Source organism: Schistocerca cancellata, chromosome 5 (assembly GCF_023864275.1).
Source record: "Schistocerca cancellata isolate TAMUIC-IGC-003103 chromosome 5, iqSchCanc2.1, whole genome shotgun sequence".
In the NCBI taxonomy this organism is placed as follows: Eukaryota; Metazoa; Arthropoda; class Insecta; order Orthoptera; family Acrididae; genus Schistocerca; species Schistocerca cancellata.
In genome coordinates, this window is record NC_064630.1 from 275,761,128 (window position 1) to 276,049,485 (window position 288,358).

At 39.6% G+C, this 288,358-nt stretch overlaps 2 protein-coding genes across 3 annotated transcripts; both read left to right on the forward strand.

Moving 5' to 3' along the window:
- The first annotated feature begins 15,821 nt into the window (after nucleotides 1–15,821).
- Nucleotides 15,822–174,030, forward strand: LOC126187659 (INO80 complex subunit D-like). 2 transcript variants are annotated; one of them, XM_049928875.1, is made up of 11 exons: nucleotides 15,822–15,985; nucleotides 16,092–16,249; nucleotides 55,814–55,939; nucleotides 56,713–56,914; nucleotides 66,065–66,984; nucleotides 86,280–86,607; nucleotides 118,025–118,262; nucleotides 119,578–119,758; nucleotides 137,439–137,561; nucleotides 154,719–154,874; nucleotides 170,600–174,030. In XM_049928875.1, the coding sequence occupies exons 4-11, from the start codon at nucleotides 56,862–56,864 to the stop codon at nucleotides 170,968–170,970; spliced, it is 2,370 nt and encodes a 789-aa protein (XP_049784832.1). In that variant the 5' UTR covers nucleotides 15,822–15,985; nucleotides 16,092–16,249; nucleotides 55,814–55,939; nucleotides 56,713–56,861; the 3' UTR covers nucleotides 170,971–174,030. The 2 variants fall into 2 exon arrangements, with proteins under 2 accessions (XP_049784832.1, XP_049784833.1); XM_049928876.1 differs by lacking the exon at nucleotides 16,092–16,249.
- On the forward strand, nucleotides 22,090–26,390 carry LOC126188492 (craniofacial development protein 2-like). Its single transcript, XM_049930096.1, has 2 exons — nucleotides 22,090–22,853; nucleotides 26,327–26,390. Exons 1-2 carry the CDS (start codon nucleotides 22,090–22,092, stop codon nucleotides 26,388–26,390), a joined length of 828 nt encoding a protein of 275 aa, XP_049786053.1.
- Nucleotides 174,031–288,358: the final 114,328 nt, after the last annotated feature.

A 288,358-nucleotide genomic window follows, 5' to 3' on the forward strand; every position in this document is an offset into this window, starting at 1 on the left:
GCCGTAATATAAATGTGCCCATCAAGTTTCATCATTAACACACAAGATGGCTGTCAAATGCGTTGCCAATGTTGAGAGAAACAAAGTCACAAGCCACAGGAAATTAATCACCAGAAATTAAACGTTTTATTTCCTTACCGAAACATCATCTGAGCTGGAACTGCTGGTGAATGGATGCCAAGATTCAGCACTGTCAGGATCCAGAGGGTAAAGCTCTTCACTTCCACTACTGTCTGTGTCAAATATTCGTTGAAGACCCGAAGACGCTTCAGACGTTCCTGACCCACCTGCCATTTTTCTGTGGCTTGTGACTATGTATCTTCTGAAACTACCACCAAATGGCACAGCATAGAACTGCACTCCGTCATAGTCTGCCATCTGTTGCAGTAACACGGAACTTTTTCAACTTATTGTGAAGAAGACATTGTTAAGAATGCCGCAACATGAAAAACTCAATTTCGTGAAAGTTGTGGCTTATGACTATATCTCTCCGAGCCCTTCATATGTTTAATGTTATGTGCATTAATATAGTACTAGTGTCTTCTTGTACCTACATACTGTGTTCCTGGTGTATCTGTAATCTTATACTTCGTATGCTCATGCCTGTGAGGGTTTCAGTTAGTCATTACTTATTCCAGGGAAAAGCTGCACGGTCATCAACAGTATTCTGTTCTGTCGAGAACAGTTACTGTCTTCATATATATAGTTAAAGGCTACCCAGCCATTGACCTTCGTCTGTGTGAATGCACACAGGTTGCCCAAACTCTTACTGGAATCGCCAAAGCGTGCGCGAATAATGAGTGAATGGGCAAATGTCTATAAAGTACATTACATATGTAGAATTGTGGACAGTTGGGAATGTGAGTCTCACGGGAAGCACGCAAGGGATAAGTCCCTGCAGTCGCGCTATTTATCTGTGTCCTCGGTGACTCAGATGGATAGAGCATCTGCCAAGTAAGCAGGAGACCCCGAGTTCGAGTCCCGGTCGGGGCACATATTGTCAGCTGTCCACATCACGGTAAATCAACAACACCTGTCGGCAGCTGAGGGTTTCAGTTAGTCATCATTTATTCCAGTGAAAAGCTGCACCTTCATCAACAGTATTCTGTTCTGTCAAGAACAGTTACTGTCTTCATAAACATGTCTGTCTGCCAAGACTGACGAACCGGCTATGATCTTACAATCAAACCACTTCCCCCGCCATCCAAGTTAGGTGCGATCTGATGATCTCCAAAGTGCTTCGTCTGCAACTGTTTAGCAACTGTTTACTATTCTGCTGGTTATTAACACCTGTGACATAATGGAATGATAGCATGCTAATGAGAGGTGCTTTAATTTGAAATGCAAGTAAATACACTGTTTAGTTTGTCTGATATTAATAAGAAGAGTATCATTTTGGAGCGCAGCTTCCGAATGCAGCAGTCAGTCACGAAATAGGACAACTATTTTGGCGGTCTTTCTCACGATATCCTTACTGAACAAACAATTTGTTATCGGTACCTCACACCACATTATGTCATCTTGCCACTGCTGCCTTCTCAACAGCTCTACAAAGGGTTTCTTGTACCTGAATATGATGACTGCAAAGCAAGAAATATTACAACTGAAACTGATGATGCTTTACAGAGATGGCATGAAAGAATAGATCATCAAAATAAACGCTGTGAGTATCAGTTTTTGAAAGATCGTGGTATAGAGGCAACGACTGATAGCAGCTTTTGTGAGGGGAGCATCTATGGTAAACATTACCGATTGGCATTTAGTGAAAGAGTGCTTAAATCCAGTAAAGCTGTAGAATTAATTTATACAGATGTTTGTGGAACAATGGAAGAAAATTATTTTCATGTTTATCGATACTTTGCGCTTTAAAGATGATGTTCCCAGTTCCAGGGTAACATACTGCTTGTAACACAAAGCTACCACTGTTTATTAAAAAGATCAAGACTCAACTGATGTTATTCTGCAAGGATTATGTACAGACAGTGGCAACGAGTTCCACAATAAAGATGTAAGTAAATTTGCTGATTCCACTAGACTGTAACATTCAATTACTGCACCATATCCCACTCAGCAGAATGGAGTTTCTGAATGGGAAAATAGAATTTCTTGTGAGATGGCATGTTCTTGCTTCTGCTCTGGCAAATACTTACCAAAAGCATTGTGTGATGTGGTAATTTAGGCAGCAACATACAGTTTCAATCGAATTGATCCAACATAAATTAAAGGTAAAAGTCTAATGGAGTTATTTTTTAAGAAAGAAGGTCGTTTTGATAATTAGGTGAATTTGAAATTAAATACTGTGCTTGGATGTCCACATAAAAAGGAATAAGTCTAATGCTATATCTTCAAAAAGGCATGGCGTTGGTTATAATGATCATGAGTATTGCGTATATTCTCCCGAAAAAAGGGTGTTGGTGTGTGTGTTTGTGTGTGCGCGTGTGTGTGTGTGTGTGTGTGTGTGTGTGTGTGTGTGTGTGCAGAGATGTGAAATTCAAATAAAAATAATTATAGGAACCACTTACTGAAAAGACCGAATGGGTTGTTGATATGTCAGATGTAGATTTTGGTTTTCGGGAGGATGGTCAGTGTCAACCATAACATAGCTACAACTGACGAAAGGCTCAGCAACCATATGTATGACACTGACGGACATGCTGATACGAACTTGAAAGCTAGATGTCAAGACAAAGGAAGCCATAATTTCTGTGAATGTCGAAATTTGAAGAAACCATCATGCTGCTGTGAAGATCTGGCCCATCAGTCGAAAATGGCGCTTCTTTATGAGACAGCAAAGAATTATAAAGAAGCAACATAGTCAGAAAGTTATGAAGAAAGGAAGAAAGTGATGTAGGAAGAAATGAATGCTCTGAAGAAGAATAAAACAAGGGATCTAGTTTGCAAATCTAAAACAAACAAGTTGATTCAAAATCGAGGGGGTTTTGTTACAAAGTTAAACACAAATAATGAAGTGATTCGATGTTAGGCTAGATTAGTGGAAAAATGATACACTTAGAGTTTTAGAATAGATCATGTTAATACATTTAGCCCTTTAGGTAGATCTGAGATGATGAAAGGACTGCTGATGTTGCAATTCGAGATGATTAGTGTATAAGGCTGTTTGATGTAAAGACAGCATTTCTCAATGTTATTTTGAAGGAGAAAATCTATATGTATGAACAAAGGGGATTTGATAATGGTGCACTGAAGAGTCTGTGTGTTTTGCAGCAAGCATCAAAATGCCATTACGAATGTCTTGTTAAATTTCTTACAGAATGTAATTAATGGGAGAGCTGTTCAGATCGATGCATATTCTTTGGTGACAATCTGGTACTGTTGTTTTACGTTGATGATGGATTGGCTATAGCCTCTACTGATGCAACAGCTAAGTTTATTGAACAGTTGGGTAAACGTATTCAGATGACTGTAACTTTCTGGGCTTAAAAATCCAGAAATTCGACAGTATATTCATGTAAATCAGTTTGCATAGTATTTGAACAGAATATTAGATAAATGTTGTATGATGGTCGCAAACCCAATATCTTTCTTAGTTAAACCAGAGTGGATAGTGGATGGCAAAAAGTTTGAGAAGAATGAGGACTGTAATACTGAAACTTATAGTGGCACTCACCATAGCGGGGATAAATTCACAAAATAATCAATATGTGGATTCTACAGAAGTTTCAGCGAGTTCCAGTGATGTGGAAAAGTAAATTACAGCTCTTTCTTCAATGGAGGCAGAATATGTGCCTGTAAGTGGAACTTTCAAGTCGCTTGTTTGGTCCTAAAGTTAGTTTCTGCTTCACCACACATATATCATCGTGGGAGAATGTGAAAGCATCAGTGTATATTCAGTGTTGTTATAAATTTGAATTATTAATCTCCGAATATTGTCAATTGTTACAAGAACTTCTTGTGTTGACTTCAGTGTGACGTTGGTTGTGCTTTTTGGTTTTGACGTATTCTTTCTGTAGTGTAGGACTTCTGTGATCTTGTAAATAAATGTTCCGTTTAAATAATAAGATATTGTCCACCTGCATACAGCCATCTCAAGACGCCAAGCACAACAAACCATACGATCAACCCTTCCTAAAACTTTAATTCATATTTGATGTCAACAAATTTCTCTCTTTCAGAAATACTTACCTTGTTATTGTCAGTCAGCATGTTATATTCTCTCTACTTTAGTCATTGGTAGCTATTTTTGAGGCCAAATTTCAATACTCACCTAATACTTTTAGTTACTCATTACCTATCTCTCTCAGCATCACCTCATTTAAAAGCAAACGTTTAAGTTCTTATTTCTTATCACTGAAATTTAATTCCCTTTCCAAATTAATACTTACTTTTGTTTACTGCTTGTTCAGTATATGTATATACTGAATGATATGGAGGATTGATTATAAGCCTGTTCCATTCTCCTCTCAAATAGTGCTTCTCTTTCATATCCTTCGATTCTTTTAAATGCAGTCTCATTTCTGAACACGTTGTAGACAACCTTTTGCACATTATATTTCTCCTTATTACCTTCATAATTGCATAGAGTGAAATCTAGTTAACAATGTCAAGATCTTTCTCTAAACCCACAAACTTGACAAATGTCGATTAGACTTTCTTCACACTGTCTTTGACATTAAATGCCAAATATATCTGACCTCTTACCAACAGCACCAGAGGAAACAATGATCTCTATTACCCTGCGTAAATCCAACTTTGGCACAGAAAGGGGTGAAATATGCAGCTATAAAACTATAATTTTATTTGATTTTATTCATATCTGGTCCTGCTAAATTACATTCTGTACAAAATTTTTACTATAATGTATGACAAGTCAAAGATTACACTGTCATATGGGGAAAGCAAGCAATACAATAAACTATATACATATGGGGTATATAATATTATATTCAAAGTTTCAAGAGAAATGATAATGCTGTAGATAATATACATATAATATATACATTACTACCTACATTAAAGCATCATACTTTACATTATAAGTAAATAACAATACACACATATAAAAAATAGGAAGCAACTAACAAAAACAATTCACTCAATGAATAATTACGAAGAACTACATCGCACAACACTTGAGAGATACTCATTCCCACACAGCTACACACCTCCAAAATGTGGAACACTAGGAATACAGGTGTATTTGAATTTGATAACTCTAACTGCTCTTGTGTGAACCATACATGATGACTGGGCGAGTTGAATGTTCTCATGCGAGGGAGTTGTGAGCTGGTTCGTTGTTTACCGACTATGTGGGTGCAAGAAGGTTGTCCCTGTGTCCCCCCATATTGCTCACCTCGTTGTCTGAAGCTGAAGCCAGCATGACCCACGCTACTTTCATTCTTCCCACTAATACTTTGCTTCCCTTCCGTTTTGCAGACTCTCAAATGTGTATTCACTTCACCACAAAGCCTGGTAGAGACCTGTATATGGGGTATCAGAGATGTCCATCCAGAGCCTGTGTGCAGCATGATGTGTGAACGACCTGTCAGTGGGTTGTGCAGTGTGTGAGCATGATGTGCAGTGTGTAATATCTAAACAACTAGCTCCCAATATCATACCTTTTCCTTTTTTTGCATTATTAATTTCTATGAATGTTTTCTTTTCCTCATCAGTTATAAGAAAATTGTATATTTCTGCAAAGGACGGTAAAGATAGGCTTTTAGAATTATCTTTGTAACATAAGAGCAATGCCTGGAAAACATTCAAATATTTAACAACTTTTGTTTCAGTCTCACTTAAGAGTACATATGTTTTAAATCTCACACAAAAAGGACATGTAATTTTTAATCATGCATCAACAATATGTGCAGTAAGTGTTATGTATGTATAAAAATGCAAGGAAAAATATATATTAAGACTTATCGTATTCACAAGAATATTTTTATTTACTACAGCAACATTTGTTCACGATTTTTCCTGTAATCATAGGAAGAGGCAGTAACTTTTTCCATCCTGCAAGACATCTTAAAATATATATGTGCTATTCATCAAGATTTAGTGGATGGACTGTATGATCAGCAACCACAGAAAATTAGAGGACCAAGTTAGCTGCAAAATCACACAGTCTAAAAATCTACATCGACAGAGTAAGAAAAGTTATCATAAATCCATTATTCATTTTTGCGCCTTCAATATTTGTACGATGCATTGCATTTTTATTACGCTGTGTGGAAGACTGTTCATGGCACCAGTTTAGTTTCAACAAGAATCCATGCTTTAATTCCAGTACTGCATGTAGTAATTATCTCTCATTACGTAAATTTCATGCTGATTCATAGTCTTTGTGTTGGATGTTGGGCTGCCTCCCAGCACAGTTATTCCAAAATCGACCAATAGACCAACACAGCAGCTGGTGCTTTTCGAATCATTCCCAGGTGGTCCCATATCCTCTGTACCAACAGGGCTGTACCAACAGGGGTAGTCTGTTTGGTCTGTCAGTGGGACATAGGTGAGAAACTCTGGTTGGGATCCTTAACGGCTCACCATATACTGTCTTAGCTACTGAAGCACCCATATCAGCCTCATAATCTGTCCACAACCCAACAGTACCAGAGGGAGCGCTTTGGTTCAACTTTCTTGGAGCACATGAGAGCTGCTTTCAGCATACGATACCCCATCTCTCCACCATACCATTGCTGGCTGGGTGGTAACTGGTTGTGTAATGGTCCTGAAATCCACAGACATTAGCCAGCTCACTGAACAGGGTAGATTTCGACTGTCTTCCCTGGTCTGCCATAATGTGTGGGAGACAGTCGAAGCATGCCAACCAGCATGTGATAAATGCCTTAGGGACCATCTCAGCTGATAAGTCTAGTGTGTGCTGTCAGCAGAGTGCCAACTTTAGAACATGTCCTCTAGAATTTCTAACCCAGATTGTCTTTCAGCAATGTGGAACTGGTATGATGTTACCATGCATTTCTGTTAAACTAAAAAAAGCATCTGCAACAAAGCATACAAATGTTGGATTGGTCCTGATTTCGTGTGTTATAACTGGCCCTAATTGAACAGCTCTGTCAGGAGGGTCAATATGGTGGCTACTTTGTCAGTCATAGATTTGGTTCCTGTTGAAGCTATTGGTAGGTAGGTCTTTACAAGGCACGGCCTGTATCTCAGTAGAAAAAGGAAGGGTGAACTAGCCAGGATTACAGCAAAATATTTAAGTGGGGCATTGAAATTCATGAGAGTACCTCGTTTTTAGTCTAACATCAGTGTCCAATGATTCAACATTGAATAAAATCAAGCTTAATGAGCAGCTCGGAAACGTGGGTACTAGAGATGTTAAAATATCACAAAATTCCCCATACAGTGAAAAACAGTGTTAATATATCACAAGATTCTCATAAAAGTACAGTGAGAAATAATGTAGGTATACACCATCAGAACATCAGGGGATTAAAAGATAAAGCAGGTGAGCTTCTTATTTGTTTAGAAGATCTGGAAACTGAGGGTGGAATAGATGTGCTATGCCTATCTCATCATATAATCAGAGATATGGAAAAGGTAAGTGTAACTGTATATAAACTTCGAGCATACATAAGTACATACACTGTGGAGAGAGGAGGAGCTGTCATATGTGTTAAAATTTATCACAATGTGAAAAATTTAGAAACTAAAAAAAAATTGTCTAGGGAGACATATACAGGTATAAGCATGTGCCTTTGAGCTTAAACTAAATAATGATAGTATTATAATGGTAGCCGATTAGAAGTCCCTCATTGGAAAATTTTCAGTTATTTCTAAAAATACTGGTTGTGTAGTGGTCCTGGAATCCACAGAGCTTAGCCATCTCACTGAACAGAGTGGATTTCGACTGTCTACCCTGCTCTGCCCTAATGTGCAGGGGACAGTCGAAGCATGCCCACCAGCTTGTGATGAATGTAGGGAAGCAAATTGCAAATTATCGTTTGTGGGGTTTTCAATACAGATTTTCTGAAAGAGTCTGATAGAAAGCTTGACGGTGAAGTATTACTTGATTCTTTCAATTTGACATCAGTTATTGGTTTTTCTACCCAGGTATAAAAGGAAAGCAGCACACTGATAGATACTGTTTTTATAGACCAAGATAAATTTAATCAACTAAAAACCTTTCCTGTTAAGAATGGTCTTTCTGATCACCATGCACAGCTAATTACAGCATATGATATAGGTCAATACAGTAATGCAAAACAGTCCTATGAATAGCGCAGTCAATTAACAATTTAATAATTGCAAAATTCAGGGAAAGCTTGCAGCAGTTAGAGCGGTGTGAGTTCTACAGGGAAATTGATACTAATTTAAAATTTAACCTATTTTATGATACCATGTACATTTGAAAACATTTTCCCTAAGAAAACAGTGAAACATGGTACTAAGAAACCATCTAAAGAGCCATGACTTACAAAAGAGATGAAAAAAGCCTTGTAAACAGAAAAGGGAAATGCATCTTATAGGTAGGAATAATGATGCAGAAATAGTCAAAGATCATAAAAACTACTGCAAACCATTAAAAAAATTAATTAAAAAATCCAGAAGTATGTGTGTTATGCCTGAGATTATCATCTCTGATAATAAAGTTAAAGAATATGGAATATTTTTAAAAGGGAGACAGGACAACAGAGAGTACAGCAAGACTGTATTTCTATCAAAATCAACGATAAATTTGCTAACAAAAAACCAAAAGTAGAAAATATTTTTAGTAATAAATTTTTAAGTGTTGTAGTAAATAGGATACAGCTGTTAATTAGAAAATGCAAGGTGGTTTATGAGAGAGGCAATACATATGCAATTTGTTAATACTGAAATTCAACCAACCTCTTCTGCTGAAATTAGGAAAATAAGAAATTCAGTCAAAAGCAAAAGCTCACATGAAATTGATGGCATTTCCAGCTGCCAACTAAAAGCTCGTACCCAAGAGATAAGTGGTACTCTGATGCTAAAAATTACTCCCCAGTCTCATTTAGACAGCTTTATCCAAAATCCTTGAAAAAGTAATGAATTCATGAGTAGCTTCACATATTTGTAAAATCGAAGTACTAACAAAATGTCAGTTTGATTTTCAGAAAGTCTTTTCAAATGGAAATGCTTTGTATGCTTTCACTCATCAAATATCAGATAGTCTGAATAACTGAACATTACACATTGGTACTTTTTGGTGATCCCTCATGTGTGAATCACAAAATTCTTCTAGAAAAGCTTAAGTAGTGGTAAGAGTGGGACACTGCACAATTGGTTTAACTCATATTGAACTGGAAGAACGTAGAAAGTTGAAATTATCAGTACAGATAGTCTGCAAAAATTAGCAGTATCCTCTAACTGCAGAAGTATCAAGAATGGTATCCCACATGGTTCAGTCTTGGGTTTTTTATTGTTCTTCACACACACACACACACACACACACACACACACATATATATATATATATATATATATATATATATATATATATATATATATATATATATATTCATGACTTGGCACCCTATATTCATGAAGGTGCAAAGCCAGTTCTTTCTGAAGATGATACAAGTATAGTAGTTACACCAAAGAAACAAAAATTAGGTGAGGAAATTGTAAATAATGACTTTCAGAAAATAGTTAAGTGGTTCTCTGCAAATGGACTCTCACTAAATTTCGATAAAACATAGTATATACAGTTCTGTACGGTAAATGGCACAACACCTTTGCTAAATATAGACTCTGAAGAGAAGTCTGTTGCTATGTCAGAATGTTGAGAATTTCTGGGTGCGTGCATTGATGAGAAATAACACATTGATGATATCCTGAAACGCTTAGGTGCAGCTACCTATACTATTAGGGTTATTGGATATTTTGGTGATAAACATATCAGTAAATTAGCATAATATGCCCATTTTCATTGATTACTTCTAATTGGCATCATATTTTGGGGTAATTCTTCATTAAAATAAAAAGTATTCATTGCACAAAAGCTTGTAATCATAATAATAGCTGGACCTAACACAAGATCACTTTGAAGACATTTATTTAAAGAAATCAAGATCTTCACACTATCTCTGTAATACGTATATTTGCTTATGAAATTTGTTATTAGTAACCCAGCTCACTTCAAAAATAATGCCAAGTGCATAGCTACAATACTAGAAGAAGGGATGATCTTCGTTATTCTGGGTACAATCTGACTTTGACAGAGAAAGGGGTGAATCGTGCTACTACAAAAATCTTTGTCCATTAACTAAATAGCATTAAAAATCTGACAGATAACCAGCCAGCATTTAAAAACAAATTAAAAGAATTTTTAAATGACAATTCCTTCTACTCGGTAGATGAATGTTTAGATATGAAGTAGTAACTGTAAAAAAAGTTTATAAAAGATTACACCGTGTAAAGAAAACTTAAATTAAACTGACACATTCCACATCAATACGAAATGTCATATTCATGATCTATTGAACAAGTATTAATGTAACGTAATGGTGACTGTTTGCGAGGACAGCTGATTCTGCAGTCTCCACAGGTACATTAATATTACACTTGTTGTGCCTTGGGAATTTAGGGGTAAATTCTAGAGACACTCATATTTCACTGTCTCAAGCACACAACATTTTAAGGATGAATGTGTGAGAGTGGAAATGTGTCTATTGTGCTATGGTTTATGTGTGTGCAGGATGGGTGCGTGTTATGAGAAGATTAAAGTTGTGGCAGTCTATAGGCGCTGACAAGTGGTGGCCGCACCTGCCTTGGAAGACTTATGCACAGTACAAGGAGTAATCAAGGACTACTCTTTGGCAGTGAAGTAGTAGTGACTGTTGGGAACAAATGAAATATATTTTTTTATCTAGAGACTCATATACTCTGGTCTTTGACTTGCTAGGAGCAAGAACTGTTTTGACAAGTATTATTAAAACCAAAAGAGACTCTAATGGTATATGTTAAGTGCAAATGTTTTCCAGATGGGGTTGATTTACGAGACTTGAAAGAGCATGTGGAATTTGTGTAGTGGTCTTATTGTGAAGAAGAAAATATAGCGGAGTTGATATAAAAGTACTCTGAGAGTAATGAATCATGTCAAGGGTAAAGAAGTAGTTCAGTAATATTTCCCTAACTAGCACATAATCTTCGGAGAAGAAACATGGTGAAGGTCGATGCAGCCATTTGTCCTGAGAAGAAGCTCACAATACATAAGTCACCTGCAAGAGACGTGTGAGTCTTGCACCCCAATACCACACAGTCTCCGGTCATCAGGGAAACGTTAGACACTTTGGTCTAGGAACTATCACTAGATGGTGTTTTATATGCCACCAGCACCACTTGGAGGTGCCACAGTCTGTGTCGCCTATTGTGCACCTTTCTTGCCATTTCGGTAATCACACACTATCACTCACTTTGTAGCCTGAGACCTAAACTGTGATACCAACAGATGGCCAATGAGGCATCTTGAGCTTGAGTGTGGTCCTGAACTGGAGGATTAGTAGAATGTTTTGCCAATATCCATCTATCTGAACCCATCTGAAGCTCCAGTGCCTGCAATTGGTTGGCCATCTTTTCCAGCACAGTTTGTAAGTCTTTATGAGATCCAGTCCCCCACAGAATTCACCCAAATGACGCTGTTGGACAACAATGCATATGTTCTTCTGATGCCTCCAGTTGCTGACTGTTATGTGGAGCATCATTATCCAGTGGCGCTGCAGCCGCTACACCTGCTGAGTAGAATGTGCTGTGTGCACGATAAGCTATCCACAACAACTTATCCAAGAGCTGTTTCTCTCGTGCTATCAAGATTAACTACACTGTGGAGGCAGATGATGTTTCCACATGTGGAGTAGCAACTCTTCAGGGACCACACTAACTTCCACTATAGCCTGAAAGTGTCTCCAGAATTCCAGAGGGATTCTGTCACCTCTTCACTCATGATACAGCACCTGTTTGAGCTTTTGTTCAGGTGACTTGGTGCAACAAGTGAGCAACGCCATCTTGAGTGCTTGATAGGTCAGTTGGTGTGGAACCTGCAGGAGAATATCAGTAACCACAGCAGTTGCCCTCTTGTCTAAATTACTGTCAAAGTAAATTGTTTCCCGTCATCTGTGATCTTCTGTTGGGCGAAAATCATGAACTGAATCTGATATTGAGCAGATGAAGACAATAGTGCCTTTTACTGTAACCAAGGCGCAGATGACATGAATGAGACATCTGGAAAATGGCATGCAGTGTGTGGGACATGAAAGAAACTGGTGGAGTTCGTAAGCTTGCTGTAGCTAATCTCTCATCACACATTATGTAGAAACTTCCAGGACTTCACTCTCTCACTGTAACTACTGGATCTCCTCACTAATCATATATAACAATTTCGCTGTGTCTTCCATAATTATAAAAAGTAACGCAAAACGTGACCTCAAAATAACGCAAAAAGCGACCATGCTTTTTGTGCCTGAACTATGTTCATCTCAGAGACACCAGTTATACAGGCAAATTACTATACCCCCATATTGGATATCTCAACCATATTGAAACACAAAGCAACTATGAGCAACAACTCACTCAAGGAACAATTTAGTTAATCATTTGCACAGCACAAAGATTATACATTGCACTTCACTTGGGGAGTTACTTATTCGCACAATATAATACAAATTTTACAAAACTTATAGTTCTAGAAATTCATTTAAATTATTTGCCGTATGGTTTAGAAGAAATTGTTTCAATTTCCTCTTTAATGCATTGGAGTTGGCGATGTCCTTTTTTAGATTTGGTAGGATATTAATGTAAATTCTTGTTACAGACTGGATAGTCCCTTTTTGTACCATACTGAGTGTTACTGAATCTTTGTGAGGACATTGCTTCTGCCTTGCATTGTGATTGTTAATCTCACAGTTAATTTGGAAAAGTTCATTGTTGTTGATTACAGCATCATCAGTAGATGTACTGATGTGTGATTGTCAATGTCTCAAGGGTCTTGAGTAGGTGGCTATATGATGTCCAATTTGTAATAACACACATCAATCTCATAAATTCTTTTTGTACTCTAAAAACATTTTCACTTTTGTAGCATTTTTCGAGTATATTATAAGAGATTGGAGAGTGGCTGTATGCGATATACTGTGATATTATTATTGCCCTGTTAACATAGTCTGAAATAACTCTTAGTGCAAAGTATGCTGATCTTAGTTCCTTGAGCAGGTGAGCAATATATTCATTCTATCTTAATTTCTCATCTGAAACTGCTTTAAATTTTCTTTTAATGATTTTATTCTAGACTATTTGTCTTTTAATGTCTGCATATTTGTGTCATTGTTTCAGCTGTAATCTGTGTGAGGATTTGACGCCACAGCTCTAAATACCTGTATCATCAAGAAACATTACTATATTTGCCTTGTTATTTCTTAATGATGGTAAGCCATTAATGTACACTATGATGAGAAGCCCAGGGATCGAGCCTTGTGGAACACTGCACTTAATAGTTCTCCACTCTGATTTTATTGTTTCAGCTGCACCTAATTGTGCAACACTTTGTTTCCTGATAAGTAAATGAGATTCTAGTGAAGCTAGTGATTGATCTTTGATACCACAGTGTGGGAGTTTTCGTACTCATATATTATGTTTCACACAGTCAAAGACTTTAGGGGGTCACAGGATACCTTCTACAGTTCAGTTGATCCAGAATTTTTTAAAGAGCCTGAATATTGCTCCCTCTGAGGACAGTCCTTTGTGGAAGCCAGTCCGGTATGGGATCAGTAAGCCACTTTTGTATTATAAACGTTTTCATTATGTTGCAGCTTACAGCTCTCAAATATGAAGTAAAGACTTTTTAAACGTTTAACATCAAAACTACTATTTATGTACCTAGCTGACTAGTTTCACGCTTTGTCCGTTTTCATATGACACCTTCATTATCCTTCGTTATGTGATCTGTGTGACATCGATATTTTATATGCAATGGATAATTTGTCCAAATTGGTTTATTCCATGTATTAAGCTGGCTTGGCATACAGTGTAATCCAGTAATACCAGAAAATTGAGTCCGCCTTGATGCAAAACACCTTGTTATTCGTTTATTTCTTTATTCTCCCAAACTAGTTTTCGGCGACAAATATCACCATCATCAGTGCTTTTTTTTAAATCTAAAACGGGCAGAAAATAGCACGGTTATACAAAAACATTAGCAAATTATTACGTTTGTATAACCATGCTATTTTCTGCACGTTTTAGATTAAAAAACCACTGCTGTGGTGATATTTGTAGCCGAAACTAGTTTGGGAGCATAAAGAAATAAACGAATAACGAGGTGTTTTGCATCAAGGCAGACTCAGTTTTCTGATATTACTGTTTTTCTATGCAAATACGGACCAAATGGAAGAGTTCCAAGATAAAATCACAGTGTAAGCCAATGGAATAACTTCTCCATTGTATATAAAATATCGTTGTCACATATATCACTTCGTCCTGGAGAATGAAAGTGGCCAGTAAATGAGTAGCAGCTTTCGTGTTAAACACTTCCGTCATATGATGTTAGGTGTTCATATGCCTATTGCACACCTTAATATTCAAATATTTTTGAAAGAGCTGGTAGCAGAGAGTCAGGCCATTATTTAAATAGTACGTGTTTCTCACCATCTTACTGTATTGTCATTTTTGTAGCATATTTTAATCTGCAATCTACCACGGAAATAAAATGCCCGACAGATAACGAAAATGTTATCAAATGTTGGTTAAAGAGCTTTCTGCTTAACTCCTCCTACACCTTAGAGTAATTATTTAGTAGGGATAAATAGTCATTAAAAAATAAGCCTGTTAATGGCCACTATACAACCAAATAAATATTTTTATTTTTTAAGTAGTTCTACGTAGGTGTTGTACATTTGTTCTGTTGACACGGTACACCTGAAAATGTTTACCGTGATTTTGATATATGGAACAATTAACAGACTAGCTAAGTGGATGTTCTAACTTTGACACATTTCCCATTTTGTTTATACGTGTTGCTGATTGTTATGACGATCGGATCAGGTACAAGAAGATTCTTCAACAGTTAGGAATAGTTAGAGATGAACTGAAGACACTTAGGAGGACAGCATTTACAGTGGAATAACTTTGCGGTAGCTGCAACGTGTTTGTCATTTGTGAAGCAGACAACAAACTATACGTTGCACAATCAAGAACTTGACCTGAAGCATTACCTAACTTATTACTGAAAAATTCCGAATAATTCGATTGTATAGTAAGGTTAATTGTTATTCTTCACGAACCCTATCGCCAAAGATCAAAGATACATCATATGTCCTAAAATGCGGATAAGATTTATCATAGAAAGATTATTGTACCAATTTGAGATCGATTTGAATAAATATAACATATGCTTTCTACGAACATGGTGCTAATAAAAAGAAAATTTGGATCATTTGAATGTGAAATATAAAGTAACCTTTAGCGGTCCTTGAGGTACTGGTATTGTTGATGTTCGAAAATCAGAACCACCAATGAGGACGAAATGTAGTGCAGAAAGAGGTTGTAGGTAAATAAATAAACCCGTTGTTTGCCCCGCAGAAGTGAATAAAATTCTCTGTAACTCGAATTTCAGGGGTCGTTTGACAGAAAAACCGTGTTCTGTGCGACAAAATTCGTGAAACAATTCCAAAAAACTTAATTTTGATTCGATACGTTCGCAGTTACCTCTGTCACAAATGAAGGAACTTTTAGAGTAAATGATGCCTGTATCAGTGTTGAGTTTTAATAAGTGTATTTTTAGAATATAAGCTTTCCACAAAAAACAACTAATTAAGCCGTTTTACTTGCTTACAGAAGGAATTTGCACGTTTTAAAGGCTTCATACAGATTAATGCGCGGTAGCCATTTTGATGAAATTTTATGACAATTGTTCCGTTCCACTAGAAAACGGAAAATTTCTTTTATTATGGTGTTTGAAAATACAGTAAAATGTTACGTCTTAAACCATTAGTGTATTTATATCTCAAGATTGTAGCATAATCAGTTCGATCCTTATCAACCGAATATCCTCGTAAGTATCATCGCGTATATATTACAGTACATTTTATGTTTCCTGGAAGAACAAATCATGTTTGCTGAGGAATACAATGTTGTGGCGTATATTTTTTCAAATACAGCGAAGTCACTGGATCCGTAGAAAGCTGATGTTAGTTTATGTCCAGTTTCCCGCGTTTACTGTGGTAACATGACTATGTGCGTAGTGCACTTAACCTAACATTATCAGGAAACGTACGCGCTGGCTGTTTTTGTTGTTACTTCTGCCAACGGAGAACAGGTATGTTGTTATGGGTCACACTACTCAGGCAAAGTCATTATCTGTCACCTATGAAATAAGTAGAGTGAATGTTTATGATTTGAAGCGGTCTGTGTTTATTTTGAGGAGCCTTTGTTCTTGTACGCAATTAATGAGATTTGAGCTCGTCTGTACATAATGTTAGCCAGTTTGCTTTGTGGTAAGTGATTCTTTTCTTGAAATAAGCTCATTAACTTTTCATCCGTATCAATTCTATGCCAGGATTCACTGGCTTATTTACAAAATGAGTAGTTGTTTACATTATGTGTTTTTGTTACATACAAGCATTGCTACCTGTTAGTCGAGTTAAATATACAATGTTGACAAACAGCAATAGGATGTGAGAAGAATTAGATGAGAGCTTTTTATTGCAAATGTATATGTTTTGAAATTAGGACCTACTCACTGTTGCTGTTTTTTGAAATGCTTAAAACTTCAGTGTGGATTGCTTTAATTAGCCAAACAAAGCTGTTGAAGTACTGCAGTGTTTTTTGGTGTGGTTTGCTTTGTCATTGTGTACATGATTTAGAACTGCAGAGGTTATGTGACAGTGTACTCCCAAGTACATATAATTGGACAGGAAATAATACAAAAAGGTACGAGATAGAATGTTGCCCAAAGTTTGTATGTTTTGTAAAGTAGAGGGTTTTACATAAACAGTTCAGGATCAACTGGAACAATTTGTTAAGTAAATCGCTTCAATTTTATTCAGAAATCACTGTTTTTTGCCCAGATGTTTTTATTTAATTTACAGTATGTGGCTTGTATAGTACAAAGTAAGACGGCAAGGTAAAGTCATAAAACCTATATTACGTAATGGATGAGTATTTTGATACATATGATGTATGTATAGCATATGTAAGCTATAAAAACTGCAAGAGTGTAGGGGGGGGGGGGGGTACTTTTAAGTACCTGTAAATGTGATATTTGACACAAGACACATTCACAAGGAAGTATGGTAGCTTGAGGTAATTATCAGTCAGGTAAATTTAGAGTAATTAACAAATTGCTCACCATCCCCCACAGGAATCTGATTTTTTTGGTCAAATAATTTTTATTTTCTATCAGAACTTTCTTTTTCATGTAGTTATGTGTATATCAAATCAAATTATTTTCCTGGTGTGTACAGCAACATCAGTTTAGGAATGTAGCCAAAAAAATTAAAAAATCTTCTAGTTTAATTTTCTGTTGTAATTTAGGATCAACAGTGGCTAAATTTTCTGCGGAGTTATCACTATACATTGAACATTCTTCAAGCTAGAAAGAAAATTTCTAGACATTAGCATGGTAGAGAAAGGAATTTTGAAAAACTGAATAGTTTTGATATGCTGTGGGGTAATTTTAAGGCAGTGTATTGTTTGTGATGCTACAAGATAATTAAGTTTTGTTTTAAGCAAAAAATCACAGTAGTAAAAATCTCACAGACATACATTTAAGGAAGGTAAATCCTACCTAGAGACCAGGTACACTACACACAGTTTATGCGTTGAAAGTTTAATCAGGAAGTATGGGCTAAAGAGGAACTCAAAATCGTCCCAAAGGACAAGGAGATGGCATGGCTGGAAAGAGACAATTATTCCAGAATATGAAGAAGTGGAACTAGCAAACTCACCTTGATGCACAGCCAAATTGGAGTTTGGACTGACAAAAGAAGCAGTGAAAGCTGCAATAAAAATGTGATTGAGCAAAGCATTCATACTCTTTCACCAATAACTGGCTAGTGGAAGACTCATTACAAATCTTTAAAAACATGATGATTTGATGGGGAAGAAACCAGAACCCTCACACCAAGCTGAAAATGATGTCACAAATGTTCTATCCATAATTTACAATGTTTATGATTAGATGAAAAAGAGTGGAGCAGTTTGCTGTAAAACATGATTGAAATGTGCTTATATTCTTTATGAGACTAGTTTCTGCCTAGATCCATCTGAAACAAAAGAAAGACCTCGTGGAAATTGAAAAGAGGCTTTTAAAATAGTTAGAAAAGGGTAGATATTGGTGGCCATTAAAAAAACAAGTGAAAATTGTTGCAGAAGCCTTCTTATGTTTTGGGCTTATCAAGGCAGTGTCATGTAGACCATTTCATGCAAAAGCCATTGATGATACGAATTACCTTTACTGTAATATCAAAAAGTATTACAAAGAGTCTTTTAAAACTGAGAAATGTAAAACTGTAGTTCAGAAATAATATTTTTGTTTTAAACTGACATGGCTGTACACTCTATGGGATTCTGAAAAACAATGTTATTTTTGTAGAGGCATCAGTTGTGACTTACGCCCCTGTAAAAATAAAGTTTCACTAACAGCACTGATGATCGTGTGTGTGTCATTTAATACTTTTTACTTGCACTTCTTGATGACATTACCAGTAGAGTTCACAAACAAACAGTACGCTGCACTTGTTTTGACTGTTGCACATTGTTTTCTTCACTATACGTGCAGTTAAATGTGCATTGCGCTGTAGGTTGGCAATTTATCAGTTATGTGTAATACAAAGTCTCCTTCTTAGAGTTATATTAATATTGAGGAGCAATGTTGTAATTCATTAAGTGAAGAAATAGTAAACAACTGGAATATTATGGAGGCAATAATATCAAAATTGCAAGTATAAGTGCAGGCTATGTGAATCATCTAGGGAAAAGTATTCCAGAAAGAAAATGTAGATTATCCATGAGGAAAGGTTCCAATTATGTCTGTTTCAGTCAAGAAATTAGAAAAACTACAACGTTATCCACCTACCTTTCTATGAAGAAATTTGAAGTGGTCTGTAAAGAACAGTAGCCAAGACAATGAGGGAATGGGCTGTCAAAAACTTATTAATATTGTAACATGGTGCATTACTATTGTGAAGTGTAGAACTGAAGGTGTTATATAGTATGCAATCAAGATAATGTTAATGTAAATAAAAAGAAGTGTAAGATTTCAGTATCTTTCACATTTATTTTTTAAAATGGCATCAGTTTCCAGCATTTAATGAATTATTACCATTACAAATTCGGGTACTTGAAGGCCATTCACAGTTGCATCATGTAAAACAAAATACCAGTAAAGATGTCCATGTAAAGTTATTATACAGTTTAATAAGTTGTTCTCAATTTGCGAGGAATGTGTATCAGTTGACTTACAACCATTTAAGAATATATGATGCGATTGTTGCATAAATTCCCCAACATAGTTATTGGTAGTACACATTTGTCTTTCAGTTACCCCATTGGTATTCGTACCTGTCCTTTAAATAATCCATGAAGCAGTTGTCTGGAAATTACCCTGTGCATATTTGAAATTTACCCCATTCCTTGGGGTAGTTTCCAGTCACCATTTTATTTTTAATTTAGTACAATATGTGCGATCACGAAATTTTCTGCAGATACTGCTTAGTCATATGAGTATATCTTAAAAGAAAGTGTTGACAAGCAGTAGGTATTGGAATAAATTGTAGGAAAACTGCATTTTTGTCTGGAAATCACCCCAAGCTACACTCTATTTAGTATGACAAAACCATTAAAATCACTGTTAATTGGAGACATGGAGATTGTTGATAAGAGATATGAGGGAATGGTGATGCTGTCTGAGTGATCAGCTTGATTATCCGTCTACTGTACACACTATTCCCAGCTTCTAATCATTCATATCATCTTCTGCTACTGCAATAATTGCATATTCTGTTGTATAAGAAATGGAATTGGAGGGCTTACTTGTGGGAGAATGTCAAGGAAATACTTAAAATGACATTTGCTTGTAGATTGAAATAAAGTGCCCCATCACAATTGCCTACTTGCAAAGCTTCAAGAATCACCATGAAGTGAGGAAACTAGGAATATATTACAACCCCCTATGAATATATCACACAGGGGGGAAGACACGATTAGGGTAATTGCAGTGTGCACAGAGGCATTTTTAGTAGTCATGCTTTCCACACTTTGTATGCGTATGAAACAGGAAGAAACCCTTATACATGGTACAATAAGAAGCTCCCACTTCCATAAACTTCACACTGGTTTGCGTAGTATGACTGAAGGTGTAAATTTGTGCTCCCAAGTTCTTTTGTATGAATTTATTAGTGAATGTTTTGCAGACTGAGCTACAGTATACCAATTTGTGTTAAACTTTCTACTTGGTATACATGTTATGTATTCTTAATGTCTTACTTTGTGAATTGTATTTTATTCATCTTATGACGTACATTTGCAATCCATTTGGCTTGCATACAGGAGACATGTCAAAAATTTATAATACAGTTACAGTGATTTTTACATTAATAAATAATAGCACTACAGTAAATAATAACAGATTAGATTAGATTAGTTTTTCATTCCATAGATCCATGCTGAGGAGATCCTTGTGGATGTGGAACATGTAATTTTTTTTTTTTTTTTAAGCTGAAATAACAATACTAATAGTATGAATATATACATCATTTGTTTCTATTAAAAGAATTGTCAATGGAGTAGAAGGAGTTGGCCACTAGTAAGTCTTTCGGGCTCCTTTTAAACTGATCTTTATTTGTAACTAATTTTTTTATGTTTGCTGGCAAATCATTGAAGATGAGTGTTGCTAAGTAGTGGACCCCTTTCTGAACTAAAGTAAGTGCTTTTAAGTCCTTGTGCAGATCATTTGTGTTCCTGGTATTGTATGTATGAGCTGAGCTGTTTGTTGGAAAAAGAGATATATTATTTAGGACAAATTTCATTAAGGAGTAAATATACTAAGGGACAGTAGTTAGTATACCCAGTTCTTTGAAGAGGTTTCTACAGGACGTCCGTGAATTTACTCCACAAATAATATGTATTACAAACTTTTGTTTCACTTGAAGAGTTACCCCAAAATATTATACCGTATGACATTATAGAATAAAAGTAGGCAAAGTATCAAAGCTTTTTCATTTTTATGTTGCCTATGTCTGCAGTTCTGTGGTGTGCTCCTTCCAACTGAATGTATTGTCAAGTTGTAATCCCAGGAGTTTAAGACTGTCAACCTCTTCTATCTGCTCTTCTTCATACTTAATGCATATGCTAGGTGGAAACCTCTTACAGGTTCTGAATTGCATATAGTGAGTCTTTCCAAATTTTAATGTCAGTGAGTTGGCTTTAAACCATTCATTAATATCCAGGAAAATATCATTAGCATGTCTTCAAGAACTACACTCTACATACTATTTATTGCAGTACTTGTGTCATCTGCAAACAAAATGAACTCTGCTTCTGGCAGTGTAACTGATGAGAGATCATTAATGTACACAAGAAAAATCAGTGGCCCTAAGATGGATCTTTGTGGGACACCAGATGTAATTTCTTCCCATTCTGATGATGACTGATGACTTAATTCATTAGTCCCTTGCACTGACACCCTTTGTTTCCTGTTAGCGAGGTATGACTTGAACCATTTTGCAGCACTGCCCGTGACACCATAGAATTCTAATTTATTTAAAAGGATGTTGTGGTTCACACAGTCAAATGCCTTTGACAAATCACAGAAAATACCTGCTGCTTGTAATTTGTTATTTAATCAATTTAAAGTGGTCCCGACAGTCGGGATACCAGTTACTTTGGAATAAGGCTGGGCATCTCGGACATATTCTGAGTCGTGGTCACCTTTGTGCTCATACGGCAAAGACTATGAAATCCACCGGTTAGTCCCTCAGCCTTTAGGGGTAAAACCCAATGGGACTCGGGGCAAGTAAGGCTAGCAACCTGATTCCCTGGTACTCTAAATATGATGCTGGCAATAATCAGAGCAAAATGCCTCGGACCTTTGGAGGTGACGGAGTCCCACCTCTAACTGACAAACCAGGGACTCCTAAGATATGACTTGGCAAACAAATGGTAATGAGATGGGGAGCTATTAATATCAATGGGGGCTACTCTGGGAAGAAGGTAGAGCTGGCAGAGGCTGCAAGTAAGATGGGGCTGGACGTTTTAGCTGTTAGTGACATTCGGGTAAGGGGTGAGAAAGAAGAGGAAGTGGGAGAATACAAGGTCTACCTGTCAGGAGTCAAAGCAGGAATAGCACAATGGGGTGTAGGGCTTTACATCAGGAAAGAAATGGAACCCAGCGTAGTTGCAATAAGGTATGTAAACGAACGACTGATGTGGATGGATTTGACAGTCTCTAGCAAGAAAATTAGGATTGTGTCAGTATATTCGCATTGTGAAGGGACAGATCAAGATAAGATGGATAGTTTTTATGAGGCACTCAGTGATGTTGTTAGAGTAAAGGACAAGGACAGTGTTCTGCTCATGGGTGATTCTAACGCCAGGATTGGAAATCGAACAGAAGGGTATGAAAAGGTTATGGGTAAATTTGGAGAGGATATGGAGGCCAACAGGAACGGGAAACAACTCTTGGATTTCTGTGCCAGTATGGGCTTAGTAATCACAAACTCCTTTTTTAAACATAAGAACATTCACTGGTATACTTGGGAAGGCAGGGGAACCAGATCTGTCATTGACTATATAATAACAGATCAGGAATTCAGGAAGGCTGTGAGGGACACGCGTGTATTCAGGGGATTCTTTGATGACACTGATCATTATTTAATCTGCAGTGAAATTGGTATCGTGAGGCTGAAAGTGCAGGAGGTCAGGTCCATATGTAGGAGGATAAGAGTGGAGAAACTTCAGGATAAGGAAATCAGGCACAAGTACATAACACCGATCTCAGAAAGGTACCAGTTAGTTGAATGTAGTCAATTACAGTCATTGGAAAAGGAATGGACAAGGTACAGGGACACAGTACTAGAAGTGGCTAAAGAATGTCTTGGAACAGTAGTGTGTAAAAGTAGGATGAAGCAAACAGCTTGGTGGAATGATACAGTCAAGGCAGCCTGTAAAAGGAAAAAGAAGGCGTATCAAAAATGGCTACATACCAGAACCCAGGTAGACAGAGAAAGTTATGCTGAAGAAAGAAACAAAGCCAAACAGATAATTGCAGCATCCAAGAAGAAATCGTGGGAAGACTTTGGAAACAGGTTGGAGACTATGGGTCAAACTGCTGGAAAACCATTCTGGAGTGTAATTAGCAGTCTTCGAAAGGGAGGTAAGAAGGAAATGACAAGTATTTTGGACAGGTCAGGAAAACTGCTGGTGAATCCTGTGGATGCCTTGGGCAGATGGAGGGAATATTTTGAAGAGTTGCTCAATGTAGGAGAAAATGCGATCAGTAATGTTTCAGATTTCGGGGTAGAATGGGATAGGAATGATGATGGAAATAGGATCACATTTGAGGAAGTGGAAAAAATGGTCAATAGATTGCAGTGCAATAAAGCGGCTGGGGTGGATGAAATTAAGTCGGAACTCATCAAATACAGTGGAATGTCAGGTCTTAAATGGCTACACAGGATAATTGAAATGGCCTGGGAGTCGGGACAGGTTCCATCAGACTGGACAAAAGCAGTAATCACACCAATCTTTAAACATGGAAACAGAAAAGATTGTAACAACTACAGAGGTATCTCTTTAATCAGTGTTGTGGGTAAAATCTTCGCAGGTGTTGTTGAAAGGAAAGTGCGAGTATTAGTTGAGGACCAATTGGATGAAAATCAGTGTGGGTTTAGGCCTCTTAGAGGTTGTCAGGACCAGATCTTTAGCTTACGGCAAATAATGGAGAAGTGTTATGAGTGGAACAGGGAATTGTATCTATGCTTTATAGATCTAGAAAAGGCATATGACCGGGTTCCTAGGAGGAAGTTATTGTCTGTTCTACAAGATTATGGAATAGGAGGCAAACTTTTGCAAGCAATTAAAGGTCTTTACATGGATAGTCAGGCAGCAGTTGGAGTTGACGGTAAATTGAGTTCATGGTTCAGAGTAGTTTCAGGGGTAAGACAAGGCTGCAACCTGTCTCCACTGTTGTTCATATTATTTATGGATCAAATGTTGAAAACAATAGACTGGCTGGGTGAGATTAAGGTATGTGAACACAAAATAAGCAGTCTTGCATATGCGGATGACTTAGTTGTGATGGCAGTTTCGATTGAAAGTTTGCAAAGTAATATTTCAGAGCTAGATCAGAAATGTAAGGACTATGGTATGAAGACTAGCATCTCCAAAACGAAAGTAATGCCAGTGGGAAAGAAATATAAACGGAGTGCCAAATAGGAGGAACAAAGTTAGAACAGGTGGAAGGTTTCAAGTACTTAGGATGCATATTCTCACAGGATGGCAACATAGTGAAAGAACTGGAAGCGAGGTGTAGCAAAGCTAATGCAGTGAGCGCTCAGCTACGATCTACTCTCTTCTGCAAGAAGGAAGTCAGTACCAAGACTAAGTTATCTGTGCACCGTTCAATCTTTCGACCAACTTTGTTGTATGGGAGCGAAAGCTGGGTGGATTCAGGTTACCTTATCAACAAGGTTGAGGTTACGGATATGAAAGTAGCTAGGATGATTGCAGATACTAGTAGATGGGATCAATGGCAGGAGGGTGTCCACAATGAGGAAATCAAAGAAAAACTGGGAATGAACTCTATAGATGTAGCAGTCAGGGCTAACAGGCTTAGATGGTGGGGTCATGTTACACGCATGGGAGGAGCAAGGTTACCCAAGAGACTCATGGATTCAGCAGTAGAGGGTAGGAGGAGTCGGGGCAGACCGAGGAGAAGGTACCTGGATTCGGTTAAGAATGATTTTGAAGTAATAGGTTTAACATCAGAAGAGGCACCAATGTTAGCTCTGAATAGGGGATCATGGAGGAACTGTATAAGGGGGGCTATGCTCCAGACTGAACGCTGAAAGGCATAATCAGTCTTAAATGATGATGATGATGAATGAATTAAGTACATTTTCACTGTAGGTGTAAATAGCCTTCTCGATATCGGGACCCTTCAGAAATCCAAACTGTGTTCTTGATAATATGTTATTTGTGATCAGATGTTTGAGAAGCTGCCTGTACATCACTTTTTCTAAAATTTTTGAAAATGCTGGCAAAAGTGAAATCGGTCTGTAGTTTGATGGTATCTCTTTATCCCCGTTCTTGAATAGAGGCTTAACATCTGCATATTTTAGCCAGTCAGGAAATGTCCCAGTTATAATTGACTGGTTACACAAGTAACTTAGAATTGTATTAAACTCACAAGAACATGCCTTCATTATCTTTGTTGATATTTCTCGTAACCACTAGAACGCTTTGTTTTTAAAGATTTTATTATGGAAGTTATTTCTTTTGGTGAAGTGAGTGACATATTCATGTACCTGAAGCTATTTGTAAAGGCTAGTTTCAGATATTCAAGGGCATTATTTACTGATCCTGACAATCCCATTGTATCGGTAACGGATATAAAGTAATTGCTAAATAGATTTGCCACACTATGTCCATCAGTTGCTAATGTTTCATCTATCTTTAATGCTATTTGCTCCTGTTCCTTTCTGGTTCTACCAGTCTCCTCTTTCACTGTATCCCATATTGTTTTTATTTTGTTCCCTGACAGTGCTATCTTCTTCTCATAGTGCATTTGTTTAGATGTGTGAATTACTTTTTTTTTTAATATTTTACAGTATTCCTTGTATTTAGCTAAATCATCAGCATTGGAGCTATTCTTGGTCGACAGATATATTTTCCTTTTTGTCTTACAGGAAGTCTTTATTCCTTGTGTAATCCATGGTTTTATTATAGACTTCTGTTTAATTTGAATAACTTTTAGAGGAAAACAGTTTTCAAACATGGTACTAACATTGTTCATGAATGTGTTATATTTTTCATTCATGTCATGAGCACTGTAAACATTTTTCCAGTTCATATCTTTGAGCAGTTTTCTAAAACAATAGAATAGAAGGAGTTGTCTTGGAGAAATTATTTTAAGATAAATGTAATACTTGCTTTGCTACCTGTATGTATGTTATTGAGCAGATGACAAAAATTTTTGTTGCTGCATGTTGACTTCCTTTCAGAGCCACTGACCTGCAACTTTAAATGCAAATATTGTAGTGTAAACACACTTTCGTGAATGCATGAAGGACTCCTCTGGGGACAATTCATTGCATGTCTGAGATGTTGAAAGGTCAATAAGCACATAAATAAAACTGAAAATCTTGCTAAGCTTTGGGACCATATCCTCCTTCAGATGTGCAAATAAACTGAAATATGATATCATCATAAATCTTAGCGGTACAGTAGATCCCCTCTAATCCGTCACCTTCGGGACCGGGATCATGGTCAGAACGCAAAAAAGGTCGGATTATCCAAAAAAATCTAATATTTATTGCAAAAAATATGAAAAGACATTTATTACAAAAAATTGTACGATTTAAGAACTATAAGACGTCTACAGTAATATAAAAAGATGTTTCTTACACAGTGTTAAACAATATATTAACTAAAAAATGTCCACTGTAATATGTATTGGTTTTAAAAGGAAAAATGACAAACAAATTACAGTACTGTACTGTACTTAATAACGTATAAACGATATATACTGTAAACTAAAAATATTTATAGCACTGTATATAAAAAAGAAATTTTTTACAAAGAAATTAACTACTGTATGTATAAATTAAGAATTGATTATACTGTATGCATTGTTTTTACAGTAAAAACGAAAACAAATTACTTGGAAAAAAATGTCAGTGACACATTTTTGTTTAGCAGATATTATTCTAGATTTAGCTGCAGTGTCCTCCATTTTTTTATCCACAAAACGTCCATTGGAGTTGAAGGTGGATTCTGCTCGATGTACTGAAGGGCGGTGTCAAAAGCGTTTTTGTATCGTTCTGTGAAATCCGGGTGGGGGGTTCGTCTTGGCCGTCCGAGTCCTCATTCACAGTTTCCTGGAAACAGCAGCAACAATCTGGTCGTCATTGAGCTCTTCAAAAGTGTCACAGTTTTTGTCGCATTCATTGATCCACTCTTCAACTTCATTGGCAGGGACGTTTGGCTCCAGAGTTTGTAGATCTTTAACGATTTCCAGTGCGCCGTTGTTTTGCTCGTCTTTGGTATACTCATTTTCAGTCATAACTTGTGGCCAAAGCTTATGCCACGATTTCCGCAGTGTGTTAGTTTTGAGTTCATCCCATGCTGCAGCGATTGTGTAGATAGCATCTTTGATGTTCAGGGATTTCAAAGCCTCAAATAAGTTATGGCCTCCTTCACATTTTTCCAAGATTGAGCTGATATACTTCCTGCGATATCGCCTTTTTAACCATTCGATAACGCCCTGATCCATTGGTTGGATGAGTGAGGTCAGATTAAGAAGCAGAGAGAGAGGGCTGTTATGTTGCCTTTCACCAAATCTTCCTCAGATGGATGTGATGGTGCGTTATCCCACAGCAGTAGAGCATAAACAGGCAGATTTGTTTGCTTCAAGTCTTTTTCGACCGATGGCACAAACTCGTCGAAAAACCAGGATTTAAAAAGGTTTTAGCAGTCCATCTAAGTAGATTTTTGATTGCGGTAATAAATCGGCAAGGAAGATAAGTTTATAGTTTTGAATGCCCTTGACTTCATAGATTTGCCAATGACGAACGAGGGGAGCTTATGGGTACCATCTGCGTTACTACAAAGAATGACTGTTATTCTATCTTTTATAAGTTTCACACAATAACGTACACTATAACAATATGCACAACGATAGACACAGGCTCGCGAGCCTGAGCATGGTCGGACTAACCGGAGTGACAGACCATCCAAGGTCGGATTAGGGGGGTTCTACTGTATTTTCAGCCTTCTTTATGTGCCCATTGACCACTCAACATTTCAACTATATGGTGAATTGTTCTCTTCACACTTTTCGTGTTTACATTTCACCAAGAATGTTCTTGTTACGATCGTGATGTCTGTCCATCCCAATCAATATGTGTAGGTCTTTCCCCTTATTCCAACAGTTCTCTTTGAACAGACAGCAGTACGAATATGTTGTCACAATGTTTCTTCAACATCAGCAAATGCATCCACAAGCTAAAGTACATGGCAAGGAGGAGCATATCTCATACAACGATTACCACTATTTTTCTTCTTAATTTCATGGATGGTATGAGAGAGAAATGATAATATGGGTGCCTGCATTAACACTATTTTATGATTTGGTCCTACCGTTCATACTCATTATATTATTATTATTCTTTCTTTCTTTTCTCAGACATTATGTCTGGTCAAAAATGGAAAGTGCCACGGACCTTGATCAAGCGTGACTTCCTTTTAACTGTACGGTAAATGTTATATTGCATTTAGGAACTTTCGGGTGATTGAACATGTATCAGTAATTACGGATTTCTGTAGTTGTATATATAAGTTTGGATGTAGCTGTATTGCATTGATGTACTGGTGGATATTGTGTGGTATGACTCCTGTAGTTGATAATATAATTGGTATAATGTCAACTTTATCCTGATGCCACATGTCCTTGACTTCTTCAGCCAGTTGGATGTATTTTTCAATTTTTTCTCCTGTTTTCTTTTGTATATTTGTTGTATTGGGTATGGATATTTCGATTAGTTGTGTTAATTTCTTCTTTTTATTGGTGAGTATGATGTCAGGTTTGTTATGTGGTGTTGTTTTATCTGTTATAATGGTTCTGTTCCAGTATAATTTGTATTCATCATTCTCCAGTACGTTTTGTGGTGCATACTTGTATGTGGGAACGTGTTGTTTTATAAGTTTATGTTGTAAGGCAAGCTGTTGATGTATTATTTTTGCTACATTGTCATGTCTTCTGAGGTATTCTGTATTTGCTAGTATTGTACATCCACTTGTGATGTGATCTACTGTTTCTATTTGTTGTTTGCAAAGTCTGCATTTATCTGTTGTGGTATTGGGATCTTTAATAATATGCTTGCTGTAATATCTGGTGTTTATTGTTTGATCCTGTATTGCAATCATGAATCCTTCTGTCTCACTGTATATATTACCTTTTTTTAGCCATGGGTTGGATGCGTCTTGATCGATGTGTGGCTGTGTTGCCATGTAGTGTTTTCTTTTTCCAATTTACTTTCTTCGTATCTGTTGATGTTATGTGATCTAGAGGGTTGTGGAAGTGGTTATGAAATTGCAGTGGTGTAGCCGATGTATTTATATGAGTGATTGCTTTGTGTACTTTGCTAGTTTCTGCTCGTTCTATAAAGAATTTTCTTAAATTGTCTACCTGCCCATAATGTAGGTTTTTTATGTCGGTAAATCCCCTTCCTCCTTCCTTTCTGCTTAATGTGAATCTTTCAGTTGCTGAATATATGTGATGTATTCTATATTTGTGGCATTGTGATCGTGTTATTGTATTGAGTGCTTCTAGGTCTGTGTTACTCCATTTCACTACTCCAAATGAGTAGGTCAATATTGGTATAGCATAAGTATTTATAATTTTTGTCTTGTTTCTTGCTGTCAATTCTGTTTTCAGTATTTTTGTTCGTCTTTGTCTATATTTTTCTTTTATTTCTTCTTTAATATTTGTATTATCTATTCCTATTTTTTGTCTGTATCCTAGATATTTATAGGCATCCGTTTTTTCCATCGCTTCTATGCAGTTGCTGTGGTTATCCAATATGTAATCTTCTTGTTTAGTGTTTTTTCCCTTGACTATGCTATTTTTCTTACATTTGTCTGTTCCAAAAGCCATATTTATATCATTGCTGAATACTTCTGTTATCTTTATTAATTGGTTGAGTTGTTGATTTGTTGCTGCCAGTAGTTTTAGATCATCATGTATAGCAAATGTGTGATTTTGTGTTGGTATGTTCCAGTAATATTGTATCCATAATTTGTATTATTTAGCATGTTGGATAGTGGGTTCAGAGCAAGGCAGAACCAGAAAGGGCTTAATGAGTCTCCTTGGTATATTCCACGCTTAATCTGTATTGGCTGTGATGTGATATTATTTGAATTTGTTTGTATATTAAGTGTGGTTTACCAATTTTTCATTACTATGTTTAGGAACTGCATCAATTTAAGATCTACTTTGTATATTTCCAATATTTGTAGTAACCATGAGTGGGGTACACTATCAAAAGCTTTTTGTTAATCAATGTATGCGTATTGTAGTGACCTTTGTTTAGTTTTAGCTTGATATGTCACTTCTACGTCTATTATCAGTTGTTCTTTACATCCTCGTGCTCCTTTGCAACAGCCTTTTTGTTCTTCATTTATAATTTTGTTCGTGCGGTTCTAGGCGCTCCAGTTCGGAGCCGCGCTGCTGCTATGGTCGCAGGTTCGAATCCTGCCTTGGGCATGGGTGTGTGTGATGTCCTTAGGTTAGTTAGGTTTAAGTAGTTCTAAGTTCTAGGGGACTGATGACCACAGCAGTTGAGTCCCATAGTGCTCAGAGCCATTTTTATAATTTTGTTCTGTGTTGTATGTGTTATTAATTTCTGTGTAATGACTGAAGTTTATATTTTGTATATTGTTGGTAGGCATGTTGTGGGACGATATTTAGCTGGGTTTGCTGTGTCTGCTTGATCTTTAGGTTTCAGATAAGTTATTCCATGTGTAAGTGTATCAGGGAATGTGTATGGGTCTGCAATGTACCTGTTAAATAATTTAGTTATATGTGAATGTGTTGAGGTGAACTTCTTTAGCCAGAAATTTGGTATTATTTCTTTTCCAGGGGCTTTCCAATTGTGAGTAGAATTAATTGCTTGGGTGACTTAATGTTGCAAAATTATCACTTCAGGCATCCGCGGTATCATCTTGTATGTGTCTGTTTCTGCTTGTATCCAACGTGCATGCCTGTTATGTTGTACCGGGTTTGACCATATGTTGCTCCAGAAATGTTCCATGTCTGTTATGCTTGGTGGATTGTCTATTTTAATGTGTGTGTTATCTATTGTCTGGTAAAATTTCTTTTGGTTTGTGTTGAATGTTTGGCTTTGTTTCCTTCTATTTTCACTTTTTTGTATCTTCTAAGTCGTTTGGCCAATACTTGTAATTTCTGCTTCTTTTCATCTAATTGCTCTATCACTTCTTGTTGTGAGATTTTACCTAACCTTTTTCGTTTTTTTCTGACGTTTCATTTCTTATAAATTGTGTTAGCTGTCTTTTCTCAGTTTTTCTATTCTGATCTGTAGCCTGTGTTGCCATGCTGGTTTTGTGGGTTTCTTCTGTGTGTTGGTTGGTTCTGATCTCTGCCTAGTGTGTATATTTAGTGTAGTGAGTGCTCCTATATAAACCAGTTGTTGTAACTCTTCCATAGTTGTGTTTTCATTTACTTTGTTGTGTATGATTGTGTTTATAGTTTTTATTGTTGTTTCGACTTGTGGGTTATTTGGCGGCCTATGCAAGAGTGGTCTGATGTCTGTATTTGTGTCTTTGTATGCTATATATGTCAGCTGAAATTTCTCTTCTATATCTAACATGTGTGTCACTTCATGTTCTGTTTGTGCTTGTTCTGGTGGCTGTCTTAAGATTTCATTTTCCTCTGATTGTTTAATTGATGCGTGTTGTTCTTTGTTTGTTTGCTCTGGGATGTTTTGAGTCCATTACTGTATTTTCTTCTTCTTCTGATTGCACATTATTTTGTTCCAGTATTTGTTGTACTTGATGTTTGATGTTTTCTAATTCTGACTGGGGTATCCTGTTATTTTTGATTATTACACGGATCTGATCAGCTAGTCATTGTTCTGTTAAAAATTTTAATTCTGGGTATCTGGTAATAAATGTTGTGTATACTTGTGATCTGTATCCAGTTGTGTTGGTTCCTAGGTTTGTTGCTTGGTAATAACAGAACATGAGGTGTCGATTAACTTCATCTGACCATCTCATCCTTTGTCTTTGTTTTCCTTCTAGGGTGTTTGCAGGAAGCATATCCTGCAAAACACCTCTATTTGGATTTAAATCATTTTCCAGTTGGCTAGCAGTGTCGTTACCATTGTGGGCGGGCATAGGGTTCAAGCGTCATCCCCGACCATGGCGGCGCTTGTCCGAGGCTTCTTTAGTTCTGTCTTGAACCAAGTAATCACACTAAAAGGGGGTTAGCCCTATTAGTGGTTTGTTCTTTTCGTCGCCTTTTATGACTGGCAGAACATACCGGAGGCCTATTCTCCCGGGCCTTTATTATTATTATTATTATTATTATTATTTTACACCTCTAGTCCATAGGACCAAATTGAGGAGCAAGTCTCCATGGTCTTGGAACATTCAGTACATGAAATTACAACAGAAAAGTAATAATAGATAACATAAAATTTTCATGAATCCTAAAAAGACTACAAGCTGTAAGTTTATACAAACACAGTCGACACTGTACTACAGGAATTAATTTAATTTTTCAACCAGAGTGCATTGTAAGAAGAAGAAGATGATGGTCACAGGAGGCAACAAAACAAGGCAATATGGCATAGTGGAGGAGAAGAGACCATTAGAACCAAAGATGAAGAAGAGTATATAATACGTTGGTAACAGAAGAGTATAGTGTCACAAATGTTAGTAACACGCCTTCTATGTCAGTTGCTGATAGGATACTGGTTATCAGGCACTGCTCTGAAATATTTGAGACCAGCAATTACACATATAAGTAAATAATTTCAGTAATGTGACTAACACTACCATTACTTTAGACAAAGTAATGACAGGCATTAAATCTTTATTGAGAAAGAAATAAAAAAAAAAGTCTAGTTTGTGTGATAAAAGATCAAACACTAAGATTGTTTTCTCTGTAGGCGCTATAAACATTGAGATAAAGAAATGGCAAATTTAGTAGGTCCTAGAGTTAAGGAGGTCTGTTAGTTCCTTTTTTGTTGCCATTAATAAATAGTTTGTAGCCAATTCACTCGATAACATATTCCGTGAATTTATAAAACACATAGGGGAACACAGAAGAACTTGGCTGAAGAAGTTCTACAATGATATACTCAAGACCGGAAGGGTGCCTCAGCGGTTCAAGATTGCACACACATTAGCAATCCTCAAATCTGGAAAGCCAGTACATGACCCCTCAAGTTACTGGCCAATTGCACTGCTAAGCGTGTGCTTCAAACTTCAAACTACTGGAACGACTCGTCCATAACAGAATACAAGGAATAATAAACAACATAACCCCAACATATCAGGCTGGGTTCAGAAGAAAGCGGAGCTGCTCTGAACAGGTCTGGATTCCAAAAGAAATTAAAGACATCAGTGGCCTATGTTGATCAGTCAGCAGCATAAGACATTGTGTGGGTGGGTGAACTCCTGCTGAAGTTACAAAAAGCATGTCCGAGTAAGAAACTGACGACACTTGTGGGAAATATGTTAACCAACCACTACTTCAAGGTTAGCATTGGACAAAAACAGAGCAAGTAATTTACCTTGAAAAATGGGCTCCCCCAAGAGTCCTTCCTAACACCCCTACTTTTCAGTCTGTACACCAGTGACATGCCAAACACTGCTAGCACAAAATTTTGCTATGTCGATGACCTTGCCATAGCTGTACAAACTAGCACACTTGAGGAAGGAGAAGCTATGTTATCTAGAAACTTAGAAACTCTCTACACATACTACAAAGCATGGAGACTCCATCCAAATGCAGCAAAGACGGAAGACTGCACATTCCATCTAAACAACGGAATTGCAAACCAGCCATTGAATGTGAGCTGCTACCAGTAAAAGGTTAGACATAATTTCCAGCCTAAATACCTTGGTGTCATTCTAAATCGGTGTCTGATGTATAATAAACACTTGGAAAAAACAAGCCAAAAACTAAAGACCTGAAACAACATTGTAAAGAAACTAGCTGGTACAACATGGGGTGCCGACGCATCAACTCTACGTACTACAGTATTGACGCTGGTGTACCCAGTTGCTGAATACTGTGCTCCCTACATGAGAAAGCTGGACGTACACCTGAACAAGTCAATGAGGATAATTACGGGCACATTAAAATCCATCCTGATCACCTGGCTGCACACCATCAGCAACATCGCACCACCTGAATTACGACGCCAAGAAACAGTCAATTGAGAATGGAGGGAATTACACCACCCCGACTACCCACAAGACCTCCCAGGTCACACAGTCTTAAACAACACTCCCCCCAGACCACATAAAATCTCGCAGTCCACTGTGGCATAATGGAAGGAATGATAAGAAGTTTGACATTAAAGAAGAGTGGCACAAGGGGTGGAATGCTGCCAGCCTAACAGGATTTCATCTGCAGAGAAGTGAGTGGACAAGGCTGAACAGAATAACAAGTGGCCACACCAGGTGCAATGCTATGATGCACAAGTGGGGTTTCCGAGATTCTCCAGCCTGTGATTGTGGGGCCCAAGGACAAACTGTTCAACATATTGTTAGAGACTGTCCTCAGAGGAAGTATCATGGACCATATAGTGACTTTATTAATGCTACTCCCTCTGCTGTTAGTTGGCTTCAATCATTAGATGTTGAACTATAATTAAATCTGTCTGCCTTTTTTTAACTTGCAATTGTATCAGTCAAAGTAGTCAGTAATATTAAGTTAGTAATTTTCACAATTTAAAAATGTGTATAAAATTTGTGCCAAAAGGTATATACAAGTACTTAATTAGATGTTGTTGTCGTTGTTGTAGTAGTCTTCAGTCCAGAGACTGGTTTGATGCAGCTCTCCATGCTACTCTATCCTGTGCAAGCTTCTTCATCTCCCAGTACCTACTGCAACCTACATCCTTCTGAATCTGTTTAGTGTATTCATCTCTTAGTTTCCCTCTGCAATTTTTACCCTCCATACTGCCCTCCAATACTAAATTGGTGATCCCTTGATGCCTCAGAATATGCCCTACCAACTGATCCCTTCTTCTAATCAAGTTGTGCCACAAATTTCTCTTCTCTCCAATTTTATTCAATACTTCCTCATTAATTATGTGATCTACCCATCTAATCTTCAGCATTTTTCTGTAGCACCACATTTCGAAACCTTCTATTCTCTTCTTGTCTAAACTATTTATCGTCCATGTTTCACTTCCATACGTGGCTACACTCCATACAAATACTTTCAGAAACTACTTCCTGACACTTAAATCTATACTCGATGGTAACAAATTTCTCTTCTCCAGAAGTGCTTTCCATGCCATTGCCAGTCTACATTTTATATCCTCTCTACTTCGACCATCATCAGTTATTTTGCTCCCCAAATAGCAAAACTCATTTACTACTTTAAGCGTCTCATTTCCTAATCTAATTCCTGCAGCATCACCCGATTTAATTCAACTACATTTCATTATTCTCGATTTGCTTTTGTTGATGTTCATCTTATATCCCTCCTTTCAAGACTATGTCCATTTCGTTCAGCTGCTCTTCCAGGTCCTTTGCTGTCTCAGACAGAATTACGATGTCATTAGTGAACCTCAAAGTTCCATCAGAACATGTCCTACCAACTGATCCCTTCTTCTGCTCAAGTTGTGCCACAAACTTCTCTTCTCCCCAATCCTATTCAATACCTCCTCATTAGTTATGTGATCTACCCATCTAATCTTCAGCATTCTTCTGTAGCACCACATTTCGAAAGCTTCTATTCTCTTCTTGTCCAAACTATTTACCGTCCATGTTTCACTTCCATACATGGCTACACTCCATACAAATACTTTCAGAAATGACTTCCTGACACTTAAATCTATACTCGATGTTAACAAATTTCTCTTCTTCAGAAACGCTTTCCTTGCCATTGCCAGTCTACATTTTATATCCTCTCTACTTCGCCCATCATCAGTTATTTTGCTCCCCAAATAGCAAAACTCCTTTACTACTTTAAGTGTCTCATTTCCTAATCTAATACCCTCAACATCACCCGACTTAATTCGACTACATTCCATTATCCTCGTTTTGCTTTTGTTGATGTTCATCTTATATCCTCCCAAGACACCATCCATTCCGTTCAACTACTCTTCCAAGTCCTTTGCTGTCTCTGACAGAATTACAATGTCATCGGCGAACCTCAAAGTTTTTATTTCTTCTCCATGGATTTTAATACCTACTCCGAATTTTTCTATTGTTTCCTTTATTGCTTGCTCAATATACAGATTGAATAACATCGGGGAGAGGCTACAACCCTGTCTTACTCCCTTCCCAACCACTGCTTCCCTTTCATGTCCCTCGACTCTTATAACCGCCATCTGGTTTCTGTACAAATTGTAAATAGCCTTTCGCTCCCTGTATTTTACCCCTGCCACCTTTAGAATTTGCAAGAGAGTATTCCAGTCAACATTGTCAAAAGCTTTCTCTAAGTCTACAAATGCTAGAAACGTAGGTTTGCCTTTCCTTAATCTTTCTTGTAAGATAAGTCATAAGGCCAGTATTGCCTCACGTGTTCCAGTATTTCTACGGAATCCAAACTGATCTTCCCCGAGGTCGGCTTCTACTAGTTTTCCCATTCGTCTGTAAAGAATTCGTGTTAGTATTTTGCAGCTGTGGCTTATTAAACTGATAGTTCAGTAATTTTCACATCTGTCAACACCTGCTTTCTTTGGGATTGGAATTATTATATTCTTCTTGAAGTCTGAGGGTATTTCGCCTGGACTGGCTCTCCCAAGGCCGTCAGTAGTTCAAATGGAATGTTGTCTACTCCGGGGGCCTTGTTTCGACTCAGGTCTTTCAGTGCTCTGTAACTCTCTTCACACAGTATCGTATCTCCCATTTAATCTTCATCTACATCCTTTCCCATTTCCATAATATTGTCCTCAAGTGCATTGCCCTTGTATAGACCCTCTATATACTCCTTCCACCTTTCTGCTTTCCCTTCTTTGCTTAGAACTGGGTTTCCATCTGAGCTCTTGATGTTCATACAAGTGGTTCTCTTATCTCTAAAGGTCTCTTTAATTTTCCTGTAGGCAGTATCTATCTTATCCCTAGTGAGATAAGCCTCTACATCCTTACATTTGTCCTCTAGCCATCCCTGCTTAACCATTTTGCACTTCCTGTCGATCTCATTTTTGAGACGTTTGTATGTATTCCGTTTTGCCTGCTTCATTTACTGCATTTTTATATTTTCTCCTTTTATCAATTAAATTCAATATCTCTTCTGTTACCCAAGGATTTCTATTAGCCCTCATCTTTTTACCTACTTGATCCTCTGCTACTTTCACTATTTCGTCTCTCAAAGCTACCCATTCTTCTTCTATTGTATTTCTTTCCCCCATTCTTGTCAATCGTTCCCTAATGCTCTCCCTGAAGCTCTCTACCACCTCTGATTCTTTCAGTTTATCTAAGTCCCATCTCCTCAAATTCCCACCTTTTTGCAGTTTCTTCAGTTTTAATCTACAGGCCATAACCAATAGATTGTGGTCAAAGTCCACATCTGCCCCTGGAAAAGTCTTACAATTTAAAACCTGGCTCCTGAATCTCTGTCTTACCATTATATAATCCATCTGAAACCTGTCAGTATCTCCAGGGTTCTTCCATGTATACAATCTTAATTAGATATACATGTAAAATTAAACTTTATGTGCTTGTCAGTGTTTGTTGTTGTTGCCATACGATGAATAAAATAATAAATAAGCCAAATCACTGTTATTAAACTTTGAGAAAACTAACTAAGTGTAGATCACAACATTGTTGTGGTTCCCAACCAAAGTACACACAGCACGAGAACATGTGGAGGTTAAAGTTCATAGGATTATTACTTGGCAGAAGGATTATTACTTGGCAGAAATTTCACATGGGGAAAACATCGTGAACCTGTCAGATCACCTAAAGAAATAGCGGTTTGCAGTGCAAATGTTGTCAGGCATAGTTGATGTAAAAATTAAAAGCAAAATTGCGTGCTTTGCTTACATTCTTCCATAAATTCATACTGTGTGTGTGTGTGGGGGGGGGGGGGGGGGGGGGGTGCTTATTAAGCAAAAGTGTGTAATGGAATTTTTTGTTATGTGAATTCAATATCATCCACTGTTCAAAGAACTGTGGATACTAACTATCACTTGTCTATATGTTTATTTGTTGAAATTTGTCATACATAATTCACTTTCTTTTCAAACCAGCAGCACAGTTCAGGGAGTCAATCCTAGGAACAAGTTGCCACCAACTACAAAAAGTTTAGCTTGTAGAGCCGTTTTCACAAGGGCTGCTTTGTGTGAAACTGGCAATGTATAAAAAAAGTTCCTTGAGATTGGTGATCTATGGTTACTGGCTTAATAGACCAAGTATCTACAAATTGCTGTCCTTTCACAGCTTTTTGTATAGGCATAGTCCATATCAATTCAAGCAGGCTAGGAAAAAATCTTACCTTCATAGTCTCACATGTTAGTGAATTTAGCATATGTTAAAATGAAGAACTAAGTAAGGAACACATTTTTTTCTTTTCTCCAAAAAAATTTCTGCTCCGAGATACAGCCCTCTAAAGATGACATTGCGCATACCATTTTGAAGATGTGGATTTTGGAAAAAAATTTAAAATGCTGTATTTCTGGAGCAGTTCCATATACACTCCTGGAAATGGAAAAAAGAACACATTGACACCGGTGTGTCAGACCCACCATACTTGCTCCGGACACTGCGAGAGGGCTGTACAAGCAATGATCACACGCACGGCACAGCGGACACACCAGGAACCGCGGTGTTGGCCGTCAAATGGCGCTAGCTGCGCAGCATTTGTGCACCGCCGCCGTCAGTGTCAGCCAGTTTGCCGTGGCATACGGAGCTCCATCGCAGTCTTTAACACTGGTATCATGCCACGACAGCGTGGACGTGAACCGTATGTGCAGTTGACGGACTTTGAGCGAGGGCGTATAGCGGGCATGCGGGAGGCCCGGTGGACGTACCGCCGAATTGCTCAACACGTGGGGCGTGAGGTCTCCACAGTACATCGATGTTGTCGCCAGTGGTCGGCGGAAGGTGCACGTGCCCGTCGACCTGGGACCGGACCGCAGCGACGCACGGATGCACGCCAAGACCGTAGGATCCTACGCAGTGCCGTAGGGGACCGCACCGCCACTTCCCAGCAAATTAGGGACACTGTTGCTCCTGGGGTATCGGCGAGGACCATTCGCAACCGTCTCCATGAAGCTGGGCTACGGTCCCGCACACCGTTAGGCCGTCTTCCGCTCACGCCCCAACATCGTGCAGCCCGCCTCCAATGGTGTCGCAACAGGCGTGAATGGAGGGACGAATGGAGACGTGTCGTCTTCAGCGATGAGAGTCGCTTCTGCCTTGGTGCCAATGATGGTCGTATCCGTGTTTGGCGCCGTGCAGGTGAGCGCCACAATCAGGACTGCATACGACCGAGGCACACATGGCCAACACCCAGCATCATGGTGTGGGGAGCGATCTCCTACACTGGCCGTACACCACTGGTGATCGTCGAGGGGACACTGAATAGTGCACGGTACATCCAAACCGTCATCGAACCCATCGTTCTACCATTCCTAGACCGGCAAGGGAACTTGCTGTTCCAACAGGACAATGCACGTCCGCATGTATCCCGTGCCACCCAACATGCTCTAGAAGGTGTAAGTCATCTACCCTGGCCAGCAAGATCTCCGGATCTGTCCCCCATTGAGCATGTTTGGGACTAGATGAAGCGTCGTCTCACGCGGTCTGCACGTCCAGTACGAACGCTGGTCCAACTGAGGCGCCAGGTGGAAATGGCATGGCAAGCCGTTCCACAGGACTACATCCAGCATCTCTACGATCATCTCCATGGGAGAATAGCAGCCTGCATTGCTGCGAAAGGTGGATATACACTGCACTAATGCCGACATTGTGCATGATCTGTTGCCTGTGTCTATGTGCCTGTGGTTCTGTCAGTGTGATCATGTGGTGTATCTGACCCCAGGAATGTGTCAATAAAGTTTCCCCTTCCTGGGACAATGAATTCACGGTGTTCTTATTTCAATTTCCAGGAGTGTATTTTGTTGGTTTTTTTTTTATTTGAAAGATAATTACTTTATGATTACAAAGAAATCCTCCATTTTGACTTACCTGTCCAAGTTTTACTATAGTGTCCTGAACATTTTTTTATAACTTATGGAAAAAAAATATTTTTCCTAAAATATCAGTCCATCAAATTTTCATTCCCCCCCGCCCCCCACTGATTAGTGCCATATAGTTCTCCATTCCGTGAAAAGGAAAGCTTCCACTTTTAGGTTGAAAAGATTTTATAAACAATTGAAATTTTTGCCATACATAAAACCTGTTTTATTACCACATTATCCCATAACAGGCTCATAAATATCACAACCTAGCCTTATTTAACATAATTTTAGTTTTGAAAGATGAGTAAGAGACTCTTTTTTTTCAAGCATTTCAAATGGTTCCAAAATGTATGTGAAAGATCCAAAGACTTAAAGGTTTCAATTTAGAGAACTTCCGTGCACTCTGTTTTGTACTGAAATTAGCCAGTCAGTGAACTAAAAATGTGTTCCACTGCTTCAGTATCTTCCTTTGGTATAGAGCGATGCCTTCCTGTTGAACCAATAGGAAGTGGAGCACTTACAATCTACAAAACATTGTGAACAGGGAGTGAGTACCGGTGGCATTGTTGCTGTCCTTCAGCTGGAAACCTACATCCAGCAGCTGGTCCATGAGGTATCAAAAACTTCACTACAGTTTCGTTTAACTAATAACTGGTGTCTATAATCTCTGCAATCCACCGATCACAGTCATACACACATGCCACAAACATTCCCCTTCTCAGGTTGTGAATCTGAATATTATCCTGATGTTTCTGAGCTGTTGGCCAAATGAATGAAATTTCTTCTTTCTTGCTCTTTAATGTGTGTGCAGTATGAGTTCGCCCATTGCTTTGAGTCCAGAAATGCGTCTTCTGAATTCCTTTCACAGGATTAGTTTGTTTGGACCATTATTTTTTTTTTTTTTTTTTTTTCTGCTCATGGAATTCTTCGATTTCCTCTTTGGACAAAAGAATGAGGGCTGTGGATGTGTAAGATTTCACGACTCTCATAAAATCCTCATGATTCTGAATTCCAGCTATATTTGGTCTGGAAAGATTATGTTTTGTAGCATGGTGCTTCAGTAGGCCTCCTACACCATCATGAGGCACCTTCCTATGACCAGTAGCACTAAATATCCAGTCAGCCGGCACAAGAGACTTACTCAATTCAAACAGCTGGTAATGATTTTTAAAATGACAAAGAGCACCATCAGAAATAATTATGATCTTCTCTGCCCCTGTTCGCAGTTGAAGAATTTTGCACATCGCTAGCAAAGCATGTGCTGAGTCATATCCTATGTCATCACTTACAACTGCAACACTTGTGGTCTTGTTTTGAAAATATGTCACCCCTGTAAAAACTGAAACCTGGTCATTACTCCAATGATACCCTTGTACTTCTTGTGGAAGAATTACAGACCAGTTTTCAGCAAAATCACAGTGAAGCACTAAACATAGCTCTTCAGCCTGTACACACCCTTTCACTTCTGCAATGTATTTTTGTTGCAATTTCTTCAGATGCTGGTGTGTTCTTGCTTTCACTGACCATTTACCAAGTTCATCAATGAAACTGTCAAAGGCAACAGTTTTCTTAATTAGTTTACTTTCCTCCCATGTGACATGTGTAATTTCTGCAGAGTTGTATAGACAGTCCTCCCTTTCCAGGGCAGTCACCACATTCTTGAAACAAACAAGTCTCTCGCTTTTCATCACGGACTACTAAATACTTCACACACCCAACCAAAGTTTCATATATCACTAGCTCCAATAAGTTCTTCAAAGTTACCACATGAAGTTCAAAATCCAAGCAGGACACACATAAACAGACATCTCCAGGCGGGTGTGGAACTACCCACATAGGTCGTAGGGCATAAAATTAAGATCTTCCAGTATGTAAAGTTGTATAGTTGCTCTTATAAATTGCAAAAGTGTGTTTAATACTGCAAGTCGAGTACCTCTTCACTTTCACAGCTTTTTGACCTTCAACTGTTACAGTTATATTGTCTTTTTTTTGTTAGCACTTGGGTGAGAATAGTCCCATTTGTCTTCCAGATAAAATGACTGCACTATTTGGACTTGAGCTGCTTCTACAGGATGACCATAATAGGGATCTGGTCTTCCAAAGACTCCTTTTACTGACCTCACATTTCTTGATTTGTCTACCATGTACTTTGATACTGATGGAATGTGGTTCAAAATTGTTTTCTTTGAAAATGTGTCTGGAATAATAGTTAAAACTTGCACCTTTTCACTGTAGGATGCACACTATTCAACAGCTGAATTGATATGTGTGAAAAAGTACTGGCAAGAAGTGCTAGAGTGCTTCGGTTCATTTTCTTCTACTTTGAAGAGTGGGGTCAGTTCTGCTACAGTGTATTCATCCATAGCTTTAGCAATTTATCTGCGCTTTCTCGATGCATAGAGCTTATGACTTGATTTCAATGACGATTGTTTCTTAACGGGACTAACATCTACCTCTGTAGTTGACTAATTCAGGGTATTTAATTCTTCCGCTGTTGATGCAAAATCTGCATCATCTGCACCATGGGAGGCTTCACCGTGTTCAGATACTGTCATTGTTGATATTCTGTCAAAACGTTTCGAACGCAAAAAGTCGTTACTGGAAACATCTTCACTTTGAAACAGTCTTCAAATGAGAACACTTATTCCCAACCTGAACAAAGTCTGTCTTTTGTTTGTCTTACATATTACACTTTTATGGATATTCAAATAGTCAGCACACTTCACTCTCCTGTGGCCCCAGTCAGAAGACATTTCAAACAGTCCTTTCCACAAAACGCACCGCAACTGTGTCAACTGGCAAATTCCTCACAAAAACACAGATCTTGCTGGATGGTCTCAGATAACATGCAGTGAACAACCACAACAAAGAAACTGACAAGAAACTACAACAAAGTGTAAGAAAGATCTGCAACAATGGAAGTGAGAAAAAAACAACTGCAACAAAGAAAGTGATAAGAAATAACTGCAACAAAGATAATAGAAATAAACATTGTAACAAAGAAATTGGAAAGAAATTATTAAGAAACAACTTCAATGACGACATTCATTACCCATGAAAGTTAAAAAAACAATGATTTTTTACAATCAAACCTGTCCAGTTTAAAAGTGGAAGCTCTCCTTTATAGAGAAGGTAGTATTACATGGTACTAATCAACAGAAAAAAAATCTTAACCCTTGCAGATTGGCATTTTTGAAAGGAAAAAAAAGTTCCGTAAATTATAAAAAAAATTCAAAAGACAACAATAAAAGAACTTTGACAGATATGTCCAAATGGAGGATACCATTGTAATCATAAAGCAATTAACTTTCAAATAAAAAAAATCTAACAAAACAGAACTGTTGCAGAGATACAGCATTTTAAAGATTTTTCCGACATTTGCATCTTCAAACTGGCATTCGCAGTGTCATCTTAAAAGGCCTGTATCTTGGGGCAAGAATTTTTTCGGAGAAAACAAAAAAATACATGTTTCGTACTTACTTCTGAATTTCAACATATGCTAAATTCAATAACATCTGAGACTACAAAGGTAAGCCCCTGCCTGAAGTGATTTGATAATAGGACGCATAAGTAACATAACATCTCTCTCTCCCCCTCCCCCTCCCCACTCTCCCCTCTTCCCCTCTCCCCCCTCTCCCCCCTCTACCATCTCCCCCAACCCGCCCCCCTCCCCCTCCCCCCACCCACTCTCCCTTCTCCTCTCCCCTCTCCACCCCATCTGCCCCCTCTCCTACCCATCTGCCCCCTCTCCTTTCCATCCCCCCGTCTCTCCTCCCTCTCTTCCCCCTCCCTTCTCCCCCTCTCTTCCCTCTCCCACCTCCCCATTCTCCCTCTCGCCTCTCTCCCCCCTCCCCCGCTCACTCCACCACTCTCTCCCTCTTCTCTCCCCACTCTCTCCTCCCCCTCTCCTATCCCCTTCCCCCCTCCTCTCTCCTCTCCTCTCCCCTCTCCTCCTCATCTCTCCCCTCCTACCAATCTCCCCCTCTCCTACCCACCCCCACTCTTCTCCCCATCTCCCCCCTCTCCCTCTCCCACCCTCCCCCTCTCTCCCACCCTCCCCCCCTCTCTCCCACCCTCCCCCTCTCTCCCTCCTCCCCCTCTCTCCCTCCTCCCCCTCTCTCCCTCCTCCCCCTCTCTCCCTCCTCCCCCTCTCTCCCTCCTCCCCCTCTCTCCCTCCTCCCCCTCTTTCCCTCCTCCCCCTCTCTCCCTCCTCCCCCTCTCTCCCTCCTCGCCCTCTCTCCCTCCTCCCCCTCTCTCCCTCCTCCCCCTCTCTCCCCCCTCCCCCTCCTCCCCCTCTCTCCCCTCCCCCTCTTTCTCCTCCCCTCTCTCCCCTCCCCCTCTCATGCTACCCCCTCCCCCTCTCTCCCCTCCCCCTCTCACGCTACCCCCTCCCCCTCTCTCCCCTCCCCCTCTCACGCTACCCCCTCCCCCTCTCTCCCCTCCCCCTCTCACGCTACCCCCTCCCCCTCTCTCCTCCTCATGCCCACTCTCCCTCTCCCCTGTCCCTCTCTCTTCCCCTCCCCCTCTCTTTCCCTGAAGTGATTTGATAATGGGACGCATAAGTAACATAACAGCTCTCTCTCCCCCTCCCCCTCTCCCTCTTCCCTCTCCCCCTTCCCTCTCCCCCCTTCCCTATCCCCTTCCCTCCCCCTCCCCCTTCCCTCTCCCATTCCCTCCCCTCTCACCCCTTCCCTCTCACCCCTTCCCTCGCCACACTTCTCTCTCCCCCTTCCCTGTCCCCCGTCTCCCCCTCTCTACCTCCCCCTCCTACCCTCTACCTCCCCCTCCCTCCCTCTACCTCCCCCTCTTGCCCCCTCTCCCCCCACTCTCTCCCCTTCTCGCCCCATTCTCTCCCTCTCTCCTACCCCTCTCTCCCCTCTCATCTCCCCCCTCTCCTCTCTATCTCCCCGTCTCTCCTCCCTCTCTTCCCCCTCCTCTCTCTCCCTCTCCCACCTCTCTCCCTCTCCCACCCTCCCCCATTCTCCCCCTCCTCCCCCTCACCCCCTCTCCCCCTCTCTTCCCCTCTCCCTCTCTCTTCCCCTCCCCCTCTCTTCCCCTCTCCCTCTCTCTTCCCCTCCCCCTCTCTTTCCCTCCCCCCATTAACCCTCCTCTCCCTCCCCCCACTCTCCCCCCCAGACTTACTAAAACATTGTGTTCAAACAAATTTTCCTTATATTTTAACAAGGAATAGATTGTTATTATGAGGCACTGTCAGAAAATTAGTGAATTTTGAACTTTTTTACAGACATATTCTCTTTGTTCTCAGCTTCTGAAGTATCCAAAAATATCAAAGTACTAAATATACTATAATTTTGCCACAATGTATCTTAAAATTGATATCTCTGATAGATTACTTACTAACACCATTGAGAAGAGTGCATTCAAGTCTATCAGAAACAAAACTTTGGCTCACCTTTTTTTGAAAGACGAAGAAGAAGAAGAAGAAGTAGAAGAAGATGATATAGTCCTTGTGCTTGTACGTAGTTTCCTAGCTGGGTCGGGGATCACCTACAAATTAATCCATGGTGCATCAATGGGCACCCACATAGCACCATTCTATCTCAACCTATTAATGCCATCTAAGAGATATCATTAATAACAGCTTTGTCATTTGGATCAAGGATGGGACACTTTATCCTCCTTCCTCCAGAACATCAGCATGTTCTCAGCCATTTGCTTCACCTGGCCCTCCTCAACCCAACAAGCCGTCATCCTCGATGTGTGTTGGCTTCCACTTCAGAAGTGGCTAAATCAGTACCCCACCCATATTAAAACTACCAACAACAAGCAGTACCTCCACTTTGACAGCTGCCACCCATTCCATACCGAGAATTTCCTTCCATACATCCTCGCCACCCATGGTCATCGCATCTACAGTGATGGGGAGTCTCTCTCCAGATTTACCAAGGGCTCACTGATACCTTCACAGACTAAACTTACCCTCCCACCCTTGTACAGAAACAGATCTTCCATGGCTTATCTCTCCAGTCAACCACCACCTCCCAGAGTCCCACCACCTGGCAACGAAGGAGCATTTCCCTCATGACTCAGAACCACCTAGGACTGGAGCAACTGAAACACATTCTCCACCAGGATTTCAGCTACCTCTCGTCACACTCAGAAATGAAAAATATCATACCCACCACCCTTCTCACGTCTCCCACAGTGGTATTCTGCTGTCCATCGAATGTATGCGGTACACTTGTCCAACCCTGCTCTGGCCCTGTTCCCAACCCTTGCCTCATGACTCATATCCCTGTGAAAGACCTAGATCCATGACCTGTCCCATAAGTCCTCCCATAACCACCTACTCCAGTCCTGTCACAGGCATCATGTATCACATCAGAGTCAGGGCTAATTGTGAAAGCAGTCATGTGATATACAACCTAAGCTCAAACCACTGTGCTGTGCTCTATCTGCTAATGACAACCGACAAGCTGTCTGTCTGCATGAATGGCCACTGACAAACTATGGCCAAGGAACAGCTGGACCATTCCAGTTACTGAGCATGCTGCCCAAGGCAGTGTTCATCACTACAGTGACTGCTTCACAGCCTTTGCCGTCTGGGTCCTTCCTACCAATACCAGCTTTTCTGAATTGTGCACACGAGAACTCTTCAATCACTTTTCCCCTTCCCTGCTTCCACTCCCGCACTACACAGCCTTCTGTTCCGCCAATGCATGTATAATCTTTTTCGCCTCCTCTACTTCTCTCTGTTTCCAAGCCCCCTTCCCTCCCCCAAACCTCCCGACTGCACCTCACTGCCCTTCTCTGTCCCTACAAGCTCCCACAAGTGTCACTTTACCTTCCCCATGTCTATCCTTCACCCTTTCTGCCCCCGCTTACTCCTTATTCCCACCACCTAGATTGCTTTCCCCATCACACACAGTTGCTTACAGTCGAGTCTCAGAGGCCAGACAGTGGTCATGTGTGTGTGTGAGTTGCGCATGTGTGAATATATGTTGTCTACTTTAGAAGAAGGCCTTTTGGCCGAGGCCCACATGTTTAGCACTTTTTTGTTGTGTCTGTCTGCTACTCAGTGTCTCCTCTATATGGTAAGTAGCGATCTACCCTTTTCATAATACTCTCATTATTCCACCCTGGATTTTCCATCGTTTGATTATGATAAGTGTAGCTACTACAAGGCAGGGCAGTAACCTTGTCTTTTAATCCTGTGCACATGGTTTAGTATAAAGGGTACAACTGTTAGTATATAATGCAACAAAACTACAAACATGTTGTGTAAAAGAAACAGGAAATAGAAATTATTAGTCACTAAACTACCAATTATTTTTTAAATGGATGCAGATAGAGCCACACGATTTAAGCTAAATTTTTTCACCGTAACCGAAAATGACACTAAAATGAAAATCAATGTTTCTGATGGACTTAAATGTGATCTTTTGGATAGTATGAATGATTATGGAATAAGTGGTGTCAGCTATAGGCCAAATATGGTATATTTGGTACTAATTGCACACCATAAGGTGGCCCTTTTGCTGTAGATACAGGGAGCAAAACATGTGATCGGCTCATAGCACACAGGCTGGTGGAACAAGCCCTGCCTCGTTTCCCAGGGCAGCCTTGTAAAGGAAATGTACATGTGAAAAAATGAAATCATTGTATGGCGTTGTTGGCCAGGAGGCCCCATTCGGGTTCGGTCGCCTAGTGCAAGTCATATTTCAGTCGACGCCACACATGTAATGGGTTAAAAAACACATTACAGAAGTGACACGAAAGTTGATTTCGAGTCACTAGCATTACCAGGCACAATCTCTTCATTCTTTTTTCATAATAATAGTAACTACTACTTTATAGTGTGTGATTGGTGTTTTTGATAACTTTATTGCCTGACTAATGAATCCAGCAGTGCTTTGCAGTTGCTAAATATTTAAGGGAAATTGACTATGTGTCCTAATCTCCTTACCCCTCCCACATTTTCATCTCCCCCCCCCCCCCCCACCTCTCTCTCTCTCTCTCTCTCTCTCTCTCTCTCTCTCTCTCTCTCTCCCCCCCCCCCTCCCTCTCTCCCTCTGGCCCCCTCTCCTTCCCTACCCCCCCTCTCCTTCCCTCCACTCCCTCCCACCTTTTCTCTGTACACCTTCTTTTCCCCCTGTCTTTGACCTTCAGCCTTGCATGTTGTTCTTGCAAATGAAGTGTTGGTTGGGAACTGAAGTCATTTAAAATGGATGGAGAAATTGGATGGGCTCATTGGTATGGGAGCTATAAAAGAGACCTTTCAAGCTGTAGGATCTGTGAGAATAGTAGCTTCAATGACAGTATTTTGCACATTATTAATCTGTGAATGGGTAGGATTACAAAATTTTGGACAATTAGGTTCCATAATCACAAGCTGAGAAGCCATAAGTATAACTTTCATGCTTTCTATTAAAACCTATTGTGAGAAAGAAAACAAAACAACACATTGTGATGGATGCATGGATGCAATATTTGTTTAAAATTATATATAAGAAGAAAGAATAAATGTATGGGAGAAACAGTTTGTGTAATGATTTAAATGTCCTACTCTGGTAATTGAAACTACTCGTGAGGAAAATGATAATGAGATGAGATTTTTTTTTTTTTAAAAAAAACACACACTATCACAGCACATCATTTTCTTTCTACCAGCTAGTTTTAACAGATAATCTGTACATTATTGTTTAAAAAAATATATTGCCTATGCCCATCTGAATGTGTATTGAGCATTTTGTATAAATTTGCGGTAAATCTGTTGAGAACTTTATGAGACTTTCAGCAATGTCGTATCTTTATATAGTAGTATAAACAATATTTTATTAATCTTTTCTTTCAAACCAAATGGCAGAAGAGTACAAATTATCAAGACTAGGACGCGTGTTTATGTAGTTTTCCTTGCATATTTACTGTTATTTCCCACAATTAAGCTAGTGAATTGGAGTATTTCTTTTTCCCACCTTAAAACTGAATTTTCCTGAAGGTCTCACTTTGCAGTTCTTTGTATAATTCTGGTTTGTAAAATTTCCTTTTACTTTCAGTGTTACTAAATTATGTTTGCATTATTCCACACGAATCTCAATGTGCCCACACTTTAAATTGATTATTGTCTTGGTTTGTGTATCTTCCAATTATGACCATATCTCCATTGCAGTGATTAGTGTTAATTCCTTCATTCATTCACTCTGTATATGCCAAATAAATAGCAATTTAGCAGTGGATAGAGATGCAGAAAAAATGAATAGTTACTGCACTTCCAAGCAGTCCTTCAGAGTTTGCACAGTTCCATGTCTTTTTTTATGCATTTATTCATGCTGCCACTCAATGAGTAGGTTTTCCACATATCATGTTGTACTTTCAAACATTAATTATTTCTATTGAGATGCTACTACATAGTCATTTCTTTTGTAATGTCCATATATCTCCAGTTCATCCAGTAAAATCATTGTATGATCTTTTTAATTGATAGATTACCCAAATAATCTGTTAATTTTCCAAATGTGTGCCCTATGTTGTGTATTTGTATGGCTTGCTGATCATGTGTGTCTCCTGTATGTGAAATTACATAGGTGGCCTGCTGTGGAGATCCCCTACCTGTTGTTACTGGATAGAAAATGAAACAGTCATCTGTAAATTGTTAGTGATCACAGTGCACTTGGTCTGTTATCTTCAGCCGAAGTTAGTTAACTGCAGTGAGTTATATTTTTACATTGCATTTTTAGAAGAAATTAAGATTACAGTTTAACATCTTATCATCTACAATATTGTTAGACACACAACACATGTTGAATTATGAAATGGAATCGGCTATGCACTTTTCCAAGAAACTAACCCGACATTTGCCTTAAGCAATTAAGAGGTGTATAGGGTTGTGGGGCTTAGAACTCCACTCTTTCGAATGACAGGCCGGCATCTTAAACCACTTATCCAGTGATGTGAAGAATGTAAGATTTTTTTTTTAATGTAATACCTTTGTATTGAATTCTAGTTCTACACAGAGTTATTGCTTTTGCTTCTACTGTAGTTTTTTTTCCCCCATTCTCCACATGTTGGTATGAGACAGGGTCCAGGGCTTGTATAGTTGGTCTTTGTGTTCCATTAATTATTGTCTCTCTTGTGCTTTGTAAGTCAATATAGTTAATACATTTGTTTTACTCATCTTCACTTGTGAATTAATTTTGATTCAGAAGATAGTTAAAACTCATTTAATGTTTGTTATGTCTTCAGATATCTGCTTTTGTTTGTTGAAATGTGCAACAGAAAAAATTCTGACAGTTGAATAATTTTTTCCAAGTTATGTGTGTGAGAGTCTCTCATATTTCATTAGAGTATTCTGAACTGTTGCTGTAACTTCTTGTACAAGTGTGTTGGAAATGAGGAAAATGAGCAAATTCCGTTATAAATATTGGTACATCTGAGATGCTGTTCCCAGTATAATACTGGAATATTTTAACCCCATGACATCTAAATGACCGTAGTCACATATATAATACATAAGCAACATAGTGCAGTTTTCTAGACATAATGAAATATCTAATTACTAGGACTTTCTATAAGAACAGTGATTTTTACAGATATCAATTACTATGGTTCATACATTGTACTTAAATTGTTTTATAAAATTATTTGATAAGAAATATCAGCGCACACTCCGCTGTAGAGTGAAAATTTCATTCTAGAAACACCCCCAGGTTGTGGCTAAGCCATGTCTCCGCAATATCCTTTCTTTCACGAGTGCTAGTTCTGCAAGGTACGCAGGAGAGCTTCTGTAAAGTTTGGAAGGTAGGAGACGAGGTACTGGCGGAATTAAAGCTGTGAGGACGGGGCGTGAGTCGTGCTTGGGTAGCTCAGTTGGTAGAGCACTTGTCCGCGAAAGGCAAAGGTCCCAAGTTCGAGTCTCGGTCCGACACACAGTTTTAATCTGCCAGGAAGTTTCAATATACCCAATGTTCTTTACCCATCTGTGCAGTAATCGCATACTTCACAAATCACAAATTGGATTTCAGAACCACAATTATACTGAGAGAGCCACTTACACATTTGATAACCAGGTATTACAGTTTTAAATTGTGAATACAGTTATAACATTGGTTGGAGAAGTTATGATTTTACCAATTCAGTATTTGTACATATGATCAGTTGAATGTTTGTATATTTTTGTTTTTTGTTAAGGTGAAGAAACAGAGTGATTCACTTATTCTGAAAAGTGTTAAAATGCAAGGTCTATAAGTATTTTTTAGAAATATAAATGATATATAATTTTGTTTAGAAAATGAGGCAGTACTTGTTTTCATCATGGAATATGAGGCTGTTGTTGTTAACCGAAGAAAAGAAGCTTCAGAAGAAAAATAAGCTAAATTATGTTGTAAGAGGTTATTAACTGATTGATTGCAAACACGGCAATGTTTTTAATTAAACAATTCATCCAATTCTGTTGCATAAAAAGTTTGAACTTTTGACCAGCATAACTTTAAACATGAATCACGGACCTCGCCATTGATGGGAAAACTTGCATGCCTCAGCGATGCAGATAGCCGTATCATAAGTACAACCACAATGGAGGAATGTATGTTGAGAGGCTAGCCAAATGGGTGGTTCCTAAAGAGGGACAGCAACCTTTTCAGCTGTGGCAGGGACAACAGTCCGGATGATTTAGTGATCTGGCCTTGTAACCTCAACCAAAACAGCCTTGCTGCAGTGCTGCTTCGAATAGCTGAAAGAAAGGGGAAACTGCAGCTGTAATTTTTTCCGAGGGCATGCAGCTCTCCTGTATGTTTAAATGCTGATGCCGTCCTCTTAGGTAAAATATTCTGGAGGTAAAATAGTCCCCTGTTTGGATCTCTGGGCAGGGACTACTCAGGATGATGTCGTCATCATGAGAAACAGAACTTTCATTATACAGATTGGAGCATGGAATGTTAGATCCCTTTATTGGGCAGGTAGGTTAGAAAATTCAAAAACAGAAATAGATAGGTTGGCTGTCCTCTACAATTTTTACCCCCCATGCTTCCCTCTATGGTTGGTTGATTTGGGGGAGACCAAACAGCGAGGTCATCAATCCCATCGAATTAGAGAAGGATGGGGAAGGAAGTCAGCCATACCCTGTCAAAGGAAACATTCTGGCATTTGCCTGAAGCGGTTTAGAAAAATCGCAGAAAAACTAAACCAGGATGGCCAGACATGGGTTTGAACCATCATCCTCCGGAATGCTGTTCTAGCCACTGCGCCATCTCACTTGATACTAAATTTATGATGCCTTGATGTCTCAGAATGAGTCCTATCAACCGATCCATTCTTTTAGTCAAGTTTTGCCACAAATTACTCGTCTCCCCAATTCTATTCAGTACCTCCTCATTAGTTATGTGATCGACCCATCTAATCTTCAACATTCTTCTGTAGCACCATACTTCAAAGGCTTATATTCTCTTTTTGTCAAAACTGTTTATTGCCCATGTTTTACTTCCATACATGGCTACACTCCATAAAAATACCTTCCAAAAAGATTTCCTTACACTTAAATCTATATTCGATATTAAACTTTTCTTCAGAAATGCTTTTCTTTGCCATTACCAGTTTACATTTTATGTCTCTCTACTTTGGCCATCATCAATTATTTTGTTGCCCAAATAGCAAAACTCTTCTACTACTTTAAGTGTCTCATTTTCTAATCTAATTCCTTTAGCATCACCTAATTTAACTCAACTACTTTCTATTATCCTTGATTTGCTCTTTCTGATGTTCATCTTATACCTTCCTTTCAAGACACTGTTCATTCAATGCAATTGCCCTTCCAAGTCCTTTGTTGTCTCTGACAGAATTACAAAGCCGAATATTTTTCCCCACCCTCTCTCCTTGAACTTTAATTCCCACTCCAAATTTTTCTTTGGTTTCCTTTATTATGTGCAGATTGAATAACTTCGGCGACAGGTTGTTATGTGCAGATTGAATAACTTCGGCGACAGGCTACAACCCTGTCTCACTCCAATCTCAAGCACTGTTTCCCTTTCATGCCCCTCGACTCTTTAAAATTGCCATCTGGTTTCAGCACAAATCATAAATAGCCTTCAATTACCTGTATTTTACAACTGCTACCTTCAGAATTTAAAAGAGTATTCCAATCAACATCGTCAAAAGCTTACTCTTAGTCAACAAATGCTATAAATATCGATTTGTCTTTCTTTAAACTATCTCCTACAGTAAGTTGTAGAGTCAGTAATGCCTCGCATGTTCCTACATTTCTCTGGGCTCCAAACTGAGCTTCTACAAGGTCGGCCTCTACCAGTTTTTCCATTCTTCTGCACACAATTCATGTTAATATTTTGCAGCCATGACTTATTAAACTGATTGTTCAGAAATTTTCATATCTGTCTGCAACTGCTTTCTTTGGAATTGGAATTATTATATTCTTTTTGAAGACCAAGAGTATTTAAACTGTCTCATACATCTAGCACAGCAGATGGAAGAGTTTTGTCACGGCTGGCTCTCCCACAGCTATCAGTAGCTCTGATCAAATATCGTCTACCCCATTGTCTTGTTTCAACTTAAGAGCTTTCAGAGCTATGTCAAATTCTTGCAGCATCATACCACCCATCTCATCTCCATCTACTTCCTCTTCCCTTTCTATAATACTGTCTTCAAGTTCAGACTATATACTCATTCCACCTTTCAGCTTTCCCTTCTTTGCTTAGACCTGGTTTTCCATCTGGGCTCTTGATATTCATACAGCTGCTTCTCTTTCCCCCAAAGACATCTTTAATTTTTTTTGTAGGCAGTATCTTTCCCCTATTGAAATATGCTTCTAAATCCTTACATTTGTCCTCTAGGCATTCCTGTTTCATTATTTTGCACTGCCTGTCAATATAATTTTTTAGACGTTTGTCTTTCCTTTTGCCTGCTTCATTTGCTGCATTTTTTAATTTTCTTCATGCATCAACTAAATTAAATATCTTTTATGTTATTCAAGGATTTCTACTAGGCCTTGCCTTTTTACCTATTTGATCATCTGCTGCCTTCACTAATTCATCTCTTTAAGTTACCCATACATCTTCTACTGTATTCCTTTCCCCTGTTCTTGTCAAATGTTGCCTAATGTCCCCTTCTGAAACTCTCAATAGCCTCTGGTTCTTTCAACTTATCCATGTTCCAACTCCTTAATTTCCTACTTTTTTTCCAATTTCTTCAGTTTTAATCTCTAGTTCATAGCCAATATACTGTGGTCAGAGTCCACATCTGTCCCTGGAAATGTCTTACAATTTAAAACCTGGTTCCTAAATCTTTTTCTCACCATTATATAAAAAATCTGAAACCTTCCAGTGTCTCCAGGTCTCTTCCATATATACAATCTTCTTTTAAGATTCTTATATCAAGTATTAGCGATGATTACTTTATGCACTCTGTACCAGTTGAACAGAAATGTACACATCCTTTACATTTAATAAAAATCCCTTACGTTTTTGAGTCCAAGTCAAAAGAATTCGCAAATAAAGTTAAACATCACACCACAATTTCATATGAAATGTAGAAAACAAGCCACCCAACTCCAGAACCAAATTCTCCAAGAGGTCAATAAGAAAACAATTTTTCATACAACAAAATCTCGACATACAAACAAAAAAATAACTTAATAAAAACAGAAATCACTGTGAAAACCTCTGTAATTAGACAGAAGGTATGTGCTTAAATCAAATGCAGTCCTTTGAGGAAGAACAAGGGACCCAGTGACTAAGAACAAACCACAGTTGATGAAGGCAACCAACAATTCGTCTGACCTCAGCATTGTATCTTCCAGCCACAGATGTGAAATGAAGCCCTGAATCATCCCCGGTCTATCAACTGGCCTATGAAGTAAGGAGTCCTACAACTCAATAGGGCACCATTGTGCAGTATTTCGTGTTGTGAATTCTGTGAGACATGTTTTAAAAAAATGTGTTTTGTGTTGTGATGAGGGCAGCAACTAGCTTACCTTTTTATCTGCTCTCTATTTTAGTTTACTGAGTCAGATAAGGTTAATTTTTTTTAATTGTGTGTAACAATTTCCTAAGTTAATTAGGAAGATAGTTTGGTATGTTGTCATAGTGGTTGGTTTATTCATTTTTTGTGAGTGCTCATCCAGCCACACTTTACTCTGTTACTGTTTTAGCCTCGTCTCTGTTGAGCTTTTTTTCAGTAAGGTGATTGGTTGACTGGCTGACTGAGTACAAATGTGCAATTGATTGTGAGTGGAATTTTATTTGAACTTGTCTCATACCTTTAAACATTTGAACTGTAGTCAATGACAATTTTGCAAGGCAGGCTTTAACCGTAGGGTTGAGTGCCTCAATAAATTTTTAAGTGTGCGCGTAACGCGCGCGCTCCTGTGTGTGCGTGTGTGTGTGTGTGTGTGTGTGTGTGTGTGTGTGTGTGTGTGTGTTATTTCCCAGTGTTCTTGTTAATATGTTATTTAAATTGTTTCATTATAATGATACTGCTTACTCTTAAATTTACATTTATGTGTAGAAAAAGGGAAATAAATTTTCATTTTACAAATAAAAGATTGAAAGCTAGAATTTGACAATTTTCACTGTTTTCAGTTTTCTGCAGTCTTCAGTACATAGCAGACAGGTCTATTGTTTACACATTACTGAAATATATCTTGCAGTGGTGAGGATTTTTATGTCTGATTTAGGATGAGTTATCTTACAGAAAGTGCTGTGGGTATATGAAGTTTTTTTTATACAGTTTTGTTAAATACTCATTCTTAAAATTGAAATGATTTAATTTCAGTATGTCATAATGTGCTGTATTTCTGTTTGTTTCAGAGATATTTCTGTATTTAGGGAAGAGATGGCAGCGTTAACTGGGAGTTGCATTTATTTAATTCAGCATCAATGTAGTGTCAGAGTTTATTGGAAACTAGTTTTTTGAGCGCCACGTAAGCAGAAAAGGTAATGAAAACTTCATTGCATTTTTCATATGTGCAATTTTTCATTGGTTGTTTTAATCAGTTTGGTGTGTACCACATCTGCCATGTGATATTACATTGTGTAAAGTATAAATTTGTGTGTACACAAAAGATGTCTGCTCAGAAAACATTAAAATTGCATTTTCTTGTCTTAATTTCAGGGTGTACACTTGTCATTCATTCATACCAATAATAACTTTTTTTTTTGCAAAACTTTCAGCACTCTGATTGATTGTTTATTCCACAACAAATGCACATCTGATAGCATTTCAGTGCAGTGATTAGTATACCCCTCAAATAGTTTAACACTAGTTAACTATTAGTTGGAAGCAAAAATTATTCAGTTTTCTTTCTTTACATTGAATTTGCCTATTAATGAAACCGTGTTATACTTTAGGTTTCTAGTACCCATACATTGAATTGCATGTATTTGTGGTGTTTGTTTGGATTCTTTATTTGTACTTCCATCTTGTATATAGCTATTTTCTGCCTTACAATACTGTGCAAATAGAGCATGCAATTAATTTAAGTGAAGTTGGTGTAAGGTCTAATGACTTTTGTACAACAAATTTTAGTTTCATTTGTAAGTGGTCTTTTAGGTTTTAGAAAAAGAGGTGTTCATTTTTATTCTTCATTACTGTTTTCTTTGTTTTTGATTAGTTTTTAGTGTATTTCCCAAAATTTTATTATTTTCTTAACTTCTTATTTGAATAATTTTTTCTTTATAATTTGAGTGAAATGCTCTTTTTGTTGCAGAAAATGGAGTTTATGATTCACCAGTATTTTAGTACTTTTCTTTCAACCATTAAAATAAATAGGATTCAAGAACCTAATGTAGTATGCAGGTTAATGGCTTGTTTGGGAAGTCATACAGCTAAATTTTGTATTAGACAGCAATGTAAATAATGCTTCAAAATGATGCAGAAATGTACAGTTTAGGGTTAGTAGGAAATGCAAGGTATGCATAAAACAGTTTTATTTGTTAAAACTCTTTTGGCTTTGTCACAAACTTATCTCCCTGCTATGTGCTTGGGCAAAATTCTCTGGTATTAGAATTTGGAATGTAATGGAATTGAATTATTGTTTTTTTTTTTTTTTGTGCATGAAAATTTATTGAGTATCTACAGTACCACTCTTAGTGTTGTCAAGTACTTTCATTCAGCTTACAAGATACAAGCTGAGCCATCAGGAACCTAATCACAGGACAAAAGTTTTGAAAACACAAACAGTTTCATAATTAAGGGGACAAGTTGCAAGAAGAGAAAGTGCTCTCCTTTATTATGTAGCATCTATAACTTGATTCCTAATAATTGAAGCTTTTTAAGAAAGAAGTTGATTTTGGTGGAAATATTCTTTGCCTACAAATCTAACACTTTGGGTTAAATCAAACAGTGGAAAATCCAGAATGGAATGGCAATATTATGAAAAGGGTAAATTGATACTCACCATGTAGCGGAGGTGATGACTGTGACTCAACATTTCCACTTTATGGTGAGTAGCAGTCTATCCTTTCTGTAATATTGTCATTAACACTTTGGGTAACTTTTACTGAGCTGCTTCACCTTTCATAATTGCAGGTGATTTAAAATAGGAAGTGTTTGATGTTAACCATTATACTGCCTTGCTGCATTCCCAGCAAGTTTAAAATAATTATTCTACTACAAAAATTCAAATTTCACAAATGTCGTAAACAATTTCCATCTGTCTTCTCTCCCTTCCTTTGTCTAGTCTGAGAGCAACAACTTGTGACTCTGGAAGCTTTTCTGTCATTTATTACTCAATGAAAATCCATGTGGTTTGTTTAAACTGGAGTAATATCTTACAATTTATTTGTGTTGCATGACTTTTGATCTTAACACATTTGTAAGAAAATAACTACGTCCTTTCATGATTCTTTTGTAACCGGAAATCACATGTTTGCTTAACACTTTAGCTGAATTGATAGGTTCCTTCAAGGGATGCTATCAATTTGGAATTTGAGAGTTTTCGAAAAAATTCTGTCTTTTCGTGCATTTGATAAGAAGAGGCAGAGATCAAGGTAATCACGTTTGCTTGAAGCAATCCATTTTTAGTGTGATATAATAGATACAATAGTTCTTAGACTGTTGTAACTATTTTAGAAAAAGGAAAAATGATTTAATGTTAAATCTTCAGTTGTTAATTTTAAAACATGCAGCCCATGAGACAAATTTACTTTTTGGAGTATATTGAATGCATCTTCTGGCAAACACTCTTAAAATGACCAAAATCCTTTGCTTCTACCAATCATGATTTCTCTGCTCCTGCTCACTGACTGAAGTTGTGCATTTTCATTGTGCCCTTGCTGGTATTGCATTGCATGTGTGTATAACAACTGAATTATTATTATATCAAATAGAAGTTGTTGTATACGTAATTTGTGAGTGCAACACTATTACAGTAAATAAATAAACTACTCATATTTTGCCTCTTTAATACAGTTTGCCATTTGCAGTACTGAGTAATAAGAATGTATGGTATTTATATCAACAAAAAAGTTTTTGCACCAAGAAAAATAAAATGAATGGGGAATGGACCTTTACAGTAATTTTAAATATTGGTAGTGGTGTTTTGACTGCCAGTTTATGAAGTGAACCTAATGATACGTAACAAAACATTTAAATACTAGTGCCGTAATCAAAAGAGACAAATTTAGTCTGGTTGACATTCTGATTAAAACCCTTCATCCTATTTTTTTTTTTTTTTAAATCATTTTGGGTGGATATTACACTTGTTCATTCCATAAGACTGTGGCAAATATTTTTCTATTACTGTCAGAAATCAGCAGTACTCTGTCTTTATAAACATCATTGCTTTGCAGTTAGAGAAATAAATGTAGATGTGAGAGTAAACTAGAAGTTTCAAAATATGTAGTTAAGATTGTAAATATGTGGTAGAACATTAGCATTTACATTCTAGTAGAAACTTTTTTAAAAAGACAATCTGAGTGAACATGATAACAAAAAGCGATGTCAAATTGCCCTCAGACAATTTGAAGAGCCTTGCATTTTTTCTTACTTGGTGTAATTATTGAAGTTTTTATGTTTGAAGAATGGGAAATCTTCTTCTCTTCTGTGGACCATTAAATAAAAATATGATATTCATGTTTAAAAACATCTGCAATTAAACAGAAAAAGTTGTTCGTGTGTTGTTATAAGTTGGTATTGCCCCTGAAATTGCAACAGTTGCAACTTCACTACAATAAGTGTTTTGGTGTTTTGTGTGCGAAGTTCATCTTTATGTACTTTTTCTCTAGATCTTTACTGTCCCTTTGTCAGTTGTAAAACAGGCATGAGTGGCGACATCACAGCTGATCATACCATTGTTTCATCATATTCAAACTTGAGTTTTTGGTAGTCATCCCCCCCCCCCCCCCCCTCTGAAGATTTGCCCATTTTTAATTTTTTTCTATTTTTCACTATTTGCTTTTGTAAAACATAATGTGAAGAAGGGGTAGTGTTTTGCACAAAATATGTTCAACATTCACTATAAGCTTTTTACCTGTTATTTCTAATTGATATGTCCTACATTTTTTTTTAATTCTAAAATCGTATCTTGTTTTTATTTGGTGCAAAGAGGGTAAGAAGTACTGTCACAGCACATTGTGCATACTGTATTAAGTCATTGTATTTCAGATGTACTGTATGTAAACCGTTAAATGATTCCTGGGGTGAAAGGCTATTCCAACTATGTGTCAAAAATCAAATATTATAGATATTTGTGAATAAAATTCCACTTGTTATAAAATTTTGGTCTTTTGTTGGTTGTTTAGTTGAGAGAGAAGACACATTGTACTGTTGTGTATGAATGTAATTACCAACTTGAGATTATTCCTTTTGCACAACAAATCCATTACAGCACTTCCCTGGGATTCATAGAATAGTAACATGTGATTTGCTGTTGTTGATTCCTTGAGCTCTTCATTTCTTGCAGGTGCAATACATACATTAACAGTGCTGAAGAGCATATTATAAATGATAATATAGTGCTGACTATACTGAGAACATAATATGCCCAATGATATCAATAATTCTTTCATTTATTCTTCACACATTGTTTCCCTGAAGTCCCATCATGAAAGAGAGCCTTTAGTTATCTGGAATGGGTCAAGTTACTTATTAACTGGCAGAAGCAGTTCATATGTGAAGATAACAGTTACTTCTAAAAAAAAGACATTGAGCCTCTTCTTAGAATATTCAGATGCAAATTTTGTCAACTTTGTATATTACTTCTGACTTTTCACTTGAGATTATATGTAACTCTGAAAGTTTTGATATCTGAGTCCTTAGACAACCATATGAAACTTACACTAATGCTTTCTGTAAGTGAAAGGACTCTAAATGTTGCAGAAAACAAGATGGATGTAAATGTTAGTGTACACTATTTGGTATTTTTAACTTGAGTGGGAGACATTGGCCGTACTTAGTATTTGGGTTACTCTTTTATTCCCTCCAATTGTAATTAAATGATGGCAAATAATCATTTACTTCCTCTCATTGCACATGTTGTACTGTACATGGATTCCCAGGGGTTGTAAAGAAGTGTTTTCTGCTTGTTTGTATTATGCTGAAGATTATACTGCAAGGTTGGAATTAATTTTAAATTCAATGAAAGCTGTTATAGGTCATGTTTATTTTATCATTAGTATTACCACCATGTCTCTTTCCATAATATTTGTGTGCTCTGTACCTCAGTTTCTTCCACATGCATTTAATTCTGAACTTGTGCTGCCTTGCTTGATTTTTACTATTGAGTGACATAGTAGGTTTTATGAAGTAATTGTAAAAGTAACACTTTTGCACCTTAAATCGGTGTGCATACAACAACATTGTCCCTAATATGTTCCAAAATGCCGTGCATAAAAACAGGATTGTCTGTTGGTGACAAAAATGTAGAATCAAGTGTTTTGATAGCCCTTGGTCTGAGGACCACTTTTATACCCAACAGAAGGATTGTCTTAGTGTCACTATCCTACAGTAAAGGGCCAATGTATGAGTCTTACACACTCCCTCCTGCTTAGGCAAATGAAGCAAGTCTGTTAGTTCTTTTTACATTTGTTGTGGTCTACAGGGGGTATGATAGGACTTAGTGCCATTAGGTAATGAGTAGTTCCTCAGACACCCCCCCCCCCCCAAAAAAAAAAAAAAAAAAAAAAAGGGAAGAAGAAGAAGAAGATTGATTGTACTATATTTTTGCTGTCACCAGCGGAACAAAACCTAGCCACAGTTTCCGAGACAGCTATGCACAGCAAATGGCTATAATTTTTATAATGTATTTCTAAGATCCCAATCTTGAATAACCTTGAAAATTTTCTTTGTATCTTTTATCTGTTTGGGAGCTATGTAGTTTCAAATTTACCCTACTTGCACCCACGTGAAATCCTGTTTGCAGTGAAAACTTAGTTTATAAAGTGATGTTGCATGGAGAAATATGCTGTAAAGTGCCTCTGCTATCATCTGGGAACACCAGTTATAGTACTGAAGCACATGCAAAATTTTTCTACATGTAAAATCCAGTCTGAGGTGTAAAATTACGTTTGTGTTATTTCAATATCATCTAAGTAAACTATCTAAATTTTTTTGACCAATGCAGTTCTATTCATGTGAGTTGCATGCCCTGCTCTAACAGGGAAAAGAAGGAACTAGTGGAAAAAGGCTCCCATCGGGGCACAAAAATGTGAATATGTTCCTGTTTGTTTAAAAGACTTTGACTGGGGGTACCGGTTACCTAGTCTGTCTTCCTCAGCTCCTATAAAAATTTTCCCAAAAATGACAGGCAAAGTATATGGCACTGACAGTAAGGAAGAGAGAGATAGTGACAGTGAGAAGAGACAGCAACAGTAAGGAAGAGAGGAATGCAATATTAGCAGTAAGAGAGAGCAAGAGGGAGAAAGGGGATTGTGGCTATGACACAGGAAACAATGGCAGAAAGACATATAGAGATAATGACAATGAGGGGGGAACTTTTGGGAGTTTAAAGTGAGTTGCACGTTAAAAAAGTGTGAATATGTTTGCATGCTAAAATGTTTGGGAAAATTTCAAAAGTGCAGAGGAAGGTAGAGTGAGGCAGCTGGTACCCCTATTTTCAATCAGTCTTTTACGTAAACGGGAACATATTCACATTTTTTGTGCTCAGATAGGAGCATTTTTCTGCTGGTATAATTTGTACCCAGTCAAATTCATCTAGAAAACATTTTAAGACATGATAAGCATTTCATGTGGCAAGATAGCCATGTGAACAGGAAACTCATATGCAAATAACCCATTAAATTCGGTAATTTTGAGTGTTGATACAGGCACAACAATGAGATTGCAAGTATTGTTCAGAGTAACAAGCATCATCTCGAAAGAAGAGTGACCAATGAATTATCATAGAATCACTATTACAAGAAAAAGATGTGTGTCTTTATCAAATGCAAATAACGAATCATCTTAATATCTACTTTAATATGACTGGGAGAAATATTTTAATTATATTCGTGGGCATCAAGAAGAAATATGATGCACAGAAAGACAAAAAATTTTGGATATTTGAAATGATCTGAAGCTAAACAATAAGTTCTAGAAGATAGAAGGCATGAACCCCCCCCCCCCCCCCACCACACACACACACACACACACACACACACACACACACACACACACACACACACACACACAAAATGCATTTGTCAAGATAAAGAAAAAATTTACATCTACCAACTTCAACGGAGTAAAAAGAATTTTTAAAATTTGCAAATACAATACAAATTTTAAAATTAAATGTTTAAATAAATTTAACTAAAAGTAAATTGCAGGGAGTGTCTTTACTGAATGCAGATAGAAAAAATGTTTAACGCATACATCAGTGTGGATACACAAGGGGACTCACATAAAGGTGATTGACTGTGATGAGAGGAGCTCATTTGTACTAGCTTAAAAATATTTTTCCCCACACAAACAAATATCCTTATTAATTTTCTGATAGATTAAAACTGTATGCAGTACAAGGACTAGAACATTACCTTACATGGTCATTGCTCTTAACTTAAAGGGCATTACCCACAATATTCAATGCTGTGAGTTTGAGCTTTGATCCAGTACCCTGTTTTAATCTGCCAAGATGTTTCATATCAGCACAGACTCCACTGCAGAGTGATAACTTCTCCTGGTTCTCATTGTGTCTGTTTATTTTGTAATAAAACTGTTGTGAAGCAGACGGAGTCTCGCTCGTCTGTATCCTGGTGTGAGTTTCCTCATTCTACTGAGTTCTGTTAAACTAAAAGAAACTCCAGCTAGAGGGCCTCTACGCACATAATAACTGTATGGACAAATCCGTGTCTCTGTCTGTATGTTCAGACTACTCGCTGCACATGACAGATGCATCATTATAACGATGGGGATGATGACGCCCTGTGATTTCAGCATATATCTCCCGAATATCTATGTGTGCATCCTCTTTCACCTTTGTGGGTCTGATTTGTAACTTATACCTATGTTGACTTTCATGATTTGCTTCTTCTTGTTCCTCATCTACACACACACACACACACACACACACACACACACACACACACACACCTGCCTGCCTTTATAAACATTTCTTCACTCTTTCTTTCTTTCTCCCCACCCCTATCCCATTCCTCTCCATTTTTATTTTGTGTGTGATAGTCCATTTCTCAGGATTTTGTGTATTTTTCACTTTTAATCACATAATCTGTATCATAACCTGTGTACTCAAGTGCATACTTCTGTGTTTGACTGACTGATGTGCAGGCCTTTCATGTCGAACTTAGTGTGTTCAGTTCAGCAATTGTTCGACCTTCATCACTGGGTTTTCATGTATCTGTAGGTTCAAATGTTTGCGAAAGTAGAATGTATAAAATTAGCAGAGTTCTCTTGGAAATTAAAAACTTAAGATCTTGCAGAAAAGTGGCATGCCACTTACTTTGCTTTAGTATAAATGTCTACCATGTGTGAAGTAGTATACGTGGAATGTTTTTTGCCTTGCTTATTGTGTTCCCAGTTTTCAGAATTCGATCAGTAACATCCAGCCAGAACTTCTTCCTAACAGAATTTGTGTGTTAAATATTTCTTATGTACACAGAGCTACACAAAACCTTCACTCAGTAAGCAGAAAACAGTTACCAACTGAACAAGTTCACCATACTGCAGTAAGACATGCAACTAACCCCCCCCCCCCCCTGCCCTCCCCAAGTCCCCCAGTGCTTAGTTCAGTAGTCCTTCATCCTTCTTGACTGTAAGGGTGGATTTATCAACTTGCTGCATCTCTGGCACACTATTGTTACATGGGTATACAGTGTATCCATCCTGTACACATTTCAAACAACATTGCTCACATCACGATTTCAAGGCAGGACACAACCTGTCGCGAGTCTATACATTTTGGTAAAATGCAACATAACCTGCATCATATAACTGTGTTTTTGTCCTTTTTGACATTTTTTTCTTTATTGGCACAAATAATAAAACATACATGGTGAAAACTGTTTCAGTTTTTACTGATGAGCCCGTATAATTTAATTAATTAATTTTTATTTATTTATTTATTTATTAAATTTAATTTCCAAATAAATTATATAATAAATAAAAATAATAATAAAAATAAATAACAATAAAATAATAAAAATAAATAAATAAATAACAGGTAAATAATATATAAATAATATGCATTTTAAATACATTATTTTTATTTATTTATTAAATTTAATTTATAAATATATTGAATATGGCATGTTATGTGACTTGTTTGATGTTTTATTTATGTAATTACATATCTAATTCAGTGGGAGATTGTATACCAAATTCAATAACATTTCAGATCCTATGAAACATTTCCACCTTATTAACAGGCTATTCCTTGTCATGCACACGTGCTGCACTGAATGTTAATGCGACAGTACATGGAATCCAAACATCAGAAAACATAATGCTAGTGATACGTATTATTATAATAGTAAAATGAGCGGCATGAAGTTTCCATGTGAGATCAGAATAATTTTCAAGAGTGCTTCTAAACTCGGTTTTGAACTTTCCTGAGAAATAAACTACAATCCATTAAAGAAGCATGAATAGGCAATTTCACTGAACTGCTTTAAACAGAGTGAAGCAAACTGCCACTATTATATTGAGTATTTCTATATATGTGCAGCATTCGTGAAGTACGCAGTAGCTGTGTGATGATACAGTTAGAACGGCATATGTAGGAAGAGGTGTTGTAATGTTTAGTGGAAGAAATGCAATTTCCTGAATTGTAATAGAAGCTTAATGGTATTTGTTATCATTTTATTAAGAATTCTGTTGTTATTGTTTGTAACCTTGAATGTATAACGTTCACTAGTAGGATGTAATTGTTACTTCCGTGCCGTATGTAAAATTAATGAAGAATTTCATTTATGTAGTGCGGAATGGTGATGTGATTGGAAGATTTTGGTCACACTACAGTTTCAAAATTTTGCAATCCCTTGGATTTTTGGAGTAAGGGAAAAGGGTCAGTGAAATACTTAAAATTATATGTTGAAGTTGTCAGTCAGTGTGCCTCTGTCTTCCTGGCATGTTGATTTTATGTAACAAAATAAATAAATAAATAATGAATTTTAGTGTATTAGATGGTGGAAAATCTAGGATGGAATAATGTCAATATTATAAAAACGATAGTTGTGACTCACCATATAGCGAAGATGGTGAGTCGCAGATACGCACAACAAAAAGACTGTCAGACAGAGCTTTCATTCTAAACAGGCCTTCATCAGAATAGACAACATTCAAACACAAACTCTGTTCCGATGAAGGCCTGTGAGGCTGAAAGTTTTGTTTGATAGTTTTTTGTACTAGCTATCTGCAACTCAGCATCTATGCTATATGGTGAATTGTAGTGTATAGCATTCAAACCACTTTACTTAAGTATCCACATAATACCATTGAAAAATTGCTTTAAGGTTTCCAAACCCATCACTGAAATGAAAAAATAAAATAAAAGGGACAGAACCTATTAGCAATAATCATACAGCTAAAGGTGATACCTCATCATTCTTATAACAATGTTTCACTTTAAAATTACAAAAAAGAGTAATACTGATTTTGTGTTACAGATTCTGTAATGGCCACACACAAGTGGCTGTTGGTATGGCACCAAAGAAAGATTATAAAATCAGAAAAGGCAAGATGATCCCTAATAAGGACAATATACCATCACCCACTTCACCATCTTCAGATGGAAAGTTGAAATTTTCAGACAGATTGAAAGCATTATTAAATTCAGGAGGTGTCAAGGACGGTGACACTGAATCAGATGACCCTTACACATTCAGTGAACCAGAGCCTCAAGTTCTGCGATTGTATCAGAAGGCAGATGCTAGCAATGTGTATACAAAAAACTGTGTATCGTTAAAACCTAATTGTACTGAAGTCGATGTCAAACCTGCTGAGCAGAACATTGTTGGTGAAATGATTAAAATTGAAGGTACTGATGTGGCTAGGTTGTCACCAGCTGTGTCTAAGAGCATCTCTCAGCCAATTTCTGGGAGAATTGTGCTTGACAACAGAGTGTCAGACGACGAAAGTTCAAAAACCATGAACAGGTTGCAGGCAAAAATAGCTCAGAATAAAGTGATAGGGAAACATAAGAAAGTCCACTCATCTAGTCCTAGTCCAGAATTGAAGAATGTTGTAAGGAAACGCCCGTCACCACCCAAAAACTGCTGGCAACCTGTTAAAGAAAGAAGCCTTCTGGAGGAACAATTACTGGGTGCTAATTCAGATGTCGCTGTGAAGACGGAACCTCCTAGTCCTCCACTGTCTTCCTCTCCTCCCAAGTATCAGAAACCTAGTGCCAGCCAAAAACAGTATATACCAATTTCAGTTCATTCGGTCAGGGTTGCTGTTCCACCTGCTCAACAAAGAATTAGAAAAAGCAGGAGAAAACTTGATGTCTCTTGCCATGAATCACTGCAGCGGATACAACACTTAAAAGAAAAAATTAGGGAGTATAACTGTGATTTGTTTCCTTTAGGTAAGTACTCATGTATACGTGATTCACTTAGATAATGTAAGTATAAATTGTGTTTATTTGTTGTAGTACTTTAATTATGGAGCTGAGTGACGCTTGAGAGCTGTCTCCCTACAGAAAGGATAATGCGTCACAGAGGCATAAGTTAAATTCTAATGTCAATATGGAATATGGTTTCCTGGTGATGAAGAGTTTTATTTGTAAGCTTTTAAGGAAAAAGTGATCAGTTCCATAGGATATTCAGTTGTAGGGATGAAAACTGCTATTTTGTCATCAAATTTGAAATTGTAGCTTAGTACTGCTCTGAAGTTACAGCATTACATTCAGAAAAAAAGTCAAGAAACTACCACAGACTTTTAATGTTCTGCATGGTCATTCAGTTATCAGTAACTGCCAACAGCATGTAGAAACTGAACTCCTCTCAAGCCAATGCCAGCTAAAGAACCGACCCATAATTAATTTGGTATTGTTTGTGTAACAAGTTCACTACAACAGTTATGACATTGATGCACAGAATTGTATAAAGCTTGTTTTTCTTCTTTGTCCACTTTTCAAGGCTACTACTTGTTCAGGCTGAGCCCCTAATAATTGCAAATGCTGCCCCATTTTACCAGATACATGCCAGTGGATCCATGCTGCCACATTATACTTCAGAGGAGAGACTGTAACTAGTAAAAATAACTCAAATCACCAACAATATTCAGATTTCATGGGTTGGGAATTGTGTTTACTTGTTTGTGTATTTTTAACATTATTTTAAATTATTATTATTACTATTATTATTATTATTATTATTATTACTATGGAAAACCCAGAATAGAGTGTGAGAATAGTATGAAAAGGATAGTTGCTGTTCACCATATAGCGGAGATGCTGAGTCACAGAAAGTACATTAAGGGAATTCCGTTTACAGAAGAGAGAAGAGTGGTCTGCTATGAAGCAAGTCACTACTGGGTCGCATCCCAGAATGGCATATACAGTGCAAGAATGGTTCTCCACGAAATGCAGTCTGGTACTGTGTGTGAAATGCAGAGACTACAGTATACATTAGAAGACTCTGTAGTGAGCCACTTCATTTATTGTGTGTATGACAATCAGTGGTGGGGGGGACAGATGCAAGATGTAACAGTCTCCTTTATGACACCTCATGGTCCTATTAATACTTTCAAATGACCATCATCAAAAGATCAGTGTGCAGTTCCCATTTCCCAAGTATTGCTCTTGTTGGATCATCCTTGTCCATGTGCAAATTCAGCTTAGCTATACAAGTTCAGTGAGAAGCAGGTGGAAAAAAAATGAACTCTTTTTGACAGTGCAGTGTTGATTGCCACATTGTAGGTAATTTTAATTCATGGAAAGTCATGAAGTAAAATCATGACAGAAGACAATAATAATGTGTGAATAATACCATAAAAAGAAAAAGGGCTATAAATATTCTATATCTCATTTTCGTTATAAAAGCCTTTTGAACGAAACTATGAATTGTTTTCCCACTCACTTATAATGTTATTTTGATTCAGAAATACCAGTTTTCATGATGTTTACTTAAAATCAGCAATCAATTTAAATATTTAAGTGCCCATGATTTTTTTTTACTGTGCGAGTAGAGCTAGGCCTACCTAAAAAATTTCTCATGTTTTTTACAGGTAAGTATTGACTACTTTGATTGTACATTCCCTAAGAACAATGACCAACTAATGTACTATGAAATTTTTAGAAGATTTAGAATGGGGTTTTGGAGAAAATAATTTCTAAATAACCAAAAATTTCAGATGCTCTCATCTTTATGTACAGATATTTTGACAGTTTAAGAACTTCATGCATTCTACAAGATTGTTCGTATGCCTTTGTGTGGGCTCTAATCTCTCTGATTTTATCCTCATGGTCTCTTTGCGAGATATACATTGGAGGGAGCAATATACTGCTTGACTCCTCGGTAAATGTATGTTCTCGAAACTTCAACAAAAGCCCGTACCGAGCTACTGAGTATCTCTCCTCCAGAGTCTTCCACTGGTGTTTATCTATCATCACCATAATGCTTTTGCGATTACTAAATGATCCTGTAACGAAGCGCGCTGCTCTCCATTGGATCTTCTCTATCTCTTCTATCAACCCTATCTGGTATGGATCCCACACTGGTGAGCAGTATTCGAGCAGTGTGAACAAGTGTACTGTAACCTACTTCCTTTGTTTTCCGATTGCATTTCCTTAGGATTCTTCCAGTGAATCTCAGTCTGGCATCTGCTTTACAGACGATCAACTTTATATGATCATTCCATTTTAAATCACTCCTAATGCCTACTCCCAGATAATTTATAGGATTAACTGCTTCCAGTTGCTGACCTGCTATATTGTAGTTAAATGATAAAGGATCTTTCTTTCTATGTATTCGCAGCACATTACACTTGTCTACATTGAGATTCAATTGCCATTGCGTCAATTTGTTGCAAATACTCCTGCATTTCAGTACAATTTTCCATTGTTACAACCTCTCGATATACTACAGCATCATCCGCAAAAAGCCTCAGTGAACTTCCGATGTTATCCACAAGGTTGTTTATGATGTATATTGTGAATAGCAATGGTCCTACAACACTCCCCTGCGGCACACCTGAAATCACTCTTACTTTGGAAGACTTCTCTCCATTGAGAATGACATGCTGCGTTCTGTTATCTAGGAACTCTTCAATCCAATCACACAATTGGTCTGATAGTCCATATGCTCTTACTCTGTTCATTAAACGACTGTGGGGAACTGTATCGAACACCTTGCAGAAGTCAAGAAACACAGCATCTACCTGGGAACCCGCGTCTATGACGCTCTGAGTCTCATGAACGAATAGCACGAGCTGGGTTTCACACGATCGTCTTTTTCAAAACCCATGCTTATTCCTACAGAGTAGATTTCTAGTCTCCAGAAAAGTCATTATACTCGAACATAATACTTGTTCCAAAATTCTACAACTGATCAACATTAGAGATATATGTCTATAGTTCTGTACATCTGTTCGATGTCCCTTCTTGAAAATGGGGATGACCTGTGCCCTTTTCTAATCCTTAATGTCGTAGTTGACAGCAGTCCTTCCACTTCATTATGTCTCAAGACAGCTAACATCCTGTGACTATTCAACTATTCATATTTTCAAAACATAATTTTGAAATTTGCAATAAATTACTATTTTTTTGGATTATTAAAAAAAACCCTCGAAAGTATGTTTGTAATAATCATGTCTCATAGTATTGAGGACGAAGTATTTATTGAAAATAAATTCAGATCTGTATCACTTTTTTGTTTCTTTATTACAATTTTTCCTTTCGTTACAATATTTTCACAAATACTCTCATTTAGAGGTGTCCGTAGCATTTGAACAAATCACCATACAATCAGAATATTGTAGTTTAGGAGAGGTATCATGTGGAACTTCAACATATATTTGTTTTTCAGCAGGATTTGAAATAGTGATGTGACACATTCCCTCTTGACCTGTATGATTTAAGGTGAAATTGCCGAATTTCTCCTACCAGATGGCTGAAAGTAGTCTAGATTGGCTTGATGAGTGTAAGAATAAAATGAAAAATTCTCCATGACATTGACAATCATTGGATTAGAATTTAGTTATTATTGAAAGGCATTTAAGTCCACATTACCATTTTCTAGGTTATCCGCTATAAAACTGAAATTGTTTCTTGGTAGGTTAGGATACAAAGTTCTTTGTCGTAGCATTTAAGATACACTCGTATAAATTCTCACAGTGATTCCAGAAAACTTTGAGTGGCAAAGATTTCATATCTAGGGTGTGCTGATACATTCTCTCCTTCCCTCCCTCCCTCCCTCCCTCCCACTCAAACCCACTAGTTCTTCTCCCCCCCCCCCCCCCCCCCCCCCCCCCCCCCGTCTCAGACTCACTAGTTCTTTTCTCTCTCCCCATCTCAGACCCACTACTTCATCTTTCATACGCAACATTATTTTGAATAGCAATTGGAATCATTTATTGATTCTGTGCAGAGTCTGTACCAGTTTACAGAGATTGATAAAATGCAGAGCCTATGGCACTTAGGACAGGCTCTGGCACTATAAGATAGTCATTTGTCTTTCTGGTAATGATTAATCACACACCACTGAAAATTGTGTTTAGAGTTTGAATAGTCTTGTGATTCTATTTCTCAAATTTACATCATAAGTAGTGTAACAAATGAAGGTGTTGCTTTACTAATTAGAAAGTTGATAGATGAATTGTTGGAAGAAGATACTCTAAGGTGAAGGGAATCTTACCCAAACTTCTCCTAAGTGTTGATGCGTGTCACAGTTACTATGAAATCTAATGCTCTCATAATCAGCAGTAAGTGGCTGATTAGACATTGTTTGTGGACTTTGCCTTATCAGCTGTTATTCTTATAACATAGCAAACACACGAGTTACTTTGGTGAATAGAAGAAAAATTTTAATTCATTATAAGTTGGTATATACTATTTGAATGCATATTTGTACCCCAGAATAGACTATTTCCTTGACATCCTACTGAATACCCAATCTTTTATGATTTTTAATTCAGACTAGTAGCAAATACGAATACATAGTTTAAAAAAATGTGTGTGTTTTAGTTTTATGTTTATTGCCTTTCTTGGTAGAAGTTCTCAGAATACTATGTTTCCATACACCATTATTCAGATATGCATTTTTACCATTAATAAATGCTTTATTTCTAAATATCTGACAATACTTCCTGTCACACCTTCATAAAACAGAGCTTCTCAGAAATGTCACATTTGCTGTTTTATATACTTCATTTTTAGTAAATGTACTACCTTTCAGCATTGTTCATCATTGTAAATAGTCTTCATGGGTTTGGCGCCAGATTACGTTGTGCAAATTCTACAATACAGGGCTATTACAAATGATTGAAGCGATTTCATAAATTCACTGTAGCTCCATTCATTGACATATGGTCACGATACACTACAGATACGTAGAAAAACTCATAAAGTTTTGTTCGGCTGAAGCCGCACTTCAGGTTTCTGCCGCCAGAGTGCTCGAAAGCGCAGTGAGACAAAATAGCGACAGGAGCCGAGAAAGCGTATGTCGTGCTTGAAATGCACTCACATCAGTGAGTCATAACAGTACAACGACACTTCAAGACGAAGTTCAACAAAGATCCACCAACTGCTAACTCCATTCGACGATGGTATGCGCGGTTTAAAGCTTCTGGATGCCTCTGTAAGGGGAAATCAATGGGTCGGCCTGCAGTGAGCGAAGAAACGGTTGAACCCGTGCGGGCAAGTTTCACGCGTAGCCCGCGGAAGTCGACGAATAAAGCAAGCAGGGAGCTAAACGTACCACAGCCGACGGTTTGGGAAATCTTACGGAAAAGGCATTTCTTAAACAGGAGATTGGAAAACCGATGGATCGGTCATGGTGGAGATCATGATCAGCACTTCATGTCATGGCGTCCACGCTCTCCCGACTTAACCCCATGCGATTTCTTTCTGTGGGGTTATGTGAAAGATTCAGTGTTTAAACCTCCTCTACCAAGAAATGTGCCAGAACTGCGAACTCGCATCAACGATTCTTTCGAACTCATTGATGGGGACATGCTGCGCCGAGTGTGGGAGGAACTTGATTATCGGCTTGATGTCTGCCGAATCACTAAAGGGGCACATATCGAACATTTGTGAATTCCTAAAAAAAAACTTTTTGAGTTTTTGTATGTGTGTGCAAAGCATTGTGACAATATCTCAAATAATAAAGTTATTGTAGAGCTGTGAAATCGCTTGTCATTTGTAATAACCCTGTATTTCCTTGGAGCAGCTGCCAGACATCTTCAGGTGGTTCGACCTTGCTAGGTACGACCAGTCGTACCTAGCCACCAGAAAGGTTGAACCACCTGAAGATGTTGGACATTTGCTCCAAGGAAATATTGTGGAATTTGCACAATGTGATCCGGCCGCAAACCCGTGAAGACTATTTACAACACATCTTCTGGGAAAGCTTGAAGAGTCACATTGTACATCATTATTGCAGATGTTGGCTGCATGTAAACATATTAATTATTATCTCTTTTCTACTCCTGTCTACCTTTCCTGTCGGTGCCAGAATTGAATTTCACTTAACTTTGTTTGGGCAAAAGTAAAAGTGCTCTAAATCTATCTTGAGTACATTAGTGACCTTTAACAATTCTTCATAAGAAGTTAACTGAAGTATGCTGACACTAGACTCATGACAGTGATAGTGTAGGTTCACAGTACCCTACATAGTGTAATAACAATCATCAACTGAGTAAAATAAAGCATTGAACTATGGCACCTTTGCTGAATAAAGTAATTTTCCAATTCATATTAGCTCATCCCATAACGCACATAAACTCATACCATACCAAGAAGTCTATTGATCCCCACTTTACTATATCAGATTCTGTTCAAATTTTGTATGTTCTTGTTATAGATAGTTCCACAGAATGTTAGCTCTCAGTATGCAGTAGTTGACCCATTGGTCAAGTCTGTCAAAATTTTGCAATAAGCACTTCATCACATCTGAAGCTGTGTCTTTCCGTGAATAGTTAAGCTATATCTCTGAGACTTGATTCATTAGTTTATTAGTTTGGATAGTATGTGTGTACACATCGTTAACATTTATCGCACCAGGTGTACTCAGTCTCGTCAAGAAATTTGATCATAACAAGAAACATTCAGTTTGGGCAGAATTCCATCCCAAAGTAATAGTAGTAAAATGGTATGCTTTTGGGTGTTTGTACTCCATTAGTTTCCTTGTAGGACCTGCAAAATTTAGCTTTTAGGAATGTATAGTTCTTGAGAGAATAGGAGGAAAATTTTGCCCCAGAAATTTTTTCTTGCTTTTTCTACAATTTGGAAGTCAATTCATTGCAAACAGCATATTTTCTCTGTATGATCTTCACTTTGCTACATTGTGTTTTCAGATGTGTTCAAATGCAAACAACTAACACTTTTTTTACTTCTTTTCAAAGAATGAGTGTACCACTTTCCATGAATAGACTCTTTATGTTGTTGCATTAACAATTTGCTTCTCTGTACTATTAGCTGTTTTATTCAGTACAGCTTCAGGTATCTGTATGAAAAGAAGTACTTCAAATTTGCTTCTCTAAGACAAGAGTACTAGCAACTTTCACATGGTCCCAGCATTGTAAGTTTTTATCTGTTTGCCAATTATTGTTTACTGAAATTAAATTATATTGTTGTTCTCTTCATTCTTGTATTGTAAGAGCACCTACAGTGTGTCATTTGTTTAGAGACGGGGGGGGGGGGGGGGGGGGGGGGAGCAATCTGTCCAATCAGCAGCTATATGACTTTGCACTGATTGTAAGGTTCATATGTTTAGCTATCTGGTCACCAAAAACACTTGATTATCTAAATAAGTTTGACTGTAAAATTATGTTTTCCAAATTCTGTGACCTCATACCTGACTGGAATGTCGCAATAAAGTTCTCCAGGATGCACTTTGTGTGTGCTCGTGCCACAAAGAAAAAAAAAGTAAAAATTTTGATGGGCTTCGTTGTATGCAACACTGAATCAAAAGATTGCATGCTTCGTCAGTGCAAAAGTTGTCAAGGGAAAACTGCAGTGGAGTCATACTTTACTGTTGTGTGTAAAGATGTTAATCCAGAAGATGTCGAATACAAACAGTGGTTGCCAACAGATTGCCCATCACTTGAAATAAAAGAAATGCCTGTTGCGTCCTTCTTACTGGAGTTGCTCACTGAAACATCTGACCTGATAATACATCATTTCCTTCTGAAAAACTAGACACAGTATCTTTAAAATGAAAGAAAACCTGAAGCCTGCTGAAGGAAAACTTGTGTTAAATTTTGCAGAAAATTATTCATTTGTTGTACGGGATTCTGTACAGGTTTTACATTGGGGATACAGTTAAGTCACTGTGCATCCCACATTAATTCATTTGTTTAATTGAGTTTGTGTTTAAGTGTAAGAGCATCCACAATATAAGTGATAGCTGAAGGCATGACACAGTAGCTGTTCATGTTTTTTGTGACAAAACAGCTTCTTGAGACAGACAGTGAGTGAATTTGTTGAAAATTTTATACCTTAGTGATGGATGGGCTACTGATTACAAAATTTTGTGACAGTGTCACCAAGTTTTTGGTATAAAAGCAGAATGCAACCTCTTTGGTAAATGCCTGGGTAAATCTGCATGTGGAGGAATTGGAGGAACTGTCAAATGCCTGTTGCCTTGAGGTGTTCAAAAGAAATCCAAATTCTAACTTCAATGAAAATAATCAGTCTTTGAAAATATAATGCAATTGGATAGGTAAAAACTACTCACCAAGCGGTGGCAAGAGAATACACACATAAAGGTATTTAAATTCGCAAGCTTTCAGAGCTAGGGCTCCTTTTGCCAACAGAAGGGTTGAAGGGGAATGAAGAGGGATGAAGGAAAAGAGCTGGTCAGGTTTAGGAAATGGGGAGAATTTAGAAGTACCCCAAGTCAGGGGAGACTTACCAAACAGAATGTTGGGAGATTTGAAAACCTGAGAGCTTAAAGGTAGAAGTTACAGTAATATGCAAAACAGGGATTACTGCTGAAACATTATGCACAAGTTAAGTAGAGCATAAAGCTAAGTGCATTGTGTGTGATAGAGATGGAAGGGGTGGGGGAGGGGGCAGGGAAAAATTGACAAGTCAGGAAATGAAAGACTTGGAATACTAAAAGAGAGGGAAGAAAGGAATAATTACGGTGAAGAAATGCTGACACTAAAGAAATCAGACAATGGAAAATCCAGGATGGAATGTAACAATATTCAATATTATGAAAACGAAAGTTGCTGCTCACCATACCATACAGCAGAGATGCTGAGCCGCAGATAGCTTTTGGCCAGAGAGGCCTCCATCAAAATTAGACCACAGATGCACGCATACACACTCATGTAAGTGCAACTCTCTCTCTCTCTCTCTCTCTCTCTCTCTCTCTCTCTCTCTCTCTCTCTCTCTTTCTCCCTCTCATAAACACACACACGTGACTGCAGTCCCAGGCAACTGAGGCCACACTGCCAGCAGCAGCAGCACCAGTGCATGATGGGAGTGGCGATTGGGTGAGGAGGGGGGACAGTAGGGTAGGGGTGGCAGACAATGACATACTGTTGGGGAGCCCACAGGGACGAGCTGGAAAGAGGGTAGGGCAGCTGTGTAGAGTCGGGAGGTCAGACGGAGGGCAGTGAGGGGGTGGGGTGGGGGGTTGGAATATCGAAAAGGAAAAAGACTGGATGCGATGGTGGAATGAGGGCTGTGTAGTGCTGGAATGGGAACAGAGAAGGGGCTGGGTGGGCGAGGACAATGACTAACAAAGTTTGAGGCCAGGAAGGTTACGGGAATGTAGGATGTAGGTAAAGTAGTTGTTGGAGAAATTAACATAAATTAAGGCCAGATGAGTGACAAGAACCAAGGTCATGTAATGGCGGTTTCCACCTGCAGAATTCTGAGAAATAGGTGTCTGGGGGGGGGGGGATCCAAATGATGTTGTTGATGTCGTCTTCAGTCCTGAGACTGGTTTGATGCAGCTCTCCATGTTACCCTATCCTTTGCAAGTTTCTTCATCTCCCAGTACCTACTGCAACCTACATCCTTCTGAATCTGTTTAGTGTATTCATCTCTTGGTCTCCCTCTATGATTTTTACCCGCCACGCTGCCCTCCAATGCTAAATTTGTGATCCCTTGATGCCTCAGAACATGTCCTACCAACCGGTCCCTTCTTCTAGTCAAGTTGTGCCGCAAACTCCTCTTCTTCCCAATTCCATTCAATACCTCCTCATTAGTTGTGTGATCTACCCATCTTATCTTCAGCATTCTTCTGTAGCACCACATTTCGAAAGCTTCTATTCTCTTCCTGTCCAAACTATTTATCGTCCATGTTTCACTTCCATACATGGCTACACTCCATACAAATACTTTCAGAAACGACTTCCTGACACTTAAATCTATATTCGGTGTTAACAAATTTCTCTTCTTCAGAAACGCTTTCCTTGCCATTGCCAGTCTACATTTTGTATCCTCTCTACTTCGACCATCATCAGTTATTTTGCTCCCCAAATAGCAAAACTCCTTTAGTACTTTAAGTGTCTCATTTCCTAATCTAATTCCATCAGCATTGCCCGACATAATTCGACTACATTCCATTATCCTTGTTTTGCTTTTGTTGATGTTCATCTTATATTCTCCTTTCAAGACACTGTCCATTCCGTTAAACTGCTCTTCCAAGTCCTTTGCTGTCTCTGACAGAATTACAATGTCATCGGCGAACCTCAAAGTCTTTATTTCTTCTCCCTGGATTTTAAAACCTACTCCGAGTTTTTCTTTTGTTTCCTTTGCTGCTTGCTCAATATACAGGTTGAATAACATTGGGGAGAGGCTACAACCCTGTCTCACTACCTTCCCAACCACTGCGTCCCTTTCATGCCCCTCGACTCTTGTAACTGCCATTTGGTTTCTGTACAGATTGTAAATAGCCTTTTGCTCCCTGTATTTTACCCTTGCCACCTTTAGAATTTGAAAGAGAGTATTTCAGTCAACATTGTCAAAAGCTTTCTCTAAGTCTACAAATGCTAGAAATGTAGGTTTGCCTTTTCTTAATCTTTCTTCTAAGATTAGTCATAAGGTCAGTATTGCCTCATGTGTTCCAATATTTCTACGGAATCCAAACTGATCTTCTCTGAGGTCGGCTTCTACCAGTTTTTCCATTAGTCTGTAAAGAATTCGTGTTAGTATTTCGCAGCTGTGACTTATTAAACTGATAGTTTGGTAATTTTCACATCTGTCAACACCTGCTTTCTTTGGGATTGGAATTATTATATTCTTCTTGAAGTCTGAGGGTATTTCGCCTGTCTCGTACATTTTGCTCATCAGATGGTAGAGTTTTGTCAGGACTGGCTCTCCCAAGGCCGTCAGTAGTTCTAATGGAATGTTGTCTACTCCCGGGGCCTTGTTTTGACTTAGGTCTTTCAGTGCTCTGTCAAACTCTTCACGCAGTATCGTATCTCCCATTTCATCTTCATCTACATTCTCTTCCATTTCTATAATATTGTCCTCAAGTACATCGCCCTTGTATAGACCCATACTCCTTCCACCTTTCTGCTTTCCCTTCTTTGCTTAGAACTGGGTTTCCATCCGAGCTCTTGATGTTCATACAAGTGGTTCTCTTTTCTCCAAAGCTCTTTAATTTTCCTGTAGGCAGTATCTATCTTACCCCTAGTGATATAAGCCTCTATATCCTCACATTTGTCCTCTAGCCATCCCTGCTTAGCCATTTTCCACTTCCTGTCATCTCATTTTTGAGACGTTTGTATTCCTTTTTGCCGGCTTCATTTACTGCATTTTTATATTTTCTCCTTTCATCAATTAAATTCAATATTTCTTCTTTTACCCAAGGAGTTCTACTAGCACTCGACTACTTCATCCCTCAGAGCTACCCATTCTTCTTCTACTGTACTTCTTTCCCCCATTGCTGTCAATTGTTCCCTTATGCTCTCCCTGAAACTCTGTACAACCTCTGGTTTAGTCAGTTTATCCAGGTCCCATCTCCTTAAATTCCCACCTTTTTGCAGTTTCTTCAGTTTTAATCTACAGTTCATAACCAACAGATTGTGGTCAGAGTCCACATCTGCCCCTGGAAATGTCGTACAATGTAAAACCTTGGTTCCTAAATCTCTGTCTTACCATTATATAATCTATCTGATACCTTTTAGTATCTCCAGGATTCTTCCATCTATACAACCTTCTTTTATGATTCTTGAACCAAGTGTTAGCTATGATTAAGTTATGCTCTGTGCAAAATTCTACCAGACGGCTTCCTCTTTCATTTCTTACCCCCAATCCATATTCACCTACTACGTTTCTTTCTCTCCCTTTTCCTACTCTCGAATTCCAGTCACCCATGACTATTAAATTTTCGTCTCCCTTCACTACCTGAATAATTTCTTTTATCTCATCATACATTTCATCAATTTCTTCATCATCTGCAGAGCTAGTTGGCATATAAACTTGTACTACTGTAGTAGGCGTGGGCTTCGTGTCTATCTTGGCCACAATAATGCGTTCACTATGCTGTTTGTAGTAGCTATTTTACCTCCGGAATATTTTACCCAAGAGGACGCCATCATCATTTAAACATACAGTAAAGCTGTATGCCCTCGGGAAAGATTACGGCTGTAGTTTCCCCTTGCTTTCAGCCGTTCGCAGTACCAGCACAGCAAGGCCGTTTTGGTTATTGTTACAGGGCCAGATCAGTCAATCATCCAGACTGTTGCCCCTACAACTTCTGAAAAGGCTGCTGCCCCTCTTCAGGAACCACACGTTTGTCTGGCCTCTCAACAGATACCCCTCCGTTGTGGTCACATCTACGGTACGGCCATCTGTATCGCTGAGGCACGCAAGCCTCCCCACCAACGGCAAGGTCCATGGTTCATGGGGGGATCCAAATGATACGTGTGGTGAAACAGGTGCTGAGGTTACGACTGTCATGATGTAGGGCATGCTCTGCAACAGGATACTGTGTATTGCCAGGATCCTAACTGATAACTTCGTGGCAGTTATGCCAATGTAAGAGGCTGAACAGTCTTTACTTCCTTTGATAGTATATGTTTTGCCAGTTACAGGGCTGCTGTAGTTGGTGGTAGGAGGGTGCATAAAGCAAGTCCTACAGTGGACTTGGTCACAAAGTAGGAGCTGTAGGGTAGGGAAATGGGTGCAGAGGCACCATAGGGGCTGACAAGGATATTGCGGGGATCAAGAGGGCAACGAAAAGCTGTTTAAGGTGTGGTGGACAAATGCCAGACAGATTGGAATGTTTTGAGGAAGTCATAGATTTGTCAAAGCAGCTGATTGATAAAGACTAGGATATTGAGAGACAAGAGGTCTCCCAAGTTGTTTTTGTAGGGATCAACACTGCCAGGATTGGATGTGATGGCCTGGGAAATCTACTTTTGAACTATATTGATGGGGTAATTACTTTCAGTGAAGGCTGAGGTGAGAGTTGTGGTGTATTGCTGTAAAGACTTTGCATCTGAACAAATATGTTTGCTTCAAATACCAAGACCGTGTGTGAAAGAATGTTTGGAATGGAAAGGATGGCAACTGTCAAAATGTAAGTACTGTTGTTTGTCAGTAGATTTAATGTGAACAGGAGTGTGTAGCTGATCTTTGGTGAGAATGAGGTCAACATTAAGGAAAGTGGCATAGGATTCTAAATAGGACCATGTGAAATTTAATGTAATTTTATTTACTGTGGTCAATCTAGTTAGAGATTCCAAGAATTATAATAGGTCAGTCTTAGTATGAGTCCATATGGCAAAGAGATCATCATTATATCCAAACCAAACCAGGGACTGAAAGCATATGGGTTCCAGGAAAGTCCTCTCCAAGCAGCCCATAAAAGGTTGATATAGGAAAGAACTATACTGGTTCTCATGGCTGTGCCCCTGGTCTGTATGTATATCTGTCCCTCAATGGTAAAGTAGTTGTTGGAAAGTATAATGCTGATTAAGGTGAACAGGAGAGAGATCATAGGTTTGGAATCAAATTGGCACTGAGGAAATGTTCAGCAGCACACATTGTTTTGTTCCGAATCCCATGCCACTTTCTTTGAAGTTGACCTCATCCTCACCAAAAATCAGCTACACACTTCTGTTCAAATTAAAAGTACTAATAAACAACAGTATTTACATTTTGACAATTGTCGTCATTTCCATTTCAAATGTTCCCTCCCATACAGCCTTGGGATTCAAGGTAAATGTATTTGCTCATATGGAGACTCGTCACAGCAATACACCACCATTCTCACCTCACCCTTTACTGGACGTAATTACCCCACCAGCCTATTTCAAAAGCAGATTTCCTGGGCCTCGCATCCAATCCTGGTAGTGCTTATCCCTCCAGAAAACAACTTAAGAGTACACCTCTTGTCACTCAATATTATTCTGGTCTTGAATGTATTAATCAGCTACTTTGACAAGGTCCTGACTTCCTCAAAACGTGACATTCTGTCAGACATTTTGCCCACCACTCTTAGAATAGCTTTTTGTCGCCCTCCCAATCTCCACAGGGCCCTTTTCAGATCCTATGCTGCTTCTGCACCAATTTCCGTACCCTATGGCACCTACCCCAGTGTCCATCCCTACTTTAAGACTTGCTGTATGCAACCTCCTACCACCATCTGTAGCAGCCTTGTAACTGGCAAAATATATACTATCAAAGAGAGTAAACACACTAAACATACTGTTCAGCCTTTTACATTGACGTGACTCTCGTCAAATTGTAAGAATGAATGACATTGGCGTAGGGTGTATACTAGTGAACACACAATATCCTGTTATAGAGCATGCCCTACATCATGACAGTGATAAACTCAGTGCCTGTTTCACCACATGTGCCATATGGATTCTTCCGCTCCCTATCCCCTCCTTCCCAGACACCAGTTTCTCAGAACTTGGCAGAACTGGCGTCACAACATGTTCTTGGTTCTTGTCACCCACCTATCCTTAATTTACATTAATTTCTTCACGGTAACTATTCCTTCATTCACTTCCTTCTAGTATTATATATCTTTCATTTTCTGACCTGTCTATTCCCCCTCCCCCATTTCCCATCTCTATCACATACAATGCTCTTATTTCTGCTCTTCTTAACTCATGCACAATGTTTTGGCATTAATACCTGTTTTGCATATTACCGTACCTTTCACCTTAAAGATCTCATGTTTTCAAATCTCATCCAGTGCAGTCCTCAACAGTCTGCCTGATAAAGTCTAGCCTCACCTCGGGTTCTGGGTTGTTGTTGTTGTGGTCTTCAGTCCTGAGACTGGTTTGATGCAGCTCTCCATGCTACTCTATCCTGTGCAAGCTTCTTCATCTCCCAGTATCTACTGCAACCTACATCCTTCTGAATCTGCTTAGTGAATTCATCTCTTGGTCTCCCTCTACGATTTTTACCCTCCACACTGCCCTCCAATGCTAAATTTGTGATCCCTTGATGCCTCAAAACATGTCCTACCAACCGATCCCTTCTTCTAGTCAAGTTGTGCCACAAACTTCTCTTCTCCCCAATCCTATTCAATACCTCCTCATTAGTTACGTGATCTACCCACCTTATCTTCAGCATTCTTCTGTAGCACCACATTTCGAAAGCTTCTATTCTCTTCTTGTCCAAACTAGTTATCGTCGATGTTTCACTTCCATACATGGCTACACTCCATATAAATACTTTCAGAAACGACTTCCTGACACTTAAATCTATACTCGATGTTAACAAATTCCTCTTCTTGAGAAACGCTTTCCTTGCCATTGCCAGTCTACATTTTATATCCTCTCTACTTCGACCGTCATCAGTTATTTTGCTCCCCAAATAGCGTGTGTGCATGTGCTAGATAAAGGTTGAGAGCCCCAAAGCTACTGTGAATACTGTTTTCTGTTGTGTGTTTCTAATTGCCACACTTCAGTCCGCTGTAATTGAGTGGTTGTCATTCCCATATTATGCATACAATTTTATATAGAGACCTGTGGTCTGTCCATCTAAAAAACAATCTCAAATTGACTTATAAAAGTCACTTGACATACTGCCCATTTGGCTAAAATAGTCCATGAGTATTAAAAACGCCTTCTTCTTGCACTTACAAAAATTTCAAATTATCATTTGTGTAAATTTTACTTTACTGTTTGGTGAATTTTAACAATATAAAAATAACAGTTAAAATGTTTTCCTTCTCTGGCCTTTTTCTTGAAGAAGACAGCTATGCTCGTATTATGTTTAGATCAGATTGGGAAGATAATTAGTTCTGCATAATCTGTTCAAAAGCCCCCCCCCCCTGTCGTTACCCTCACAGGGAAGGAAAGGTGGCATAAGAGGGCGAGAGGACATTGAGGACATTGAAAATCTTGTGCAGTATGGATGCACCTTAGCATATGCCACCATGCTGCATTGTAAACAGTTATCGTTTACGCCCTGTAACAGGATTTCTCTTGTCATCAAAATAAATTTTGCGGTTATGAAACAGCACTCTACTTAGGGCAATAAACAATTCTGGTTCTTTGTTGTGTAATTTTTGGGCATATTTGAAAATATACCAAATTGAAATTAAGATGGGTGTTGAACAAATTGCATTAGAGATGGACTTTCTGAGATATAAGACTTCAAAATTGTCTAAATATGAAGGAAATATTTTCTGAAGTAAAATTTCCCTCAAATTATCTTAAGAACTGACCTCTACTGAAAGCTAAATTTTGCAGGTATCACAAAGAAACTGATAAATAACAAACAGTCAGAAGCAGAGGTTAGTGTAATAACTTCAAGTTGAACAAATATATTTCAAGGAAGACGCAATACATGAAAGTCACAGATCAAGTAAACAGAGTAAGATGTGTGTACACTTTAACAGTCAAATCATAACTGAGTCCAAGTCTAGCGGGCGCTGGCTGGCTGGTCGCTTAGGCGGCGCTGCTGTTGCATGGCTGACAGACAGCGCTGCATGTAGAGGACGTGCGGAACTGCGCAGCAGCACTTTGAAAGATCGGCGAGTCACAACACTTTTCCCCCCTTTGAATTTTTTGCACAAGTCTTGATGGAGGCGGCCTGTAGATTGCTAATGTCCATAGGTGTTGTTTGACTGGCCGTAAAGTCTAGGAGGAGGCTTCCCATATGGACGGAAGTGTCCCCGATGATAATGGGTCGAGATGACAGGAGACATGGGGGTCGAATCTGCTGGGGCCCCATGCATCAATCTGCTCGTTCCGGCAAGTCCGGTTGTTATAACAGGAGACATGGGCGACGTGTCCACATCCGTAGGAGAAAGAGTTGCTCCGACAGATGATGGTCATCTGGTTCCTGCATGGGCACGCCTCCTGGTGGTGTCAGTTCTTGTGTTGGCACCGATATGATGGTGAGAGGACTGCGTTGTGAGTAATGAGAGATTCCAGTATCCCGAGTGTCAGGTAGAGCCGAAGGTGGTGTAGTGGCATCCGGAACAGGCATTGCCGGCACACGAGACCGAAGCTGGTCCAAATGATGCACTGCGACACCCATGTCCGTTGGATTTCATAAAGGCGTCGGCCACGGTGTCGTAAGATGCGGCCAGGAGTCCATTTTGGCCACCTGCCATAACCCCATACCCAAACAAGGTCGTTGGCGGTGAACCGGCCAAGCGAAGGCACCCGCGGCCATGAAGTGGAAGGCTGCAGAAGATGAAGTAGCGTGCGGGGCTGTCAGTCATATAAGAGCTCAGCTGAGCTGTGGTTGTCCATGGGGGTGAAATGGTAAGAAGCCAGAAATTGGAGAAGCGCATCATCAGCAGCAGAACCAGTATCCACCTGCATGCGAACATCTCGACCAAGTATTTGGACAGTGAGGAATAACTTATCTGAAAGGGAAGAAGTACAATTGACAGACAACACAGAATCAGAATCAGTGTCATGTTCATGAACATCATGTATGCAGTCGGATTTGCAAATGGATGACACATGACCCTTTTGTTTTTGCATTTGTGGCACACGGCCCAACGTTGTGGACAATCTTCTCGTGAATGTTTCGTAAAACACCGCGGACATGAAGGAAGTTGCCGTGGGTTTTGCTGCAGTTTCTTAGAGGTTTGTTTACGGTTAGGCCGAGGCTGCGCTTGGGAGCGTACTGCGGCCACGACGGCCGGCGGGGACATGCCACACGCTTCGTCAACATCGCACAGAGGTTGTATTTCCGCGACTTTGCCTCATGCCTCTATTTGCGCTCCAGCGGCGCGAGAAATTTCAAAAGACTGAGCAATGGATAGGACTTCATCTAGAGTCGGATTTGCCAACTGAAGGGCACGTTGACTAACTTCTTTGTCGGGCGCCGATCGGATAACAGCATCTTGTACCATGGAATCGGCATAGGATTCTTTGTGAACTTCAGTAACAAATTGACATTCTCTACTGAGACCGTGAAGTTCAGCAGCCCAAGCGTGATAGGATTGATTCAGTTGTTTTTGACAACGATAAAAGGCAACATGAGAGGCTACCACATGCATTTGCTTTTAAAAATAGAGGGACAGAAGTGAGTACATTTCAGCAAAGGACAAAGACGCAGGATCTTTCAAAGGAGCCAATAGTGACAACAACCAATACATTTGAGGTGAAATACATGAAAGGAACGGAGACTTGCATGTTTGTTTGTCCACGACATGAAATGCCAAGGAGTGCTGTCGAAGACATTTTTTGTAATCAGACCAGTGTTCCGCCGTCTCGTCGTAAGGGGAAAAGTAGGTAGAGACAACGATGAGAGACGCCCCGCATTTGATGCCTCGACGAAATCACAAATCGCTTTTGTGAGAAGCATTTGCTGTTCTATGAGACCTTGCAATTGTTGCTCTAAAGTAGCCATGGAAACATGTGGGTCAATGATGGAAAAGAAAAATCACTACCTCGTCGCCAATTGTTATAACTTAATGTTGAACAAAAATATTTCAAGGAAGACACAATACATGAAAGTCACAGATCAAGTAAACAGAGTATGACGTGTGTACACTTTAACAGTCAAATCATAACTGAATCCAAGTCTAGCGGCCGCTGGCTGGCTGGCCGCTTAGGTGCTGCTGCTGCTGCTGCGTGGCTGGCAGACAGCGCCGCATGTAGTGGACACGCGTAACTGCGCGGTGGCACTTTGAAAGATTGGCGAGTCACAACAGTTAGCATGACATTTTTTTGTTACAGTAAAATTCTTGATGTATTTGGATGTCACTGGGGCAGTGAATACTACATAAAAGCTCTTAAAACTGGTACACATTATATTGTCCAAACTGCTGAATTAAAATATCATAGATCTAGTGTGATTATTCATTAAAAGAGCCATCACCTCAAAAATAATTAAAATCTTTTCATTGCTGTCACTAAATTTTGACAACCTTGACATGAGGCGCTGCTAAAGACCCAGTATTGAACATTGAGGGCTAAGAATTCACAGCATTATCTGTAACATGTATAGGCAGCTGCAGACCAAATAGGAACAGAATCTGAGGTGATCAGGTGGGAATGGTTTCCAAAATTGGACAACTTCACATGGAATGACTCTAGATTATGTACAGTTAGTTGCTGCTAATTATTGTGTCAGCATTAAATTATCTTATTTGTTTTAAAGCCTTTGCTGCGTGCTCAGCTGGCAAAACACTGAAAGATAACTTGTTTGTCCCCCCAATTAGTGCCCTTTTTTGTTAAGGATTATTTTAGCTTTTTGTAGGTGGCGTAATTGGATTGTTTCACACTTTTTAGTATTGTGAACAGTTGGTTTTGATTAACTTACAGGTGTAGAAGCAACAGATAGTGAAGGAAGTGAAATTGAAGATGAGGAAGATAGGGCAGTTTTTCAACGGCACTGGTTTTCAGTGAGTGTTGAGCAAGCAGCAACTGGACTAGGGGGACGTGATGGCCGTCTTGCTCAAGTGCGTGCTGAAACGAGACGTCGATTACGACAGATAGTCCGTGGCTTACCAGATACAGCTATGCGAGTAAGCATGGGTTTGGATATGAACGGCAGCTGGGCATTAGCAGAGGCTGTATTAAATGCAGCCAAGAAGTTTCCTACAAAAACTGCACAGATACTAACAGGGAAAGATGGTCATCGTCATAACAGGTAAAGGAAGCACAATTTGTGTATTTTCATCTATCAAATCTTGTATGGATTGTAAATGTAGTTGCTATTTTGATAAATTTTGAAAATATTTTTGCATATAACTGCTAAAGTGTGTGCCACCTTTCAGCATTGTGTGACAGTACTTAGTTTAATACAGTGTGTTTGTTCATTGTGAAATGTATTACCTAAGTTTCAACATGCTGTTCACCAAATTGATTGTGGAAAATGTTACAGTTCACATTAAAAGTGTGGGATGGTGAATTAAATCAGTACTTTATCCAGTTCTCTGTCCGGTCAGCATTTCCAGAATGTAGCAACTCTTGTGGCCTTGTTATTTGCCTTGATTAAGTCCTATGTTGCGCAAGAGTGTTTCAGTAGAGCGTATATGAGCATGGACCGAACAAGGTAGTGCAGTGGCTAGCACACTGGACTCGCATTCGGGAGGATGATGGTTCAATCCCATGTCTGGCCATCCTGATTTAGCTTTTCCGTGATTTCCCTAAATTGCTCCAGACAAATGCCAAGATGGTTCCTTTGAAAGGGCACAGCTGACTTCCTTCCCCCTCCTTTCCTGATCTGATGAGATCGATGACCTCGCTGTCTGGTCTCCTCCTCCAAAACAACCCAACCCATACGTGCATGTGGCCTGGATCTTGTGTTCTTCTGCACTCGCAGCGTGTCTCCATCAGCTTGGAGAATGTCTGCATGTGGGTCTTGCAGTGGGTGACATCCACCCCAGGACAATTGGATGATCTAATTAGTCCATGTTTAAAGTTTTTAGATATCTTGAGCAAGTAGTCAATTTGTGTCCACCCTATACGAATTGAAATCTAAATTTTGTTGCGATGTTTTTTAAATTTTTGCAGTTACAGTGCGCCACAAGGTGATTTGGTAACTAACTCCATGAGATTTGACTATTTTAAAGATTAACATCAATTTAATAAAGTATTTGAATAATTGGGGTCAAAATAATAAATAACAATATTGAGTGACCCTCAATTCCCCTGTCAAAGTTCAGCAGTCACATCAGTGGCTAATGTCTATGCCTGAATTGGACACGAAGTCTGTGGATGAAATATTGTTGGAAGATCACTTGTGTGGAATGGCTGTTATTTGAAATAGGTCCTAAGATGAATATCCTCAAAAGTAAAACTAATTAATGGAATATAGTCAGAGTAAAAAAGAGGTGATGCTGAGGGAATTAGATTAGGGAATTAGGCTCCTAAAGGAGGACATAAGTTTTTCTATTTGAAAAACAAAATAACTTGACATTGTCAGAAGTAAAGAGGGTATGAACTGTAGACTTGAAATAATGAGGAAAGTTATTCTAAAAAAGAGAAATATGTTAACATCAAATATAAATAATGTTAGCAAGTATTTTCTGAAAGCATTTGTCCAGAGTGTAGCTTTACATGAAGTGAAAAGTGGATGATTAACGGTAAAAAAAAGAAGGGAGAAGACATTTTGCAATATAGTGCTACAGAAGAATGCTGAAGATGGATAGATCATATAACCAATGAATAGGTGCTGAATTGTATCCAGAAAAGGGGGAGGGGATTTGTGGTACGGCTTGACTAAAAGAAGAAACTGGTTGATGGGGCATATCCTGAGGCATCAATGAATAGTTAATTTGCTAATGGAAGGAAGTGTATGGAATAAAAAATTGTGGAGTGAGAACAAGGATTGGCTACAGTAAGTAGGTCCAAGTGGATGTTACAATAGTTAAACAGAGATGCAGTGACTTGCAAAGAATGACTAACATCGAGAGCTGGATCAAAGAAATCTTCCAACTGAAGACCACCACAACAACAACAACAACAACAACAAGAGTGCACTAAATAACTCTTAGCAGTTCGTGTAGTTTGTGTCTTTATGGTCCGTGGTGTGTTGTGGACTTTTATGTCAGAAAAGAATGTGTGTCCAATGGGAGCTCAGTTTTTTAGTAAAGTTGCATGCACTTCCATGAATGATCTTAATTTGCAGGTAACATATGCAATTCAAGAGGTCTTCTTATTTGAGATTTTCCCAATATCGATATTTTATTTAGTTGTGAAATATGATTAGCCTAAACAGTAACAGCATTATTTTAAACCTCAAAAGCTCCGTTTGTTGCTCTTTGGCAGTGTGATCAGGTGCCACCCTAAACTAATATTTGTCTCAGCCATGTGCGCAAATAGGATTTCTTTTTTTCTGCTTCCTTTCCCCCCCCCCCCCCACCCCCCACCCCGCCCCCCACCCCCCTCAAGTAGCAAAGAGTGTGTTCAGCCTTGCACAAATATCTCACAGAGAAGTCCAGAGGTATAATTATACCACTTCGCCTTCAATAGACTGTTGTCAACAATCATTATTGAGTTCTGGGATTTTTTATGGTCAAAACATTTGTATGGACAGAAGCTACACTTTTTTTCTTTCTTTCTTTCTTTTTTTCTAAAAAAAGAAAATGATAAACAGGTGCTGTGTTGAAACAAACAATGAGAAAGAAAATGCTGTGCTGTGAAAAAAGTGTGATTTTGTTTTCTTTCTCGCAGTAAGTTTGAACTACAGTAGCAGGGCATTTAATTGAACTACAGTAGCAGAGCATTTAAACTGTTAGACACATGCTTTCTCCCGTTTGTACTGTGTCTATATGTACATAATTTTAAACAAAAATTGTACACACAACAATGTGCTGTTTTGTTTTCTTCTTCACAGTCAGTTTTAACAGAAAATCTGCATATTAAGAAAAACATAAAATTTGTATATTAAGAAAGCTGTATTTATGGCTTATTGGCTTATGATTAGAAGACTGCTATGCAATTTGAATCGTTTGAAATTTTGTGATGCTACCCGTAGGCAGATTAAAACTGCTAAATAATGTCACTGAAGCTACAATTCTCACAGATCTATAAACTGGAGAGACCTTTCTCTTATCCTGTGCACCAGGGATCCCAACCAGCATACCCATTCGATTTAAGCAAATCAAGGTTTTGTTTGCAGTAACAATGAAGAAGACTCAAAGTGGACATTGTTACATTGGAACTGATTTATGCTAAGAGTGTTTATTACATGGTCAGTTGTACATTTCTTTATTGTTAACTGGTAGTTCAGAAAATCAGTTCATATTTTTATCACACAGTATCCAGAATATATAAAGTTGCATATTCTGAAGTTTTGTAATTGTGTTGCATACAATATTAAAAAGAAAATTACCGTAGAAGCAATAAAAACCAAAAATGAAAACAAATAAGCCATTTTCATTCACATTCTCAGTGATTCATTATAATTTCAAGTTCCATACCTACAACGTGGGTGAAGTTGCAACAAGGAGCTGAAGTTTGCATTCTGATTCAAATCCCAGTGCTACCCCTGGTTAGGATCTACAGTATTAGGTTGGTGCATAAGTTCGTAACATTTTTGTTTTGCCTGTTCTCATGCTGGTTGTTAGTGATTCATTTATTTATTGTCATTTTTTATTTGTAGTTCACTGCTGCTTTTTGAGTTCACATATTGTCGTTTTGTCATTTGGTGATAATGAGAGGAGCTGTGGACACCAGAAAATGGAGTTCCAAATGGAGAAATTGGAATATTTCCAACTTATTCTTCTTTTGAGTTCAGTAGTGGGGTGGTGACAGCTGATGCAGCCAGAAACATTTGCTCCATGTATGAGGATAATTCCTTTGGACAGGGCATAGCAAGAAAATAGTTTTCTCATTTTAAGGAGGATTGTTTTAATAGTAGAGACTCTCCATGTTCAGGAAGACAAGGCTTTGATGAAGATCATTTAAATGCAAAAATCCACAATGATCAATGTACTCAAAAACTGGCAGTGTGATGAACTCTGTTCATTCGATATTGTGTGACATTTATATGCAATGGGGAATATTCAAAAATTAGATGTATAGGTACTGCTTGATCTAAGCAAAAGTCACAAACATTAGCAGGTGGCCATATGTGCATCTCTGCATGCTCGTCATCAATTGGCTAATGAACAACACTGACCATTCCTATCCTGTATTGGTACTGGTAATGAGAAGTAGTGTTTTATGCTAATATTGGTAAAAAAAAGAAAGAAAGAAAAAAGGAATGGTTGAGCCCAAACAAAGCAACTCCCCATCCAAAGACCTCTGTGCATCCACCAAAAATAATGTTATGTATCTGGTGGAACAGCAATGTACTACGAATCGCTTCCCTGAAGTGTAACCCTTACTGCTGACATTTATTGTCAACTGAGATGTCTTGCAGTTGCAATCCAAGGACAACGACCAGGAAGACTGCATGAAGTGATGCTACTCCACAACAACACCCGCCCACATTCTGCAAGACTGATAAAAAACACTATACAGGAGTTGGATTGGGAAATCATTCCACACCCATGTTATTAACCTGACCTTGCACTCTCAGGTCTTCACTTGTTCTGCTCTCTACCAAATAACTATCATGGAGCTTCTTTTCTGGATGAAAATGTGCTCTGGACATGGATTGACCAGTTTTTTACTACAAAACCATGTGATTTCTACAGTTGCAGAATTGAAAAGTTACCTAGCATTTGTAGACTGTTGTAAATAATGAGGGATAATATATTATTGATGACTGAAGTCTCAGTTATGTGTATCTGTTGTGTTTATTAAACTTACGGAAAACTGTTAAGAACTTATGCATCAACCTAATATATCCAGTTCCCATATATAATTAGCAATTGTGAAGCACTCCTGTGTTTCCTAATGTCTTTATATTTGCTTGTAAAGAAGCGAAAACCAATAAAAATAGCCAGAAACCCATTTTGTCAAAATTTTTGCTATTTTCACTCAAAATATGTCCTTGGTCCTTGGTAACTGCATAGTTTGCCTATATGTTAAAGGTGGCACTGGGTTAAATGATAGCATTATTATGAGAAAGAACCCTGCTGATGACTGACATTATCCTCACTCCTAATCACTCTGCCTCTCACATATACATACTATGTATACATGGCATTTTTCTTACAGTACATCATCATGTATGTGGAATTGGACAGGGACTGACCTGTAATTGATTATAATACCTTGGTATAGGTTCTGGTGGCCAAGATAATACTGTCATATCATAACCACACTCACATCCAATTCCAGAAGTAGGGCTGGCAATGAAATACAGCACTCATCTCTGTAAGCTCATATATTACAAATACCAATGTACAGCCAGAACAGATGTGAACTCTTCACTGGGGAATGGAGTTATTTATAAAAATATTGAATATTCCAGAATGCTGGTGTCTATACTAACTTTGGATATTCCAGAATATACAAACATAAGATGCCTCAAGAACCTAACATAAAAGGTAAATACTAACGAAAATAATTGCTGATTGCTGGGTTTGAAGTGGCGACATGTAGCACGCCAGCCAGTGATGTTAACCACTTTGCCACACTGCGTGTACCACAGCTCACTGCATTGTTCCCCTCCTAGAGAAGCAGTGCCCTGCTGTTTCAGAAGTTGTTATTGGATCCAGCTGCAGCATCGTGGATCTAGATGTTGCCACAGGTCCTCTGTGTGGTGGCTCCTTGTTACATCCTCTTCACTATGAGGAGCATTGAAGGTAGGATGTCCCTGTCTAAGCTTCACAATTTTCCAGTGGGTCTTCAGCTTCCTCTAACTTCCCATTGTTGATCGGTGCCTCAGAACTGTAGTAGAGCTCCGTACAGAGAACAGTGACAATGTCTCCATGCCTTTGTCTTCTTGATGGAGAATAATAATACACTCCTGGAAATGGAAAAAAGAACACATTGACACCGGTGTGTCAGACCCACCATACTTGCTCCGGACACTGCGAGAGGGCTGTACAAGCAATGATCACACGCACGGCACAGCGGACACACCAGGAACCGCGGTGTTGGCTGTCGAATGGCGCTAGCTGCACAGAATTTGTGCACCGCCGCCGTCAGTGTCAGCCAGTTTGCCGTGGCATACGGAGCTCCATCGCAGTCTTTAACACTGGTAGCATGCCGCGACAGCATGGACGTGAACCGTATGTACAGTTGACGGACTTTGAGCGAGGGCGTATAGTGGGCATGCGGGAGGCCGGGTGGACGTACCGCCGAATTGCTCAACACGTGGGGCGTGAGGTCTCCACAGTACATCGATGTCGCCAGTGGTCGGCGGAAGGTGCACGTGCCCGTCGACCTGGGACCGGACCGCAGCGACGCATGGATGCACGCCAAGACCGTAGGATCCTACGCAGTGCCGTAGGGGACCGCACCGCCACTTCCCAGCAAATTAGGGACACTGTTGCTCCTGGGGTATCGGCGAGGACCATTCGCAACCGTCTCCATGAAGCTGGGCTACGGTCCCGCACACCGTTAGGCCGTCTTCCGCTCACGCCCCAACATCGTGCAGCCCGCCTCCAGTGGTGTCGCAACAGGCGTGAATGGAGGAACGAATGGAGACGTGTCGTCTTCAGCGATGAGAGTCGCTTCTGCCTTGGTGCCAATGATGGTCGTATGCGTGTTTGGCGCCGTGCAGGTGAGCGCCACAATCAGGACTGCATACGACTGAGGCACACAGGGCCAACACCCGGCATCATGGTGTGGGGAGCGATCTCCTACACTGGCCGTACACCACTGGTGATCGTCGAGGGGACACTGAATAGTGCACGGTACATCCAAACCGTCATCGAACCCATCGTTCTACCATTCCTAGACCGGCAAGGGAACTTGCTGTTCCAACAGGACAATGCACGTCCGCATGTATCCCGTGCCACCCAACGTGCACTAGAAGGTGTAAGTCAACTACCCTGGCCAGCAAGATCTCCGGATCTGTCCCCCATTGAGCATGTTTGGGACTGGATGAAGCGTCGTCTCACGCGGTCTGCATGTCCAGCACGAAAGCTGGTCCAACTGAGGCGCCAGGTGGAAATGGCATGGCAAGCCGTTCCACAGGACTACATCCAGCATCTCTACGATCATCTCCATGGGAGAATAGCAGCCTGCATTGCTGCGAAAGGTGGATATACACTGTACTAGTGCCGACATTGTGCATGGTCTGTTGCCTGTGTCTATGTGCCTGTGGTTCTGTCAGTGTGATCATGTGATGTATCTGACCCCAGGAATGTGTCAATAAAGTTTCCCCTTCCTGGGACAATGAATTCACGGTGTTCTTATTTCAATTTCCAGGAGTGTAGTTAACTAAATATGTGACATCCAACAAATAATGAAACTAAGTGGCCTGAAGTAGCACTGTAGTAACTTTTCTGATAGTTCCACTTTCTGCACAGACATAAAAATCCAAACCAGTCCTCCAGGCTGTATGTCACTGTCTGGTACTTGGCATTATAGTGCTCTCGGTATTTCTCCTGGGCATCCATGGTCCATATGTGAGACAGCTGCTTTGCTTCTGCAGTCCTGGTGATATGGTTTTCATGTAGTGATCAGAGTAGTGCCCGGTTGAAATGGGAAATGTGTATCCATTGTTGATATTGGCTTTGCTTAATTGGAGCAGAGAGATTGGGATACAATAGTGCACGCCATGTCATCCACATATGACACAGCGAAGCAATACAGTACAGGTTTCACATCATTCCCATAATTTATTTGAACATATTATATGCCAGAAGAAACTCAAGTTTCACATTGTTTACTTCTGCGTTGAGGAAATGTATCATTACTTGTGGGGGTTGGAAAAACTACGCCAGAGTAAGATTGCAATATGCGTTTTTTTTTTTTTTTTTTTTTTTTTTTTTTTGCACTGAGCTCATAATGTTGTTCCATTCACCAACGTTGTGCATCATATTCTCCTGCCGCTAATTGCATCAAGCAGCATGCTGGGTTAGCTCTTGTGCCTGAAAGAATCCATTATATTTGCTGACAGTTGCATTTTGTTTACAAGGGATCATTGTGGCTTCATTTAATGATAACTGCAAAACTACCAGCATTTTCTTGGAATTCGTTGGAAAAGGCTTCCTGGTCACAATCTGACTGGGAACTTCATTCTGTAACTGACCAACAATCTGTAAAGTTTGAATTTTTCCTTGACTTGGTGTTTAATAATATAATTTGTCTCTTGACGTTCAGTGATCAGTGTCGCAGAAAAAGCATTCAATGACACACCTTTGCCCATGCTTGGAAAAGCTCACATCTTGTGATCTTGTACCAACACAGCCCCCCCCCCCCCCCCCCCCCCCCCTGTGCCTCCCAAGTATTGAGCAGTTGTTGATTTTATAAGTTTGACAGACAGGCCGTTTTTAAACTACCTCCTGATGCTGCCAAGGAACATAGGAAAGAACACATTCAGTCAAGAGAATACAGCAAAAGCCAAGAGGGCTGCTTTACATTCACTAAGAGCAGCTCAGGAAATTGTTATCTTACCCACAGAAAAAGGTGATGCTACAGTTTTATTGGACAAGCAAGGTTATGTTCAAAAGATGCAATGTTTACTATCTGATTCAGCATGTTATAAATCATAGATCAGTGCTGTCCTGACAAAAAGTATTGGGAGAAAGACTAACAACTTCCTAAAGAGAAGTTGCTGGTTGCAGGAGACTATCAAGAGTCTCAGTTCTTACTGTGCCAACCACCCCCCCCCCTCCCCACTCCCCAAAGATTATATGGCCTTCTAAAGATCCACAAGGAAGGAGTTCATCATAGGCCTTTTGTCAGTAACATTGATCTCCAACGTACTATTTAGCAAAACACTTTGCTGCTCTGTTGAGTCCACTAGTAGGTCAGTGTGTGCATCATATTAAGGACTCAGCAGATTTCTTACATTGATTAGAGGAATTGCGTTTGAATGAGCTTGGTATTTTAGTAAGTTTTGATGTGACCTCTCTGTGCACTCATGCTCCCTGTCTCATTCATTACGATTAATTGAGATTAGATTTGATGTTGGCTTAACGAACCCATTTCAACATGTGCTGACCTCCACGTTCTTTTATCCAAAGGTTAGCACTATGAGCAGACAGATGAAGAAATTACAAATTCTCATCTTTTACAAAACTCAGCATATCCACTTCCTCATGTGTGTTTCTTCCTTATTTTATTAAGCAAGGTGTTGCAAATATACATTCTAAGCATTTAAATTCAGTGGTCTCTTTTGTAAGTCACATTTTGTATATAATATCAGGGTAAGAAGTTAGCAACATATTAGTAAATTTATATTTTTCATATAAGTGAACACATAAGCAGAAGTTTCCACATTAACAGAATCTGTGTCTCGCCTTTTAAACCTATTATGGTACTCTTAGTCATACGTTTAAAAGACAGCTAAAGCAATAGTAGAGATTTTAACAATGTTTAGATTTAATGCTATGCAAAATTGAAAACAATAGTGAAACACAGTTCTTTTTGATGTAAAGGTTCCTCATGATAGAGAATTTTTCTCTTCGATATCATTAGCATTCCCTTTTACAATTTTTGAATAAAACTCTTTACTTTCCTCTGAATAATTTTTGAAATAAGACATAAGACTTCACATAATTAGCTTTATTTTTACTTACGTGTTTTATTGATGGAAGTTGAGGAGCTTCAAATATTATTGAAGTGCTTCTCTTTCCAGGTTTCAGCACCTCAATAACTTCAGTGAAGCAAAATAAGTTTTTGAAAAAGTCATTGTGTCCTAGTCTTAGGTCTTCTTACATAATGCAGTATTCTTGCCTCAGAGACCTTTTATTACATGGTTGGAGATTGATTTCGTATAGTAACTATGCCAGTCTTTGCCCCAAACTGTAATCTCCACAAACTTCCCCAAAATGTAATAATATTCTGTGGGCAGGATGATTGTTTTGTGTTTTCTTAATTCTTTTTCAGTAAGGCCAAAAATCCCTTTCAGGAGGCAAATAGCTATGCCCATTTATTGGGAAATAATACTGAATTCCTTTAAATGTCTTTGAGCTTTCAGTGCAACTCATATGCATTGCCATCATTGTGGAATTTTTGTTTTGGTGCCAGCAAGAATCAGAAAATAAATTGAGACTAAGATTTTCTGTGCCTTCTTGCAATAGATCTTGCACTAAAGAATTTACGTAGTCTCTCACAGCCGATACAATTCCACTTGCCCCCATCCTGAGTCAGTCTCAAGCCATGTGTAGTTAACTCCTTTGTGTGCTTTCTTTTGTGAGTATTGGAAGATCTTACAATTATACAACCAGACCTGTTTGGAGTGAAATATTTCTCCAGTAGACAATTTGGGTAAGGGGTGATGCTGCTGACATCCAAAACAAACTGCCACAGTGTTGTTTTAATTTTCATTTAAAAAAAAAAAAAAAACTGAAAAATCGTTTTGCCCTTATTTTGGGCAATCTACAATCTGTTCTTGGTTATTTTCTAATTCCAAGTCTTGAGCTGGCTAACTCACAACAAAACAGCAGAAGCTGAGCTGCTATCAGTATCAGGATTTCCAAAGTCCAAGTTGCAACATTTGTAGATTACCTTTGTATGCTTTGAAAGAGAGCAGCCCAGTGACCATTTTTTAATTCAAGAAGCATTGTATCTGTCATGCCTTTTTTTTTTTTTTTAAATAACTTTGACAGAAGATATTACAACATAACTTTATTTCTAGAGTAAAGAGAAGATTTGCATTTATAGTTAATTGTATCCTTCTTGATGAACTGTGTCTGCTCTTTACCCCTTTCCTGCAGCTTGCGAGATCAACCACCTCCATTTTCCTTAGATATGATGCCCTCCAGCTTATTTCCTTTGGCCTGAGTCTGTCTCTGGACACTCCTGGTAAAATACATATGAAATAAATATAACCTGTTCAGATACTTATTTTCATTCTACAGACTTTTTTTTAGACTATAAATGAAATCAAACTTAGCTGTCACTTTTCTGAATGTTGAAGCACATAAGGAATATCTCGGCTTTCTTCTTCTTCTCTTATACAATGTGAGACAGGTGTTTGTTTACTTTTATCTTCTTCCTTTCCTTTGCATCTTTTAGCATGTTCACTCTCTTGTGCTGTAGGAAGCTATTATCCTGTTAAACTCTTGCCTTATTCATATACAGGCTGTCTCTAAAAGCAACCATCCTGCTCTGCATGTTGTGTCCTTTGTTGTTCAGTTTGATAACAGTCAGTCTGCAGCTCTTAATTTGAGGGTACAGTCTTATACTTCTTACTCTTTTGACATTGATGACTCCTGATTTTTCTTCCACTTTTCACCTCCTGAAATGTTTTGGAATATTCTTAATCTTCTAACATCTTAGTAGTGAAATTCCAACAAGACCATTCTGCAACTGCTAGTAATCTTGTAGTAACAGTGGCTGAACATGAAGGAGAATTACACAGGACAGTATGAATTGTTATCCAACAGTTGCTTAGCAGACAGTGGGTTTATGTTACAGGCTCATGTGCAATTGTCCAACAGTAAACACATGCAAGTGGAAAGGCTATTAAATTTAACATTTAAATTTTATGTTCTAAGTTGCAATCTTTCAGTATAAAACAAGGATTCAGTGTACTGTGAAATTTTGAAAAATAGAGATGTCAAGTTTTATGAAAATTTATTATATTCAGGCATCTTTTACAGCAGGTACTTTCTGTTAGCCATTGTGTGAGACTTGTTTTACTGTATTTACTCGAATCTAAGCCGCACATTTTTTCCGGTTTTTGTAATCCAGAAACCCACCTATGGCTTAGAATCGAGTGCAAAGTAAGCGGAAGTTCTGAAAAATGTTGGTAGGTGCCGCCACAACGAACTTCTGCCATCGAATTATGTAGCGCTACACAGGCATGCTTTGTAGGCACAAGCTTTTTTTCACCGCCCCGTGTTTCGACCACTGCATTTTCATACATTATCCAATGAAGTAAATACAAATTCCATATTGTTCATCTTCAATTGTCGTATACATTGAAGAGGCGCTGAAAAAAGTAAGGGAAAATTCACAGACAGGTGTAGTAATTCATGGCCAACGAATAGATATGATAAGATATGCCGATGATATAGCTGTCCTGGCTGAAAGTGAAGAAGATCTTGTAGTCCTACTGAATAGAATGGATAAAGTTATGGGTGAAGAATATAATATGAGAATTAATAAAGCAAAAACAAAAGTAATGGCATGCGACAAAGAAGATCAAGTGAAAGTCCAAGTTCATGTAGGCAATGAACTGCTTGAACAAGTTGATAAATTTACTTATCTGGGCAGTAATATTACCAGGGATGGAAGGAGCAAGGCAGAAGTGAGAAGTAGAATAGCTCAAGCAAAGGCTGCTTTTAACAAGAAGAAAAACATATTAACGTCTAAGAGCATCAGCCTTGAAACCAGGAAAAGATTTTTGAAATCATATGTGTGGAGTGTGGCATGCTATGGGTGTGAAACATGGACTCTCGGGACAGAGGAACAGCAGAAGCTAAATTCTTTTGAAATGTGGTGCTATAGACGCATGCTCAAAATAAAATGGATTGACAAGGTCACCAACGAAGTGGTTCTGGAAAGAGCAGGTGAGAAGAGAAGCTTCCGGAGTCTCATTGTTAAAAGAAGAGTGCAATTTACAGGCCATCTATTACGACATAAAGGACTCCTGAACACAATCATAGAGGGATATGTCGAGGGAAAAAGACCAAGAGGAAGACCACGACTGAGGTACATGGATCAAATCGTGAAAGATGTGGGATGTGACACCTATAAAGAAATGAAGAGAAAAGCTGAAAGACGCACAGAATGGAGACAAGCTGCCATTGTAGCTGTTGCAAACCAATCCTTGGATTGACCACTACAGAAGAAGAAGTTGATTATTATCAAAGAAAGCAGCAGTGTAAGTAACAGCAAATAGCAAGCAGTCTCTTGCCATTGTTTCGCTAATGAGACGATTCCTCGCTCTTCTTTTTTTTTTTAATTGGAAGCAGCGGTAGCACACACAAAAGGAAGCCATGCCGCGAGTGGCGACAGGTCGCAAACACTCACGATCAGAATGCGACAAACAATGCATGATACAGTACAGTAATGCATTTTCAGCTTAGAGTGACGTAAACATCTATAACAAAGAGAACGGCACTTACCAGATCAAAGAAAAATAAGCAATCAATTCAAACCAGACAAATCACATGAAAAAGGAATGGTACCCGTACAAATACAGACGGAGCACCTGACGCATAGCAATGGCTACTGGTAAAGCTTAACTGCTAAGCTTAAGACTCGAACCAAACTACTGTAGCTGTATCGTCATTCATTCAACCTAAATTGTGTCTCATTTGTTTCGATTTGGATGTGCGGCCTAAAACTTTTCTCTCCCTTGGAATTTCGAGTCTCAAATTTCAGGTGCAGCTTAGATTCGAGTTCAGTTTAGATTCGAGTAAATACGGTTAAACTGACTAAATTGATTAAAAAATGCGTGTTGAGGATATGGCATTTCTTGAGTTTTGTTTAAAAGGTCCTCAGTTCAGTCCACTGGAATATGCATTTCACAATGGAGGTGGAGGAGGACAGATGCCTTCCGTTCCTTGATGTGTTGTCAGAAGGAAGTTTGATACTATGTTGGGACATGTCTTTTATAGGAAGTTCAGTACGGGCTGATAGTTGTCACCATCTGGTTTCGCATGAAGGGGTACTTCGTACATTGGTTCCTGGGGCCCAGGTCATCTCAGACCCTGAAAGTTTGTCAGCTTAGTTAGCCCATCTGAAGGTCATCCTAAGTCATAATGGTTATACTGAAGGACAGTGTGTTATTCCGTTGACCAAGCATGAACAGGGTGATTGATGATGATAACGAGGTGGCAGTAAAGACTACAGCACTTTCCTGTATACAGGAAGCACTGACCTACAGAATTTGATGTGAAATGTGGGTTTTGACCACCATCTTACATTAGGCCCCATTTAGGATCTGTAAAGGATGACCATTGTTTGCGTAAAGCAGGTGTAGATTGTATTCTGTGCAGTTGTGGCATGTCATGTATTGGTCAGACTATCGGGACCATGGATGACATGTATTGAGCATATGTGTCATACATGCTTACAACAGCTGAGCGAATCTGCTATTGGAGAATGTTGCCATGGCACCAGTCATCCTACGGAATATAACAACACTGAGACTCTGGCATGAGCTTCCAGCTGTTGGATAGCTTTATTAAGGAATCAGTTGAAGTTTAACTAGCAACTGATGTTATTAATAGAGATGGAAGTTTTTGTTTAAATTCTGCGTGTAGTCCTTCTCTCTCCCTTGTCGAAAAGCAGAGGGATGAAGAGAGAGAGAGAGAGAGTGAGTGAGTGAGTGTGTGTGTGTGTGTGTGTGTGTGTGTGGACGGGACGGGGGGGGGGGGGGTGGTTTGCAGTCAGAGAGTAGTTCATCTCGCACTTGAGTTATCTGGATTCTTAGACCTATCACATTTTCAGTACCTTCCTGAAGTTGTATTAGATGTGCCCCTATCCCATAATTATTAGCGTGACTGTTACAATACAATCCATGAGACTAACAAATGCATCAAATAAAGAACAAGCATTGCTCCCCAGTGACAAGCAGTGAAATTACAGAATGCCAAGGTACTACTCTCACAAACTGTGAACATTAAAATGACAGCTATCAGTAAATAAGTTGGAAATAAAGAATGTATACAGTAAATCAGCTGCCCCTGTTGTATTAAATTATGGGTCAAGGCATCAGTGTACATGAGTGAAGATATGAGAGAGGAAGAGAAATGTGTGAAAGTGCTGGAGTATAATTTTTGAAGAGATAAGGAAAAATTAGAATGTAATGTGAGTGAAAAAATAAGATAAAACTTTTATGGGAAGAAGTGGTGTGTCTTTGCTTCACTGTGAGAGAAATAGATGTGGCATTTCTGTCAATTTTTCAAAGAAGAATGAAAAATATGATGAAGGAAATGCTTCAGCTTTTTCTTAAATGGAGCAGTGTTTCAAGTTGTGCATAGAATGCAGTGTGACTTTTTCTAAAGGCATTAATATTGAAAGAGTATAAAATTATTTTTTTGTTCTGCATGACTACAGTTAGAATACCAGATAAATGAAATCTTCTCTTGTGACAATGATGAGATTATAGGTAATTGATCTGTGTGACATGTTACTGAAGGGCATGCATATGGAGAAGGTAATTAAATAGTGACAGAATATAATACTCACATAATTTGACACCTCACAACGAAACTGTTTGTACTAGGCTATTATGTGGTAAAACAGGTGTTTCTTGCAGATGTAGCACATAGTGTCCATCATGGTTGGTTCTTACCATATAATGTTTTCTCAGTTTTCATGCCATTTTGGATTGTACCACAGCTGGTATTGGGCTGTACAATATTCTGTTTCACATACTAAGCACATATAGGTACTAATTTTTGGAGGACATAGAGGCAAACACAAGTCTTCCTGCAAGCAGCAGCAGTGTTTTCTGCCCATTTGAGATGTTCATTCGAAAATATGTTGATATTCTTCACAATATTCTGATAAAGAAGAAGAGAGGGCAGATGTTTGTGACATTCATGGCTAATTATCTTCTGATGAGATACTAAAGTTACAAGACTTACATTTAGTTTTAGACCCCGATTTTGCGTATGTCTAATTACAAGAGAAAGATACGTCATTCATGTTGAAAATTATATCTTTTGCAATATCTGAAAAATGTGTTTTCATTTGTACAAAGGAAAATTCAGTAGAGAAAACTCAGATGTTATGAGACAAAGTTGCTGGTCTCTACATCCTTTCAGGAGACAAAATAAGTAGTGCTGCTGATAAACACACATAAAAGTGACACTCTTCTGTAGCTTTTGAAACTAGAAGTTCCTTCCTGGGAGGGGAAGAGGGGGTTGGGGTAACATTGGGACATCTTAAAAAGAAAGGGTAGGTTACTCAGACCCCAGGATATGAGGGACTGATCTCTTGTGAGAATGAGACTCAGACCCCAGGATATGAGGGACTGATCTCTTGTGAGAATGAGACAAAGTCCACCCTCAGCCTCACTACATGTGAGTCCCTCTCATTATTGTAAGAAATATTGCTTTGCCATGTGTTGTAACTTCCGATTTCTTTGTAGTAATCAAATGTTTGTTTTGACACTTGTGGACAGCATTCCCCTTGTTCATCATTTAATAGAACTCACGAAGTCTGCAGTGGTTGGATTGACTTTCTGAAACGTCCTATATGCTTGTGTAGATATTCTAATGTTTTTCGGATGACATGAGACAACGTGATACTGGGGTGCAAAACTCGCACGTCTCTCGCAGTTGACTTCCGTATTGTGTGCAGCTGATTCTCTTCTCTGGGTAATCATCTACGTCGATCTCCCAAAAGCTTCTCCGAAGACTATAACGGATTACAGGAATTTATTAAGCTACTTCTCTATTCTTGAAGTAATTTGCATTGGAACACTTTCAGTTCATTCGTGGTATATTTTCATCTCTCAACACAAAGCAACATTTACTCTTTATCACATAAGTAAATAAACTCTGGCAAGCCAACTGGTGTCTTTAAATGTCAGATTCGATAAAAGACACATACAATATCATAGTAACAATCCAATAATTTATGAACATCACATGCGTCCTGCCTTATGCAGAGCTAAGACATGAAAAAGATAAAAGTCTCTAGTCTCAAGCGCGTTCAGTACATGAATGTGCATAGAAATCTATATTCAATTGTTCATTAGTCTTTTATACAATCACCACAGACACTAACACATCAAAGAATACTACATAATTATTCCCTGAGTTTTCATCACGTCTTCTGTGGCACTGGCGGCAAACACCTGTTGTCATCAGTGACTCGCCCTTCTTACAGTATTCTAATAAAAAACTTCCAAACTGCACATAGAAACAGGTGGATTGGTAGAAATGTTCTTTCTCTCCTGCACTTGGACCTAAAATATTGGGCGTTTGAGACGGTGGAAGGCCGAAATTCTTGAGGCACCACACATTCCTCCCCTTAGTTCGAACACGTGATATTTTATACATATTCATTATGTACAATAATATCACAAAAGATAATTCTTTATCTTTTAACTGTACATCTCTTTCTACTAATAAGTTTGCATATTTTACCACAGTTATAAACTGTGAACCTTTCAATCCATGCTGGAGTTAGCTCATTTGAATCTCCAAAAATTTGTGAGTACCAAGTTTTGTTTTCTATTCCTCTTCCAATCGTAAATTCCAGGTGTACATAACTCATGAATACTCTACTACTTTGTTCCTACCTCCTGTACTAATTTTCCTAAGTATGTACTTCCTCATTACATATTATAATCTGGAGGAACTCTGGGTAGAATAAGAGTGTTCCCTTCTTCTGACTCTTGTAAATCTAAAACATAAAAATGCTAGTGCTACATAGAATTCAAGCCTACCAGACGTATCCCTATAAATGTGTGACTTCTGTCACGATACTGCCCCTTTTCCCTTTAGGAACAGTACCTATATCTTACATGGGTTGATCCTAGGAGTACCCTTTCTCCTTCTGTCGGGGTAGGTATGCCTCTTTCTTATTCCTATCCTCCTATGGTACAGGTCAATCCCCTTCTTGGTTCCCCTGTCCGCACAGTATAGGTCAGCCTTTCATATGTCTGCTTATCCGCCCTTTTTCTCATCCAATAAATGTTGAGTGTGCCCTCCGTATCCTTCTTGAGTAGACCTTCTAGTTCATTGCCCTAGCATACATCTTTATGAATACTGTTCTTAAATATTCTCTTGGTAAAATTACAACTCTACTTTACACCTTAACTCCACTTTCCAATACTCCCTCTAATATTCTAGAGTCATCTTTCACTCCTCACTCCTACTGTATAGACAGATATCATGCCCACACATAGTAGATGCTATGTCGACCTGTATTTACCAACTCCCAGTAGATACTATGCCTTTTCTCAAAGGACTAGCACGACACGTGCTTTGATTGTTATTGTCCTGTCTTCATATACATGTAAATATATATATGAGAGTGACAAAAAAATAATGATGCAGAACCGTCACATATCAACAATGTAATATGTGCATCTGTTCAGATGTTTTATTCCCCTACATCTTTTTGGCAGTTCTGACATCACTTCAGGCTTCTAATTTGTAATTCTCCTGTTTGTGTTTAAGTGTATCTTTGTGTGTATGTAGATGTGTGTTTGTGTATCCTGATTCTTCGGCCTACTTATATGAAATAAGTTGAAGGTTATTGGAAACCCCAGAAAATAAAAAGGACTTCAGTAGATAGAAGTATATGCATATGGAAAGAGGGAAAGATAGACCGGTACTCGGATGAGAAGTAAGAAAGGAAAAAGTAGAAATGGTTGCTAAGATTGAAGAAGAGAAAGAAGATAGCCCCAAAAGCAGGAACCCCCCCCCCCCCCCCTCTTCCCCAGGATCCCTGCTTCGCCGGTACTTGAATGAGAAGCCAGAGGAGGTATGATGTTAAACTTGCAAGAATGGACATTCTTGTCTTCACCTTTGAAGCCCCCGAAGAAAAATATTAGCAACACCTATGGAACAGCAAATGGTGAAGAATCAGTTACACCTGTCTGTGAGGGTTGTCTGAAAGGTGGGGTGTGTGATTGGTGTTAGTCATTCTTGTACTTACACCACCCACCCCTTTCAAAAGTGATACAAACCCTCCCATTTACATTACATCTCACAAAAGGTATAAAATATTCTATAAAAATAGAAAATTATACACTACAACCAAATAGTTGTTCAGCTAATCACTTTTAACTATATTTTATACACACATAAAATATTCTGTTCAGTTTATGTCTTCTAGATATCACTCTGCTTGAATAGTACCATGATACTATCTTTATACTAGTACTGTATTCTATTTGTTTCATTCCATGTTTAGAGGTCACTGTTTACCCATGATTTCTCTTAAATAGGTTTCAATCTTGTAGTCGTATCCGGTTTCCTATTTACTAACATTATATGATAGTTTAAGAATTCAAGAATATTTTACAGAAAAATAGGAGGGAATTTGGTGCAGGAAAACTAAGTTTGAAGAAACACTGAAAACAACTAGGGATCCGACGGTCGTCACTCCGCCCATTAACACAGAACGTTAATGTCACTTGGGGGGGGGGGGGGGGGGGGAATGTGACTCCGCCCAGATCCCATGGATCTGACATTAACCTCACTCAATCACTTATGGATCAATACTTCTTGTTAAATTTTGAGTGGAAGCCTTCCCACAACAAAACAATTACCACTTTACTAGGAAATACAACATTAGGTAAAGTTATTCTTTTTTCTACTTTGTCATGGACAAGTTTGAATTGCTCGCACAAGTCGTCTATAAACTTGTTAGTATCCTTAGATTTGGAAGAAGCAACAGTCACAACGTTTCCGGAGGTTATACTCTCGTAAATTTCTCGATCTATAATTAGCTCAGAAGGTTCCATCAGACTACTTACATTTATAATGTCAAAGTTGACTATTTTTTCTTTGAAATTTTGTTCTACATTATTTACTCGCGAACTGACATCTTGTGTAGTAACAGCTCGTATACTAACACCTGGAATTTTTGATTGCATAATTGATATTAATTCCACAGATCGATCTGTGCTCTCTATCAAGTTATTAGTTTCCTGTCTTATGGAATTAAATTTAACATTACATACATTTTCACAAAATTTTAATTTTCCACTAAATTCAGATTCTACATTATTACATTTATCTTCAATATCAAATTCTAGGTTTTTTAGCTAAATTCTGAAATCGCTCATCCTGCTTTTGTGTAAGGTCAGTAAATAGTTGATCAATTTGAGTATTCAAAGAACTAGTGAGTTCACTCTTTAAATCTAACTTCACATTTTCTACCTTATTATTTAAAGAGTCAAATTCAGTCTTTAATAAAACTATATTTACTGCTTGACTGGTCAAGGTTTCACTTTGAGCATTAATTTTTCACTTATAGTGGCTGAATCAGCCTTCTAGTCATCAAACTTAGCACTTTGGTCATCTAATCTAGCATTTAACTTTTATTGAGTTTAACTTTAGACTTTGTCTTCTGATTAAATTTGCCACTTCACTCCAGTCTGGTGTGTCCCTATTCGCTGTCATGGCCATGGCTGGTCCTGAAGTTTGTTGCTGTTCTTGATCCATAATTTTATTGATCTTAGACTTAGTAATCATCTAAAAGAAAATTCACCACTGAGTACAATAACTATAACAACAGTTATCATTCAGCTGTCCCCTTAACTTTTACCAAATAATTATTGGTTTTCACTCACCCAGCATAGAGTTCTAGCTGCGTTGGTGAGCGAATGTGTAATCAGCGCCAGCAGACAGCATTGGCATCGGCGACATCGAATGTTGGTTTCAGTGACGTCGTCGGTGAGCGGACGCGGAGTCAGCACCAGTGAGCAGCAGCTGGTGCAGTCAGCGTCAGTGGCTGGTTACTGCATGGGCGCGGTGTACATGTGTGAAGACTGAAGACTGCTTACTCTCCACACCCAATCTTCTTAGTCGAAAAGTTGAGGTCTTCTCTCCAGTTTTCTCCGCTGTTACTTTCTCACATCTTTTACTTCGTTGCAATCACAACTTTCTTCCTTGATTTATTGGACTCACTATGATTACTGGAAACAGTTCCCATATTTTGTTAGGCCTGGTTGCTACAGTAATGCCTAATATCTTATTTCCGTTTCTGCCTTTAAATTCTCGTTTTCTTTGGGTCCGTCACTTAGGTTGCCACATTCTAATGTTTTTCGGCGACAAAACTGGCCATTAAAATTGGTACACCAAGAAGAAATTCAGATGATAAACGGGTATTCATTTGACAAATATATTATACTGGAACTGATGTGATTAGATTTTTGCTTGGATGGCGTGTACAGGTACAGCTGTCCATGCAGCTTCAACACGATACCACAGTTCATCAAGAGTAGTGACTGGCGTATTGTGACGAGCAAGTTGCTCGGCCACCATTGACCAGACGTTTTCAGGTGGTGAGAGATCTGGAGAATGTGCTGGCCAGGGCAGCAGTCGAACATTTTCTGTATCCAGAAAGGCCCGTACTGGCCCTGCAACATACGGTCGTGCATTAGCCAGCTGAAATGTAGGGTTTCGCAGGGATCGAATGAAGGGTAGAGCCACGACTCGTAACACATCTGAAATGTAACGTCAACTGTTCAAAGCGCCGTCATTGCGAACAATAGGTGACCGAGACGTGTAACCAATGGCACCCTATACCATCACGCCGGGTGATACGCCAGTATGGCCATCACGAATACGTGCTCACTGCGATGTTGCCAAACACGGATGCGAGCATCATGTTGCTGTAAACAGAACCTGGATTCATCCGAAAAAATGACATTTTGCCATTCGTGCACCCAGGTTCGCCGTTGAGTACACCATTGCAGTTTCTCCTGTCTGTGATGCAGCGTCAAGGGTAATCGCAGCCATGGTCTCTGAGCTGATAGTCCATGCTGCTGAAAACGTCGTCAAACTATTCATGCAGATGGTCGTTTTCTTGCAAACGTCACCATCTGTTGACTCGGGGATTGAGACGTGGCTGCACAATCTGTTACAGCCATGTGGATGAGATAACTGTCATCTCGACTGCTAGTGATACGAGGCCGTTGGGATACAGCTACCCTCCTGAACCCACCGATTCCATATTCTGCTAACAGTCATTGGATATTGACCAGTGTGAGCAGCAATGTCGCGTTGCGATAAACCGCAATTGCGATAGGCTACAATCCGACCTTTATCATAGTCGGAAACGTGATGGTACGCATTTCTCCTCCTTACACGAGGCTTCACAACAACGTTTCACCAGGCAATGCTGGTCAACTGCTGTTTGTGTATGAGAAATCGGTTGGAAACTTTCTTCATGTCAGCATGTTGTAGGTGTCGCCACCGGTGCCAACCTTGTGTGAATGCTCTGAAAAGCTAATCATTTGCATATCACAGCATCTTCTTTCTGTCGGTTAAATTTCGCGTCTGTTGCACGTCATCTTCGTTGTGTAGCAATTTTAATGGCCAGTAGTGTATCTTCTTATTTCTGTAATCTATTGATCACATATATGAACTTCAGTGTTAATGTACTTGTTGATTAACGATGTACTAGAACTGCTATGCAGAACAGAATTCCCTTCTTAGACACATAAATATCTTCATTTTCTCACTCATATCTCGAGCTTTAGAAATAATTAAGTACATTGAGACATAAGAGTTTGTTTAAAAACCATATCAAAATATAAAACATACGTCTTGACTTCTCTGAGTCCAAGACATGAAGTAAGATAAAAGTCTCTATTCTCAAACGAGTCCAATACATGAATGTGCATAGAAATCTATATTCAATTGTTCATTAGTCTTTTTTACAATCACCACAGACACTTAACACATCAAAGAATACTACATAATTATTCCCTGAGTTTTCATCACATCTTTGTGGCGCTGGTGGCAAACACCTGTCGTCATCAGTGACTCATCCTTCTTACAGTCTTTTAACAAACTTCCGACCTGCTCTTAGAAATAGGTGGATTGGTAGAAATGTTCTCTCTCTCCTGCACTCGTACCTAAAATATCAGGTGTTTGAGACGGTGGAAGGCTGAGTGTTTCTAGAATTTACACTGAAATTCTTGAGGCACCACAATATTTTTGAAATTACGTACAAGCCTTAACAATTTATTGCAACATTAAACTTTATTCAGTTGTATTTTTCACTAGACTTGACTTTTTCCAGAAATGGTTTGTTTGTTTTAATTACAGTAGAAAAGTCATGATAACAAAGTTCTGAATTAATTTTAACATTTGACTGATGTTTAACAGTAGTTACTGAAATTGTGAAGGGAAAAAAAAAAGGAGTTGGGAGGGTAGGGGAGAGGGCCAAAGACATGGCATGTTGTTGTTGTTGTTGTGGTCTTCAGTTCAGAGACCGGTTTTATGCAGCTCTCCATGCTACTCTATCCTGTGGAAGCCTCTTTATCTCCGAATAACTACTGCAACCTGCATCCTTCTGAATCTGCTTATTGTATTCATCTCTTGGTCTCTCTCTCTCTCTATGATTTTTACCCTCCGTGCTTCCCTCCAGTACTACATTGGTGATTCCTTGATGTGTCAGAAGGTGTCCTACCAACCGATCCCTTCTCCTAGTCAAGTTGTGCCACAAATTAGTCCTCTCCAATACTATTCAGTACCTCCTCATTAGTTACATGATCTACCCATCAAATTTTCAGCATTTTTCTGTAGCATTACATTTCAAAAGCTTCTATTCTCCTCTTGTCGAAACTAGTTAGCGTCCATGTTTCACTTCCTTACATGGCTACACTCCATACAAATACTTCCAGAAAAGACTTCCTGACACTTTAATCTGTACTCGATGTTAACAAATTTCTCTTCTTCAGAAACGCTTTCCTTGCCATTGCCAGTCTACATTTTATATCCTCCCTACTTCGACAGTCATCAGTTATTTTGTTTCCCAAATAGCAAACCTCAATTACTACTTTAAGTGTCTCATTTCCTAATATAATTCTCTCAGCACCACCTTATTAAATTCGACCCCATTTCAGTATTCTTGGTTTGCTTTTGTCGATGTTCATCTTATATCTTCCTTTCAACACACAGTCCATTCCATCTGGCTGCTCTTCCAGGTCATTTGCTGTCTCTGACAGAATTACAATGTCGTCGGCAAACCTCAAAGTTTTTCCTACTCCAATTTTTTTCCTCCTGCTTGCTCAATATACAGATTGAATAACATCGGAGATAGGCTACAACCCTGTCGCACTCTCTTCTCAACCACTGCTTCCCTTTTGTGCCCCTCGACTCTTATAACAGCCATCTGGTCTCTGTACAAATTCCATATAGCCTTTCACTCCCTGTATTTGACCCCTGCCACCTTCAGAACTTGAAAGAGAGTATTCCAGTCAACATTGTCAAAAGCTTTCTCTAAGTCTACAAATGCTAGAAATTTAGGTTTGCCTTTCCTTAACCTATCTTCTAAGATACGTTGTAGGGTCAGTATTGCCTCGTGTGTTCCAATATTTCTACAGAATCTAAACTGATCTTCCTCAAGGTTGGCTTCTAGCAGTTTTTCCATTTGTCTGTAAAGAATTCGTGTTGGTATTTTGCAACCATGATCTATTAAATTTTCACACCTGTCAGCATCTGCTTTCTTTGGGATTGGAATTATTATATTCTACTTGAAGTCTTGTGTTATTTTGCCTGTCTCATACATCTTGCTCACCAGATGGAAGAGTTTTGTCATGTTTGGCTGTTCCAAGGCCATCAGTAGTTCTAGTGGAATGTTGTCTACTCCTGGAGCCTTGTTTCGACTTAGGTCTTTCAGTGCTCTGTCAAATTTTTCACACAGTATCATATCTCCCATTTCATCTTCATCTACGTCCTCTTTCATTTCCATAATATTGCCCTCAAGTACATTGCCCTCTATATACTCCTTCCAACTTTCTGCTCTCCCTTCGTTGCTTAGGACTGGTTTTCCATCTGAGCTCATGATATTCATTCAGGTGGTTCTCTTTTCTCCAAAGGTCTCTTCAATTTTCCTGTAGGCAGTAGCTATCTTACCCCTAGTGATAAATGCTTCTAAATCCTTACATTTGTCCTCTGTCCATCCTTGCTTAGCCGTTTTGTACTTCCTGTCTATGTCATTTTTGAGATGTTTGTATTCATTTTCGCTTGCTTCATTTAGTGCGCTTTTATAGTTTCTCCTTTCATCAATTAAATTCAGTATCTCTTCTGTTACCCAAGGATTTCTACTAGCCCTTGTCTTTTTACCTACTTGCTCCTCTGCTACCTTCACTATTTCATCTCTCAAAGCTACCCATACTTCTCCTATCGTATCTCTTTCCCCTGTTCTTGTCAGTCGTTCCCTAATGCTCCTTCTGAAACTCTCTACAGCCTCTGGTTCTCTCAGTTTATCCAGGTCCCATCTCCTTAAATCCCCACCTTTTTGCAGTTTCTTCAGTTTTAATCTACAGTTCATAACTAATAGATTGTGGTCAGAGTCTACATATGCCCCTGGAAATGTCTTACAACTTTAAACCTGGTTCCGAAATCTTTGTCTTACCATTATATAAACTGTCTGAAACTTTCCAGTGTCTCCAGGCCTCTTCCACGTATACAACCCTCTTTCATGATTCTTAAACCAAGTATTAGATGTGATTAAATTATGCTCTGTGCAAAATTCTACCAGGCGGCTTCCTCTTTCATTCCTTATGCCCAATCCATATTCACCTACTACTTTTCCTGCTCTTCGTTTTCCTACTATCGAATTCCAGTCTCACTTTACTATTAAATGTTTGTCTCCCTTATCTATATGAATAATTTCCTTTATTGCATCATACATTTCTTCAATCTCTTCATCATCTGTGGAGCTAGTTGGCTATAAACTTGTACTACTGTGGTTGGCATGGGCTTTGTGCCTACCTAGGCTACAATAATGTGTTCACTATGCTGTTTATAGTAGCTTATCTGGGTTCCTATTTTTTAGTCATTATTAAACTTACCGTATTTATTCGAATCTAAGCCGCACTTTTTTTCCAGTTTTTGTAATCCAAAAAACTGCCTGCGGCTTAGAATCGAGTGCAAAGCAAGCGGAAGTTTTGAAAAATGTTGGTGGGTGCCGCCACAACTAAGACGAGCTTTTTTTCTCCGCCCCAAGTTTCGACAACGGCATTTTCGTAGATTATCCAACGAAGTAAATACAAATTCCGTATTGTTCATCTTCGAATGTAGCAGCATTTCAATATACTACGAAGATCCGACTGGCAACACTAGGATGTTTGTCAATATGGCCAAAACTGCGTTCTGAATTTTTTCCTACCTGTGAGAAGAGATGCTTGCTAATAGGAACTTGTATGAATTGTGAATCACATGCAGTATTCTCTTCACCATAAGAATAATACGAAAATAAACATTTTGCCATGTATTGTTTCGTTTTTGCTGCTATCTCATTTAAATCCTGTCTGCCTAATAAACTACAAAACTAGAGTGAGACAACAGCAAATCTCTCTTTTTTTAAATCGTAAGCGGCGGTAGTGCGCACAAAAGCAAGCTATGCCGCGAGCGGCGACAGGCCGTAAACACGCACTATCAGAATGCGACAAACAATGCATGACATAGTACAGTAATGCATTTTCAGCTTAGAGTGACGTAAACACCTATAACAAAGAAAACGGCACTTATCAGATCAAAGAAAAATAAGCAATCAATTCAAACCATATGAAGCACGTGAAAAAGGAAGGGTACCCGTATAAATACGGATGGAGCGCCTGACGCATAGCAATGGCTACCTGGTAAAGCTTAACTGCTAAGCTTACGACTCTAACCAAACTACTGTAGCTGTATCGTTATTCATTGGACCTAAATTGTGTCTCATATTACAGTGGGCCAACTTTGTTTCGATTTGGAGATGCGACCTAAAACTTTCCTCTCCCCTTGAATTTCGAGTCTCAAATTTCAGGTGCGGCTTAGATTCGGGAAATTTTTTTTCCCTTGATTTCGAGTCTCATTTTTCAGGTGCGGCTTAGATTCGAGTGCGGCTTAGATTCGAGTAAATACGGTACTCCTGCATTACCCCTATTTGATTTTGTGTCTATAACCCTGTATTCACCTGACCAGAAGTCTTGTTCCTCCTGCCACCGAACTTCACTATTTCCCACTATATCTAGCTTTAACCTATCAGTTTCCCCTTTTTAAATTTTTTAACCTACCTGCCTGATTAAAGTATCTGACATTTGACGCTTCGGTCCGTAGAACACCAGTTTTGTTTCTGCTGATAACGACGTCCTCGTGAGTAGGCCCCGCCTGGAGATTCGTATGGGGGACTATTTTACCTCCGGACTATTTTAAACAAGAGCAAGCCATCATCATTTAACCATGCAGTGAAGCTGCATGTCCTCAGGAAAAGTTGTGGCTGTAGTTTCCCCTTGCTTTCAGCCGTTCACAGTACCAGCACAGCAAGTCTGTTTTGGTTGATGTTACAAGGCCAGATCAGTCAATCATCCAGACTGTTGCCCCTGAAACTACTGAAAGGTTGCTGCTGCCGCCCCTCTTCAGAAACCACACATTTGTCTGGCCTCTCAACAGACAAGCCTCTTTCGTTGCACCCATGGTACGGCTATCTGTATCACTGAGGCATGCAAGCCTCCCCACCAATGGCAAGTGCCATGGTTCATGTCGGGGGGGGGGGGGGGGGGGGGGGGGGGGGCGCATGACATCGCATACACAACCATTTTAGAAATATTGTAGCAGTAAATATCAGACGATTGAAGGAGCTTCAAAATTGCTTTCCACTTCTCTTCAATGTCTTCTGGTACTTTTCTAGAACTCGAACTACAACATACACTTTGGTTTTCAATTATCTGGGTCAAAAATGTATTTTCGTCAAATAGATCGTCAGTACTTGTGGAATCTTTTATAATTTAATTAACGACTTGTGTGACCCATCCAAGTGCTAGCTAAATCCGACAGCGCTTAACTTCGATGATTTGATGGGAACCGCTACTACCACTGTGGGGAGGCTGTTGACTTATATTCTTTTTATAAGTTAACATTAAACACACATTCTTTTGGCCATTACTAAATGATGGGACCAAAAATGAATAAAATAAGATTATCAATAATTTATAAATGATTTACTTCACACACAAAAACAACATAAATATATTGCCCCATGTTGTGTTGGCAAATGCCTAAGGGGAAAGTTTTGGTGGAACAGGTAGCCATGCCTCCACATTGATGTAAGAGCTTTCTACAAAAGAGACACAGCCTTAAGACAATGTTTAGAAGTGCGATGGTGGTTTAAAAGTGTGTTGTCAGACACATAAATCTACAATTTTAAAAAATCTGTGCCCCTCATAAACCCTGGAGATTTTGCAACCCTGGCCATAACCTCGGAGAGCACTAAAAAACCAGAACTGTGCAAGCTGATCCCAGTCTTTGATAAACCTAAGCATAATAGTTAAGTTATTTGACTGGTAAGCTGAACGTTGTGGGTGTGTTTCCTGTCAAGTGCCATTTTTGTTACATCTTTATCAAAATGACTGTGATTATTATTAACAATTTATTAATTGGTTTAAATGTGATCTTATTTCTGATCCTTTGTCACTCCATTTTAGTCATCATATTAACTTTTTTATGACAACTACAACCAACAAAATGTATGTCTTGCAACGAAAAATAAATATTTGCATTATTGTACAGCCAATACAAATAGATTATTTTGTTTTCTGTTCATTGACTATTAGATCAGTATTTTTCAACTTTTAAATTTTACACTAGCTAGATCAAAGTAATTAGAACCACATGGACCTAGGTTCCAAATGAAAAATTGATAAAAATAAGTAATAAACAATATTGAATTAAGAAAATAGGTAAGATGGTTAAAATGATTCAGTAAAAACTTAGAAATGAAAATTTTGAACTGAACTAATTAACTGAATAAAAACAATGATCAGTCATTTTGATAAAGATTAAAAAAATACAAAAAACACATGGACTTGAACCAAACTTCCACGTACCAGCTTAATATCTTAACCTTTGGGCTACATTGCTATTTTGAACAAATTCTGTTGTGTTTATGGTTCTAGTGAATACCGAGGATTTCTTTTTTGGAAATTACCGTATTTACTCGAATCTAAGCCGCACTCGAATCTAAGCCGCACCTGAAAAATGAGACTCGAAATCAAGGGAAAAAAAATTTCCCGAATCTAAGTCGCACCTGAAATTTGAGACTCGAAATTCAAGTGGAGAGAAAAGTTTTAGGTCGCATCTCCAAATCGAAACAAAGTTGGCCCATTGTAATATGAGACACAATTTAGGTCCAATGAATAACAATACAGCTACAGTAGTTTGGTTAGAGTCGTAAGCTTAGCAGTTAAGCTTTACCAGGTAGCCATTGCTATGCGTCAAGTGCTCCGTCCGTATTTATACCTTTACGCTTCCTTTTTCACGTGCTTCGTCTGGTTTGAATTGATTGCTTATTTTCCTTTGATCTGATAAGCGTCGTTTTCTTTGTTATAGGTGTTTACGTCACTCTAAGCTGAAAATGCATTACTGTACTGTGTCATGCATTGTTTGTCGCATTCTGATAGTGCGTGTTTACGGCCTGTCGCCGCTCGCGGCATAGCTTGCTTTTGTGCGCGCTACCGCCGCTTACGATTAAAAAAAAAAAAAAAGAAAAGAAAGGGGGGGGGGGGGAGAGAGAGAGAGAGAGAGAGAGAGAGAGAGAGGAATCGTCTCATTAGCGAAACAATGGCAAGAGACTGCTATTTGTTGTTACTTACACTGCTGCATTCTTTGATAATGTTCAACAAGAACCAAATAATAGACTCCATATGATAGAATATGTTCTGAATTAAAGTTTAGCGAAAATTTTTCTCCATTTGAAAATCTTTGCAGGCGCCTCTTTAGTGCATTACATTCTGCACAGGTATTAGATTTATCATAGATTTAAAAATCTAGTCAATTGCTGTGCTTCATTTCTGACTGTATCACTATTAGGCATAAGAATAATACGAATATAAACATGACATGATATGTATATTCTTCCGCGTTTGCTGTTGTCTCACTCTAGTTTTGTAGTTTATTAGGCAGACAGGATTTAAATGAGATAGCAGCAAACACGAAACAATACATGGCAAAATGTTTATTTTCGTATTATTCTTATGGTGAAGAGAATACTGCATGTGATTCACAATTCATACAAGTTCCTATTAGCAACCATCTCTTCTCACAGGTATGGAAAAATTCAGAACGCAGTTTTGGCCATATTGACAAACATCCCAGTCTTGCCAGTCGGATTTTCGTAGTATATTGAAATGCTGCTACATTTGAAGATGAACAATATGGAATTTGTATTTACTTTGTTGGATAATCTATGAAAATGCCATTGTCGAAACTCGGGGCGGAGAAAAAAAGCTCGTCTTCCACTTTTTTTTTTTTTTTTTTTTTTTTTTTTTTTTTCATTTATTTACTGACGCAGAGGTTTTGGTGCCAGTTTTATCTTTGTGCCTACAAAGCATGCCTGTGTAGCGCTACATATATTCGACGGCAGACGTTAGTTGTGGCGGCACCCACTAACATTTTTCAGAACTTCCGCTTGCTTTGCACTCGATTCTAAGCCGCAGGCAGTTTTTTGGATTACAAAAACCGGAAAAAAAAGTGCGGCTTAGATTCGAGTAAATACGGTACATGCAACACGGGCCCACTGGGGTGAATGGTGGCAGAGTGTGGTACCTGGGAGCCCAATATACACAACCCCCATAGGTGGTTTCAAAAAGTTGATACCACCCCCATAACCTCTCGTTGTCAGCTGTTGGCCATGGAGCTTCATCTTTTCTCACTTTGATCGTACATATGGACACAAATTTGTCATAGCTTGAGATTATCAGTGTCATGATTTTACTTCTATTATAGTCTCTGGTTATGTGTTGTCTTTTAAGTTTTCAAGTAGTCCACTGTTAGAGCATCAAAATCTATACATTTGATATTCCTGCAAATTGTATGATCCGATTTATGTATTGTGTCATACAGAAAGAAATGGTGTTGACACCTGCGCGGTATCTCTTACGTTGTCAGTCTCGTTTATTATGATTACATCCATGAGACTGTAAAGATGTTCCATGTAGAAAAAAGATTGTACTGGTAGAAGACCCATGTTGTTGCAAGTAAATAATTTTCACAGGGTTATTCTACAAAATGTTTTTTTAAAAAGTTCTTATATCATTTATCCCATGACAATGACGTATTCATAGGGGGGGCTGAATAGTTGTAATGTCAGCTGGAATGGTGTTGTGCTGATGTTTAATTACTTTCCAATTAAGTATTTGAAGCTCCCTAGTCATCTCAGTGAACATGAATTCCTATTGTCATGTGCCACGAGGGTTCATAATTTTGAGCTTAAGGAGATTTACACGTAGTGTTGCTGGAGGAGGGAAAAAATCAGTGCGGTGTGGTCAGTATGGAATTTGTAAATTGGGGGAAATGGCTGAAAATGAGTTCTATTATGAAGGCAAGTTTTCTCTTTTGCAAAATTCTGTGTGACAAGTTTATAGTTAAACTAGAGAACTGCATTCGCCAGGCAAACACAAGTGTTTTTAAAGAGTACTTCATGAGATCTTATGGTAGCAACAGGGTTAACTCCCTGTTTACAACTCCGTAGATGATGAATTATATTGAAAGATTCGCTATTAGTTTGTGAGAATTTTTTCCTTTGTTACAAAGATTTGTGATCTTTTCATTATAGAGTGTATGCCACATGTTTGCCCATCAGATGCACCCAATAAGCTGTATACTAAGTGAATGTATTTTTCCTTGCCCTACTTAAGGTGTTGGCAGAAGTATGAAGCTTCTCTTTCTGGACTGTAAACATAGCTTGACAGCATAGACTAGAATTTAGAAAAAAGGCTTTTTATCTGAGTAACTTTATATCTAAAGCTGTATGACAAGCATTTGAGTACCATGCGGTTAACACATTGTCACATTATTTTTTGCTTCAGCTTTGTTACTTTATTTAATATTTTGTTTATTACTACAGTGATAAGATAAAAAATGTACATTTTTGTCCATAATAACTGAAGCTGTTTCATGAATTTTTAGGTCAAAATTAACAATGCTCGTGAAGCGGAGATGCAGTTATCGGAAAGGAGAATCAGAAGCATGCAAGAGTTTGGCACTTCCTTGTACTCAACACTGCCTGCGACATATCATGTATAATGTTGATCAGTTGTTGTATGAGCATTGTACAGCCAAATTCTCAGACAATACACAGTGTTGTGTTCCTGTTTTTGACATATGCCATGAATTACCATTGTGTCCAGAACATGCAAGGAAACGGGTAAGCGCTTCAATGTGTTTCTCAAATCAGTGATTCACAAATGTATGCTAGCTCTCTCTCTTCCTCTCTCTCTCTCTCTCTCTCTCTCTGTCACACACACACACACACACACACTTCGTCTCACCAATCTTATTCTTATTTCATTTTTTATTTATTTTTACAGTCCTTGTTGTCCCTACCATCACTCATTCACCTTCAATATTTTTCCCTTACATCTAAGACATTTATATCCTATTTATTTATTTAGAGTTAAGCTCTCATCTATTATTTTCTGACATCTGCATCATAGTATGAGTAGTGTTTAATTTGAATCTAGAATCTTGTGTGTGTGTGTGTGTGTGTGTGTGTGTGTGTGTGTGTGTGTGTGTGTGTGTTTTGTTGTTGTTGTTGTTGTTGTTGTCTTCATGACAGTTTGTTTGTTTCACATTCCTTCAAGTTATGTGATGTGGTTTGACCTCAGGGGCTGTGAGAAACAGAATGTAAAAATTGCGTCTTGCTGAGAGTTGACATCTGACTATACCATGTTCTTATGATTCAGTTTTTTTCCGACATTTTTTCCTTTCTTTTCAGGAATTGTTTGTTACCCTTTCTCTGTTTTTTGAAAAATAGGGAAGAGGACGACAGAACACAGCTGTTTTGAAGGTTGTAAGTTTTTTGGTCCTCACCTCAGAACATAATTGGAAAATTATAGCCTTGGCCAAGACATTGGTTCCTGTATCCCAGCTGAGCATATACACTGCCAAAAGTGGAATAGGGCTCAATATCTTGGTGTCCATCCATATTTGAGTTGTCTGTCCCATCTGTAGATGACCAGAGGCAAATGGAAGAAAGGTTCTCCAAGACTGTGTCTCATTGTCCAAGTCTCATCTCTAATAACCTCAATGTCAGATGGAAAAATAATTGTCATCTTTGATATGACATAAGAAGAAGTATTATCCTCTTTTTAGTTTTGATGTTATCCCTCAGTTTTAGAGGTCACTAGAATGGTATATGAAATTTGATTCTGAAATAGGCTCATAGAATAGGTATGAACAATAAAGTTGGTTGTGAAGCCCACTTTCTGTTTGTGTGGTGATTTATCATTCTGTACTGTGTAATATACCAAGACAAGAAGTGAACGGATGGTAACTGTCGAAATGCTGGGACTGTGTTTTTCATCATTTTTTAACATGCGCTGTAGTGGAAACTGATTCAAATTTTTCAGCAATGTATCTGAATTATACATCATGGAGTGGTCCATGATAGCAGACCATCAGATATTTTGAAGATGTGCTTAGTATTAGTAAGTTGTCATTGATTATTTCTTTGCCTACAGGATAATTATGATCGGATGTGTGCAGAGACTAGACCAAAAAAGATCCGAAAAAAGGCAAAACCATCAGCCATGACTAGACCCAGTAAAAGAGGAAAGAAAAAGAGAAGACTGCACAGGCTGACAGACTCAACATCTGCAGAGGAGATATCACCTCAAGCCACTGTTGTGTCAGACACGCCAGGTGAGGTCATAGTAATTAATAATTTATATTAGTAAATGCCTGGGAGAAGCAGTACAGTAAGCCACTTCATCTTGGCCTTTTGGAACATACCAAAGCTGACTATAGAGTCTATTTCGAAGCAGACAGGTATGGATGGAACAGGAGATGTGGATAGCATTCATTTTATGACTGACAGAATTGAAGATATGCATAATGACTTTTGTCAACCTTCTTGTCATGTCATCTTCATTACAAATCTTCAGTCTGTAAAATTCAGCATTCCTTACATGAATTTCATCATCTCAAGTTTATATTTAAGAGAGAAATGGTCATTATGTACTCCATTATGTAATGGATGTATATACTGCACCATAGTGCAGTCTGCATACATTATTAAGCAAGAGCATTTATTTATTTATTTACTTTTAAGTCATCACTTTACAACTGATTTGTTAGTTTGTTAGTTTCATGTTCCATGGATCATTAACACGATAAATCATAATAATGTAGAATGAGTCATTTTACATATACATCACAACTTAATTCTTAAGTATGGTTTCATGCTATATATGTATAAAATTTGTTACTTTTTTTTTTTTTAATCTGATCTGAATAGTAATTCCCACCCACCAACTTTTACACATTACGGTAAGATAAATTCTTCTACAGATTAGAACAACTTGGGAAAGAGAAACTTTTTTAGCTGGTTTCAAATTTTACTTAGCTGTCTGTAAGACATTTTATATCCCTAGGTGTTGTTGTTGTTGATGTGGTCTTTAGTCCAGAGACTGGTTTGATGCAGCTCTCCATGCTACTCTATCCTGTGCAAGCTTCTTCATCTCCCAGTACCTACTGCAACCTACATCTTTCTGAATCTGCTTAGTGTATTCATCTCTTGGTCTCTCTCTGCAATTTTTACCCTCTACACTGCCCTCCAATAGTAAATTGGTGATCCCTTAATGTCTCATAACATGTCCTACCAACCAATCCATTCTTCTAGTCAAGTTGTGCCACAAATTTCTCTTCTCCTCAATTCTGTTCAATGCGTCCTCATTAGTTATGTGATATACCCATCTAATCTAAAGCATTCTTCTGTAGCACCACATTTCAAAAGCTTCTATTCTCTTCTTGTCCAAACTATTTATTGTCCATGTTTCACTTCCATACATGGCTACACTCCCTAGGTAAGTTATCATACATTTTTGTTGCAGTATTGTGTACCCCTTTTTGTGGTAAGGACAACCTTAATGTGGAGTAATGAATGTCTTTTTCCTTATGGTATTGTAATTGTGTACTTAATTTTTCCTTTTGAACTGCAGTGGATTATTTGCAACAAAATTCATGAGGGAATAAATATACAATGAAGCAGTAGTCAGATTGCCCTTCTATTGAAACAGATGTCTACAAGATGGTAGTGGGCATGCACTACATATTATTCTTACACCACATTTTGGAACAATGAAGACTCTTTCTTAAGACCATTATTCCATATGGCGTTAATATATCAAAATACGCAAAATATGCCAACTTATTGAACTCCCCCAGATTTGTATTGATTCTAAGTGCAAATGTGGCTGGACTACGTTGTTTTATGAGTTCCAAAATGTACTTTTCCCGGTTTAAATTCTCATCAGTTTGAACACCTAAGAATTTTGAAGTTTACACCCTATTTATCATTTCCTCATTATGTTTTACCCTTATCATTGGTGTAGTGCCCCCAGATGTGCGTAACTGAATGTGTTGTGCATTTTCCAAATTGGGGATGAAACCATCCACAGAAAACTAGTCAATGATGCTTTTAAGAACATTGTTTTACTATTTATTCTGTTTCTGTATGCATGATTTGATTGATTACAGTAGTAGAGTTATCTGCAAAAAGAACTAATTCCACTTGTCTGTTAGATGGGAGATCATTTACATATATGAGAAACAATAGTGGACCTATGATTAAGCCTTGGGGAAGCCCATATGTGATTCTCTCCTGTCAGGAAAATGTCCTCAGATTACATTGGTCAAATTATTAAGCAGGACTTTGTGCGTTATTTTGGTTAGGTATGACATTATCCACTGGTTGGCTGTACAATCAACCATAGAACTTTAATTTATCTATGAATATCTAGTGCTTCACATAGTCAAATGCCTTAGAGAGGTCCAGAAAATATCAATCATCATTATTTTGTTATTTAATGCTTGTAAAATTTGGTGAGTGAACATGTAAATGACATTTTATGTAGAACAACTCTTCTGAAATCCAAACTGTGATCTTCTGAGCACATTATTGTTGCTCAGGTGAGATATTATTGTAGAATACATAACCTTCTCAAAAATTTTGGAAACTGATTTCATAATGAAAAAGGTCAGTAGTTATTCCTATCTCTCCTATTACCTTTGTTATTTAGGGGTTTGACAATGGGATATTTCAGTCTCTGTGGAGAAGTGCCTTGTGTTAGTGAGGCATTACATATTCCAGAGAAGACAGAGATTATTATATGGGAACAAATCTATAGTATTCTGTTGGAAACACCATAAAAACCAAATGAGCTTTTATTTTTGAGAGAGTGTATAATTTTCTTAATTTCGAAAGAACAATTTGGTGATACATTCATTTTACAGAATCATATGAGAGTTACTTTTTTGACATACTATTCTGATATTTATCTTGAACTGTTCCTCCCTTTACTTTCTACTATAGTTAATAAATTGTTATTAAATATATTTGCTACGGGTAACTCATTATTAATAGCCCTTCCATTCAGTTCAATAGTGATGTCATCCTGTTCTGTGGCTGGTTGTCCTGTCTCTCGTTTCACTACAGTCTATATAGCCCTACTTCTGTTGTTGGAATTACTGATTTCTTTCTTAATGTGCATGTTCCTTAACTTTTTTAAATAACTATTCTTAGTACTTTTGAGTAGTTTTTGTGGTGTACAACTGCTGCAGGATCTCTACTTCTTCTTGCCAACAAATACATTCCCTCTTCCTTCACAAAATTCACTAGTCCCACTAGTGATCCATGTTTTTTCAACCCCCCCCCCTCCCCCCCGGGAAAGGAATTAGTGTACCCCAACTGTCTGCGTCTACTGTAAGCCATGTAATAGTGTGAACGTGTTCAAATGTCTAGGAGTCATGGAACTGAGGTGGAATGTGGGGACCAGCCCAATATTCACATAGTGGGATCTGACAGTTTATTAATCTTTGAGACAAATATTATATGCGAAAGCTTTGCTTTTCTTGTAGCAACACTATGTATATTAACTTAAACCATTAACTTTTCCTGTTGGTGGAATTAGAATTTATACTTTAATAATACGAAAATATGCAGCGTACATGTTGCTGCACACCAAAGATCTTTCCAAAACGTGTTTTTTCCCCTGAGTTTCGTTTTCTAAAGTTCCAGGAAATTCTACACTGGTGTATAAAACCATAGCCATTCAAAGGATTTGTAAGTTTTACAGTTTCGACGGAGTATACACACTGTTATATGTCAGGTTTCATGATGATGTGCCCATCATTTCGTTAATAGTCATAGTTATTGTGGTATGGATATGGAAGTAAGACACTGCGTGAAATTTGAAAAAAATTGCAATGACAAATAGGGGTCACCATGATTTTGCATTTGGTGCATATTATATAACACATTGCCTTTTCCCAGATGACTTTTTGGCTCACATGGTCTTCATATCTCTTCCCAAATAAAAGTTTTTTTTGTTTTGTTGTCTTCTTCTTTACGTTCAGCAGTATCCTCACCACCTAATTCCATTACAGAACTGCCTTCAGGTTCTTCAACCTCATCTTGTGAATTGATGTCACTCTCCTCACCAAGATCCTCAGATAACATGCAGTCTTCCTTCTCATTGCACATCAGCAAATCCTGTATTTGTTCGAGATGTCAAAGGTTAGACAAATCGTAATAATTCCGAGCTGTATCTGTGGAGAATCTGTAGTGTAAAAGAGAGTACTTCAGTATAATTACATATTCAGATGCAATGTACCTGAAAGGCCAGCTCAGTATACTATATATTTTCACAAAATATTCACAAAATTCGCAGTACTCGTCCTTCAAGTGAGCAAAACTCTGATGAAAAAGAACCAAAAATACACAGCTCCGTAATTAAGATGCAATCAGACGCAATGAGCTCAAGAAGCCACTTACGTCATATCTGTTCCCCATGAAGCTGCACAAAAACTAATGGAGGAGGTTGTAAAAAACACCAGATGATAGGAAGGTTCTAATGACAGGGAAATCTTTTGCAGCCAGATTGGGCAGAAAGGAACAAAAACATGTCAGCTGTGTCTGTCAGGCCAATTGCACCCGATGGAGCATTAATGAAAGAATTTAATTTTTTATGGCCATTTATAGCTAGTGAAATGAGACATGCTATGGGTTTGGGAACAACATAATTGAAGACATTATACATTTATTTTGTACTGAGGATGTGCTTTTTCATAAGCTACTGACCTTACTTTTCCTAGTTCCTCAGATAATAAATCACTGTTTCAGAATTCTCTCACAGTTATGTCTGCACAACATACTAGTGAGGGACCATTTTGTAAACTCCACTGTGTTTTGACAAAACAAGAAAATTTTAACACGGCAGCAAGAGAAATGTGTTGGTTTTACTCAAAATTCGCCACTCGTGTCACTTCTCTGAAAGTTACAAATGGTTAGCAAGCCAAGCAAAAATAAATCACTGCATTTTCAGCGGAGTTCTTTTTATATACTAACCAAAGCAGAGGTGACAGACCTTTTTGAATGGTCACCATGCAAGTGGGGGTGCGGAGGTGCTCCGTTTAATATTTACAACTGCAATTCCCCTCCAGTGCTTGGAATTTATCATACAGCACCTGCCTGTAACCCCCACTACTATCACTCTCCCCACGCATGCCCTGGCAAATGCACATCTTCCGGCCATGGTATTTTGCCCAGACTCTAATTTTCAGCAGGTGCATCCAGGTGTGGGGGTGGGCTCAGTTTTTTAACTGGTGGCAAAGTTCTGCTGGGGACCCAGTACTGCGGGGTATACTGCTGTACTCATGCCCAGGGATACGGGCAAACACCACATTGGCAAGGAAGGCAGAGAAAGTGGACTGAGTATGGTGTATGGTGGACTTGGTGTACATGGCACCTCATTCCTGGAGGAACCCAAGAGCGGGATAAACAGTCTGAGCACAGAAAGGCAGTAGTCAAGTGAAGGAAAACCACTGTTACGAATCACCTGGCCTTCCGTATAAGGGGTTTAGGCAATGGACCTGCGCTACACACTAGTAAAAGAAACCACATGCAAAATTTCAGCCTCAAAATGGAATGGATCGAAACAAAAATGACAACAGGCATGAAAAAGGACAATGAGAATTGCAACGTGGAACATATAAAAACGGTCTGATAGAAACCAAAGGGAAAGGGAATGGCGCAGAAGAGAGAAGTGATTACATACACATTTATAATGGCATACCAAAAGGACAATGAGCCCAAGGTAAAATTACTATTGTCATAAAGAAACAACTAAAACCACCTGGGAATGTATCAGCAACAGAATTCTGCAAGTACTGATGAAGCTAAAGAACCTTTTCATGGCAATTATTACTGCATACTCTCCAAGTGACTATGCTAATTCCACACCCAACTGACAAGATCCCTTGAAAATAATAGGGAATCACAAAGAAATAGTTTTATTAGGAGACTTAACTGCAAGAACAGGGTGGAAAGCCAACAACAGTGTAGTGGAACAACATGGTGAAAATGCCGTAAATAATAATTATGAAAGGTTGATAGAATTCTGGTTGCAAAATGACTTCAGTATTCCAAATTACCGCACAAGATTTGGTGCATAAGAGATCTGCAGCTGAGATGCATGAAAATTAATTTAGCGAGATCCAATTCAGTTGTACTAATATATATTCAAACCATGATTGGTTTCTGGATTTTAAAATACAATCTTCAGGTTGTAAAATTATTGTATTAGGCAACCAATAACATGCGGTCAGGCCAGCCAGTGCAAGAGCTCCAATCGTTGCTTGTTGGCAGAAACTGTCAGTCCCCGGGCAGTTGCACGGTAGGAATGCCAACCGTTACTGACATGTTTATGTCATTTCGTTGTTTCTCTGTGGTGTATGGGCACTCAACAGCAAGGTTGGCGGAGACCTCACAAATATTAGAAGAAATGAATGTTAGTAAAAGAGCCAAAAATGTTGTCACATTCGCTCACTTGTGTGGAGCCACACAATCACTCTGTATCACACACTGTAAAACAGAGGCACAGGGGTAAGTGACCCGCTGACCACTTACAAAAAAACATGTGTGCGCCAGTAGCCCTGTTAACACATCAAGAACATCTCTAAATTTTTGGAAACAAGTTGGACAGATCACAAAACATTAAAACTCTAACCACATTCATTTCAACTTCACTTAAAATAGAGGGCAGATCTGTCAGCAAAGATGCCGCTGCCCTCTGGACTGAAAATAGAACAGTCTAGTAAAATGTGGTGCACAGTGATCTGTATGCCACGAGCACCAGACACTGGAGGCTCTTCTCACTGGAGCAAGTAGCCATGTGTTGTAGGACTGTGAAGATGAGTAAGGGGGACATCATCCCACCTTCATGTCTGAAAGGAAGTATGCCACGGCCGCATACTGTGCTTTACTAGACACAGCTTATTATCAGTCACTTCCAGCCACTCGTCTTCCTTCGACACATGGCTCTGTACCTCAGCGGGAAGGTGACAGCGTGCAGGGTGATGGCACACCGAAGTAACTGATGGTTACAACATGCCTATTTGAGTGCTACATTAGCTCTTTCATTCTGTATAATACTCGTGTAGCCTGGCACTCAGCTGAAAGACACTTCCTTCCTCAGCCATTGTAGTTGGAGGAAGGTGCTCTGGATATTCTGGACTGCTTAATTTACTGTATACAAGCTTCGTAGAGAGTGATGGACACTCAGAGAATCGGAACAGACAAGAATTTAACACTCAAAGCATGCCTTGTGCTCCAGTGCCCGCAAGATCGCATATAGTTCCGCATAAATGGCATTAAAGACTCGTGGAAATCTGATCTTGAGAACACAATCAGGAAAACAACACATCAACCCATGGAGTCCCCCTATTTCGACCTACCTGTAAAGACAGGTGTGGAGTTGTGATGCTCAGTTAAAATGACAGAAAATGAAGTATTATAGACATATGCTGGAGCACAATCTCTCCTGTACTGCACTAAATCTAAAATTACACCGGATCTCTGCAATAACCATGATAGCAAGCAGTTAAAAGCATGAATTTGGGGTCGTACAAGCTCTGCACCAATTGACTCCAGCACACACGGCATGTGGATACCAAATGGCATTGTTGTTCATGGACGATTGGAGAAAAGCATTTCAAGAGGTGGACAAGCAACAGTATGGTAAGCAGATGAATTCAGAGCTGCGAGGAACTTGCATGCTGATGCACCATGAGGAGCTGCCACCAGATGGTGAGTGGCAGTCCCCCAGCCCCAGCGCAGAAACTGGGTGTGGGGCTGGTTCTGCCTTTCAGGTCTCTCAGGTGTGGTAACCACAACAATTTAGAGTTAAAAATGATGCTGCATTGGTTTTTAAAATGGAGAATGGTATCCCTCATAAGCAAGTCAAATAAATTAAAAATATGATGAGAATGATTAAAATAAACGTACACGCACATTGATCTGCAGAAAACAAAACCTGTCTCTGCAGCCCTTGCCTCTAACCTCCACACTGTAAGCTGCAGCTTACAAGTCGCTGTTGCAACACTGGAGGAGGATCAGAAAACAGCAAAATTGTCCACAAAAAAGGATCATTGTTGGGACTCTGTACTGTACACATGTTACTGTTTATGGCTATGGCAACATTTAGGGTAACATTTAAAACACTGCCCAGAGGGACACCATTCTCTTGCTCAAAACTATCTGAAGCCCTGTCACCAATGCAGCACCTAAAAAATTGCTTACAAAAGAAAGGCTGTATGAGGTGGCCAACAGAGCACCGTCAAAGTTGTTCTAGATTATAATGTCTCCAAGTAGTGTTGTACGCCTTTCTGATGTCAAAGAAAATACCGAGACAGTCATGTTTACATAGGAAAACCTGTTGAATAGCAGCCTCTAGCAGCGACAGGTTGTCAAGAGTATACCAAAATCTTAACAACCCATACTGATAATGGCTAAAGAGTTGCCAAGTCTCTAACAACCAGACCAGATGATGGTTAACCTTTCGCTTTAGGACCTTTCCTACACAGCTTATTAAGGCGACGTTCCAGTAACTACTGGGACATGTGTAGTCCTTCCCTGGTTTTAGGAGGGGAATCAGAATGGCCTGTCACCATGAGTTGGGCAAGTGATCTGTCTGCCAGGAGGATTTCCTTTGATGTTGCTGGCAAATGTTGAAGCATGCAGTACCGGATTTGGTCATGACCATGTGCAGTATATTGAGTCTCAGACAGTGCCAGTCCCAAGTCCCACATGGAGAAAGGGCAACTGTAAGACTCAGAATTGTGGGATCTGAAGCCCAGTTTGCCCCTCTCTGCAATCACACAGTAGTGGCTAAACACCAGATCCAGGTTGGCATTGGCAATAGTCCCTGCAAAATGTTGTGCCATGGTCTGAGCGATGTCTCCAGGCACTGTGTGGAGACACCCCTGTTTACTGGAAATCCTCCTGATGACTTCCCACAATTTTGTAGGACAAGCAGAACTGTTTCATATAGTCCAGGAACACTTGTCATGACCTTTTCTTGCTTACCTTGGCTCTTGCAACTCGAAATGCTATGAGGCTGCCTGCCATTGGGTGGCATTTAAACCGTCGAAGTGCCGCACACGTGTCCCAGATTGCTGAATGGTAGTCATCAGTCCTCCAAGATACAGGTTGCCTCTTAAGATGACATGAGGATTTAGGGAAGGCTAAGTCAGCAGCCTATGAATTACTTGTGTGATATGGTCCACGCATCCCTGGATGCTGTTGTGGTGTTCAAACAGAGACAGCTGGCTGAACCATGACCAGTTAGCCCCATGATCATCCAGTTCAGTGGCTTCTGTTCCAGCAGTCCCCCATCCAGTAGTGGTCACTGTTAATGGAGGTCATCAGTTGCTTCCCACTGTGCTGAGTCTGCAAGGACTGGAGACGAGAAAGAGAGGTAGATTTCTGAGGACAACCCAGTAGCAGTCAAGAAATGAGTGGGACTGCCTGTGTTGAGGATGCATGGCTCCTGAGACTTCATGAAGTTCTCAGACTTGATCCCTGGGGCAAGTAGTCCGAACCCCATAATACATTATGGGCATTGAAATCACCCGGTAGGTAAAATGGGCAGGGGAATTTTGGATTGAGACCTGTGAGAGCCTCAGAGTCTTATCGCATCCTGTGGAGGTAAATACAGGGAGCAGATAGTGATCTGACCTGGATGAACAGCAATGGCTACTGCTTGTAGGTCAGTAACCAAGGAGAAAGCAGAGGAGTTGTGTGTGTTATTAACAAACACAGCAACTCATCCCTTGGCTCTTTCCCCAGTCACATCATTTTCTCGGTGGTGGGTATAGTGCCGTAGCACAGGGACGTCAGTGGCTTTGAAATGTGTTTCCTGTAGACATAAGCACAGAAAGTATGCCTATGCCCGGAGTTTTGGTTCCTCCATATGAGATCAGAACCCATTTATGTTTCACTGTAGTATGGGAGCCTTTTATCATGGGATTGCACTTTTAACTTGTCTTTCCACCAAGGTGGGGAACGCGCAACAGGTGGAGGTTCAGCCTTGGGGCAAGATGGTTGCAGTGAACAGACTTCACAGTCCATTGGCTATGAAGCGGAAGCAGTATAACTGTCAAGTCGAATGACACCGACAAGGTCTGCAGTCTTCTGCCTGTTTTCACCTGGGTTGCCATTTTGGTCCGAGAGGGCTTTGTAGGAGTTACTGCAGCAGTAGTGGAGCCAGCACTTGATTTTTTACCACTTCTGCCTTTGATGGGAGTTTCACAAGGGTGATGACTGTGGCTTTGTCCAATGTTCTTGGGAGGGCTATGGGATCTACAACAATTGCAGCTTGACAGATGCAGTGACAAACACGGTACTAGTACTAACATTAGCAACCTTTGTTTGTGTAGAAGTGTTTAGTGTGAAATAGGCTTCTTTAAGGGCCGAAGCAAAAGATGTAGTGAATGTGGGAGGATGCATGACCTGACAGATCTTCTTGGCTTCACCATACGGGATTCATTTTGATGTTTTAATTTCCTGTATCTTCCTTTCTTCGAGGAAGATAGCATAGCCCGTACTCCAGACTGGGTGATCCCCAGAACAATTCACTTACCTTGGAGGAGAGGAGCAGCCAGCTCTCTCATCGGCAGCCTCACCACATCTGCCACAAATGGCTTCACCCTCACATCCTAAGGCGGTGTGCCCAGAGCACTGGCATTTCAAACAGCACATTGGGTTGGGGATGTAGGGCCACACACTTAGACAAAGGAAACCTGTCTTGATATGCTGTGGGAGTTTTGTGCTATTGCAGGTAAGGATGGAGGAGTCAGATTTTACAAGATCCGCATCCACCCTTTTCAGTAAAAGGTCTCTTCTTGAGCTCTCACTTTCGGTTCCTCCCTGTACGTCAATTCAAGGTGGTGCGGATCTCCGTTTCTGTGCCATATTTCTCAAGGCATCTTCCTGGAGGTTTGTCGCTTGTTGCGAACTAGCAGTTTAAACCTACAGTGTTCATTTTGCAATCACCTGACTGATTTCAACACACCTGTGACTCCCTCTAAACCATTTTGAATATAAAAATATGAAAACCTTCTCAAAGCGGCCCTCCTTACATTTCACAATCACAAACACATTCTGCCCAGCTCTCTGTTACTATTGAATGAAGAAATCTCTTTAAATCCTGAGTCTGGAGGACTGGCTACAAAAGCCCTGTTGTTAGTCGGGTCTCGATACTACCCAGCAACCCATCCATTTTGCTGGGAGGAAGAAGAGGAAACTTCAAGGGTTACATCTTGGTCCCATGAACAGCTAGGGAAATAAAAGTCCACCTAGACAGAGCCTTGCATGCCTAGGTAAGCCTTATACACTACACAGTTGAGATGCAAAAGATCCCACAGAGATTGCCTGCTAACGATTGTTCCACCTAAACGGCCATGCATCTTCTCAGTGCACAGCAGACCTTGAGATTGACCCACAGCTTATGGTGACTAGGGCCAGCAGTGCGTATTAGACTCTAGCTCAGGATCCCCTGGGTGCCCAGCCTGTCCCAGCAAATGAATGCTGAGCCCCTGAGGGCTGTTTGTGTCATTTAAGAAGGGAAGCAGGAGAGATTGTACAAACTATTGTGGTATTAATGCCACCCATGGCAAAATCTACACTTGTATACTAAAAAAAGAGGATAGAAGAAGAAATAACTGAATCTGAAGAATAAAATGAATTCATATCTGGTCTCTCCAATGCCGATACAGTAATTATCCTCAAAAATGTAGTTCAGAAAAGAGCAGGTAGGAGGTGTCTTTGGAGACCTTCAAGAAGCTTAAGACACATTTCCACAAAACAAGTTGTGGGCAAGTCTGATTGATAATGTGTGTCATCAAGCTATGTGAAAGCTGTCAAATTGTTCTACAAAGACTGTATGGCACTGTTAAAAATCAGAAATCGTCCATCTCAAGAGTTTGATGTGAGGTGATAAAGAACCAGCTGCTTGAGGAGGCTTTGAAACTGTGGAAAAGAAAATGTGGAGGAATAGGTATCCCCATAGATGATGAGATTTTTACTGATGCAGCTGTGGATGAGGAACATGCTACTTATGTGCTTCACACATTAAAAGAAGAATATAAAAAACGGAGAATTACTGTAAGCATATCTGAAGGAGGGAGAAAATATTGTTAATTACATGCAAGTGGGTGCTGATATTGTTACTTTAAATACTTGATAGTAGCATAGTTGTCAAATGTTATAACTGTAGCTAATATAAACAATAAAATTGGCCAGGGCACAGGGGCCATAAAACAGTTAAACGGTGCCCTTTGGAACAATAACATAACCACACAGAACAAAACAAGTCTTAAAAATACAGACTTTGCTTGAAATTATTTGAATAGCAATTGTTGCAATTAATAGTTAATGTATAGGGAATGGCCAAAAATGTGGAAACACCAAAAACACAACACATTTCCATGCCCAGTGCAGTGTAGGAAACCCTTTGGCATTCAAAACAGCTTCAGGTCCTCTTGCAATGAATAAATACAGGTTATGTATGGCTTCCAAGCGAATCTTATATCAGTCTTCCTGCTAAGTAGTGGCACGTTCAGATAACAATAACGATGGAGGTGGATATGGATCACACGCCCTTCTCTCCGAAGTAGACCACGAAGCTCGATAACATTGAGATCTGGTAACTGTGGTGACCAGGAAAGATGCAGAAATTCATCCTCTTGCTCACAGAACCAGTGTTGGATGATGCAAACTGTGTGAACAGGGGTCATGTTGTCTTGGAACACAGCATCACCATTGAGGAACAGACATTGTACCATGGGATGGACTGAATCAGCTAAAATGGTCACATAAGCTGCGGTAGTAATGCAGCCTTGCAGAGTGGGCATGGGGTCCATGGAATCAACAACCCCTCACCATGTTTCACTCTTTGGATGTAAACTTGACTAGAAGCTGGAAACAGTGTGACACAAGAGTCATCTGGCCAAATTACTTTCTTCCTTTGCCAAATAGTCCAGGTTTTGTGGCTCTGGCACCACATTTTCCTGTTACAGGCATTTGCATCCTGATAAGTAGTTTTGAAATTCCAGCCCGCCCTTCAATTCCCTGCTTTGTACCTCCCTTCATGTTGTTTTGGTGCTGACAGGGCTTGCGAGTGTGACAAAAGTTTTGCGGTGACTTTTGCTGCTACCATCCTCTTCTTTTTCATCAGTGTCCTCGTCAATTACCGTCTGGTATGATATATCAACACACACACTTTCAGCGGCATTGTGACGTAGGTGGATGATGTTTTTCTGCTTTCCCTATATGTTGCCTCATGACCAAAATCTTTGGTCAAGTTGGTTAGGGAAACACCCATCATATGAACACCAACAATTTTTCCATGAGCTCTGATATAATGCACTCACAACTACACAGAACACTGTTCTGACCACAAATGACACTTGCAACATGTGCCATTCATGGTCAAGTACGACAGTGCAACCTTCAGAAAATTGGACTAGCATCTGTATTTATGTTCAAGCAGGCATTTCTCACTGTGATTCCATATTTTTTCCAACCCCTGTACAGTCCCTTATTATTTAGTGACATTTGTGTTATCTTTGATATTCTCCTTGCCGAGTTTTTACAAGCTTTTTGTGCTGAAATACACTAATTTTTTCTTCTGGTCCTTCCTTTGTTGGAATATTTCTCTTCACAGTTGCCCATCAGATTTCTATGTGGTTCATGTCAGGTCTGTTCCCAAGCCAGGCTTAAAGCTTTGCTGTTTTTCTTCCAAAAATCTGGAAACTCTGCTTTACAACACAGTGCAACGGCATGCATGCAGAGCCTATCATCATTTGAGAACCTTTCACTGATTTCATTGGTTTCACCGAATTTCTTTGTACTGATGCTGCTCCATTGTGCCATCAGCAGTGTACAGCTTGCCTGTTCCTCTAATAGACGTCTCACTCCTGACCATTGTTGATGTTGGATGTTTTGTTTGCTGTTGAATACACTCTGTCTTGAATACTTCTCCTGGTCTCCTCCAGATTTACTGACAGATTCCTCCATTGTACTGAATACAGATTCATCACTGAAGCATACTTAGGTCAGAAACACAAAATTCTGTATTAGATGAATGATAAAGTTTCTATAAAATGCTTAATTTGAAATGAAAATCTCTTGAGTATTAAAATATTATCAGAATATACGTCAGAGAAAAAAAAGTGGATATTTCTAATACCACTTTACATGTTGATAAGTGCATGCATTCACATTAGGAGATACTGTATAATCCGAGCCATCAGCAACCTAATTGTAGGACAGAACTTATAAAAAAACATGAATTGTTTCGTAATCGGGGGGTCTAAGTTACAAGAAGAGAAAGATATACTTTGTTACTTAACATTGGCAACTTAATTCAAAATAATTGAAGCTTTTTGAGAGAAACTGTCAACAGTTGTGTTGCTGATAACATGCAAATGATGATGATATTTTATGTGGAACATATTTTTGAATGAAAAGCCTATTGTGGTTTAGGTAAAAGTAACTCAAATGAAAGGGTGGATTTTACCACGATTGGTGTCCAAGAGCTGCCGCTGAAGACTCTGATGTAGGCTTTGCAGACATTTTGTTGTGCTATGGCCAGCCCTGGATTAATTCTTCTGTGAAGAGATTGAACAAGGACCTGAATGGGCCACTTCAGGCAGTTGTGAAGTATTATATTAGTGTTATTCTAGAAGAATCTTTTGGGTGGTATTACTACAATAATCATAGGCTGCAGTTGAGTAAAAATGATGATGATTAAAACAATAATAAGGCGAAACCACGCAGCATAATGTACTAGAAAAATTCGCAGTAGATGTAAAGTTAACAAAATGAAAACTGCTTATGGTTTACTAGAACAAAAAATATTTGTACAAGAAGAAATACATACCTGGGAAAACAAAACTAAAACACTTTACCGCAGTGGTAAGAGCAGAACATTTATATGAATTTGAATGCTTAAGAATGAATTGAAGCTGCATAGAATAGATGTACCGGAAAGAAAGACCTTCAGGAAAATGATGAGTGCAGTGCAAGCTGCATATTTTTGGAAGATGAGAAGTATCAAGGAGATATACAAAAATATAGAAAAATTGTCAGAAGTAATGGCAAAGCAAAGATGAAATTACAATGAAATGAACACCCCAAGCTGCTTACAGGCGTTGACATACGTCAACGGGGACAGATGAAAATGTGTGCCCCGACCGGGACTCGAACCCGGGATCTCCTGCTTACATGGCAGACGCGCTATCCATCTGACCCACCGAGGACATAGAGAATAGCGCAAATGCAGGGATTTATCTCTGGCACGCCTCCCGTGAAACCCACATTCTCAACGTATTGTCCCGCACTACATTCATAGTGCCCCTGCCCATTATACTCATTACTCGCGGCGCGTTGCCGATTCCCATAAGAGGTGGGCTCTGTTTGTGCATTCGCACAGAAGAAGAAGATGGTCAAGTGGCCGGTGAGCCTTAACTATATATATACTAAGAAGGTATCTGTTCTTTAGGATATGATACCTTCTTAGTATATATAAAGCAAAGATGAATCTTCTTTGAACACACCTAGTAAATTAATGAGAATAGGTTAACAAAACAAATATTTTTGGGAAAAGAAATTGACAGTAGTAAGGATTACACAAATAAGAAAAGAACTGGAAAGATACAGTATCGAAGTATCAGAAATAACAGAAAGAAACCATATTAAGAATAAACTAGTAAATTTAGAAGTCTTTCAGGGAAGAAGAAATAAAAAATGGGTAATCACATAGACAAAAGAAAGGAAAAGATAACATGGGGAGAAAATGGAGTGCTGGAAAAATAAGAAATAACAAGAACAGAAATAGAAGTAGTCATATTATTTTAGTTGGTCAATATGAAGATTTAAGAAAAGATGCATGAGCAGACTATAAGGTTGGTCACAATCCGATGCAGACTAATTCCTGTGGTTATTGGGTTCAGGCAGACATGTTTTAGAAGCTGCATTCAGAATTTTAGCTTATAGTATTAGAAGAAACTGAAGTGACAGAAGATCCAGTTGCATCACAGAAGCAGAGAGAAAAAGATAAAATCAAATTACTGTATTTTATTAGATTATCATGTCCTAAAATCAGGTAGATGCAGTATTTCTTGAATTCCAAAAATCATTTGACTCAGTACCTCATCAGTGCTTATTTACAAGAGAATGATTATATGGGATATCAAACAAAATTGATGACTGCTGACTGGATTTGGAAACTTTTGGTTGGCAGGACACATTATCCTGCTTTCGCAGATGTTGAAGTAATTTCAGGAGTGCTCCAGGGAAGTGCTGATGTTCATGTTGTGTATAGGTGACCTGCCAGACGATATTAAAAGTAACCTTCAACTTTTTACACATGATGCAGTTATTTGTAATGATGTACTATCTGAAAAAAGTTGCTTAATATTTGGTCAGAGCTTGGTGATATTTTAAAGTGTTGCAAAGTTTGGCGACTTGCTTTAAATGTTCAGAAATGAACTGTGCACATTGCAAAATGTAGGATCACGATATCTTATAACTATAATACTAATAGTCACAATTGGAATCAGTAAAATACCTGTGACGTAATGATTTGTGGAGATATGAAGTGGAATAATACACACTCAGTTATAGACGAAACGTATGGCAGACTTTGGCTCATCTGTAGGACATTAAGAAAATACAGTCTGCAAAGGAGAATTCTTAAAAAACTCTCATGTGGTCCATTATAGAATATTGCACAGGTTTATGGGACTCACAGGAGGTAGAATTAACAGAAAATATTGAGTGTATGCAAAGAGGGACAGTACAGATGGTGAAAGTTTTTTTGTGACCAACAGGAGAGTGCTACAAAACTGGAACTGGCAATCACTTGAAGGATAGTGATCAGCTATCCCATGAAAACCTACTCGCAAAGTTTCAAGAATCATAGTTGAGGAAACTAGGTGTGCAATGCAGCCCCATATGTACTGTCCTCTGGGAACCACAAAGACAAGATCAGACTAATTACAGCACACACACACACACACACACACAGGTAGTTAAGCAGTCAGTATTTCCTCACCCCTTATGCAAATAGAACAGTAAGATACTCTGATGTGTGGTACTACTCCGCCATGCACTTTCCAGTGGTTTGCAATGGATGTACAGGTAAATGTAAAATATAAATTATTTCTTTGCTTGGAAATTCTTAAAAACTGGAAGGGGATTAATGTTCTTAATTACACATTTAACATTTATGTTATATGTTCATAACACGACATATACCAATTACTGTGTCAATGAAATCAGAAATTATTAAGTGAATTCCGGCACAAGCTGTGAAACTGGAGATGATGATATGGAGGTGATTGTATTAGGAATAGTAGATGTAGAAGAAGCAAAATTGGAATTTAAAATAACATTAATGGAAATTTCTGGACGGACCGATACATAAAATAAAGAAAAGGCTACCACTTGCACATGCATGAAGCAAAGTAATATGTAACAGAAAACAGCATTCACACTAGCTTTTGAGCACTAACACTTTCTTTAGCAATAAATACACACATTCACACACAGACACCCAAATACACACTCACAAGTCTTGCTGTGAGCTATAGGAGTGTGTGTTTGGGTGTCCGTGTGGTTGTATGTGTGAATGTGTGTACTAATGCTAGGAAAAGAGCAAGTGCTTGAAAGCTAGTGTGGATACTGTTTTATAGTATATGTAACTGTGCTCCATGCATTGGTCCACTGTAGGTGAGTGGTTGCCTTTCCCTTATTTTATGAAATTTGAAATAAGCTATGATTGCTGTAAACATAATATACAAAATATGGAATCAATGAAAACTGATTTTGATTATGGGTTGAAAGGCAGAACAAAAGGATAGTTGGCTCATAAATCTGGCTATGCTAAGAACAACTACCTTACTCTGACATTAAAGTTGGGTGCAGTTTTGTTACTGCATTTTTAAGAATTGTCAACTTCAGCATATTATTCTTTTCCAGATACAAATGGTGGGGAAAGTTCGTCAGCCCCTGAGAGCATGGAAATGTGTGTTAAGGAAGAAGCAGTAAGAAATTCAGTTCCACCAGAAACACATATTGTTGAAGAAAACCATGAACAATCTGGTAAGATTATATGATTTATACGTCAGCACATGGAAAAATTGTATGTTTGATCATATACAGACAGGTACATGGCTGTGAATTTTGCCCAAAAGGGACAAGATTCTAAAATTGTCAAGTTTTCATGTAACTACTACTGTGAATTTCGGATCTCATCATATTCCAAGAACTAAATTTAATAATATGCACACAAAACTTAAACTTCATCTAAAATGACTGTATCCATTTAGTATTTTGAAGATTTTTAAGAGTTGTAAGGAACCATTTGCACTCGAGCACAGACGATATTTAATTTACTGAATTTAGATTATATGTATCGATTTTTTAAGACAAGAGAAAGCAAAAAGAAAGGAATTAACACCGCTTTCTTGTCGCAGCCAGTAGGCATCAGCACTTTTTATGTCATTCGTTGTCGTAGAAGGACATAATATTTTATGTGGCTCCACAGTTAGCCATATTGATAGTTATTTGCAGAAAAGAGGCGCAGAATTAATAAGTCGCTTTCATTTGTGAATTATCTGCAATTATTTACCTAGAATTTTACGTAAGTGTCATTCATATCGTAATGTATATGTTGAAATGAATACATGTTTTATTTAATTGTATGCTTTTCTCTGTTTTAGTAGTTTTAGTCACCCCATTGTCATGATTGAAGCTGAGGTCAGATATCAGACTTAGTCTACAAAAAATATATAATGAGCCCTGGCTACGTTCCGTACATCTTCAGATGTTCAAAGCTCGATAAATTCATGGCGTAAATTGCATTTATTTTATTGTGTGACCTCAATGAACAATGCTATGTAAGATTTTATGAAAAATTAAGAAATTCAGTTCCAGTCTTAAAGGCAAATCAAACTTTAATCTCTCAATTACTTATCCAAACAATTATTATTATTATTATTACAATTTATTATTATTATATTATTATTATATTTTATTTTTATTTGTTAAAGAGTCCACAGAAATTTGTCAAAGATGGGGCAAGATTGGGGCTGAGTAGTTGAGTGTGAGAATGTGTCGTGCCCCAAGAAATCAATTTGACAGAGAGTGCACCAAGTTTAGGGTATCTTAAAGGGGTGATAGTTATCCAATCAATATTTTTTTGAAAATAACTATAAAATTGGTTGAAATAACCAACTCTTAACAGTGTAGAACTCAACCAAAATGGTCTTTATCTCGATGACTTGGTGTATTATTGTGTAGACATATCAACTGGACTGCAGAAATCGTAACTATGTGTAGATGTTGCTCAGGTGTACACCCCATATAGTTTAAGAACCATGTACAGAGGGATTTTTCCCACCATGTACAAACTGTAGGGATTGATCGATTAGAGGATAAGGTCCAAATAGGTCTAATGACCTTACGTCCGGAAATGCGTGGTTTCCATGCTAGAGACCACTTATTTGATCGTACTTTGTTACAGAAACTGTGGTCTAATATGCACTTTACCATGCAGCCACCATTATGGTATGCGTGGTTTCCTCCTAGAGGGTGGTACTGTTCCGCATATGTCATGCCCTAGTGCCCTCTCCTGCCGTAGTAATTGGTAATGTTGTGTTCGATTCACTTCTCTTGTTGACTCATCTTGTGGAGTATGTGATACAGAGTTGTACGCAGTGGTTGCATATTTGACTCAAGAGCTTGCTGACATGGTGTTTCCTTACGGAAAGGCAAATGGCAGCATGCAGCAAGGTTGTATCAGGAGACTTACCCCACCAACAGACACCACAACATTCAATGTTTGCAAGAGTGTTTCGCAGTTTGTCTGAGACAGGACTGTTTCAGGAAGCAGGAAATCATGAAGGATGTACCCGAAATGATTGGACACCAGACTTGGAGGGAAATATAATTAACACCATGGAAGGTGACCGCTGTGTCAGTACCAGGCAGTTGGCCCACCAGTACAGGATATGCCAGACAACTGTGTAAAACACTCTCCATGACAACTATTACTACACTTGTCACTGACAGCGTGTACAGGGCTTACTGGTGACAGATGTTCCACAACGGTAGCAGTCTTGTCACGTGTTTCCAGGATTTGTGTCATCCAGCCTATTCACAGATGAGGCCACCTTTATGCAGAATGGTATCTTCAACTTTCATAACAGTCATCTTTGGGACGATATGCAAAATGCCCTGGTATGGTAGCAGCGATTCATCAGCATTGGTGCAGCCGGAATGTGTGGGCTGGAAAAATTTGGCGACTGTATTTTTGGACCAGTCTTCCTTCCACATCACCTAACAGGCTGGAACTATCGGTATTTCTTGTGGGTGACTTTGCATCCCCTGCTGGAAGAAGTGCCATTGATGATTCAAAGGGTTATGTGGGTGCTACATGATGGTGCTCCAGCCCACTTTGCTGTTAACGCCCAGATGCACCTCAATTGTGTCTTCACTGATTGATGGATAGGATGAGGGGGTCCAGTTACATGGCCAGCTTATTACCAGATCTCAACCCATGTGATTTCTGGTTATGTGGCCATCTCAAAAGTATTGCACGTGCAGAGCCCATTCCAGATGTGGAAACACTGTAGCAACATATTCATGCTGCCTTTGACACTGTTTGGCTGCTACCTGGCCGATGTGAGTGTGAGACACAGCACATGCTACAGTGCCTACAGGCATGCTTTGAGGTGCATGGAAACCATTTTCAACATATACTGTAATTGTGGCTCCATGGTACAGCGTGTCTTAGACCCAGGGTGTCTACAACCCGGGAGATCCAGGAGAAACCCGGGAATTTTTTTCATGCGGGATAAAACCGGAAATTTTTTTGACTTCCGGGAATTTTTTTTTGTTTTAGCTTCCAGTCAAATTTTTGTAATTTTGACTGGTAAGAAACAATACTCTAACAAAGGATATTATGTATCCCACTACTGCAGAAATAAAACAAGAACGAGAGAAAAAAAAAAACGAAAATAAAACTTAAGTTGCAAAGGAAATGCGCCATATACAACAACTAAACACAGTGCTCGTACAAGCGTCTGCCAACAGCAAAATGTGTTAAAGGCCTTAAGAAGACTGTTCAGTGCTTCATAACAACAAATTGCCTCCGCCTCCGATGAGTGTGACGTCACAACTGTTTACTTTAGATTTGTTGAGCAGTTGCGGGCGGGCTCATGCGCGCATGCGCAGTTGAGTCGCGCATGTGTAATACCTTCTCCCGCTTCTGGCTACAGAAGTGTGACTGTTATCTGTATAAGAAGCAGCAGCAGCAGCAAAATGCTACCCGGAAAAATTTTACTGGCGCGTGCAAGTTGCCAGATTCACCGGGGTATCTACCCCGGGCGGCAATTTCAGGTAATGGGAGGGGGCCGCCAAATTCATATTCTTGAGGGTAAAAACCTTGTTTCACAAAGCACCTAGTATCCAGCGCTCGTTGGACTGTCGATTATTCATGTGATTTTGAAACGCATCCCTGTTGGTTTTTTAACATTTTAGAACATATTTCTGAATGAATCATAAGTTGAATTTTGAATGCATGTGTAGTGTATCTGCCAGGGGAATCCCTTCGCATCTAGAAATAAACTTTCCTGCAGATAGAAGGGGACGGGGCTATACGAGCTGAGCGGAATAAAGCCGAACGGCGGAATGGCAATCCCTGTTTGTTTATGTGGGTGACTGTGTTTGCGAAAGATCAGCGTTGATATAATTACCAGCGAAATTCATAGATTCAGACTACCAGAGTGGAAATAAACGACTAACAGGAATGATAGGTAAGAAAGATTACGTATTTTCTCCTTGGTGTATCCAGGAAAATGAAATTTTTATAGAAAATTTTTAGCCAGACCTCTATACTAATAAGGACCAGTTGTACTGTCCCCGGTAGCAGCCGCCTGAGTAGCGCGGAAAACACATTGTATGAACACGTAATAACGCCTAGCCGGAGAATAAACGCGAGATAACTAAACCGTTGATTGTGGCAGGGTTAGCGAAGTTAACCGGAGCATAAGTTACAGAATTAGTGATAACAAGATTGTTTGGTAGAACGAGGAAGGAGAAAAAACGGGGACATCACACAAATTATGGAAGAATAAGACGATTCCAAATTTATATAAAAATTTCATACTACTACTTTTCGATCTCATGCTTGAGAAGCTGGAGCTTATGAATGAAATGTGAAACTATTTCCGAACATAAAACTTTTTGCTTGTAGTAGGCATCTGATATTGGTACTTTGTGAGTTTTCTCCTCGTGTTATAAAAATGACCATTTGTGCCAAAACAGTCTCGTTTATTTGGTATGTGCTACAATAGCTGCAATATTAGACAGGCCTATTTCTTGTTATCTAGCAGACTGTGACAAAATACACATAATCAGATAGAGAAACCACACAAGTCTTGGGCACTGTTTGTATTAACAGCTTTTTCAGTATTAGACAAAGACATTTCTTTTTTCATGTAGCCAAACATGTGACGACCTTTGGTGAGGTAATAGATTCTTTCCCAGAAAGGAAAGCACGCCATGTAAAGCTGTAACAAGGTTGGAGAGAAAAATACTGGGACTCACGGACTGAAGAAAAGTGTACTGTCTTGCTTGTCTCTTCTACTGATTTCATGTATCTTATGTATCTTTTATGTCACGCAAAAAAGCGAGATATTAGCTATAGGCAATAAAGAGTGCAAATTTTTTGAAGAGTTCTTGTTCTGCCGGTTACAAATTACCTCATCCAATATTGATTGCTAGTTTTTTTTTTTATGCACAGAGCAGTCTGAGTTAGAATGGGAAAGTGGATAATCTCCACGTGACCGGCATTTACGTTTAATGATTTTGCTGTTTCCTCTTCGTTTATTGCTCTCACGTCAAGTGAAAACAAAATGGATTTCTGTGGCCGGGAGCTATCAAGTGAATACATTGACGTGAGTACGGAAGGCTAAAATATGTTATTAGTTTCGGATTTTATTTTATTTCCACTTTTCTGACAGTAAAGTATTAACAGCCTTGAAGAACAATGAAGTTATTTTTGTCGATTTGCTAAAGAAATTTGGCTTTTATTAATCTTTCCTGATGATGCAGTCAATTTATTTGAAACGAAGTGTTCAATTCCACACTATTGGCTAGTTTCAACTGTACGCTGCACTTCAAAAGTGCACGTTTTCATCTTCTAGCACGTATGACATTATGCCATAATGAAGAACCAAACGTTAGATAATACAGTACATCCGAACCTGCACATACGAATGTGCACTTTAAGCCGAATTATGCGTTTTAGTATGGTTCACGAAATTCCGATGCTCTGGAGTATCCTCTGATGCCTTGTTTCTTTTATGACATAATGTAAGATCTTTAAATGTCTTACACTTGCGAACATACGCGCTTCCAGCATCCTAGAAGCTGCGCAAGCGTGGTGACGCCTGTTATCTGGCGCTCTCTGGCAACTACTGAAATGAACCTATTTCTAACAGATCGCAGGAAAATATTGCGAATGGTTGTTTGAAAAGCGTTATTTTCGAAGTCAATTTCCTTTTGTGTAAGATGAACTATGTGCAAGAATATACGATGAATTTCTTAAATCAGAGTGTTTGACTCTCATTTAAAAATCAAGTCTTTGAGTACAAACATTTAGAAAAATTTCGAGCCCAGTGATTAAGACATTTATGTCTTCATTAAAAATTTTGCTGGCACATTTGTGGGATGTATCTTAAAGTGTAACACGCACAAAAAAAGATCAACATTATATGTGAAAGCTTAGCTTCTCTTGAAGCTTCTTAATCTTAGAGACCAAGATAATATGTGAAATCTTGGCTTTTCTTGTAGTGACAGTATGTATAATAATTTAAACTATTAACATTTCCTGTTTGTGTGCACGCCCTACTTAAGAGTGATATCGCTATTGCCTGACCACATCATGTGTCCTATGCTCGAATATCCTCTGTCGTCGGCTGACAAAATTACGTGACATGAGCTATGACTGGCTACAAAAGGGCATTGCAATCTTGATTTCAATGCCTCGTACAGTAACATGCGGCATTTGGTTCAATTTAAATTTACGCTTTCGTGATACGAAAATATCAGCGTACATGTTGCTCCACATCAAAGATCTTCCCAAAACGTGGTTTTTTTGTTTTGTTTTTGGTTTTTTACTGAGTTTGGTTTTCTAAAGAGCCGAGAAGTACTACGCCAGTGTATAAAACCATAACCATTCAAACAATTGATAAGTTTTACAATTCCAAGGAAAAGTATACTGTCACTTAACACGGAAAAAGTGTACCTTCATCCGGGAGAAAGAGTAATTTTAACCGGGAAATCCGGGAAAAATATGGGAATTTTTTTTTCATGTCCACGTATACACCCTGTAGACCACAGTCCCTATAACAGTGTACGATTGAGTAAATAGTCTCTAGCATGAAAACTATGCATTTCCGGACATCAGTTCATTAGACCTTTTTTTGTTCCATATCCTGTCATTGATCAAATCCTAGAGTTTGTATACGGGGGAATGAATCACACTGTAGTTTAAGAAGGTCCAGATGCCTTTTTGACCTTGATATTTCACCATTTTTCTTCATTGATTGATTGCAGAATTGTATATTTTTCCTGTATTTGGGCCCATAGATAAAGCATAGCTGAATAAACCTAGAATATAGCATGACCATATTCTTAGTACACTACTACAATTGCTCTACCACATAAAAATGAAGAAAGCCTCAGCAAGCCTTGAAGACTCAAATACAGACTTCCGTTGAAATTAAGATGTGCTCAAATGAAGGGGTTGTTCCTGTGGACATGGGGACATGTGTCAGACAGATATACTGCAGCCACGTTTGTATTGTGCTGGGTTTTGGAGCTGTCCCTTCTGTTGCTCTTTAAGAGCTATATGAGGATGTAACACAGAAAAGATTGGGTACTCTGTTTCTTCAATTTCCTATAAAGACCCCACCCCAAAGATTGCAAACAATGCCAAAATTGCCACCACTACTAGAGAACAGTTAATTTTCCATTAACAAACTGACAACCAGACAATCTAATCTTTACTAAACCACTGTGCTACCCCTCACATGCAGTTGAGAAGAATTGGAGGCAGTCATTCCTAGAAATAAGTGAGAATTTTCAAAGTAATAAAATGTAATGTCATCCCCCCCCCCCCCCCCCCCCCCCGAACCTTTTCCTCACTATAACATTCTGAAGCCACCTCCCTCTCAAGTACGTCTGCTAACAACACACTGCAGGAGATGGAAATAAAAGTGGCCATGGAAACACGGCCATTAGATGTCACAACCTGGAAACTGATGGCTTTGATTGAGGAGTTGCATTATTTATTGGTACATGGGTAGAGCAATATACATATATTTAAAAAATAACATGAATCATTGAATCCCTCTTTCCGGTAGTCAAGACTGACGGTGGTGGCAAGTGGATAATACTCACAAGCAAAAATTTAGGTATGTCAGTTTTCTATTCGAAAAAAGCGATAACAGTGACTTGGTAGCAGATCATGCTAAAACATTAGTTTACTTACCTACTGAGGGCCTTTACATTCACCAAAACAGAGAAATTCCCTCCCTCACATCCATCATATGCCACTATTGCTTGCAAGTTATGACATGGTGAAGACTGACCTAAGGGAATATGCATAACCACTTGTTTATAGGTCAGTACCTAGGCTCTAAATTGCTGTTTTGCTGAGAATTGCCCTCAGTGCCAGTGTTATTCTAATTTATGTTGGAGGATATACTAGAAGGAGAGGAAGCATCTTATATCAATAAGACTTGAGGTTTATGTTTTTGGTTACTCCTTCATGCTCAAACAAACTGTTGGCAAGCAAGTATCTCCTGTGCTCAGTTCACATAAGCAAGTAACAAGTAGCATCAGTAAACTTTTCAGTACCGCACAGCGACATTGCAGTGGTAAAAGCACAGCAGTACAGGGTTGGAAGCCAGTCAGTAGTGACAGACAAAAGAAAGCAGACAGTGTGACTGGCGCACAGTAAAGCACTTACTGCACTGAAATGGCTGAACTAACAGAATATATTTTAAACTGTTATCATTAACAGAAGATTTGTAGATTCAGATGAAACAGTTGTCATGGAGTGAAACACCTGCTGGATAAGGCATTTCAGCATTTGAATGGTCATATTCAAACAAAAAAGCCACCATTAGACACAAGCACAACATAATTTAACAGTGATAATTTCGTATACCATTTCTCTGCTGATCAGTTTCACAGCAGAACCCTCGCAATAATTTTTCATACTCAAAACCATGCAGCTCCAGGGGTAAGATCTTATTGTGGTGCTCCTTGTTAGATTTACCCCATGTTTCAGCATATTTCTTCACCTCTTCAGTGTGAGTGGCTCCATTGTTTCATGTTTTCTGCTAAAATGTATGTTGAAATGATACTGTAAGCTCACAGTATTAAATCCCATATTCAAACCAGCAACATCAACATCTGGCTGGCGGTAGCAATTGCTGGAACTGCAATCACGTGGGCACTGCCCAATTCTCACGCAATGACTGCTGTTTGCAGCAATCTGCAAGGTCACTTTGATGCAGCAGTGGATGATGAGCACAGTTCTATTGCAACATCCTTGCTTCTTCACTGTTGTAGTGTGAGTGGCTCCACTGTTTCATGTTTTCTGCTAAAATGCATGTTAGAATGATACTGTAAGCTTACAGTGTTAAATCCCTATTGTGCTTTGAATACGTCTACAAAGTCAGTGACTTCTCTTATAGCTTAAAATCAATTCTTCTGACCATTGTTGAGACGTGGCAGTGGCTACTCATGAATTCCTGAACTAATGTTCCCATTGTTTTCTGATGCTCTGCTGTTGCTCCTTTCTGTGGCTTGGTATTGTTTGCAATTGTGAACTCAGACCATTACATTATAATTGGTCTTAACTACCCTCTTGTATAACCTTTGGCAGTTAATGAGAGGGTTGAGAACTGTTGTTATTACAGGGGAATAATTGTATGTCTTGCATTTTCTCGCTGGTTGCTATGTGCAGTTACAATGTTTAACTCGGCATTTTCCAATTTGTTGAGAGTCCAGAGTGCAGTGGTGCTATTGAACGAGTTTTGTATATGTTGTATTGGGCCAAATGTAGGCTTTGCTTGCATTTCATTTATGTAATTTTAAATAACTTTTCTGAGGTACATTTATGTGTTAGTGTTCTACAATAATTTAGTTACTTCCAAGAGAAGCCATTCGGACTCCAATAACATCGTCCCTTCTTTAGCTACCGTTGTGCAGAATCTAGAGAAGGTTTTTCTTTTCTTCTCTTTTTTTCTTTCTTTTTTTAAAAAAAAAACCTTCAAGACATTATACACTAAATCTAAACAAATTAGATTAAAAATGTGTATTTATTTAACAAGTTTTTGTGGTGGCCATATTTTGTAGCAGCTGCCTAGAAACTAGTAATCAGCAAGAAAATGCCTGTTTGCACATGCTGCACATTAATTTTTATTTATACACCCAGACATGGTTTCACCTTGTTAACAAAGCATCTTCAGTGGATTTCCTGGAATATTAGACAATTTTTCGTTTTCACTTATTGGTTTTCAGGTTTGAAACAGTTCACATAAATATAAAATCCGGTGGAAAAGTCAAATTTGGATATTATTTTTGTTTGAAAATCTCAGTGAGAGAAATGTGACAGTCAACAACAAATTCCACATTGAACATTTTGCGAAAAAGAGTACAGTTGAAAATGATATTTCACTGTGTTGTCGGTGGTGGTCATATCTTTGGCTTGTTGCGAAGAATGAATTCGTATCAGTTCTTGGCAGTTTGGTATGTTACAAACATTAAGTAGATTTCAGTTCATGGTTTATTTCTTTGAAATAAAATGCATCAAAATATTGGTCATTGTAAGTGAAACACAAGCCAACTACATGATCATTGAGCCAGTCAGACTGAGACCGATGAAGAGCGTAAGCAGTGTTTGGAAGCAAATCGAATAAGAATTTCTGTTGTGTTTTCCATTATGACTGTGGGACTTGGATACAGTCACATTCAACTCGCTCAGTTGGAGCTTATGCACAAAATAATTTGGAACGTCAACAAAACAGATGGCCAGAACTGATCGTTTGATGTTCAGATACAAACCAAGAGCAGATTACATCACAGATGTATTGGTCAACTTCACAACAATGATTAGTGTTTGTCAACATTGCGATGCTTCGTGGTTTCAATGCAAACTGCTAGGATTATGTTTTGTGAGCGGAAAAGTCAAATTACCACAACTGACACCACCACCAGAGTCACTGGCATCATTGCTTTCTTGCCAAGAACCTCATAATCAAAGCATGTCTTGCATAATATACAGAAGTACAACAGTTTCTTCCTAATGACATCATTTGGAGCAGTGATTATCGAAGAATAAGATTTAAGCCCAACTTTAAAAGCAAAATTTATTGTTATCTGCATCACATACACAAATCACACAAACAAATGTCAATGATTCACGAAGTTTCACCAAGGCCCATAAATCAGTTGTGGTTTCTTTTTACAGTAATTTTTAACAGAAAGCAGTAAAGTTGTGTTTATGGCTAACTTTAAAATCCTACTTGTTCGTAGATTAAAACTGTGCAAAATGCTGTTGTTAAAGTGACTATCCTCACAGATGAAGCAGCTGGAAAGGATTCTCTGATACCCTATGTACTAATGATTCCAACCGATTTACCCATTCATTTTGACTTCTATTCCCAATCAAGATTCCATTTGCAATAAAATAAATGAGGTCAGAGAGAGGGAGGAGGCAGAAATGGACAGAGAATGGGGGAGGAAATGGGTACATAGAAGGGGGAAGAAGATCAGGACAGAGAGATGAGGGAGCAGGAGATGGATCGAGAGATTGTGTTATAAGAGATGTACGGGGAGGGGGGGGGGGGGGGGGGGGAGGTTGATGGACTGAGGTATGGAGGAGGATGAAGTGAATTATCAGCCCATGGGTAGGGAAACTTTGCTGAAGTTCAGCAGTTTTAAATGCACTTTCTGTTTAAATGTTGGAAGTCAAAATGTTGAGCCTTACTGTTGCAACAGTTGGTCAGTAATAAGAGATCTGAATGCAACAACCAGTTTTTTTTTCTTCGACTTTCTTCCATCACATTGACAATCAGTTCTCTATAGTACCAGATGTTTTTGACCCCTACTTTCTTGTTTTTTGATGCAGTGTACCATTTCTCAAAGTGGATAAATGTTTCCCTGTGTGCATTATTATCTTGACTCCATAAATAAGAAACACAACTTAAGGCTAAATGATCTTGTCATTCTTTATCCATTGAATTAATCTAAATTACCTGTATTTTATGAGAGTGGCATTTTTCACTGTTTAACACCACATTGTTCAGTATTACTTTTTAGTATAGTTACATTGTCCCTATTTGTATCCTTATTAGTATCCTTGCATTTTTTGTAGCTGTGGTATGTTTAGTTGTACAGTAATTTTCAAAAAGAAAATGATTACACCTTGATTGATGATGGAATGGCAGCTACTTAGGTGCTTTGTAATGTTTGTCATATTTCCATTCCAGACCATGTATGTAACTTCTCTGGTTGGTTGTAGTGGATCAGTGGATAAGTAAACTGAACACACTTTGTATTATTTCAGAACTACCGTATTTACTCGAATCTAAGCCGCACTTTTTTTCCGGTTTTTGTAATCCAAAAAACCGCCTGCGGCTTAGAATCGAGTGCAAAGCAAGCGGAAGTTCTGAAAAATGTTGATAGGTGCCGCCACAACTAATTTCTGCCGTCGAATATATGTAACGCTACACAGGCATCCTTTGTAGGCACAAAGATAAATCCTGGCGCCAAAACCTCTGCGTCAGTAAATAAATTAAAAAAAAAAAAAGGTGGAAGACGAGCTTTTTTTCTCCGCCCCGAGTTTCGACAACGGCATTTTCATAGATTATCCAACGAAGTAAATACAAATTCCGTATTGTCCATCTTCGAATTTCAATGTACTACGAAAATCCGACTGGTAATACTGGGGTTTTTGTCAATATGGCCAACTCTACGTTCTGAATTTTTTCCTACCTGTGAGAAGAGACGGTTGCTAATAGGAACCTGATGAAATGTGAATCACATGCAGTATTCTCTTCACCATAAGAATAATACGAATATAAACATTTTGCCATGTATTCTTTCGTGTTTGCTTCTATCTCATTTAAATCCTGTCTGCCAAATAAACTACAAAACTAGAGTGAGACAACAGCAAACGCGGAAGAATATACGTATCGTGTCATGTTTATATTCATATTACTCTTATGCCTAATAGTGATACAGTCAGAAATGAAGCACGGCAACTGACTAGATTTTTAAATCTAAGATGACTAATTTCTGTGCAGAATTTGATGTACTAAAGAAGCGGCCGCAAAGATTTTCAAACGGAGAAAAATTTTCGCCAAAGTCTCGTTCAGAACATGTTCTATCATACGCAGTCTATTATTTGGTTCTTGTTGATCATTATCAAAGAAAGCAACAGTGTAAGTAACAACAAATAGCAGTCTCTTGCCATTGTTTCGCTAATGAGACGATTCCTCTCTTTTTTTAATTGTAGGCGGCGGTAGCACACACAAAAGCAAGCCATGCCGCGAGCAGCGACAGGCCATAAACACGCACTATCAGAATGCGACAAACAATGCATGACACAGTATAGTAATGCATTTTCGGCTTAGAGTGACTGACGTAAACACCTATAACATAGAAAACGGCACTTATCAGGTCAAAGCAAAATAAGCAATCGATTCAAACCAGACGAAGCACGTGAAAGAGGAAGGGTATCTGTATAAATACGGACGGAGCGCCTGACTCATAGCAATGGCTACCTGGTAAAGCTTAACTGCTAAGCTTTCGACTCGAACCAAACTACTGTAGCTGTATCATCATTCATTCGACCTAAATTGTGTCTCATATTACAATGGACCAACTTTGTTTCGATTTGGAGATGCGGCCTAAAACTTTTCTCTCCCCTTGAATTTCGAGTCTCAAATTTCAGCTGCGGCTTAGATTTGGGATTTTTTTTTTTTTTTTTTTTCCTTTATTTCGAGTCTCATTTTTCAGGTGCGGCTTAGATTCGAGTGCGGCTTAGATTCGAGTAAATACGGTATATATTTCACTCAAGAAATACCCTTATCATTCAAGCAAACATGCTACTCTGTCGATAAGAAGAAGAAAAGACAAGACTGACTGTAGAAAAGAACCTTATTAGCATTTAGGAGCACACATTCGTGTATATCATTATCTATGCCACAGTATTAATATTGAAGCTATCTTACTGTGACAAAGGAAAAATACTTAATAAAAAAAATCAGATGAACATAAGTGAAAAGAATTGTCTTTTCTTGCTTCATATTTGTTTACTGTATTACAATGTCCCAACCATTTCCCATTATTCCAATTAAAAGCATCCATATGGGCTCTTTCCCATATTCTACCCTGTGTACAGGTTCACTTTGGTGTTCATGATGCTGTGGCTTGATAAACATTTTGTAAGTGAAAGGAAAGATCCATAGTTCCCTGGGGTCTGTGCATCATTTTTCTTTGAGGCTGTTCCAGTTTGCCTCTTCCCATGGCATCATGTAATAGAGGTGAAGACTTCTTTCTTGCCTCCTAATAATTAAAAACAAGTGTCCCTTATATGAGGTTGTTTGTACAGTTCCTTCCGAACTGACTATGCAAATGTAGACGAGATGTGGCTCAAATTCAAAGATATAGTAACAACAGCAATTGAGAGATTTATACCTCATAAATTGGTAAGAGATGGAACTGATCCCCCGTGGTACACAAAACAGGTCCGAACGCTGTTGCAGAGGCAACGGAAAAAGCATGCGAAGTTCAGAAAAACGTGAAATCCCGAAGATTGGCTCAAATTTACAGACGCGCGAAGTTTGGCATGGATTTCAATGCGAGATGCCTTTAATAGGTTCCACAACGAAACATTGTCTCGAAATTTGGTAGAAAATCCAAAGAAATTCTGGTCTTATGTAAAGTACACAAGCAGCAAGACGCAGTCAATACCTTCGCTGCGCAGTGCCGATGGTACTGTTACCGACGACTGTGCGGCTAAAGCGGAGTTATTGAACGCAGTTTTCCGAAATTCCTTCACCAGGGAAGACGAATGGAATATTCCAGAATTTGAAACACGAACAGCTGCTAGCATGAGTTTCTTAGAAGTAGATACCTTAGGGGTTGCGAAGCAACTCAAATCGCTTGATACGGGCAAGTCTTCAGGTCCAGATTGTATACCAATTAGGTTCCTTTCAGATTACACTGATACAATAGCTCCCTACTTAGGAATCATATACAACTGCTCGCTCACCAATAGATCTGTACCTACAGATTGGAAAATTGCGCAGGTCGCACCAGTGTTTAAGAAGGGTAGTATGAGTAATCCATCGAACTACAGACCTATATCATTGACGTCAGTTTGCAGTAGGGTTTTGGAGCATATACTGTATTCAAACATAATGAATCACCTCGAGGGGAACAATCTATTGATACGTAATCAGCATGGTTTCAGAAAACATCGTTCTTGTGCGACACAGCTAGCTCTTTATTCGCACGAAGTAATGGCTGCTATCTAAAGGGGATCTCAAGTTGATTCCATATTTCTGGATTTCCGGAAAGCTTTTGACACCGTTCCTCAAAAGCGACTTCTAATCAAGCTGCGGGCCTATGGGGTATCGTCTCAGTTGTGCGACTGGATTCGTTATTTCCTGTCAGGAAGGTCGCAGTTTGTAGTAATAGACGGCAAATCATCGAGTAAAACTGAAGTGATATCAGGTGTTCCCCAGGGAAGCGTCCTGGGACCTCTGCTGTTCCTGATCTATATAAATGACCTGGGTGACAACCTGAGCAGTTCTCTTAGGTTGTTCACAGATGATGCTGTAATTTACCGTCTAGTAAGGTCATCCGAAGACCAGTATCAGTTGCAAAGCGATTTAGAAAAAATTGCTGTATGGTGTGGCAGGTGGCAGTTGACGCTAAATAACGATAAGTGTGAAGTGATCCACCTGAGTTCCAAAAGAAATCCATTGGAATTCGATTACTCGATAAATAGTACAATTCTCAAGGCTGTCAATTCAACTAAGTACCTGGGTGTAAAAATTACGAACAACTTCAGTTGGAAAGACCGCATAGATAATATTGTGGGGAAGGCGAGCCAAAGGTTGCGTTTCATTGGCAGGACACTTAGAAGATGCAACAAGTCCACTAAAGAGACGGCTTACACTACACTCGTTCGTCCTCTGTTAGAATATTGCTGCGCAGTGTGGGATCCTTACCAGGTGGGATTGACCGAGGACATCGAAAGGGTGCAAAAAAGGGCAGCTTGTTTTGTATTATCGCGTAATAGGGGAGAGAGTGTGGCAGATATGATACGCGAATGGGATGGAAGTCATTAAAGCAAAGACGTTTTTCGTCGCAGCGAGATCTATTTACGAAATTTCAGTCACCAACTTTCTCTTCCGAATGCGAAAATATTTTGTTGAGCCCAACCTACCTAGGTAGGAATGATCATCAAAATAAAATAAGAGAAATCAGAGCTCGAACAGAAAGGTTTAGGTGTTCGTTTTTCCCACGCGCTGTTCGGGAGTGGAATGGTAGGGAGATAGTATGATTGTGGTTCGATGAACCCTCTGCCAAGCACTTAAATATGAATTGCAGAGTAATCATGTAGATGTAGATGTAGATGAATTCTAAGTTTGCAGTGTTGCAGATATTGTGCTGTGAAATTCATTCCACATGATTCATCCAGACGATATTACATTAGTTTTGATTTAGGGTCAGTTTTTTTCTTTTTGATGATGTTTATAATTATTTCTAGAGTGTTACTGGTGTGCCGGCCGGAGTGGCTGAGCAGTTCTAGGCGGTACAGTCCGGAACCGCGCGACCGCTATGGTCGCAGGTTCGAATCCTGCCTCAGGCATGGATGTGTGTGATGTCCTTAGGTTAGTTAGGTTTAAGTAGTTCAAAGTCCCATAGTGCTCAGAGCCATTTGAACCATTTTTGTTATTGTCAGATTATGATTATGCAAGCCTGACATTCTCATGTACCACACCCATCTTATCACTTTCATATATTGTCCCAGCTTTAACATATTTCAATGTATTGCTTAATACCTACCAGAAAAATGTCTATGTGCATGTAGTCCATAGACTGCATTGAGGGATTTTATGCTAACTCATAATCTATAATTCTATCTTATTTCTACATAATAAGATCCCCAATCAATATTGTTGACTGACACGCAGTTAGTAATATTGTCCATTGTACTCAAAGAACTAAAGCTGGAGATGTGCATAAGAATGCTTTTCAGAGAGAAGTGGATGGGGGATGAATTTTTATACTAGAAAAAGAGCAAGATTGTATTCCGAAAGATGGTGTGACTTCTGACCTGTCATCAGCTTCTATCTGCCATTCCCCATAATTCATCTGCAAGTGATTGGGTGCCTTTCCCAGTATGGTTTCCTCAAGTAAGTTAAGGTAAATGTCAGGATGGTTTCTGGGAAAAGGTCATCTTTTTTTCTTCCCTGTCCTTCACTAATCTGGATGTGTGTGATCCCTCCCAAATAGCATCATCATTGATGAGACGTTAAATCCTAAGTGTGTTTCCTTTGCAGATAAGTTAGTCTTTCTTAATTTGTGTTTGTTGTTTCCATTCTGGAAATCCATTAACATAAAAAGATTTGTTATCATCTGATTTCTTATTTTTTATTTTTGCTGGAGCTTTTGTAAGACATAATAGATCATTTTGCTTTGTAATGTGTAACTCCTTCATTGTATTGAATTTTAGATTCCATACCTATGTTATTTGGTAACTGAAATAGCCAGTAAAACAGTAAAATTAAATAAAAAATCTTATTAGGTATATTGTACAACCTGAGCCATTATCATTAATATTTTCTGTTGATAACCAACAAAGTCATAAATGATTTTGGAGGCTCTCTTGACATTCTTTTGAGTGGGGGGATATTTGTTCCACTTTGATCAGAAAAGAAATATGGCTGGCCACACACAGATTTGTCTTGTAAAGACCAAATTTAACCATTGTGTGATATTGCTTAAGTACGGTATTTTAATTATATTCCATTTGTGCCCAGATCACTTTTTGAAATTCATGGCTGCAGAAACAGTGCAGTGGCATGTTTTTTAAATCTATTTATTTTGTTGTTGAGGAAAGATAAATATTTTCTTTGTTTTCCTTCTATTTATTAGGTATAGAGGTCGTTGAAGAAGTAGTGTTTTCAATGGCAGAGGACTTTGCGGATCCAGTGGAACTAGCAAACCAAGCTACACGTCTGCTCGAAGAGCATGACCTTACAAATGTCCTCAACCAGATTCCTGAAGATGCATTTAATGACTTGTTCACTGGTAAGTAGAATTATTATTGACTCGTACATCACATGAACTTGACAAAAGCAAATGCGCACATTTGCGACAATGCGACAGCACCTATTCTTTTTCACTCTCCTACACTCCTGTTGGCTGGTTTGTTCTTGCCCACCTTGACTTCCTCTCCTGTGCAGATCTTTTCATCCTAGATTGACACCCAACACACAATTTCCTCAATTACTTGTTTTTTGTATGCTAATCTATTTCCCCTTCCTACCCTCTACAGGTCATTGTAGATAATCAAAGTCATTCCATGAGGTCTTAACACGTATCGTATAGTCCAGATTAGTGCAATCCACACATTCCTTTCCTTGCTGATTCTACATGGAATCAACCTCCTTAATTCTTATTAGCGATCCACTTAATTTTCATATGTAACACCAGATCTCAGGTACTTTGATTCAAAACTTTTCAGTTTTTGTCACAGACCATGATTCACTTTCATGCAGAAAGCTATGCTTTGGATGTAATTTTTCCTTTGTCTTTTTATTCTGAAATTAAGTCATATATTCAATACTGGTAGACCTCTTTTGGTGAGAATGCTTGTTGTCCATGTTGGTCTGGATCTAGAGTACTTCTTGCTTCAAACACCATGCGTTGCCTTGCTTTCAAGGTAGCAGAATTACTTCACTTCATCTACTGTGATCCCTGATTTTGATGTGCAGTTTTCTGCTGTGCCATTTATGTTGCTCATTAACACTTTCACCTGTTTTAGTTTACTCTTGAGTCCATATTCTGTACTCGTTAGACTATTTATTCCATTCAGTGGACCCTGTAATTTTTCCTCACATTCATTGAGGATAGCAGCGTCATCGGCAAATGTTAGCATTGGTATTCTTTCCCTCTTAAGTATAGTCCCTTTCCTGTATCTTTCCTTTACGTCTCACATTGCTTCTTCGATAGACAGGTTTAATAGTGGAGAAAACCACTCTATCCCTGCCTTATACCTTTTTTGACGTGAGTATTTCTCTCTTGTTCTTCTGTTCTTATTGTTCCTGCTTGGTTCTTTTACATATTGTGTATTATAAATAGTGTGTACCTTTATTTATAATGGTGTTGCACCACTTTACATTGTTGAATCATTTTTCGAGGCTTAAAAATCCTATGAAAGTCCATTGATTTTTCATAAGATGTGCTTCCATCATCAAATATGACTCCCTGTCTGATGCCTTTTAATTTCGTAAAACCAAATTGATTTTCATCTCACGGATTCTTTGTTTTCTTTTCCATTTTTTGTGTATTATCCTGTTTAGCTACAGTCAAGCTGATAATTTGACATTTCTTTAAATTATCTATCCTTGCTATCTTCAAGATTATATGAATTATAAACTTCTAAAATCAAATGGTATGTCACCATACTGATACATGATATACGCTAGCTAAACAGTCAGTCAGTTGTCACTATGTCAATGACTTTGTAAATTCTGATGGAATGTTATCCATCCCTTCTGCCTTGTTTGTTTGCAAGTCCTCCAAATCAAAACCAATTACTGCCACTTTCACACTATCAGACAGTTTTGTGCTATTTATGAGGATATGCCAAATGTAATATTTATGACACCTCTAAAAGTTGTGAATTGTAACCCTCATGTTACTATATGGGTACCTCAGTGTAATACTTTACACCAGAAAAGATACACCAGGTGCAACATGCACTGGGATTTTTTATTGTAGCATCCATACGCTTTTTTCCTAGCACAGCTGGAGGCAACTTGCTAACTTCTTGTCGTGTAAAGATGATTCATAGTCATCATCCCAATTGATTTTTTTCTGTGCTGGCTGCAGACTTTAACATGCATGCAATAAACAGTGCAGAACACAGTGGTAAAATGGGAAAATCTCAATACAACTAAAAATGAGAGTTGTGAAATAACGTGATGTCCTTGATGTTGTTTTATTCACACAGAATTACAAAATCAAAAAAAAACGATTCCAAGAGCCAGTCTGTTATTAGTGTTCACAGCAGAGTTTCTATAAATGAATCATCGTTTCCCGAGCACCATAAAAAGTTGTACATAATATGTCACATGATGTTCAGATCAACAAGAGATCACACATTTTTCAAGGCAACTTTTAACAAAATGTTCCATCTTTACTCAAAATTGCAATTCACAGCCTGAATCTTGTCTTGCCTCTTCCTAAACGGATCTTAGGCTCCTATTGAGCTATTTTAACAGTTTGACATCTGCTTCTTAGGGTGAGCTTGTGATTGGTTTATCTTGTCTACCAACGATCATCAATATGTCTACAAAAATAATCATTGTTGGAAAAAAGTAATATAACTGGATAGAAAAGAAGTCTACTCGCCAAGCAGCAGCAGGAGAAAACACATATAAATGATACAGAAATGCACAAGCTTTTGCAGCCAGTGGTTCCTTTAGACAGAAAGGTTGAAGGGAAATAAAGAGGAATGAAGGAAAACGACTTGTGAGTTTTAAGAAATGGAGAGAGTCATGGAAAAGCCGTCCAGAACCCCAGATCAGAGGAGACTTATTGGACAGGATGAGAAGGAAAGACTGATCGTTGGGGACAGCATCAATTGAAATTTGAAAACCTGTGAGCTTAAAGATGAAAGTTAGGGTAATCAGCAAAACATTGGGAATGGTCACTGGGATACGATTCAAAATGTAGGGAAATGGGTGCAGGAGCAGCATAGGATCTGACAAGGATAATGAAGTGATTGGGAGGGTGACTAAAAGCTATTCTAGATGTGACGGCAAAATGTCGGACAGAATGGACCTCATTTTCAGGGCATGATATTAGAAAATCCTAGCCATGTTGAAGTAGCTGATCAATACATTCAAGACCACGATAGTACTGAGTGTGAAGAAGTGTATTCATAAGTTGTTTGTTGGAGGGATCAGCAGTATCAGGATTGGATCTGTTGGCATGGGAAATCTGCTTTTGAGCTATGCTGGAGGGCAAATTATGTTCACTGAAGGTTGAAGTGAGGATGGTGGTATATTGCTGTCAAGAGTCTGCATCTGAACAAATATGTTTGCCTCAAATGCCACGGTATGGGAAGGAATGTTTGACATGGAAAGGAAGGCAACTGTCAGAATATAAGTACTGTTATGTGTTAGTAGGTTTAATGTGACCTTCGGTGATGATACAATCAGCATCAATGAAACTGTCATGGGATTCAGAAAGGGACCTTGTGAAATTTGATTTCAAGTATGTATTTAGAGATTGCAACAATTTTACAAGTTTGGCCTTACCATGAGTCCATCTGGCAAAGATGTTGTCAGTGCATCAAAATTCACCCAGGGCTGAAGACGTATGGATCCATGGAAAGCCCCCCCCCCCCCCCCACCCGATGCCACCCCCTCTCTCAAAGTGACTCACAAAAAGGTTAGCATTGGAGGAAATATTCTGGTACACATGGTCATACCCATCAAAGTATAAAGTTGATTAAGGGATGTCGTAGGGTTGGAATCAGGTAGGTGCTATTTGAGGTAATGTTCAGCAGCAGGGTCGACCATGTATGTGGGGAATGTTGGTATAGAGCAGAATCTCCCATACTGTGTTCCACAGAACACTGATATTCCACGAGAAGTGAATATGTGCGCCATGAAAAACTACTAATAACATCGGTTTTTTTCCCCTGACATTTAGATAATTCTAATGATTTTTTATAACGATTTGTGTGTTATTAGTTAAGATATCAAATCGAAATAATCGCCATAAAAAATTCTCTTTTTTTAAAATGTCATTGCCCTTCAAACTGAACAAGGTGTTCCATCGGTGTACCAGGATTCTTAAAGTGTTCCGTCAGAGGGAAAGTTAAGAATTTCCTGGAATAGAGGGAGTTGGCATCAATGGTAACTTGCAAGGTGTTTTGCGGGGATGAGACGGGCACATAGTTTAGACCTCTGTGAAATGGATGGTGTCTTTAATATAGGAGGGGAATCTTTGTACTGTAGGTTGCAGCTGTTGATCAAGCAAGTCAGAGGTGTTTTTAGTCGCTGCTTTGGATCCAGCAACTATGGGATGACCAGGATGATTGGGTTTGTGTATCTTAGGAAGAACATGAAAGGTGGGAGTGTGTCGTTTGGATGCGGTAAAAAGTTCTATGAATTGAGGCATTAGCCCTTGTGCGGGGCCTGAAATTATAAAGAGAGATTGCAGGTCAGTTTGAACCACAGGGATGAGATCTCGATGGCGGATGCCGTACATAAAAAGTGTCAGTGTACACACACACACACACACACACACACACACACACACACCAGTCAGGTACCATAGTGGTAGATCCCTTGTCTGCTGGGAGCATAATGATGAAGTCATCAGTTATCCGGGAGTGAAGAACCTGGAATTCTGCAGATGACAGGTTTGGGTCATGCTGTAGGGACCTGAGAAAGGATGACAAAGCAGTGATGCATCATAGGAATTCTTGGAAGGCTTGGTGAGGCATGATTTTGAGGTAATGGCTGTGGTTCAAGTTGGCATCATGGCCGGAACGGTTCAAGGCAAGTTCAGAGTCAGGTTTGCTGTTGGTTTTGAGTTTCGGTTGCAAAGTGATACTTCTGGTTGACATTACACACAAAGGAAAGTAGGCCCTTAACTAAAGTAGCATGCTTTAATGCAGGTGTAGAGCTGAAAGTGAGATTGTTGAATAATTCAGGAGGGGAGAGGGGTTTATATGAGAGGTTGAGAAAACTACACAGCTGTGGCTGGTTCTTGTGATCATGAGTTGCCATTGCTCTGGGAGGTAGTGGTGAAGGCTGTGGGATGTTGGCCAAATTCGGTTACTTGGAGAGGAGTGGAAATGAGACAGAAGCCAACAAGCAGTTTCTCAGTCACATGACATTTGACTTGTGCGACACTAGTGCAAAGGATACATAAGAGCCACCTTAACAGTCTATTGTTGTGCTTAAAATTTGACAATTTTGTGAAACACAAAGGACATAACATTAAATTCTGTCATATTACAAACTCTTGTTGCATTTGAACAAGTTTGCAGTAAAAGTTCTCATAATTGTTTGGGTACAAACATTTATGGTGCTTTTTAAGTGACAGTAACATTGAAATATGACATGTTCTTTAAAAAAATATTTCTTTATTATGAGTGCAAATCAATATTTTATTTGTTTGAGATATTGTAATGATTTACAAAGTGTGCTGCAAACGAGAAATTAAGTTACTGTTCTTGCAGAATACTGGGTAAAAACGTTACCACATTTAAACAGATTTAGAACAAGATGGTCCTATTCAGATGAGGCAAGAAAGAAAATTACTCTAGAATGAAATGCTTAACAATCTGAATAAATCAAATTAAACTGACTGTAATTGTTGTCATGAGAATGAATTACAGTGACGAGGCCCATCATGGAGATAAATAGTACAGACAGACATCACTAGATCGCAGGACATCTGAAATTTTGAGAATTGGACTGAATTGTGATTGCAATCTTCGACTTACTTATTAGTTGGTGTCATTACATAATTATGACCTGCACTCTGGAAAATATTGCAGTCTGTGTTCCACAGCTGTTCAAGCACAGCATTACGGAAGTGTTGTAGGGGGGAACAGTGATACCAGCTTGGCTGAGAAGAGGGCTGAGCATCTACCACATTTAAACTCAAGTTTACTTGGATCAATATGAAATGACTTTAAAATTGGACAAATACACAACAACAGTGTACATTTCTGCAGGAGACAATAGTAGTCTAGATAGGGGTCAGTGGCATACTTCATGTGTTTTCTGCAGTAATGTTGTCAATGCTTGCTGTGAGTTATAATTGAAATGAAAGGGGGTTTGTCAGCAGCTGGTTCTACACAGCTGATGAGAGATTGGCTAGCAGTCAATATGTTTGGAAGCAAGAAGTTCATAATGGTAGGGAACCTCCATGGTATACAGTCACTATAAAGAAACTTATAACGAAACAGAGATCACTGCACAATAGGTATAAAACAAAGCGTAGTGCTGTAGATAGAGAGATGCTGAATGAAACACGTTTGACTGTCAAGAGAGCAATGTGTGAAGCCTTCAACGACTACTGTATCAGAATATTGTCAACTGATCTTTCTCAGAACACATAGAAATTCTGGTCATGTTTAAAGACTGTCAGTGGCACCAAAGTTAGTGTCCAGACCCTAGTGGATGAGACAGGAACTGAAATTGAGGGTTGCAAAGCAAAATCAGAAATGCTTAATTCCATTTTCAAATTTTCCTTTACAAAGAAAATCCCAGGAGAATTGCCCAATTTAATCCTCGTGCCACTGAAAACATGGATTATATAATTATTAGTGTCAGTGGTATCGAGAAACAGCTGAAATCATTAAAATTGAACAAACTTCCAGGCCCCAATGGAATCACTGTAAGATTCTGTACTGAATTTGCGGCTGAGTTAGCCCCTCTTCTAACTGTAATCTTTGTAGGTCCCTCAAATAAAAAAACATGGCCAGTTCTTGGAAAAAAATCACAGGTCACACCCATCTGGAAGGATAGTAGAAATGATCCACGAAACTACCATCCAATATCCTTGATACTGATTTGTTGTAGAATCTTAGAACATATTCTGAGCCAAATATAAGGAGGTATCTTAAAGAAAATGATCCCAATGCCACCCAGCATGGATTTCAGAATCATTGATTATGTGAAACCCAATTTTCACTTTTCTCACATGACATACTGAAAGCTTTGGATAAAAGCAACCAGATGGGTGCAGTATTTCCTGATTTCCAAAAAGCATTTGACTCAGTACCATGGCTATGCTTATTGTCAGAAGTACGATCATGTGGGGTATCTAGTGAAGTTTGTGACGGGATTGATGACTTTTTGATTGGGAGGGCACAGCATGTTATCTGGGATGGAGAGTGAACGTCAGATGTAGAAGTAACTTTGGACGTGCCACTGGGAAATGTGTCGGGACCCTTGCTGTTCATATTGTATATTAATGACCTCGCAGACAATATTAATAGTAAAATCAGGATTTTTGCATATGATTCAGCTGTCTATAATGAAGAACTGTCTAAAAGAAGCTGCTTAAATATTCATATTGATGAGATTTGAGCAGGGTGCGGAGATGGGCAGCTTGCTCTAAATGTTCATAAATGTAAAGTCTTACTCTTCACAAAACAAAGAAACGTAGTATCCTGTGGCCATAATATCAGTGAGTCACTGCTGGAATCAGCTAACTAATACAAATAACTGGGTATAACACTTTGTAGGGATACGAAATGGAATGATCGTATAGGTTCAGTCATTGGTAAACCTGGTGGTAGACTTCGGTTTATTGGTAGAACATTGGGGAAGTGCAATCAGTCAACGAAGGATATTGCTTACACATCACTCGTGTGACCAGTTCTAGAATATTGCTGAGGTGTGTGAGACCCGGTCCAAATAGGACTAACAGAGATATTGAGTGTTTTAAGTGATTACTCTAGGAATATACTACAACCCCCTATGTATTGATCACTTAGAGATCTTGAGGATAAGATTAGAATAATTACTGCATGCACAGAGGCATTCAATCAATCATTCTTCCCGCACTCCAAATGTGAATGGAACAGGAAGAAACTCTAATAACTGATACAATGGGATATATCCTCTGCCATGTGCCTCACGGTGGTTTACAGAGTATAGATGTGGATGTAGAAGAAACATCGTAACATTCTCAGGTCTTTATAGAAGCAAAATCTGATAACATATAACCATATCTTTTTGTTTATTTTATTTCTGCTTGTGTTATCGAGATGTAGGCAATCAACGAATGGCCGAGGTTTAGACTAGGCATAATGCTGATGTTTTAGGCAGATACTTTATGTCAGTAAAACAGTTTGTACTCTGATTATTCAGAATATGTTAAAAATAAATTTCCCTCAGTAAGTCTCTTAAAAATGCAGGTCATCCTATATTCAGGGTCATCTTACACTTGCATAAACACAGTATATTGGTGACAGATTACCTGGATAAATGCAAGAGATTGCTGTATTTGAACTGTAAAAGAGGCTGGTGAAGAATGGGATTACACCCAGAAATAGGGACTTTTAAAGTTAGCCCATTTTCAGTAACTCCAGGGACAAACAGATGTCAAGAAACATAATGTGGGACCTTAGTTTAGATAGGGCAAAAGCATGTTTACAAAAAGAACAAATATAATATGTGATGGGATTCATCAAGGCAGAACAGGAGGGTCTGGATTATTACAGATGGTGGTAGTGGCAAAGGAGTAGCAGAGGAGGAAAAATGAGAGAAAAAAGGAAGATAAGCAATTGAGACCAGAGAAGAAGCTAAAAAGAGGTAATCGGTGGGGTAGAAGTGACAAGAATTTATCATGAAAAAACTGGAATATACGATAGAAAAATTACCATAGGAAACTATTGCCACAATTGGGAAGTTTGTGAAAACAGAGGGAAAGTCATTGGACAAAATGAAATTTACTGTATACAGGAAATAAAATAATTAAGGAGATCACAGTAACAGCTGATAAGCGTGGTTTGGAAAAACAGATGCACAAAAACTTCAATAAATTGCGTAGAAGGTAAATAACAATAGATCTGTCTTAAGTACTAGAAAATATATAGGAGTAAAATGTTGGTTAATCATAGGTGGTTTAGACAAATGAAAAAAAAAAAAAACTAGCATAAATGGTTGAAAACAGTTGACTGTTTGAACTGGAAAGGAGGCCGTGTTTGAGAATATAACTGGGAAAAAAACTACTCACCAAGCCCGGGCAGGAGGAAGCACATTTATCTACAGGCCCTTCTTAAAACCACATGCCCTTCGCAAGGACTAACACCTCAAGTTCTATAACTTCTTACATCATCCAAACCAAGGACTCCCAGCTTTTACCTTCTTCCTAAGATCCACAAACCCAGTCATCGTGGCCATCCTATAGTTGCTGGCTTCAAAGCACCCGCTAAATTTATCTGTGCTTGGTTGAGCAGAATCTGCAATCTAAAGAACAAAGACACCTCCCTCCCCCTCTCATTTCAGATGATCTAGGAAATGTTTATTAACATTGTCTCTATCTGCTGCTGAACATTTCCTCAATCAGTACCCACCTGATTCCAAACCCGTGACATCCTTCCTGTTCACTTTAATCAACTTAATACTTATCAACAACTACTTTATTTGTGAAGGGTAGACATATAAACAGATGATGGGTACAGTCATGCAAATTAGGTTGGGTTTTTCCTGTGCCACCCTTTCAATGGGTTGCTTGGAGGAAGCTTTCCTGGAATCTGTAAGGTTTCGGCCCCTGGTTTAGTATAATATGTTCATGACATCTTTGCTATGTGGACTAATTGTGAGGCTGACGTGATAGAATTTTTGGAATCTCTACATATAATCTCTCAATAAAATCTCACATGGTCCTATTCCGAATACCATGTCACTTTCCTCAATGTTGACTTTGTCATCACTGCGAGTCATCTATACACTTCTGTTCACATTAAGAATACTAAAAGACAGCAGTAATTACATTTTGACAATTGTCATCCTTTCCATGTCAAGCATTCACTCCCATACAGCCTTTGCATTCAAGGCAAGCAGTTTGTTCAGAATGTAGACTCTTTACAGCAATACACCAGGAGCCTCTCCTATGCTTCTCTCGACGTAATTATCCGATTGGCTTAACCCAGGCTGTCACATCCAGTCCTCTCATCTCTCAGTACTATCCAGGCCTAGAATGTATTTATCAGCTACTTCAACAAGGCTGTGGCTTCCTAAAATCATACCCTAAAAAGAGGTCCATTCTATCTGATACTTTGACCACCACATCTAGAATAGCTTTCCACTCCCCCTCCTCTCTCAGATATCTCTGCAGTGCAGTATCTTGGTCAGACCCTGTGCCCCTTCTGCACCCATTTTCTTACTATGTGGCTTCTACCTCTGTGACCGTCCCTTCTATAAGACTTTTCGTGCACCCTCCTACCACCACCTATACTAACCCTGTAACTAGTGAAAAGTACACTATCAAAGGGAGAGCCAAGTGGTGAAACAACACAATTCATGTGCCAGTTGTTATGTAGACACTGTTTGGCCTTCAATGTTGGTATGACTACCACCTACTTATCATTAAGGATTGATGGACAGAGACAGCTGATGTATACCAGCAACACACAATATGTTGTCATTGAGCGTGTTCTACAACAGAGGTTGCCAAACTTGTTTCACAGTGGGCTAGACAACTGACAAAGCGACAATCATGGGTTGTGTCATCATTCTGTTTATTACTCCAAAGCGAGAACGAATGCTGTGGGGGGAAAAAGATGAAAAATTAAGTTCAGAGTTCCATGGTAATCACGGATCAGTGGGATGCAGTGCACAAAAAACAAGGACAGCCAGCATATTTATTTACTAAAAAAGTTATCAAAGACGATGACGTTAGCAAATAGATCTTTACATCAGACCTAATCTGCATGCATCCGAATGTCACAAACTAAACAGCTAAAAATGAGATGTGTGAACCTGACATTTGGCTTTCAAGATATCATCAGTGTGTGGTTTGGTATTACTCCATCCAGTCAAGATAATTGCTTTCCAGTGTTCATCAATCTCGTTAGACATGCTGACTTAACATACTGTATTTTTCAAAATTTTTTCTGGCAGACACAATTTGTTCCAAACACTGATGCCATACCAGCAGCAAAGTTCTTCAGTTTCAGAAACTTTACATCAGGTAAGTAGTGGTAAAAGTCAACAAGTTTTCTATTTCTAGGCTTGTGTTTCAACAAGTCACTTGCCTGCAAATCAATGGATTCCAGCCATTCGTTACAACCAAACATGTTCTGCAAGAGAAGAATGTCACTCAATTCTGTCAAGATCAGAAAATTTCTCCAAAAAAAAAAAAATGCTTTTTTAAGTCACAAATAATAATCAGGGTTGACATCTTCAGGGATTGTCGCACAAACTCATTGAAACAGTAAAAATAAGAAAAAAATTTCTCCTTTCAGGTCTGCCACAAATAGTGATAGCTTTCTCTGAAATCCTTTGATGATTCTGTGGATGTCACAAATGAGGCTATCCTTTCCTGTAAGTTTTCAGTTCAGTTCATTCATGTGGGGTATGATGTTGACCAAAAATAACTCGTGACAGCCATGCAGATCTCACAGCTGTGGATTAGCTCTATCTTTTTCAGTGAGAAAAACATCCATTTCACATTGGAGCTTGTAAAAACTAAACAGTACTTTGCTGCAGCTGAGACGCCTCACTGTTATGTTATAGGGCAAGTCACAGAATTCAGAACTACTTTCTTCAAGAACAGCCTGGAAATGGTGCTGACTGAGTGCATGTTCCTGAAAGCAGCTCACAACAGAAACAACTGGCTTCAGTACACAAGAAATATCTGTCTTCCACAAAGTGCTTGCTGATGTGTGATGTGTTTTATGAACAGAGCACCCACAATTTGCAAATCTTTAAACTGAGTAGGGGAGATCAGTGCATCTTAGCCCTTTTTTGTATTTTACATGTTCCCACTAATCTTTTTTATGTGGAAACACTACTACATAGTTTCAGAACCTGTAGATCTAAGTAATTCAGGCCACCCATTGTTCATCTATTCATAATAATGTATTTAGTACTATAATACCACCTGGGACAACCTATCCCACCCACAGGGCAAGTCGGCCCAGCAGTTGGGACAAGTCAGAAGTCAGTCCAAATGATTTTATAGATTAATTTAATTTAAAACATATCAACTTTGATACTCACAGTTTATTTAGTGAAAATTCCTATAGCTTTACGACAGAAACCGCAATCACAAATTTTGTTTTCATTGTTATAACAAAAGTCTGAAAGAAAAGTATGTACAAAATTTTGATCAGTCTTCACCTAAGTGCCCAGAAGGATCTTCATGGTTTGAACATTGATTAAAAAGTTCTTCAGTGTCATTTTTAATACATGAAAGATGTGCTCACAGCTTACAAGTTGTACATTGAATCCACTCATCATCTGGATTGCGATGAAAAAATTGTTTAAGAAACCTGGGCCATTGTGTCCCAGTGTCATATTGGAATTGTTTTAGTTCATTTACAAAAACATTTTAAGCATTTATCACTGTGTCTTCATCTTGAAGAACCTTCATGGTGATGCCTACTTCCTTTCTGCATTTTATGTGAGGAGTTTTATCACATGATTCAGCTTGATCACTGCCTCATTTCTTAAAAAATTACTTTTTATGAGCAACATCCTTATTTGTGTCTAAAGTGTTGTTTTTTTGGAGACTTGCTGTTCATGTTGTAATGCGTCTTTCTCTGGATTTTGCTGCATTGGTTGCGCGAGATTAGCCGAGTGGTCTAAGGCGCTGCAGTCATGGACTGTGCTGCTGATTTCAGCGGAGGTTTGAGTCCTCCCTCGGGCATGGGTGTGTGTGTGTCCTTAGGATAATTTAGGTTAAGTAGAGTGTAAACTTAGGGACTGATGACCTTAGCAGTTAAGTCCCATAAGATTTCACACACATTTGAACATTTTTTTGCTGCATTGTTGTAGTTCTGTTCTTGTTTGTTTGCTGTCTCTTTTACTTGGTTGCAGTTTCTCAAATGGTGTGACTTTTTCAGCTGTTGGGAAGCACTGCTGGTCAGATGAGGTGACGTTTAACATAACAGCTATTGTTACCGACAGTATAGGCCTACATTGTGTTCTTGAACAGTTGAAGGGCCAGCTTCGGAAATAAAATCACAACCTACAGCATTCGCATCAGGTCTATCTCATGTATATGAAGACATCAGTGGAAATAAAAAAATCGAACATTGCATATACATTCTCAGTTTAAATCAGTATGGGACACATAAAAATTGCATTGGATTTGATCTAGACTTTGACATTGTTTGACCTAATAGAGTTCATCATTACAAAAAGACAGTGGAGCATGTTGGCCATCTGGGCCCATGTGCCCCTGTTTAAATGGGCCATTGTGCCCCAGTGTCATATTGGAATTATTTTAGGTCATTTATGAAAATGTTTCAAGCATTTATCACTGTGTCAAAATAATCCTTAATATATTGTACTTACTTGTTTAGTGAGAGCATTGTCTTGGAGTACGTGATAAAATATATTGGTCAAACAAAATTTACTTTCAGCGAGAAGAAAACACAAAATGTGTGCCCCTGCCTCGCTTGACAATTTAAACTGTATTGATGCATATACACTCCTGGAAATTGAAATAAGAACACCGTGAATTCATTGTCCCAGGAAGGGGAAACTTTATTGACACATTCCTGGGGTCAGATACATCACATGATCACACTGACAGAACCACAGGCACATAGACACAGGCAACAGACCATGCACAATGTCGGCACTAGTACAGTGTATATCCACCTTTCGCAGCAATGCAGGCTGCTATTCTCCCATGGAGACGATCGTAGAGATGCTGGATGTAGTCCTGTGGAACGGCTTGCCATGCCATTTCCACCTGGCACCTCAGTTGGACCAGCGTTCATGCTGGACGTGCAGACCGCGTGAGACGACGCTTCATCCAGTCCCAAACATGCTCAATGGGGGACAGATCCGGAGATCTTGCTGGCCAGGGTAGTTGACTTACACCTTCTAGAGCACGTTGGGTGGCACGGGATACATGCGGACGTGCATTGTCCTGTTGGAACAGCAAGTTCCCTTGCCGGTCTAGGAATGGTAGAACGATGGGTTCGATGACGGTTTGGATGTACCGTGCACTATTCAGTGTCCCCTCGACGATCACCAGTGGTGTACGGCCAGTGTAGGAGATCGCTCCCCACACCATGATGCCGGGTGTTGGCCCTGTGTGCCTCGGTCGTATGCAGTCCTGATTGTGGCGCTCACCTGCACGGCGCCAAACACGCATACGACCATCATTGGCACCAAGGCAGAAGCGACTCTCATCGCTGAAGACGACACGTCTCCATTCGTCCCTCCATTCACGCCTGTCGCGACACCACTGGAGGCGGGCTGCACGATGTTGGGGCGTGAGCGGAAGACGGCCTAACGGTGTGCGGGACCGTAGCCCAGCTTCATGGAGACGGTTGCGAATGGTCCTCGCCGATACCCCAGGAGCAACAGTGTCCCTAATTTGCTGGGAAGTGGCAGTGCGGTCCCCTATGGCACTGCGTAGGATCCTACGGTCTTGGCGTGCATCCGTGCGTCGCTGCGGTCCGATCCCAGGTTGATGGGCACGTGCACCTTCCGCCGACCACTGGCGACAACATCGATGTACTGTGGAGACCTCACGCCCCACGTGTTGAGCAATTCGGCGGTACGTCCACCCGGCCTCCCGCATGCCCACTATACGCCCTCGCTCAAAGTCCGTCAACTGCACATACGGTTCACGTCCACGCTGTCGCGGCATGATACCAGTGTTAAAGACTGCGATGGAGCTCCATATGCCACGGCAAACTGGCTGACACTGACGGCGGCGGTGCACAAATGCTGCGCAGCTACCACCATTCGACGGCCAACACCGCGGTTCCTGGTGTGTCCACTGTGCCATGAGTGTGATCATTGCTTATACAGCCCTCTCGCAGTGTCCGGAGCAAGTATGGTGGGTCTGACACACCGGTGTCAATGTGTTCTTTTTTCCATTTCCAGGAGTGTATATGATAAGATGACAGTATGGTTGCTACCAACGTCTTTGGTCTGTGGCATATATGAACGGCAGTATTATGAAATAATACCAATTGGCACCGTGCCCCTACGGCCTCAGTCTTCCCTACCAATTGTTAAACACAGGTCTTGAACCTGGGGCATCGCCTTCCATGGGCAAATGGGTGTCAGCTGAGCTAGCCAAGCATGGCTCCCGTCCCTTCCTCAGAGATTCACGCCCATCAGTACCTTATCTACAAGAAAGGACATTATGAAGGTGCAGCTTAGTCACAACCTTGGGGGTTGTTTCCAGAATGAACGCGCACGCGCTACAGTGGCCACAGGTATGGATGTGGGTGGAGCTCGTTGGGCGTGCGGGTGTGGGTGTGCACGTCCAAGGTATCATTCAAAATGATTGTACTACTTACCTCTGTTACATTTTAAAGTTCATGTTCTTGACTCATGCAGCATTGACACATATCAAGAAGATGAATTGGCTGAAAGTTAGCAGTATTTTACCCCTGAAATAGTACTACAGTTGTAAGATGCAGTTGCCAGTCTGCCCAAGATATTCCCACCATTCAATTAGACAGTTGCAAGTGGTTTATGTTCATTTTGTGTGTCATGTTGTTTTAAAAAATTGAAGTGGATTATTGACATTCAGTAGCCTACTCCAGTAGTTTCTAAGCATGAGTTAATGATGTTACCTTTCTCATTTGAAAAAGTGCCACTAATTATGAAATTACACTTTGTGAACATAAATTTCATTTACTATATAGGTAGCAATTGTACTTCTGTCACACCGATGGATAACTGTGATGCAGATTCAGTTAAATAGTATTGGTGGGACATTAAATCTCATTTACTTATAGTGAAGTGACTACTAGCACCAGACATCAGTAACCCCTTTGACCAATAGTTGAGCAACTTGTTAATGTTGTCTCCAGTTGACGGGTTTCAGTGACCCAAATGACCTTTCCTGATAGTAGAACTGAGTCACTGTACATCAAGATGTTATGGTTGGCTCCCTAATTGCCCCTATCTTTGAATGGAGTATTTTGAAGTTATTCTCCCTAATTATTTGAAATATTCCTTCTTCCCCTTTTTCTTAGGAAAATTATAACAAAACATTTTATATTTTCTACCCAAAGTAAGAAATTAAAAAAGAATTTAATAATCTTGAATTGTGCATTTTAACAGATAAAAATGGCCAGTACGAACCAACTAAAGAAGAAACAGAAGAACTGGAACGTGCTTTAGAAGCAGTGGACAAAGATGTTAAATCACTGGAAAGATTATCTCAAACACATGGTTTAATGGAACCATATATAGATGACAGTGCTCTGCAGACACTAGTTCAGTTGCCCGAAGTGACTGCGGGTTTGTCAGTTCCAGGTATTGTGCCTGCTGTTTTCACTACGTATCACAGTCATAATGGGTTTGTGGTAAATTCTCATCATTCAGCTGCCGCAGTGCCCGACATTAAAAATCTTGGACCACATCCAGTAGAATCTCCTGGTCTAGTGTCACCATGTATATCAATTCAGACTCAGACTGACACACCATCTTAGCGTGCATCACAGCGTTTTTATCAAGTGGTATTGTGCTCAAGGTGGTATTCAGTATTTCGTATTTTTGTTAAATATTGACGGTTTGAGAGTGGTGGTGTGTGTGTGTGTGTGTGTGTGTGTGTGTGTGTGTGTGTGTGAGAGAGAGAGAGAGAGAGAGAGAGAGAGAGAGAGAGCATGTGCACGCATGTGTGCCTGCATGTGCACATGCACATGAGTGCATATATTTTGTGTGCGCGCGCATGTGTTGATGATGTCCAAAGTACACTGAATATGAAATAAGTGGCAGCACTTGTCAGAGACGCTTGTGTGTGTAAGTTAGACGTGATAATTGCTACAGTATTATAGTTGTTAAAGTTGCATATGAATCTTCTTTGTATGTGTTTCCATTGTAGTAATGACTCCCTTGTGAGGTGAAAATTGGTATGATGCTTTAAAATATTTTTTATAAGATTCACAGTTTCTGTTCTGTAGGTTTCATGTGTGTAAATATCTTTTTAACTTAATGCATCACTAAGAATATTTTTCTTCTTTTTCACTACCAACACAGTTTTGTGTTAAGAATCTGCTTTTCAATATCTCTGTATATTCACATAATATGTGAACAAAAAATGAGCCCTTCCGTAGTTCTTATTTCTACCTGTGTATAATGCATTGCAGAAGAAACAAAAAAGAATGTATTGCCAATTCATATGACACATTCGTTTGTTTAATGGGTGGTATACTTTTTGTACTATTCGGATTAGTCCAAGTAAGCTGTTTATTTTGTATTGAGTGTACTTTATGAAAAACGGTGTTGTGCAGTTGTATCTTGTGATGAATACTGTGTAGTGTTATGATAACAGTGCAAATTTTAGAAACAAAATACAAAATATTGTAGCCAGAGCAGTTCACCAAACAGTATCTTGGAGACATGCATGTCATTGTTATATTGCTGTTGAAAATAGTCTTTTGTTTATACTCAGGGAGGGTGCAACTAATTGCATTTATTCCATGTGTGTCTGTCTATGTGTGTGCGTGTCTCACTTGCATCATGTGATTAATTAACAGTTTCTTGATTTGCCCTTCCCTGTACAACTAAAGCTCAGATTTGAGTGGTGCGGAGGTACTTTTTTCCGGATTATAGAGCATGCCTCATGACTTCCATGACTGACTCCACAGTTAACTGTTGAACCATTACAATGGTTTGAATTTTTTATATGAATGGATGAATAAGGGCCACAATAATAGTTGAAATACTACAGTTGTTTCAGCAACACTTCCGTAAAGTGGAGAATTCACAAATTTCTGTAGTTCTTTACTTTTTTTTGCTTGTTGGATTAATAGTACTCCAAAAATTTGTCAATGGTTACTTTTCACTTTCTTCTTTGCTTGTAATAATATGTGCATTATTTGCTCTACTGCATTTTAGCCAGGGATATGCCATTTCTGTTTTAAAAACGGTATTCTGAAATTTGTAAGGACATTATTCATTGATTTTTTTAGCAGTCACAGAACTTTATTTTTTTGTGTATTCTCCTTAATTTCATGTGTTCTTGTTCATTCAAAATTGAGTAGAGTATGCTCTGCTTCATTTGGGAAGACTGGTAGTTGAATCACTTGTGTACCTGATATTTAATATTTGTTTAGTGTTTCACATCTTAAGGTTTTGTTGGAAATAATATTGCACATTTCATTTATTTTGTTTCTCACATTGCTGAAACATTTACGCTAATGCTGTGTATTAATAAGTTTGTTGAGAGCAAGTTTGAATATCTTGAGTCCCAGCATGCTTCCTATTTTGTAGCCTATTAAATTATTTTTTAATGTTGTATAGTAAAGATAATGTGAAAATAAAATCTACTTCAGTGATACAGGCTTTTGTCATAATGATTTACAGTTGTTTTGTTACTCAGGTGAAACAAGGGGTAGAGTTATTGATTCAGAGCAGAACATTAACTAAAAATAGATGTACATTCCACTGGTAAACTTAACACTTTTGCAGTTATGGTAAAACGTTTATAAAGTATCTAGATTTGCATAAACAGTTATAAATGAGGGGTTCCATCCTCTGACTGTAGGCAGCACGCAACAGCGAATAATACGTAGTGGTATTAGATCATAATTTTAATCTCAGGAAGAAAAATGTGCTGAAGAGACCCTTAAATAAACAAGAATCAGTTTTCTCTTGTATATTTGTACTCATTCTCTTAAACTGTTGGAAGTCAGGAGGTTCATATATATATATATATATTTATTAAACTATAGAGTAGCATGTACATTTCAGGTTGTGTCTGGCACATATAAAAAGATGGATGCATTCTCTGTGTTTGGCATTTATTTCATCACACATAAGTCACTCATAATCATTTTTACTATGTACCTGCTGTGTAAGGGATTAGCTGATCTGATTATCAAAGAAATCTGTTTACTAAAAGTTATGAATTTTTAACACTTTTCCTTGCTTTATGGTTGTCGGGCATGTGCTGTTCACAGTTTTACATTATGAGAATACCGTAGAGAATTTTAATGTGAAATGAAGAGAGAGAAGTATTTTCATACTTTTAATTAGAAGTTCTAAATTACAAAAATTTTTAAATGTATTGCACTGTCACGAAATGTGATGTATATTCCAGAAAAATGTAAAATAAACAGACACTGTACAGATTTTGTAATAAATACTACGTTAAATGAATACACACAGTCATAACATGCATACACAAACTTGTTGTCTCAATGGGACCAAGGCACACCACTTTAAATTTGTCATTCAAGTTTATTACACAGAATCATCCATGTCTAGTTGATATAAAGCCTGACAACTATTAAGCAAGTCATTCTGCATTTAGACACAATAAACAGTGAAATATTAAGAGCAAATTGGTGTTCTTTGATCTCATATCAGCTTACTGAAAATTTTTGTTACCATATAGTAATTCATCCCTAGTGACATTGACTGATGTAGCACATCATTGTGGTTGATTGTAAGAACTTCAGTAACTAAGTGAGGTCTAGGATAAATGTTAAGTGTTGTTCTTGTGTGTGTGTGTGTGTGTGTGTGTGTGTGTGTGTGTGTGTGTGTGTGTGTTTGTAAAAACAAGTATTAACAAGAAGCAATGCCTGTCAAAAAGAAATGTGTTCGAAAGTGAAATGTATCTTATAGACAGCTTTTGCTTAAATGTGTTGTAAAGTTGGAACAGCACTAAATGTGTTTAGGGTAAATGAAAGTGCAATACATACTTGAGAAAACCAACAAAAAATTATATATATATAAACTGTAATTCGTTGAAACACTTGTTGCCGTTGTGTACGTCTCATAATGTGTATGCCATTTCTTTTTTGTAGTGTAATTAAAATAGTTTTTTGATATACTTGGACTGACTGACAGTGAAAATGTATAATTGTAATTTTGAATACATATTTTGTCCCAAATTGTAGTGAAATTGATTTTGATATTTTCCTCTTACCTTTGAAACGAACCGGTAATTGTTGTTGATTATTTGAAAGTTCCTATTAAAGTAGTAGTTTTGTAATATTTTGTAAAATATGTGCTTTTTTTTATATTTGCTACTCCATGACTCATATACTGAAACTGTGTGTTGTCTCATGCCTGAGATGAAGTTGAAGAAACTACAGTGTATGTGACAGGAAAATTGTTAAGGTTTACAGCCAATTATGCGTAAGTGATATTTACTTGATGGACACTTTGGCTTCAGAAAAAAACTGAATAACGGTGTGGCTATTTTTCTACTAAGAAGACACATTACTAAATGTCACCATACAGCCATATTTCGCACATAAAATGCTTGGTGTGTAGTGAATAAAACAGTGTCGTCTCTAGGAAATTTTGTTGGAAATATCCTGTTCTTACTTTGAGTACTTTAAGCAAAGTCTTCCACATAACCATTAAATTCTTCATGTAATTTAATATTCTGACTGGAAGATGTCTATTTTCGTATTGATGGAACTAATACTGTAGCAGTTCATTGCTATTATTGTTTCCTTCGTAAGTTCTGTCAAAAGTGGTACTTTGTAAATAAATATTGTGCACCATTACAATAGCTATTTTGCATAAGTGGTAGTTATCTGCAGTTTTTTAACATTAACAAAAAATTTGAATATAAATGCTCCAGAAATAAATAAAAATAGATTTTAAAAAATCATACTCAGCAGAATGAGGTGAAGGCTAACGTGTCACCAATGAAAGTGTTTGTATCATAAATAATTACTTTAGTTTTTAGAAGATTGGGTGACAAGAAACAGAGAGGAAATATAAGAAAAGAAACACAACCATCTGCTACATACAGGATAATAGATAGAAGATACGAAGATTAAGAAAGAAGAAAACAAGATCTTAGGTTTTAGTGTTCAGCAAAGATAATTTTGTGACTGCAAGATACTTCTTACCAGCAGGACAATAGAAGTGCAGTCTACATGGACACCATCTACGCCTACATCTGTACTCAAAAAGCTATGTGATTGAGCTGTGTGACTGAGATTACACAGTGTACCAGTTTCATTTTTCACCCCCACTTTCCTTCCTATTCCATTTTTGAAAGGAACAGTCAGTGCCCTCTGTAGGAGCCGAAATTTCTCTAGTTTTGCCACTGTGGTCAGTACATGACATGTTTGTTGGAGGAAATAGTATGTTTCTTGACTCATTTTGGAACATAGGCATTTGAAATTTTGTAAATAAGGCTCTCTGCAGTGCACGAGGCCTTCGTTGTAATGTCTCTCACTGCTGGTCATCGGGTATTTCTGTTACACTGTCCCACTGGCAAACACGTGACAAATTCTGTAGCTTTTGTTTCAGTCTTTTATCTCTCACCCTTTGCCATCAGCGCACAGCGGCGTAGGACTACAAACTTTGCCATATCATTTACATATGCCCTGTCCACACAACCTTGTGGTTTTCCAGTTGCTGACTACACTTATGGTGAAGCGACTCCATTAAGAATGATATCTGCTACCAACTAGCTGAATAAACAGAGCAAGCTACATTTTACAACAAAGAGAAAAAAGTGCGAAGTGTAACAGCAAAAGTAAATGTAGCAGTAACAGGTTATTGCAGAGAGTATGTCAGATTTTAATGGGACATAATTAGAATATAGCCACACACTTATCACTGGTGAAATTGATTCGTAAAATAGCCTGTGTATGTTCCTACTAATTAAGAACTCAACAAAAATACAGAAGAACCTAAAACGTAGTATGCTGAAGAAATTAAAAAGTCAATATACTACAATGTTATGAGAAGGATATATACTACTCACCATAAAAATGACATGTTGAGCTGGGGACAGACACAATGAAGAGACTGTTACACACAGTTTTCAGCCATAGTCTTCTTCAGAAAAGAAAGAAAAACACACACATTCACACAAGCAGGCACACCTCTTACACATGACCACTGTCTCTGTCCAATCTTTTCATTTTGTCTGCCAGCAACTAAATTTGTCATCTTTACGGTGAGTAGCTATCTATCCTTTTTATAATATTGTTGATATTCCAACGTGGGCCTTCGATTATTTGATGTAGTCAGCTTTATTTACACAGAACTTACACACTGTAGCAGTCGCATAGAGCGTATAGTTACAAATGCGAAAATACTGATACAAATTCAGAGATAGCATTTAATGTTCCCCCACATCCTCCCCACACTGTGGTCTGCCTCCACTGGTATGACCAGCCGGGCAGGCCTGGTAAAGTGTCTTCTATCAGCAGTAACGAGGATCACTGTGTGTGGGACTCTCTCTGTGCCTTATTTAACCCCCTGGGAACCCACGTAAACTTAGTTGCAGGGGAGTCTGTGTGGTGCCAAATTGTCCGCATCGTGAGATACAAAAAATTGATAGTTTTGTTCTTTGGTTATCTGTCAGCATAGATATAATTATACCTCCCTACAATATTTTTGCCACACGGGGATGGCACGAATGTTTATTTATATGTATAGGTCATTTAAAGTTTATTTATATGTGTAGGTCATTTAAAGAGCCTACACAGCTGCCCTCACAGTGTACTGGCGTGATCCATATCTCTGGACCTCAGTATACAGTGGTGGTACATTACACTTTTTTTTTAATTTTTTTGTTTATTTATTTATTTATTTTACTCTTGGCGTTTCAGAGTACTGAAAGCTTTATTCGTGGCCAATCTTACCTCGTTTACTCCTGGAACATCTCATGCCATAAAATATATTATTACTACTACTACTATTTACAAACAAAAAATAAATAAAATAAAAATGAAAGGTTATATCTATCAACAAGCGTATTTGATTTCAGAGTCTTGTAGTTTGATTACTGGAATGTAACCACTGCTATTGGGGCATTGTCCAGCGCATGCCCTCACATGATGTATGCTGCATGCAAACTTGAGTTTGTTAACGCTGCAGTTAAGTTGAGCTGTCTATGAGTGTGCTACAATTTCACTTGTTTACCCAAAGTCAATAAAAGTGTTTATCCCATTGCTGGAACATAGTGTGCTGAGGCTTGTACATAGTGGAACCATCAATGCTCTGGCGAGGAGGTTCATCGTTTACGGCTCAGGCATTTGTTCCTGTCGTAATGCATATGTTTCAGTGCTTCAATCAGGCTCACGCTATCAGCATCCCAAAGACACTTGAATGGGTTCCAGGTAAGTCTCCAATGCCTTTATTCGTTTCCACGCCCTCTCTGTTTTACGAGGTGCATTCAAGTTCTAAGGCCTCCGATTTTTTTCTCCGGACTGGAAAGAGATAGAAACATGCGCATTGTTTTAAAATGAGGCCGCGTTCATTGTCAATACGTCCCAGAGATGGCAGCACCGTACGGCAGATGAAATTTTACCGCCAGCGGCAAGAATTAGAACTGTTTTAAACACTTAAAATGGCGACGTTTTCCTTACTTGAACAGCATGCAATCATTCGTTTTCTGAATTTGTGTGGTGTGAAACCAATTGAAATTCATCGACAGTTGAAGGAGACATGTGGTGATGGAGTTATGGATGTGTCGAAAGTGCGTTCGTGGGTGCGACAGTTTAATGAAGGCAGAACATCGTGTGACAACAAACCGAAACAACCTCGGGCTCGCACAAGCCGGTCTGACGACATGATCGAGAAAGTGGAGAGAATTGTTTTGGGGGATCGCCGAATGACTGTTGAACAGATCGCCTCCAGAGTTGGCATTTCTGTGGGTTCTGTGCACAAAATCCTGCATGACGACCTGAAAATGCGAAAAGTGTCATCCAGGTGGGTGCCACGAATGCTGACGGACGACCACACGGCTGCCCGTGTGGCATGTTGCCAAGCAATGTTGACACGCAACGACAGCATGAATGGGACTTTCTTTTCGTCGGTTGTGACAATGGATGAGACGGGGATGCCATTTTTCAATCCAGAAACAAAGCGCCAGTCAGCTCAATGGAAGCACACAGATTCACCGCCACCAAAACAATTTCGGGTAACCGCCAGTGCTGAAAAAATGTTGGTGTCCATGTTCTGGGTCAGCGAGGGCGTAATCCTTACCCATTGCGTTCCAATGGGCACTACGGTAACAGATGCATCCTACGAAAATGTTTTGAAGAACACATTCCTTCTTGCACGGCAACAAAAACGGCCGGGAAGGGCTGCGCGTGTGCTGTTTCACCAAGACAACGCACCCGCACATCGAGCTAACGTTACGCAACAGTTTCTTCATGATGCCATGACAACTTTGAAGTGATTCCTCATGCTCCCTACTCACCTGACCTGGCTCCTAGTGACTTTTGGCTTTTTCCAACAATGAAAGACACTCTCCGTGGCCGCACATTCACCAGCCGTGCTGCTATTGCCTCAGCGATTTTCCAGTGGTCAAAACAGACTCCTAAAGAAGCCTTCGCCGCTGCCATGGAATCATGGCGTCAGCGTTGTGAAAAATGTGTATGTCTGCAGGGCGATTACATCAAGAAGTAACGCCAGTTTCATCAATTTCGGGTGAGTAGTAAATTAGGAAAAACAATTGGAGGCCTTAGAACTTGAATGCACCTCGTAGAATGTCTTGCTGATACCCAAGTCCACTGAGGATATAAATAACCTTTCCTGCCCAGTACTGGCACATACTTTTCACGGGAACAGACACGGATTTGCAAGTTTCAAACTTCACAAATTGTCCATAGCACATTTACAGTTATTAGATTGCATATGAATTCCTGGAAAACATATTCAGCTTTACATTGCATCTTAGTTTTTACATTTCATGATTGTTACAATAACATAAGTATATAAATTTTAAGATATATTTTAAGATTAATAATTTCTTACACCGTACATATACATTTTCATATGGCATGTACATTTACATAAATATTATACAAAAATTTACATAAACACTGTACAGAAATTATACATACAAGACAGTTAATATTACGTACATTTCTTGTGATTTTATGTCACATAACATTTTTCAGTGTTTACATTATCATTTTAATCACATTTTGCTCTCGGACATTACCCTTTTGAATGTTCATTTGTGAGCAATCTGTATTCATACTCTCATCTTACTTTAACATTACACAGCTTCTCATTTTTTCTAACTCATTTTCAGTGTTGACAAAATATTTGCATGCAACATTATCACATAACGTGTGTAAGTTTTGTGTTCATACACGGCACCTGACAAGAGTATCCATCGTTAGATGCGGAGGAAGGAAAGCTTCATAACATAAAACTGCGACATGCCTTCATAACAACGCTTAGCTACACCTCTATCAACTTTACTAGGATGTGTCTGTTGGTCCACAGGAAATGTTACGGGCAGGAAGAAGCGTTCATTTGTACTCTACGACTGCAATCGTTCGTTCATCACGGGAGAACTATTGAGTACATCATTTTATGACTATCTGTTCATGTGAATTCACTTCGTGTTTACTATCTACTGATACGTTCCAGCAGTACAGTATTGTGCTACACAGGTGTCATCGTCAACTCTAAACAGTGCACTTCAGTGTTGGTGACTAATACTTCCTTTGCTACAGGGTATCACTCTTGTGTATCCTGTCATGCATGAATATGTCCTACGGGAATTGTGCTAAGGTCCATGTGTAAAACAATGTTGAGACAGCTTGTGTTCATATGCAAATGTACCGTAATAACTATTGCTTAGCACTCTTCTCAGTCACATGGACTTGTAATGCTTGGTCTGATCCCTTTTCATGTGGTAGAACAAGACCTAATTTCAACCCTTTCATACATCTGGTGTACTGCAGCTTTTTTCCCTACACACATTCACACCATCACACACACATATAGTGTGGCCCTTATGGTTTGCTATCAAACACCTAACTATTGTGTTCCTGTATCACCCAGGACATGACTCAGCAACTTTAACACTAACTTAAAACTAAGTGCATAGCTGCTTGCTTGCTTGCTACTAACGCATTGCACTTTCAGTACTCATATATTCAATTTCTATCAGTATGCTGTTTATTCTTTATCAGTTTTGTTTGTGTTTTAAGAGCGCATGTTTGTATGCAGTTGTCATTTTGACTTACATTTCTGCACCTGGAAAGAAAAGTGTTGTAGGCGGCGCACAATTCTATCTTTTGTGTTATATCCAAGACTTCCATCTGTATTCCTTTATTCTTCATGTAGAATTTCCTTTTGTGTAGCGTGTAAATAGCCACATGTTTAAGTGCAAATAACTTAAACATAGTATCACAGTGTGTAGCTAGTTTTCTGTAGGTAGTGTATGTATGTTCTTTAGCTTAGTTCTTCCCGATTTCTTAATCTTAGTTTATTTTTGTAGTGTAGACTTTTATTTCTGTACTAGTCAACTCAGATTAAAGGTTTCTCCGAGTGTAGTTGCTTGACGTTTCTTTGCTACGCTATGATTGTTGTCTGGCTGCGATCTGTCGACTTACAGCTGTGCACAGATACTTCAGCTTACGCTCTGCTGTGCACATGGGCGGAAGTTGTCAGCCTTAAAGGTGGGCGACTACGCGTGTGCAGTTCTGTCCCCACTCCATTTCGCTACTTAACATGCGCTGCATGTCAATCCGACACATGCTGTGTGTTTCTTTCCTGGCATGTAAGCATATGATACAAATCTTACATAACTGAAACTTGCATCTTAATAAGGCAATACACATGAAATAGGCAAAAATGAAATGTTTCCTTAACACTAAACATCAATCATAATAAGTATATTCAAATGGACAGTAGATCATCTATTATATACACTTATATACATTCATCCAAGCCGTGCTTGACCAATGTCAAATTCTGTTCAGTGAACATCTTGGTGTGTGAGCGAAACCTTTTTTCCTTACCACTGTTTGAGTTTACTAACTTATAGGTTCCTGGGTGAGGGTTTTTTGATATAACAAATGACCCTGCGTACAGCAGGTGCCACTTGCGATTCATTTTACCATGCTTTGTCAATTTTTGATGGGTCCTAAGGAATACTTGTCCCACATGGTACTCTACAGTCCATCCTAATTTCTTATCATAAAATTGTTTTCTGTACTCTGCTTTTTCTTCAGTGCTAACCAGTGCCCCGTGTGGGAGACTGTTAACAACTTGCTGGAATGGAGTAATGTATTCAATCCACCTTATGTGTTTATGAGGGATATAACTCCAGATAAATCTGTTAAATTCTTTAAGTATCCTTCCTATGGAAGGGTGAAACCGGGATACAAATATATGTTTAACGTTGTGAGTGTTCGTGATCTCTTTCCAACGGTTGCCTGTAAAGTATGGCGCATTTTCAGTCAAGTATTTCCGGCATTGTTACTCTGGATAGATAATCCATTGTAATTCTTCTGATGATGGAGTTCACAGTTACTGACCGCATGGCATGCAATTTGACATACTTACAGAAAATGTCATATAACACCGTACACGTTCTTTTCCTTGTGTATACTGTCCAGCTGCATCCAAGGAAACTATCTCCAAGGGTCTTTTAGGCAATATCGAGTGTAGTTCAATTAGTTTTGACTTATTTGTATGCTTAGCCTTCTGATGCAAAACACATTTCCATATTACCTGCAGAACATCTTGTTTTACATTTGGACAATAACAATAAGTGCTTATCTTGCTAAGGCATTTGGGGATGCCATAGTGTTCCCAAATGTTGTGTGAGCATAGTACAAAGTGGTTAACGTGATCCTCTGGTAAACAGACACAGCACTGGCTTTGCTCTGGGTGGTGTCGGTGAAACAGTATACCTTGGTAAAACATAAAAAAATTTTGTACCTGTCAGCATTGTTAAACGCAAGTTTCAGCCTTACCTTTTGCCATCTGGATTCCTACTGCTGTAATTGCTCCATGCATTTACTCATCCTAACACAGTATGGCTGTTGTGTTTCTGATTTCTTAATTGTTCTCCACAAATTTCAAGAATTCGCATAGTCCTTGTGGAAGCCTCAGTCAGGCATCAGCAGTTACATTTTGATTACCTTTGGTATACATAATTTCAAAATCAAGTTCCAGTAAATATAAACACCACCTAGCGATCCTGTATAAGAGTTTACAAGTTAGGAGGAAGGACAAAGACTGACAGTAGCAATATACTTCCCCACAGGTAATATTCAAACTTTTTGAAAGCCCATATTACCACAACAGCTTCCAATTCGGTCTCGATATATGCTTGTTCAGCTTCAAATAGGTTCCTACTATCAAAACTAAGTACCTTGGGGGTAAGCTTTCCATCCATGTCAGTGATTTGGAGTAAACAAGTGCCCAGCCCTTGCGAGGACGCATCTATACACAGACAAAAATCCTGGGTCACGTCATGATGATGCAAGATGCTGGCATTCAAAAGAGCTGCTTTAATGTTGTCAAAATCAGTTTGGCATTGCCTGTTCCATAACCAAGGGTGGTTCTTCTGTAGAAGATTCAGTAGAGCATCACTATTTAAACACTACTGTGGTATAAATTTTCTGAAGAAAGATAGTAATCCAAGGTATCCCTTCAACTGTTTATTATTTCAAGGTACAGGGCAGTGTGTGATAGCATCGAGCTTCTTAGGGTCTGGAAATATGCCTTTCGGTTATACTGTGTATCCAAGGAATTTAACCTGTTCCTTACCGAAATGTGACTTCATTAGGATGGCTGTGCCTTTGTTTTCTGAAAACCTATACAAGACTTGAGCCAAGAGCCTCAAGTGTTCAGACCATGTGGGAGTAGCAGTCAGTAAATCATCAACATACACAGTGACTGTGTTTAACAATTCAGGCTCCTAGACTCCGTTTAAAGCAGAAATAAATATTCCTGTACTTATGTTTAAACCAAAAGGATCAATTTGAAAAGGAATCCATGCCTGCAATTTTAGGCCTTTAAACTTACCTTCTACAGCTGTTTGGATTTTACAGTTTTGGACTGGAAGCGTCGGTATGTGTCCCGTCATTTTTGTAATTGGTCAAAGAGACCCTGTGAAATTATATTTGTGGTAGCTCCAGTGTTCAGTACTCTCCAGTGTTCAATACTTTGGATACCCTTAAACCCAGTATTTGTGCATTGATTACTGCCTGTATATGTCTGGATTTTCATTTACACAATTGGTAATATCTTCCTGACACAGTTCATCTTTGATATATTGGATGTTGTATCCAAGCAAACAGCTTTTAACTAGTTCCAGACCCCCCACCCCTATTACTGGTCATTGAATGGGCACCTATCGAAGCAGGTTTGAGTTTTCCAAATTACCTTAGGGCTAACCTCAACGATTTGCACATTATGCATCTGGTTTTGCCAGTTAGTATCTTGCACAGCTCTCAGTTCGAAATTTCCTTGTCCCTGGCCATTATTGAAAATGTAATTTTGATTGTATTGATTATAGTCAGGCAGTGGCAGATTATTTTGACACTCAGTTGCGTTCTGCCCATGCCAGTTGCTGTTCTGGTCATTGACCACGGTCGGTGGCACATTGTACGTTTGCTGCCTATAACCTCTGTGGCCATTAAATCCTGATCGATTGAAATTATGTCCTTTGTTACTTTTGTCTCCTCGCTTGAATTTTTTCCCCTTTCTGTTACCCAATTGTTTCCTCTCGATACTGCTGCAAGGGGGATATGGCTTCCAACGGAGTTGGTTGTTATTGCCATTCCCATCATGTTGTTTGTTAGTTCATGTGGGACCTGCCTATGTGCTGTCACATTGTGGTTGTGCATGTCTCTCTTTGTAGATAAGATCAATGGAATCAAGAACTGAGAGGAAATTCTCTATACCATGCTCAGTAGTGGTAACTCATTTCTCACGAATGTTAGCTGGTAGTCGGCTTTTCAGAATTTTTATGACATCTAGGTGTGCTATCGGGTTTGTCCAGTAATGGGTTTTATTTAGATACTTCTCGAAGTGAACGTTTAGTGTTCACTGGGAATGGCACTGGGTTAAACATTTTGCACCTCAATCTCTCTTGTACAGAATTTTTCTAGGAAGGCCCTTTCAAACTGTTCATAGGTGTGTATAGCCTATCACTAAGTATATGTTCTGTGCTTTGGTCCAATTCCTTGGGAAAATGTTCCAGAAGGTTTTCATTAACACGACTTTGTTTGTGCACTTACCTTCTGAAGAAGAAATCGGTAACTGCCTGTGTCGTAATAAGCCTCCATTCCTGAGCAAAATAGAAAGGCATGCAGCACTGTCCGTTGCCGGCGGCGTGGCCTTGTTCTGATGTATCGGATCATATTCCAAAAACCTCTGCGCAACAGGTACAGGAGTTGGCAGTACTTGCTGCATGTTATAGTTGCAGTCTATTTCACCTGACAGGATAGGGCTCAAGTGTGGATAGATGTTGGGATTATTAATCCTGTCTGTGGAGACCTGATAGCTTGGAGTTGAATGTTCCCTTTCCTTTTCAATATTACTATTGATGTTAGTCTGTGATTTTTCCTCCACTGCTTTCAACCTCTGATCTATGTCAGCTCTTAGTTCTGCTTTCTCTACCTTCATTGCTTCCTCGATCACATCTGCATAACCCTTGTGTTCATGTACTATCTTCTGCACCAGAGTACTGCCTTGGTCTAGGATACCAGCCTCGGCTCTATCCTTTATTTGTGCTACCTAGTAGCAGTGACAGGTGTTGAACCTGTTCAAACAGACATTTGTTCATTGTTTGCAACCCGTCAATGACCAATATTGTGACACAATTGTGACTGCTCCTGCTGCATTTTTGTCTGAGCCTCAGACACCTCCTTCACCTTTTCCGCAAACCGTTCTTGTGTCTTGCCTACTGATGACACTTTTTGTCTTAAATTATCTATGTCGTGTGACAAGTCACTGAGAAATTATGTTTTAGGTCTTTCCCCATACTTACAAGTTTACATGGTAATTCATTTGAAAGATCAGCACGCAAATCTTTTGCGAAGTCATTGAACTGTTGTGTTATGTCAGTGCTGAAACCATCAAGAGTTTGCTTTTGTTGTTCAAATAATTCCCTTTGTGTCTCTGTCTGCTGTTTTGAAAACTCATTACATTTTTCATCAATACTTCGTTTGGGTGTTTGTTTTTGCTCTTCCTTAAACTTGTTCTTAAAATCACTGAAGCTATGTTTAAATAACTGTTGTAATGTTTGCATCGTGATTGTGGTTTCCGGTGTCCAATCACGTTTCAATTAGGCGTAAGTGTGGCAGGCAAAGAATGATTTAACAAGTCCATGGTGCCTCGCATTACATTTTCGCCAGGGGAAAAATATTCCCTGGTGAAAATTGTGTTCTTGTCTCAACTACTGTCATTGTTCTATCATTTCGAATGATAATTTTATCATCATCTCTGTCTCTGTTAATTGAAAAATGCATTTGGCTGTCGTCACTGCGAGTGAAATTTTCAATTTCGATTTCATGTGTTGCCACATCCGTTTCGGAGATGTCTTGTGCCTGGGTATCTGGCAGTGGACTGTCAACAGTGTGTCTATTGTGTGTACTCATTTTTTGATACTTTCACAAAATGACAAAATAGTTGAGTACTTTTGAAAATGAATTCTGTTTGTAATAGGATACCACTAAGAAACCTGTTCAGGGATGACTTGCTAACATATATAAAAATACATTGTCAGGGTAACTCAGTTGTATGCACCCACTTCTCTCCGTAAAATTAATTTTCTGTCCAAATGTCTACTTATTTTACGAGAATGCTTCAATTTGGGAATTGGATTAGGAAAGGTACTACGATCACTAATAGCAGAAACACTGCTAAGCACAGTCATGCACGCAATAGATCATGAATTTTCCTACCATGTCATTGGCTTTCTCGCTCCTTCTGTAATTCTCCAATTGATTATGTTTAACTGTTGCCAGCGAGTGATTTCCATCTTCGTTCCGATATCATAGTATCCCATTTGTGAAACAGAGAAAGACGACAATTATTATAATAGAAAATTTGCAAAATTATATAATTATTTTAAATTATTACAAACGTGCTAATTCTTTCCTGATGATGACGTCATACTGTATGTCACCAGATATAGTCATTCGTGAGAGAGAGAGTGTGGATTGTCGAGATCAGTAGTAATTATCGTTTAGCCGCACAAAAATTGTCTGCCCAGAAACGCGCCTTGGTATGGATTCCGTGTTGAGAACGTTGTTGCAGTTCTGGAACATTGGATAAATGTTAATTCCTTTTAGTTTTGGTGTAGGGCTTCATATTTACCTTTACTTCCCAATGATGTGCTACAATACCGGCGTGGATGCGGGTGCTGTCTCTTCGTGTCAACTTCCATCTCTGAAAGGCTCCATTTAAAAATGCAAGTCCATGTGTCGTTCTCACGCCAGCTCAAAAGACAGACACTGAGATTGGTGGGGGAAAAAAAAGCAAATGAGGTCCATAAAAAAACTGATAGTTTCATTCTTCAATTTTCTGGCAGCGTAGATATGATCATACCTTCCTATGACATCTTTGCCACACGGGAATGGTACAAAAATTAATTTATATGTGTAGTTCATTTAAAGAACCTACACAGAGGCTTAGCTGATTCCACCAGGTGCATCAAGTGTCGAGCTGTATTCGGTGCATGTGAAAAGGGCTTTATCCTGGAAAGAGAGCCTGACCTTCAGTATGTTACTGTGTTCAAGGCAAAGAAAGTGCATATTGCTGGATCTCAAACTCTTGAGATGGTCATGAATGTCCTCAAAGACTTGCACTCAGTGACCATGCTGTTCGTAGAACACACAGTTGGCTTCTACCTTCCATAGGGACCTGTGTGCTGTATGTCTTGGCTTAGACCGAACGTTGAGGGCTGATGTGTAGGTACTACAATGTTAGTTACTCTGTAAATTTCCCCACAAATATTTTGCATAGTGAGGTCCACATCAAAATCTTCCAACAAGAATTCCATCAGTTTCAGGATGTTTCCTTCTGGCAATTGGCCTTCTTTCTTTGAATTACCCAGCTTTGACTTGTCTTCTAGGGTTCAATGTTGGTTAATCTGCAAAATTCCCTATGAATCTTATGTGAAGTCAGGTCTGCATGAACCTATTCTAACAGAAATTCCGTCAATTTTACGATGTTTCCTTCTGATGATCGTCCCTCTTTGTTTGAGTTATCCAGCATTGACTTTTGTCTCCTGGGAAAGCACGAAGTATCTTCGAAACTAAGACTCGACCATAAGTCTCTATATTTTCCCTTAGTGACGGCAGAGCTGAATCCTCTTATTACATTCAATAAATGTTAATCCAAGAGATTATGAGGAATCAAATTTTACAAGTTTGATGTCTTCCAGACAGGCAAGATGTGCCTGGATAACTCTGTTTCTGTCATCATAACAATCACCCTCACTCCGTTGGCTTCTTTTGGCCGTGACGACCTCATGCTGCTTTCACCATCTGCCTCCATTTCTTCATGTGTTGTGCTGCTTTCTCCCATTTGGTGATACCCAGCACTTTGCAGCCTGAGGTCACTTCATCTTGCCATCTGCTTCTTGGTCTTCTAGGGGGTCGTGACTCTTCCATCTTCTTGTCATATATCTGAGAAATTATTCCACCGTGGTCCATTCTGACAACATGGCCTGCCTATTGCAAACATCTCGCTTTGCCACTGTTCGCTACAAAGGGTTTGTCAGCTAGCTTAACTAGTTCTTCGTTGGATTTCGAAACCCATCTTCATGTTGCTTGGTCAAATGTTGGACCATAGATTTTTCTATGCACTTTAATTTCAAAGACTGAAAGCTGCTGCTCTTCTTTTTTGGCCATGTTCCATGCTTCGGCTCTGCATAGCAGTACTGACCAGATGATTGTGCTGTTCATCTCGGTCTTCCTGATCAAGAGTTTGGAGGACAGAAGTTTTTGGAGGGAAAAGTAAACTTTGTTCGCATTCCATATTCTAGTTTGGTATTTGAATTGGTGTCTATTGCAATCATTTATATTTAAGTTGAATGTGTTTTTCAAAGTGTAGTTTTCTATATGAAGTTTCTTACACTGTCCTGTAGACATATTTTCCTTTCTTATGATCACACATTCTATTTTTTCTTTATTAATTTTTAAACTTATTTGTATGATGGTTTCATTTAGCTTTTTGAACAGTGTTGCAGTTTCACCATTATTATTTCCTATTCAAACTGTGTCATCTGCTTAGGCCACTATGTTTTGTTGTGTATTAGTGATGATTTCATTTGTTGCTCGTTTGGTTTCTATTACCAGGTTTTCCATGACAAGGTTGAAGGTAAGTGGGGCTAGAGCATCACTTTGATTCACTCCAGCTTTGTTCTCAAAACAGTCTGACATTAAGGCACAGTAGATCCCTTAGCTTACTGCTTTCTTCATACATAATTTGACCAAGCTGGTGAATTTCTTGTAGGTTCTGCATTCTGTCATGATTTCCCATACTATATCTCTGTCCACTGAATCATAGGCCTTCTGAAAGTCTGTGAACAGTTAATGGATGCTCGTGTTGTATTCCTTTATGTTTTCATTGATGGTCTTGATGTAAAATATGCTTTCTATTACTGTTCTGTTTTCCTGAAAAACCATTCTGGTAGTTTGCTTTTATACTGTGTATAATGTGCGAATTTTCCTTGGTTTGCTCATTACAGTTGCAGTTACAGCAATGCCTTGTACCAAAATCCTTGGTTCCTCGTCCAGATACCATAAAAAAAATAAATGTTCCTTGACAGTTGTCAAGTTTGGGTCTGCCTCGATAGAAGATTCAAACTGTCGCGAGAAACACATCCATTGTTCATTGTACTAGAAAATGGCTGTGAAGACTTGATTGGTGGCAGTTGTAACAATGTAGAAACACCAGAAGGCGTCCTGTCAACCATGAGAACAGGAAGTCTTCTATCGATATTGTACTTTGGCTTCAGGATCACCCAATTAACACAGTCTGGGTGTAGTCTTCACTTGCTAAGACATCGGTTTTGTATTCTGTGTCATCAGGTAAGTATTGGATAGATTCATCCAGTGTCACTGGACTAGCTAAAGTTTCTGCATTGACAACTAATGTATTCTATACCATTCTTTGGCATGAAATTGTCAAACAAATTTATATGATAAATGAAGCATGTAGTGTTGGCATTTTGTGTTCCTCATTGGTCTTTCAACTTAGAGATACAGTCAGTAGTTTCAATACCTTTGCTCATCTTTAGTGATAATTGTAGTGTTGCTACTACTGGCAGCAGATGCAAAGCCTTAATTTTTAACTTCCCCACAGAAGATCAGGGGTGCATTTGTTATGTAATTTAACAATAATTCTTCTACCTTCTACTCAAATATGAGAGTGCTTCAGAAAGTAAGTTACACGTTTGTCATTTTATTTCTACATAGCCACCAATGGGACACTATTTTTTAATATAGTCACCAAATCTCTGTAAACAATGGACTATCAGTCATTCAGTTCCTCGACTATAGAAATGTGTCCTTTGATCACAGTGCCATTTGAGAACTGCTGTATAAACTTCCTCATTGTTTGAAAATCTCTTCCACCCCCCCCCCACCCCCACCCCAACCCCACCCCCTCCTCACCCTCCATTGGTCTTTCAGCATTCCAAAAAGAATTCCCTGACAATGTTGTTGTGGTCAATGTCGATGGCCTTCCTTCTGAATCAGTATCACCCACACCTGTGCAGCCATAGTCAAATTGTTGACACCATTTCACTACAGCTGGATGCAACATATGCAGTTGGTCCATATATTACTAGAATTTAATGGTGAATCTGTGTGCAATTTGGAACCACACTGCCCTGCATACTTCAACTTTGGAGTGCATTTCCAGTTTTCGTGCTATTTCACTCATAGGTATGATGCTCATATTATCTGCACCATAGCAGCACTGTCTCTGCAGGAAATCTGAAATATATACTCTATATGACAGTGCAGCATTCATTGTGCAATAGTCTTAGCATGAGATGGCCAGTTTAACTTATTTACTGAAGTCCCTATATATTACTCCAACAGGTGTAACGTGTCGTGACATGTATCCTCACCCAGGGCACCACATGTAACGTGCCGGGTTGTTTCCTCACCCGGGTCACCAAATGTAACATGACGGGCTGTTTCCTTTGTATTAGTGCCACTTACAGTTCACATCACAACCGGATGTACCGGTATTGAAACATTTCCTCACCCAGTAGATAGTGCGCAGTGTTCTCGACCTACCGTGCTTTGCTTATTCAATATTGTCTTCTCAGTAGCTGCGTCCGTCTCACCTAAATCACACTGCAATTAAGAAGCCAGGATCCTAGATTATGTTTTCCAAAATCAAAAGTCAAGACCTTATTCATTGTTGAACACTTATGACAACCACAGTGCGATTTATTTTATATCACTCACACACACAATATTCACGTGGCCGGGCCTCTTACACTTAATCGTCACATTAGGTAGGTCGAAAACTTCCAGTCTTTAACAATGTTCACAATTACATTTACCGAAAAATTAACCAACTTGCCGCACTTTTGCTCCAAGAGAATCTGACCAAGAACTAACTGAAAACTGCACCAGCTCGGACCTTATATAGATGAGTGCTTGAATATTTGACTATTTCTCTTAATATATTATAGTTTATAATTTCCCAGGGTTAAAATGATCCTTTCTAACTGGTTTTGAAGTTAAGTATTGGGTTTTATTATTTAAATAGCATGAGTGAATTGTATCAATTTAAATACGCGGAACTAATTTATGCATCCGCCGTGGGAATTCCCAACTTATAACCACGGCAGCCCTTTTGAACAATAATTTTTACATATTCAAATTTACTTAATTCTTAATTAATGCACTTATAAAGTAGAGACTGGAGTTATTTTACGTAGAAAAATAAAGGTAGCAAAAGTATCGAAACAGATCTCGGAATTATTTGGTAGTTTGGTCACAATTGGCACTGAAAGTCATACAGGCTACACATTTTAAGTTTTAATATCTATTTAACTAATAGACTTTAGGTTAATTTAAACACTTTGCTGGAATCAGTAAAATTTATGCTTTCTTTTGGATGCAGTCTTATAGCTGAATTTGATCTATTTGGTCACTCGAATTTTACTTAGTATGTATTGCACAATGTACGTCATTGTTCATAACTTTTAATAGTATGCATTTCCAATATAACTGATTAGCTCATTACTTTCAGAATAGACATTAGAATGTACTGAAATAATAGATTTTACTAGGGGAATTTCATTTAAACTATTTCTGAAATCTGTGCTATGAGGCTGAAGGCCACAGAATCTGTAGTCAGAATCTGAGTAGTGAAAACGAAAAAAAAAAAATAAATAAATAAATAAAAGTTCATTGCTTAACTAAGTTACTGAAGTAGTGTAAAACCAAAACAGGATAGCAGTGGGCAACCCTGCTTCGTTACACAGGCTGTATGTGTGCAACAAGGTCATTAATTACAATAATGACTGCAAGTGAGCTGAAGGACGTAATGCTTAAATGAATTATTGAGAAGAGTGCATTGTACATTACATGTGAAGGAATTCTGCTGTTTAGTGACTGTAAATTGATGTGCAAGTCCTCTTGAATCATTGCAGACTTTCCAAAAGTTCATGTCCTTGGTGCTTCTCCGGGTTTTGGCAACAAAAAATGTGTGGGAGCATTTAGAAAGTTGGTTAACATCAGTCAACATACAACTTTATTTACACAGAACTTACAGATCATGAAAGTTACTTAACACCTTCAGTTTGAAATTCAGAGATATAAATGCAGAGATACCATTCAGAGATCCCACACATAGTGTTTGGATGCGTACTAATTTAGCACCCACAACTCATTTGAGGCAAATCAGAGGATTGTTTCTTTGAAAAACCGTGGTTGATGTCCACCAAGCTTGCTTGTGCTCTCTCTCTTAATGACCCCATAAAAAATCAGACGTAAAAAGTGTAAAGCACGGGGGTGGTTGGCCTCTACTGGGGGTGGTTGGCCTCTACTGTGGCTGGTGGTGGAACCGGGTTGGCAGAGGTCAGGAGGCCAGTAGCTCCCTACCATGGACAGTATAGCAGTGGAGTCGTGAGTGGATGGCTGGCAGTCATCTGATATATCATGAAAACATCATTGTTAGTACATTCATTTATTGTTCATCAGCTACAGCAATCCTAACAATACTGAGACAGGCCAGTGTCCCTCTGGACATAAGTGGTAGGTGGCCTGCAAAGAGGTGTGGCCTTCAGTGGACAACATGGCTTATGTGCAGTGTCATATGGCTGATGCTGTGTTAATGGCAGAGACCCAGCGAGGCCACAAACACGACAGTGGGTGGTGGCCTCTAATGCAGACTTAGAGGCTGCATAGGTTGGGGTGCGCTGAGGTGTGCAGAATCACACTGTGGACCCAAAACACGAGATGGCTCACAGCAGCAGCAGCAGTGATTGCCCACACAAGCAGAGGCAGGCATCAAGGAGGTTGCCTGCACAAGTGCAGGCAGCTGAACGGTTGTGCTGAACTGGGCTCAAACTGTAGACCACCACGTGGCTCACTGATTGGGGGTTGCTAATTCCATAGCATCCCAAGCAGCAGCAGAGCCTGAAGGTGGAGACTGGTTGATCCGTTTAGTCTCATAGACCCTGATAGGTTCCCCCTTGGAGCTGGTGGCTGGCAGACTGGAATAACTCTGGCTAGAGATGAGAAGTATTCCTACAAATTTGGCTCATTCTTGTTTTGCTAAAGTGTTGGTTTCTATTGGGTAAGCCATAACAGAACCATGGCTTGGGCATGAAGCAATCACATCACCCATGCCAAAGCGTCTCTGTCCGTCCTCTATGTCGATGTTGTTGTGCCTCTGGCCCCCCTGCTTGGCCATAGTATTTGGTAATCATCTCGATGCCTTGAAAACAGTATTTGTCATGTCAGCAGATAGCACCTGATATATCAGGTTCATTCAAATGAAAGCTGGTCAGTGCATCTACCTTTGCCTTACAGGTAAGGTGGCACCACGTAACTGCGGGTATGGTGGCGCCATCTATTGGTAGACTGACACTTGTGCACTGTCTGATGTTGCATAGCACCATTGTGATTTCATGCCGAAGAGAAGGTGGTCACACAAGTTATCATCCACTAGCGAACATGCAGGAACAACAAGGAGTGATTCGATTTTTGGTGGCAGAGGGAGTTGGAGGCTGTGAAATGTATCCGTTGATGAAGGCTGTGTATGGTGAGTACAGTCTGAGCCGTTCAAATGTTGTGGAATGGCGCAAATGATTCCTTGAGGGGCGCTAGTCACAGGAAGACGATCCTGGACAGGCTCATCGTGTCATCACACCAGAAATGGTTTGCGGAAGTGAATGCTTTAGTCTTGGACAGCCACAGAATCATGGTGGACGAGATCCATCGGTTACTGAGTATTAGCAGGGGCACTGCCCACACCATAATGCATCAACACTTGAACTTTTGAAAAATCTGTGTGCAGTGGGTTCCCCACCAACTGATCGCTGAACAGCGCAATACTTGAATGGCGCTGTCTACAAGTTATCTGCAACATTATCGAGAGGAGGAATACGGCTTTCTGTTGCGTTTTGTCACTGGTGATGAAACATGGTGTCACCATTTTGAACCAGAAAGCAAGTGTCAGAGCAAGCAGTGGAAACATGTGCCTTCACCTGGATCCGACAGCAGCCTACTAGCTTCTTTGAGGATGGAATTGACCAGCTAGTGTCGCAAAGGGATCAATGTGCCAACAGTTTTGGTTACCATTCTCTCATTCCTACTCACTTAGGATAGAGTCTCCTCAGTGACAATTTCTGCTGTTTGTTTGTTAATTCTGTTTTACATGTCTGTGATGTTTATGTAAGTTCTTTGTTGCATTGTGTTGTTTATATCTATAACTTTCAAAGTAGGCTAACTGCTCCTGCTGTTCATGTAGGAGGTAAAATAGGCAGTTTCTTTGCTCAGAAACATGCCATGGCCACAAATCGTAGCTCAAAACATGAAGTTTGTGATTACTGTCATTTGATGTGTTCATGAGTACAACAATATATATTACCAAAACATGATAGTATAAAAACTGTGAAACATGCCACAATTCCTGGACACAATATGGCTGCTCAGCACTCAGCGATTACTTTCAACTGTCCTGATAATGCCAATATAGTTTTTCCTGTCTGAGAGCTACAGCTAGTGGCTCTCTACACGAGAGGTCTAAACTTTTAGAGCGCATCAGGTGAGATCTTGCCCCCATGCTCGGGCACTCCAGGTGAGCTGACTCTCAGCACTGTTTACACAGCACGTATTACTCACAAATGCTCTCTGTGAGTGAAGAACTCTTATGTATGCATCTAGCTTTAGATCACATAGGTTGGCAGCAGTTCCTCTGATGACAACTTCCAGTTTCTACCAACAAGTACTGATCAGTGGCCACATAATACAAGCGAAAACCTCTTCAACAAATGAGAAAGGTGCAGCACAACGCTTTAAATTAATGTGTGGCAGTTGTTCACCATTATTTGAATTTAGGAGTAAGCTTTAGTCAAATGTGTTTTGTTGGGCAGCTGCTTTTTACACTTTTACGCCAATAGCCATGTGAGGTTTATGAAGATGTGTGTACATAGTGGCATGGAAACTGTGAGGGTAACTTTTCGTGCCCTGGGAAGGTAACTTTTCGTGCCCTGGGAAGGTAACATTTCTGAGATGGGACTCACACCATGGATATCCTTCGTAATGGAATCGCGTACACATGTAGTAGTTGCATCACTCAGTCAATCGGCAGCTTCCTTTCAGTTTATTATAGCTTGTTATAACAATAGAAATTTGTTGATGTAATATTTTTTGCCTTATGAGCTACTCATTGTTCAGAAATACTAAAATCCCAATTGCTCCGACTATAGAAATGTAAATTTAATTTGGCATTTTTTGTTGTAGTGATACCATACTGTATTTAATTTTTTGGAGGTGATGCCATTTTAAAGATTTCGCTTCCTTTTTTACTTGTTTGTATTTACTGTCTATTTATGGCACAAAAATTCATTATTTTAATGTCAGCCAGAATGAACATTTCATTTGCATCTAGGAATAATCCAACAGTGTTCCTCAATAACATATTCACACATGTTGAAGATTAATTGATAGTTGATGGTTCATCTGGTTATTGTTACTGTCATGTCACTTCATTAACTTGTGCAAGGTTTGGCTTCCTGCCAACAGCTTCATGTCAAGGTAACACTTGGCCACTATATTCTCAATGATCAGTGAGACTTTTCCAGTCTCTGTTTTCCCCACAGTTTTTACCCTTTGCATCTTCCCCCAGTACCATGAAGATTATTCCATGATGTCTTAACATGTATCCTGCCCCTTCTTTGTGTCAGTGTTTTCCATATCTTCCCTGTTTTCCATATCTTCCTTTCTTTGCTGATTCTGTGGAGAACCTCCTCATTCCTTGCTTTACCCGTCCACCTAATTTTCAATATTCTTCTGTAGCATCACATCTGAAATGCTTCCATTCTCTTCTGTTACAGTCTTCCCACAGTCCTGGATTCACTACCATACAGTGCTGTGCTCCAAATGTGTATATTCTGAGAAATTTCTCCATAAAATTGAGACCAATGTTTTATACTGGTAAAACTCTTTTTACCAGAAATGCCTTCTTTACCTGTGCTGGTCTGCTTTTTGTGTCCTTGTTTTGTCCATCGTGGGTTATTTCCCTCCCAAGGTAGCAGAATTCCTTAACTTTGTGTACTTCATGGTCATCAGTTTTTAGATGTTAAGTTTATTGCTATTCTCATTTCTGCTACTTCTCATTACTTTTGTCTAGCTTTGGTTTACTGTAAATCCATATTTTGTACTCATTAGACTGTTCTTTCCTTTTAGCAGATCCTATATTTATTCTTCACTTTCACTGAGGATAGCAATATCATCAGTGAATCTTATCATTGATATACTTTCACCCTAAATTTTAATCCAACCCTTGAACCTTCCTTTTATTTCCCTTAGTGCTTCTTCTATGTGCAGGGTGAATATAGGTGTGAAAGACTTCATTTGTGTCTTATATCCCGTTTACTCCAAACATTTCTTTCTTGCTCTTCCAATCTTATTGTTTCCTCTTGGTTCTTGTACGTACTCTATATTACCTGCCTTTCCTTGTAGCTTGCTTGTATTTTTCCCAGAATTTCAAGCATCTTGCACCATTTTACACTGTCAAATGCCTTTTCTGGGGTGATACATCATTTGAACAATTCTAGATTTTTCTTTACTCTTGCTTCCATTATGAAGCGCAAAATCAGGACTGCCTCTCTGTTGATTTCACCTTTGCTAAAGCGAAACAGATTGTCATCTAATAGGTCCTCAATTTTATACCCCATTCCTCCGTATATTACTCATGCCAAAAACTGTGTGCACGAGTGGTTAAACTGATTGTGCAATAGTTCTCACACTTAACAGCTCTTTACTGTCTTCAGAATAGTATGCATGGTTTTTCCCCCCCAAAAGTCCAATGGTATGTTGCCAATCTCACAGATTGTATTCACCAGCTTGAAAAGTCATTTAGTTGCCATTTCCCTCAATGACTGTAGAAATTCCAGTAAATAGTTATCTATCCCTTCTGCCTTATTTGATTTCAAATCTTCCAAAACTATTTAAAATTCTGATCCATTAGCTGTTCTTCCATTGTGTCATCAGTCGATTCCTACCCCTTTAGTGTACTCTTTCTAAATATCCACTCTCTCCTCTGCATTTGATAGTGGAGTTCCCATTGCATTCTTAATATTTGTTCATACAGACAAGCAAAGAAAATGATACAAAAGGAAAAAAAGTAAGTAAACTATATTATTTCAAAAGTAATTGGCGTAACTTTATATATACTGATCCCACTGTGAGACAAGATGATCAATACCTTCATGGTAAAATGTTTGCAATTGCCTGTTGGATGATGATTGTACCCAGGCATGCACTTCAGCATCCAAAGCAAATCGCCAACCTCAAAAGCCTTTTTCAGGGCTCCAAAACTCTGTAAATCACACTGGGAAAGATCGGGGCTCTATGGAGGAAGTGTAGGGGCTTCCCAGCAAAACATCTGCAGTGTAGTCGAAACAACCTTGGAAACATGTGAGTGGGCATTATCCTGCAACAGAAGTATGCCATATGTCAATCTGCTGCTTATGGACTTTCTGGCACATGGTGCCACAGTTAATACACAGTGATGTATGGTAACTTTGCAAAAATTGAAGGGTGTCATCAAGTCCAAACACCCATAAATGTTGACAGATGGCATAATTCTGTTGCAGGGTAATGCCTGCCCGCATGTTGCCAAGGTTGTTTTGACTGTATTGCGGGTATTTCACTGGGAAGCTCGTAAACATCCTCCATATAGTTCCACTGTCTTCCTAACAATTTCCTTACTATTGGAGCCTCAAAGAAATACATTCGTGGCTGTCGATTTGCCTTGACACTGAGGTGCACACCTGGGTGCAGTCATGGTCCTGTAGGCATCCACAAACATTTTTCCATGAAAATATTAACCATCTCGTCTCGCAACAGGATAAATCTATGAACAGTTATGGAAATTATTTTTGCAATAATCAACAGTTTATTTACTTTTTTCCATTTGTCTCATTTTCATTTGAGTCCCCTCTGTAGAAGAGACAACTCACTGTGATCTCTGCATACTATTATTTCACTTTTCAGTAGTCCTGAATTTTTTTTTTCATGATGGATAAGCATTCTGCTAGCAAAGCCAATTGATCAATGTTCTGTGTTATCAGTAGTATCTATTAGTTCCAAGATCTGGCATCCAAGACCAGAGCGTGATGCGAAATGAAATGGACATTTGAAATCTGGAACAATTGCCAGACTTTGTTCTAAAGTCCAATTCCGTTGCTTGTTTTGTTAGGCAGAACAGATGGGGAGTATTTAATACTGATTTTGTAAAAACTTTCTATACGAGCATGCGATCCCCAAATAAGTTTTCAACTCTTTCTCACTTGCACATTCAGGGCATAATCTTGTTGTGTCTAATTGACAGGGTTCTTGCGTGACTCCTTTTGTATTTATGACACGTCCCAAATGTTTCACTTCTTCTGTCTCCATTGTGACTTAAATAACTTAATGGTAACTCCTTGTAAATACAATCTGGTTAGCCGGACGAAGTGGCCGTGCGGTTAAAGGCGCTGCAGTCTGGAACCGCAAGACCGCTACGGTCGCAGGTTCGAATCCTGCCTCGGGCATGGATGTTTGTAATGTCCTTAGGTTAGTTAGGTTTAACTAGTTCTAAGTCCTAGGGGACTAATGACCTCAGCAGTTGAGTCCCATAGTGCTCAGAGCCAGCCACAATCTGGTTAATAACTGATCTAATGTATTACAGTACTCTTCCCAAGTTTTGGATGTTGTGACTACATCATCTACATAAAGTTATACGAGGGTAAGTGAATTATTATCTGCAATTTAGTTATATTTTTGTTTATTGTTGTAGTAGGGTCGTTTTACGTTGATGATGCATGCTTTGTTTATTTGTTGTTATATCTTTGCAATTTTCAAGCTGCTAGGTTAGTTTCATTATAGCTGCCATGCTATTAATCATAGCTGCTCTGCTGTCTATTTGCATAAAAAAAAGAGCAATGTTCAGTGATCCGTTTTTTGTTGTTGGAAGGTGTATCAGGGGCCAAAATTCATTAAAGACTTTCGGTACAGCCCAAGAACATTGTTTTGCCACAGTGGAGTATCTATGAATGGATTGAAAAATTCCAAAATGGTCGCACAAGTGTTATGCACAATGAAGGAGCTGGATGGTTCTGGATGGTTCTGCCCACGAATTCATCCACAACAGACTTGGGTTTCATAAAGTTTGTGCAAGGTGGGTCCCAAAACAACTCACACAGTTGCATAAACAAACGCACTTGGACATCTGCAAAAAACATTCGGATCACTATGGTAACAAAGGGACAACTCCTTGGACAGGATCATTACTGGTGATGAAACATGGATCCATCATTACAAGCCAGAGAGTAAATGGCAGAGTATGGAATGGAAACATCCAAATTCGCTGTGCCAGAAAAAGTTCAAGACCCAACCATCCATAGGAAAACTGATGCTTACGGTTTTTTGGGATGCACAAGGTCCAGTACTGGAACATTATGGGGAAAGGGACACAGTAATAAACAGTGTACGTTAAAGTGAGATGCTTACTGTCAGGCTAAAGCCTGCAATTCGAAGCAAATGCAGAGGATTGCTGTCAAAATGTGTTGTGTTGTTGCACGACAATGTCCGTCCGTTTACTGCTGCCCACACTGCTGAAATGCTCCAGAAACTCACATTTGAAATACTGGATCATCCTCCGTATAGTCCTGATCTTGCCTCCTTCTGACTATCACTTGCTTGGTCCACTCAAACAGGCATTAATTGGCAGTCAATATGCCATGGACGAAGCAGTGAAAGAAGCGGTGCATTCCTGGCTTGCATCTCAACTGAGAACCTTCTTTTATGAGGGCATCAGGAAGCTTGTACAATGATGAATGAAGTGTGTTGAAATGCAAGGAGGCTATGTCCAAAAATGATGTTCTTGTAAATTTCCTATTTGAGTACAATAAAATTTTATAACTACTTTGCAGATAATAATTGACTTACCCTCGTATATTCTCTTCAAGAGGCTGTCCAACAGCTGTGTTTAATGCTCTTATAAATATAGGCACAAATACATTCAACACAAGGGACAAGACCTTAAACTGATAATATCTGCCTTAAAATAGAAATTTTCTGGCTATTAGTACTTGCCAGTGAGTTATGTTGAGTCCATTGTGCTAAAGTATTTGGCTACTCAAAAACTAGTTAATAATTCATCCATAATTGAACATCTGCCCCTTTCATTTTTGGATGACTTATTTAAAGTCCTGGCATGAGCGCATGCTGTTCACTCTTATTAAGGTATGTAGACTTATTGACTATCTGAACTATATCTTCTTGTTTACTATATAAATTCTTATGTTGAGAGTTATTCATGCAATCATCTAACAGTGATGAAACTTCCTGGCAGATTAAAACTGTGTACCAGACCAAGACTTAGTCAGGACCTTTGCCTTTCACGGGCTAGGTTCGCAGGAGAGCTTCTGTAAAGTTTGGAAGGTAGGAGATGAGGCACTGGCAGAAGTAAAGCTGTGAGGACGGGGTGAGAGTCGTGCTTGGGTAGCTCAGTTGGTAGAGCACTTGCCTGCGAAAGGCAAAGGTCCCGAATTCGAGTCTCGGTCCAGCACACAGTTTTAATCTGCCAGGAAGTTTCATATTAGCGCACACTCAGCTGCAGGGTGAAAATCTCATTCTCATCTAACAGTGTTGCTTCTGCTATTAATATTACCCTCAATGATTTAGACATGGCTTTTTTCATTTACAAAGTAATAAATCTGTAACTAGTCAAATAGGAACATTTAGTCCCATTACAACAAATATTGGACATTTAAAAGTATAATTACTAATATTAAACTTAACTAATAATTCTTCCTCAACAGGCTTACGCATTGCTCTGGTAATTCCAACAATTCACTTCAAATAACTGGTAATATTGGAAATTTAACTTAAGGTTAAAGCCAAAGTACAGACAGACAACATTCAAGAAAAATAGAGTAAAAGAAGCACACTAAATAAGCATAATTTACTTCATCAAAATATCAAGGAAATAAAAAATAAAGTAGATGAGCTGTTTAGTGAGTTTAGATGGTCTCAAAAACAAGAATGAGATTGATACACCTTGTCTGTCTGAACACCGTGTAACTGTGGTGAAGGAAAGTGTCAGTAAAAATGGTTATAATTTAGCATCTTACACTTGCGGATCGAGCATGGATAAAGGAGGAGTTGACATTTATACAAAACGAGGGTATAAGTAAATTTTGTGTCGATCAGCACTTTGAAGTTTGTGCATGTGAACTACAGCTAGATAATGTAGTTTTGATATTAGAAACAGTATTCAGGTTCCCATTAGGAGATTGGGAGCTATTCATAAAAAAAGTTTGTTCCCTATTATGCTGTCTGTAAGACAAAAAGAAGAAGTTATTAATCTGTCGTGATTTAAGTGTAGACTTTCTAAGCAATTATGATAGGAAAAAAGCACTAGAAGTGTTATTAATGACATGTAACTTAGAATCAGGATCAACTTCCTTACATGTATAGCTCAAAACAGTAGCACTCTGCTATTAATGTATTTGTACAGCAAGAGGATGTAAAACTAAAACATGCTGTCACTGTGATAAACTAGATTATCAGACCATGATGCACAATTGATTAACTTACAAAACCCAGCAGGGTGTACAGTACAGAAACCATTAAGTAAAAGTGTAAGGCTGGTCAACCCAGTACCTATAGAGCACTTCAGAGAAAGTTTAAGAAATGTTATTTGGGAAGATGTATATAATGAGCCAAATGTTAATGTAACATATTTCTTGATAAATTTATATCCCTTCTTGAACATTGTTGCCACAAAAAAATTACTAAATATAACACCAAAGAGTTTTCAAAGAAACCTGGGATTACTACGGATATTGAAGTGTCTTCCGAAAGGAAAAGAAAATTATATGAGAGTGCAAGAACTAATAAAGATGCAGAAGTAATTTTACACTGTAAAACATGCTGAGAAATGTGGTCAGAAAATCAATAAACATATATTAGAGATGCAAGTAAGAACTCGGGCAATAAAATCAAATCAATATGAAATTTTGTTTGAAGAGGGATAGGAAAAGTAACCACTGGGGTAGGTAGTATTACTATTAAAGAGAATGAGACCATCTTAACCAACAGTACGTAAGTAGCTAATGTATTTAACAAGCATTTCTTAAGTGTAGTTGAAAAAATTGGTGAGAATAGTTCAAAAGAAAAAGACAAGCCATACATGGAAGAGTCAGTTTTGAGAAATCCTAGTCAGATTAATTTTCATCTAACAACCTCTTGTGAAACAAGAAAAATAATTAATTCTTTGAAAAATAAATTTTTTGTGTCTCTGACAAAATATTAAAACAATGTGGAGCAGTTACAGCTGATGTTCTGAGTCACATCTATAATGCATCACAAACTCAAGGTATTTTACCAGACATGTTAAAATATGCCATTGTCAAGCCTCTCTACAAAAAAGGGGACACCATAGATACTTGCTCACAGCATTTTGAAAAATCATTAAGAAAGTAATGCATTCAAGAGTGATTAGCCATCTCAACAGAATGGGATACTTAGTACATCATAGTTTGGATTTTAAAAATGCTGTTCTACTGAAACAGCAATATAAAATTTCACTGCCCAAATAATAGATTCTTTAAATATTAAAATGCCACCATTAGGAATTTTGGAATTTTCTGTGATTTATCCATAGCATTTGATTGTGTGAATTGTGACATTATGCCAGTCACAACAGTCTTTTATGTGTGTGTTCTGCCACCACTAGGTGAGTAGATTTTTTATCTATCCAATTAAATAATTTTGTCAGTAATTGATTGTTTTCATTATTATATAGTTTAAGTGATTTAAGGAAGTTTCCCACTTCATTTAACTGGGGTGAAATTACATTAGGTGTTCCATAGGGTTCGGTCATGGGTTCCCTTCTGTTCTTGATATATGTGAATGACCTCCCTTCTTATCTGAAACAAGAAGCTAAACTGAAACTGTTTGCTGCTGACACAAGCATAATTATTAATCCAGTAAAAGAAACTCCAATAGAAAATGATACAAATAATATCTTTGGAAAAGTTATTGATTGGGCTTCCTGTGAACTTTGAAAAAATACAGTGTATCCTATTTTCTACTACAAGGAGTACAGTTCCTACAATAAATACAACCCATCAACTGAAGTCAGAAGCCAGAGTAGAACATTCTAAGTTTTTAGGTTTATATATAGATGAGAGTCTTAATTGGAAAATTCATATTTTTGGATCTCCTAAAGCGACTAGGTTCAGCAACTTTTGCAATCAGATTAATGACTAATTTTGAGGATATAGAAATTAGCAAGCTAACATTCTTTGCACACTTTCACTCTCTGATGTCATACAGAATATTATTTTGGGGTAACTAAACACTTAGGCAAAAAGTATTCATTGCTCAAAAGAAAGTGGTTAGAATAAATGTTTGGGGCTCTTAGTCTCAAGTCTTGCAGGCACCTGTTTAAAAGGTTAGGAATTAATACAACAGCCTCACAGTACATTTACTGAGTATTGAAATTTGTTCTCAACAACATGAACCAGTTTAAAGACAACAGTGAAATGCATGTTTACAATACCAGAAGAAAGAAAGACTTACACTATCCTATACTTAACCTATCTTTGGCACAGTAAGAAGTAAAATATGCTGCTGTAAATCTTTTCAAGAAATTACCAGATGAAACAAAATGTCTGACAGACAGCAGTAACAGTTTCAAAAATAAACTGAAATCATATCTAACAATGGAAAATCCAGGATGGAATGTAACAATATTAGAGAAGGAAAGTTGCTACTCACCATATAGTGGAGCTGCTGAGTCGTGATAGGCACAACAAAAAGATTGACACAATTATAGCTTTCATCCATTAAGGCCCTTGTCAGCAATAGACACACACACACTCACACAAATGAAACTTGCACGCATGTCTGCAGTCTCAGACAACTGAAACCACACTCCGAGCAGCAGCACCAGTGCATGATGTGAATAGCGACTGGGTGGGGGTAAGGAGAAGGCTGGGGTGGGGAGAGGAAGGGAGATAGTATGGTAGGGGTGGCAGACAGCGAAGTGCAGCAGTTTAGATAGAGGGCAGGACAGAAAAGGGGGGGGGGGGGGGGGGACAAGTAGCGGAAATGAGAGAAATAAAAAGAAATTAAAAGACTGAGTATGGCAGTGAAATGATGGCTGTGTAGTGCTGGAATGGGAATGGGAGGGGGCTGGATGGGTGAGGACAGTGACTAACAAAGGTTGAGGCCAGGGGTCTTATGGGAACATAGGATGTATTGCAGGGAAAGTTCCCACCTGCGCAATTCAGAAAAGCTCGTGTTTGTGGGAAGGATCCATATGGCACAGGCTGTGAAGCAGTCATCGAGACTAACCTATTCATGGGCCATCTAGAGGAATTTTTTCAAAAATCCTAGAATCCTAAACCCCTCACCTTGTTCAGATTCGTTGATGACATCTTTGCTATCTGGATTGAAGGTGAGGACACCCTGTCCACACTCCTCCGGAACCTCAACAACTTCTCCCCCATTTGCTTCACCTGGTCCTACTCAACCCAACCAGCCACCTTCCTAGATGTTGACCTCCACCTCAGAGATGGCTACATCAGTACCTCTGTCCATATCAAACCTACTAAGCACAAGCAATACCTCCACTTTGACAGTTGCCACCCATTCCATACCAAGAAGTCCCTTCCATACAGCCTAGCCACCCATGGTCATCACACCTGCAGTGACAAGCAATCCCTCTCAAAATATACTGAGGGTCTCACTGAAGCCCTATCCTCCCAACCTTGTACAAAAACAAACCTCCCACCCCTCCTATAGTGGTATTCTGCCGTCCACTGAACCTACACAATATACTCATCCATCCTTACACAACCCCTGCTCCCAATCCCTTACCTCATGGCTCATACCCCTGTAATAGACCTACATACAAGACCTGTCCCATACATCCTCCTACCACCACCTACTCCAGTCTGGTCACTAAAATCACCTATCCCATCAAAGGCAGGCTACCTGTGAAACCAGTCATGTGATTTACAAGCTAAGCTGCAACTACTGTGCTGAATTCTATGTAGGCTTGAGAAGCAACAAGCTGTCTGTGCACATGAATGGCCACCAACAAGCTGTGGCCAAAAAACTAGTTGACCACCCTGTTGCTGAACACGCTACCGAACATGATATTCCTCATCTCAATGACTGCTTCACAGCCTGTGACATATGGATCCTTCCCACAAACATGTTTTTCTGAATTGCGCAGGTGGGAACTTTCTGCAATACATCCTAAGTTCCCGTAATCCCCCTGGCCTCAACCTTCGTTAGCCACTATCCTCACCCATCCAGCCCCCTCCCTGTTTCCATTCCAGCACTATACAGCTGTCATTTCACTGCCACACCTAATCTTTTAATTTCTTTTTATTTCTCTCCTTTCCGCTACTTACCCCCACCTTCTCTCCTGCTCTCCATCTAAACTCCAGCACTTCATTGTCCGCCACCCCCACCATACTATCCCTCCCCCTCCCTGCCCCAGCCTTCTCCTTACCCCCAGCCAGTCGCCATTCACATCATGCATTTGTGCTGCTGCTCACAGTGTGGTTTCAGTTGTCTGAGACTGCAGCTGTGTGTGCAAGTTTCGCGCGTGTGTGTGTGTGTGTGTGTGTGTGTGTGTGTGTGTGTGTGTGTGTGTGTGTTGCTGACAGAGGCATTAATGGCCAAAAGCTATAGTTGTGTGAATCTTTTTGCTGTGCCTGTTGTGACTCAGCAGCTCCACTATATGGTGAGTAGCAACTTTCCTTCTCTAATATTGAAATTATAACTCCTTTACAACTCCTTCTACACCATAGATGAATTCTTAAATAGGTATAAATAAATCTACAGGTATAATATATACATTTTGTGCCATTTAAGGGACTCGGGCATGTAATAAAAATTTTAAGCCTTAAAAAAAAACCTTCATTCATGTGTGCATTTCATATGCACTTGACACATTCCAAGTCATAACGGTTACCATGAGGTTGATCAATGGAACATGTAACTAACTAACTAACTAACTTACTAACTAACTAACTAACCTCCCCCCATGAACCATGGACCTTGACGTTGGTGGGGAGGCTTGCGTGCCTCAGCGATACAGATGGCCGTACCGTAGGTGCAACCACAACGGAGGGGTATCTGTTGAGAGGCCAGACAAACATGTGGTTCCTGAAGAGGGGCAGCAGCCTTTTCAGTAGTTGCAGGGGCAACAGTCTGGATGATTGACTGATCTGGCCTTGTAACATTAACCAAAACGGCCTTGCTGTGCTGGTACTGTGAACGGCTGAAAGCAAGGGGAAACTACAGCCGTAATTTTTCCCGAGGACATGCAGCTCTACTGTATGATTAAATGATGATGGCGTTCTCTTGGGTAAAATATTCCGGAGGTAAAATAGTCCCCCATTCGGATCTCCGGGCGGGGACTACTCAGGAGGACGTCGTTATCAGGAGAAAGAAAACTGGCGTTCTACGGATCGGAGCGTGGAATGTCAGATCCCTTAATCGGGCAGGTAGGTTAGAAAATTTAAAAAGGGAGATGGATAGGTTAAAGTTAGATATAGTGGGAATTAGTGAAGTTCGGTGGCAGGAGGAACAAGACTTTTGGTCAGGTGATTACAGGGTTATAAATACAAAATCAAATAGGGGTAATGCAGGAGTAGGTTTAATAATGAATAAAAAAAAATAGGAGTGCGGGTAAGCTACTACAAACAGCATAGTGAACGCATTATTGTTGCCAAGATAGACACAAAGCCCATGCCTACTACAGTAGTACAAGTTTATATGCCAACTAGCTCTGCAGATGATGAAGAAATAGATGAAATGTATGACGAGATAAAAGAAATTATTCAGGTAGTGAAGGGAGACGAAAATTTAATAGTCATGGGTGACTGGAATTCGTCAGTAGGAAAAGGGAGAGAAGGAAACATAGTAGGTGAATATGGATTGGGGGGAAGGAATGAAAGAGGAAGCCGCCTTGTAGAATTTTGCACAGAGCATAACTTAATCATAGCTAACACTTGGTTCAAGAATCATGAAAGGAGGCTGTATACATGGAAGAAGCCTGGAGATACTGACAGGTTTCAGATAGATTATATAATGGTAAGACAGAGATTTAGGAACCAGGTTTTAAATTGTAAGACATTTCCTGGGGCAGATGTAGATTCTGACCACAATCTATTGGTTATGAACTGCAGATTGAAACTGAAGAAACTGCAAAAAGGTGGGAATTTAAGGAGATGGGACCTGGATAAACTGAAAGAACCAGAGGTTGTAGAGAGTTTCAAGGAGAGCATTAGGGAACAATTGACAGGAATGGGGGAAAGAAATACAGTAGAAGAAGAATGGGTAACTCTGAGGGATGAAGTAGTGAAGGCAGCAGAGGATCAAGTAGGTAAAAAGACGCGGGCTAATAGAAATCCTTGGGTAACAGAAGAAATATTGAATTTAATTGATGAAAGGAGAAAATATAAAAATGCAGTAAATGAAGCAGGCGAAAAGGAATACAAACGTCTCAAAAATGAAATCGACAGGAAGTGCAAAATGGCTAAGCAGGGATGGCTAGAGGACAAATGTAAGGATGTAGAGGCTTGTCTCACTAGGGGTAAGATAGATACTGCCTACAGGAAAATTAAAGAGACCTTTGGAGAGAAGAGAACCACTTGTATGAATATCAAGAGCTCAGATGGCAACCCAGTTCTAAGCAAAGAAGGGAAAGCAGAAAGGTGGAAGGAGTATATAGAGGGTTTATACAAGGGCGATGTACTTGAGGACAATATTATGGAAATGGAAGAGGATGTAGATGAAGATGAAATGGGAGATAAGATACTGCGTGAAGAGTTTGACAGAGCACTGAAAGACCTGAGTCAAAACAAGGCCCCGGGAGTAGACAACATTCCATTAGAACTACTGATGGCCTCGGGAGAGCCAGTCATGACAAAACTCTACCATCTGGTGAGCACGATGTATGAGACAGGCGAAATACCCTCAGACTTCAAGAAGAATATAATAATTCCAATCCCAAAGAAAGCAGGTGTTGACAGATGTGAAAATTACCGAACAATCAGTTTAATAAGTCACAGCTGCAAAATACTAACGCGAATTCTTTACAGACGAATGGAAAAACTGGTAGAAGCCGACCTCGGGGAAGATCAGTTTGGATTCCGTAGAAATGTTGGAACACGTGAGGCAATACTGACCTTACGACTTATCTTGGAAGAAAGATTAAGAAAAAGCCAACCTACGTTTCTAGCATTTGTAGACTTAGAGAAAGCTTTTGACAATGTTGACTGGAATACTCTCTTTCAAATTCTGAAGGTGGCAGGGGTAAAATACAGGGAGCGAAAGGCTATTTACAATTTGTACAGAAACCAGATGGCAGTTATAAGAGTCGAGGGGCATGAAAGGGAAGCAGTGGTTGGGAAAGGAGTGAGACAGGGTTGTAGCCTCTCCCCGATGTTATTTAATCTGTATATTGAGCAAGCAGTAAAGGAAACAAAAGAAAAATTCGGAGTAGGTATTAAAATTCATGGAGAAGAAGTAAAAACTTTGAGGTTCGCCGATGACATTGTAATTCTGTCAGAGACAGCAAAGGACTTGGAAGAGCAGTGGAACGGAATGGACAGTGTCTTGAAAGGAGGATATAAGATGAACATCAACAAAAGCAAAATGAGGATAATGGAATGTAGTCAAATTAAGTCGGGTGATGCTGAGGGAATTAGATTAGGAAATGAGACACTTAAAGTAGTAAAGGAGTTTTGCTATTTAGGGAGTAAAATAACCGATGATGGTCGAAGTAGAGAGGATATAAAATGTAGACTGGCAATGGCAAGGAAAGCGTTTCTCAAGAAGAGAAATTTGTTAACATCGAATATAGATTTAGGTGTCAGGAAGTCGTTTCTGAAAGTATTTGTATGGAGTGTAGCCATGTATGGAAGTGTGGAAGTGAGACATGGACGATAACTAGTTTGGACAAGAAGAGAATAGAAGCTTTCGAAATGTGGTGCTACAGAAGAATGCTGAAGATAAGGTGGGTAGATCACGTAACTAATGAGGAGGTATTGAATAGGATTGGGGAGAAGAGAAGTTTGTGGCACAACTTGACTAGAAGAAGGGATCGGTTGGTAGGACATGTTCTGAGGCATCGAGGGATCACAATTTTAGCATTGGAGGGCAGCGTGGAGGGTAAAAATCGTAGAGGGAGACCAAGAGATCAATACACTAAGCAGATTCAGAAGGATGTAGGTTGCAGTAGGTACTGGGAGATGAAGAAGCTTGCACAGGATAGAGTAGCATGGAGAGCTGCATCAAACCAGTCTCAGGACTGAAGACCACAACAACAACAACAACTAACTGACTGACTGACTATATTATTCTAGTATGTATTGGTCAGTAACACATATTTCACTTCCAGTGATTTGTACATCTTTTATGTGACCACTTACTCTAGGTTTAAAAAATGCTTTCATTTCCCCTTCCCATTCTTCTTGTAATTCTTCACATAAATTTGCATTACCTTGAAATCTTATTAAGATGGAATCCCTATCATGTGACTTGTCTATAATATGTTTCTGGGAACAGCCATATCCTGGATGCCTTTGAGTTTTCCTATGTGTTGCTACTGCTATTGTGAAATATTTTATTTGAATGTTCCTAATTTTGTATTTTCTTTGCACTTGTAGTCTATCTTATTAAGCCCCTGACCTTGTTTTGCTCTTTCTGTATTGTGGTTACTGTCCTGTTGTTTCACCAACTATTTACATTTTTTCATCTGTCAGATAATTTTTCTACTGTTTTTATTTGTTCAAGGTACTCTAATAAATTTGATATCTTCCTCAAGCCTTACCAAGGAGCTTCTCCTTCACTTTCTAAGGTAGCCTACTGATAACCACTTCTAATAACTGTTCTTTTCTTATTGGATCATCTAAATATTTTGCTTTATTTAAATTCCATTCAACAAAATCCCTATACCTTTTCCAATTGTTATTGTGTGGCTTAGAACTAGGGAAAGGATTGGTGACTACATTGGCAGAGGGCGGACAACAAAGAGGTTGAGGGAATATGAAAAGCAAGGAGGTGATAGAACGAAGGGGTGCAAACTGTTGGGTGAAGGGTGTGGGGACAGTAGGTTACCATAGGTTGAGGCCAGGCTAATTTCAGTAACAGAGAATGCATTGTAAGGATAACTTCCATCTGTGCAGTTCAGAAAAGCTGGTGGTGGAGGGGAGGATCCAGAAGGCCTGGCTTGTGAAATAGCCATTGAAATTAAGCATTTTATGTGCAGCTGCGCATTGTGTCACAGGGTGGATAACTCTGCTCTTGGCCACAGTCTGGCAGTGGCCATTCATCCTGGTAGACAGCTGGTGGGTAATCATACCAATATAAAAAGATGTACAGTGCTTGCAGCAGAGTTGGTATGCAACATCACTGCTTTCACAGGTGGCCCAGCCTTTGATGTAGGATAAACCTGTGCCAGAACTGGAATAGGAAGCGCTGGGTAGGTGGGCTGGGCAGGTCTTGCACCTGAGTCTTCCACAGGGATACGAGCCCTATGGAAAGGGGCTGGACTGGGAGTGGCATAGGGATGGACTGAGATGTTGCACAGGTTGGGTGAAAAATGGAACACCTCTTTAGGAGGGGTGGGAAGGGTCTAGGGTAGGATGTACCTCATTTCAAGGCACGATGATAGATAATCAAAACCCTAATGAAGGATGTGGTTTAGTTGTTCCAGTCCATGGTGATATTTGGTGATGAAGGGGGCACTCTTTTTGTAGCTGGCTCTTGCAGGTGGTGGGAGGATTCGGGGTGTATGGTGGAATGGCATGGGAAATCTGTTTATGGGCTAGGTCTGGGGGTAGTGCCTGTCTGTGAAGCCCTTGATCAGACCTGGAGCATAGTAGTAAAAGGAGTTCTTGGCACTGCAGGTATGCCATCTGCAGTTGGCAGGGATTTTTCGATATGTAAGGGATAGTAGCTGTAAAAATGCAGGTTAGTGGTTGGTAGGTTTAATGTTGCCAGAGGTGTGGATGGAGCCATCAGAGAGGCAGACGGGAGTTATTCTTATAACACATTCTCCACACTCAAAATTATCCCAGCCTCAACCTACAGTAACCTACTGTTCCCAAACACTCTTCCAACATTTTCTGTCCCCTCATCCTGTCACCTGCTCTCTTCTCACATTCCCTCACCCTCTTTGTGTACCATCCTCTGCCAACATACCTGCCCATCCTTTCCCCTTCCCTGCTCCTCTCCTTTTCTGCTCCTCTCCTTTTCTGCTCCTCTCCTTTTCTGCTCCTCTCCTTTTCTGCTCCTCTCCTTTTCTGCTCCTCTCCTTTTCTGCTCCTCTCCTTTTCTGCTCCTCTCCTTTTCTGCTCCTCTCCTTTTCTGCTCCTCTCCTTTTCTGCTCCTCGCCTTTTCTGCTCCTCGCCTTCTCTGCTCCTCGCCTTCTCTGCTCCTCGCCTTCTCTGCTCCTCGCCTTCTCTGCTCCTCGCCTTCTCTGCTCCTCGCCTTCTCTGCTCCTCGCCTTCTCTGCTCCTCGCCTTCTCTGCTCCTCGCCTTCTCTGCTCCTCGCCTTCTCTGCTCCTCGCCTTCTCTGCTCCTCGCCTTCTCTGCTCCTCGCCTTCTCTGCTCCTCGCCTTCTCTGCTCCTCGCCTTCTCTGCTCCTCTCCTTCTCTGCTCCTCTCTATTTTTGTTCCACATTTTTACCTGCCACAGCTCACCTCCCAACACAGTGCCTGGCACTTTCTAGTCCCTGTATGTCCTGCCCAACAGTGCTCGTCTCTTCTCCCACCCGTAGCCTGCTATCCCTGCTCCCTTCTCCGCCCCACTCCTTATTATTATTCATGTGACAGTTGCATTGTGATCAGAGTTGCCTCTGGTAGCCGTCACGTGTTTGTGACATGTGCTTTTGCTTGTGTTAATGAGTGAGTGTTTTCTTTGCTGAAGGATGCTTTGGCTGAAAGCTATTAACATGTAGTAGTTTTTTTTGTTTTGCCTGTCTGCAACTCAATGGGTCATCTTTATGGTTTGTAGCAATCGATCCTCTTCCTGATATTGTTGATATTCCAGCCTAGAGTATCCATTGTTTAATAATCTGGGGTCCTGCCCACTCGTCTCTTATAGGATGCAAGGATGCTGCTTTTACAGATAGCTATACAATAGTTCAAGCAAATCACATTAATGGTTTTTATTACAATGAAGTTGATTGACAACACTTAACTTTGAATTTAAAATGTGTTGTCGCAACCGATGGGTAACATGCAAGTAATCATTGTCCTTCGCTATAATCAATTTCCATACAAGCACTTAATACAAGGCACTTGTCTCAGCGTAACAGTTAGGATCACAGCTCTTCTTGTGCCTCTCTGCTAGTGTCCATCTTCTACTGTCCGTGTCTGCTAGTGCCGGTACTACTGTCCGGCCGAGGCTGGCATGCGTGGTGCTTATATTCTCTTTGGATAGAGGCTGCTCCTGTCGTAGTAACATCCTAGTCAGTGTGCTATTGGCTGACACAGCCCTCTCTGCTCTTGTGTTCTTCATCTTCGTGGCAACACTTTTCGTTAAGCTGGAACATTCCTCTCCTGCAAAGTGACGGACCGTCATTGTGTTGGGAGTGCGACCATGGCAGGGTAGGCAGGAGTGTGGGCACGTAGCGGGACCTGAAGCTGTGGCTGCAGCGGACGTCAAGCTTCCAGTTGTACCTCGCCATCCAGCCTTTGGTCTGGTGGAAATGTCCCTCGGAAAAGACCAGAAGGATATTTGTCCACCTCCTGATGCCACGAACCAGATGAAGAAGGTGGCAACTGCTGCAGCAAGGGTAGGTCCAGCTCCATCGATAGGATGAGGGGAGGTGGAGGAGACGAAGGCGCCGTCTCCATGGGGTCATCCCAAGGTGTCGGGAGGACACTCTCTGGTGGCTGATGTGGCCGTGCTGTCTTCTGGATTCATGAATCTGGGGGAAGAGACACTGAAAGATTGTCGGGCACATGACAGAGGTGAAGTTGATTTTGATGTCGCCACTGCCAGCCATGTTGACCTGAAATAATACATGCAAGTGTCAAGTTGATGGATGATCTCGCATTGCACCCTCTGTCTGTTGCTACTAAACACCCTGTAAAAGACAATATCATGCAGTATGAAGCGATACTTGCAGCCTTCTTTCAGCGCCGGATGCTGAGGAGGGTGGAGCAGTTTCCGATGACAATGGCGATGAAGCAATTCTGCTGGCAGTGGTCCATCGCGTGGGTGCAAATGATAGGAGGTAAGAAACAGTCGCAATGCTTGATCCCTGGTGTATGCGGAGCAAAGTTCGACCATCTGCTGCTTGGAGGTTGTGACAAAATGTTCCACTTTGCCGTTTGACTGTGGATGGAATGTTTCACTAGTTAAATTCTGTATACCATTGTGTACACAGAATGTTTCAAATTCATTTGATGTGAACTGAGGTCCACTGTCTCACACTATTAATCCAGGTAAACCTCCAAGGCAAAAAATAGAGGACAACACCTGAATTGTGCTATGTGATGTTGCCGATTTCATTGGCACATCAGAAGGAAACTTGTTATATGCGTTCCATGGCCTGTGCAATTTTCCTATAGTTCAGCAGAAAAGATTGAAGAGATTCAGAGTCCTGAGCATTGATGTGACAACAAGATGCAGCAAAAGTGTAAGAGTCTGTATCAGGTATTTGCATTACCATGTTGAGCCGTCGGATGATGCACAATCTCGCACTGGTATTAAGATAACACAAAGCGCATCTTTGCTATTTTTTTACGTACAGGAACCAGTTTTGTCGGATGAAACAAGGGCTGTAAAGACTTGTGATCCATTACTAAGTCGAATTTTCTGCTACACAAATCATGGTGAAATTTTGATGACACCATACCCAATAGCCAAAGCCTCTTTCTCAGTTTGTGAAGTGTCACACTGACCTTTGTACACACTTTTGATGTGAAAGCAGTAGGTCTGTCTTTATCACCAATTCTGTGCGTAAGCACTGCACTGATTCCATTAGAGGAAGCGTCAATGTGCAAGACAATTGCTTGGTAAGGATCAAAGTGCACTAAGCATTGATCACTAAGCAATGCATCTTTAAGTTTCTGTAAAGCTACTGGGTACTCATCTTTCCAAACAAAAGGGACATTCTTGCAACCCAAGCAATGCAATGGAGCTGTGATTTGTGCAGAATTTGGTATGAACAGAATATAGAAGATCATTTTCCCCAAAACTGACTGCAATTCTGTGATGTTGCGAGGAACTGGCAAATTTCATGTGGCTAACAAATGCAACTGAAGCAAATGTACGCCTTGACTGTTTATGACATGACCAAGATACTGCAACTCAGGTTTTAAAAAATCACAGTTGTCCAGTCTGTACTTTAGTCCTGCCTCAGATAAGACACAAAAAAAGGTTTGAACACTTTTGGTACTTGTGCAGTCAGCTGTTCCAAATATTGCTGGAAAAAGGCAGGTGTGGAAGCACTGCCAAAAGGCAAATGCAAATATTTAAACAAACCCAAATGAGTATTTACTGCACACACTTTTTGAGATTCTACATCGAGTGGTATTTGAAGATACACATTGCGCAAATTAATTTTTGAAAAGTAGCGTCCAGTGCACAATTTGTCCATAAGATACTCTGGGTGTGGCAATGGATAAGTATCAATCACAGTGTGTGGGTTGGCCGTAGGCTTAAAATCAACACACAGGTGAATGTGACCTCAAGGTTTGGGGAGCAAAACCAGTGGTCTTGCCCATTGACTAGCTTGTATGGGCACAATAGCTCCACTGTCTTGCAATTCTTTAAGTTCAGCAGTGACTTTGTCCCATAATGCAATGGGAAAAGTTCTGGCCTGGCAAAATTTTGGCTGAGCATTGTCTTTCAGAGTAATAAGTGCAACAAAATTGTTAGCCTTTGCCTAAACCTTCAGAAAAGAGTTCCAGGAGTTCAATGTCTCTTGCATTGAATGCAGACACTTGACAACACATTATCCTGAATGTTAAAAACAAACCAATCAAAAGAATCAAGACCAAATATGTTCTCACACTTGTGTGATTTTAGCACCGCAAAAGTCAGTGTTCGCGTATGCGATTGATACATGTCAGGCAAAGTACATGTTCCGAGAATGGGAATGTCTTGCCCATTATAAGCCATCAGTTGTGTTCTAGTTTTAGACAGGCATGGTGAGCCTAACAGTTCATGTGTTTGACGATTAAGCAATGTGATGGAAGCACCTGTGTCCAACTGAAACTTCACACGTTTCCCACAAGGAAGTATATGAACAAAAATTTTGTTTGACTGGTGTGTCACTGAAGAAACTGCTCGCTTACAAGTTTTGTGAATGCTTGTTGCAGACTTGGAATATACTACATTAATGACATGGGCCTTGTGACGAGATTTTTGTGAGTGGGCCGAGTTCTTATGTTCGTTACATTGCAAACTTACGGATCCTACCATAACCGTAACACTGAGCTTGTTGGGAGGGCAGTCTTGGCATTTGTGCCACGAATAACACTGAGGGCAATACTTAATTCCATTCACCTGTGTAGCCACCTATTTAGCGAACTGCTTACACGGCGTGGAGAGGTGTTGTTTACTTGGCTCGGTTAGTACAAGCTGCCGTGGAAAAGGCTGATTGCAACCGAGGTACTCAACCTGACAAATAGCTGGCTGTTCAAATTTACTGGCTGACAGGCCACCTGAATCGTAGGATTTGCACAACCTGCTGATAAGATGGATCAGACTGTTTCAAAATATGTTCTCCGAGTTTGACATCAGGTACATTGCACACAATCGCATCACACAGCATAACATCTGAATATATAGCACCGTAAGCACAATTTAATTTGCATTTCCTTGTCATGACCTGTAAATCTCTTACCCACTTGTGATAAGTTTGTTCCTACTGTTTTTTGCAGTTAAAGAATTGAAACCTAGCTGCTACCACATTCACTTGTTGGTCATAATAATTTGTTAGCGACCTGATAACTTGTTCGTATGCGCGTTCACCCTGAATGGCGTTTGGAAACAACTTCTGAGTTAAGCTGAACACTGCACTTCCTACCGTAGGTAATAGATATGGAAGTTTCACAGTACCTGGTACATAGTGAGCTAGTAGGTAGTCCTCGAACTGGTGTAACCACTTGAGCCATTCCTCTTCTTATAGGTGAAACTGTCAAAAAGATGGTATAGCAGCTTTAGTAGGTGATGCTTGTTCCATCAGGAGCACAGCATTGGCCAGTAGCTACTGCACCATGTCGAGTAGGGTGGAGATTTGCTGCGTCTGGAACTGAAACGTCCATATTAGGTGTGTGCCATCTAACACTTGCAGCTGTGGCGCCCGAGAAGGGTGCAGGATAGGTGGGGTGGGCATTTTGGAAGAGACAAATGCAACGAACAGACAGAGCGAGCAAGGAAAGTAAGGACAAAAGCAAAGAAAATTTCTGCAATGCCCACCTGAAAACACTGATTAGCAAAAGAGACTGTTAAAGCATGTAAATGCCCCTGCAAAGGAAAGACAAGAGAAAATTAAGGCGCCAGCAAAATACAAGAATCCCGTGGCCGTCAGGCATAAGCTTTGTTTGTAACTCCTCGTTGCCAATGTGGGGTGCTGCCCACTCATTTCGTACAGGGTGCCTAAAGGATTCTGCTTTCTCGGATAGCTGTACATCAATTTAAGCAAATTACATTAATGGTTTTTATTACAATAAAGTAGATTGACAATACTTAACTTTGTATCTACATCGAGTTGTGGCAAGATATGGACAACATCCAAATAATCAATGTCCTTACAAGTAATTAATATAAGCCACTTGTCTTAGTGTTACAGTTAGGATGACAGCTCTTCTTGTGCCTCTGCTAGTGTCCATCTTCTACTGTCCACGTCTGCTGGTGCCGGTTTACTATTTTCCGGCCACGGCTGGCAGGAGTGACACTTATATTCTCTTCAGATAGGGGCCGCTCCTGGTGACATCCTAGCCAGTGTGCTATTGGCTGGCTTTGTCTCGAAGACTTCTCTGCTCTTGCGTTCTTCATATTTGTGCCGGCGCTTTTCGTTACACTGGAACAAATAATTAATTCTTTAGTTTTCTTTGTATCTGTTCTTTTCTTTCTAAATTTAACAGTATTTGACAATGTCTTTGGATGGATGATTCTGCAGCCACACAACGAGATGAAAAGAATTTGGAGGGTAGATGGCAGAAGGGATTGCATAATCTGGATGGAGAAGGAGTGTTGTTGATAGGATACAGAACAGGAAAGGTAAGGTGAGACAGGGGGACCAAGTTAGCAGAGGTTTAGGCTAGGGGAATTGCAAGAGTTATCACAGTTTGGGGGTGGCCATTCATGTGACTAGACAGTTGGTTACTTGTTGTGCCAACATAGAATCCTGTACAGTAATTGCAGTGTAGCTAATTTATAACAAAGCTGCTTCCACAGGTGGCTTGTATTGGGTAGGAAATGGCTGTGACTGGACTGCTGTAGGAGGTGGTGGGTGGGCATATAATACAGGTGTTGCACCTGGGCCGACCTCAAGGGAATGACCCATGGGGTTCAGGATTGGGAGTAGGACTGGAATAGGGATGGACAAGGATCCCCAGTATGTTAGGTGGGCAATGGGTCATTACTTTGGGGCATGTGGGTAGGATTTTGGGTATATACTATGTAAGTGGGTATTCACATAACCACTTCACTCAACTGACAAAATTAATTGAAATTGAAAAATCTCTTCACAGTGTATTGTATGCCAAAGGGATAGTACCCATTAGGTCTTAAGACAGTGGACACCACTGGAAAGTCCGTTGCAAAGAGTCAACTGTGTCTCCTCATCCATCAGTTTCTCGCACACCTGTTTCCCATTGCTTCATGTCATATGCATTGCTTCATCACATGTAGATGCTGTGTGCTGACTGCCCACTGTACTGCCTGGTCGCGTTGTTTGGAAACAACTTATTGTGAATTATAGGCTGCCAGTTGTTTAATATTGAAGACTACAGCTACTGCATATTCTGTCATTTCATTCTTGAACTGCCCTTATCCCAGGCTAAGCTTATGCCCTGTAAAATTTTAATGCATGAGAATCTTACACAATTACTTTCAACATGCAAATTTTGGTTGAATTTTGCTTCAGAACTATTTTAATTTTCTTCATTGTCTTGAAAATAAAAAGCTGTTGCACAGTATTTAATGGCATATTTTTATTAATGTTGCCAAAAAAGATCCTCATTTACTTAATCTCTTTGCAGATAATAATAAGTATTTCAAAAATTGTTTTCAATTCAATCATACAGCATACTTGATGTAATAAATAAACTTTTATACCACTTGCATATAATTTTGCTTCTTCCATGGTGAAGATATTGGTTAAAAATAATAAAACCAGGTAACCTCAGTTTTTCTGTATGAATGTCAATTACTGTTTTTAATTCATTTCAGATGTCACTTAAGGTGAATCTTCATTTGTATTTTTCACTCAGTGTTATCACAAAGTGTGTAATTAATTTTCTACCATGCAGTTGCCTAGCCTTGCTCAATGTACGACAGCTTACACAGTTCTGACCTGCTTCTGATGTCAACTACAGTCTTTGTAATCTACCTCTCCCACCTTTGTTGTCACTACTGTCTTTATGGTTAACTCTTTTCATAAGATTTGAGAGGAGTAAGATTTACAATAAACTTTTTACTTATCTTTTCTCTTGTAGTTGACTCCAGTTCTTCATGTCTAGCGGTCTGATTCTTGAAGCTGAAATTTTCACATTTTATGTTCTTATGGTGCAATTGATCTAAATAAATTTGAATGACTGTGCAGAATTTTTGTTTTTTTGATATTTATTTGCATCACATTTTACTGTATCACACTGTGTTTAGAATCTTCACATTAACAAAGCCAGAATTACACTGTTCTTCCAAAATACAAAAACTAGTCCGATCACATCAAAGGCATGCTTACTACAACTTCACTCTATGGTAATAACAGTATTCCAAAGGGTTTAAAATTTTTTCTTGATAAATGAATTTGTATTAGTTTATTATTGTTATTTTATAAATGAATCCAGAAATAAACACAATGAACAGTACTAGATTGTGTAATTAATAATAGAAATTTTAAGTGTGCCAAATATTTTGTAATTTCCAATGTTTCCAAAAAAAAAAAAAAAATAATAATGCTAACTGTACATTCAGACCCAGTACATATTGATTGTAACATAAACAAAGTAATTCCTTTCCATAGATTTTAGCTTGAAATATAACTAATTGTGTATAAAATTATATGAAATTTTTCAGAAAAACAGCTGAGATAATTTTGGCCTGTCAAAAATTTGAAAAATATTTCTGGTATTGTCTACTTCTGTTGAGGAAAAGTAGTGCTAGAGGAGGACGTCCCCTTACAGCTTCCTATGCTGAAGTATTTAATGGATAAAGACTTTTATTTCTTATATAGCTGATGTTGTGGCCATGTGTCACCACACCTCAGTTGCACAATTGTGGTATAACCAGGAACGAGACAAACCCACATTAAATCTTCTTATGATGAATTCTCATTCTATTAATTCCATTTCTTCAATAGCAGACCATTTTCACTAGCAAGAAGTAGAGCCAGGAATACTTTGGATGTAGAATGTTGACTTCTGTTCGTGGGTAGAAAGTTTCCAATTCTGTGAAACAAATGAAGTCTCAGTAAGTCAATGATGAAACAGTTCACTAATCTCTGGTCATAATTTCTTCTTTCATTTGTGATGATAATTTCTTCTGATAAACATTTCCAGAGTACAGCAGCTTTTTGAATAACATTCCATTGTACACTCATGCTCATAAATTAAGGATAATGCTGATACATGGTGAAACAACGCTCTGGTGGGCGGTTTGGGGGTTTAAATCACCTCGGGGTATGACCATGTGGCGCATTTGCCCTGCCTGCGGTTGTTGCACAGTGGCACTGGCAGCAATCCACATATGCAGAGGTATGTTGGTGCATGTCAGAGTATGGTGCAGCGAGTAAGTGTGCAGACGTTTTCAGACATGCTAATGGTGACTGTGTGTTGAAAATGGCTCAAAGCACACATATTGATGACGTTATGAGGGGTAGAATACTAGGGTGACTGGAGGCTGGTCAAACACAGCAGGTTGTAGCCTGGGCCCTCCGTGTGCCACAAAACGTGATCTCAGGATTATGGCAACGATTCCAGCAGACAGGAAACATGTCCAGGCACTACGGTACAGGATGTCCACAGTGTACAACACCACAACAAGACCGATATCTCACCATCAGTGCCTGCAGGTGGCCACGGAGTATTGCAGGTAGCCTTGCTCGGGACCTTACCACAGCCACTGGAACAGTTATCTCCAGACACACAGTCTGCAGACGACTGAACAGACATGGTTTATTCGCCCAGAGACCTGCAAGGTACATTCCACTGACCCCTGGTCACAGGAGAGCCTGTAAAGCCTGGTGTCAAGACCACAGTACATGGTCATTGGAACAGTGGTCCCAGGTTATGTTCACAGACGTGGCCAGGTATAGTCTGAACAGAGATTCTCACCAGGTTTTCATATGGCATGAACCAGGAACCAAATACCAACCCCTTAATGTCCTTGAAAGGGACCTATATGGAGGTCGTGGTTTGATGGTGCAGGGTGGGATTATGATTGGTGCACTTACACCCCTACATGTCCTTGACAGAGGAATTGTAACAGGTCAGGTCTATCGGAACGTCATTTTGCACCTGTATTTCCGCCAAGATTTAAGTAAGTTTGAATGTGGTGTTATAGTCAGCTCACAAGTAAAGGGACACGGCATCTCTGAGGTAGCGACGAAGTGAGGATTTCCCCATATGACCATATCATGAGTGTACTGTGAATATCAGGAATCTAGTAAAACATCAAATCTTCAACATAGCTGTGGCCAGATAAAGATCCTGCAAGAATGGGACCAATGATGACAGAAATGCAACCCTTCTGCACATTGCTGCAGATTTCAATGCTGGGCCATCAACAAGTGTCAGCGTGTGAACCATTCAACAAAACCATAAATATGGGCATTCAAAGCCAAAGGCCCACTCGTGTGCACAATACAGAGCTTTACACCTTGCCTGGAGTGATATGGGACCCCTGAGACATCTAGATAGAACTCTGACAGGTGACACATACGTAAGCATCCTTTCTGATGACCTGCATCCATCCATGTCCATTGTGCATTCTGACTGACTTGGGCAATTCCAGCAGGACAATGCGACACCCTACAAATCCAGAATTGCTACAGAGTGGCTCCTCCAGGAACACTCTTCTGAGTTTAAACACTTCCACTGGCCACCAAACTCTCCAGACATGAACATTAATGAGCATATCTGGGCTGCCTTGCAACATGCTGTCTAGAAGAGATCTCAACCCCTCTGTACTCTTACAGATTTATGGACAACCTGCAGAATTCATAGTGTCAGTTCTCTTCAGCACTATTTCAGACATGAGTCAAGTCCATGCCTCGTCATGTTGCGGCACTTCTGTGTGCTCATGGGGGCTCTGCGCAATATTAGGCAGCTGTACCAGTTTCTTTGCCTCTTCAGTGTAAATCCCTTATCAGAGTATAAATGCCATTAATAAGTCAATTTCACATCATTCAGCCTAAATTCACATGAACCGAATTCATAACACTTCATAATATTGTTCGTTAGTTTCCTTTAAGTAGCTTATCATTGTTAGTGATGGCTAAATCACCTGCAACAGTTCATAAAGCTTTATTTAAAGTTTAGTATGTGATTAAACACTGATCTGCCAATTAATCATTCATGTCCTTTCACTGTAAACAGCCAGAGATATTGCTATCACTTCCAACCCTAAATGATACTTAAAATCATTTATTGTTGTTTATCTTTAGTTAAAATTTTCGTAGACTTTATCTGGGCTCTAAGAAATTTCCTTAAAGTTGCTTAACAAATCTTCCTTCATGTATAAGCCCTCAAAATTATATATCTTCCTATTATACATTTATCTCATCTGAGTTATTTTGGTATATCTTCGGAAGAAATCTTACTTAATTTGAATCACCAATATACTAGAGGGCTGAGCAGAAACATCTCTGTGTGAATTCAAGATAGCAGTTGGGAATCTGTGAAGCATCTTTTACTCTAGTACTCACAGTGTATACAAGTCATCATTCTTCTGCACCAGCATTGGCTGTTGCTCGTTGAGTTGCATTTGGATTCTAGCTGCCATCCATCTAGTGAGTTCAGTGTCTGCACACCCAGAAGATGTCAGCAGTTTTGATGCCATAGCTGGTTCACAGTGGGCAGGCGCAGCTGTTGCTCAATGCAAAGTCACTCTTGTGGTGGCTGCTGAAGAGTGATCAGTTCCACTCTGAATTCAACAATAACCCTTGGTGACCCATCCACACTGTACCCGGTATAAGTAGTTGTGTGGTCAGTTGGTCTCCTCCCTACACCTTGTAAGTTTCAGCACTGTAGGCACTTGAGTGTTGAACAGGAACATGGGCTCCAAGAGGTCTGCTGCTGGCTTCCGCATTGAAGTTCGTGGCTGGCAGCACCCTGTGTTGTGGTGTTATTTGAAGACAATTAATTTGTCAGTTAGTAGATGCTAGATGGTGAGCAGCATGAAGTTCATCATGTGAAGGCCATCACTTCGAGTACACCTTTGGCTGACTCATGGACTGTGGTGGAGAATCTTGGACATAGTCACTAAAAGTATCATAATCATAGAATCAAGTGCTATTACTATGAATGCTATCGTTCCCAATGATTAACTCATGATGAGAGCTGGAGACATGGGGTATTTAAAGGGACAGGCTGTTAACTGCTGTGTCAGTTCCTTGCTATATGCTACTGTGAAAGTGACTGAGTTTCTTGCAAAATGTCGTACAAGCTAGCGAATATGCTTGTCTCACTTCCTTTGGTTTTCTATCACAGTCTCCTTTCTGCTGAATGCATATTCTCACTCAGGAGACAGTGTCATAATGTATTGACGAACTGATGCATTTCCTGCTTTGGCTTCTGTCTCTAGCATGATTTGATTTTTGTCTGTGAAAATGTGAATGAGTTTTAATATTTTTTTTCTAATTTCTATCCCCTTCTCTTCTTGGGCATAACACATATCTTCTCTTTAAAAAAAATTGCTCTGAAGTTTCCCTACTGTTTTTCATTTATTACAAATTAATTTGTACCTGCCTTGTATTAAAAAAACTGCTTCTCAACCTAAGTCTTGATTGTTGGTTAGCTTAATGTATCTATTGTGTCATTCTGTCATGGTTGCAATGGTTGCATACACTATTTACACTTTCCACTTACATTAGTTATTACTGGTTTGTTCCATTCCACAGGTACCTGATGGATAGTTTACTTAGTTGAATGAGATATCTTATGCTTTGTGCAAAAGTAAGTTTGACAAATAAACCCTAGAACCAAAGTTATGCTTGTCATTTAACAGTGAAAATAATTGTATTTTATCTTTGTTCCTAGCACCATTGCAGAATTGGTCAGGACACATTAATGACTGTTGTGCTCATGATGGTAGGTGAAGTTGTCTTCTTGTTACTTCACTTCTAGTTACATTAAGTAACATTCCGTTGCCATGCAAATCTGTTTTCATTATCCTGATTGGTTTACTATTTTTATAGCAAGTGATAATTACTGCTTTAGGTATAAATATGGAGTAAATTCAGTGCTCTCCAATTTTCTGGAATTTTGGCTGAGTCACTAAGACTTTTTTTCACACTCTACTGCTTCCGTTTTCCCTAAGAACAACTGCATTTCACGTGGCTGGTTGTTCATTTTTATGAACCTTCTGGGACAAATAATAACATTTTCAATAATACAATCTTTTTAAATCTGCTACAGGCTTAATCTTGATTTGTATCTTTATCCATTGTACTGTTCAAATTCTCAATCTCCTCATTATCCACAGTTCCCAACACAGTTTTTAACATTTTCCCTCCAGAATCTAGCCAACCTTGTGTTTTACATATTAGTATTTGTGGTACTATTTGTGGTAACTGTTGCAACTGAGTCCTCAGTTTCTCACACAAGAGTTTTAATCCTGAGCGGTACTTCATGGGGAAGAGGTCAAACTGCCCTCCTCTGTTTGTACCAGTCCCTTATCCATTTGAAACCAGACTAAGGGTGTTTTGTTTGTGCATTACACATCTGTCACTCTTACACCATCTCAATACTGTCCACCATCGTGGCGTCTGTTTGGCCACTGGCGCCTTTTATACCAGCCTGATTGAGAGTCTGTACACAGAAGCTGCTGAACTACCGCTGTCCTACTGCCATGACTTTCTCCTCAGCAGATATGCATGTCATTTGTGTGTCATGTTTGGCCACCCATCTTATGCCTCCTTCTTTGATGATTCCTTTGATCACCAGTATTGGGCGCGTCCCTCTTCTGTTACCACCTGGAGTTTGCTTTTGGCTCTTGCTCCAGCAGCTCAACTTAAGACTACCTGCAACTTTCCTGGTGAGTGTAAACCCTTCATCACCTTGGCTTCATGTGGCGTTTGCTTTGGCCTTTATTTGCTTCCTAAGGACACTACTCCAGCCTTGCTCTATGCCTTCAGTTTCACGACCTTTGCACGGATCTTTGCGACAGTACCCTTGTGTACACCAATGGCTCTCAGACTGACCATAGTGTTGTATGTGCCTTTGTCATTTGCACTGATGTTTTTCAGTATCAGCTTCCAGAACACTGTTCAGTATTTACAGCAGAGCTCTTTGCCCTGTATCAGGTCATGCAGTACATCCGACGACACAGGTTTTTCAATTGCGTCATCTGCTCTGACTCTCTCTGTGCCCTTCAAAGTCTATGTGTGCTGTACACCTTCCATCCCTTAGTGCAACGGGCCCAAGAGAACTGTCACTTGATCACTCTTGATGGAGCCATTGTAATGTATATGTGGGTTCCTGGTCACGTCTAACTGACAGGAAATGAGGCCGCTGGTGCTTGTAATCTTACCCTTCCACACATCAGTATTAAAATTCTCTGTCTCTGCACAAATTTTGAAAGCTTTGTGAGGTTTACTTATCTACATTTTCTCTTGTTGTTGCTGGTTTCAGTTTTTGCATCTAGGGATACATTGTTGTGCCTGAAATTTTGACGTAGTGGGTTCCAGATGACTAAATAACTGTTGAAGATTTGCCTGTATTATTCTCGAATTTTATTGTTTGTCACATTTTTCCATATCATACCATCTTTAAAATTTCCATTTCAGGGCTCAGATTCAAAGTGTTATAGCATAACATAAAAATCTGACTGATTCCATCAGAGACATGTCCACTACTACCTTACATTCTGTGGTACTAACAATATCTCAAAGTGTTTACAAAGCAAAAGAGCCTACAAACTCTCTGGAGAAAAGAAGAATCTGTACTAAGTTATATCATTATTTTATAAATGAGTCCAGAAATAAATTTAATAAATATAATCAGATTGTGCAAATTAATAATAGGAATTTTAAATAGCTATGCCAGATATTTCCTAGTTTCAAATTTTTCTAAAAGAAGATTAATTTTAGCTTTACATATCTATTGTTAACAAATTAATTTCTTTTTATGCATATTAACCTGAAATACATACATTTTATACAAAATCAAATGAAATTCTTTTAGTTAAACAACTGAGATAATGTTCACCCATACAGTAATAAATAGTATAAATGGTATCGGTTATTTCTATAAAAAAGGTAATGTTAGAGGAGGGTGTCCCATTACATGCTGCTGCCAAGGCTGCAGTCATTGTACCTCAGCCCGCTACTTCTTACATTCCCTCTGATCAGGAGAGCTTTAAGAAAAGGGGTAGCATTCAGAAAAGTCACCCAGAACCCCGAGTCAGGGGAGACTTACTGGATGGTAAGTCTCCCTTGATTCAGGGTTCTGGGTGACTTTTCTGAATGCTACTCCTTTTCCTAAAGGTTTCCAGTCCCTTTCCCTTCACCTCTCTTCCTTTCCCTTCAACCTTTCTGCCAGAAGGAGCCATTGGCTCTCAAAACAACTTTCTTTTCTTTTTTTCTTTTTTTTTTAAATGTGTGTTCTCCTGGCACCGCTTGGTGAGTTGATTCTTTTAACCCTTCTGCCAGAAGAAGGAGCCACTGGCTCTGAGGTGAGTTGATTCTTTTAATCCTTCTGCCAGAAGAAGGAGCCACTGGCTCTGAAAGCTTGAATAAGTAAAACCTTTTTTTGTGTGTGTATTCTCCTGCCGCCACTTGGTGACTAGATTTTTTATCTACCCAAGCGTTGTACTGTGTTGTTGTAAATAAATTCAAGAGAAACATTGATAGATACACTGATTGTATACTGAAAATTATTTGTCCGTATCTACATCTACATGCATATCTACATCTATACTCTACAAACCACTGTAAAGTGCATGACAGAAGGTAAGTCCCACTGTACTGGTCATTAGGACTTCTTCCCATTCCATTCAAGTATGGAGGGTGGGAAAAATGATTGTTTCAATTCTTGTGTTCACCCTGTAATTAATCTAATATTATCCTCACGACACCTATGGGAGTGATGTGTAGGGGCTGTAATATATTCCTAGAGTCATCATTTAATTCCAGTTGTTGCAACTTTGTTAGTAGACTTTCTTGGGATAGTTTCTACCTTCAGTTTTTTCAACACCTCAGTGACACACTCCAGTGGGTCATACAAGTCTGTGACCATATCTGCAGTTACACTCATGGATGTTTGCAATGGCCTAGGCTGTTATCTGCAGAATAATTATGGCTGCTTATGTGCACAGTTTGAATTATGAGCTACCTGTGAAGGCTTAATTTGAAATAAAATATTTATTTAAGTTTTTAATTGTCTTTGTACTTTAGAATTGAAATTATTTATGAAGTAATTCACTAGTCCCAATAACACAGATGTAGTGAAAATTTCGATTCCTGTAAAGACAGTAGTGGCTGGAATACGGGTGCACTCAGTGCAGTGCATGCCTGTTTGTAGAGCTCAATGACTTGACAAGGTTAGTGAAATTAATTAATGATCATCTGCAGGCGCACTCACAGTCTCATCAAACTGCCAATTTCTTCATACCAGAAAAAATTTCTGAAATTTTAAATGAAGTGATGAAAAATATGAAACAGGCATAAAGAAGATAGTTAAACCTCACCATATGTTCAGTGAGATGTATATTAATCAGTTTTCCATCATGAAATTCAGTAACTTTTACAATGAGCAGTGGCATCAATAACAGTAAATGCAATTACACTTGTGTCTCCAGTACAGCTCCAGAACAAAAGGTAATGATGTTACATGTTTCTTGTCAATAAGGAATAGAAGCAATATAACATAGCATGGAGATCACACTCATGGAGTGCAACAAACTGCTATTCTACAAAATTACTCTGGTCAGTAAATTGGCACACTGCTGGTATATATCCTTAAAGTGAAACATAATGAAAAGTTTTATATAAGTTATATCTGTAAATATTGACAACTGAGGAAACCTCTCTCTTTGTCATCGTGTTGGGTTGTGCCACATGGTGAGCACCTCAGAGTTCTCAGTCGTCTTGGGTTGACGTCAAGTTTGGCAAACCCAGGGTTAGTGAGCCGGAGGCTGGTAAGCAGTGCCAGTCCTCTTTAACTGTAAGCTCTGGATGTGCTTTAGTGATCACTATGTGGAGCAATGGTGGAATACTGTGTCTCACAGGGATAAAGGGTCACAAGGACAGTGTGATGAACCAGTCTGGTATAAGGAATGGAAACAGACAGTTTCACACAGCTTGATAACATTTTTGTTGTTTTCCTATACCTTTTCATTGCAGTGAGTATTTATTTCTTCTTGTGGTTTTTTTACATTCTCACATCTTAGTATTTGAGTGTTCATGAACAGATTTTAAAGCATCTTTGTTACATTATTTTTCAGCAGTATGATATTTTATGTTGCATACATTAACTGTCTAGTTAGAAATTAGTAACATGTATTTCTCTGTACCATGGTCTGTTCCTTTGTGAGAATAATGGCATTCTGTGAAACTGACAAGAGAGACATCTGTCAAAAAAACAGGTTGAATCATCATTTCAAGGTTTCCCACTGGATGAAACTACTATGTTATAAGCAAGGAGTACACAATACAAATATATTCCCAAAGAATATGAAAATAAAATGAAAAGAATAATTTAATGAAAGTGTAGCTAACCAATTTTGTTTTGAAAGCTGCAAGCCACTGTTATTAGTAATAAGGTTTTACATTATAAGTGAATGAAAAGTCTTAAAATTTTCACTTCTTTGATAGTGTGGCTCATGTAAAAGAATGTGTTCCACCCTTTTGTACAATCCATTTCATGTTATTGTGGTACAAGCAAATTTGGATGCAAAACTGTTTAGAGCCAAGGAGTCATAGTCATTTTCATTAAATACAAGCAAGTACAATCTTGACTAGTGGTTTTGCACGATCTCTGTGGTTATTACATATATGTATTAATGATCCAGTTTTATTTCCTTTTCATTATTTTGTACTGATTTACTTACTTTATTTCTGTTGGAACAAGGAGCTGCCATTTTTAAGAATTATTAATTTTAGCATTTGTCGGATATAGTAAATTTGTCTAAGGTAACTGGGCACTAAATCTTTTTTTAAAAAGTTGCTGCCTCTTCTGTTTTAATATGTAGTGCTATTTAACTACTTTTAGTTACTTAACATTTACTAGATTACAGTGATATTTTTCAATGAAAATACTTTCTGGTGTATGTAACTACTGAGTCATATTTATAATCAGAACTACTACACATGCAACTTTATAACAAACAGTAATGAGGATGTAAATGATTAATGGAAAATCTCATATAAAGATTTGAAACAAATACTAACAAAGAGATAGAGGGGCTGGCCAGTACTTACCTCAGCTCAGTACAGCCGATAGATACACATAAAACAGAACCGAAAATTTACATTCCTAGCTTTCGGAACAAATGTTCCTTCATCAGGGAGGAGAGAGGGGAAAGAAAGGGAAGAAGGGAAAGGAGATTCAGTTACTCACAACCCAGGCTATGAAGCAACAGGGAAAGGAAAATAGGAAAATAGGGAGGGTAGCTACCCTCCCTATTTTCCTTTCCCTGTTGCTTCATAGCCTGGGTTGTGAGTAACTGAATCTCCTTTCCCTTCTTCCCTTTCTTTCCCCTCTCTCCTCCCTGATGAAGGAACATTTGTTCTGAAAGCTAGGAATGTAAATTTTCGGTTCTGTTTTATGTGTATCTATCGGCTGTACTGAGCTGAGGTAAGTACTGGCCAGCCCCTCTATCTCTTTGTTAGTAATGAGGATGTTTCAGTCCGTGGAACTAAACTGTGAATAGTGAGGTGTGTTTTTAATATCCTTTTGAGCTGGTAGGGATGAATGTATGGATTTCAAGTCCTTAAAAAAGGCTTCCACAAGATACATGGATATCTACTTTACACAATATTGATACTGCTCGCTTCTGCCAAATAAACACTTTATTTATCTTAGGTGCACTGCCCCAAAAGATAATTTTGTAACACGACATGGGGTGTAACTGACTTTGATATCATAGCTTTGTCCTCGGTAACAACAGTCTCAATCAGTACAAGGCTGAAAATCTAATTGAGTGTGGGATGGTGTTTGTTCATTGATGTACATGACACTGTATTTTAGATGACACTAATGCATCAGATCCCTCAATACCTAATAGCCACTACCCAGAGACAAAGTTGAAAGTTCTACTTCCAGCTCCACTTATTACACCGTTTTCAATTGCATTTTTAGTAGGTCATGTGTTCTGAATCCAAGTATCTAATAAACTTCCAACACAAATTTTTACAGACTCAAGTTTCCACACAAATTCGAAATAATAAAACTAATTACATTAATTTCTCCATTATTTCCACCCATTTTTGAATGTAGTCTACCAATGTGTTTCTCCAATTTCTTTTTAATGTCATTACTATTTTTTCCCATTTATTTCATGACCTGCACCTATAATAACTTAATCTCCTCATTTCCCAACTTTTCTTGTACTTCCCTGTTTCAATCACATGAGTTTCACCTAATGTTAACTTATTCTGTTATGTGAAACTGTTTTCCTTCTAATCATCATCATTTAAGACTGATTATGCCTTTCAGCGTTCAGTCTGGAGCATAGCCCCCCTTATAAAATTCCTTCATGATCCCCTATTCAGTGCTAACATTGGTGCCTCTTCTGATGTTGAACCTATTACTTCAAAATCGGTCTGAACTGAATCCAGGTACCTTCTCCCTGGTCTGCCCCAACTCCTCCTACCCTCTACTGCTGAACCCATGAGTCTCTTGGGTGACCTTGCTCCTCCCATGCATGTAAAATGACCCCACCACCTAAGCCTGTTCGCCCTGACTGCTACACCTATAGAGTTCATTCCCAGCTTTTCTTTGATTTCCTCATTGTAGACACCCTCCTGCCATTGTCCCCATCTACTAGTACTTGCAATCATCCTAGCTACTTTCATATCCGTAACCTCAACCTTGTTGATAAGGTAACCTGAATCCACCCAGCTTTCGCTCCCATACAACAAAGTTGGTCGAAAGATTGAACGGTGCACAGATAACTTAGTCTTGGTACTGACTTCCTTCTTGCAGAAGAGAGTAGATCGTAGCTGAGCGCTCACTGCATTAGCTTTGCTACACCTTGCTTCCAGTTCTTTCACTATGTTGCCATCCTGTGAGAATATGCATCCTAAGTTCTTGAAACCGTCCACCTGTTCTAACTTTGTTCCTCCTATTTGCCACTCAAGCCATTTGTATTTCTTTCTCACTGACATTACTTTCGTTTTGGAGATGCTAATCTTCATACCATAGTTCTTACATTTTTGATCTAGCTCTGAAATATTACTTTGCAAACTTTCAATCGAATCTGCCATCACAACTAAGTCATCTGCATATGCAAGACTGCTTATTTTGTGTTCACATATCTTAATCTCACCCAGCCAGTCTATTGTTTTCAACATATGATCCATAAATAATATAAACAACAGTGGAGACTACTCTGAACCATGATCTCAATTTACCATCAACTCTAACTGCTGCCTGACTATCCATGCAAAGACCTTTAATTGCTTGCAAAAGTTTGCCTCCTATTCCATAATCTCGTAGAACAGACAATAACTTCCTCCTAGGAACCTGATCATATGCCTTTTCTAGATCTATAAAGCATAGATACAATTCCCTGTTCCACTCATAACACTTCTCCATTATTTGCCGTAAGCTAAAGATCTGGCCCTGACAACCTCTAAGAGGCCTAAACACACACTGATTTTCATCCAATTGGTCCTCAACTAATACTCGCACTTTCCTTTCAACAATACCTGAGAAGATTTCACCCACAACGCTGATTAAAGAGATACCTCTGTAGTTGTTACAATCTTTTCTGTTTCCATGTTTAAAGATTGGTGTGGTTACTGCTTTTGTCCAGTCTGATGGAACCTGTCCCGACTCCCAGGCCATTTCAGTTATTCTGTGTAGCCATTTAAGACCTGACATTCCACTGTATTTGATGAGTTCCGACTTAATTTTATCCACCGCAGCTGCTTTATTGCACTGCAATCTATTGACCATTTTCTCCACTTCCTCAAATGTGATCCTATTTCCATCATCATTCCTATCCCATTCTACCTCTAAATCTGAAACATTACTGATCGCATTTTCACCTACATTGAGCAACTCTTCAAAATATTCCCTCCATCTGTCCAAGGCATCCACAGGATTCACCAGCAGTTTTCCTGACCTGTCCAAAATACTTGTCATTTCCTTCTTACCTCCCTTTCGAAGACTGCTAATTACACTCCAGAATGGTTTTCCAGCAGCTTGACCCATAGTCTCCAACCTGTTTCCAAAGTCTTCCCACGATTTCTTCTTGGATGCTGCAATTATCTGTTTGGCTTTGTTTCTTTCTTCAACATAACTTTCTCTTTCTACCTGAGTTCTAGTATGTAGCCATTTTTGATACGCCTTCTTTTTCCTTTTACAGGCTGTCGTGACTGTGTCATTCCACCAAACTGTTTGCTTCATCCTACTTTTACACACTACTGTTCCAAGACATTCTTTAGCCACTTCTAGTACTGTGTCCCTGTACCTTGTCCATTCCTTTTCCAATGACTGTAATTGACTACATTCAACTAACTGGTACCTTTCTGAGATCGCTGTTATGTACTTGTGCCTGATTTCCTTATCCTGAAGTTTCTCCACTCTTATCCTCCTACATATGGACCTGACCTCCTGCACTTTCGGCCTCACAATCCCAATTTCACTGCAGATTAAATAATGATCAGTGTCATCAAAGAATCCCCTGAATACACGTGTGTCCCTCACAGCCTTCCTGAATTTCTGATCTGTTATTATATAGTCAATGACAGATCTGGTTCCCCTGCCTTCCTAAGTATACCGGTGAATGTTCTTATGTTTAAAAAAGGAGTTTGTGATTACTAAGCCCATACTGGCACAGAAATCCAAGAGTTGTTTCCCGTTCCTGTTGGCCTCCATATCCTCTCCAAATTTACCCATAACCTTTTCATACCCTTCTGTTCGATTTCCAATCCTGGCGTTAAACTCACCCATGAGCAGAACACTGTCCTTGTCCTTTACTCTAAAAACATCACTGAGTGTCTCATAAAAACTATCCATCTTATCTTGATCTGTCCCTTCACAATGTGAATATACTGACACAATCCTGATTTTCTTGCTAGACACTGTCAAATCTATCCACATCAGTCGTTCATTTACATACCTTATTGCAACTACGCTGGGTTCCATTTCTTTCCTGATGTAAAGCCCTACACCCCATTGTGGTATTCCTGCTTTGACGCCTGACAGGTAGACCTTGTATTCTCCCACTTCCTCTTCTTTCTCACTCCTTTCCCGAATGTCACTAACAGCTAAAATGTCCAGTTCCATCTTACTTGCGGCCTCTGCCAGCTCTACCTTCTTCCCAGAGTAGACCCCATTGATATTAATAGCTCCCCATCTCATTACCATTTGTCTGCCAAGTTGTATCTTAGGAGTCTCTGGTTTGTCAGTTAGAGGTGGGACTCCGTCACCTCCAAAGGTCCTTCTTCACATTAAAAATAGTCAGTGGGTGAAGCCCTTGATAATTCATTCACTACCTGACTGTCATTTTCTTCATCACATAATGTTATGTCTAACCATCATCTAAACCCACTGTCATCATAAGATATGCTTTGAGTTACTATGTCTTTTTCTCTGTCTTCAAACTCTTTTTTAATGTGTGCCACCTGCTCGTTATAATTGAACACATTGTCTCTGTCTCCCTTCCCACTGAAATTGGCAACCAGTTAATCACACTTAAATAACAAAAACACTTTCCACACCAATCCTTCGGATTCTGTCGTCAACTCGCTGCTTCTTCTCGTAACTTCCACATCAAGTCATTCGTACTTCCACGCTGATCTGCAATGTTTACATTCAGTAAATATGTCCTGCTGGTTCCTCATTGGCTGCTGTCCAGAATGGCATCAGTGTCCTCCCATTGCTTGAAGTTTTCTACATGTAATGGCTGCTGCTTTTGTCTATATTTCAAACGGCACAGTTTGCACCATCTCAGAAATTGTTTACTCACTGTCCTGTTTGCAGTCTAAACATAATTTTAGTTTATTTATGCCACACAACAAATGTCATTCACTTTCCAACAGTCACTTCACCACTGTACATAGGCAGTTCACTGTCGGTTTTAATTGTTCGTAAGTTAACTTTTCATGTGCGTTCTTTCACACAGCACACTCGCTGCAAAGTGGTCCAAAACCACACAGCACCAAATGTGTTTGTTCATTGATGTACACGATACCATATTTTAGATGACACTAAACACACATTTTTCTTCCTTTCAAAGTCCAGTTATTGAGTATGGTCATTAGTTTATCTAGTACAAAATAGTATTAACACAAATATCTAGATCAGTTCTCACAATACCTAACAGTCAGTATCCAGTGGTGCAGTTGAATGGTCTACTGTGGCACAAAAAAAGTGTTCATGTTTTCTATAAATGACACAGTTCACAGTCAGCATAGTCCTTTAGTAGTTCATCAGATGTAATTACACCATGATAACTCATATACATTGGTCCATAATTGGATCCACCTTGTCCAACAATAGCTGACTTTGATGACAATGACATTCCACCCTAATGTTAACCACAGCACAGTCCATTTAAAATGTCCATTAATTTAGTCTACAGATTTCAATTGAAAGTTATAACACATTAGAGTTCTTGAAACTTCCTGGCAGATTACAACTGTGTGCCAGACCTAGACTCGAACTCAGAACCTAAGCCTTTTGTGAGCAAGTGCTCTACCGACTGAGCTACCCAAGCATGACTTATGACCTGTACTCGCAGCTTTAATTCTGCCAGTACTTTGTCTCCCACCTTCCAAACTTCTTGAGTTTTGTAGTGACCAGTGCACAAATTTTCACGTACAGAATTAACATATGTGTGGTATGAGTCAACACACAGGTCTTACTTGTAAACACTCAAACCTCAAACTAGCATTTTTTTATGTCCAGTTACTTACAAATGGGTGCCAGAACAAATTTTTATTTTGAAAACTACATAATGCTTTGAAATTTGGCTATGTTGTATTTTACTGCTTTTAATGAACTACAAGAACTTACTGTGATTTTGATTTGTAGAAAATGTTGTTGGTGAGAAATTCAAAAAAAATGCATGGTCAGTGTTATCCTTATGCAGTGTGAATCCCCTTGTTTACATGAACAAGTGCCATATTGTGCTTTAGAATGAATTATATGAAATTATCATTTAGTGAGTTAAGTAATCAGTGCTGTACATCATTGTATATAGAAAAATTAATGTAATAAAAGTAGGTAGTCAAAGTTTGGAATCTAACATTGGGTCTGATGAAATCTGTAATGGAAAATGGGGCTGCTTATAAACTTCAAGTTCAATTATTGTGGAAGATAATTAGGTTTATGTAGTTTAAGATGCATTACTAGAAAATGGCAGTCTTTAACTTTTAAATGATGTACGTAACTTTTTCCAACTGTCATGATTAGTCACAAATTTTGGCAGGTAGCAAACTATACTGCAGGCATCAGGTAGTTATAACTTATAATTAGTCTCCTAATGAAAGCGGATTACACCGATAGAATCAGAACAGCTAAAACTATGATCTTCTTGTAGGTGTAAGATGCCAACAGATAAATGTATTGAAAATAAGATAAAAATTAGTGAAAAAATTATTATTTAATTGAGTTAAAAAACATAAGAAATGGAAAGAATCCACCTGCTATGTCACAAACAGGGTTGTGAAAATAACCAAAATAATTCAACACTTTTGCCTTTAGGTCAATAAATGAGAAATGCTTTTAAGGACACAACAAGCTGAACTAGGCTCCTTGATTAGTTTATCTATATGTCAACTCAGTTTTGACTTTGTATAATAATAACTTCATGTGACTCAATGGCCTGGTGCAAGTCTTTCAATTAGATGCCACTGGTGACTTGCATGTTCCTAACCTACACCAGTTAACCAGTTATCCAACTGGCAAAAGGGGACTTACAGTTTACATGGAATCCAAACCATGTGTTGTTTCTGGTAACTCCTCACATTGCTTACAGTTTAATGTGGAATCCAAACCACATGTTGTTTGTGGTAACTCCTCACATCGTTGAGAGGTGAAGGCTATGTTAAAATGTAGATTGAAAAATGTGAAGTCCAACAGGGGCTCAACCCTGTGACCTCTTGGTTTCCAGTCAAGTGCGTCACTGGTAGACCACACAGCCTGACAGTTTTAACTGGGTGCAGAGGAATTTGCCTTAGCAGAAACATAGGCTTTGGAGTTGAAATGGTGGGGGGCTGTGAAGGCATGATGATAGTGTAGCAGCTATACCATTTATCAACAACACTACATTTGAACACAGTTACTAAACTATTAAGTAAAATACTACTAAACAGTTGATGAAATAATATTAGCAAAATATTGATGCTTTAAAATCAATACTAATAAATACCAGCACAGTTATACCGAACCACTCAGTGAGGGAAATAGTATTACAAATTGCTCACTGACAGTGGAACTAAATCAGTATACACATGTGCTACAAGTCTCACAGTTCATAAGGAGTTCTAATTCAGGAATACTTGAAACCCTCAGTCAGAGAAGTTAACGCTAAAAACTCTAACCTAAGAGACATAAAATAATATTATGGACAAAAATAACTACAACATAATGAATCCGGTGCATCACAAATCCAAAATATCACTCTAATTGAAAACCTTCTTTGTACAAACACGTCATCCAGCAATACCGTCATGAGCCCTGGTACATGCAGCATGGCATAATGCTTAGTGTTGTTGGCCAGTGGGGTGTGGGTCACTCATTCAAACCAAACCACCTGCAATGATTTGTTGTTTAGTATTTTCATTTCTGTAAGGTTCTCAATATATCTTATATATTTAATGCTTGTATATCCTGAAATATTCAATGTTTGCATAAATAGCAGCACTGTCCTTCCAGGAGTTCATTTCTGTTCTGGCCGCATATTGGTGTCTGTAATAAATGTGCTTTCAGTGATAAGTGTTTTATTTCATTGAAGACCGTGCTTTTGGATCTATACTTGAGTGCAGATACAGCATGACATTGTTTGGTGGAGACACTGAGTACTTCAAAACATCTACATTTCTGTGGCCCCAGTTAGGCAATAAAGATATTCCCTACACAGTTAGGAACAAGGATACAAGGAATACATCATTCCAAAGGTCCATGTATTCAGGGGACCAATGGATTTCAACTCAGCACTAAGTCAGCTGTACATCAGGAATCTATTCGTGTTTTTCAGAGGTGCAGGTCAGGACCTGATGAAATGAGTGAAAAGATTTAGCCGAGTCACCAGATACAGTAAGTGGGGTGACATGATGTGTTTTGCAAATGTGTTTATATACTTGAACAGCACAGCCCCACAGTGGTTCCAGACCATCAAAGAGAAGCTTAATAGCTGGGACAAATACCAGGCCGAATTGAAGAAAACATTTGGGGACAGTCAACAATAAATCCACTATGCAGAAGAGCAAATAAAGAACAAGGCCCAACATCATGGCCAAACAACACAGTCTTACATACAGAATGTTTTGGCTCTTTGCAATATTTTGAATCTGAAAAAGTACTACTTCGCCATCCACTGGTTCCGAGAAAATAAGAGCAGAATATATTTTATGACTCCTCAGCACATTCATAATGTGATAAGTTTTCTCAGAATTTGCTCATATTACTGGTAATTCTTAAGGGGGTTCTGTACCAAGGCACATCTCTTGCAAGAAATACTGCAGGGAGATGCCAAAATTTTCATGGAATGGGTACAAGAAAGATCTTGTCCTTAAGTAGGCACTAACATCATCTCCTGTTCTAGCATTGCATAATGAGTATGTCAAGACAGGACTTCACACTGATGCCAGCAGTTTTGGGATAGGTGCAGTTCTAGTGCAAATTCAGGAAGATGTTGAAAAGAAGATACCTTATCCTTCCAGAGTACTCTCCAAGCTTTAGATAAGCAACTCTGCAACTAAGAAAGAGTACTTGCATTTGTTTCAGCCATCAACAAGCTCTGGCTGTATTTACTTGGCCAACTATTCACTGTTGTGATGGACTACTCTTCTCTATTCTGTCTGACTAGTCTGAAAGAAGTAATGGAGTGAGATGGGCACTGAGGCTTCAGTGGTATACAAAACTGGAAATGGTAACAAGGACTACAACTGTTCATGAGATGTAGCAGATTGGAACTACTCTATCCATTCTGATTTTGACTCATGATACTAACTATACTTTTATTTATTTATTCATTCCCTCCTTTGTTTGTTCATACATTTTTCTAAGTAGCTTACATTTGATAGATGTTTAAGTATTTCAAGACATTAATTAAGCTTTTCCCCCACTTAATTCGTTATTCAAGGTACATTATTTTCAATGTGCTGATTCTGTTGCTGCATTTAGCTTTATTGAAAAATCTGCTGATCAGATATTTTAACTAATTGAAAATAATACTACACTTCAGCTTGGACAATTTCTAGTGAACTGATCTGAATGTTTAGATAAATTGACACCCACCATTAGGCTGACTTGCATTCCAACTTTTACGGCAATATATTCAAATTTCATGAAGGTAATTAACTTATAAGATAATTAACAATGAAGTTCTAGAGATTTTGCCTTTGTCCATGTTATATTCCAAACTTTGAAGTTATACATTTGTTAACCTAATTTTGTCCACAAGATGGCTTACATCAGTAGCTGATGAAACCATTAGTTAAGATTTTTGCTTAATTTTCCATCATTTTTAATATGGTACTTGTACTCATAAAAATGGGGTATTCCCAAAGTGAATGCATAAAATGGATCCATTAACTTTTCTAAACTCCTAGACCACCACATATTTCATAATCAAAATTATTGACAATACTTACATCCATCCAGAGTAACAAAATTTCAACAAATGATTACATAGTTCCTGAAATAATAATTTGCTCATACACCATTCTTTAAATAGTTGAATGCCATCCAAAATGTTTTATTCTGCTGTCAGAATTAATTCAAGCATTATATGTGTTGAGTGAAATTCTGCTACCGGCAGGTATTGACGTAATAGCTACATATCAAGAATATGTAACATCTATGTGATAGTTCCATGTACCCACAAATGTATGCATGCAATTAGCTATTGTCTAACATCTGGATTTGTACAGTGATTGGTTCATAAGTTGATTCTTTAGGTTGTGTGGCTTTATCAAAAGCATTGATGTGGGCAATATTGTTTTCATCATTCCATCACATTTGCCAGGCCTTTATTGTGTTCATTAATTCTTGACTCACTTCACTGAGTCAGTGTTGTTAACACCTTGACTACCAAGCCTAGACAAGCTTGGATGACAATGCTGTGTTCAAAAGACTGTGCCCAAGTATACCTTGGGCTGTGATTTTCTCAATGCATGAGCCACCTATCACTCTAAAACTTGATTCATTTCATATGAGAACAACGGACAGATGTCTCACTATCTGCCCCTTGGCAGCTGCTACCTTATGTTGTCAATTTGTATAATTATTTGGAAAGAAATATAACAGCTGCTGCCATGAAAAGCTGAACCTATATGTGATTGCATTACTTAATTTTGTGCATGCATTCATTGGGTTTTGCAGTTTACTGTAATTATATTACAAATAGATCACATTTGTTGAGTGAGCATGAACTCTTGGAAGCTCAAGAGGAAGAACCTGCTCAGTAACTCACCTCGCACATTTTTGCAAAGGATATTTGTACTTTTTCTTATAATTACTTTAAAATTTGTAATCTATCAAGGAACTAAAGTCAAAATTAGGCTTGGGCCTTTTTTTCAGTATGTATTACTCTTTAAGATGTATCAATTACATATTGTTGTGATCAAATTGGGAAATTATTTTGTGACATCAGATATCAGTCGCTTCATGTTAGGCGCCGAAACTGTAGTGAATTCGAGAAATTAAATAAAATCAAGCACAAAGGGTACAAAATTAAGGGGTTCATGTATGAATATAAAAGATTGCTTTTATGTTCAAAACACGAAAAAATGTATTTATTTTCGTGCTGTTTACACAAAACAAAACAAAATTATAAATCTCATGGCCGAGTTGACTGGGCATGGACACGACTCAGTTATTAAGGGGAAGGAGGGAATGAATCGTCTCATCATTCTTGTTATCGTTTGTCGTATGCTGCTGTCGGTGGCAGGCGCTATGTCAGTGTATTGTGTCACGTTGGAACTGTGCTGCACAGGTTGGCTGACCTCATTAGCAATCGCGGCTTTGCGTTGTCTGCCCATTGTCGGTTGTGTGGCCGAAGCTGTGATATCACGGCATCGGAAGGCGGATGTTGGCAATGGATGGAAGAGCGCCCATGTCCTCTCGCTTCGAGTGGTGTCTCCATGACTCCCCTTTTTCACTTCTCATCCCTCTCTCATCTCAACTCCTCTTCAAAATATTTTTCCTTTCATTGTTGTCATTGGTGGACGAAATATTCAATGTACACCCCTGGAAATGGAAAAAAGAACACATTGACACCGGTGTGTCAGACCCACCATACTTGCTCCGGACACTGCGAGAGGGCTGTACAAGCAATGATCACACGCACGGCACAGCGGACACACCAGGAACCGCGGTGTTGGCCGTCGAATGGCACTAGCTGCGCAGCATTTGTGCACCGCCGCCGTCAGTGTCAGCCAGTTTGCCGTGGCATACGGAGCTCCATCGCAGTCTTTAACACTGGTAGCATGCCGCGACAGCCTGGACGTGAACCGTATGTGCAGTTGGCGGACTTTGAGCGAGGGCGTATAGTGGGCATGCGGGAGGCCGGGTGGACGTACCGCCGAATTGCTCAACACGTGGGGCGTGAGGTCTCCACAGTACATCGATGTTGTCGCCAGTGGTTGGCGGAAGGTGCACGTACCCGTCGACCTGGGACCGGACCGCAGTGACGCACGGATGCACGCCAAGACCGTAGGATCCTACGCAGTGCCATAGGGGACCGCACCGCCACTTCCCAGCAAATTAGGGACACCGTTGCTCCTGGGGTATCGGCGAGGACCATTCGCAACCGTCTCCATGAAGCTGGGCTACGGTCCCGCACACCGTTAGGCCGTCTTCCGCTCACGCCCCAACATCGTGCAGCCCGCCTCCAGTGGTGTCGCGACAGGCGTGAATGGAGGGACGAATGGAGACGTGTCGTCTTCAGCGAAGAGAGTCGCTTCTGCCTTGGTGCCAATGATGGTCGTATGCGTGTTTGGTGCCGTGCAGGTGAGCGCCACAATCAGGACTGCATACGACCGAGGCACACAGGGCCAACACCCGGCATCATGGTGTGGGGAGAGATCTCCTACACTGGCCGTACACCACTGGTGATCGTCGAGGGGACACTGAATAGTGCACGGTACATCCAAACCGTCATCGAACCCATCGTTCTACCATTCCTAGACCAGCAAGGGAACTTGCTGTTCCAACAGGACAATGCACGTCCGCATGTATCCCATGCCACCCAACGTGCTCTAGAAGGTGTAAGTCAACTACCCTGGCCAGCAAGATCTCCGGATCTGTCCCCCATTGAGCATGTTTGGGACTGGATGAAGTGTCGTCTCACGCGGTCTGCACGTCCAGCACAAACGCTGGTCCAACTGAGGCGCCAGGTGGAAATGGCATGGCAAGCCGTTCCATAGGACTACATCCAGCATCTCTACGATCGTCTCCATGGGAGAATAACAGCCTGCATTGCTGCGAAAGGTGGATATACCCTGTACTAGTGCCGACATTGTGCATGCTCTGTTGCCTGTGTCTATGTGCCTGTGGTTCTGTCAGTGTGATCATGTGATGTATCTGACCCCAGGAATGTGTCAATAAAGTTTCCCCTTCCTGGGACAATGAATTCACGGTGTTCTTATTTCAATTTCCAGGAGTGTAGCTCAATGACAGATCGCTATTTCACGCCACCCCTCCGTGCAGGGTGGAAATTTTCTATATGGCATGGGCTGGTGTGTGCCTCATGAATTGGCTTCTTTCTCGCGATTTCAAATTCTTAAGAAGTTTTCCTGCATTCTGACGTTGTTGGGAGAGCAGCTACACAACACCTCTTTATAACCACTCTCTCTGCGTGAGCTCTGGACAGACTCACGTTAAGGCTCCATCTCAAAATTTGCCGGCGTTCGTCATTTCCAAGGAATTTCCTCACTGTCGGGGAAAACATCTTCTTAAGAATGCTGGTTTCTTTCACATGCCTCCCCACGCTTTTTGCACACTCTTTCCTGTGGCTGTGGGGTGCTGGAATTGTCGGCACATCCCTGTCTTCTAAGACAGGTAAAATGACTGCTGCAATGCCAGATGAACTCAGAACCTTTTGCATGAACATTCTTGGTATTCCATTGTAATGGCTGCAGGTGTCCATCAGCTCTCGGCACGCTTCTCGTTGTCAGACGGGCCCTTTGCATCATGTCCCTTCTTGAGCAAGGTGAGGACATCAGCATGGCTTCCCGCTGTGTGCTTGCAGAATGACTGCACCTGGAGGCTTGCCCCAGGGAGTCCAGCCCCTCCCTCTTCCACGGCTGCTCACGACAACTTGGAAAATGTGGCTGCACTATTAGGTAGCTCCTTGTCATGTCTATGAAGCTTCTGATAGAGAAGGTTGAAGGTCATGGCAAAGTGGCCCATCTATGTGCACTTGGTCCATCACACACGCACACACTTCAAAACGAAACAAAAATCTTCACTCCCTAACAGTTACACTAGTACTTCATTCACTGACATGGGGTTCTGTAGTGATATTACGTTTACAGTTGTGCCCTAGCATGTCAAGCCCAGACAACTGTTTACATATGGTTGCCCTTTGTAAAGAGGTATAAGACATGTACAGATAAATAAATTTCCTTACATATAAACTGATCATGAAAAACTCCGTTACATTGAACTTGACAGTAATGTCTCATATGTACACAAGACAAGACATGCACAAATAAATGAAGATAAAATTAAGTAAACAGTACATGAGGAACACAAATAAAATTGAACCCAATGGGCGTGATGATAACGTCACATATATACATTGGGCAAGACATGCAGAAATACATTAAGATCAAAACAAGTAAACAACACATGAGTAACACAAATAACATTGAACATAATGTTAATGTTACAGATGTATGCAAAATAAACATGTATTCAAGATGAGTGTAAATCAGAAATAAACTGCTCACAATAATTTTAGATTAAATTAGATTAGATTAGATTCAGTTTTTGTTCAATAGACCCAAAAAATGATATGATTCTCATGGGTGTGGAACATGTCAGAAAGTATGACATAAAAACATAAAACATTTGAATATAATACTTATTACCCTGATCATTTGTCAGGAGATAGTCAAAAATAAGCTAATACAATGCAGTAAACTGGGACAGCTAATACTTACAGAATTAACACCCTGTCAGAATGAAACCCTGTTATCCACTATTAATAAATTTATCATATGCAAAATACCTAATCTTGACTATTGTCACCAAGTGTTGTCAAAACTGAAATCTAACAGATATTTTTACTTAAGCTGACTTAACAGTCTCTGTTAAGATATTCATCTATGGAGTAGAAGGAGTTGCTTACCAAAAAGTCTTTCAAACTCTGTTTAAACCGTGCTTTATCTGAAACCAAGGTTTTAATGTTTGCTGGCAATTTATTTAAAATGTGTGTTCCTGGATATTGGACCCCTTTTTGGACCAAGGTAAGTGATTTTAGTCCTTTATGTAGTTTCTTCTTATTCCTAGTACTGATACTGTGCACTGAGCTATTGGTTGGAAATAGAGATGTTTTACTTGCAACAAATTTCATTAGGGAATAAATATACTGAGAAGCAGTGGTTAGAATACAAAATTCCTTGAACAGGTTTCTACAAGATGTTCTTGAATTTACACCACAAATGATTCTTATCACACACTTTTGCACCCTAAAAACTTTTGCTCGGTTTGATGAGTTGCCCCAGAATATGATCCGATACGACATAATAAAATGAAAGTAAGCGAAGTATGCAAGTTTTTTTATATTCATATCTCCTACATCTGACATCATTCTCACAGCAAATACAGACTTGTTTAGGCACTTAAGCAATTCTGTGGTATGCCCTTCCCAACTGAATTTATTATCGAGTTGTAATCCCAGAAATTTAACACTGTCAACCTCTTCTATCTGCATGTCTTCATATGTTATACTCATGCTGGAAGGAAAGCTCTTACAATTTCTGAACTGCGTATAGTGTGTCTTCTCAAAGTTTAATGACAAAGAATTAGCTTTAAACCACTTATTAATGTCAGTGAAAATTTGATTAGCAGCTATTTCTAAATCTGTACTTGACTTGCTTCTTTTTGCAATGTTTGTATCATCTGCAAACAAAACAAACTTAGCATCTGGCAAACTTAGCATACTGTTCATCACATCAATATGAGAATACGATACATCTAGACTTCACATATACTTAAGACATGTGAAACGGAAGTGCACTTTACCCAGCAATAATGTTTATAACAGACTTATTTGTCAGTAATGCCAACACAAAAATTACACAATACAAAATTAAGGCAAGATATGTAAGAGTTGCCCTTAAGTGGCATTGTTCATTGAAGAGCTCTATGAAATAGGCACAGAATAGGTGTCAATTCAAACGTCTGGTTACACAAACAATAAATTTTCCGATGACATACTTTATTGAACTGACAAGGATACAATATAGGATAGGATGGGTAGCACCTTCACATTTTCATCAACCATGCAATGGTTTGTTACCTTGTAAGATGTACAAAAATAAGATTTTTACCTTTTCTTCTTCCACAGGACCCACAATCAATATGTATAAAGAGAGATACGGCACCTCCCTCCAATATTTCAACAAAGGCTTAATCAGTCTTATATCAAACAATTAAATATTATTTGCGGAGATAGGAAATCATGGGAACAACTGAAATAGCACATAACTTCACTGCAATTTGCATTTATTGTAACACTTGATAACAGACCAAGAAAATGTCGTGTGTTACACTTGACAGATAATAGCAGTAGAACAATAATAAACACCTGATTCAGTTTTCTGCAGTTTAGTTAAAGTTCAACAGGCGAACACAATTTAAGTTCTCCCATAAATATATATATGTGCATAAGTGCTTTAAAGAATTGGTTATGAAACAGCCACTTATAACATCAAGGCACACTCCATTTAAAGGGAAAATAATTAGCAAGTTTACACATAGACTAGAACATTAAGGTGAATAACAAGAAAGTGAAAACACCTTACGGTGATAGTTAACCTCCAATAAGTTCCTTTCTTTACAATATGTCATTAAGTCAATAGTAATAAAAAAAATTTAGGTTCCACCGATTTTTATTGACAAATCTATACTCAAAGGAGCCACACTCCATCTAAACACTCTAAAAATGGCAACTTAATAGCTACCTAAAGTAACAAAATTGAGAATAGCTTGCTTATAGATTGACTAGAATAAAGGAATAAATAACACATACATGGCTTCTGACGGCCTACAAACTGTGTTGGGCTATTGAGTAGTGATTAATTTAAGCTAGCCACAACATATGCTAACCAGGTTAGCGGCATATTTAAAGACAAGCATCGAGTAAGAACCCTGGTCATAAGATTAAGGAACCAGTAGTAATTTACAACTAACTACAGCATTGAAATCAACTGATGACAGGTTGACCATTACCGATGTGGTCTACGATGGACAGTCAATAGACTGAACACTCAGCTGAAATCCAAGTCTAATGCTGAGGGGTGAAACACCCAGCCCAAAGCATCTTTAGCGCAGACACCTAGTCTGAGAACAAAACAACTATGAAACAACAGGATAATATTGCAGCTTGCAGTACAAATGCCAGAGCCCAAATATAGCCTTAACCCAAGGCAGGACTAAAGCACACTAGTTTCTCTCTCAATTAAAGTTTACAAAACAATCAAAACTAGCAGGATTCCCTTAGATGGCAGACATGCCAACACTTCTGTTCATACCCCAGAATCAACTAGCGCAACATAAATCATGGACACATTTCAGATAATATTTTATAACAACATACTTAAATACCTTTGTTTACCACAAGCCTTAATTAGTTAACAGGTTAGGCTCAGTTATTGATGCCACACAAATGAGGTAGCAAGTTAAGGTCTACAATTCTACTTTGCCATTTAACATGCATCGTGATGAGGAAAGAAAGAATCCAGCTAAGTAATTGAAAGTCACTACTTCGATTCAGTATTTGACGATGCACTTGAAGTCAACAGACAAAGGTGAGAGTCAAATACACACTTGCAAGCAACACGAGCATAAGGTGAGCATTAAATAGACTGCTCCTTGTTCAATTACTTACACACCGACGAAATAAATAATCTTCGCTAAATTACTGCAGATGCCGGAATCCCCAGCTGCTTGCGAATGATGCAAATAATGGTCAAAATGTCTTACTTTAAGTCTGATGGCATCAGTAGGATAGGAGCTTCAATGGACAACCAGGCCTCATCCATTTGGATCCACCATCAAAGAAATGGCATTGCCTGCTGTACTCTCCCAGATGTCCACAATCAAAGTTCGTCCTCCTGACCGACGCTCTCCTGCAAACATGGCAGGCAGCCGGCTGCAGCAACGCCACAGCACTATCTGGCTAGGGTAAGAAAACAGCAGAGCATGAAGCAGGAATTTCAAAAGGAATGCACTACAGGCAAGGAGGAAATGCAGAAAACCTACTGTGACATTTTGTCATGGTTCATAAAGTACTAATCACTGATCTTTGGAAGGCCTCCTTCTCATTTACTAGGTTGCATAGTGTCAGTTGTGTGAGCCGCTTGGACGGACTCAAATCTCATAAAAAATTGTTCCTGTACTTAACTTTCTATTCCCTTACTTAAGCATGCAATTTTTTTAACTAAATTCAATAGTGTCAGCTGTGTGAGCCATGCTGATGCCTAGATTGTCTCTTATCTAAAAACAAATCTTTTGTATATGTTACTTTGTACACTCGCTATATTTTACCCGGCCCTTAAATTGTAACATGGAAAATAATACTAACATGCTTCAATCAATGTTTCATGCACTACTTTGCTAAGGTAAAATGTCTTCTCTGTGAACTGCAAGGTACTTATGGGATGCCTCTGTGTGCTGCAACAGAATTCTTATCTAATATTAGTGCGTATCTGGTTTTCATCTTTCACGCTAGAGTCATTACACTGAACACCTCGCATGTAATACAATAACACATGGCTCCATCGCACTGCTTTTTAGTTAAATATATAAAAAAACAAACAAACAAAAATTGAAAGACATGGAAATGGCAATGCGCTTGCGTGAGCTGCATGATAATCCCATGCTAGGGGAAACATCATTTTGTCAAATGCAAGCGGCTCCTCTCAGTCTTGCGCTGCACATCATGAAGGCACACGGAACCCAGCCACACACATATGCAACCATCATATCATCTCTCCATATTCACACTAAGTGGCTGACAGTCCAGACACACTCAAAAATAACTATCTAAGCACAGAAACTACATATTAATTATTACAACAGAAAATCTATTCACAAAATTCAGCATGCTGTTAACAGACATCTACAATTTTCTGTACCACCACTGTTGTGCAATACTCTATTGTGCCACATACACTCTCAGACTGTGGGCGTTAAAAGCTCCAACCCCATGCTCGCCTTCATAAATTGCATAGGCATTGGGTGCTTCTACCTGTTGAACCCAGTATGGGCCCTCATACAGGCGAAAGAACTTTGCTATTCTTTTCTTTTTGGTAACTGATGGCCTATGCATTCTTACGAGGACTTGGTCCCCTATCTCATAAGTTTTCATCTGTTTTCCCTGCTCTGTTTCGATTCTCTTCATCACCTTCTCCATTATGAACACTCGGACTCGATTCACACATTGCTGGTGTGTCTCCGCCTCTCCTTCCATCAGCGGTTTGACAATCCTGTCAGCAACAGACTTCTCCTGTTTCTAGAACTGTAGGTCTATTGGTCTGTATCCTGTACTGCAACGCATGATTTTGTTGAAGTACCTCTCTATCAGAGATCACTTACATAAAATATGGCATGCCCCAGGGCTCAGTGTTGGGCCCCCTTCTGTTCTCGATCTGTACTATAAATTCCAAAATTGTTCTGTATGCCGATGACATGTCCATTGTGTATAAAAAGGAATCATGTAATGAACTAGAGGCCGAGTGTAATGACAAAAGAAATAGTTCAGTTTTTTAATGAAAGCCGCTTAAATGTAACCACCAGCAAAACGTGTTTGATGGAGTTTAATGAAAGAATTTTGAATAATGAAGTTAAATTATATATTGGTAAAGAAAGAGTCTAGTGTAAAATTCCTTGGCCTAACAATCCAAAGCAACCTGAAATAGGACACACATACTGATTCCCTAGCAACTAAGTTGTCAAAAAATATATTTGCAATCAGTACTATTAGCAAGTTCTGTAAAGACACTGTAGTCCTAAAGACTGCATTGAAATTTGAGGATCAACAACCAAAGCTAATCTAGATAAGCTACTCATTCTTCAGAAAAGGGGTGTGAGAATAATCTGTGGAGCAAAATTTAGAGAATCACAGGGGTGTTAACAGTTATAAACACATCCATTCTAAAAGTCATATTGCTTATGAAAAGACTGCACTCAAACACATATTCAGATTTCCACCAGTACAATACTAGAAATAAAGAAAGATTTTACATTGGCAACCACAGAACAGCACTTTACGAAAAGGGGCCTCAGAATGCAGGTATAAAATTAGCTAATGTATTGCCTAGTGCAGTCATGGCTCTTCCTACAATTAAACTGAAACATCAGCTTAAGAAATTTTTAGTAAAACACCCTTTCTACACATTAGAAGAGTACCATACTTATATGAAGAACAACAAATTCTTTGTGAAATTATGTAAATAGAAATCAGTAAACATCTTATTGTAATTTTGTTGTAAATTAATGACATATTCATAAGAATGTGTTTTGTTTATTGTACGAATAACTGTAATCATTACTGCCGGCCGCGGTGGTCTTGCGGTTCTAGGCGCTGCAGTCCGGAACCGCGGGACTGCTACGATTGCAGGTTCGAATCCTGCCTCGGGCATGGATGTGTGTGATGCATGGATGTGTGTGATGTCCTTAGGTTAGTTAGGTTTAAGTAGTTCTAAGTTCTAGGGGACTGATGACCTAAGATGTTAAGTCCCATAGTGCTCAGAGCCATTTTTTTGTAATCATTATAGTTTCTTTGTACATGTGCAGTGTACCATTCGATGTTGAATAAAGTTATTATTATTGTTATTATTATTATTATTATTGGCCGGCCGCGGTGGCTGAGCGGTTCTAGGTGCTTCAGTCTGGAACCACGTGACTGCTACGGTCGCAGGTTCGAATCCTGCCTCGGGCATGGATGTGTGTGATGTCCTTAGGTTAGTTAGGTTTAAGTAGTTCTAAGTTCTGATGACCTCAGATGTTAAGTCCAATAGTGCTCAGAGCCATTTGAACCATTATTATTAGTATTGTTATTATCTTTGGTAGGTGCTGTACCCAGGCATTGTGTCTGTCAGGAACCATTGTTATAAAGAGCACTCCCAGCTACTGCATTTATTGTTCTGCAGGGTTAGATTGAGGATTCCTAATTAAGGAGACTGTCCCTTTGATCCCTTCCTTTTCTAATCCTGCTTTCCACCTCGGAGATGTGAAAATTGGGGCATGGTCTGAGAGGACTCTTTGGCTTCCCACATGTGCGCACATAATCTTCCATCAAAATGTTTACACAGCTTTTCATTATGGTGCGGTTTGTGGCATAAAGCCTGACGTGCTTAGTAAATGCATCCACAACAACGAAAATAAAGTGCCGCCCAAACTGTCCCTTCAGCAGAGGGCCATAATGATCAATGCACACCAGGTCATTTGGTGCTTCTGGTGTGGTGGCATGCATTTCACATCATACAATCACGTTTGGATGTTTTACACGCTGACACATGTCTCATTTTCTAACTACCTCTGTAATTTTCCATCTGAGAATGGTATGTTCCCACTCCTTGGCGATTGTCGCATACAAGTTTGTTGCCTCACAATGGCCAAGGTGCTGGTGATAGTGATCGATTAAGTCTTCTAAAGGGCATCAGGGAGCCAAACTTTTCACCTTCGTTATTTCACGTTCCATTGGAAACATATCCTCCACTTTATCGTGCACTGTAAAGCAGTATTTCTAATTCACACATCCTTTCCACCAATGCCATATGTCAGAAAGTCCTTTACTATCCGGATTTCTGGCTGTTGGTCCTGTGCTCTGGCTAACTCTCTCCCATATTTGTCGGATGTATGCCTGGTCCCATTGTTGTAACATTGCCATTATAACTTCATTATTTTCTCGCACGACATTTTCTTCGGCGTCGTCTTCATGCAAAGGATTTTGGCTTAACCAATTGGCAAATTTGTTATGTTTACCCCAGCAATAAGCGATTTTGATTTCTTGAATCACCAGGGCCCAATGCATCACTATGTTACTCGTTTATCTGACAGTTTTGATGAACGTTAGAGTATGATGATCTGTATATAAACGAGTTTTTCGGCCAAGCAGGTAACTCCTAAACTGTTTTGTTGCATAGTCTATGGCCAGCATTTCTAATACTGTAATGAAATACCATGTCTCAGCTTCCAGTAACTTCCGGCTACATGTGGCGACAATGTGCATGTTCCCATCTTGTCTTCCTGTTGCAGACATCACACAATGCCTTTTGCACTTGTGTCTGTGAAGAGTTGGAAAGGTGCCGTGAAGTCAGGATACGCCAAACAAATACTGTCACCAAACGCAATCTTAACCTTCTCGAATCCATTTTCCTCCTCATTTCCCCAGCTCCACTTCTTGCCCTTCTTCAACAGCGCGTATAGAGGACTCATCATCTGCGAGAAATTGACAATGTGTTCCCTGTAAAATGAAATCAGACCCAAGAACTATCTTACTTTTGCAAATTTTGCGACTGTGGAGGGAACAACATTATCTTCTACTACTGGCGAGTGGGAATTAGTACTTCTGTGGTGCACTTCACAGTGCTTCTCTGCCACTCTGCAATCGCTCTCACATTTTACACTCTGCATGAGTTTCTCTGTAGCTGTAGGGGCTTCACCTTCAATCTTTTTCATTTTCTCTGCTCACTCATCGTCATGTCATTTGACTGTGATCTCTCTCTGTATATTCTCTTGTTGCTTTTTTGGCGTGTCATCAGTAATCACATGGCCGGCTTGGGGTATCACGGGAGTGCACTCATTTACGGCCTCTGGCCTTCTAAACCCTGGTAGTATATGTTAAAGGTCTCTAACCTACGACCAGTCAGCTGTGTTCGTGGATTTCTCATCACGACTTGTGGACAGTTAACTGACTTCATCTGGAACACCTGGTCCCTCTAATAAATCACCTTTTAGCTCCTGTGTCCCATCTATGAAGATTTCCTCATTCTCCCTACATTTTTTCTAAATTAACTGTGCCCTTTGTGCCCTCTACACCCCATGTGATCGGATTTTCAAACAAACTGACCACAGTATTTGTGGTCCAATTCTTGATCACCTATCTTCTTGAGAGTACATCATTCCCGATTATAAAATCGATTGACAACCCACAAATGACAACTGCATTCACCTGGAAGGTACTTCTTCCGCCGCTTAACGACACCAAGACCTGTTTCTCTATATTCTTTCTTTTTGCCTCAAAAGCGGGAGTTAGTGAGATTCCTTTTACGGGTATCTCAGCTAATTTAGTACCACTTTCCACCAGCTTTGAGTAAAAAGACGTTGAAAGTGGTGTCATTTGTGACTCAGAATCAAGACATGCTCTTTTTCTGGCAATGTCGTCTTGCCAGTACCGCACATTGCATATGTGATGGCCCTTCTCTGCCGAGGCATCCCCTGCAATATCTCATTTTCTCTGATCATTCATTTACAAGATCTCATGCTCCTCTGCATGAGGTGGGGTCAGAGGTGGTGAACCTGCATTATTCTCACGGTCTGTCCCGTAATGCGACCCACGCAGTTCGCGTGGTGTCTTTGGTTTGGCACTTCATTCCTGCCTTGTTCTCCATGTTGTGGACCAAGACGTCTATCTTGTTCTCAACTATTCACCCACTTCTCTCGTTCGTCTGTAATTGCACCAATTCAGTCTGTCATTGCAGTGCACAAACCCTGGCAGTGCCCCATTTTCTGTCCTAATTGTGTGTCCATTTGCTGTCCTTTGCTTCTGCTGCTCTTCGATTCCACCCAAGGACCTTAAAATACCAAGGAACTGTTCTCTTGACCCTGCCCCATGGAGTGTACATTGTACATGAGCAGGAAAATGTGAGCGCATCGCGCTGCACCATACCTCCTCTGACATTTTGTCTTCCAAGTATCCCACCAGAATGTAAAGTGAGCAGCATAGGTTGCCATGGATTGGCGTGACAATGGCGCACACTGTCCCTGATATATACTCACCTTTGCACTTGCCTGTGCCGTCAGGTTCCAAGATGTTGCCAGAAACTTAGTGCAGAAATCCTTGTAACTATTTTTCTCGCAAATTGTGACATAAAACTAAGCAGCTTCCTCCTGATTGAGCACATGGCGTGCGAGTAGAGCTTTACATTCCACCACTCCTTTCGTACGCAGGTATGTGTCTAAATTCTTTAGGTGTGCTGCCATTTGGCCGAACTCGGGCAGTGGTGTATCCACCCCAGGCATCAGTAGTGTGGCTTGCAAATTCGTGGCGTGATCTGTGGTACAAGGTCATTACCTTGTCGCATTGCAGACACTTCTTGCTTGAGGACTGACACTCGTGTTTGTGTTTCCTTGGATGATTTACTTTCCTTATCTAGGCGCACAAAGATATCAGTCATCTTTGCGTTTACCCCCATTTCCAAGTTGTCAACCTTCATTTCACACTCTTTCTTCACTTTGCGTAGGTTGTTGATGACCTCCGTCCGTGTCTTTTTGGTTTCGGTCTCCAATTCATGCCTAACTTCAGCGATCTGCCGATCAAGCTTTTGCTTGCAAGTATTTAGCTCCGTTTTGAGTCTTTAAAACCACGTTTTATTCTGCTCCCTTATGGCTGTTAACTGTGATGTGTGGTTTTATAGTATCATGAGAATCCGATCTAGTGGACTCTGACTTTGCGTATCCCTCTTTCCATATTTATCAATGTCCCAGGCCTATAAAATAGAACCAATCCACAGAATGAACAGAGACACTACAATGCTGATGACAATGCTGGTAACAGCAAACAGAACAATGGAAATCATGGAACAGAATATTCACAACAACAAACTACAACTTCTGAAATTACATCAAAAATTACGAGGAGGCTATGGGAACCGAAACTGACTACACTAGCTACCGCTATATCTAATTTATATGTTCATTTGCAACATACTTAGCTCACACAAACATGCCATCCATGCGCCTGATATCTCACACAAATGTGGTTAACATATGCTAATAATGGAATGGGGATTCCTCCTGAATCGTGCCTCGAAACTTAGAAGTTCTCACACTAACAAGCATGTGAGAATGAAGTCAAATCCACGCCCCACGTATGGCACCAAAATGTAGTGATCAACTCGGGAAATTATTTTGTGACATCAGATAAGAGTCAGCCCATGTTAGGCACCAAAACTGTAGTGAATTTGAGAAATTAAATGAAATCTAACACAAAGGGTACAAAATTAAGGAGTTCATGTATGAATATGAAAGATTGCTTATATGTTCAAAACTTAAAAAAATGTATTTATTTTCGTGCTGTTTACACAAAACAAAACAAAATTATAAATCTCAGGGCCAATTTGACTGGACGTGGACACAACTCAGTTATTAAGGGGAAGGAGGAGGGAATGAATCATCTCATCATTCTTGTTATCGTTCGTCATATGCTGCTGTCAGTGCAGCGTGTCGTGTTGGAACTGTGCTGCACGAGTTGGCTGCCCTCATTAGCAATCGCAGCTTTGTGGTGGGTCCCAGGTATGATCTCTGTGTTGTCTGCCTCTTGTCAGTTGTGTGGCCGAAGCTATGATATCCTGGCGGATGTTGGTGGTGGGTGGAAGAGCGCCCATCCTCTCGCTTCTGTGGTGTCTCCATGACTCCCCTTTTTCACTTCTCATCCCTCTCTCATCTCAACTCCTCTTCAAAATATTTTTCCTTTCATTGTTGTCATTGGTGGACGAATTATTCAATTTAGCTCAATGACAGATCGCTGTTTCATCGCCACCCCTTCCGTGCAGGGTGGAAATTTTCTATATGGCATGGGCTGGTGTGTGCCTCATGAATTGGCTTCTTTCTCACGATTTCAAATTCTTAAGAAGTTTTCCTGCATTCTGAGGTTGTTGGGAGAGCAGCTACACAACACTTCTTTATAACTACTCTCTCTGCATGAGTTCTGGACAGACTCATGTTTGGGCTCCATCTCAAAATCTGCCGGCGTCTGTTATTTCCAAGGAATGTTCTCACTGCCGAGGAAAACATCTTCTTAAGAATGCTGGTTTCTTTCACATGCCTCCCTGCACTTTTTGCACACTCTTTCCTGTGGCTGTGGGGTGCTGGAATTGTCGGCACACCCTTGTTTTATAAGGCAGGTAGAATGACTGCTGCAATGCCAGAAGAACTCAGATGCTTTTGCGTGAACATTCTTGGCATTCCATCCTAATGGCTGCAGGTGTCCATCAGCTCTTGGCATTCTTCTCATTGTGAGATGAGCCCCTTGCATTGTATCCCTTCTTGAGCGAGGCAAGGACATCAGCCCGGCTTCCTGCTGTGTGCTTGCAAATGACTGCACCTGGGGGCTCGTCCCAGGGAGTCTCGCCCCTTCCTCCTTCATGGTCGTTCACAGCGCCTTTTCAAAAGTGGCTGCGGTATTACAATATGTTCCAGTAACACTTTAAATAATGGCGTAATGGCTGGTCTCCTCAGCCTGACATTGCTCTATGTGGTTTATCTTCAAACTGTTAAGGTCATGTGTGGAGTTAGTGGTCTGGATGTCTCTATCTGTATAAGATGTATGAATGTAGGGCTGGACCTCATCATTGCATCATTTTCAGTGCTAGTAAATGTAGAAAGAACCACTTAACTACACTGGTGTCCAAAATGAAAGCAATGTACCAAAATTTTGTAAAGTTGCATTTCTTTTGACACAAAATAGTATGATCAGGTGATAGTAAAGTAGAAGCAATATAAAGAATACAGAACATAAACAACTGCAACACACATAACAGCAAACAGAAATGTTCTTCATTTTTTCCAACTTACTGGATTTAGACACATTCTGACAACCTGTTAATGCACTCACTATGGGGTGTGACCACCTGGGCGGAAATACAAGCGTGACAAATGACAGAGCATGCTGGGAAAGATGCCATCAATCTCATTTTGAGGCAATAATTCCCATTCTTCATGCAGTGCTGCTCGCAATTCTTGGAGAGTGGTTGTTGGATGCTGTCGTGATGTGACCCATATCCCCAGTGCATCCCAGACTTGCTGTATGGGATTCAAATTGGAAGAGGAGCAGGCCATGCCATGCATGCAGTATCTTTCGTTTCCAAGGAAACATAAACCACGCATGCTTTATGTGGTCGAGCATTATTGTCTAGCAATATGAAGTCTGGGCCCGCAGCATCTTGCAACAACCACACATGAGGTCGCAAGATCTCGTCACGATACATGACACAAGTTAAACCTTGGTGATTTAAAAATACAATTTCATGAGGAGGTGTTTGAGTGATCAACATAATCCCTGCCCATACCATTAGGGATCATTCTTGATATCACTCTCTTTCACTAATGGTTGGGTACCAAAATCATGTTCCACATTCCTTCCAAATGTGGATCCATTGAGAATACTGTCCAGACCAAATCAAGACTCATATGTGAAAAGAACATTGGACCACTGTTAGACCATCCAATTGGCATGTTGATAGCTTCACTCTAGATGTTCCCTTCTATGAAGATGTGTCAGGAGATACACATACAGCAGGTCTCCGACAATAAAGGCCACTCTGCCAGAGCCTTCTGTATACTGTTTGCCTCACTGCAACATGTCCAGTAGGTGCTGCAAGGTTGAATACCAGTTGCCGTGCAGTACTAAGGTGGTACTGACATGCCTTTGCAGCCAAATAATGGTTCTCTCTTTCTGATATTATATGTGGTCAGCCCCGCCTTGGTCTCTGGGAAACAGTTTTGATCTCTATAAACTGTCACCACATCTGAAAAGCAACAATGATTCACATTAAGCCATCAGGCCACATCAGCCTGTGACTGCCCTGCTTCCTTTCTTCCCGTGGCTCTCCACCACAGAGATCCTGGTACACATCTTCTTTGTGCCATACTGCACCACCTGTGACTGTGTACAGAGCAGTTGTGGATGTGGGACTACCCAGGAAACATTATCCCATTTGATAGGTTCCCCGATGTCATTATTGGCATTGTTGTCGGTTGACCAGAATGCCATCTTTCGTGCAGGAAATGATCATATGGACATCTGTTGACAGTCTGTGCGATTATATCATGAATTAGACACAGGATGGTTTGTTGCTTTAATCTTGGGCACCAGTGTTTAAAAGCTGAGTCGTGTACTACATTGCACAATCCTTGAAAATAGCTTTCAGCTATTCCACCAAGACAAGAAGCTACCTGACACCAAGGACAGGTAGGAGACAGTTCCACTTTCCAAGGAATCCTTTGGCAGAACACAGCAGTGTGAATGAAATCTCAGTGCATCATTAAATGACATTGCTGCTGAATAGAGAGATGATGCAGCATTGCTGAAAACCATAGAAGCCTTGAAGGAGGAGAAGTAGGAGGAGGAGGATCCATTCAAAGGAGAATTCCAGTTAATAAATGGGACATTATATAAGTTGAACTATGATACAATTGGACAGGAATGGTTGCTCAACATCTGAGCTCATCTATGGCCAGCTATCCTGAAATATTTCCATGATACTTCAACATCTGATCATCTGAGACTCGTGAAGACTCTAGACATAATCAGTCCAAGTCTCTACCTAGTCATTAGAAAGTATTTGAGCCACCGTAAGGAATGCCAATGGCAGAAACACATGCTGCAGGTACCTCCGGGATACCTGGTACCAATTCTGCCTGCAGCAGTGCCATTCCACCGTATTGGAATTGACCTCTTGGGAATCGATGGATAATAAGTAGCACTGACAACCTCACTTACTCTGCTGCCAACAAAGCTGTGCCAGTTGCTGGTACTCTGCAAAATTCAGAGTTCTTGTAGAATACATAATTTTGAAGCACAGAGCATCCTGTGAGCATCTGTGAGCATGGATAATTTTTGCAGACAAGAACAGCATCAGACGTAACTTTATGTTGTAATATCACTCACAATATGACAGTTGCTTTCTACCCACAGATGAACAGCCTCACAGGATTCTGTAATAAGATGTTTGCAGATATGCTGTTGATGTACTTGATGTTGAACAGAGAGATTTAGATACAGTATTTCCCAACATGGTATTTGTGTACAACACAGAAAAGCAAGACACTATAGGCTTAACACAATTTCCTGCTTCGTGGCTGCAAGTCTGAAGGACTGTGATTCACTGTTTCCATTTCAATTGGATGATATTCAGGAAGACTGTGTGAACATCTCATCACCAGGACCAAAGAAGCTGGCTCCCATATAGACCCTGGAAGTGTAGGAGAAAGATCAAGATCACAATTTCCAAGCACCAGCCAATGAAATACAGCTTATGAGACATGGTAAGGATTTTTACAGCTGTGTGGAAAATGTGACTATTAGAGAAGTTACTGAAGTGCTGCCTTGGGCTATATTGTCTTCTTCGTCACTTGTCAGACATCACATAGTAAGTCAAGGATATGACCCTTCATCAAGAAGACAAAAGCACAGAAGTGTTATCAATGTCATTCATGTTAAGCTCTACTGCTGTCCTGAGGCACAGATCAATGATGGGGACTTCTTGTTCAAGGAAATTGAAGAATCACTCAACAACTGCAAAACTGCATTGGGAGGGGCTACTTTTACTATTCATCATTGTGAAGAGGTTGTGAGTACATGACCAGAATGTGAAGATCCATCTTTGCTGCCACTGAGAAGATCCAGATTTTAGGTGCTGCAGTCGGCTCCAATGAGAATTCCTGGAAAACTGGGTCATAGTTTCTCCAGGACAGAAAGCAATACCACAATATGAAGTGATTGTAGTGTTACAAATTGATTGCATCATTGGCTGGTAGGCTGCAGGCTGTCAATTCAAACCTGACTCTAGAAATTATTTGTTTTTTTGTACTTATTGTTTCTGGAAAGTTTCCAACGTATCTTCTATTTGTAATGATTATATATTCTGGAGTATTCAATATTTGTATAAAGAGCAGTGCTCTGTATCCAGGTGTTATTTCTGTTGTGGCTGTATAAATGATATTCATAATAAACACGCTTTCAGTGATAAGTGCTGTATTTCATTGATGACCTACCTTTAAGATTGAGACTTGAGGGTGGTTATGACATTATTGTATGAATAATGTCAGCTCACAAGAGTATGACAAACCTGTAATGTAGCTGAACCTAAACCAAAGAAGGTATCATGATAGCAGTCTTTTTATAACACAAAACTTCCCTAAGGCCTTTCCACAACCAGTAACAGTGAGACTGAGCAAGGTTAGGTAAGGTCTCTTTGCCAACAATGTTGCATCTGTAATCACCTGTGATATATAGTGTGCAACTACCCACACTTTCAGGTACAACAAGCACACAACTAAACCGACGCACCTTGGTAAGCCACAAAGTCTATAACATGTATCAAGATCATTAATTGCTTGAAGGTTTCCTTGAGCTATCTTGTGTACAACACACACATCACTAAATCATAGCCACAATCATCCACCTCAGGCATCATCTTCCCAGGAACCAGCAAAATACTGTCTGGCCCACTCTTCCTGCATTTGGCACAGCTCTCTGTGTCAACAGCCACCAGCTGCCATGCAGCTCTGCAGGCATATGCTTCCATTGCTCCCCAACAGACTCCAGCTCCCTGTATGACAGCTATCGCCCTGTCCTCAAACTGTGCAGGATCACTACCACAAGCTGCCAGCTGACTGTGACTTTTCTCTCCACATGCATGCTCTAAGACCTGGCAGCTCTCCTGCTTGCCAATGAGTCGGGAACCAACCACTCCAGAACAGGCATGTTGAACTGTGTGCCCTCCAGGTACCTGGTGCTACACATGTGTTGGCATTCTGCTGCTGCCAACAGCTCTAGTGCTGGCCCCAAGTTCTGGCTTTGTCTTCTGTCACATGCAAGTGTCTTTCCTGCTGTTATATTTGCTCACTTGCCAACTTACCTTGCTACTGCTCTCAGCTGCTTTGATACCATGCATGACATCTGGCATGGTGAGAAGATGCCACCAGCCTTGGTGTCAACTACTGAATGGGGCAGAAATAAATACTATGTTTCATTTATTGTATGATCATTAATGTCTACTTCTGGTGCTAACAGACCATTAATACTGGACTTAAATTGTGTAATATGAGTCTTTGGGAGCTTGAAACCTAAACTGTCAGCTGTGAACCACTTGCAGGCATCTTCAACTATCATCAGAGCTGTATCTTGATTCATACACTTATGTTATCAAACACTACTGTTTTTGAACTGCTTTTTAAGGTCATATGAAGGTCATTTATGTAGATTAGGAACAAGGGTGGAGACCAGAACCAATCCTTGGGACACTTCACATGTTCAGTTTTTCCATTGTGAGCTTAGTTTCATGCCTGAGAGACCTTCTGTTAATGAGATATTCTGCTTTCTGTAATGAAAGTGAGATTCCATTCCTGCAAAATGCATGCCACAACATTTTAACTTGCTAAGTAGAATTTTGATATTTACAGAATCGAAGACCTTAGCAAAGTCACAGTATATATCAACGGGATAATTTTTCTTGTTTAACTCTGCTAACACTTCATTTGTGGGTTCTGGTATTGCATTCTTTGTGGAGAATCCTTTATGAAAGTCAAACTGAGAGGCAGCTAACAAAATCTTTGCTGTTAAATGAGTCAGTATTCTGTTATGGGCCACTTTCTCAAACAATTTTTAGACTAGCAGGAGTGATGTAGATCTATAATTAGAGGTAGTTTCCTTGTTTCCAGTTTCATAAATGGGTATGTCGGAAAATACACCATTAGTCATTGATTGGTTTCAAAGCTGGTCCAAGGTGATTCTATCAAGTCCATACCAGATTTTAATATTCTGCAGGAAACACCATCATAACCAGCAGAACTACCACTTTTTATTGACCTGATGAATTCTGCGATCTCTTTAGAGATTGCATTTTTGAGGATAATGTCCATTAGTGGTGCATGCAGCGTCTGTAGAAGTAAATATAATGTGTATGTACACTCCTGGAAATGGAAAAAAGAACACATTGACACCGGTGTGTCAGACCCACCATACTTGCTCCGGACACTGCGAGAGGGCTGTACAAGCAATGATCACACGCACGGCACAGCGGACACACCAGGAACTGCGGTGTTGGCCGTCGAATGGCGCTAGCTGCGCAGCATTTGTGCACCGCCGCCGTCAGTGTCAGCCAGTTTGCCGTGGCATACGGAGCTCCATTGCAGTCTGTAACACTTGTAGCATGCCGCGACAGCGTGGACGTGAACCGTATGTGCAGCTAACGGACTTTGAGCGAGGGCGTATAGTGGGCATGCGGGAGGCCGGGTGGACGTACCGCCAAATTGCTCAACACGTGGGGCGTGAGGTCTCCACAGTACATTGATGTTGTCGCCAGTGGTCGGCGGAAGGTGCACGTGCCCGTCGACCTGGGACCGGACCGCAGCGACGCACGGATGCGCGCCAAGACCGTAGGATCCTACGCAGTGCCGTAGGGGACCGCACCGCCACTTCCCAGCAAATTAGGGACACTGTTGCTCCTGGGGTATCGGCGAGGACCATTCGCAACCGTCTCCATGAAGCTGGGCTACGGTCCCACACACCGTTAGGCCGTCTTCCGCTCACGCCCCAACATCGTGCAGCCCGCCTCCAGTGGTGTCGCGACAGGTGTGAATGGAGGGACGAATGGAGACGTGTTGTCTTCAGCGATGAGAGTCGCTTCTGCCTTGGTGCCAATGATGGTCGTATGCGTGTTTGGCGCCGTGCAGATGAGTGCCACAATCAGGACTGCATACGACCGAGGCACACAGGGCCAACACCCGGCATCATGGTGTGGGGAGCGATCTCCTACACTGGCCGTACACCACTGGTGATCGTCGAGGGGACACTGAATAGTGCACGGTACATCCAAACCGTCATCGAACCCATCGTTCTACCATTCCTAGACCGGCAAGGGAACTTGCTGTTCTAACAGGACAATGCACGTCCGCATGTATCCCGTGCCACCCAACGTGCTCTAGAAGGTGTAAGTCAACTACCCTGGCCAGCAAGATCTCCGGATCTGTCCCCCATTGAGCATGTTTGGGACTGGATGAAGCGTCGTCTCACGCGGTCTGCACGTCCAGCACGAACGCTGGTCCAACTGAGGTGCCAGGTGGAAATGGCATGGCAAGCCGTTCCACAGGACTACATCCAGCATCTCTACGATCGTCTCCATGGAGAATAGCAGCCTACATTGCTGCGAAAGGTGGATATACACTGTACTAGTGCCGACATTGTGCATGCTCTGTTGCCTGTGTCTATGCGCCTGTGGTTCTGTCAGTGTGATCATGTGATGTATCTGACCCCAGGAATGTGTCAATAAAGTATCCCCTTCCTGGGACAATGAATTCACGGTGTTCTTATTTCAATTTCCAGGAGTGTATTTGGTTGTTTATTTCTGGGCACAGTGTCTGCTGCCACTGTGAGGAAGTAATTATTGAATTTTGTGTTGTGGCCAGTGATTTGATTGTGTCACCATTTCTGCTACAGTTTTTTAGGGGTTCTATTTCATTTGGATAGCTGTTTTTATTTGTTTCTTCTTTAGTAATGTTCCAAATGGTTGTTCCCTTGTTCTTGGGTTATTTTATTTATTGAGCTCCTTTTCAGAATTATGTAGAGCTCTCTCTTTTTAGCACAAAATACCTTAAATCCAGGAGTTACCCACCCTGTATCCTTCCTTCTATTCAACTGTGCCCTTATTTGTTTTAGGGGAAAACAAAACTCAAATTGCTGTAGGAATGTGTTTAAGAAAGAGTTAAATATTCCACCAACATTGTTTTATAAACTTCTCCCCAGTGTTCCTTCTATCATTTTTCATGAAATACTATGATTAAGTCATTGTTTATGATTCTCTGATACAATACTTTTCTTCTATGATTTATACATAAATGGTAACTAAATTTTATTCTTAATATTTGACCATCATAGTCAGATAAAGCATTGACTATTGATTTTATAGCTTAATTTATAGCTGTGAATTTTAAAATTTTCCTGGCGAATTGACTGTTCAAACAAATTTCAGGCTTGCAGCTGGTCGTCGTTCAATACTTTGCACGATATTTCAACTGGGCACCTGCCAGTCATCTTCAGGTGAGCCGTCGCAGACTGGCAAAAACGTCCTCCATTCCGCAATATATAAAGTACTGTAACTATTGTGCGCATGTGTCGAAAACTTGATAGTTGAACCACACTGCCCGCCGGCAGCGCCCTCGCTGGTGGAATAGCAGAACTCAGTCGCCCTCTGCATTGCTGTTTGCCACGGCCATTGACGCACTCTGTCATGTTCGATTTGAGCAAATCGTGGAGATGATGGGATTCCATGCACTGTCCAGCTGGTAGCTTCTGTCATGGTTTAACAGATTTTCCACCAAATGTATTTCTACGGATTCTTTAATAATGGAGTCCCAGAAAGACGTTGCTGTGGACAAAATCATTGTTTTCTCATACTCCATTGAATGTCCAGTAGAAATACAATGTTAAGCAATAGTGGACTTGCTTGGCTGCAAAAGGCGGATGTAATGTTGATGTTCAGTGCAGCGTTCTTTCACGGTGCATGTGGTTTGACCTATGTAAGCCATACCACACTGGCACGGTATCTTGTAAATTCCAGCCTTTTGTAGTAACAGATTGTCCTTAACTAATCCCACAATCTTCGATGGTGGGTGGAAAACCACTTTTACCTGAAATTTTTGGAGGATTCTTGCTATTTTAAATGAAGTGTTGCCAACGAAAGGAAGAAAAGCTAAAGATTGTTCCGGCATGTTCTCCTCTTTATTCACTGCCTGCTTCTTAGTTTTAACTGTTAGTGCCCTGTTAATCTGCCGGATGGAATACCCATTTTCGCTGAATACTGTATTTAGATGGGCAAGTTCTTGAGGTAAGCTATCCAGATCTGAGACAGCATGAGCTCTATGAACAAGTGTTCTAAGCAGACTCGTGGTTTGCGATGGGTGATGGCAACTCGATGCTTGCAGGTACAAATCAGTATGAGTGGGTTTCCGGTAAACTGAATGCCCTAGAGAACCATCATTCTTCCTTCGAACCAGGACATCCAAGAAAGGCAAACAACCATCTTTCTCTATTCCGTGGTGAACCGGATGTTGCTATGAATGGAGTTGAGGTGATGTAGTAACTCCATTAATTTATCTTCTCCATGAGGCCATACTATGAAGATGTATGGTCTGCTAAGTGACTCTACGTATAGGAGGATTGATTACGATCCTACAGGACGTGTGCAATGGAAAACTTCAGCACTATTAAATTCCTCCTCCTTACCGCAAGAGACCATCAAAAGGTTAAGACCACATGGTTGTGTACCTCCAAGACTGTATGGCCTTCCAAAGATTCATAAAGAGGGTCTTCCTCTGCGTCCAATAGTGAGCAACATTGGAGCTCCTACATATGATTTAGCTAAACATCTCGCTTCCGTACTGAGACCTTTTGTAGGCAAGTGCTCATATCACATATGAAACTCAGCTGATTTTATCAATAGACTGGGGGCTCTTCATCTTAGCAGTGTAGACCTTCTAGTAAGTTTTGATGTGGTCTCACTTTTTACAAAAGTTCCTCTTGCAAATTCTTTGACACTGATTGGTAACATGTTTCCTGTTGATATCACTGGTTTGTTCAGGCACGCTCTTTCCTCAACTTATTTTATGTTTAATCAAGAATATTTTGAACAGACTGACGGTGTCGCCATGGGTAGCCCCTGTCTCCTTTGGTGGCCAACCTTTTTATAGAGGATTTTGAAGAGAGAGCGCTTAAATCAGCTGCCCTGAAGCCAACAGTGTTTTGGCGGTATGTAGATGACACTTTCATAGTATGGCCTCATGGAGAAGATAAATTAATGGAGTTTTTACATCACCTCAACTCCATTCATAGCAACATCCTGTTCACCATGGAAATAGAGAAAGATGGTTGTTTGCCTTTCTTGGATGTCCTGGTTCGAAGGAAGAATGATGGTTCTCTAGGGCATTCAGTTTACCGGAAACCCACTCATACTGATTTGTACCTGCAAACATCGAGTTGCCATCACCCATCGCAAACCATGAGTTTGTTTAGAACACTTGTTCATAGAGCTCATATTGTCTCAGATCTGGATAGCTTACCTCAAGAACTCGCCCATCTAAAGATTCCATCCGGTATTCCATCCGGCAGATTAACAGGGCACTAACAGTTAAAACTAAGAAGCAGGCAGTGAATAAAGAGGAGAACATGCCGGAACAATCTTTAGCTTTTCTTCCTTTTGTTGGCAACACTTCATTTAAAATAGCAAGTATCCTCCAAAAATTTCAGGTAAAAGTGGTTTTCCGCCCACCATCGAAGATTGCGGACCTTGTGGGATCAGTTAAATACAATCTGTTACTATGAAAGGCCATAATTTACAAGATACCATGCCAATGTGGTATTACATAGGTCAAACCACATGCACCGTGAAAGAACGCTGCACTGAACATCAATGTTACACCCGCCTTTTGCAGCCAAGCAAGTCCGCTATTGCTGAACATTGTATTTCTACTGGACATTCAATGGAGTATGAGAAAACAATGATTTTGTCCACAGCAACGTCTTTCTGGGACTCCATTATTAAAGAATCCGTAGAAATGCGACTGGCGGAAAATCTGTTAAACCGTGACAGCGGCTACTAGCTGGACAGTGCATGGAATCCCATCATCTCCATGATTTGCTCAAATCGAACACGACAGAGTGCGTCGATGGCCGAGGCAAACAGCAACGCAGAGGGCGACTGAGTTCCGCTATTCCACCAGCGAGGGCACTGCCGGCGGGCAGTGTGGTTCAACTATCAAGTTTTTGACGCATGCGCAGAATATGTACAGTACGATTTATATTGCGGAATGGAGGACATTTTTGCCAGTCTGCGACAGCTCACCTGAAGATAACTGGCAGGTGCCCAGTTGAAATATCGTGCGAGTATCGAACGACGACCGGCTGCAAGCCCAAAATTGGTTTGAATAATTTATAGCTGTTGTACTTTGTCCTTCAATCATCATAAAGTATTTCCATGTGATGATAATCTGAAGCTCAACATCAACAATCTCAGTTCCCTCAGTCTCTACAGAAAATCAACATTAAATTCGCCATAAACAATGATTCCATACTTAAATGCACATGACCTTGTTTAAACTGTATGTAGCTTGTTTATGAAGCTTAAGACACTTCCTGTGAGTATTACAGGTTTTCTTTGTTTTGTGGTCCACCAAATGTTGCACAATATTCAAAAAGTTGTTCAACACAACATCTGTTGACCTGGAGGGCCTGGCACTTAACTTCAATTTTTGCATGTGCAGCCATTCCCCAGTTCTTCTGAGTGGTTCTATAGTGTAATATTGGCCTGTATTCATGAAGATGAATCTGTTTAGTTCCGAAGATTTCCCCTTAATCTTCTAATATGCATAATGAGTCCGCTGAAATTTCATTTATCCTCCCCATACATTCCATGCAACACAAGAGATACATGTAAATGGCCAAGGGAAGAAATTTCTAACTGTTAGTGTTCAAGCAGAAAAAAACTGTCACATAGTTGGTAAAGGCACCAAAACAAAACTAGAAAATTCAATGAAGGGAATGTTCCTCAGTGTGCCAAAAATGAGAAAATTTTACTTCACATAAGTGTACAATCACTCAGGGGTAAACTGGCTCAAACAAAAGAACTGTAGCATACTCTGTATTAATGAACACTGGTTAAGTAAGTCACATATAGAATTGTATGTTCTATTTGGATGTTCATTGATCACAAGTTACTGTAGAACAAATATTGCACATGACGGGGTATGAACCTATGGTAGAAACAGTCTACATATAAAGTACAGTGGTCTGCATCTAGACTGTATATTTGAAGCAGCAGCAGTGGCGTTACACACACACAAAAATGTAATTGTATCACTCTATTGTACACCAGGAACTGATGAAAAAACATTAATAGATAACCTCAGTGTGTTAACACTACTAATTTCAAGACATCACAAACTTTTCATAGGTAGTGGCATTAATACGAACGTAAGGGAAAAAGGGGAAAAAAAATAATGTACCTCACTTAATAAATATGATAAAGTCACTTAACCTCTACTGAATCAATGAACAACCTACAACGCTATGAGCATGCTTAGGCAACATACTGACCAATGAGCATAGAGATTGTATTGAATGTAATGTGGTTCAATCAGGACTATCTGATCATGAAGGACTGTCCAAAACCGACAGAGTCACTTTCTGAATGTGCCAAAAGTTTTGTAAAGTACAGAATAATAAACAAAAATAACACTGAAAATATGATATGGAAACTAAAATCTGTGGACAGGTCCTGGATTTGGCCTTTGAGTGAATTATTGATGAATGCACTACTTTGTTTCTAGATATTGTTCAGAGTATACTAAATAGCAACAGTCCAGTCATCTATAAAAAAATATTAATCACACTAAATTTATACCTGAAAATATTAAGACATAGTATACTCTGAGATTGAATTAAATAAAACACTGCTTTTTATAGCTAAAGATAGATATGAGGGCTGTTCAATAAAGAAGAATCATAATTTTTTTTGACAACATACCTTTACCCATCCTCATAATTTTGATGGTCCTTCTCAAAGTCATCTCCCATGAATGAGATGCGCTTGTCCCAGTCTTCAAACACATGCTGGAAACAATAATTTGAGAGGTCCTTCAAATTCGCCTCGCAGCCTTCACCAATGCTTCTGATGATTGATAATGCCTCTCATGAAGGCGTTTCTTCATGTTAGGGAACAGAAAAAAGTCACATGGGGCTAAATCCAGACTATAGGGAGGATGAGGGATGCACTTCATGTTGATTTTTGCAAGATATTCAGCAACAAAATTGGCAATATGCAGCTGCACATTACCGTGGTGCAGGATCCGGCCTGCTTCATGGAAATGTGTTCTTTTGCACCTGATACGGATTTGCAGTGGTTTCAGGACATCCCTGTAGTATTGTCCAGTTACTGAGTCTGTGCAGTTACATGCCGATAAACCATTCCATGAATATCAATGAATGAGATGACCATAACTTTCCCAGCAGAAGCAACCACTTTTGGTTTTTTAGAGGTTGGTGATGAAGGAGATTTCCACACTGAGCTTTGCTGTTCGCTCTCAGAATCAAAATGGTGTAGCCATGTTTCCTCAGCAGTGATTACATTCTAAAGAAACTCCAGATCTTCCTCTAACATCAACTTTAACTGCATGCAGACCTGCACATGAATGTCCTTTTGTTCGGGAATTAACAGTCTTGGAACCCATCACGCACAAACACGTGTCGTGTGATTTTTCTGTCACCAATGTGTGGGTGGCACCCAATGAAATGTTAAGTATTCCAGAAAGTGATCTTAAGGTAATTCATCGATCCTCTCTCATAATAACAGTAGCAATGTTGATGTTTTCTCCGTAAGAGCAGTAACTGGAGCACCGGGTCCACCTTTCTTTGAAATTGATTGTCTCCCTTCTTTAACCTTTTTAAACCACCTTTGAGCTGATCTGTAGGGAAGAAATGACTCTCCATAGGTCTCCTGTAACATTGTATAGGCCTCAGCTGAAGATTTGTTGAGACAAAAGCAGAATTTCAGAGCTGCATATTGTTCTTCACATGTTACCTCCATTGCAGCGGTAGGTGATACTGAACATGTCTAACCTTGCCTGCCTCTCACATGCGGGAACCAGGAGTTACAACAATGAAACTACTACAGTGTGTCTGTTGCACATTAAGCTAACAGAATACTGTAAGATTAAATTTTAGCCTGAGAAATTATGACCATAAAAAATTATGATCATTCTTTATTGAACAGTCCTCTTATATTAAAAGTGGTGCAGTTAAGAAAATGCATGCAAAACTCAAACAAGTCTATGAAACTGACATTAAAATAGCCAAGTGCGAAGCATATGGTAGCTACATTTTGAAATCTAGAAATAGTCATAAAGCTGCATGGAATGTCATCAAAAGTGAAATAAACCAATGCAAAAGGACAGTACCATTCCCATAGATTGTAACGTATTAAGTGAATACTCTGTAAACTATGCAGGCTGTCATTATTCAAGCTGCAACAACAACTTAGTTGTGACATACTTCTACCCCAAGCAAAAAATATAGCTACTTTCTTATGGTCTAACATTACTCTCCATAATAATAGCAAAGCAATTGACAAGCTTGGAAACTGCAAAACAGGGGACTATTATGGAGTGAGTGTATCGGAAATTGTAAAACAGATGACTGTTATAGAATGAGTAACTTCGTCACAAAGAACATAGGAAATGAAATTCAAATGCCATTACTTTATCAAGCCAACAGAATTGTGGCAGATGCTATTTTACCTGAAGCTCTTAAAATCTCTGTTACCCTCCCAATGTTTAAGAAAGGAAAAAGACACTTCTGTAGAAATTATAGACCAATATCAGTCTAGTAATTATAAACCTATCTCAGTTGTTCCAATTGCATAAAAAATAATAGAAAGCTGTACATATACACAAGCATGTGACTACACTGGTATTCAAAATTAAAGCAGTAAACCACTGTTTCCCTGTGCTGTGTCTAATTCATGATATAATCATACAAACAGTCAACATATGTCTGTACGATCATGTCCTGCATGGGAGGTGGCATTCTGGTCAACAGACAACCATGCCAACAATGACATCAGGCCACCTATCAAATGGGACAGTGTTTGTTGGGTAGTCCCACATCCACAATTGCTGTGTACACCATCACAGTTGGTGCAGTATACAGAGAAGATGCATACCAGACTCTCTGTGGTGGAGAGCCATGGGAAGAATGGAAGCAAGATGTCCCAGACTGATGTGGCCTGATGGCTCAATATGAATCATTGTTGTTTTTCAGATATGGCGACAGTTTGTAGAGACTGAAACTGTATCCCGGAGACTAGGGCGGGGCAAACTGTATATGACATCAGAAAGAGAGAACCACTATTTGTCTGTAAAGGCATGGCGGTGCCACCTTGGTACTGAACGGCAACTGGCATTCGACCTTGCAACATTCACTGGACGTGTTGTAGTGAGGCAAACAGTATACAGAAAGCTCTGGCAGAGTGGCCTTTATTGTTGGAGACCTGCTGTATGTGTATCTCTTGACACATCTTCATAGCATAGAACATCTAGAGTGAAGCTATCAACATGCCAATTGGATGGTCTAAGAGTGGCCCAATGTTCTTTTCACATATGAGTCCTGATTTTGGTCTGGGCAGTGATTCTCAATGGATTCGCATCTGATTTTGGGACTAACCATTGGGGAAAGAGACTGAGATCAAGGATGATCCCTAATGGTGTGGGCAGGGATTACATTGGCCATTCAAACATCTCTTCATGAAAGTGTGCTGTTAAAATGGCGAGGTTTAACTGCTTACAGGTATCATGATGAGATCTTTGAACCACATGTTCAGTTGTTGCAAGGTGCTGTGGGCCCAGACTTCCTATAGCTGGACAATAATACTCGACCTCATAGAGCACACATGGTTGATGTTTTCTTGGAAATGGAAAATATTGCATGCATGGCATGGCCTGCTCACTCTCCAGATTTGAATCTCATAGATCACATATGGGATGCACTAGAAACATGGGTTGCATTATGTCAGCATCCACCAACCACTCTCCAAGACGTGCAAGCAGTGCTGCAGAAAGAATGGGCATTATTGCATTGTAACATGAGATTGGAGACATCATTCATAGCATGCCCCCTCATTTGTTAGGCCTGTATTGCTGCCAGAGGTGGTCACACCCCATACTGAGTGTATTAACCAGCTGTCAGAGTGTGTCTGTAAATCTGTTAAATTGGAAGAAATGAAGAATATTTTTGTCTACTGTTATGCATGTTGCAGTTGTTTGTATTTTGTATTCTTTGTATTGTTATGCTTTAATATCTCTTGATTACAGTGTTTTGTGGCAAAATAAATGCAACCTTGCAAAATTTTGGTTTGTTGCTTTAATTTTGGACACCAATGGATTTTGAAAATAACATGATGCCAAATGCAAACCAGTTTGGCTTTAGCTTAAATCTGTCAACAGCAAAATCAGTAGGAAATCTATTATATATTGATGCCAAAAAGAGGCATGCTACATATACTGCATGCATTGGACTTGGTGCCACACAAAATTGTATTAATAAAATTATCTCGCTATGGCACTAGAAATAAATCTTTAAATATATTTAGAACCAATCTAACTGACAGGCTGCACTCAGTATATGCAAATAATCAGGCATCACATTTGTTGAAAGTAAAATGTGGAATATCATAGGGATTGGGTCTTGGAGCCTTTCTCTTCATTGTATATTTAAATGATTTCTCAAGTCACATGCTATGTGGAAATGTCTGTATGCTAACAGCATCACACTGATTGCAACAAGTGAAAACTTACAAAGGAACAGAGAAAAAATTAAGATGACTAATCACTGGTGTCTGGCTAACCAGCTGTCTATTAATATAACAAATACAGAAGAATTTTATTTGAACCTCATAGCAATGAAGTCTGAGAATAAGAATGTGAAATTGCTTGTACTTGTGGTTGTTAAGACTGTTGTGGACAGGAACACAAAATACTTAAGCTGCAAACTGGCAAGAGATTTATTTTTATTGCATAAATTAAGACAAAATGCCTTTATTCTTATTATTTACTCTTCCACTCACACCTGCAATATGGAATACTCTTGTGGGGAAATGCACCAGAGTCAGCTTACAGTTTTAGATGGCAAAAAAAAGCCATTAGGTGTATTCTAGGTCTGCCTTCCAGAGAGACTTGCAGAAGTCAGTTCAGAACATTTAACATAATGACAGTCCCCAGCCTTTACATCAAAAGCTGTCTAATTTATCTTAAAGAAAACATAAACAATCATAGACTAAGAAATAATGTTCATTTGCAAAATAAAAGAAATAGCAACATAGTAGATTTACTGTACTCAGTACTTTCTCTCACTCACACAATGGCCATAAACACATGAGCTTTAAATTCTTCAACAAATTGCCAAAAATAGGGCACCTGACTTCCTTATGCAAGTTCAAGAAACTTTGCTAAAAGAGCAAGAATTTTACACAGTAGATGAATTCATGGAGAGTGATTTTCAAGAACAGTGCATCATATATCTGTATCTACCAGTAAAATTGCATGTAATAATCATACTTTTAGAATTATGCATTTATACAGGGTGTTACAAAAAGGTACGGCCAAATGTTCAGGAAACATTCCTCACACACAAAGAAAGAAAATATGTTATGTGGACATGTGTCTGGAAATGCTTACTTTCCATGTTAGAGCCTTCTTCACTTCCAATCACTTCCACACACAGCAACAGAACGTACCAGTGTGACTTCAAACACTTTGTTACAGGAAATGTTCAAAATGTCCTCCATTAGCGAGGATACAAGCTTCCACTCTCCGTCGCATGGAATCCCTGATGCGCTGATGGAGCCCTGGAGAATGGCGTATTGTATCACAGCCATCCACAATACGAGCACGAAGAGTCTCTACATTTGGTACTGGGGTTGCATAGACAAGAGCTTTCAAATGCCCCCATAAATGAAAGTCAAGAGGGTTGAGGTCAGGAGAGCATGGAGGCCATGGAATTGGTCCGCCTCTACCAATCCATCGGTCACCGAATCTGTTGTTGAGAAGTGTATGAACACTTCGACTGAAATGTGCAGGAGCTCCATCGCGCATGAACCACATGTTGTGTCGTACTTGTAAAGGCACATGTTGTAGCAGCACAGATAGAGTATCCCTTATGAAATCATGATAACGTGCTCCATTGAGCGTAGGTGGACGAAACTAAAATGAGCTCTAACTTGGAAATTAAGCATTTCCGGACACATGTCCACGTAACATCTTTTCTTTATTTGTGTGTGAGAAATGTTTCCTGAAAGTTTGGCTGTACCTTTTTGTAACACCCTGTATACAAATAAGTAAGTATGGAGTATTATAGCTACAACTAGCCATAAGTAAGTTCAAACTTTAAATGTAATTAATATGTATGTCTATATAATTGAAATGTAATTGTAATTAAGCATATATATATATATATATATATATATATATATATATATATATATATATATATATATAAAATAGAAGGAAACATTCCACGAAGGAAAAATATACCTAAAAACAAAGATGATGTGACTTACCAAATGAAAGTGCTGGCAGGTCGACAGACACACAAACTAACACAAAGATACACACAAAATTCAAGCTTTCGCAACAAACTGTTGCCTCATCAGGAAAGAGGGAAGGAGAGGGAAAGACGAAAGGATGTGGGTTTTAAGGAGTCATTCCAGTTCCGGGGAGCGGAAAGACTTACCTTAGGGGGAAAAAAGGACGGGTATACACTCGCACACACACACACATATCCATCCACACATATACAGACACAAGCAGACATATTTAAAGACAAAGAGTTTGGGCAGAGATGTCAGTCGAGGCAGAAGTGCAGAGGCAAAGATGTTGTTGCCAGCACTTTCATTTGGTAAGTCACATCATCTTTGTTTTTAGGTATATATATATATATATATATATATATAATAGAGGGAAACGTTCCACGTGGGAAAAATATATTTAAAAAGAAAGATGATGAGACTTACCAAACAAAAGCGCTGGCAGGTCGATAGACACACAGACAAACACAAACATACACACACACACACACACAAATATACACACAAAATCTAGCTAGATTTTGTGTGTATGTTTGTGTTTGTCTGTGTGTCTATCGACCTGCCAGCGCTTTTGTTTGGTAAGTCTCATCATCTTTCTTTTTAAATATATATATATATATATATATAGTTATAATAGAAGGAAATGTTCCACGAAGGAAAAATATACCTAAAAACAAAGATGATGTGACTTACCAAATGAAAGTGCTGGCAGGTCGACAGACACACAAACGAACACAAACATACACACAAAATTCAAGCTTTCGCAACAAACTGTTGCCTCATCAGGAAAGAGGGAAGGAGAGGGAAAGACCTGCTTGTGTCTGTATATGTGTGGATGGATATGTGTGTGTGTGCGAGTGTATACCCGTCCTTTTTTCCCCTTAAGGTAAGTCTTTCCGTTCCCGGGACTGGAATGACTCCTTACCCTCTCCCTTAAAACCCACATCCTTTCGTCTTTCCCTCTCCTTCCCTCTTTCCTGATGAGGCAACAGTTTGTTGCGAAAGCTTGAATTTTGTGTGTATGTTTGTGTTCGTTTGTGTGTCTGTCTACCTGCCACCACTTTCATTTGGTAAGTCACATCATCTTTGTTTTTAGGTGCATATATATATATATATATATATATATATATACACACAAAAGCGCTGGCAGGTCGATAGACACACAAACAAACACAAAAACAAACACACACAAACAAACACAAACATACACACACAAACAAACACAAACATACACACAAAATTCTAGCTTTCGCAACCAATGATTGCCTCGTCAGGAAAGAGGGAAGGAGAGGGAAAGACAAAAGGATTTGAGTTTTAAGGGAGAGGGTAAGGATTCATTCCAATCCCGGGAGCGGAAAGACTTACCTTAGGGGGAAAAAAGGACAGGTATACACTCGCACACACACACATATCCATCCGCATATACACAGACACAAGCAGACATTTGTAAAGGCAAAGAGTTTGGGCAGAGATGTCAGTTGGGGCGGAAGTGCAGAGGCAAAGATGATGTTGAAAGACAGGTGAGGTATGAGCGGTGGCAGATTGAAATTAGAAATTAGCGGAGATTGAGGCCTGGCAGATAGCGAGAAGAGAGGATATGCTGAAGGGCAAGTTCCCATCTCCGGAGTTCTGACAGGTTGGTGTTAGTGGGAAGTATCCAGATATCCCGGACGGTGTAACACTGTGCCAAGATGTGCTGGCCGTGCACCAAGGGATGTTTAGCCACAGGGTGATCCTCATTACCAACAAACACTGTCTGCCTGTGTCCATTCATGCGAATGGACAGTTTGTTGCTGGTCATTCCCACATAGAACGCTTCACAGTGGAGGCAGGTCAGTTGGTAAATCACGTGGGTGCTTTCACACGTGGCTCTGCCTTTGATCGTGTACACCTTCCGGGTTACAGGACTGGAATAGGTGGTGGTGGGAGGGTGCATGGGACAGGTTTTACTCCGGGGGCGGTTACAGGGGTAGGAGCCAGAGGGTAGGGAAGGTGGTTTGGGGATTTCATAGGGATGAACTAAGAGGTTACGAAGGTTAGGTGGACGGCGGAAAGACACTCTTGGTGGAGTGGGGAGGATTTCATGAAGGATGGATCTCATTTCAGGGCAGGATTTGAGGAAGTCGTATCCCTGCTGGAGAGCCACATTCAGAATCTGATCCAGTCCCGGAAAGTATCCTGTCACAAGTGGGGCACTTTTGGGGTTCTTCTGTGGAAGGTTCCGGGTTTGAGGAGATGAGGAAGTGGCTCTGGTTATTTGCTTCTGTACCAGGTCGGGAGGGTAGTTACGGGATGCAAAAGCTGTTTTCAGGTTGTTGGTGTAATGGTTCAAGGATTCCGGACTGGAGCAGATTCGTTTGCCACGAAGACCTAGGCTGTAGGGAAGGAACCGTTTGATGTGGAATGGGTGGCAGCTGTCATAATGGAGGTACTGTTGCTTGTTGGTGGGTTTGATGTGGACGGACGTGTGAAGCTGGCCATTGGACAGGTGGAGGTCAACGTCAAGGAAAGTGGCATGGGATTTAGAGTAGGACCAGGTGAATCTGATGGAACCAAAGGAGTTGAGGTTGGAGAGGAAATTCTGGAGTTCTTCTTCACTGTGAGTCCAGATCATGAAAATGTCATCAATAAATCTGTACCAAACTTTGGGTTGGCAGGTCTGGGTAACCAAGAAGGCTTCCTCTAAGCGACCCATGAATAGGTTGGCGTACGAAGGGGCCATCCTGGTACCCATGGCTGTTCCCTTTAATTGTTGGTATGTCTGGCCTTCAAAAGTGAAGAAGTTGTGGGTCAGGATGAAGCTGGCTAAGGTAATGAGGAAAGTGGTTTTAGGTAGGGTGGCAGGTGATCGGCGTGAAAGGAAGTGCTCCATCGCAGCGAGGCCCTGGACATGCGGAATATTTGTGTATAAGGAAGTGGCGTCAATGGTTACAAGGATGGTTTCCGGGGGTAACAGACTGGGTAGGGATTCCAGGCGTTCGAGAAAGTGGTTGGTGTCTTTGATGAAGGATGGGAGACTGCATGTAATGGGTTGAAGGTGTTGATCTACGTAGGCAGAGATGCGTTCTGTGGGGGCTTGGTAACCAGCTACAATGGGACGGCCGGGATGATTGGGTTTGTGAATTTTGGGAAGAAGGTAGAAGGTAGGGGTGCGGGGTGTTGGTGGAGTCAGGAGGTTGATGGAGTCAGGTGAAAGGTTTTGTAGGGGGCCTAAGGTTATGAGGATTCCTTGAAGCTCTGCCTGGACATCAGGAATGGGATTACCTTGGCAAACTTTGTAAGTAGTGTTGTCTGAAAGCTGACGCAGTCCCTCAGCCACATACTCCCGACGATCAAGTACCACAGTCGTGGAACCCTTGTCCGCCGGAAGAATGACGATGGATCGGTCAGCCTTCAGATCATGGATAGCCTGGGCTTCAGCAGTGGTGATGTTGGGAGTAGGATTAAGGCTTTTTAAGAAGGATTGAAAGGCAAGGCTGGAAGTCAGAAATTCCTGGAAGTTTAGGAGAGGGTGATTTTGAGGAAGAGGAGGTGGGTCCCGCTGTGACGGAGGACGGAACTGTTCCAGGGATGGTTCAATAAATCTTTGACGAGGGCTGTTTGGTTAAATCTGGGAGTGGGGCTGAAGGTGAGGCCTTTGGATAGGACAGATGTTTCGGATTATGAGAGAGGTTTGGAGGAAAGGTTAACTACTGAATTGGGGTGTTGTGGTTCCAGATTGTGTTGATTGGGATTTTGAGGTTTTGGAGGGAGCGGAGCTGGAAGTGGGAGATTGAGTAGATGGGAGAGACTGGGTTTGTGTGCAATGAGAGGAGGTTGTGATTTGCTGGAAAGGTTGTGAAGGGTGAGTGAGTTGCCTTTCCGGAGGTGGGAAACCAGGAGATTGGATAGTTTTTTAAGGTGGAGGGTGGCATGCTGTTCTAATTTGCGGTTGTCCTGTAGGAGGATGCTCTGAACAACTGGTGTGGATGTGGGAGAGGAAAATTGAGGACTTTTTTTAAGGATAGGAGTTGATGGGTGTGTTGATTGGCTGACACCAACCTGTCAGAACTCCGGAGATGGGAACTTGCCCTTCAGCATATCCTCTCTTCTCGCTATCTGCCAGGCCTCAATCTCCGCTAATTTCTGATTTCAATCTGCCGCCACTCATACCTCACCTGTCTTTCAACATCATCTTTGCCTCTGTACTTCCGCCCCGACTGACATCTCTGCCCAAACTCTTTGCCTTTACAAATGTCTGCTTGTGTCTGTGTATATGCGGATGGATATGTGTGTGTGTGCGAGTGTATACCTGTCCTTTTTTCCCCCTAAGGTAAGTCTTTCCGCTCCCGGTATTGGAATGACTCCTTACCCTCTCCCTTAAAACCCAAATCCTTTTGTCTTTCCCTCTCCTTCCTTCTTTCCTGACGAGGCAACCATTGGTTTTTTCCCACGTGGAATGTTTCCCTCTAATATATATATATATATATATAATGAAAGATGATGAGACTTACCAAACAAAAGCGCTGGCAGGTCGATAGACACACAAACAAACACAAACATACACACAAAATTCTAGCTTTCGCAACCAATGATTGCCTCGTCAGGAAAGAGGGAAGGAGAGGGAAAGACAAAAGGATTTGGGTTTTAAGGGAGAGGGTAAGGAGTCATTCCAATCCCGGGAGCGGAAAGACTTAACTTAGGGGGAAAAAAGGACAGGTATACACTCGCACACACACATATCCATCCGCATATACACAGACACAAGCAGACATTTGTAAAGGCAAAGAGTTTGGGCAGAGATGTCAGTCGGGGCGGAAGTACAGAGGCAAAGATGATGTTGAAAGACAGGTGAGGTATGAGCGACGGCAGATTGAAATTAGAAATTAGCGGAGATTGAGGCCTGGCGGATAGTGAGAAGAGAGGATATGCTGAAGGGCAAGTTCCCGTCTCCGGAGTTCTGACAGGTTGGTGTTAGTGGGAAGTATCCAGATAACCCGGACGGTGTAACACTGTGCCAAGATGTGCTGGCCGTGCACCAAGGCATGTTTAGCCACAGGGTGATCCTCATTACCAACAAACACTGTCTGCCTGTGTCCATTCATGCGAATGGACAGTTTGTTGCTGGTCATTCCCACATAGAACACTTCACAGTGTAGGCAGGTCAGTTGGTAAATCACGTGGGTGCTTTCACATGTGGCTCTGCCTTTGATCGTGTACACCTTCTGGGTTACAGCACTGGAGTAGGTGGTGGTGGGAGGGTGCATGGGACAGGTTTTACACCGGGGGTGGTTACAAGGGTAGGAGCCAGAGGGTAGGGAAGGTGGTTTGGGGATTTCATAGGGATGAACTAAGAGGTTATGAAGGTTAGGTGGACGGCGGAAAGACACTCTAGGTGGAGTGGGGAGGATTTCATGAAGGATGGATCTCATTTCAGGGCAGGATTTGAGGAAGTCGTATCCCTGCTGGAGAGCCACATTCAGAATCTGATCCAGTCCCGGAAAGTATCCTGTCACAAGTGGGGCACTTTTGGGGTTCTTCTGTCCTATACCCGTACTCTCTGCTGGAAATATCACTTTGCCAAGAAGAAAAATGTTCCTAATCCTACTCCTAATGATCCAACTCCCCAAGACACTATCCAAATTGAACCATGCCTGGAACAGTTCCGTCCTCCGTCACAGCGGGACCCACCTCCTCTTCCTCAAAATCACCCTCTCCTAACCTTCCAGGAATTTCTGACTTCCAGCCTTGCCTCTCAATCCTTCTTAAAAAACCTTAATCCTACTCCCAACATCACCACTGCTGAAGCCCAGGCTATCCATGATCTGAAGGCTGACCGATCCATCGTCATTCTTCCGGCGGACAAGGGTTCCACGACTGTGGTACTTGATCGTCGGGAGTATGTGGCTGAGGGACTGCGTCAGCTTTCAGACAACACTACTTACAAAGTTTGCCAAGGTAATCCCATTCCTGATGTCCAGGCGGAGCTTCAAGGAATCCTCAGAACCTTAGGTCCCCTACAAAACCTTTCACCTGACTCCATCAACTTCCTGACCCCACCAACACCCCGCACCCCTACCTTCTACCTTCTTCCTAAAATTCACAGACCCAATCATCCCGGCCGTCCCATTGTAGCTGGTTACCAAGCCCCCACAGAACGCATCTCTGCCTATGTAGATCAACACCTTCAACCCATTACATGCAGTCTCCCATCCTTCATCAAAGACACCAACCACTTTCTCGAACGCCCGGAATCCCTACCAAGTCTGTTACCCCCGGAAACCATCCTTGTAACCATTGATGCCACTTCCTTATACACAAATATTCTGCATGTCAAGGGCCTCGCTGCGATGGAGCACTTTCTTTCACACTGATCACCTGCCACCCTACCTAAAACCACTTTCCTCATTACCTTAGCCAGCTTCATCCTGACCCACAACTTTTTCACTTTTGAAGGCCAGACATACCAACAATTAAAGGGAACAGCCATGGGTACCAGTATGGCCGCCTCGTACGCCAACCTATTCATGGGTTGTTTAGAGGAAGCCTTCTTGGTTACCCAGACCTGCCAACCCAAAGTTTGGTACAGATTTATTGATGACATTTTCATGATCTGGACTCACGGTGAAGAAGAACTCCAGAATTTCCTCTCCAACCTCAACTCCTTTGGTTCCATCAGATTCACCTGGTCCTACTCTAAATCCCATGCCACTTTCCTTGACGTTGACCTCCACCTGTCCAATGGCCAGCTTCACACGTCCGTCCACATCAAACCCACCAACAAGCAACAGTACCTCCATTACGACAGCTGCCACCCATTCCACATCAAACGGTCCCTTCCCTACAGCCTAGGTCTTCGTGGTAAACGAATCTGCTCCAGTCCAGAATCCTTGAACCAATACACCAACAACCTGAAAACAGCTTTTGCATCCCGTAACTACCCTCCCGACCTGGTACAGAAGCAAATAACCAGAGCCACTTCCTCATCTCCTCAAACCCGGAACCTTCCACAGAAGAACCCCAAAAGTGCCCCACTTGTGACAGGATACTTTCCGGGACTGGATCAGATTCTGAATGTGGCTCTCCAGCAGGGATACGACTTCCTCAAATCCTGCCCTGAAATGAGATCCATCCTTCATGAAATCCTCCCCACTCCACCAAGAGTGTCTTTCCGCCGTCCACCTAACCTTCGTAACCTCTTAGTTCATCCCTATGAAATCCCCAAACCACCTTCCCTACCCTCTGGCTCCTACCCCTGTAACCACCCCCGGTGTAAAACCTGTCCCATGCACCCTCCCACCACCACCTATTCCAGTCCTGTAACCCGGAAGGTGTACACGATCAAAGGCAGAGCCACGTGTGAAAGCACCCACGTGATTTACCAACTGACCTGCCTACACTGTGAAGTGTTCTATGTGGGAATGACCAGCAACAAACTGTCCATTCGCATGAATGGACACAGGCAGACAGTGTTTGTTGGTAATGAGGATCACCCTGTGGCTAAACATGCCTTGGTGCACAGCCAGCACATCTTGGCACAGTGTTACACTGTCCGGGTTATCTGGATACTTCCCACTAACACCAACCTGTCAGAACTCCGGAGATGGGAACTTGCCCTTCAGCATATTCTCTCTTCTCGCTATCCGCCAGGCCTCAATCTCCGCTAACTTCTAATTTCAATTTGCCGCCGCTCATACTTCACCTGTCTTTCAACATCATCTTTGCCTCTGTACTTCCGCCCCGACTGACATCTCTGCCCAAACTCTTTGCCTTTACAAATGTCTGCTTGTGTCTGTGTATATGCGGATGGATATGTGTGTGTGTGCGAGTGTATACCTGTCCTTTTTTCCCCCTAAGGTAAGTCTTTCCGCTCCCGGTATTGGAATGACTCCTTACCCTCTCCCTTAAAACCCAAATCCTTTTGTCTTTCCCTCTCCTTCCCTCTTTCCTGATGAGGCAACCGTTGGTTGCGAAAGCTAGAATTTTGTGTGTATATTTGTGTTTGTTTGTGTGTCTATCGACCTCCCAGTGCTTTTGTTTGGTAAGTCTCATCATCTTTGCAAAGTTCAGATTTGACAATTGGGATTTCAAATGGCCAGCAACAACCTCAAGTACAGACCATTACCAAAAATCATCGATGATGAGAGTGAGATGTTACAGATGACCAGGGATACACACCTATGTGCACCATATAACTGGCAGTAGGGCTCAGTGCAGTGTATTGCAGTTTTACTTTGAATTTGCCCAGGCAGAAATGTGAGGGCAGTCACATGAAACTTGAGATGTGAAGTATTTTCTATTCTTTCATGATCATGTTAAAAGATAACTACTCCATGTAATGGAAAAAAGAAATAGAAAGAACAGGAACAAATGGCAGCCTTATTTCAGGATTCTGTAAGGAAATGAATTAATGAGCAGATTCAGAGTGTACATATTTGGATTCAAAATATAAATGAAATTATTAGGAAACAGATGATTGGAATAGGTAAGCTGCAAAGAGCTGCTGAAGAACTCAAAAAAGAAAACTGGCATATCTCTGTAGGGTTGGAATCAGTTGATTCAAAATTTACACAGGATATTTCAGAAACAGTGTGAGAGGTAGCATGTATAAGAGGTGGCTGACTATAAAATTTATCAGGCCTTTCAAAAATTAAAACATGGGAAAGCTGCCAATACTGGAGGTATAGTAATGGAATTATTGAAATACATAGGACCTAAAGTGGTAGCAGCACTAGTAACTATTTTTAATACAGTGGTTCAAGTAGATGAAGTATCGCAATAATGGAATATATCATATATTATTGCCATATATAAGGAAGGGAGAAGGAGGGATCAGAATAACTGTGGGGTAATATGTGTAATGACTTCGGTGAGTAGATTGTTCAGAAATACAGTAAAGAACAGAATGGAAAAGGTTGCACATGTCATTGTATCTCAGATACAGTCAGGCTTTATTGCTGGGAAAAGCTGTATTGATAACATTGTTTGTATGTGCCAGATGTGCCACAAAATTATCTCAAAAAGCCATGGTCTCCATCTGATGTTTGTTGATTCAGAAAAGAACTAGGACTTTGTACCAAGAAGGTTACTGTGAATAGCAATGGAAAATGTTTGAGTGGATGGTGCATTAATAGAGTTGGTGAAAAGAATGTGCCAACAATGTGAGGAAATTCTGAAGATTGATGGTAATATATCAGAAAGTATTAAAACAAGTAAAGGATTAAGACAAGGATGTTCTGTGTCACCATCTTTATTTAAGTTTTACTTAGAAGCTCGTCTTGATTACTGGAATAGACAGTGCAGAAGTTTGGGTGTGGCAGTACAGCATCAATGTTTACATTTATACCATTTATCAAAGATCAAATACTTATGACTATGGATAAGAATGATGCAATGTATCAAATGAAAAAAAATGGATGCTTATGAACAATGGGAATACAAAAGAATATTTTGTTGATGGAAGTGAGAAAGGTGAGGATTTGGATTTTGAGTTTGGCCTGATATGAAATGTGGAAGTGGTCAAGTATCTGGGTACACTAACTGATAAGACTAGCCAGTGCAAAGTGAACATATTGAATAGGAATGTGGAAATAGAAATGGATTAATAATTCCTTGAGTAATTGGAAAAATTGATTGCAAAGAATAGTCGAAAAAATATTTTGAAGGTGATGTTTGAATCTGTGCACAATCTTGGCGGAACTTTACCTGATACCAGTATCAACAGACCTTTAATATCATTACAGTCAAGGTCAATAAACATAATTTGCATTATCTACTGCTGAGTCTAGTAGAATGCGATACCAAATAATCACCACAACCATTGAAATTGTCGATCTGCCACATGAAGCACAATATTTTTGGTATAATTAAACGAAGTCCAACAGGTGCCTATCAAGTCTGAGTCATTACCTTAACATTAATTCCACTGTGTTTAGTCTTGAGTGTGGCAATGTTGATGCAGGAATGCTCCTCCACATACCATGTGACTTATTCTTGTCTGCACCGAACTGCTTGATGCAGGATCTCAATGGCGAGTGAAATGGTGAGAAGGTAGGATTTGAATTCTTAACTGTGCGAATAAATTTTCTTTTTTTTAATAACTTTTTATAATAGTTTTAATGAATGGTTTAAATACACATTTTCAACAATGATGGCATGACGGACCCATGTGTATGTCCTTATGCTGCCACTCCCCCCCCCCCCCCCCCTCCCAAAAAAAAGGGTGAAAATACATGAATTAATAAACTGAAGGACATATTTCTTACTTTGTTTCATTCAGATATTTAACGAAGTATCAAAACACCATCCTTGCCACAAACTCATTCAGTTTACATATAGCTTATATATAAGAAAAGAAAAGAATGAAAAAATTATATGATTCAAGAAAATTGTCTCCCACTGTGCACTGACCTCATATGGAGGTGCACAGTGTCTGAGCTTATTTCCCTTTTTAAGTTTGATAATCCTGGCCGGTGTGAGCATAGCCTTTATTTTCGGCCATTGGAGTTATCCTGAATGATTATCTATTTATATGGGCATGTCAGCTTCTTTTAACACATACATATATAAGTTTTCTCTCCTAACAAAGTGCATGCTGTAACCATGTAGTCCCATTGTTGTCAATCAGCCTCTGCACAGTGTTGAACTTGTGAAGTATATACACGCAGACCAACGTCTGTTATCATCACAGTTCGTGCTCATGTGTCCCGTATGAGGCCAGAATGTGCATATCATGCATTTATAGTGGCTTTCCCTGCACAAATTCATGAATCTTGTGTTTAGTGGGATGATCCTTTGTGAAATCTTCTATGCGGTGACAACTGGTTTCCATACCAGTGGCCCAAGGAATTTATTTCACCTCATTACTCTCACTTACTTAATGGGGAGACCAGCCGTATATCCAACATCCATTGACAAGGTAAGTTCCTTGCTGCTTTTATGATGTTATCGAGCACAGAAAATTCATGTTACACAAAGGATTGCCATTTTTAGTTTACCATGCACACACCCACATATTTTTTTTAACACGTGTACACTTAACACTTTGCAGCCAGGTTTTGTATGTTTTTGCACTTTGTTTGAGTGTCTTTCATACAGGTGTGTTACATAAAGTTTCTGTAGTGTCCTTTCCACATACTGTACACATAACATAATAAAATACAAATACAATTACAAAATATACTTATCCTATTAATTTGCTGACATCCCATTATTATCACTCATATACATCATAGTCTTTAACATATTCTCTCCCCTTTTTATATATAGGGTCATTACTTGTCATTTGGTTTTAGTACAGCGTAGAGGTAGCTTTACTGCCTACCACGCAGGGGGCCCAGGTTTGATTCCTGGCAGGGGACTGGTTGTTGTGTGTCATTCATCATCATTGACTTGCAAGTCGCCAATGTGGCATCAACTAAAGAGGAGTTGCAATATGGCGGCTGGACTGCCCTGCATGGGGCCTCCTGGCCAAAAATGCCATACGATCATATTATCAGTACATTTTGTCAGATTCCAGTTATATGAGTACACATTTTACTCTCGTTTGGTTACACATGCTTCATATAACATTCATAGAATAATAGATTCTGTTTCCATTTATAGCATAAATTGTCATACACTTCATTTCAATTTACAATGACTTCTTGTCGGAGCATATTTATCAATTAAAAAAGAATCAAAGAAGTAAACAATAGTCACTACAATAGATATTATGCATTGCACATGGCCTCACCTCTCTAGCATTCTCTCTACACACTACAGGGTTGTGGAAATTCCACAGAAAGGCATTTATGTGCTCAGTTATGCCTCATTAATAGACTTAATTGTGATCCCAAAAAGAACAAAATATTTTGTTGTTTCCGAGCATAACTAGAATCTGATGATACCAATCTTATCAAATACTTATTCAGTGTTTATATTTACTTGTTATGTTCATTGTGTAATGAATAACCATTTAATGTGCTGAGGTTTACAGATTTGTATCATCAATATGTTACGCTATGTATAATGAGCGTAAAACAATGTTTATGTAAGTAACAAAAGTGCATTAAAATTTCAATGTAACTTAGGTGTTCGACAATTTCATGGGTAGTCAATGTTCATAGTAGTTAGGTTTCAACCCTTGATTATTTGGTAGTACTCAATCTTAGTTCAGCATTATAATATGTGATGTATTGCAACTGTTTTCCTGTTCACATACTTTCACACTACCACATTCATAGGTATCATAACTTACAACTATATTTACTTGCAGTGGGATCCCTTCTTATGTTTATATGGTACCTGGCTCTATACAAGCATTTATCTTTCTTCACTTTAGGACATGTTGATGCATCATTCCCTGGAAGAAAGTGGCTTGATGGCTACTAATACCTTTTTCATATATTCAGCCGTGTATTCATTCACTTCAATGTGCAGTTGTGCTACCACAAAACTTATTTCATGTCATGTGTCCATCTCTACTTACATTATAAATCTGAAAGATAAAGTGTATTACAGGCATGGTGCGACCTCTTATTTAGCATGCCACTTATACTGTACTCACTCGTTTACCTCCAGCAAGACTTTTCTCGTCTATCAAGTATGATTAGGGCGTGTCCTTTCAATTCTTAAATTTGTAAATATTGTACAAATATAGATATAATGGCGTGTGTGTGTGTGTGTGTGTGTGTGTGTGTGTGTGTGTGTGTGTGTGTGTGTGTGTGTGTGTGTGTGTGTGTGTTTTTGTATTGATAGTGTATTGTATTGATAGTCATAGTTGTAGTACGGACTCTCCCTTAATTTTCTATGTCTCTGTTTATTTTACAGGCTTTAAAATTGCTAGTGCAGGATGTAGTTCAACCAGTTTGTTTATTTTATTTTGGGCACTCCAATACTTCCAGCTGTGCCTGCCTGGCATGCACACGCTTGCAGTTTGTTGACCAGCTTGCTTCCCATTCACATGCGTTGCATCGCTTTGATATCACTTGCATTATGGCGAATTGTGTATTGCATTGCTCGCTACTGTGCATTTCACAAGTTCATTTATTTGTTTACAACTGGGCTACATGCAAGGCAAAGCATTGTAGTTAGAGTATCGTCGTTTCTAGATGCACAAAAGTAAAATTCTTCCTTTTTTGCAAACACTCATCTTATCGTTTACACATTTTAAATATAAGAAAAAAATACAAACAAAAATTTTCCTTAACAACTAACAACATAAATTCTGGAATGTGACTTTTCAGCAGGCTAAATGTAATATTATTATATGTATATACAAGTTAGAGAGTATGCAGCCCTTCTTCAATATATATATGTTCGCAAGTCTTTGTGTGGGTAAAAGCCCTTGTCTTTACCCGTGTTTGTGTGTACCAATCTGTATGTTCTCGGGTAGGGGATTTTAGTAATTGTGTATGGTCTGGGGTATAGTAATTGCCACTTATGGTTTAGTTCTTCAATTTGGGATGTGCTCTAAGTAACACATATTGTCCTATATAAAATTGTGTTCTACATTTCAGCTTTCTGTCATAAATTCCTTGCCTGTATTTAGTCCAGGTTTCAAGGTTGATTACTGCTTGCTGTATTTTATCATCCAGTGATAATTCATGTTTTGGTATCTTGGACAAAGGTTTCTCCCACTCATCTACTTGTTTGCAATTGACAATCAGCTCATTTGGTGTAAATCCAGATGATGTATGGGGAAAGTTGTTAACAACTTGTAAGAAGGGAGTGACATATTCAATCCACATGGTATGTTTACGAGGTATATAGGTCCTCACAAACCTGTGGAATTCCTGAAACACCTTTTCTGTTGGGGACACTTTGGAGTGAAATTTGGATACTAAAATGTGTTTGAGCTGGTTGGAGTCTACAAACTCTTTCCATTTAAAACCAACAAAATATGAGGCATTATCTGTTAACATGACTTCTGATTTTCCTACTCTTGTGAAAAATACAGTTTTACATATTTGGTGAAAATATACACTTTGTGTTACCCTTACCTCTGGGATAGTGTCCAGCCACATCCAAAGATACCTTTCCTAGAGATTTTCTAGCCACAAAATGGAATGTAGTCCAATCTGATTGAAGATGTCAGAATGTTTTGTTTTTTGGTACTTTCTTACACCTGTAGTACTCTTCGTTTAATGTTGGGGAAATAACAATATTTGCCTATTTTGTCAGTGCACTTTGCAGTGCCATAAAGGCCCCAAGTATTGTGTATGTATAAGAAAAAATCATCCACATATTCCTCTGGCAAACACATGCACAATTGTTCTTGTTTGGGATGGTTCCTATTGAATAGAGCACCTTTGTGAATAGTGAAAAACCTTTTTAACTTTTCATCACTGTTTTGCATAAGTTTCACTCTTACCTTACTCCAGCATGTCTCTTCCTGCTGTAACTGCTCCATGTGTTTACACATGTGGACATAGTATGGTAGGAGTGTTTTGCCTTCCATCAACATAGCTCTTATTTCATTTTCCTGCTCTAAAAGATCATTAAATTTCTCTAAGCCTTGTGGTAGTCAAGAAAGAGCATCAGCTATTGTGTTATGGTTTCCTTTTACACACACATTCCAAATTAAATTCTTGAAGATACATAAACTACATAGCTATCCACTGGTGTAGCAATTTACAAGTTAACAAAAACAATAGGGACTGATAGTCACAGTATGCATTCGTGTTTCTGCTCAAAAGGAAATATTCAATTTTTTTAAAGGACCAAATTACAGCCAAACCCTTCAACTCCTTAACTGGATTTTGAACATTCAGCTTTGGATAAGGTGTGGCTGGCAAAACTAACTACTTTAGGGATGAGTTTTCCCTGTTCTTCTACCATTTGAAAAAGGCATGCACCCAGACCTTGAGAAGACATGTTGGTGCATAAGCAAAAATCCCTCTTCATGCCTCGTTGAGACAAAATATTAGCATTTAATAAGGCTTGCTTTATTTTCTCAAAAACAGTTTGACATTGCTTGTCCCATAAGCAAGGTCTGTTTTTTCGGAGAAGGTTGAGTAAAGCATCACTGTTCATAAGTTGGTTAGGGATGACTTCCCTGAAACCTCTGCTTCCTTTAAACCTGAATCTATTTTAGCTAGAAATTGACTTTCCTTTTCTTTTATAGCTTCTTCTACAGTATCTACATAAATTTTGCACTCTTACACTACCTTTTCAGCAAGGGTGCTGCCCTATCCAACATCCCAGCTTCAGCTTTTTTCATTTATTTCCTTTACATCTCCACATATCTTATCTCTCTGTTTCTTGGCAAATTTTGACTCTAAACTTAACTGGTCCACTCTTAGACTTAACTCGGGGTCCCGGGTTCGATTCCTGGCGGGGTCAGGGATTTTCACCTGCCTCGAGATGACTGGGTGTTTGTGTTGTCCTCATCATTTCATCATCATCCAGGAAAGTGGCGAAATTGGACTGAGCAAAGATTGAGTAATTGTACGGGCGCTGATAACCACGCAGTTGAGCGCCCCACAAACCAAACATCATCATCATCTTAGACTTAACTTTTGTACTTCTGTCGGTAAGTTTTTGCACACATCTTGCTGAATGCTTTTGTCAATTTTTTTTCCAACACATCCACTTGGGATTGCATCTCCTGAATTTGGGAATATGCTTCACTAAGGTTTTTTAATTCACCTGCAAGTTGTTCCTGTTTATCGTCAATGGATATATTCTTTCCATTAATGTAAATACAGGGTGGTCCATTGATCATGACCAGGCCAAATATCTCACGAAATGAGTGTCAAACGAAAAAACTACAAAGAACGAAACTTGTCTAGCTCGAAGGGGGAAACTAGATGGCGCTATGTTTGGCCCACTAGATGGTGCTGCCATAGGTCAAACGGATACCAACTGCATTTTTTAAAATAGGAACCCCCATTTTTTATTACATATTCATGTAGTACATAAAGAAATATGAATGTTTTAGTTGGACCACTTTTTTCGCTTTGTGATAGATGGTGTAATAGTCAAAAACATATGGCTCACAATTTTAGACAAACAGTTGGTAACAGGTAGGTTTTGAAATTAAAATACAGAACGTAGGTACGTTTGAACATTTTTTTTGGTTGTTCCAATGTGATACATGTACCTTTGTGAACTTATCATTTCTGAGAATGCAAGATTGTTACAGCGTGATTACCTGTAAATACCACATTAATGCAATAAATGCTCAAAATGATGTCCGTCAACCTCAATGCATTTGGAAATACATGTAATGATATTCCTCTCAACAGCAAGTAATTCACCTTCCGTAATGTCTGCACATGCAATGACAATCCACTGACGCATGTTGTCAGGCGTTGTCACATGTTGGAAGTA

Bases quoted from the DNA above. Each gene is read 5' to 3' on its own strand.
- LOC126188492 (XM_049930096.1), top strand. From the start codon at position 22,090: ATGGTAATGAGATGGGGAGCTATTAATATCAATGGGGGCTACTCTGGG. The intron at 22,854-26,326 runs GTCCATATGTAG...ATCCTCCTTCAG, and splicing joins CTGAAAGTGCAGGAGGTCAG to ATGTGCAAATAAACTGAAAT.
- LOC126187659 (XM_049928875.1), top strand. From the start codon at position 56,862: ATGCTTCAAAATGATGCAGAAATGTACAGTTTAGGGTTAGTAGGAAAT. The intron at 86,608-118,024 runs GTAAAGGAAGCA...ATGAATTTTTAG, and splicing joins GATGGTCATCGTCATAACAG to GTCAAAATTAACAATGCTCG. The intron at 118,263-119,577 runs GTAAGCGCTTCA...CTTTGCCTACAG, and splicing joins CAGAACATGCAAGGAAACGG to GATAATTATGATCGGATGTG.